The following is a 288,358-nucleotide window of genomic DNA, read 5'->3' as shown; positions in this document are numbered from 1 at the left end:
TATTATAAAAGTCGGAGTCAGTATTATTTTTGTTGGTAGAGCTCACGCGATTCTCTTGTATTGGACTTTTTTTAAGGAGATCATGGGTAAAGCAGTCGGAAAAATGTCTGTACAACATCCTGTTTTCTCATATCTTGGATATCCACATAAGAATATTTTAGTTAGAGGTCTAGTCTCATTTTGGTTCACGGTTTGCCGCACATTCGGCAGTGAAATAGAAAAACAATATAACATACGTTTGGGCTAGGTGCATATACAAATTTGAAGTGTTGCAATAATTCCTTACCGGCAAAAAACAAAACTAAGAATATCTAATAATTTTAAATAAAATAAGCCCAGCTAGATATAGGTTTGTAAAACACGATGGAAGCTTCAGGGCTTTTCGCAGATTGTTAACTACATCAATATCCCTGTATGCCAAAACAAAACCTATTACTCAATTTTTCTTGACCAAAAGAAATTTTTTTTACAGTGCTTATTTATAATAAAATGCGCTACTGGGTCACATAAACATGGTTTTATATTTCAAGTTCTAAAATTTAAAAAAAAATTTAAAAACAATTTTCGTAAATAGCTGTGTTTTTTTGGCATTGCTATATCCGTATCTGCAGTTGGAGTTTACAAGCATTACAAAAACAACACGCAGCTGCCGATAGAAATAGAAGCTAAACCGAGCTTGGCATAGAATTTGACGATGTGTAGAAGTTTACGTTTTCCTTTCTCTTGGTTCGTGCATACATTTTTGTTCAGTGTTGATATTTGGGAAATCCTACTGCGGATAGCTTTGCCAAAAAAACAAGCCTAATTATAAGAAACATTTTTTTTTTACATAAAATTCGTTCTTCGAAAGAATAAAATTGTTAAGTTTAAAAAGTGGTTGCCTGTAAAGTCGGTTTACGGACGACATTTTTACGTGATAACGTCATAAGAAAACAGGTTGTGTGCTTTTGATTTAAACATTTTTTTTTTAATTTCATATATCCCATTATACAAACTAATAAAAGTTTAATATAAAATACAATGTAAATTGATGCTTTATTGTTATCAGTACGTTATTTAGAAAATAATAAAATAATAATTTTTAAGATCAATCGTAGGTATTTTTCAAAAGAAAAAATATTATTTTTGTCATTTCTCATCTTAATACCTTTAATTTTATTCCTGAGTGGCTAAGCGGTTGAGCGACAGAATCCTGAGCCACTCAGGACGTACCCTTAAACCGTTTTTGGCAAGGAAACTAATAATTTATAAATCATTTTTTTTTTTTGAAAAAAAGTTGGTAGGTATGCCATTTCGCAACAATTATTAAGTAACATCTAAAACCAAAATTTTAATTTTCAATAATTGGATTTTTCAAAAAAAATCAAATTTTTTTAAATCCAAAAAATTAATTTTGTTTAGATTTAATTTTTTTTAATTATACATAGGTACCTATTCAAGATATAAAAATATGCTTTTGTATTAAAACAAATCGTTGAAATTGAATCAGTTATTTGGGAGAGATTCAGAAATAAAAAATAAACTGTTCAATGACATACAGCTTATTACGATTATGATTTCTGAAAAAAAAAAACATCAAAAGATATTCCTTGCCTAAATAGGTAATAAAATTTGAATTTTTCCATCGTTCGAGCCATTTATGAGAAAATTAAGATTATTAAAAACTGGAATACATTTCATTTTGGCTGATTCCTTAGATATTCAAGGGAGGTAAGGTACGGTCTTGTTTTTCATTTAGTATCAGTTAAATCAAGAAACAACTTTAAATGCGCGTTTCTACATTTTGCCTATGTAAGATATTTTGAAAAAAAAAATATAGCTTTATATGTTCTTACCAAAACTCTCTTCACCTGTATATAAAATGTTAATAAAGTTAAAAAGGTAATTTCAAATCATATGAGTATAAAATAATACTATGTATACTATTCTCAAGAGCATTTTAATGTTAATCCTGTTAACCATGAACTTTAATTTTTTTTTTATTCTTCCCTTATAATTTAATCATAATTAAATGTGCACCTTTGAAACAAAAATCTGACAACAAAAAACTATCCGCCATAAACATCACAGTTTTGTTTTTATCACAATTTCAACCGAATTAATTACCATAATAATGGATTTCACGTGGACGTTTATTCGTGTTTTTTTGCAAGAGAAAAGGTTTTTTTTTGTGATTTTCCGATTTATTCACATTTTTACGTCATATGTCGTCAGTCGAGCTGCTAAGTGGATATAATGAGCGCTCATTAGTAACAAATATGGAAAGTGCTTAATAATAATTCGCAATTATTCCCTATCTGATCCTTTTTTTTTTTTATAGATATAGACCATAAATAAATCCTCACCTACGGACACTGCGCCGACATCGACATCCAATTCGATGCAATGTTTATTATTTATGAATTCGAAATGAGAATAATGTTCCAGTTGATGAGATAGTTTTTACCAATTTATAATATAAAATCTGAATGTGAATCAGAATCTGGGAATGAGATGCGATACCATCAGTTGGGGGATACGATTAAAAGTCAAATACAAAAATTTAATTATAAAATGGTATGGAATGTCCTGCTTCTGACTATACGACTGATGCGGTACATTTTTGCATTTTTGGTATATATTTTTGACTCTGAGATCGATTTTACGCGGGCCAGATAATTCTCTGTGAAATGTTCCATTATATACGAATGATTTTCACGATGCGAATGATGATGTTGTCATATATAAATTCTGAAGTGGATGAAAAGGATGAGCAAATAAATATGCACTTTGGGATGTGCTTAAAAATTTATTCAATTCGTTTGTTATTCGTTTTGAATGCGTGTTGGGCTGATGATGGCGGAGACAATGAAGTGCATCATCATTCAGCCAGCATCAGCACTATTGCTGATAAATTTTGCATTCCTTAATGGAGACGCATTTGCAAAAATTTACAAATCCATTTCATGCTGGCTGCAACGAATAATTTGTGATTTATATGCTTTTTGACACTTTTTTTTTACATGCATAATTTTATCTAGTCAATATTTAATTGCTTTAAATTGCAACAAATTTGTATTCATAAACAAAAAAAGTTTGTTAAATAACCTTTGAATGGTTTAGAATGGATGTTTAATTTAAACTTAGCAATTAGGTTTTATTTGTTTAGCAATTCATACCAGATTTTGTTTTTGTATTTTTGTTATTTGTATGTTTATAGCTCAAAACTAAATAGATATAGGATTAAACTTTCTATAATAGGACAAAATTGGAAGTAAAAAATTGATCAAAAACTAAATTCAACCTTTTAAAAGACCTCAGAACAAGGTTCGTCAAATACCAGCATTGATACAACTTTTAACTCACTGGAATTATTTTAATGTACCTATCTAAATATCAATCTTCAAATGTCATCAATTTTGTCGAAATCGAATAATTTATCAATATTTTTTAAAACACGAAAAATTTTTACTTTAAAATGCGAATTAGTTCGAATTTTCTGAAATATTGTTTGGATATTGAGCCTTAAGAAAACTATTCCATATCAAGGGTTAGTCAAATCGAACATTTTGATGAAAAAATCGCCCAATGTTGAATTTTCATATAATATTCAGTTTATAGTCTTATCTCTTGGGAAATAAAACTTACTATTGATACCGATGTGAAACTTAAATGTCAATTTTCGTTTGTCAAACAATTCAACTATTTTTGATCTTCTAATTCTGTTAAATTTAAGTTGAACTTCATTTTATATTTTATTTTAATAAACAAAGTAAAAAAATAATAAAAATTATTTTTATTTTTAAGCGAAATGCGGAATCATTTTATTTTAATACGTATTTTCACCTTTGAAAACCGACTAAAAATAAAAAATTTAAAAATATCGTCGGACCGACAGTGAGATAGGCTGATTGTAAAGCAAAAAGCACTCGTCTATTGGCGCAACAGTTACAGTTGTAGGATCGATCCCAATCGCTGCCAGCTTTTTATTTTATTAAAATGTTTATAATAAGGCTCCCGGAAATTACGCCAGATTTTCTTTTTGAAAAAAAAAAAAAACGCTAGCGCCAGAATATTTCTGTTGGTCAAAATTGGAAAAAGCACCAGAAAATAATTTGGGAAGAAAGGCAGAAATATTGGAAATTGTGCCAGGCAGTTATGGAAAAAGAGTCCGAAAATAAAATGGAAATAAGACCAGAAAATAATACACTTAGGAGCAAAAAAACGAAATCAAATAAATTATTTTTATTAAAAACAAAAGTTGGAATGGATAAAATAATGTTTCTTCAAGTCTCATGGTCTCATTTAAAAACTTGATTTTTTTACTTTGAATTGTTGGTAAAAATATAAACATGCAGGCGATAGTATCATTGCTATCTGTCAATATATTGCACTTCATTTTTTTTTTTAATGTTAAATTTTCTGTTTCAATTTCAGTTTTTTTTTCCTTACATTTTTTTAATTTTTATTTAAGGGGTAAAGTTTATTTGAAAGCGAAATTGCAGTAAATAAACTTATTAATTAAAAAAAAAATATTATGTAAGTTTTTCTTCAAACAATGCAAAAAGTGACTTAGTCCACTTTCATAATCATGGGCACAAACGTGCATTTCCCCAGCCCGGACCTATCGCACAATTAAAAATAAAGTATGCAGAAGTTTTGTACAAGTTTTGTACAGTTTTGTACAACCAAAGCCGAGTTCTGTACAAGCTTACAACGAAAGTTATATAGCCAAGTGAAAGTACCGGGAAACGTTTCCCCAGCCCGGACATTTCTCAAAATTAAACAAAAAAAAATTTTTTTTAATTCTACAATTATCTACGAGTTTTGTACAGTTTTGTACAGTAGCGAGCAAAAAAAATGCAAACGAAAAAGTTTTAAAGAGTTTTGAACAAGAACTAAGTTACCAAATTTGGCATATTGAAACTGTTTTATTTTCATTAAACAGAGTCAATTTGTTCAATATTTTACTCCAAAAACATTATTTGGCCAAAAGTCTACCTAAGTATGCGTTTTTAGACGAGCGAAAAAATGCAAATGTTTTTATCGTTTGCATTTTTTTTGCTCGCTACTGTACAACAAAAATCGAGTTTTGTACAAGCTTTGTTAAATAATTAGAGCTTATTTTAGTTTACACTAAGTACACTACGTACCTAGCCAGCTATACAGTGTGATTCAGGAGTAATGTGCCAAAAAGGTAGAGCGTGTAGGTAAGATTGAGACAAGAAAAAAACTGTATGGGAGGGGGGGGGGTCTATTCCCCCTCGTTTAGCCGGGAGGGGCAATTTAAAAAAAAATTGATTTATTTTGGAAAAAAAATTATTAAAAATCAACGGTTTTACTTACAATAACGTGTTATGTCTTTTTGTAAAGTCAAAACAATAGTCTTTTAAAAAAAATTTAAAGATTGGGCACAATTAACATTCATGTATGTCAATTACATCCTGACCAATTATCGTTTTTACAGAACTCAACGTTTGATTCCATTTTTTTTGCTCCTAAGTGTATTCAGGCTAAATTTCCACATTTCATTTTTAAAAGAGATCCTGAAAATTAATAAATTCTGGTTTCTTTTCCATTTTCATTTCGGCAAAAATGCCAAACAAAAATTTGTTTTAATGTCGCCTAAGGCAGCCGCAATCGCACCCCGCAACCCCATCCCCCTTCTCCCGGGCGTCAATATGTTGTCTCAAAACACAGTAATTAAAAACTAATTTTTTTTATAGTTTTGTATTTTTTTTTAACCAATCATACAAAAATTAACATTTTGTATCAAAAACTGTAACATTAAATTAGGCATACGATTATAATTAGCGATGTAACAAAAACTTCATTTAATTTTTTTACTAAATGTAAAAAACTCGTCATAGCTGTTATTTGCTTACCTAATTTATGTAAAAACGGTTTTCTGGCTCTTTTTCCGAAACAAATAATTAAAAGACGTCAGATGGTTTCTGGGTTTTTTAAAATTTTTTTTTCTGGTTTTTTTCCAATTTATGAAAAGCAATAGAATTTTTTTTGGAAAAAATGCCAGAAATTCTGGAAATAGTCCCAGAAAATGTAAGTACAAAAATTGGATTTCTTTTGAATTTGCACACTCAAGAAACTAAGAAGATTTTTGTCCGCCCAATTTAAGGTGGAAGTCATCTTGGCCAAAAAAAATCCATACAGAATCCCGCTTAATACAGAATCTGCTTGCTTTTTGGTGGTCTTTTTTCTACATGTTGACAAATGATTGTTTTTTTTTTTTAATACTTAGGTTCACTCCTTCCATAGTTCACATATCAGCCCTATTCTGAATGAAAACTCCGGTTGAAAAGTTTTTGAGAAAAATTCTTAAAATACTTCATATTAAAAATTATATTTTGAAAAATCAAAACCAAAACCCAAACAAAAAATTTCCTAGCTGCAGACTACATGCATGCGATAAGTTGTCAACATGTTCATTAGGTAGGTAATTGAAAGTTCTATAATTTATGTTTATTGATCACTTTCCACTAAATAATTATCTCTATAACAGATCCTTTATAGAGTTTTTAAGTTCGAACATCAACTCTTTCGTTTGGCGCTCATAAGAAGAAAGACCTTCACTTTTTAGAATTAAAATATACAGAATATCAATCTAGTTTTAAGTTGAAGAGTAAGGGTACGGCCACGTCCTGAGCGGCTGAGCGTCAATCCTGAGCGTCAAAACTAAATTAGAACGTATGAAAATGTATGATGGTGGCCACATACACCCTGAGCGGCTGAGCGGCAATCCTGAGGGTCTGAGTGACGTTGTTCAGCCGTTAAGCTCTGTTCTATTTTTTTTTTTTTTTTGAAATCCTGAGCGGCGAACTACATTTTATTCTAAATTACCACGAACATTTTAGTAAATCGTGAAAATTATGGTTTCTTTTGAAGAAAAATATTAACAAATATTAATTTTTTTCGTTAAAATAAAAAAAAAAATAAATAGGCCCTGACAGGAATCGAACCTGGGACTCGAATCTTTGTCTTTTTAAGAAGCTATAGAATATAAGGATGGATTAAATCTCATCAAACTTGGTATGTAGCAGTTTTTGGAGATTGTGCAGATGATTCTATGGAATTAATTTTTTTAGAACCTTATATAACCATACCTGTGATGCACCTATCCTAGAAAAGTATAGTTTTCTCAAATACTCTTTTAACGATTAAAAGTTTAAACAAAAAAAATTAAGTGTGGGTTTTTTGACAAGGCCTATCTTTTACCAAAAAAATTTTTTCGAAAGTCATTATTAAAGGTACCTGTCATAGAACCGTTTTTTTAACTCTGAATTTCTCTCAATAGACTTATTAAATTTTATTACAATTTTTTATACCAAAGCATTTATATAGTCTTAGTATAAATCAAAAATACAATTTTGAAGAAATGCATTTTTGGATTTTTGAAAAAATGTTGATTTTTTTTTGTTAATCAAATTTTCGAAAACAGGTCATTGGAATCATTTGAAATTTTGGTTTTAATTGTTGATCTATATTAACTACAATATGGCATACCAACTTTATTTTATTTAGAATTATAAAATAAAAAAAAAATAGGCACTTCTAGGAATCGAACCTGGGACTCCCGCGTGCGAGCCGAGTACTCATCGATATTTTTGCATTTCGTCGGTGAAACCAGAAAAGTGTGTAACTCCAAATTTTCTGAAAATTAGATTTGAATGCCATCTGTTAGACAAACCTAATATCTACCGATCCTTGAACTCAGAATCCCCTTTAAGTTCATAGTTTTTATTTTATTAGCAAATTAGAAAATGAAAACTCATACAAATGCCTTCAAAACTATTTTGTTTTTTTGCTCTCCTATAAAATTTGCTAAAATGGAGTTACACAGTTTTCTGGTTTCACCGACGATTTGTAGGGTTTTGAAATTGCCGCTCAGGATCGCCGCTCAGGACGTGGCCACCTCGTCGCTCAGGATTGCCGCTCATTCGCTCAGACGCTCAGCCGCTCAGAACGTGGCCGTAGCCTAAGGGCTAATTTTTCAATAGTCTGATAAACCTCAGTTAGAGCTTATTCCTAGGAATAAAAGTTTTTTTTATATTGACATTTATTCTTCTGATTGTCTAACTGACGATTGAAAAATCAGGGCTAAATCAAATTATTAAGAACTGAAATAGTTTCGGGTAGCTATAAATATGAGTATCATCACTTAATCAGATATTTTTCGTGTTTTCGGTCATGTCTCACCACAAAACTATTTACAAACTCACATTCAAAAATTAAGATCAGTAGATACCTTTATGCATTTTGAGGTTTCTATATTTATAGGGTAAAGTCGGGGGATATGGCACCCATTTTCGTTTTTCGTTATTACTTGAGAAATAAAGAAGATATCTATTTCAAACAAAAGCAGATTTATATTAAAACTATTTCTTAAATACAAAATAGGTACATAAGTGTAATTCGAAGATAATTTCTTGTTATTTTTTGCAAAAATAAAAAACATTAAAAAAAACATGACTGAAAAAATGGAGGGTGATATGGCACCTAATCGAGGGTGATATGGCACCCTTTATCTTCTTTATATTTTTTTGTGACACTTGTTGCATGTGTTGTTAAAAGACGTACACGAAGCATGAGACCCAAAGTGACATTATGATTACTGCCTTATTCCGCACTTTTCAGCCAATCTGAAAGTTATTTGGCAAACTTTTAGGTTCTGGTCATTTAAGAAGCCTTTTTAATGTAGGTAGTGAAGTGTGAAGGGAATCGCAAAATGCTTAGGTTCTGCTTTTTTTGACATTCAGCAGCTCCAATGGCTGCTGTGATCTGGGTTTAAGGCCACTTGGCCTGGTTTGCTGAAGTTTTTTGTAATTACAATTGTCAGTTGAAAAATAAATAGGTTAAAAAGGAGATGCGGGGGAAATGGCACCGGTGCCATATATCCCGAGGTTTTTGGGTGCCATATCCCCCATTTGACTACACTTCTGTTTTCTTCAAATGACACGAATAATCACGTTTGCTTAGTTATTGCAATGAGCAAACACAAAAATACAATCGTTACCGTTCTTTATGTGTTAAAATGAACCCCCGGCGTCAAATACTTTTGGAACCACACGTACAACAATTTTACACAAAAAAACTTTTCGCTCAAATTGAACTCACTTTTTTGGTTGTCCATTTTTTAAATTAAAGTGGCAATGGTTACTGCGGATCCGAATGCATCCACTGAAAGCTTACGTCAGACTGAATTCTCTTTTGCTCTTTTTGCTTTGAAAAGAAGTCATTAAGTGGGAGATATTGAAAGGGTGCCATATCACCCGTGGTGCCATATCACCCGACTTTACCCTACATTTTGTAGACAATTCTATCAGCTAGTCTAAGGCATCTATAAAACCGTTAGCGTTTGATGCACAAACAACGAAAAATTAAAAACCTTACAAAATAATACAATTGCACAAAACAATACAATATTTTGTATTTTTACATTTCAAAACATATCATAAAAGAAAACACATTTCACATAAAAAATGTAATAAAAAAAAAAAAACGAAAACCTTAAAACAAATTTAAAAACGATAAAAACGGAAGAAAACTCTTGTTTGATCTCATTTAAAACCGAGTTTCTCACTTTTAATTCTTTAATGAGGCACATAATTCATTTACTGCTATCATCGAACGCCCTATTCTCCTAATTACAAGGATAACATACCGAACTAACAAAAACAAAGCCAAAAACCATTCGAGAGGTTTATACCTACCATAATAGTGGTTGCATTGAACCTCTAGGCTAAGGTTAACTTGTTTTGAAATGATCTAGTGGCTGTAAAGGACAGGTGTTGTTTAATTACCATCACTTAGCCCTCACTTTTTTGCTCTGTGTGTATTTCTGTTTGGTTTCCATTTGTAGCTTCATATATCTTCTACGACTCACGGACGTGTCTTAAAATTACTACCGGTCCTCAAGTCCTGTTTTCATTCATCAAGAAAAGGTTTTGTTCCCGTATTTTTCTTCTTCTTTCATGCTGACCATAATCACTCAGACCCGAACGTAAATTATTTATGAACATTCCAATATGACATTGCTGTTGTTTCCTTTGAGTTATTTGAGGAATTCCGGGGGAATTTTTCTGCTGCATCAGTTAATGCGCACGCTTCAAATACATTTTGGCAGTTCGGAGACAAGGACGATAATGATGTGTTTTGTTTTGGGAAATGTTTAAACCCAAACGGTTTCATTCTCTAAGTTGAATAAAATGATCAAATTATAATCGATGGAGCTGGCAGTAATTGAAAAAAAGAACCACAATGCCTGAGGTCCTAATGTGATCTTGTGGGGTGCAAGTGCAATGCGCATGAACATGAGCATGTACACCCTTTATATGATCAGAGAAACCACATTATTATATTGCATTACTTTTATTTCACCGCAGGATGTCGTATTATTGTGGTATGAGAGAAACTGTTATGTTCTATTCGATTACTATTGAAACTATGTATATGTATTTGGGCGCTCATTTAAAACGAATATCGGGGAGAAGTGTGCGTTCATGCAGAGTAACAGTGGCATTTATAGAATACAAAAAGGATACAACAGGCGGTGATGATTTGGCTGGACCCTATCATCTGGTCTGGTAGCCATACCAATTGATCATTTTTTATTGAAACCTTACCCACACACAACATGTTACACTTTCCTTCCATTATTTTTATTATTGGCGGAACATTTGGATTGAATGCCGAAAAGCAATTAAGTTTGAAGTTATATTTTGAATAGTAGGGCAGCTATTCGTCACTTTGTGTATGAGAAGTAGGTGCCTTTAACATGACGAATCCTTATTATTGGTTATTTGTCGGATTTTTAAGTTGATTGTGAAGGATGTACCGTTGATAATTATAATTCAGTTGGTATGGAGTGGTAAAGGAACTTCCTTCACAATATATCCTTTTTTTTTGTTTTCGGTCATTGAAAGATTCATTATTTATCAACACTTCAGAAAAAGAAATGATTGATTGATTGTGTTTATAGATGCGTGCAGTTAGTTTGAAATTAATTTTGAATTTGTGCCGAAATGTAACAGTTGGATTTGTAATTAACTAATTCATTTGTTCCGGTTGCACAAAATTAGAATATTTCAACTTCTTCTAAACTTTTTAATTCGCATAACATAGAATTCTGGTACACCGAAAAAAAAATTTGATAATAACAGCTATCAAATTAACATTTTTCAGTGACAAAAGTCGTCCAACAATTAAAATATCAATTTTGATATTTTATCATATCATTTTGACATTTTTTAATTTCAGGTGGGACAGTGAAAATTTCACTTTGACAATTAAAATATCATTTTGACATTTTTTTAAGTTAAAGTGGATAGTGAAAATTTCACTTTGACAATTAAAATATCAATGTTGACTAGATTTTACGTTTTGGTTTATTATAATGAAACCTATTTCTTTCCTTTTCATTTTTATTATTTTTATTATTTTAAGAATTTTCTTTCTTTTTTCAAAACATTACTGAAAGGGAATATTCTTTACAAAATAATGGTGATATTATTTTTTCTATTATAGGTGTTATAATTGTTTTGTTATTTTCTCCCAAACTATGTGAAGTAAAATCTTAGTGCCGATCAAATTTTCTCAGTAAATCATACATTTTGCTTCGAAAAAACACAAAGCGCCTTTAAATTAGTACACATTACGAATTTTTTATTTAATATTTTTCAATAATTTGGAATGAGAAATTGATATGAAAAAATGATAATAAAATATCAAAAAAAATTTCCAAAATGTGACATTTAAATATCATCCTGATAATAAAAATGTTGTTTTAACATTTTAAATATCATAAAACACATTTTATAGAGCATTTTTGGCTGATATTTAAAAAATGTTAATTTGATATTTAAAAAATGTTAAATTGATATTGGTTTTTTTTTTCGGTGTAGGTTTGGGCTTCCAGAACTCATTAGTGTATAAAGAAATGCAATAGAAAAAAATTAAAAAAAGATAATAGGCAAAAATGATTGGCCTCGTTCGTTGCTGATATTCCGAGCAATACCTAATTTTCACTCATGCAGGCGGTTCGTCCCACGTCAGAGTGATATAAAGGAAGGGACCAAATTTTAATACTTGGACAGATCAAGCTCAAATATATTTAATGCAAACATTTTGCACTGAATTTTTCGTTCAATGCAAACATTTTTTTATTTGCAATAACATTTATGCAAAATATTTGTATTTTCAATACAAATTTTATTCTCAATGCAAATATTTTTCTGTTGCAATAACATTTTTTTAAATGTTAAATATTTTAAGTTGCAATAAATATTTTTTAACGCAATTTTTTCAGCTGCAATAAATATTTTTTTAATGCAATTGTTTTTTATTTGCAATAAATATTTATTTTTTTAATTTCAAGTGCATTTTTTTATAATTGATATTGAATCTCAGTCTTAAATTTCGGCATTCTCATCAGCTTTAAAAATTATATAATTTTGTAGTTCTCGTATTAGTGATGCATATAATTACAAAACGTAATCTTTCCGGCTGTACAAAGTTTATGAAAGGTTGTGATATAGTAAAATGGAAAAAAGGTTAAAAAAGGAAAAAAAGTTTGTTTTTTTATTTTTTGGGAAAATATGATTGCATTAGGAAAAATTCCAGAACTTTTTAAAGATGTCGTTCACACATAATTGTAGTGAATATTTTAAGCTTTAATAAGCTTTCAGCTGGTAGAAGATTTATAGTAGGTTGGCATGTAAAAACACTGATTAAATGTAGTGCGAGAAAAAAGAAGTTCTTTAGAAAAAATATAAGGCTTTTAGATGGTATAATTTTTTGTAAACTTTTCATAAAAAAAACTGATGATAATTTTTTTCGCAAACAAATATTTTTTAATTTTACAATGACGTAAAATTATCGTACGTAAATCAACTTTACAGACAATAAAATTTCTTTTTCTATAGACTTCGAAAATAGAACTTCGAATACAAAATTTTTAATCATCAATATTTCTGCAACCAATGATTGCAGAGTAAATTAAAATCTTGAATGCGTTCTGAATGCGTTCTGGGACTGAACCGGGAATCTTATTGTTTTTAGATAGTACTTTTTTTCTCTGTGCACAATAGATTGAAGTGCCACAAAATAATAGGGCTGTCAAGTAGAAGTTTCCATTTTAAATGTGGCAGTCCTATTTTTAACATTTTCGGTAACATCTTAAATTTGTTGAAGTGCCCAGGCAGGTATTCAAATCGATTAAGTTTCTCAAAAAAAAAGTTTAACCTTCTAGGTATAGGCACCTTAACACTTATACTCTAACTTACGCATTATGTATTTTCAAAAAGTTTTCAACCGCAATTTTTTTTTTCTTTATATCCTTTCAAAGAACATCTTTTCAAAAATACATAAATGATCACTTTTCGTTTTACACGCTTGGAAAAGGAAACCTTTTAGGAAAGTTTTGACAAAAAAAAAAAAAAATGATAAACAAAAACCCCAAAAAAACTTTAGGTATTCCCTCTCTTATGACAAGAATAAAATTATTTCTTTTTTATAATATCAACCTACTACTTAGAGAGGGATCTACATAAATATAAACCTCTATATGCTATATTTCAAGACATTTCTGCAGATCTAATAACAATTTATACATGGATACAGGTATATATGAATGTATGTTGTATGTATAAGTAAAAGGACTATAAATAAGCTTCCTCGATTTTTTTCTAAATAGCACCGTTGGGGGTACACGCTTTTTAAATATTCAAAAAGAACTCAATTTGCATACATTTTCCTGATATTAAAAACGCTATATACCTCCCATACCATACTCCCCTTGCGCAATTGCTTATCTGCATAAAAAAGTTGTACAAAGTTAAGTTTTAAAAGCTCTCTTTTGGAAATTCCATTCCTCTGCTACCGCAGAATCCTTAACCAAATGACAAATGCTGGAGCATGCTATATAGTAGCCTACATTGTGGGCCCTATTTTAAAAAAGTAGGTACAGGAAGGTATAGTTTCGAAAACCATTGCTTTTACGTTAGCTTTCGAAAACATAATTTCGGACATTTAGTGCAAGAAATATTCAAAAATAACCTTGTTAAAACAACCATTTTAGATTGCAGGCTAACTACACGAACATATGAATTTTTAAAAACGTAAGTCACTTGGAACTATTACCATTTTGATCTGTACTCCTAAAAAGTTATTTTTTGAAAGATTTTTTTACACCAGAAATTAATTGGGATTGGACAGATACCAAATCCAGCCCTGCAAAGAGGAGTTCTCCCAAAAGTTCCTGTGATATTAGTACCTAAAGTGTTTGCATTTAAAATATTTTTTTTTCCTTCGGTGTTCTTTCGATGTACAGACAGGACTTTGTGAGTCTGAAATAGAAGCCCCATTCCACTGTATGAGTTGTATAGGTATCATAACCAAACTAAAAGTGAAATGCATTTTTGAAGGTGAATGTTGTACCTACACTAAAAAAAAAAACGTCAAAATGGCGCATCATCAACCCCCGCTGTGGTTCGTGCGCAAGTTAACCGCCCGGTGTATTCGGATTTCGGGCGTTTTCATCTCTATTACGAGTCTGACTCCCGGTTTAATATTTTTTTTTCCTTTGCTGTATGTGTTTATATTCCAGGAACAAACAAGCGGGGAGCTATAGCAATCCACCCGACAATTTGCGCACCCTCCTGCAATTAGACGAGTAAACATTTTAAGTGGAAGGTAAGCAAGTTGATTTCGTTTTAATTTTCTGTCGACTAACTGGAGGGGTGTTGTGGTGCTATATTCATTCCATAAACTGAAGCTCTGTATAGCATCACATAGAAGCTGGAATATGATAATGTATTCATAAGCGGCGGACTTTTTATGGCTATGTGATGAGACCCGGGACCGTATTTTTTTTTTTTTTTTTCGTTTCTTGTTTTGCTTTGGCTGTTAACAACGCTGACAAGCTGTTAGGATTATTATCACCCTCGCATTTAAATGGAGGAGCTTGAAAATAAAATGGATTATAAGTAGTCTGTTTGTACCTATACACACAAATACATTATAACATTAGTATAGGTAGGTGGGAATACACCACTGTGACACGGGTTGATTTCTTCCTTTTCAAAGTGGGTGGTTTATCTGGCAACTTTATCGCACATTTATAATTTTTTGGAAATGGTGTGATAATGCTGACATATAAAGTGACAAAACAACCAGTCCTTGGGGAATAATTTTGACACGGTAGTAGCTTAGTTCAAATGGGGGTTGGAGGATAAGAACAAAGTTCTTGTTTTTTTACTGTACAAAAGGAGGTTGAGTGTAAAGAGGGTTTAAGGTTTAGGTTTTCTATGCGGCTGCTAATCGTGATTCTCTTTTATCCTTCCACAAAGTCGTGTCGTCTACTTATTTTCCATTTCCTAAGTGTCAAAGCGAGAAAAATGTTCGTTAATGTATTTTCGGTTTCTTTTCATGTGTTTCTTCTTTTACATAAATTTTAACCAAAAATAAAAGTAAGTCGGAGTAAGAAGATATGCAATTTGTATGAATTCAAATGAGAAAAAGTATAGAAATGGTAATAAGACTTATAAACAGTAAAAAAGTTAATTAATTTTTCATGAGGAAAATTGTACCTACTATACCCATTTGTATAGAATGTATATTTTGTTTAGGTAAATAATGTATCTATTATGTCATTACCCCTTCACAAATTAGTTGGATGTGGATTTTGAAATTATTTTGACAGCTATGTGTTTGCATATTTATTGGGTTAATATTCATATTAATAAATTAAAATTCTAAGGACAATGAATATAGCAATTAGAAGAGGGAGTAATATTTTGACTACTTGTTTAACCTTGTTCATTACTTTTACTTACAAGGTCTTTGAAAAGGCTTCTGTGAAAAAAATAATAGTTCTCTATTTTAGGTACTTACAAAAAAAAAATAAACCAGCCTTTAAAAGATCTGAGCAACTAAAGAAGATATCGACATTTTTTAAGCGCAGTTACAAAGATTTCTTTACAAATAAAAACTTTTATCAAGTTTTTGGCATTCGTATTAACAGAGAAATAATCATTGAAATGAGTAAAGGTATACCAAAGTAAGGGTTTTCTTAAAGTGCTAAGTGGTATAAACTCTGTAGACAGAGCGTTGCTGTAGAACAATTCTTTTCTTGGAACAAAGCCATAATTGCCCCTTAGGTATATTTCCCCTATCTTATTACTAAACACCCTATATTATTGTGGTCAATTTTGCTTTCTAAAGGCAATAACAAAATGGGTCTCGTTTAAACAAAAGAGCTGAGCAGCGAACTTAATTTTTTTTTATTTATTAAATTCTAATTATCTTTAAGTTCAGTGTGCAACAAAGAAAATTCTTCAAAGATTACAAAATACAATTGGTGAAAGGCAGCAGCCTAACTGCAAGTTTTAATTTGAAAGCTGTAGTGAAAACATACATACGTACTGAATGCTTATAGGTACCCAAAAATAAGCGACATATTTTAACTTATTCTTTAGGAACTTTAGCAGGATCAATTGCACTAGTATCTACCCTAGAAATAAATCAAAGTAATCGATAGATTGATTTTATTTGTCAAAATTTAAATTGTGTTTTTCTTGTTCTTAATCAAAACTAAATTACTTTATATTGAATTTATTCAAAAATTATGATTTTCTTTCTACTCAAGTCATCACTGCATTGCATAGTTCCATCAGAGACAGCAAAAACGTAGGTGGCGTCGTCGTCTGCATGGCGACCGACCAACATAGCCTCGCAGAAAAATGTCGATCGCGTGCAATTCTTGCGATCCTCCGAACGCAGAACGCGTTACCACGGCAATTTAGATAAGAGCAACACATGAATTTTAACACCTCCAGCTTTCTATGGCACACGGGGAATTTATGCCTTCTGTTAAGCAAAACATTGGAAATGAATTTACAGACGATGGATGGATGGACGAAGGCCAATGCAAGCAACAATGGCCACGTTACATGATGGTCTGGTACCAGTACCATCCATGGTCAATCTAAACCAGCCGGCTTAAGGAAGGTTAATTTGTATTTGCAAGTCTGGCAACAACTGAAGCAGTATTATGGAAGTTATTTCACACACACAAGCAAAACTTCGAGGAATCCTCTTCGTAAGAAACAGGATTAGAGGTTGGTAACGTTGTTTTTTTTACACTGAAGCCTATCGCATTTTATTTGTTTATTTTGTTCTTAAAATTGGTACAGCAAATTTGTTATCTTAATTTTTGCAGCATTTCTTGATTCATCGTTTTAGATTGGTGGCGGTGGTTTTATTTTTTGCGTTTTTTGTATGTTGGGTTGGAGAAGTCTGATGTGTATGCTGTGCCCTACGTGGGCTACAGTTTAAATGGAGTTTAAGAATGAATCTATATAGGAATTTCCAGTTAAACTTGTGTCTTAATGTCATTACAACACTCTACAATATGTACAAAAGGAAAGATTTTAATTAAATTTGAAAGATGTAAAAGGCTCGCTACAAATTTTTTAAAATTTTACCTCGCATTTCTTAAAGAAAAAATACTAAATATCTACTACTTGTGAATTGGCATTATATGTAAATGAGATACGGGTCAAAGTCAGATAGATAACAATTTTCAATGTCAAAAGAATCAATTTTGTTTAAAAATAAGATTTATTTTTCACGCTATAAACAAAAGTAAAACAGTGCAAGAAAATAGATTTGGAAACATTTTTAAAAATAAAAAAAGAAGTAGGAGTAAAAGACTCCTTTTAAAGTAAAGTTTTATTTTAAAGAACTAATGAAAAAATGCAATCTTTAACGTAAAATACATGCTTAATATTTATATAAATATTACTAGCTGACCCGGCGGACTTCGTTCTACCTTTTCTAGTATAAACACAAATCGTTTCTCAACAAATCTAATACCTACATATAATTCTTGTGCCGAAGTGTTTCTTATGAGACTCCTCCTAAACAGCTTTGCTCTGGGCTCTTAGACTAAATTGTTTTTGCCAAAGATACCAAAGACCACTTTCACATTCGCTTTCACATTCATTTTCTCAGTTGACACCAAAGAATTTCAATTGACAAAACTCACCAAATCGTAATCACACTCCAACCACCAACCAATAACAATTCATAATTCATGAAAAAATACGCGCCTACTTAAGTTTTGAGTCAAGCTGCCTGATACCGGGCTGTACAAAATCATGTTGTCTTGAGTCGGGCTATACCCTTCCCCGTTTTCCACAAAATGTGAATTATTTGACATCACAATGATCAAACATTCATATTTTTCGACAGAAAAAAAAACAAAAAACATATAAAAAATGCTTCACAATAATAAAACACTTTGATTTTCAACAAAAAATTGCGATTAAAAAACATTGGTTGGTCTTGGAATGTTTAAAATTCAATAGTGAATTTAAAAAAAATAAAAAAAAAATGTTTTCTCCGAAATAAAAAAAAAAGTTTATGGTGGACCAACCTTACCATTTATGTGTATGAAAAATAGATGTTGGCCGATTCTCTGACCTACCTGATGTGTGTACAACATTTCATATAAATTGGTCCATCCGTTTCGGAGAAGTTTGATAACAAACACTGCGACACGAGATTTTTATATATTAGAAGATTGTGTATTTTCGTGGCATATTTACATAAACATCGTTTTTGAATTTGTATTCTAATGTATTTCTTCTTTTAATGTGGGTTAAAAAATTAATGAAAAATTTGAATTGTTTGAAAAACTATTTATACTCCAATTATTGAAAATTTACTATATACAAAAAATTTTTTTTTTCTGATACACTTTGGGTTCAACTCTCGTGTCCGAAAATTTATAACGTAGGGTAGGATGGTATAAGAGTGCGCGGTTGATAAGAGTGCGCAAGGCCTACGGTTTGAAAGGGAATATAAGACTGAATGCACTTATTTTGGAAAGATCTAAATGAGTTTGATCTGCTGTCAAAATTTCATGCAAATGTGTTTGTAAACAGAGGTGCTAGTTAAGTTTAAGTTTTTAAGCACTTTTTTTTCCAATATTTCTTGCCAAACAAATTAAATTTTCCGCTTAACAACAAAAAATAACAATAAACAAAGTATGGGACATTAAAAAGTCGACAGAAAGAAACATTTGAGGAACACGTAAGACTGGTCATAAAGTGCATTGTGAAATATTTATATATATTCTTCGATTACATGTCTGAGCGTGTAAGAGTGCGCACCATGATGATGTATAAGAGTGCGCGGGTTATAAGGGCAGTAAATGCTATCCAAGGCTTCAAAATAACTGGCATTTGTCCATATACCAGCAAACAGCAGCTAGAAAAAGCAATTCCAACCAAAAAGGAACCAAATAAAAGTTTTACAAAAAACAAGCGAATGAGAGTAACTAGGAAATATTGAAATTTTCTCGGAACCATTAATCGAAGACTAAATTGATTGTTCCTCATGCAAGGAGTGATGGGTTGAAAAATACTCTGTTTATTTAAAGATAGGCAATTGTATTTGCGACTTTTGTGCGAACTTACACCTGTGCGCAGCTGCGCACTTTTACAAACTAAGCCGCGCACTCTTACACAATAGGATGTATAAGAGTGCGCAAATTTCGTAATGTGGTATTTTGTTTATAACTTTTGAATTAATACATTTTTGTTACCAGTTTTAAGTTTTTTTCGTTGCTTTGATTATAAACTAAAAACTATATATAAAAAAAGTAGTTAAATTCTTTCTGTTATTGTTTTTTTTGGTATTTTGTCTAAAATGCGCACTCTTATACCACCTTACCTTATATTAAGCCAATATTATACTTGAACAACTTTATTAAAAATCAGAACTACCGCATTCTTTCGACAGACGGGAGGATGTATGTATATACTGTAACAGTAACTGTCCTCTGTTATTTTTCATTGCTATTTTAAAATTTTAAGTTTTCATTTTCTTTTTTTTTTTTCCTTTTTTCTTTAATTTTTATGTTTCTTTATTTCTCGGATTCATTTTATCTAATGGTTGGTTGATGACACGCTCGCATGTCCTCATACTGCAGTTCACTATTGTACATATCAAACCCACCTTATAGGGAGAAAGGTAGAAAGATTAAACACTATTTTCAGACATCGATAAAAGATCATATCAAGCATCCAAGGTCGGGTGAAAATATTCTTTAAAAATGTTAAGTCGCAATTATTGCAAAAATTTATTCTGTTTAAAGCCAAAACTAATAAAAAATACCCCGCAAAACAAAACATTGTTTTTTTATTAAGTTTCATTTTCGTATTGTTTTTTTTTACAATTGTTTGACTTGACCATTCGAAATTTTGAGAAAATCACATAATTCCTAATGTATATGTAAACAAGATTACGATGAAGAATTTTCAATTTTTGTTTTTTAAATTTTGATAAGTTAAAACAATTTCTTTCAAGCAGCAATAAACGAAAGAGCTGAGGTTAAAACTTTATCTGTAAAAAACTTTTCAGTATAGTGTTGTCTGTGTTTTTCTTTCTAATGAAAGATATGGTATTTTCATTAATAGCATCTATTGTTTATTTCTTTTCTATTTTTGTACAGAATAATTAACAGGGTAAATAATGTACAATACATACATAATTTATTTCAATTTCTCATTTTAGTTTAAATGTTAAATTAATTATTGGGCCGATCTCGGCGGTACTGCAATACCGAGCCAACCCGCGACAGAGGTGGAGCAAGCCCCTAGCACTCCGTCTATTTCCAAAAATCAGTTTAACATTTGTTGTCCCCCGATGGGGGATCTATCAGATGTTAAGCTGATAAGAACAGATACTACACTTTGATCTTAGCCATAAGGCCGAGAAGCGATAACTTAACTGTAAAAATATATGATGTCATATTAAAATATCTGCTAACATGTAATGTGAATTATATTTGGACAAAAAAACACCCTTATCTATTCCATACAGCCAACTGAGGCATAATTATGCCTTTTAGGCATAATTTTATTAGCTAAGGCATTGAGGCTTATTTTTTGCCAAAAAGGCATAATTTTTTCCTTTCTACTCTTGATCTATATTTTAAAACTTTCTTATATTTTTTTAAATATTTTGATAAAAAGACTAAAAACTTATATTTTCTATGTCTTTTAAATAAAGGTTGTTCGAAATTTTATATACAGAATTTGTTTTTACCATCTCTTGGTAGTGTTTAATTTTTCGAAGAATTTTGTTCACACTAATCACTTTTACTAGAAAAGAATCTAATTTTGTTGCTGTAAAAAGGTCTAAAACGCTTGCAAATAGGCTTATATTTTTTATTGGTGAAAAAAATTGGCCGCTAATTTCTTCCAATTATATGAAGCAACGTCTTGAAATATTCTTTTCGCAGAAAAAAAGTTTCCGTTACGTGCCAAATAAGTTGCCTATTCAATCGTCAGTTCGACTATCAGAAGAATAAATTTCAATATAAAAAATTTAATTCCTAGGAATAATCTCTATCTGAGGTTTATCTGACTATTTAAAAATTGGCCCTTAATGTATGAATTGATTAAATAAAAATTTCGTTTTGTGTACTTGTGTACTTTTTGTATATAATTTTTAAGAAATTTAAATTGAGGCATAATTTATTTGAAAAGGCATAATTTTTTTTCAAGTGAGGCATAATTTTGACTGAACGGGTTGGCAACGCTGCATACAGCATCCCTTAGAAAGGGTATTTCTTGTTCTTGCATCTTGTATTGATTTTATTTCTACTGAAGGTAACAACAAGAAACAGGAATGGAACTAAAACACGGAGTTTCAAGCGCTGGTGTACAGAGATAATGAGTAGTGAGTGTTTGAAAAATGTTGTAGTTAGTTTTTCGTCTCGTACAAGGTTTCGTATACAAACACAAACGCATCGAAATTATAATTTCTTAAAAAAACGTGAATTCATTAAAGTTGTCAACCTTAACCTAAAAGCAATTTTTTTCTGTCCGTAATTGATGCTTTACCAAAATCTAACCTGAAAAGATGTCCAAACATTAGGGGAGCCTGTTTCCCGAATCCTGTAGGAAATATACTACGTAAGAGAAATTTTAATATAAAAATTTGAATATTCCAGATTTTAGAAATTTGAATAAGGTAAACAAAAGTGAATTTTGAAAAAAATCAAAATGTTATTTTCTTGAAAAAAAGTGACTAAAACAAAATTTGATTTTGGTACGAAAAAACTCTTTAAAAAAATTCATTTTACGTAATAGGAATTTAAAACCAGTAAAATATGTATGAAACTTAAATTACAAAATTGTACTGTTATTGTTATTTAGAAAATTGTTTTTATCTAAATACATTCCATAAACTAAAATATAAAAGAAAATATCCGGAAAATGTCCGTACAAAAATAGTAAACATAATTATGAATTGATTTTCACAACTTTTTTCCGATAAAAAAACTTTAAGCTAGTTAAATAAGATAGTTTATAGCCATATTTTTAGATTCTTATTGGAGTGATTTCTGTACGGTTTCTTCCACTATACTTTGAACATGGCTTATCTTTCAAGACATGGTGTATAAATTAAAATTGAAATTCTTATCTTATAAAATGTTGTTGGTGCGATAACAAAACACAAAAGGTTTTTCATTCCCAAAACTGATATTTTATTCTTCGAGGAATAAAAACAAAGTAAATGAAAATATCCTAAAAGCAAATCATATCATCTATGTATTATGTCCAAGGTCTAACACTGCTGGTACCAAATTATCTCTATTATTGCCTTAAAATTCGATGGCCAATCGATGTTGGACAGATACACGAATTTTCTTTTATTTTTCTACAGTCTCATAAATGAATTGCTTGTGGACCGTTTAAAAGATTCAAGAATATTTTTCTCTTATCTAAGCGCATCTCAGATCTTGAGCACTCTGATCCTCCACTATCATCAGACAATAAATTTGAATACAGATACCCAATACCCATCTAATGTTGCCAGCAGAACAATATGCTCCATTGTCATTAGCATTTTACTAATTTAAATTAATTGAAACATAAAACACGAAATTGCTTTCAATATCAAAAGGTGTTGGTTTTTCTATATTTTTATATTATTGATTAATCAGCGAGCCATTCAAAAGACCAATGTGGTTATCGCGGAGCCTTATTAAGTTGAAAGGGGTAAACAAAAATCCGTCAATTCCTATCAGAATCTAACTGCTCTACATTATCGTGCCCAACAATACCACATGCCTATAGAAGGGACTTATGTTGATGTTTCTATTCCGATTCACACATCTTATTGTATGGGGACCTTTTGTTTCTTCGACTGTGAAATGAACATAAGATTATGCAATACGATCAGTTTGGAATCGAAGCCCATTCAATGGTCATCCATAAAACTACTTTTTCATTCAAGAATTTGTATTTGTTCGATGGTGGTACAGATGATAGATTTTAAGAGCAGTGAACATTTCCGGCTTTATGAGGAATAATTCTACTAAATATGAACTTGGGAAAAGGTTATTGTGCTGTGCTCTGTGCGATCAGGTCACAGCGAACCCTCTGTCAGTCGTGTAGGCGAGTCGTTCGATCCCCACACCCAGGCATCGGAATCAATTTAATCTAATTAGGTGGAAACAGATCACACTCCACAACTCTTTTGCCCCTTATAACCCTGTCAACTTTTTTGTAAGTGAAAAAATTTTTTTTTTATTTCTTGACAACATAAGCAGGTATTTAAAAAGGTTGAAAGCAACGAATGGCTGACTCTTCAACTTTATTGAAGCATTTATAAAAGGCAATTTTTTTAAATGCTTATTTAGCACTCGAGCTTAGCACAGTCAGCTTACTCTTCCTGTAAATTAATATTAACTTAAGAAAAGATTAACTTTTCATTTTTATTGTTGATTTAATTTGACTTTTTATAATCATGTTTCATGTTTAGGTATATCCAAAGCAATCTTTGATGAAATTAATTTGAAAGAAAGTGTTGCATTGGTGTTTGGTTCATAAAGAAGGATTATACCTTCCTCCCTACAAACACGCACACAGAAAAGTACGGGCATAGATATCAATGTACATATACAAACAAAAAACATCCCTATACAAGAATATCTTTCAACTGAAATAAAATCAATGCAAAAACAAGAAATACCCTTGCTAAGGGATGCTGTATGGAATGGATATGAATGTTTTATGTTGAAATATAATTCACATCTCATGATAGCAGATATTTTCATATGACATCATATATTTTTACAGTTAAGTTATCGCTTCTCGGCCTTATGGCTAAGATCAAAGTGTAGTATCTGTTCTTATCAGCTTAACATCTGATAGATCCCCCATCGGGGGACAACAAATGTTAAACTGATTTTTGGAAATAGACGGAGTGCTAGGGGCTTGCTCCACCTCTGTCGCGGGTTGGCTCGGTATTGCAGTACCGCCGAGATCGGCCCAATAAATAAATTAAACATTTAAAATTAAAATAAGAAATTGCATTATCAATAATGTAGTATTGTGCTTTGTGCTTTTCTATTTTAGCTATGAAAAAAAATTACTCACAAATTGTATTACAGATTCCTTGTGAAATGAGATGAGGATATTTTTTTAACTCAGCAAAAAATAAGGGAAAGCATTTTTTATAAGATAAAGTTTTTACCTCAGCTCTTTCGTTTAGTGCTACTCTTGGAATGGAATTGCTTTAATTTATTAAAATAGAATGATAAATATAAAATATTTGTTCGTAACTGGAAAAATAAATTTAAAATTATGTCAAATATTTATTCATAAAAGAGCAGTGGTCAAGTTCATTAATCATTACATGTCAAAAATTATGAAAAAAATATATATATGAATATTTGGGTATTTTGTAATAACTTTTAATTTAATGAATGAATATGGAAACAGTATTAATTTTGTGTAATAAATCGATAGAACACATTTTGCAGTTGGGTTTAAATATTACTTAAACCATAAAATCACCAGACAATAAATGTTTCGTCTGGTCCATTTTATCGATGTTTTAAGACAGTGTTCATTTCAAAAATTAGAGTTCCATTCCTGTTTTTTGTTGTAATCGTCAGCAAAAGAAATAAAATCAATGCAAGAACAATAAATACCCCTACTAAGGGATGCTGTATGGAATAGATAAGGGTGTTTTTTTGTCCAAATATAATTCACATCCCATGTTAGCAGATATTTTAATAAGACATCATATATTTTTACAGTTAAGTTATCGCTTCTCGGCCTTATGGCTAAGATCAAAGTGTAGTATCTGTTCTTATCAGCTTAACATCTGATAGATCCCCCATCGGGGGACAACAAATGTTAAACTGATTTTTGGAAATAGACGGAGTGCTAGGGGCTTGCTCCACCTCTGTCGCGGGTTGGCTCGGTATTGCAGTACCGCCGAGATCGGCCCAATTAATTAATTAAACATTAAATATTAAAATTAGAAATGCATTTGCAATCAATAAAATGTATGTGCTTTTCTTAGACTATGAAGAAAAATTACACGCAAATTGTATTACAGAATACAGAATTCATGTGAAATGAGATGGAAATATTTCATAGCAAAAAAACTGGATAGCATTTTGTATAAGACAAAGTTTTAACCTCAGCTCTTTCGTTTAGTGCTGCTCATGGAATGGAATTGTTTTAATTTATCAAAATAGAAAGATAATAATACAAAATATTTGTTTGTAACTGGTAAATATAAATCCAAAATTATAAAATTATGTCAAATATTTGTACATAAAAGGGCGTTAATTTTTTTACAAAAATGCCCAAAATTTTGTTTTTTTATCTTTCTTTTTTGTCGCCCGCGAACCGTGATTTTTTCTTGTTTAATATTGTTTTTGTTAATGTCATATGTACGTCTAAACAATTTAAGGAACGAAATGTTGTTTGCTATGAAAGTGATGAGTTTCCAAAATGATTGTTACTTCAACAGACAGACAAGCAAGTATTTTAATTATAAAATAAGAACAAAAATTAAATAAAATACGAAATATCAAAAATTATAATAAAAACTGATAATACAAAAACAAATGTCCTATCAAAAAGAAAGAAACATTTTCTAAGTATATTTAATCTATAGATACCATTCAAAGTTATTGTATTCTAAGTTTAGACTACTTAAGTAACTTTTATTTGACTATTCAAAGTTTGGAAAAAAAGAGTTGAACATTTTTGTTTATTTTTCTACTGTTTTTTACACCCGCAACCGAAAAGAAATCAACCGGGAAAATATTCGGTCATTTAACTTTAGGTACCACTATGATAGGAGCACCTCAACTTCCTTGCCGTTATATACCTACTATACCTACCTAAAAGAAATTAACCTTAAGCATTCAATGCAATAAACATTTGACTACAATACTGAAATTAGATATCCTTTTTTGTAAATTTGCATACTACGGTATCAAACTTCCGATTTAGCAAGGATAATAACTGCCAATATTTAGCCTCCGTTTATTCAAAAATCCACATTCCCTTCCGGTACTTAATAGCCATCTAATACAAAAGAACAGTTCAAGTTTTCTAACCACCCATCAGCCACCCCTAAATGCAAACACAGGAAAACTTCAAATTACATATTCTATTAGCTATTATAACGTTGAAAGAATAACATGGTAGGTAAGGCATAAGGTTTCGTACATGAAATCACTTTAAGTTCATTTAGGTCAAAAGGCAAATAGTTTGAAGAAAGACGTTTCGTGTTGGTTATCTTTTAAGTGATGTCTAACGTGTATACTTAGGATGTACCCTTTGCTATAATATTTAGGGTAGCTTCTTTCTAGCTCACAGTGGTATAATATTATATCAAAAGCGCACTTATTTTCAAACTTAAATTAAAACTGTAGGTAGATACTTTAACTTCATAAGAACATGTGAGAAATTTACTTGTATTCGTTATCTCTATTAAAAGAATTTGTATAGGAAGGTGGTAAAGGAACAGGAAGTGAGGAAATCCTAGGAAGACAAAATATTTTCGTAGCTCTACAGAAAAAATTTTGCCAACCACCAAACGAAACAAAAGAAAGAAAAAATATGTATCGAAAAACATTTATGAAAACCACCACCATTGGAAAGAGGATAATAATGATGATGCCATTGCGATGTCATAGAAACAGAATATTTGGAAGTATTTCACCCCTAAATTCACAATTCTAGAAACCTAATGTATGTATTTTGTTTCTTTAACTGAATTCACATTCAGTTTCATCTCTAAATGTATGTTATGCTCGCAAGAAACAGTTCAAAATCACTCTGGCTTCACTTCAGTGTCGAATAAATCTTTCGCCTTTTACTAAAGATTTCCGTGGAGTGGGGCACTCTAATGAGTCTAAAATAAAATTTTTGAATGGTCTGACAACAGTTGGACCTAATATAAAACTAAAATCAATGTACCTTTTGTTTTAAAACATTTTATTACCAAACGTAATTTCTTGTACGTTGTTCGAGTTTCCATCTTTAAAGATGGAAACATCTCTTTTGTGAGTCAGGAATGGAAAAGTCGATACAATTGTATCGAATTCGATACAAATGAGTTTGCTCGAGTACAAAAATACAATTTGTCTAAATTCGATACAATTTTTTAATCTGTGTCTTAAAAATTCTTTTGCAATATCTAAGATTTCAAAAAAAGAGGAAATCGAAAGAATTAACAAACGACAAATCTTTTTGTTTAAGTTTTAATTTAATTTCAAGTTTTTTTTTTAACCAAAATAAATGTAACAATTTGAGTGAAGTGACTTGTTTTTTGAAAATTTTCATAAAACTGATCAAGCTGTTCTATTTTTTTCGACATTAATCAGCAAATATTGAAAATGCTGTTCGAATTAGAAACTTATAAAGATAAATGCCAAAACTGACTTCACTTTGATATTAACTCAGAAGAAAACAAATTAAAACAATTTTCAAAGTAAAGCATTAAACCCGAAGAGCGGCAGACTTTTAAATGGAATAAGCATTTTAATTACATGTTATTCAAAGGAAACACTTAAGTCTTTATGTTTCAAATGTAATAACCGAATGTTTAAGTGTGTTAAACTAATTTTAAGTTCATAACTGAGCCATTATCTTAAAAGCAAAATTGCACTTTTATTTTTGGGTCCCCAAAATTTTTGCATTTATTAATACTAACTTGTAGTCTTCTGTGAATATGTACTTTTTCCCATATTTATTTTGTACCGAAATTAAATAATAATTACTCTTTTACGGAGAAAATAAAAACATTCACATTATATAGAAAATTTAAGAGTTTTTGCAAATTAAACATTTTGATTCAATTTTATATTAATTTCTATTGTGAAAAATATATTCCAATACAATTCTACCCATTTCAGTACAATTCAAATTAAATTTTCAGTACAATTAAAAAATGTCATTTTCCATCCCTGTTGTAAGATATTTAAAATCTTTTAAGGATGATTATCATTTTTTAAGGTTCGCTTAATCTAAAAAATAGAAACTTCATTTCAATACAAGGTATGACATATCAATATGTCTTGTGCATCAGACAGAGTAAAATTTTGTGTTAAAAGCTGTAACAATCAATTAACGATACAAGCAGGGTTAACGTTTGCGCCTCTAAAGAGGTGTTTTTCCTCTTTTTTTCACTCCACTTTTTAAAAAATGTCAAGAAATACCTCTTTTTGATATTTTGGTTCCTCTTTTTCCTCTTTTTTAAAATTATGTACCTACATACGTTTGATTAAAAAAATTGACATTTTTTTCAAAATCAAGCAAAATGTGACTTATAGGTACCACTTTCAATTATAATCAATTGTAAAAAAAATATACGCAACTGTTGCTTAGCGCTGATTTGATTTTTATAAGGTTATTTTTGAAGAAATTATACACAGGTAATGTTTTTAAATTATTCTTATTATGTTCTTACAATTTTAATTTTAATAAATTGTGTTAAAAGGTTTGTTGCGGTTCAGGAAAGGCGCAAATGAGGTATTTCGTGTGACTGCCGTACTTAACTTATTCTATTTTCACATTTTTTTTATTGGGGCCTCTTTTTGAAAATCTACGAAGGTAGCCCTGGATACGAATCTTGTCATGTAGACAACGAAAAGACGTTTGTCGCATACAAAAAACGTCATTTAACATTTTAAAATTCTGTTAAATTTATTGAAACCGGCCATTATTGTATCAAATAAACGAAATCTTGAAAGGATTTAAAACTTATTTTCTGATGCTTTTTCTTGAATTTTTTTATTTGTATTTTTATTATTTTTACTTTGCTTTAATAGGTAGGTACTTGATGGTATTTTTTCGTTAACATGTCCGCTGTTGACTTTGGAGACTTCAAAATTTTTAGTTTCGCTTCAGCTGTGTACTAGGCTTTAATTGGCCCCAACTTTGTCAAATGGCCCTTAAAAAATTTCGAAATTTCCCTCTCTGCTTTTTTCTTCGCGACAACGCTGGCTGCAGAGTAACGAATGCCTGGCACCCGTAGCCGCGCCGCTCCAACGGCCAACAAAGACCTTACCGATGCCTTTGATGATGTCAAAAAAGGTTACAGATAAGATGAAGTTCTGTCATGCAACCTTGTTATTGAATGAATAACACAGAATTTTATATTTGGAGAGGCGATCGTCGAGTTACTTAGCTCATAAGGCTAGAGGTTCAAATTGGTGTCAAATGAAAGATAAGTTGATACTTTTTTGAACAAAAGAGTTTAATTGTTCACACCAAACTATAACTAACACTCTCTTTTATCTGAAAAATGTCAGGTTCCATCTCAAATGCTAAAAAAAAATAACAGGTAAAAATCTTAATTTTTTAGTCTAAGCCCTGATTTTTCAATCGTCAGTTAGACTATCAGAAGAATAAAAACTGCCAAATGTCAATATAAAAAAAACTTTTATTCCTAGAAATAAGCTCTAACTGAGGTTTATCTGACTATTGAAAAATTGGCCCTAAATGTTTCTTATCATTGCTTAGGGTTGCCAAGTGCTTGTCTGAATTTTAAAGATGGCACCCATCATTTTTCAGACTTGGTGTTTAGTTTAACTTTTTAGTGTATAAGCAATTATACCCTTTTGTTCAAAAAATCGTTAAGTTTTTTTTTTCATTTGAACGGGGTTGCCATATTTTGAGTCTTTACTACGAATTTAAAATTTTCTTATTTGATCAAACTACAAAGATATGACGAAATTAGTTTTTGACAATTTTTCCTTTAAAATAGAGTTGCCCCAAAGAAGTTCCAGTTTTTTCACTTGCAGTATTAACTCATCTTTCATTTAACACTATATTTTACCTCCTCCTCCTCCTTAATCAGTTGATTAATATTTTCAATAAACATTATAACTTAATTGACTCTGTTAACGTAAATTTGAAATCAAAACAGTTTAAAATTAGATTTTTCGTTAATTTTGTAAATTAGAAATTTAATTGTGTTATCTTTTTTTTTTTTATACATACATTCATTTTTATTATTTTTGTTATTTATATTTATGTTAGGATTTTAACGTGCTCAATAAATCAAATCCCTTGAGCAACTAAAGTGTCACTGAATACCTCTTTATCATCCCATTTCTGCGGCGCGGTGAAAAGGTATAGATTTTCAGATTTTCTTATCGATCTATTTCTGATAATCAATAGCTTTCTTATTTGAAGCTTTTCCTTTACAAAAATATGTATGCAAGAACCTACATCATATTTCAACTTTATAACATCTGTCCATAAAAATCAAAAATTGTCATTCGCCGTGCGTTTGCTATTAAGTTCCTTCTTACGTTGGCATCCGCCAAAATACATTTTACTATCTTGTCTTGGATTTGTTCCTCGGTTTTGTCAAAAAGTATATAATACACAACTAGCTCAGGTAAAAGGAAACAAATCCATGCATCGTGCGCGCCACCTTTTAAGCCATTCAATATCACCCACCGCATCTCCTGAAACACCAGACATTGTGTCGGAAAGAACCTAATAAACGCATACTATCTACCAAAGACCACCATCACCACTACTACCACCACCTGGACCATGGTGGACCAGGCCCAAATAACAATAAAAACACGAAAAAAAAAAAAATTAAATCGAAATCGAAGAGACAAAAAAAAAAAAGAACGCTGAATAAAAACGATCCAAAACTGCTGCCCTCGGATAATGGTCGTGTTTTGTGGACAATAAAATAAAATAACTGATCGTAGTTTGTGATAAGTTAATTTCCTTTTTATGTGTTCTGCTCAAGCGCCTTATCTCGCTCCAGATCAAAAAGAGGAGAGAAAACATTGCGCCCCTGTCGCAGGTCGCATCGGCCGACGACGAAGAACAACGGCGAACGAGGACAGACGACCAAAAGTGACGCAGACGTGGTCATCCCACTCCATGCGGTCAATGGAGATCAACCATCGACGACGACGCAAGATGACGACAGACGATCGATGGTGGTGCTGGAGCGACACCTCCAAGGCGAACAACGCGAGCAAGCAGGAAGGTTTACGCAACGCACCTTAAAGCGCACAGAGCTTACGCAGCCCAAAAATGTGGGCACCTACATAATACATATTATGGGCGTATACTTTATTTGGGGTCCAGGATAGATTTATTGTTTCGGACTTGCATTAAAAAGACATAAAATTTGTTATTAATTCAATTTGGAGTTCCAAATTGGTTTCTCTGGGGACTAATGACGAAGTTATAAGCTCCAGTTCGGGGAACATTGCAGTTGACACCTTTTTATGTTTTCTTTGCGGCATCCGATCCAATCGATGGAAATGATGATTCAATTCTAGAATTTCTTCCCGAATCTGTTGATTAGTATGCGTTGGTATTAGAGTATTACATTACGGGATTTAGAGAGAACAAAATAGAAGCGGCAAAATTCTTTTTGATTTAAATTTAAGACGATGTTTGGCCAAAAGTCTGTTTCATGAATAATTGAAAACAAAAGAATTTATTGGTTTTCAAAGTATAGTGTAGTCAAAATAGGTTTTGATATAACAAAAATCTGAATAGGCTTGGGTTGGGAAGGTCACTTGTAAGTTGAAATATGAAATATCAAGTATTTTGTAATCGAACATAATGAACAAAATACTTCGAGTACGAATGTCTTGCCAATTTTATAAATCTCCTACTCTACTTATTTTTACCGATGTTTATTCAATACGTTTTACTAAGCTCTTTTTTGAACGGTTACTGTTAAAAGATTGCTATCCAACTACTTCCCATTGAAGAAATATAGTAAAAAGCTTTAAAAAAAATAGACAAGTACAAAATAAAGTTCGTTGCTCAGCTCTTTTGTTTAAAATAGGCAACATTTTTCGCTTTCACATTTTCAAGCCAAAATTAACATTAAAATTAGAGATTTCAATAATTCAAACACAATGTACATAATGTTCTATGGCTTTTTTTTATACAATTATTGTTCTCTTGTGCGGAGCACTATGGTGTAAATGCATACAAAAGCGTGTCAAAATGTTTGTTTCACTTTAATGGTTAGATATCCATCTGAAACGATTTTTATGACATTTAAAATGGGTTTTATTATTAGTTTGATCAAAAACACATGTTTTATTTTTATGGAAAATAATTTGTATTTGACTTTTAGAGCAAGTTATGCAAGATAACAAATCAGACAAAAAAGTTGGTCCCACAATTCTGTTTTCAAAGTACATACCTACCTATTTCACCCCTAATTTCAAAATCTTAGGAAGATAATGTATTTCGTTTCTTTAACTCAATTCACATCCAGTTTCATCTCTAAATGTATGTTATACTCGCAATAAACAGTTCAAAATCACTCTGGCTTCACTTCAATGTCGAATAAATCTTTCGCCTTTTACTAAAGATTTCCGTGGAGTGGGGCACTATAATGAGTCTAAAATAAAATTTTTGACTGGTCTGACAACAGTTGGACCTAATATAAAACTAAAATCAATGTATAGTGATAGTTTTGCATTTTATTGCTAAACGTAGATTCTTATGGGTTGTTTCCATGATTCTATTTTCCATCTTTATGACTTTCATAATGATTTAAGAGTAGAAGAGAGTCATTTACGTTTTTGCTTTTTTGTGAGCATCAGGATCAGGGCATCAGCTGCGGGCAGTGGGCACGGTTGTCACTTCAAAATAAAAATTGTGACCAAGATTGTAAATAAAAATGACAAAACACAACTAAAAATGACTTAAATGTCACATTTCCCTTATTCTGAGTTCTGGGCGAAAAGTTGTTCACGTTCGGAAAACTCTCCGTATTTCGAACTTTTTTACGGTTCTCACTTAAATTTTGGTGGCACACAAGAAACGAGTCTAACAAATATTTCTGGTAGAAAAATTTTCACTGGAAACTAAAGATAGCCCGGGCTGATTCATTTCGTCAGAAAAAATTACCAAATGGATTAAAAATTGACCAAATGACCAAGTGAATATGAAATTACCAATTTTGGTCATAAATGACCATTGTGGCAACCGTGGCTGTGGGTACAGACAAAAATTTGAGATAACAATAATTAAGATATGAAAATGCGAAAAAAGTGAGCCCGGCAACCGCAAGTCCGTCTTATAAGGTACTGTAGCTGCAGATGATGGACCGGTTAGCATAAAACTTTGTATGTAGCGTTTTTTCGAGACTCTCCAGAGAAGATTTTGGTTTTAATTTGTATGGATTAAAAATAACAATAGGTACCTGTCACCTGTCATATCTCATATACCACCAATTTCGGAAAAGTTTAATTTTCTAAAGAACTAACAAAAATTTAAATGGTATTTCATAGACAAGGTCTATCTTTTAATGAAAAAAAAAAAACTTTTTTTTGAAAATCATTATCATGTAGGTTAGGTACCCTAGAACCGATTTTTTTAAATCTGATTTTCTCTGAAACGACTTATTCAATTTTAACAAATTTTTTTTTATACAAAATTATTTATATAGTTTTAGTATAATATGCACATTAAAAATAAAATTTTGAAAAAAAAATTTTGAATTTAAAAATAAAACTTATTTTTTAAGAAATCAAATTTTCGAAAACGGGACATTGATTTTTTTGAAATTTTTTTTTTTTTTTGAAAAACGGCTCTAATATATAATTGGAATTGTACATTTGTTTTGGGGGTGAATTTCATTTAAGATGTTGTTTTTTTTTTTTTTTTCTTTGAATAACGAATTTTATGTTTCTTTTTTTATTTTGATATAATGTAAATCTACATCAATTTTAGTAACTTGAATTCTAAGAGCAAGTTCGTGCGACCCTGTCGTGCATTTTATTTATTTTTGTTCCTCGTGGAAAAAAGTTGTCACTGAACTGAACCAGAGCCATCTTTTAGGGTTATGCACTTCTATGCTTTGAATCTGAATCCGAGGTCCGTTTGGCCCCATCAGGTCTTGGTTTTGAGAAAATTGCAAAATTATTCCAAAGCGTTCGCAGTTAGTTGTTGTTGTTGGACTTTGTGTTAAGTTTTATCTAATTTTATCTAAACTAATTTTTTTTAAATTCTTCACATAAATGTTTAAACACTATACCCACACACCCAGCTGGCTGGTGAAATAAGAAGACAAATCAATGTTGTTTTTTGTCTTAAAAAAGACTTAAAAAACGCCCTCATTGTTTCTAAAAAACAAAACACAAAAAATCGATATGTATATTGCCCTAAGGTCATCTTGAAATTTGAGCATATTAGCTTTCGCATGTTACCTGCTAGGGAGGCAAATGGACGTTTGCCAAATCAATTTTAAATGACTAAGTCCAATGCCCATCAGCTCATCAGTTGAAAGTGAGTCTTTAAATAGAAAAAAATAAAATAAAAACATCAACTTAACCGCAAATATGAAACAAACTGTGGCAATTATATTTTGAAGAGGCAGGTGATGATTCAACAGCTACTAAGCACTCTGCGAATAGGCTGTAATAAAATTAATTTGGGCCTAAGGAGCACCACCAGGCCAAGAAGAGACTTATAAGGACCAAGGGCACCGCCGCATACACATAGAATAGTATAATCCAGGGGTACCCCCGGCGGGTGATGATGAGACGGCAATGAATGCAACCAAACGACCCAGAGCAATTTATTTTATCGCCTGAATCGAACTTGTTACTTGTTTCCAAGGCGCACTAACAGGACGAAGCCATAAAAACGCTGTTCATTGATAAACAGTCGTTTTCATATCACCAAGCCCCAAAGCCAAGCTTGGCTCGCAACTCACATTCATTTGGTTTTTGTTGTTGTTGTTGTTGGTGTTGAATTGTATATCTGCTGTTTGCAATTCTTTTGCGTGGTGGTGCGGAATCATTTGGGACACGTTTCCGTAAATTTATAAATAAATTGTTGTCCTGGTATTGATGCTAATTTGCGGATTAGTTGCCTTGCAGTGCCGGTGCTGGACTAAGTTAAGAAGAAAAAAAAAAGAAGAAGAACCAGAAGAAGAAGAAGAATACCGGACACTGTTAACAACTGTTTTATGGTATTAAAAAGGAGATTTCTTTTTTTTTCTCTCTGCTGGCGATGATGGTGGTGCAGTGTGGTATTACACATTATATGATGAGGTAAAGAGTCCACAATTGTATTTGATACCTACACAAGTCATTTAGATAAGGAAGCCGTTTGTGATGTCTAATTTGAGTTTTATGTAGATGATGATGATGGGTAAAACGATTTGAGACATGCGAAAGAAATGCCAAGTTAATGTTTCCTCTGCTTAAGAATTCAATTTATGTTGATGTTTTTGTTTGTTTGTTTGCTTTGCTCTTTTCTTTTTTTACATGGACATCATGCAAAAACGCAATCAAATAATTTTTTTATCTTAGCAAATGCATTGAAGATGGTGAAATAAATTCCGGAAGGTGCTTTTTACATACTTGCATTAAATGAATGTTATACTAAAACAAATCTGACAGATATATTTTTTGTGTTTGCAATGAAGTTTAAATATAAAATTGATTATTTTTGGGACCGTTCAGACAGAAAAACCATCCACTGCAGCTTTTTTTAAATGCACTTAAAATAAAACATGACCTTTAATCAGGTGCCTCTTTTTACATTTTCATATAACAGCAAAGTAATAATTTTGCCATTGGTTCGCACTGACTCCTAACCGCCGCCGTTTGTACACTTAATACATACTCAAATGAAATCCAAAACATTAAAGCCTTTTAGGATTTCTTTAAAGCTTTCTTTTAAACTTTTTTTTTAATCCGTTCATTAAACTGAGTTTCGGAAATACCTACTTCGGATAGTAAGTAGCTAGGTACTTTTAGAAGTTAGACAAAGCAATGACCTCGAAATAATTGCGCTAACAATTTTGTAAAAGAACACGGTAAGGCTTAGAAAAAATAACGTACCGAAAAATATGTCAAACCGTGCACAGAGAAAAATAGAACACTTATGTCGTTTTCGATTGGACGTCCAGAAGCGTCCGGAAGCATTCGGAAGCCTTCTGATACCGTTTTATTGGCATGAAAATGACAGCCAGAACGCTTCTCAAAAGAGAAATTCTCTTCTCGATTTCAAATCAGAATCGAATCAAGAAGCACTAATACATTTATACTTACATGTCAAAGAAAAACTCAATCATTGTTTTTTTCTGTTTTCCATTCAATTTTTTTTTTTTGTTTTCTGCAAATAATTTGTTAATTTATTTTCAAACAAATAAATTATGCCTTTAAAATATTTTCCAAAAGGAATTTCACATTAATTCGTTAAAAACTAGGTACAATTTTCTTTAAATATTAATTATTTTTCAAGTCGTATGCCATGTTTGACATTTTAAATTTCAAAGAAAAACAAACACAAACACAAAAAAACAGAATTGAGTGCAAGCGATTCAAACTGTTTTATTGGATTTCAGAATGAGTGAATCCTTGAGTGATTCCAATCGAAAACGACATTAAAATCAAGATGATGTTCTTTCTCCTGATCCCCAACTACTTAAATTCTTTTTTAAATTATAATGAAATCAAAGTGAAATTCATTTTATTATAACAAGACTTTGGTTCTGAAAACAATTAAGTTTATACGTCTAAAAATTATGGAAATAAAAAAAAAATAAATAAAAGGATGTTTGTTCACTTTAATTTAAAATGATTCTTTTTATCGAAAATTTGTTGTAATTAAGAATATTTATTCATTTATTTTAAGACGTCAGTCTTCTTAGCAAATTCACTTAATTTAATACAGATCCCATTCAGTGTTGCCAGAGCCGACTCTTTATAGCCAAACAAGCTCCTTGAAGATTTCACTCGCTCCTTAAAATTCGTATTTCCGATTTGAGAAATGTGGACAGAGAAACCCAATTTGCATAGATTTTTCATTTTTATGTATTACAAATTTAATTTCACGTCCGTCAAGGATCATGAAAACCAGAATATACAGGGTGTCCCAAAAGTAATGGATCAAACGAAATATGCTGATGGGCCAACTTAAGGGCTCTCAGAATTTGGTAACTTGTTCATCCCAAATCCTTACGGTTTTCGATTTAATGCAATTTTTGTGAAATTTCGAAAAATCCCGACTTTGCATCAGTATTTTCCTTCCTCCGCTCATAATTGATTTTTGTTTTTTACAATTCTTTCACTAAAAAATTGCCTAATAATAAGAAATAATTAATTAATCAAAATATTTTTTATTTCATACGCCATTTTGCTGCAAATTAATTAACAGTTCCATGTTTTATAAAAACTCAATTTCTTACTTTTATTTCAGAGCAACACCCTAAAAAAAATTTGTATATCAGAGACCGAGAAATTACCAAAATATTTAGTGCCTAACGTTTCTGAACCTCTTAGCTTCAAAATGAATGATTGTCAAATTATTTCATTGAATAGAATAATGATTTAGCTACTCCCTTTTTTGTTTCAGTACAAAATACATATATGTTTTGGTGTGAAAATTACCAGAATCCACTATTTTGTTTCACCTTGTGTCTTTTTTAATGAACATAGCATTGGATCATAATAAACTATATTTATTTCCTAGAACTTCAAAAAGAATAATTTATCAATTTGTATTTTATCTTTCTTATCTATCGAAAATTGTTTTTTTTTTTTTTTGATAATCCTATTTCTATTATCTAACTGAAAAAAAAACACATAAAATAGCAAAATTATTTAACAACTTCTTTTAAATTTTATTTGAGGCCTCTATAAATAGGAAGAATTTATACTCGAATAAGTATTTAATTTTATTATCTTGCATTTTGCACACAGCAAACCTGTTTCACAAATAAAGTTTAAAGTAAATCATTTGTCTTAATCGCAAAACCTTCTTGAATTGAACATCGAAAACGATCGATAAACAAAAGCCCATACCTATAAAGATACAAAACAAATGATCACAAATCACATACAAACATAATCAAAAAAATGTTCAATTCTTTGTGTGTAGATTATAATTTTACATCTAAATTAAGCTCATTTAAATATTAATTTGAGAATGAGCTTTAATATTGTATGAATTTGTATTTTATTTTCAAACCTTTTGTTTTATTCACAATTCTGTTAAATATTTTTTCAATAATGATTGAAAGAGAACATTTAAGAAATTAGCATTAACAAACAATTTACCGAATAAAAAATGAATTTTATTTAAGAATGTTAATTATTATTATTGACATCGATGCCATTGGCTCTAATCGAATATAATCCAATATTATATTCCATGTCTGAATATTTTAGCACTCAATTAATTTGTTCGACAATCCCACAAACTAGCGATCGATAAAACATTTCGGTTTGATTTTATTTGGTTTTGTAAAAAATTAAGGAAAAATATATACAAAAAAACATCTTGTCAGACATTTATAAAGTTTAAATGTAGAATAGATTGTGTTTTCGGGAATGAAGTCCGAACCAAACTGGATCAATACAAGTTATTTTCATACTTAATTTATTTTGTTCTTTTTCAAAGTTGAGTCAACTAATTAAGTTAGTTAACTCATTTAATAAATGGAAGCAATGGACCAAATTACTTTCATTTCGGCAAACATTTATGTTTACATATTGTGTCATAATCTAAAATTCATTAAAAAAAAAAAACAGAAGACTGTGCATTTATTTCTTAGGTAAAGGATTTTCAGATTAAAAGGCACGGTAATACCAGAGGCGGATTTACAAATTGTCATGGTATAGGCTTTTCAGTTTTTGCCGCCCTTGCCCCTTCATTTTTGTTATTTATATCTCGCTCAGAAAGCGTACCTTTCATACAAATTTTTCACGTTATAGCAAATTACTCGAAAACGGCTCTAACGATTTTGATTTAACTTTGAAGACGTAATACTCAAAGCAATCTCAAAAAAATCAAATAACAAAAATAAAATTTTCATTTTATAAAACTTTACCCTAAATGTCGGCTCTTCCCCAACATCAAAATTTTTTTTTAAATTTATGGGCCAAAATACTATTTAGTGCCTTAAAAAATGTCCCTTTTTTTAATTTCATTTTTTTATAACTACAAATTAGTAGAAAAACTATATGTATATTCACATTGAGTTATAAAATTATCATTATTTACTACAAGTTAAAACCCAAATTTGGATCGAATTGTTTACAAATCACGGTAACATTGTGGTTTATCTTGGTAATGCAGTGGTTTTTAATTTTTCTGGGATTTAACTTCATAGGAGACTTACGTTGTTCCTATAGTTTAAAATAGAAATATCAGAGAGCTTAATTATATGATTTTACAGGTAAAACTGAAATTTTCAGTAAAGTAACGCAGTTGTTTGCTTTTGATCACTTTGTGTTTAAACTGTCTGCCACTGTCATAAATATAGAAAAATCATTCCAAACATATCGGTGCAAATGTTATTTTTTAATAGATTAAAGTATAAATAAACTATTCTGTGTCAACTAAAATATATGAAAATATATTGATAAAAATGTGCATATATTTTTTCAAAATTCACTGTTCAAAGGGACAACTTTTTAGGCACTAAATAGTATTTATATAGAGCCAGCTCTTAAAATCTACAAGTAAACTAAGGTCCATTTTCTTCACTCGGAGTTGAACAAAACTTGAGAATTTTTATATTAAAAATTTTCAAGTTATGTTCAACTCCGAGTGAAGAAAATGGACCTAACATCACGGTTAAAAACTCTGGAGTATTTTTTAATACTTTTCGGGTTACATATGTATAGGTCTACACCAAAAATGTATTGAAATTTATTACATGACAAATAATAAAATTTTTTAGTTAATACAAAATGTATTGAAACTTAATATAGTTGTATTAAAAAATAATTCAGTTTATATTAGAATTTAATACTGAATGCATTAAATTTCAAGTATTGCATATTTAAATTTAATGTTTTTATATTATTATCGAATAAGAATTTTATTAAAATTATATTATAAAAATTATATTATATTTCAATTCAATACCAAATATATTTAAAGTTAATACGATATATTCTTTTTCCAAAATTCATTACTGAATCATAAGTAAATATAATAATGGTGATATTTATTGTCTCTATTTTATCTGTCTTATCTTTTTTTATCACAAACTGTGGCATGTAAAATCTTATTGCTGATCAAAATTCATCTGCAATGTATGCATTTTGTTTCGAAAAAAAAAAAAAACCGTCTTCAAATTAGTACAAATTTACAATTTTTAATTTAATTTTTTTTTTTAAAAGGTACCTCAAACATCGGATTTTTTCTATTTTAAAATGGCTGAGGCTGTCGTTTGATTACAATTTAATATTCTTGTATTACAATTTAATACTTTTTATTTTAGTTTTTCATAAATTCCTATTATATTTTAATACAATGTAATACAATTATATTAAAATGTAATACAATTACCTATATTAAAATGTAATACAAAAATATTAAAATCTAATACAGCGGTGTTAAATTTCATACAAGATTAGAATTTAACCCACGGAGGTCATTTTCTAATAATTTTTTATTACAAGTGGTAAACTTAATACTTAAATATTGAAATTGAATACAAAAAAGATTAATAATAATTTTAATATTTTCAAAGTATTAAAATATAACATTTTTTGTATTGAAAATTGATTATATACAAGAGCTGTATTAAAAAATACTCCAGAATTTTTAATTTTTAAATTTTATTTCAATGAATTTGAGTTCCGCATTAAAATGATGGTTTGCACGAAAATCAGGAGTCACTTCGGTTAAACCACAGCTGTGCACAGGTTTGTTCTTAACGTCATGAAAATCCTGGGTAAAATCACAATGTCGCGTCATTAAAATCACTGGTTTCCCCGTTAAAAGGATCATTCCGAAAACATCCCGAATTACTTTGGAAAAATTACATAATCTCTACACTTTAAGAATGGGTCGCTGCTGTACGATTGTGTTTTTTTTTTGCTAAAATAATTTTCTAATCACGTATTGCTTTGGCAAAATCTTCAGTAGCCGAGAAAAAATGAATCATGGAACGTGTCGTTTAAAGTACGGGTTGGCCACTAAAACCAAGGGTAGGATTAGTTCGGTTAAATTAATGATTTGGTTGCCCCCTTAAAATCACGAGATTCCTCTTTAAAAGTCACGGTTTCCACCCGAATCTTTGCTGTATTTTCGCCAGTAAAACACGGATAGCTTTGGTAAATCGCTGGTTCTTTTTGTACAACCATGGGTTTCCCAGTTCGTAGCCTCCAACCAGTAGTTGGACTGGCATGTATGGGTTGTTAGTGGAAAAAGAGGAATACATTCACCCCTATTACGTAAGTCGTTTGTACTAAAACGACACAAAAAACGACTAGCTCTGGACGCCAAAATTGAGGCTTAAGTAAAACAATTATAGTGTCGTAGAAAAGGGGGGTGAAGAGCGAAGGGGACTGCCAAATAAATTTCTAATTTAAGACAAATTGTAGCTCCCAGAGCAAGTCATTTTAGTATACAAACGACTTACGTATTAAGGGGGATTTCCTCATACAAAATATGTGCAAAAGGCGCAGGTGCCCATTACTAGTTGAGGGGCGGCGAACTTGCTGTTTTAGTCTAGAATATGGAATGTGCAATGACTAACGGGAGAAAAAAGTCATTGGAAATTTTTTTTACAGAATTCTATCTTTAAGATATCAGAAAGTCGTCATGGAAAAATCTTTTTGACTTCTATGAGGTGAATAGATCGGTCCCCGAATTTGCCGCCCCTAAAATCAGCCGCCCTAGGCTCCAGCCTACTCAGCCTTCTGGTAAATCCGGCCCTGGGTAATACCCATTCAAATTCTCTAACAATTTTGGCTTTACAGCCTTATCTAGAGGAAACAACTGAGCCCATCTCCTCCTGCAATGCTTTCCAAAAAGTAGTGAAATTTCAGCAAAAACATAACTGTTAAAAAAGAAGCCAATTTCTTCTATGTTGAAATAAAGTCCACAAAAAGCACTGAAATATACCGAGTTCTAAGATTCGGTTTCAAATTAACTTAATACCAGTGTTTTTGCATTTGCAATAATTTTTGGGCCCACCTTCTTAGCATTTTTAACGTTCAAAATTATTATAGGAGTTTTTCTTAATACTTTAAAAATCATTTTTTTAATTAAAAATTGTTTTGAATAATTGATTCTCAAAAAATATTTCAAAATCTTTAAAAAATCCAAAAATTTATTTTTTGAACATTTTTTTAATGATATTAACGCTGGGTAAAAGCTGTTGCATAAATGATTTACCTATTATAAATACATAAGCTCAATAAGAGCAAAACAAAACAAAAAATAAAAAGAAACCGTTCTATGTGACTACCGATTTTTGAAAAAAAAAACTTTTTTATCAGAAAAAGATAGACCTTGCATAAAACTTAAACATAAAGTTTTTCATCAAAATCATTAGAGCAATTTGCGATAATTCGAAAATTTTGTTTGGGAGGTACACTTTCTAAGCTAGTTAAAAAAAAAAAAACAAAGTTTTAATTAAACTCAATTTCCAATTTTTATTTTAGAAAAACACCATGAACAAAATTCTAATGTTTTGATACTGGTTTGCTATTTTAAAAACCTGCCCTGTTATTGAAGTTTTCAAAAAAGCATTAGAGTTTTCTAAAAGTTGAACTTCGACTAAAAGCCATTCAATTTGAATTTCAACATAGGTATACCTACATACATAACAAAAACTCTAAATTTCTGAGCAAAACACGAGTTTTGAAAATTTCAACCGTTGCAAAAATTCTAGCTTTTTCAATTCAGACATTTTCTTTTATGATGTCTCGGTTTTCAAACAAGGGCACTTGTTTTTACTTATCACTATAAATGCCGTCTTTCTACAATATGTAAGAAATCTTAAATTAGTTAAAAATTGACGAATCAATGACTGAAGGTCAAACAAAAATTGTTTTTTGCCCCTAAATCAAAAAGTGAGCTGTGAAAGCAATTTTTAATTTTTTTTTTTCTTTTTTAGTGTAAGTGTTAGTTTATTTCTAGTTTTTGACTCTGATCAAACTGTAATAAAAAAAATCTTCATTTCTTTCATACATTATTTTCCTTAAGAGTTATACTAACAGAGTAAGAACGCCACAAAGTATTTAATTTTTACCACATAAGTCTTACAGCTGCGTAATGGAAGTAAAAAACATTTGTATTGCCTTCACAATGGAAAACCTAATGCATTTTTGATAGAACGTTAATATATTATTAAATCATTCAAATGAAATTAATAGAATTATTTACTTATTTCAAAATCTTATTTGCATTCATTAAAATCGTTATGGCGAAGTGTTCAAGTTTTTCAGAATTCGGTTAAGTCTATCACTTCGAATCCTACTTAGCTTCATGTCCCAGCATCTATTTCAATATATTTAAAAAACCAAGATAAATATGTTTTATTAGTTTATAATTTATTGTCTCCTCCATATAATACATATATATACTTTATAGATGAACCTGCTATAGTAAATGAAGAATTCAACTGATATCGTCATTTTATCCAAAATTCCGTCTAATAAAATCTACTGAAGTAGTATACGTTATATCAACTCATACATCTATCAATTTAAGAAAAATCCTCCTACATTCGATTAAAAGCCAATAAAACAAAAACAAAAAAATAACAGCCCCAGTACCTACCTAATTGATTTCCAACATTCTCTATTAAAAATCCATAAAAATTAAGAAAGAGATATTATTATAAATTTTTATTATTTCTCCAAACTGTTGTTTCTCTAGTTTAACGATAAAATTCAAAGTCGTAAATCCTATTTAATTGCCAAGCTACAAATAAGAAACTCACATTGAAAGGTAAATTTCCATATATACCTTTGCTTATAATACGACTGAAGACATTGAGCGCCACATTTAATGTCAGGCGAATAGCTCGGATGATGCATTCCCTCACCTGTTCTCATATTGTTGGATGGCCGCTGTTGTTTGTTGTGGAAACAACACCTTTGTGTTTCAAATTTAAAGTCGTCGTCGACACTTTTGCTCTCTGATAGCTGAGAGGTTTACCTTTTTTTTTAAATTTCGGTTCAAGCCATAAATCTCTTTCCATTCAATGTGTGTTTCGTTTAGAGATAAGAACGACTGAGATATTTGGATTTCAATTATGTAGTTTGAAGATATTTTAAAAAAGTTCTTTGAGGTTTTAGGTGATGCTTCATTTTATCTGAGAAGTTTAAGGAAAACGTGCCATACATAAGTATTAGTAAGTTTTTGCAAAATGGGTTTTTTGATAAGACCGATATTGAAGAGATTGTTTAGTCTTTTAGCGATTAATTGAAATTCAAATGATTTTTGTTCTGAAAAAAGATCGCAGGATGTTTTTTTTTACAGAACAGAATGATTGGTGCTCTTTTTCTTCGTTTGGTCTTATTTTTCTAGTTTGACTTGGTGACAAGTCCCAATGGAAAACTGACTCTCCGTTAAAGTAAAACCAAACTGCGTCCCTATTGCCCGGTTCGATTCTACCAAAATTTGTTCTAAACATTTGTATCTAAACAAGCTGACTTTCTTTGACTTGGATTTAGAAATAATTGTCGCTATTATATAAGGATTATGCAGTTGACTTTTGTTCTTTGGATCACTTGATATCCTCGGTTTACAAGCAAAACTGACCACCTTTTGTATCATTGGTGCAAAGTATAATAAAAAGCAAGTAGAAATTCTGAACAACAAGCCTTATTTGATATTATGCCTATAAACTTGAAAAATCCAGTTAAAATTGATGGTAACTTGGTTTCATGTACAAGAAGTTCAGGAAAAACTGTACGAATTTGCTAACTACGTTTTTGCAGTTTTGGTCAGTCTTGCTTGTAAGCAAACAATATAATTGGTATCTTCATCATGCAAAAAGCACTCCTTCCTTGTTTTTTTCGTAGTTAGACGGATGACTGGGTGTGAAATTTCGTTCGAAACATTGTTGACTACTACTGATATCGGCGGATTTCTCCTTCTCCTTTTGGGAGATAGTGGCTTATATATTTAACGTATTTGTTACCTCTTGACTTTGGACAATTTACAAGCAATCGATGATGTTGTTAATTCTGGTGTTTAGGAGTTTCCCAGCCCGTTTCTTGGATTATATTATATTAGTCTCAAAGTTTATTTTTAAGATTTTTGAAGAAGATCCAAGACGTTGTCCATCCCGTGGAAGTTTTCTTCCATATCACATTAACTCAGGGAGCTCTGTCATATAAGGAGAATGCTCCTGCTCCCGAGGAAATCCAGAACATCATTCACAGAAGCCACCAGAAGAAGTCAGCAGAACCCGGGCACCGGGGTCGGAACCTCAAGGTAGCGCTACAATCCGTTGTGGGGATCATGCCTCAACCAACAAGCTTCTCCTGCGAGCTCAACAAGTTGTCTAATAATATTTTTTTTTTGACGTGATAACGTCTTATAAATCGATGAACCATGGCAGCTACCACAAAAAAGTGACGCCATTTTCTAACGTAACACTCTCGCACTTTCGCAGTGCGGCAAAAAATTTCAATTCAGAATTAAAAATAAACTATTAGAGATACAAAAATCTTGTATAGCTTATTTGAAAGATAATAACTTAAAGCTTAATCCAAATAAAGGATTTTTAAAAATTCCGTCATTTAATAGGGTTAAAAGGGGTAAAACGGAAAGATAAAATTTGGGCTAAAATCTAAACGCGAAGTCGTAGATCATCTATAGATAGATGAGATTAATTTAAGAATAACTGCATTTAAGAAAAAATTCTAAAAAATTTTGAAATATGAATTTTTGAAAAACACCTTGTTTTTAGGGGTATTTTTGGATAGTTTTTGTTTTTTAGCTTTGTTTTGGAGCGTTCAAAAAATCTCAAACTTATATGACATGACCTTATGCATACATATGCAAAAACTTGGAATCGTTTAGTGAGTTTTGACTGAATAACGGAAGAAACAAGTTTTTAAAAAACAGGTTTTTTACCGTTTTTAACCGATTTTCATCGTTTTGTATTTTTATCTTTTTTTCTTTAATAGATACAGGAATAAAATATGTGGAGTAATGATAGACCATGACCACGACTAAATGTGTGCGAAGTTTTAATTATTTTCGTTAACACATTTTTGAGATATCGGTAAAATAAAATTTTAGAATTCAACAGGTTATAACTTTTGACCAAGAGCAGATAGAAATTTGTTGAGCACACATAACGGTACACTAACTACAAGCTACGCAATGTTAAATCAAGAAACTTGCGAAAAACCTCAAAACACCAGTGGAGATCCCCCCGAACAGCCACCAGTGTGGGAAGTACCGTAATCTCAGTCTGCAAATTCGACATGGTTGACTTTAAAAAATTCTAACTTCTCTTGTAGGCATCTTTGAAATGAGATTGATAAGTCATATGAAAGGTGAAATAACATGGTATATATTTTTTTTAGGTTGTCAAACAAAAAAATTGTTTCCATAGCCTGAGAACATACAAATAAATGTTTTTTTGCTTTTTTTAATGAAATTTGATCGAGTTAAAAAAAAAAATTGTAGCTCTTTTTGTAGATGTCTCATAGACCTGATCGATATATATATTTTGAGCTAAGACAATAAGCTTTCAGATGGTATAAAATTTTGTATACGTTGTTGGAAAAAAAATGGAATTAATGACGTGAGAAGATAAAAATTCATGTTTTATTTGCTTTTTTTAATGAAAATGATTGTTTTCAATAAATTATTTTTATACTCTTTGTGCATTATAAAAATTTAAAAATAAAAGGAGAAATACTTGGCTTTTAAATTGCATAATTTTTTTTTGTAAGCTTTTTAAATAAAAAAATTAATATAATGAGAAAATAAAAAAGGTAGGTATTTTTTTTTTAATTTTTCTTGTAAATTACTATTGTTTGAAAAAAGTAAACTCTTCAATTGACTCATTTTAAACAAAACCACACAAACTGTTTTCTGACGACGTTATCACGTAAAATCATCGTCGGTAAACCTGCTTTACAGACAACCTCTTTTTTTTCAATAGTGTACCTACTAAAAAATTTAAAATATTAGTAAATTCGCTAGTAATTATTTATTACACTAATAGCCCATTTCATTTTGCGTCTGAATCAGAAGCTGCCAATCAACAACAAGGACCGGAATTTCACAACGATCCGAACTAGGACGATTCTTCTTCAACATCTCCACCTCAAACCAAGCTGCCTTAGGAGGCAATATGACAGAACGTGGAGGATATAACTTAACAACAAGAATCTATGAAGAAATAAAAATATTCCAAATTGACAGAAATATCGTCTAATACGGTAACCATTCTATTCCACTGATATAATAAGTATAATCAGCAGTGACACTAGGTCAGCAAAAAAGAGGCTCCTCTGAACTTCGTTCTTTTGGACAATTTATTACCGTCGGTATTGTTTTTATATCGACCTTTTTCTCACGTTGGATCTTCAACAATGCAGTCCAGGCCTGAAATGGTTTCGACTACTTCCTTGGTTTTGACGATTCACTGATGTAATAGCTGGTGATCAGCAACAAGATTTCTATTTAAAAACCTACTGTTCACTCCTGCTATTACAATTTGCTGAAATAGCTACTTTTTAGAATCTTATTTTATAAACGCCACTTAATTTTTTTTCTTTGCATACACAGAGAAAAAATAAGGCAGGGATGACTATGCTTCTGGTATATTTAACTTTATTTCTGGTATATTCAACTTTATTCTGATTAAATATACTAGAAGTAAAGTTATCCCTGGCGTTATGTTTTCTCCGTGTAGTTTACTACCTACCAATATCTAGAAAACAAGCAGAAACTTGGAAATTAGTGAATATATTTTATAAAACTTGTATCTTGTATTTTATTTCTCGTAGATGACAGCAAAAGTTAGTTCACAACTATTATTCGCTTAACCACAGCCACATCAGGCAGCAGCAATTTTTTGTTTGCTATTAAATGGCATGTCAACTGTTCAAATCAGCTTAAAATAGGGCAATCAATTATACTGTTATACTGCTATGAGTCTAAGAGGTGCAATTACAAAATTGTACTCTAAAACCGTCGATAACAAAACGCGAAATCAACCTGAAATATGTTATGTTCTTTTCACATGAAAGCCTTTACCTTGTATGTGTGTGTTTTTTTTTTTACTATTTATGCTACCCCATGTGAGCATGAAAGGTGCTTTCGAACCATTTAAATTCCAACTTTTACCTATTAAAAGTCCCCTTCAAACCTTTTCGTCCACTTGAATTCTATATACGACAGGGAAAAAGGATAATAACAACACACTGCGACCGCCACCAACTTCGCCTGTGTGTACCTATATGACGATGACGATAACGACTAACGGGCATTTCATAACTGCAAAACGGAAAAACGGAATCTTATAAATACTTTCGTGTCGCAATCATTTGAGCGGGCGTTTTTTAAACATACAATGCAAGTAATTGACTTTGCGTGCGTTCAACACACCACAAATGGCATAATAGTCCTTTTGCCTAACACCAACACTGTTTCCATCATATTTCGCATGTGAATTTGGATTTATAGAGGTATGAGCCTTTAGAATATAGTCTAGCTTACCTATGACAAACTGGTTGAATATTGGACCCTAATGTGAAGGCTCTTGCAGTTTATGAATATATATTGTTTTTAATTACTAAAACAAGTTCTTCATCAGAGAAATGCCAGTTGTTGTTTTTGAGAAGAGTTGCAAAAGTGTTAAATGCTTACCTACCATAGTACTATCATATATAAAAAGGTATTAAAAACTTTGCAATGGTTTTCTTTTCTCTAATGCATTAGACAAAACTTTGCATACTTACATGAAACCTCTTGGAATATGTACAACAGTCGGAAAAAGTATTTTGACAAAATGAACATTTTTCTTACTGATGAGCATAATCTATAACGGTTAAACATAAAATAAGGAAGTTGACGGTTATTTAATAAGTATATTATGGTGAATCTCATGATGGTCAATGTCAGTCAAATAGTTGGTATTATGCTACGAGGCTGCATTTTTTGTATAAAACGTGCTAATTTTTGGGGGAAAAAAGTATTTTGACAAACGTTCTTTTTCAATGTTGGTAAGGTAAGGTAATGCATTTTACATGTTTCAAGAACGTACAAAACTGACAGACTTGTTAAGGTTCCGATTTGTAAAAAAGTGGGCAAAACGGCGGAAATAAACATTGAAATTAGTGCATCTTTTTTTTCAATTTTTGTTTTATACTTATTAAATAACCGACAACTTCCTTATTTTATGTTTAACCGTTACAAATTATTCTCATCAGTAAGAAAAATGTTCATTTTGTCAAAATACTTTTTCCGACTATTGTATGTAAATATAAAATAAAAATAAAAATAGCTATATTAAAAAAAATTTTGGATGTTTGTATATTTTAATTTCATTTTAATTTAAAAAATTTAATTTTTCACAACATTTAATTGTATTTTGTATTGCGACGCCTTTCGGTTTTTAAAAAACCATCATCGGGCTTAATTCTGCGTCTTGGTTGTTCGTTTGCCAAGAATATTTAAGAATCCTAGTTAAAACCTGTTTATTACGTATGCAATATTTTTACAAATGCATTAGAAACATTGCATACTTACAAGAAATATAGATATCGCGCACTATCGTTGCTTTCATTCTGTCAAACATTAAAAATATTTCTAGATAAATTTTCGTCTTTATAATGCAAAAATAAAACAAAAAATGCATACTCAAAAAAGTACGTATACGCCCTAGTGAACATTTTTGTACGTATAATTTTTATAATATAAAATTTACACTTTAATTACTCAAAAAACGTAAGATTTCATGTAACATTGATTAATCTTACGTTTTTTGAGTAATTAAAGTGTAAATTTGAATAAATAGGCCAAAATTGTAAACAATGATAAAAATTTTTTTCGAATTCAAGCTTTTTTCATTTTTTGAATTTTACTAGAACATGTTCTATAGTATACTAATGTACAATTTTTTTTACACCATCAGAAAAAAGACATTTTAACGAACGAAATGCCCACCGACTTTTTGAAAAAAGCTGATATTTTGACACGTGAATTTTCGATTGAAAATTAGGGTGTTTTTTTGGTGTTAAGTCAAAATAAGGTGAACAAATTAATATTTTAAATCAAATAAATTACAGTGTATTTGGGACATAATAAGGTAAGTTTTCACCAAATTTCGTAGAAAAATGTTTGTTTTTGAAAAAGATAAAAATAAAAAACCAAAAACTCGGTTTTTTGAATTTTTCACATAAATTTTGAGGTTATGTGAAAAAATTGTTGATACAAAAGTTGTAGATCTTTTTATTACCTACAACTTTGCCATACAACTTTTTTCTATAGGATTTGTAGTTTTGCCGGAAATCGAGATATACCATTTTTTACCACTAAAAACTCAACCCACCCACTTCCCGAACTCGGCTCGCCCGTAATTTATTTTTCCTTTAATTTTCATCATATTCACCTGCTTTTCCAATGGGTTTCATTCTACTATGATTTTTTTTGTTTCAAAAATTATCGACCTAGCTGTAAATGACTTATTTCCAAATCAATTTTTTACTAGAAAAATGAAATTCTTTTGAGTTTATTTAAACATTTTATTAATAAATACCGTTTAAATTTTACATAAATCAAAAAAATAATCAAAAATTTTCTAAAAAGGAAAAATATCCAAAAACGGTAGGTATGACATTTTTTTCAAAATTTAACTTTTTTGGAAACTTTTTTTTCCTTGGTTAGTTCTAAAATTTAAACGGCTACCAAGCCTAAACTTTTCCTTCAATTAGCGGAACATTCCATCAAATCATTCTATCTTTTTTTGGAGACAAGTGGAACTAAAGATATAAGAGAGGCTTCAAATAACCATTTTTACTGTATTCCGATTCCGATAGTTATAAATAATGTCAAAAAAGTGGCTTCGTGAAAAAAAAAATTGTTTTAATAGGTAAATGTGCAATGCAGGTTTCATTAACACAAACTCCTGATCCCAACAGCGACTAAATTGGGAAAAACTTTAAAATTGTGGGTTTAAAATTTTGTTTTGCAATCTTATCAAAAATTTTGGGTTGTTTCGCAAAACGGACTTCACATTCAGATTCAGCATACCAAGATACATTTAGAAAGATTTGTCTGGTGAAAATAGCTGCTTATTTTTTTTTTTTTTGCCTTATTTTTTTTTGCTTTTTTGAATGACTTTTTCAGATTGAAATTGCTATAAAAACCGAATACGGACGTCTTCGGGTGAGATTTTTTTGAAAACTATTGCTGAGATTTAACACTATCTAACGAAACCTATCCGCCAACAGAGGCAAACAGAGGAAGTACACTTAAGAGCAAAAAAACGGAATCAAAAAAGATAATTTTTATTTAAAACAAAAATTACAATGGATAAAATAATGTTTCTTCAAGTTTTATGGTCTCATTTAAAAGCTTGAATTTTTTACTTTTAATTGTTGGTAAAAACTTCAAAATGCATACGATAGTATCATAGCTATCTGTCAATAAATTGCACCTCATTTATTTCTAAATGTAAAATTTTCTTGATATTCTCTGCTTCAATTTCAGTTTTTTTCCTACCGTTACTATTGACGTTATCTGTCAATAAATTGCACTTAATTTTTTTAAAATGTTAAATTTTCCAGATACTCTCTGTTTCAGTTTCAGTCTTTTTTTGCTTACATGCTTCATTTATGTTGATTGGATCCTTATAAAGTGAACGGGTTTTATAGTTCCTAGTATTGATTTAAAGCCTTTGTTTCAAGCTTTTTAATGGTGCAATTAACATTCATGTATGTCAATTACATCCTGGCCAATTAACGTTTTAAAAAAACGCAAAAGTTTGATTCCATTTTTTTGCTCCTAAGTGTAGTTAAAACCTTATGTGAACATAAAAAGTCACTAAAATGGAATGTTTTTTGTCAAAAAAAATCGTATTCAATTCTTTTTCGCTAAACTAATGTACCATATTGTTTGTCAATTTATTTTAATCCTAAAAAAAGGTTGGTTCAAACCTTGAAATTATACGGTAAATAGATAATTTTGAAACTACTTGTATTTTTATCAGTTTTCACTATTTTTCAACTTTGAGCGATAATCTCCAGGCCCACAATTTTTTTTTTGAAAAACAGTTTTCATTTTCTGATTCTTCATCTAATTTACTGTTAGAAACACGTGTAGTATCAAAATAAATCGTACTTCCGAAAGTTGGGTTTTTTCCGCCTTTTCCCCACTGTGCGACATGGTAACATACCAAAATAGCGACATGGTGACATGTCAAAATGGTGACATGGTGACATGTCAAAATGGTGACATGGTGACATGTCAAAATGGTGACATGGTGACATATCAAAATGGTGACATGGCCATAACGACTGCTACAAATGTAGGAAAACGGCAACACTATTTACTAAACATATGAATTGGTAACATTTTATAACAAACTTCCAATACCAAAGAAAAATGCAGCAAAGTGTTTGTCACCCCCAGCTCACACTTTGCCAAACGATAACAATCATATTCGCTAAACTTTCCACTCGAATCAACAACATGACATCCGTGTTATTGTTATTCCAACATCGTTCGTAATAATCCACATAACGGAATATATCCTTAAATATAAGGTATGTTACATTTACTCATCCAACCTTCGTTTCGCACGGACTATATAGCCACCAGACCAGCCATCAAAGCCTTGTTCCTAGCTTCCAACATGAACCATTTTATGCCAACTCAATATTCGTGTGTGAAGCCCCTCTCTAGCTTCTGCTTTTAAGTGAGCTATGTAGTAGGTAGTAGCAGCTCATGGTCGCCTTTTGTGTTACAATTTATTTTGTTTTGCTATTTTAGCTGAACGTTTGTTTTATAAAATAATTGCATTCGCTTTATAGTTGTCGTAATTATACAAGCAAACGTTAATTTTTGTTAATAATGCTAAGCGCTTTCATGGTAAATTGAGTTGGAGTTTGTGTATTTTTGGTTTGGTCTTAGCCTTGAAATGTCCTTTTAACATGCAATGTAGTATGTGGTTTGAAATTGTTTTGCAAAATCCTAGGACGCGATGCGACATTTTTTAATGTTTGGTAAATGAAAAAAATAAACAAGTAATGTAGCTTAACACAACAGAAAAAAATAATTATTAGGAAATTTAAACTAGGGCATGTTGACGATTCTCACTAACATGCCTTTGCTTTCTCGATATAACCTTTATATTGTAGGTTTTAATATTTTGCAACATTTATTATGTAGGAACAAGTAAATTTATTGATAAGAACAGGTAAAAAAGTATAAAAATATAAAATAAATGTCTCCACTTATGAAACTTGATACTGAGTTTCTTTCGCAATTAGTATACATGAGGCAGTAAAAACATGTGAAAATTTCTGTGGCAATAAGACGGAGAAGCTTAAGTCCAAAAAAAATAATTTTTAACTAGTCCACTCTTATCTGCATGTAATCATTACATATACCTAAGTTTTAATTCAAAAACAAAATTACAGAAATTTAGCTAAGATTCACGCTTAAGGGCGGAATTCATAGTCGTCACTCAAGTTGAGAAATATCTTAAGCATTCGCTCAAGCGAATCCCTATTCATAGTCTTCACTGGAGTCAACATTTTTCTCAAGTGAACGTCTGAGGAGGCTTTTTTACTTGAGGAACGCTTAAGTTTTTTGCGGTCAGTTGACATTAAAAAGCAAGTGTCATTGCTCGAGCTCTTTCTTCGTCAGTAAAATGGACTCTCTTGACGAAGATAATTTTAAATACAGTAGACTCCCTCTAAGTCGAACTCCCTCTAAGTCAAATTTCCCTCTAAATCGAACTTTTTCACCATTTTTTATGAACAATTTTGAAGAAAAAATATTAAATTAATCCCTCTAACTTGAATTTCCCTCTAACTCGAACCAATTTTCGAGCCCCGTGAAAGTTCAACTTAGAGGGAGTCGACTCGTATTTATTTATTTTTAAATATTGTTTAATAGCGACAAATCAAACCGATGCGGTGAATTATTAAAAAAATGTTTTTTTCACGATAGTTCAAACCAGTCAAATTTTCGAGTTTGAGAACAAATTTTCCTCAAGACAAGATTTTTCTTTACTCAAGTGACAGCTCTATTTTCAATTCCCTTGAGCGATTGCTTGAAATATTTCTCAACTTACTGGAGTTGAGAAAAATCTTAACTCGAGTAACGACTTTGAATTCCACTCTTACTCATATGTCAAAAAAAAGCACTCAATCAGTGTTTTTTTGTTTTTCATTGGGCAGGTTCAGAAACGTTAGGGACTAAATATTTAGGTAATTTCTCGGCCTCTGATTGGTCAACTGTCAAAAAAAATCCTTCCAATTTAGGTAATTTTATTGGAAAGCTAACTGGAAAATTAGGCAAAAAAATTTTACCTAAAAATCTAGGAAAGTTTTTTTTGTCAACATGACAGCTGATTGTTTTTAATCACAGAATTATGTTAGCAAAATTGAATTTATTTGTGTGAAAAACGAGTTAAAAGTGCATTATCGGTCATAATTGATATTATTTATTTATTTAAGTAAAGATAAATTCGGTGTTTGCCCCATGCGGTCTTAATAAAATTTCGAAATTTGACAATAACATCATATCCAAACTAATTTAGTCAATTTACCCAAATTTCCGTTCAGAAAATGACGTTACCTAAATATTTAGTCCCTAATAATTCCTGAACGTGCCCATTCAACAACAATTGTGACAATTGTTTTCTGAAATTTTATTATAAATTAAATTAAATGGATACATTCCCATTTTCTTCGAATATTAATTTATATGTGTTCAAGTTTAACGAGTGACTTCGTTTGCAAGAACAAATAATACAAACATTTGACCGGTATGTTTATTTATTGAATCCGTTAATTGCATAACGTTAGAACTTAAAACTAAAAAATAATTAATAACTATGATATGTTAAAAGTTTTCTTTAAATGTTTTGCTTTTGACATTGTCGTTTACAGATGAGATCAAAAAGTAATATTTATTGAAGACTGAAATCAATTGATTTAATGGGCTATTCAAGGCAATTGTCTTCTTATACTAGTTTGACTATAGCTGAAATTTAGACGACACAGAGTTGATGGACATATTATTGAACCATTGATTAATTTGACAATAAAACCAAGCTGAATATATTTTCTATGTTGTAAAAGTGAAGGGAGATTTATAAGTAAGAGTCTGTGAGAATAGGGTGGGTGGGTGTAAGAAAACGAAGGCAAAAACGCAAAAACCTCCTCTGTATACCTTCGAGTCTATTTATATGAACAGAATAGTAAGGAGCCCATATTACGCAGCCGTATTCAAGTACAGGTCTAACAAAAGAAATATAAAGAAGCTTGAGGACATAGGGATCATAGAAAATCACGAGATAATCGTTTGATAAAACCAAGAATCTTATTAGCTTTTTTAACTATAAAGTTATAATGGTCAGTAAACGTCAACTTAGTTGCAAGAATAACTCCTAAATCAGAGAACTCGGAAAGCTTACAGAAAGAAGAATCTAAAATATAATTATAAGTTATAATTGTTTTTTTGCGTGTAAAATACATAGTTTTACATTTGTCTATATTCAAATAAAGTCGGTTTATATTGCACCATTCCCTAAATCTATGTAGATCTTCCTCAAGCTGTGAGCAGTCATTAATTGAGTTTATAATTTTGAAAATTTTAATGTCATCAGCAGCGTAAATTAAAACAGACGAGTTTTTTATAATGGATGTTATGTCATTTATGTACAAAATAAATAAAAGGGGACCTACATGGCTACCTTGTGGAACACCTGAGTTGATATGAAATTGGTCCGATTGCTCATTTCTGAAAGTAACAGTATAAATTCTATTCTTTAAATATGACGAAATCCACAGTAAAAAATTGTCATTAAATCCTAAGGCCTTTATTTTGTGGACTAAAGTCTTGCAGATTAGTAATAGTTGACTTATTTTGGACGAAGCCATGTTGATTGTCGCAAATAATTGACTTGCAGTTAAAGGATAACATGCTACAGATGATGGACTCAAATAGTTTAGGAATAACAGAAAGTTTGGCAATGGGTCTGTAATTCGTGATGTCGTTCTTTGACCCTTTTTTGTGAATTGGACTTATAAAAGCATTTTTCCATAGTACTGGAAAGATTGAGCACCTCAGAGATTCGTTGAATAAAACATAAAGAGGATAGGATAAATACGATACGCATTTTTTTAACACACATGATGGTACACCATCAGGGCCAGGGCTAAAACAGTCGTCAAGTTCTAAGACATTTCGAACATTTAATTCTTCACATATGGTAAAATTAAGTGAGCTAAGGTGTGGAAAATTTTGGGCTGGAGAGAATGGAGGGGTAGTTTGAGAAGAAGAAGGAAAATCAAAAGCATCTTTGAAGAAAGTATAGCAAACATGTTCGAAATCAATTTTGAGTCATGACTTGATGTGTTGTTATATGACATAGAGTTAGGGTAGTCGTCAGAATTTATTTTGCTTTTCACGAAGTTCCAAAAGTTTTTTGGGCTCTGTTTTAACTCTTCTTCAATTATAGTCTGAATAAAGTGTGTTGAAGTAGTCAGCAAACATACATTTAAGTTCGGAGTAAATTCTGAAATCAACATCCGCTCTGGTTTTACTAAACTTTAGCCAAGCCTTATTTCTTTTATTTTTCAAGTTTTTCAAATTAGTGTCAAACCATGGTGGAATTTTAGAATTATAGCAAGACTGTCGTAATGGTGTAGTTTCGTAAAAACAAGTAAATAAAAAACTATAAAATTCAAAACACATATGATCAATACTTCGATTTGAGAGCATTTGATTCCAGTCAACATTACACAGCAAATTAATAAGTTCGTTAAAATTACATTTTTTTTAAATTGAATTCAAGTTTTTCGTTTAAACTGATGGGAATATTGCATATGTTTATATTCAGAAATATATTTAGAGCTGGATGGTGACGGTCTTCTTCTAATAGTATAACATCGGCTGGAGTTACAGCTACGTCAGCATTTATTGTGTCCGAGAAAAATGTTAAGTCTAGTAATTTGTTGACATTTCAAATTTCACACAAATAAAAAAAACAGGGGTCGAACAACGGCATACGTACGTTAACGTATTGACGCTTTATGTCTTTATCATTTTCTTCAGTTTAGAGAGCAATAGTCAAAACGTTAACGAACGTATGCCGTAGTTCGACCCCTGTATTGAGTGGAGGCGATTTTACCTGTTCTATTCGATTTCAGAATGAGTTAATTCTTGAGTGAAACCAATCGAAAACGACATAACTGTCACATCAATATAAATTTTTTTTCATATTTGTTTGTATTTTTTTTTAATTTTTGTTACATTTTTTGCTTTTATGTTTCGATGTTGTTCTAGCTTTCTTCTTCTTCTTCCTTTTTCTCGGCGCTGTTATGATCTCGATGTCGAGGGGATCATAACCTTCCCACGTTACTGCTTCACACTAGTGATCCGCCTGTGGGGTTCGCCGGGTTGACCTCAGAAATCGGCGGCAAGCCTCCCGGTTTTGTATTGTTCCGTTTCTGAGGCCAACTGAATGCTGGTGTTTTTGCATTTGCTTGTACCAGGAGTTTTTAGGCCTACCTTTCTTTCTAGCTTTAGATAATATAATTATTACTCGTAGAGTTATTTTTTAAAACTCTCTAAATTTAAAAGTTTCTGTTCTCAAATTCACAAAAACTAAAGTTGTATTAATTTTTTCTCAGTTGATGAATGAAGTCAATAATAAATATTACTTTTTAAATTATTTCATCTTTCAAAATATTTGGAATTTATAAAAAAAAATTCAAAAGATAAAAAATACTATTTCATTCATGTGATACAACACATACGACAGGAATAAAATGATAAAAAAATGTTTTCTTAAAACCATAGTTTAATTGGATATATTTTATAGCTTTCTCTAGAGCCTTAAATCACATTTTCTTCCTGTTAGAAACATGTCAACAAACCCTATTTCTATGTTAATCTAAAATACTATTTGATAGTGATAGTTAATTTTTTTTTTTGACAAATTCCATTAAACAATAAGCACACAATTCTTTCCTTTATATTTAACTCCATTCCATACCTATATATCTCATAGCTATCTCACATCCATAAACCCTTTTTATAAGATCTCCTAAACTGATAAGGTACAAAACGCCAGGCGTTAATTGGTCTTCTCTCTCAAACTCTCTGTGATGAAACCTGCCTTTATGCACATTTAGAGTAAAATTTATTTATCCATTTCGTATATTTATCAAATATCTTAAAACGAGCGATTTTCCATTATTTATCCCTCTTGCGCTACATTCATGCAACAAAACAAAAAAGCAAAAAAAAGAAGATACTTCGATAAACAAGATAAAGTCCACAACCATATATCTCAAAACACATGCCTCACTGTGTATCACCTTTTATCAAATTAGCCGACCAAACGATCAAGGGACCAAAATTATTACCCCAATTCATATCAGACTTACATGTAAAATGAATTTAAAATTTAAATAAAAAAATCCTCTCGCGGTGTTAGTATGTTGGTATGTTGCAGCCATCACGGCGGCGACTATGTATATGCAGTTCAAATTCAAGTCCAATATAAAAAGCGGTCAATGGAGCTGATGAGGCCTCCTCGAATATTCCGAAAGGCTAAAACGAAGGCGAAGGCGACACCGATCACACAGGTCGCGCGCGCGGACATCATCGCTTGCCCCAATCGTTCATCTTCCCACTCTGGACTAATTTATGTGCAGCATTTAACTAAATCCTCATTCTATTGCTCAATTATGTCAGATATGGCCCGGACACTTCCTCGGGTTTATTGAATGCGTTGCCAAGTGATTAAAGTTTGTGTGAACGGCTCTGGAGCGTGTGTTGAAGGCAATTAAATTTGTAACAAAAACGTAGAGAAAAAACCCAAAACACCTAGCCAAAGAGGCTCTTAAGTGCTCTAAAGGTTGCTTGGTTTCATCAGTTACCATCAAAAGCATCATCATGACGTGGCCTTATGGCTTCGTCGCAGAGCATCTCGCGCAGGCCTTCGTCGACACGACCGACGTCGGTCGGTCGTCGCATCGGTTTCGGTACCCAAAGGAAGCTGGCCATCGGTGTAAATCTTCTTCAAATGAGTGACTAAACGATCCGACAACGAGCCATACTAAATAATTTCAGGTTATAGCTCAGGCTATATAGTGATGGGGCCAACCGGTCTCCATATACTCGGAGTGTTATGCCGATGTCCATGTGCCAGGCGTGCCGATGCCAGTGCGCTGGATTCCCCACTTTAACGATCGTTTTAAATGAACAAACCTTTTAATTTGCTTGTTTCTAAATTTGTTATCTTCAGTGTCTTTGGTGTTGATGTTTCCATGTGGATATAGTAAGGCCATACAATACCATGATCTGTATTTTTCTTACAGTAGGTATAGTGTGATTGTAGAAGGTTGGTATATCACGGGTATTCTTGGTATAGAATACCTATATGGTATAGAAGATATTTTTTAAAGCCATTTTAATTGCAGGATATAATGCCAAAGAACAAATGATTGAGGTTTTAACAGTAAAATTTTGCAATTTAGGATATTACATACCTATACTAGGAAATATGAATTTCTTGTGAAAAAATTCAATATCAGTTACAATTAGTTTTCAACATTTAGTTCCAATGTCGGCTTGTGGGATGTAGGTCCCCACCATTGCTGTAGACTTACTGTTGCTAAAAGATATGGTTAAAAATTGTAAGTCGCTGGTCCTTGCCCCAAAACTATGTACGTCTCCGTGCGACGGATTTACTTATTTATTTCTCACTGATATATACCCGGGAAACACCCACACACCCAAGAGTATAAAATAAACCAACTTAGGAAGCTTTTTACGACTTTGTTGAGACAATGAATAATAAATGGGATCGAAAAGCCGCCGAGAAAAGCCATAATTGGTACACGGAGAAAAAATACCGCCTAAAAACCAGCGGGTTCTATATTAAATTAAGCGGATTTAAAAGAAATCCACTTGGTTTAAGGTGAAAATCCTCTTATTTTTATTTGAAGACATAATAAAAAAAACTTGCAGCCGCACTGGGGATCGATCCTACAACTCTTGGGTCACAGTAGTTTTACCATCAGGCCATACAAATTTAAAATTTTGTTTAAGTTGTTTCATCTTACAAATATTAAGATGATCTATACAATATTTTTAAATGATTTCATTTTTACTTGCTCCATAGGGCAAGTATTGGTTTCTTGTCAAAAACAAATATCAAGGTTTTTTTTAATTTCAATTCCGTCCGTTCGTCGTCGTTGCGTCCATTTGTACACATTTCCACACCCTTAACGGGTAGACGGATTTTCTTCAAATTTGGTACCTGATGATTTTTATGGAATTTTGAAACTTGATTTTTTTATGTTCTTTTTATATCTCTTAGAAAGTGTACCTCCAAAATTTTCAAGCATAAAAAATGTTGCGGATCTGTCACTTTTGGCTGTAAAAATTAATTCACCATCGTTTAAATTAAGCAAAATGTCACTTCTCATAAATTTGTATGTATTTGTTAATATGTAATCGATTGTTTTTATTTTTTCTATGCAAAGAAAAACAAAAAAAAAAATTGGCAAGGTAGAGTTAAAGAATAGCGCTGTTAGTGACAAAAAATTTGCAAAATTATTGGTACGGTTTTTTAAACCACCACCGGTGGAAGAATCAATGAAATATTGAACGAAACTAATAATTTATTCTTATTGGAACTATACATCAATGTGCTCCACGTATGATCAACAATCGGAAAATCATGTGTATTTTCGCACACTATTGCACCTATCGATAAAATCAATTTTTTATCTACCTATTAAAGCTATCCGTGATACTTATGCCACATTTACACAATAGCTATAGCTGGGAGCGGGTCAAAATTCTCGCTTCAAAATTATGGTTTTCAAAATTCTGCTTTTTTTAAGAAAATTCTGTTTTTCAAAATTCTGTCTTTCAAAATTCTGCCATCATTTTCTTGAAGAAAACAATTCTGCTAATTCTGTTTTTTTTTTATAGCATATGCGTTTACTTATATTAGCAAAAATACACCATTAATGTTTGGTACTTTCCTAACTGCCTAGAAGACTGACTTTCTTATAGCTCACATCTACATATCGTTGAAAAGTAATTAGAAACTATGTTATGTGATAGAGATTATTCCTTTTCTTATTCAATTTTTTGAATATTAATTTTTATTTGATTAATCACAAAAATGTTCAATTATTATTTTTCGAAGATATTTATCTTTAAAGACCTTTTCTCAATATTTTTAAATTTATTGATTTATCAAAAAAAATTAATGTTACAAAAATTGACATAGTTCCTACTCGTAACTATAAGCAATCTCAAATAAGCAGCAAATTTTGCGAGATGATGATTTTACAAAATTCTGCAAAAAATTAAAAAAGGGTTTGGAAAATGTTAAAAAGTACGAGCTTTTTAACATTTTCCAAACCCTTTAATTTTTTGCAGAATTTTGTAAAACAGAATAATGAAAAGCTGAATTTTGAAAAGCAGAATTTTGAAGAACAGAATTTTAAAAAGCAGAATTTTGAAAAGCAGAATTTTGAAAGCAGAATTTTGACAAAAGAATTTTGAGCCCGGCAGAATTTTTCCAGAATACAGAAATTTACTGTCATATTTCTAAAGTAAAATTATAGATACATAAATACTCAAGAACACCTCACGACCTATTTTGTTAATTTTTTATTTTCACTGTATAAAAATAAATGTTTTGATAGTTCATAACTTTAAACGTATAGTTTATAATTCTTTTAGTTAATATCCTAGAAGCCTTATATCCTTATATCGTAGGTATATTCCAAAATAAAGGATTGTAGGTAATAATTTTCACTCTTCAGTTCACTTCTTTCAATTTATACCACAAATTATTATTTTATCACGCACTTCAAAAAAATGATGTTTTCATAAATAAAATAACGACTCGTACATATACATGATTTCCAGTGAACTTTTCTGAATTCGATTTTGATCAGATGACCTGTGAAATCAAAAGATATTAAAATGTTGACGAGTGTTGGGTTATATGTATTTATGTAGATATGGTACCATACAAAAGTGACAATATTGCCCAAAGCTTACCCTTGGCTTTGGCTGCCTATACATTTTTATTTTCATATTTTGATAAGTAAATTGGATTTTGCAAATCCAGTTTGTGTTCTCCAAACAACAGAAGCAATTTTTGAAATTTATATGCCAACAATGTAACAGAAGTCAGTAGTCGCAATTCTCTTTGCAAAATACAAAGCTATATTCACACTATACACAACACAGTCCTGTTAAAATCCTTGTAAACAGGGCCAGCTTCCATCAAAGATCCTGTCATAAGCAAATTGTACATTCATATAGAAATCCCAGCCCATGAATAATGATTACCAATGGGAGTGTTCTCGCCTTATTTTACATGAGTATTCTAATATTTACATTTGCCATTGCCTTTATACTGATGGATACGGTCGGTGGTGGAGAGATATGTCCTTACTCCTATAACTTAGTTTTTAAACAAATCAAAAAATTGACTTGTATAACTGAGTGCGAGATCCTCCCATTTACAGAATTAGGAACATCAACACGGCATCATCACTTCACCCCCCACAGCACAACAGCTCTCGACCGCCGTTGTTGGCGCTGCCGGAAACAGATGAATCGAGTTGTAGGTATCTTTCTTGGAGTGATTCTTTCTATATGCTAGATGGAGTCCATTAAATCTGAATAAGAAAAAGTATCATGATGGAAGGAAAGAAATCACAAATTGGATTTACATTGCACACGTACCTACTTTTCACATCTATATCCGAGAAATGGATGTCTTGAATAGCTAGCTACTTGGTGTGATAATATACCTAAAGTCATTACGATGTAGTTAAGAATCCGCGAGAAAAAGTTATAATATGCAGACCAGAGTAAAGGAAGTCGCTGAATGATTCAAAATTCATGACACTACAGTGTCACACTCATACTGATGTGCAGCAGCGATTCTTGATTTTTATTTTCACAGAATAAAATTTCGCAAATTACATTTTTCAATTCATTTCAACTGAAATAAGATTATTTTCATACTTAATACCCCCTCCGTATGCTCATAGTGTGAATATAACTTACTTACCTAAGTTTTTCTTTATATCTTCTAAAACACAAGTATAAAAAAGGAGTCAATTTATCCTAGGAATAAAATAAATTGAGTGGTACAAGGGATGCTGTAGATAAGTAGAGTTATGTCGACAAACTCTAAGTTATGGTTGAACTTCGTTTAATAGATGTTTTGAATGTTAATCGATTTAGCCCAATCCCAATTTAAATCGTCAGTTAGACTATCAGAAGAATAAATGTAAATATAACAAAAAAAAACTTTTATTCTTAGGAATAAACTCTAACTGAGGTTTATCTGACTATTGAAAAATTGGGCCTTAATTTAGTTTCTTTTACTTCAATCAAATGTTTCTTATAGATTTGTCTAGCCATTAAATGTTTAAATTATCAGTAGGTACTAGTATTTTCATAGTATTTTCATAACATTGGAAATCATGGAAAGTAGTTTTATTTCGAGTTATTTTTGTGAATAATACAGGCGTTATTATATTTCTTAAGACCTTTTTTTAGTCTTATATTTAGTTTAGTCTTGTATTTAGTTTTTTTTTTAAACCAAAGAAAGTCGCAGCGACAGAAAGGTTGGCTCTACTTTATCCTATCTAAACCCCGGATACGGATATTAATTGCAATCAGTGGCGTAGCGTGGGGGGGGCAAGGGGGGCATAAGCCCCGGTTGGGACTTTGTTAGTGACTTTGTCACGGGAAACTAAAAATTATCAAATATGAAAACATAAAAATATAATTATACAATTATACCATTCAAAATTTACCATAAATGGACAAAAAATGAAAAAAATGCATTAAAAAAAATAAACGCATTTTGAAGAATTTACTTTAAATCGGGGATTGACTCCAAAAAGTCTGAATTTAGAAATGCCATTCTTTCATCAGAAACTTTGTTAGCAAAAGCACCCTTTGCATTGAGCTCGAAGAAGACAATTTTACCACGTTTATGGGAAGATAACACAGTATTTATCTCATAAAACAAAAATCGAAAAAAAAATTAATTCTCAGAGGGACATGTTGTTGTGCTTTTCGCTTCTGGAACAAACTTGACCAACATTTTACGGAGCTTCAACAGTTCCTTTACGTTTCCCGGATCATTGAGATAGAAATTTGTGAAACTGTGGTCCATAAAACTTTGTTTTTGAATAAAAGAAGCATACCAATATGTTCCTTTGAGAATTCTGTTTTTTTCAATTTTTGCTTTATGAGGTAAGTACTGTATTAACTTCCCATAAACATGGTAAAATTGTCTTTTTCGAGCTCAATGCAAAGGGTACTTTTGCTTACAAAGTTTCTTATGAAAGAATGGCATTTCCAAATTCAGACTTTTTGGAGTCAATCCCCGATTTAAAGTGAATTCTTCAAAATGCGTTTATTTTTTTTAAGTGCATATTTTTCATTTTTTGTCCATTTATGGTAAATTTTGAATGGTATAATTGTATAATTATATTTTTATGTTTTCATATTTGATAATTTTTAGTTTCCCGTGACAAATTCAGTTCTCCACAGACTTTTTTAACAGACACACCGAAATTATGACTTGCAACAGAAGATACACTAATTTCAATGTTAAGTTCCGCCGTTTTGCCCAATTTTTTACAAATCGGGGCCATAACAAGTCTGTCAGTTTTATACGTGCTTGAAGCACGTAAAATGCATTACTTTACCTTACCAACGTTGAAAAAGAAACTTTGTCAAAATATTTTTTTCCCTCAAAAATTAATTCTTTTTATACAAAAAATGCAGCCTCAAAGCATAATACCAACTATATGACTGACATTGACCATCATGAGATTCACCATAATATACTTAATAAATAACCGTCAATTTCCTTATTTTATGTTTAACCGTTACAGATTATTCTCATCAGTTAGAAAAATGTTCATTTTGTCAAAATACTTTTTCCGACCATTGTACTTTCTATAAATGATCGATAATATTGAATACGGCCCTTGCGGGTTAGTTTTTGGAAAAGAGGTGTATTTTTCCATCAATCAGCACAGGATTAGTCAATGAATGTATGAATAAAGCATTAATCTATGAGTTAGAATTATTTCATAAAAAGGTTCATTTTGGGGCTGCTGATCATATGAATTTGTTTAACTCTGGTGAAAAATCTAAATGCACCAGAAAAAAAATAGTTAGGGGCGGCAAAAATTGGTTCTGCCCGAAAAAACAACGCCACGCCACTGATTGCAATATAAGAAAGAAAAGGTAATAGTTGATAGTTGACCGTCACAGAAATCAAAATTGTGATTGTCACATGTGATCATCACATTTTTTGACTTTTCATACACAAATATTTTTTCGTTTTATTGGCAACTTTACTATGACTGGAACTTGAAATGTAAAAATAATGTAAATGGTCAGAAAATGATCCAAATAGGTTAAGGAATAATTAACCAATAAAAATGTTCGACATACGCCCTAGTGACCGATTAAATTTTGTTTGTTGCTATAACAAGAAAACTTAAGTGAGTGTTCTCTACTGTTTTAAATGTTAAAATAATGTTAATAAGCTTAAAATCTACAGTTGGTTGATTCATGTGGGGAGATAGAGTAGTATGTTCTGGCCTAACTTGATCTGAATCAATACACAAGTGTGACGAAAAAACTTTTTCAACTAAAATGGGAAAACTAGACTAAGCACCAGAAATAAATGGAGCAAAGGTTTCTGACAGGCTTGTTGGTTGAGGCCTCAATCAACAATGCCATAAGAACTGGTGACTTGGTTGTAGCACCCTTCGTTCGTTGTTGCATCTTCATCTTGAATCACCATCAATGAAGACGGGACCAAGAAGAAGATTAAAAGTACTATTATTTAATTTGTCTCCCTTGTATGAAAAAATTCAACAAGGACCTATACGGACTTTTGAACGAAATCGTGAAAATTCTGGAATAAAAATATTCAAATATGTTGGCTGTTGGGCCTTAAAAAGTTATAAAGTCAAAAACACTGTTTACACTTAAATAGCAGATGAAGTTACCCTGAAGTCATACATTACCATGTTTGCTAAAATATAACTAATATAAAAGTTATTTCAAAGTCTATGAACTGCATGAAAGAATTATTTCACATCAATTAGCAGACCATCTGTATTAAATATGTATTTCTAGGATTATTTAGTTCTTGACCCACACCGAAAAACAATTTGTGCCTTTTCTTACTTGCAGATATCCATTCCATTTTCATTTTGATTTGTTTTAATAATTTAAAAGATAGTTTTGGAACATTTTAAGCAAAATGCAGGGCCGGTTTTAGGGGGGGGCCTCGCCCAGGGGCGCAAGAATTGAAAGGGCCCCCCGAACTTTTACAAAAGTAACGTATATATTACGAAGTCTTTCCAATCGATGTTTTATTTATTTTTACTTTCACAGCGCCCCAATTTTTTTTCTATTTTACTTTTTCAACGGCTCGGCGCTAGTATTTTTTGTCCTAAGCTTTTTGAAGAATGAAGGCGCCCCCCAATTTGGGGTTAATTTGTTTGGCTTCCGAAAGGACAATGGTGTCCAAAATCTTCGTTTATCTTTGAAGAACAAGGCGCCTCAATTTCTTTTTTGAAAGACTAAAGCAATCCTAATATTGCTCCAACCAATTTAATTTTTGCAAAAGCGCCCCTATATATAAATCACTAAATCATAGCTAATAATATAGAAAAGAATAGACCGTAGAGACAAAATAGTTTATGGAGAATATCCAGACTGTAATAATGAATAAAGAAACAGAAGGGAGACGGACAGAATCCCGAAATCCAAAATCCAGAAAGCCCAAAATCCCGAAAACCCAAAATCCCAAAAACCCAAAATCCCGAAAACCCAGAATCCCGAAAACCCAAAATCCCGAAAACCTAGAGTCCCGAAAAACCAAAATCCCGAAAATCCAAAATCCAGAAAGGCCAAAAATTGACAGCTTCTCCATTTCTTATAAAAACTACGTTTGTGTGCGAGAGTAAAAAAAGTAGGTCTGTTCGTTGTTCCCCCCTCCAGGGCACTCTGAGTCATATCAATTAACTGTAAAAAAGATCAGAGTATCTCGGGTTTTCATTTTACATCGAACACCTCAGAGCTTTAGTATCATCACATGATTTCTGTTTTAACATTTTTTACTTTATTTAGTTTCTTATTTCATGAATTTCGTGAAAAATCTCATACCTCACAAATTTTGTATCCACAAACGACAAATCAATTTTCGCACACCAAACAATTTTTTTTTTTTTTCTTAAACAGCTGATTTCATTTTGATAACTCTGAATTCCTCCGCTCTGACAAAATACCCAGAGTTGTTCAGGGTGCGTACAGAGCGAACATCGAACACAGAGGAAATAACTCTGGTTGAAAAAGGAGCTACAAAAAACACTTGACAACGAATTCGGAGCGACCCAGAGTGCCCTAAGAGCTCACAACGAAAAAACCTAATACTTATTATAAAGGTATGTTGTTTTCGATTGGCCGTCCGGAATCATTCAGAAGCGTGCTGCAAGTTTTTTATTCTCCTAGTTAAAAAAACAAAAAGAATTTATTTGATTTTTCACCAATACAGATATTAAATTTCAGAATTAAGTGGAAGCGATTCAAACTTTTACCTCGAATACAAAACGATGACTTTGTTCCTTGAAGAATTTACTTGTAGTAGGTACTCACCTATTAAAATTTACCACCAACCAAAAAATAATCTTAACTATTTAATGTTTTTATAAGCTTATAATTACATTTCTGGCTGTTAAAGCTTTCAACTTTCTTCAGCACCGTCATGTCAGTGAGGACTCAAGATTGACCTAAAAATCAACCAAATCAAGTCGTGAAATAAAACAAAAAACCACCGTGTCAAAGCAGAATAAATTACTTTTACGTTACCAAAATTTTGACCAGATAAGTGCTTTTATTTTCATACTCAAACAACAAACATGCGTAAGGTTGCCACGCTAATCACTATAAGAGTTAGTCAAAATAAAAAAATAAATGAAGAAAGGTATTAATAATACAAAAAACAAAATGCAAGCGCTAATTACCATGCTCGTAAAAATTACGAAAATAAATGGTCAAACTGTATATACCTTTACAAACTCCCAAACGGTTGCCACTTAGTTTCAGATATGCAAATCGTGCTTAAACCTCAAAGTCCCATGTAGTTCAAAAACGAACAACTTTTCACATTTACGTGTTTCTTCCATTATGTACCCACCTCTGCTCATACTTATGCGAAACCATAAAGTAGTGAAACGTTTGTGTGCATACTTTTTAAATGAAACTATGAAATTAATTCAACTTTTCTGTTCAAGGTTTCGTCAAGTATAAAAGGACCATTTCACATTCCTTTTAATCCTTATTGCGTGTGGAAAAATGTTAATCAGAAGAAATTTTATGAATGCCTTTTTAGCGTTACCCCGATAGCGTCTAATGGATACAAATTGGCGTTTTTTTTTTAGTTTTAGTTAACAAAGGGTCATACGGTAGTCGCAGTATTAAAGTAAAGTGGAGCTCGGTATTCGCTAAGGAAGTGCGAAAGGGTTGTTTATGCGCATATGATCGCGTCATTAGGGAAGCGAGTGCTTCCGTTTGGTTTGAATAGCTTTTAAGAAATTTATTGTAAAACTTGAGTTTTATTAAAGAATTTCATGGAAGTCGTTATAAGAAGTTGGTATCGAATGGAGGAATTTTTGATGGAGATTTAATGTCATTTAAAAATAAATAAAAGTTAGTTAATGTTTTGTAAGCACAAATTATACAATCTCATAATTCATTAACAAAGTAATTATTATTATAAAGAAGGAAACATTCAAAAAACATAAACTTGAATAATATATGAAATTGAGTTTTTACAGAAGGTTAATGGAATATTAAATGCAATAAAAAGGATTAAATTTGAAATTATGGTTACTTAGAAATTCTCTTTTTTCAAAAATTTAAGAAGAAATTGAGAAATATAATAATAAATTAAACCATTATGGTGAAAATAAAATAAAATTGAAGCGCTTGCCGGAAAATTTAACATTTTAACAGTTAAATATAGCGTTTTTGTTTGAGAATTTAGTATTTTGTATTGGTTTTTGTGATTATTATAAGTTGTAATCTAACGGTCTGGTATACGAGTATCTTCTATCCATGTGGTCTTAAATTTCAAATCAAAATTGCACAACCTTAATGCTCAGAAAATGGTTGGAAAATGTCAGTCATTATACTGTTTAGCAAAACACCAAATTTTTCTTAATCATTAAAAAATTGGATTATAAAAAAATGTTACACATACACCATAGTGACCGGTTTTTTGCTACGAGTTAAGGCACCTCTGTAAGAAATAAAACTAAATCAATCACTTATTTATATGAACACCCTATATTTCGGAACAATCATTATATTATTATAAACGTTTAACTTGTTATAATCCCCAAATCGAACGATGTTACAGCTTTCTGTTTTTAGATTATGTACACGCATTGTCGAATGCATATAACTGTGTGAACCTAATTGTATTATATTTTATCATTGTTAGTTTTAGTTGCAATAAAGCGTTTAAAGACGAAGCATCTTGTCTTGTGGTCTTATTATTTTGGTCGCCTCTCCACTCCGTGCCCCTTACACCTCATAATGTGTTTTTTTCACAGCTGCTTGACATTTAAGTTACTCTTTCTTTCAAAAATTCCAATAACTACTACATCTTGAGCATGCCTCCAAACTTAACAAGGTATTTTTTATAAAACAGGTTAAAAACGATTTCAACCTAATACAAAAATGCAGGCATTTCATGTAGACTAGTACCAAATTCTGTTTGTTTTGTACCTAAATATTCGAATTTCCTCCATGGTTCAAATCGTTTATTTTTTTTTTTTCCTCGGCCAATTTTCATAAAAAAAAATACTTCGTTCAATTTGGAAATAAATAGGTATAATTTTTTAATATGTGTTAATTAAAAATATTTTATAGTTATAAGTAGGTACATGGTATTAAAAAAAAACATGTACTTTGACATGTGAAGAAAATCAAATGAAAGTTTAGCAAATCTTATCTGCTTTAACTAGTTCCAAGTGAGTATTTCTATAATATGTACCTTTTTTGAATATATTAACTAAAAACTGAACCACACACCTTCGAAGTTGTAAAATTGGTTTTATACTCCTTGTATAAATCCTAATAACATACCAAAGCATCAGTTACGTGCATATTGCGATTTTACAAAAGTGAAATAAACTTTTTCTTATGACCTATTTCTAAAAAAATGTTCAGCCCTATTCTGAATGAAAACTCCCGAGGAAATGTGTTAGGAGAAGGGTTCCTAATGGTAAAATTCACAGAATAATGTTCCTTTTTTGTTTTAATTTTGTTCCCTTTTAACCGACTTTTTTATGTTTGTTACCTCATAACTTTGGACAGAGTGAACCAATAATTCCTTTCGTATTGGAAAGCTGGTGCTGTGGTCCATTTCTGGCTTTAGAATCTATGAGAAAATCATTAAACCCAGTTTCGAACGATGGAAGTCGGTTTTGTTTTTTTGATAAAAATGATTATTGTTACTATTGATTAAAAAGACATCAAAATTTCCGAAAGCTTTTTGGAAGCACTTTTCACCTACAGTTTTTATTCAGAATAGGGCTACTTGTGTTTTTAACATAATTCGCATCTCTTCTCGAATTGTCTATATTGGCTAATACGTACCAATCTTTATATCTCAGATTTTTGAGACCCTATTTAGTTTGAAAATGCATGTATAATAAATTAAAGGGCCGAGAATGGATTTAAAAAATTTTCAAGTAAGAAAAAGCATAATTTCTTTTAAAAGTTACACAATTGAGTTCAAAACACGTGCAGCAGGCACGTTTAACACGCTTTAAAGTTATCTATTAAATTGTTTTTAAAAGCCAGGCCTACAAGTTGAACAATTCAGAATAAATTTCATTGTTGGTGTTTACAAATCGATAAGATGAGTACATTCTTCATTAAGCTTTCAAATGTTTATTTAAGAGAGATTTTGCATGTAGAAGACAAAATCTTTAATTAAATTTTGGTTTAGTTACCAATAGGTCGAGGTATTCCAAATTTAAGAAGTCTCAAAACAACATATAAAATTGTTTTGAGATTTTTCAATAATATGAACGTTAACAATAGATGTGTTTTTTATTACCACCGGTCTTAACTGGTTAAAAAAAAACGCCCGGGGCTTAGCGAGAAAAATTGGCAGCACTGCATACTAAATGTTCCGAAATCAGCTGACACAAAAAAATATAAAGTTGTCATATTTTTCGCTTTTGGGGTTTCTTGTGTGTTTTTGAAAAAAAAAAAGTTTAACTAACTATTAAATAAATATTTAAAATAATAATTGTCATTCCAAACATCAGTTTTGATGTTTTTAAACAAATTCTAAACAATTTACGAACAAGTTAATTTGGTAGCACAGATTTAAATCTGTTGAAAAAGTTAAGCCCAGAGAATTCTCCGGGTTAAACAACTAAGCCCAAGGGGCTAAAGTGTTGCATTTAACATGTAAATTGCTTAGCCCCGACTGCGTTTTTTTTTTTTTTTGTCCAGTTAAGACCGGTGGTAATAAAAAACACACCTAATTAAAGAAAAAGGCTAAAAGTATCAAAGTAGTTTTTTTATAGCTTGATTACGGTTATTTATCATGTTTATACCAAATACCCAGATGTTGTAACCAGAGGTGATTTTAAAGTGGTTAAAGTCTAAAAGTACGAAAAATTCATTATCAATTGGGCCAGCAGTTTGACCAATAGTTTTGTTTGGCGGCTTTCTATCTACTTATACTTACATAGGTCAATATCATCGTAGTGTCCCTGCGTCAATTTTCAATTATTAATTTCAAGTGAATACCTCTTATATTTCCTCGAATTTCTGAACAAATACTACTTGTTTCGGATTCCATAATCAGACCACAGTTGTTTGAATGGTTGACCTTTTTATTTACTTAATTTCTTTCGTTTAAAAACTTAAAGTATAAAAATGTATTTCTTTAAATAAAAAGCGATAACCATTTAAGTAGGTAATAATTTTAAATAATGCAAACGTTTCATTGATAATAAAGTTCCAAGTTCATGCCATCGTGGATTTCATCTGAAATTTTTGCGAAAAATATAATTTTTAAGAAAAAATGAAACTACACATTTTTTTCTAAAACTTACAATCACACAGCCTAATTGGGTCCTTGTATATGGTGTACCATTTCTTAAGAACGATTTTATCATATTTTGTTCCAGTTTGGGCTGCAATCAGTTTCTTCAGGTCACCAATGGTATCGTCAGGATTGCATTTTACTCGCACCTTAAAAAAAACAGAAGTGGTATTAAAATAAATTGAAAATTGAGTAGGATAATTTTACCTTTTTTCCTAATCGATCATTGCAAGTTATTTCAATCATTTTGGACAAAAAAATATTTTGATTTTTATTTCTATAAAACTAGCTATACTATCGAAATGGAGATGGAGAGCAAAACAAAAATGCCGAAAACGTTTAGGAAGATAGAAAAAATGACAACATCTGTCAGATTTTTGATGACAGCAGTCAAACAGTTTGAGGAGCTTTGGGTTTAAATGATTTGCTTATTGTGAATTGTCTTCTATATAGAGATGAGCAGTGAACGATAAGTGTAGAGATGAGTAAACATTTTTGAAAACGATTGAAAAATTTGTTTATTCAAAAATTTGATTCATGTTTTTGTTTTTCCAAATCCACAATAATTTTACAAAAACGCAGTTTGATAAGAACAATAACTTAGTTCTTCGTTATGTGAAGGAGAAAAATCATTAAGATTCTCTTGACTGAAACCTAGGGCCGTAGTTCAACCCCTGGTACGCAGATGTGAGCTAAATTTTTGCTGCCATAAGCCTGGTACGCTGCTCGCGCTAAATTTTAGCTGAGATAAAATTCCCATACAAGTTGTCGATAATTTGTATGGGATCCATTTTAGCTCAGATAAAATTCATCGATAATTTGTATGGGAGCTAAAATTTAAGCCTGGTACGCTGCTCGCGCTAAATTTTAGCTCCCATACAAATTATCGAAAAATTTTATCTGAGCTAAAATGGATCCCATACAAATTATCGATAACTTGTATGGGAATTTTATCTCAGCTAAAATTTAGCGCGAGCAGCGTACCAGGCTTTAGCGCGAGCTGCGTACCAGGCTATACAAATTATCGAAAAATTGGTTAAATTGTTTCGATAATTTGTATGGGAGGTAGTACAAGGCTTAAATGCAAGAAATCGCAATAAGGGGATTCGCAATTTGATGCAAATGGTCTACTAACGTTGCAAAAGTGTAACATTTTCTAACACTTAAACAACTAAGACTATTATTTTTAATCGTTGTGTAACTTTAAACAACTGCTTAAATTTGGAAAATGTGTTCAAAAACCTTGTTTGTAGTTGTCCTATAAGCCTGGTACGCTGCTCGCGCTAAATTTTAGCCGAGATAAAATTCCCATACAAGTTATCGATAATTTGTATGGGATCCATTTTAGCTCAGATAAAATTTTTCGATAATTTGTATGGGAGCTAAAATTTAGCGCGAGCAGCGTACCAGACTATAAGCCTGGTACGCTGCTCGCGCTAAATTTTAGCTCCCATACAAATTATCGAAAATTTTTAGCCGAGATAAAATGGATCCCATACAAGTTATCGATAACTTGTATGGGAATTTTATCTCAGCTAAAATTTAGCGCGAGCAGCGTACCAGGCTATAGCGGTCAAACTTGTGTCTAAGTATAGATTGTCTTAACTTTGAATAGTGTGATACTTATTTTTATTAAATGAAGCATATTTCTCACAGTTTGAAAAAAGTTAAGCAGTGTTTAAGTAGGCAAAAATCTAATAAATATGCCTGTAAATATACAGACTAAATTTTTTTTTACATTTTTGTTTTGTTCCCAAGTAACAATTTTACTTGCATAAGCCTGGTACGCTGCTCGCGCTAAATTTTAGCTGAGATAAAATTCCCACACAAGTTATCGATAACTTGTATGGGATCCATTTTATCTCGGCTAAAAATTTTCGATAATTTGTATGGGAGCTAAAATTTAGCGCGAGCAGCGTACCAGGCTATAAGGTCCATTTTCTTTGATTCGGCTAGCTATAGTTTGTATAAGTTTAGTTTAAGGCTTACTTACGCAAATCATCCATTTTGGAAACAAAGGAGGTCTCCTTAGGGCCATCTGGAAGTGTTTAGAAGAAGCCTAAGTTAAAGAAGACCTTCATAAGACCTGTTTGAACCGTTTTAAAGAAGCCTTCTATTTTCAAGTGACAGAAGGCTTTCATAAGACCTGTTCCAAGAGGTTCTTGTAAGTATAGCCTGGTACGCAGCTCGCGCTTAATTTTAGCTCCCATACAAATTATCGAAAATTTTTAGCCGAGATAAAATGGATCCCATACAAGTTATCGATAACTTGTATGGGAATTTTATCTCAGCCAAATTTTAGCGCGAGCAGCGTACCAGGCTTATGCAATGTTGTCATCTCTCAAGTATGCAATGTTTTTCACCAATAAGTATGCAAAGCTTTTATCCTGCAGATATGCAACGTTTGTAACACTTTAGGCCTGGTACGCTGCTCGCGCTAAATTTTAGCTCCCATACAAATTATCGAACAATTTTATCTCGGCTAAAAATTTTCGATAATTTGTATGAAAGCTAAAATTTAGCGCGAGCAGCGTACCAGGCTTTACGTGGGATCGATTCCTGGCAGGGCCATTTGTGAAATAAAAAAAAATGTGTTCTTTTTCAATTAAAATAAAATTCTTCCCATTTCAGAACGACAGGAAAAGCATTGACATGGCCAACAAAGAAGAAAAAACAAAATAGAAAAAAAATTAAAAGAAAAAAAAATCAATAAAATCTTTTTTTTTAATTCATAAATTCAACATCTTATAACAACCTCCATAAGGCCTTATTATAACATCCAATGCAAATGATAGTTTCCTTAGCGAAGCTATAGTTTCCCTTAAATGTTTCATTGTTTTGTAAAAAGGCCTGCATAAGGTCGTTTTACGCTGTTCGTCACAAGCTATTAGCTTGTGGATTGCCTGTGGAGGAAGGTCTTGGGGGAATTCGGTAATGTGCGCCAAAATGATTTGCATAAGACTTGTCTTTCTTCTTAAACAAGTCAAAAAAATAGCTTGCATTGACCCTTATGAAAGCTAAATTGTTACTTGGGTTTCTATACCCTACCCGACAAACAATTTTGGTTCTATAAAGCTTTACAGATTCAACTGTTGCTTCTGTAAAGCATTATAGAAGCAAAATTGTTGGTAGGGTAACCATATTGCAACAAAAAAAAAATACAATGGTGCAAAATTTGTCTGATGTAGTTGTAGAAGTAGAAAAATAAATTTTAGCAATTTTACACCTTTTTGTTGCACCGGATCGTGAATACCCCCAAAGTTAGATCTTCATCTTTTTATCTACGTAAGCCTGGTACGCTGCTCGCGCTAAATTTTAGCCGAGATAAAATTCCCATACAAGTTATCGATAATTTGTATGGGATCCATTTTAGCTGAGATAAAATTTTTCGATAATTTGTATGGGAGCTAAAATTTAGCGCGAGCAGCGTACCAGGCTGTATGAAATAAAATGATTTTTTCTGTTTTAAATACATGCACTAGTACTTCGTTGTAAGTAATTGGGGGAAGTAATTGGGGGAAATTCACAATTTTAGCTCGGCTAAAATTTTTCCATAATTTTTATGGGAGCTATTTAGCGCTAGCTGCGACCAGACTTAAAATAAGTATAAAGCTGAGTTTTTTCCCGAGAGCATATAAGTACTTCGTATACGTACATATTTCACCGGTTATTGTTATTTCTGCAGTTCAACGTTAATTGAATTTATCGATATTTTTAAACAAACTATCGATAATTTGGTGCCACATCTTTAAAAAGTCTTGGTGCAACCGGGCATAATTCCTAAAATACAATCAATTGTGAATAGGCCTGACTAGACTACCAACCTGTTGTAATTTTGGATAGTTGTTGTTAAATAGTTTTTAACTTTGCAATTTTTTTCTAGGATATCTTTTTATTTATTTATGTTTATTTTGTTATCCGAATTCTGTTTGTATTTACCGGACACTTTGTTATCTATAATTTGTTTAGATTAGCAATTTGTTATCTCTTAAACAAACAAATAGTTTCATCTTTCATGAAAAAATAGATCTTTAATACATAATTGGAGTTGTTATGTATTCAATTTATCCAAAATTTGTAACTATCTAATTTTTGTAATCAAGAAATGCTATAATAGTAAGCTTAAATAAAATTAGGAATCTTTTCTATCAAATACCTATTAAATTTCTGAAAAAAACCACCGGTGAAAGTTTTTCACTATGAGAAAGTACACAAAAAGTGTATTGTCAGTACTTTTACTTGTGCAATATGCCTTACTTGGTAATACACAAGTTGTCCCTCAAAAATGGAGTGCGAAATTTACTCCTGGGGAACTTGAAGTTGACATGGATACAAACACTCAGGTGCTCCTAGAACTATTCGGTGAGCTTTATAAAAGAATCTATTCTCATTTAGAATTCCATAATTACTTTGACCTTCTCAGATGTCAATGTAAAACAAACTTCCAGAATCCAAGTTCAAAGCGAAAACCTGAACTTGGCTCAAACTGAAACTCTGATTAAAATTAATGAAATCAATCCCACAACTGGTTACTGGACTGGTAACATCACTGTCAAGGCGCTATTCCTTGGTCAAACGAGACTTTTTGTTGAACTTACCACGACTGACAATGAAATACAAACTTCTAGCCCCGAATTGACTGTGACAATCGTACGAGCACTTCGTCCCATTGATATTGCATTTACCGTCTCCGTGGCTCTGCTAGTATCACTGCTCTATATCAACTTTGGTGCAGCTTTGGACTTAAGTGTTCTCTCGGGTCTCCTGAGACGACCAGTTGGTCCAACTATTGGATTCTTCACACAATTCATTATAATGCCTCTACTAAGCTTCGGTCTGGGTTGCTTGCTATTTCCCGATTCGGTGGAAATGCAACTGGGACTGTTCTTCACTGGAGTCTCACCGAGTGGTGGAGCTTCTAACATTTGGACGGTTCTACTAGGTGGCAATATAAATCTATCAGTTCTTATGACTACTATAAGTAATATCGCTGCCTTTGGAATGATGCCATTGTGGATATTCACCTTGGGACATGTCATCTTCAATCGTGGCAAGTTAGGTGTTCCATATGGCAAGATAGCAACGTTTGCAGTATCACTAATTGTGCCTTTAGCAATTGGCGTGACTATTCAAAAGTGTTCTCCCAGAATAACACGAGTTCTGGTTCGTTTGCTGAAACCGATTTCTACAATGTTGATACTTTTTATAATCGTTTTTGCAATTGTTACCAATTTGTATTTATTCAAGTTATTTTCTTGGAAGGTAAGCAAATTCATCCTTCAATTATTTAAAGGTAGTTCTTAATTTTATTTCGTTTTTAGATAATTATAGCTGGTTTAGGACTACCTTGGTTGGGATATGGACTAAGTTGGATTGTAGCAAAATTGATGAAACAAACACAACCCGATGCACTGACTATCGCCATTGAAACTGGCATCCAAAATACTGGAATTGCTATTTTCCTTTTGCGTTTCAGTTTACCACAACCGCAGGCCGATTTGACTACAGTCATACCAGTTTCAGTGGCTATTATGACACCGTTCCCACTGTTGGCTTTGTATTTGTGTAAGAAATTTAATGATCGTCGTTCGACGGCAACTACTGGTGAATCTCAAAGTATCATTTAATAGTTTCTATTGCAATAAGAAGATAACGATGGGGTTACACAAAAAGTGTCAATATATTCGATGGTGTTGCATAGAAAAGGAGATTAGCCCTTCTTGATCAAAACCATCGAGCAGATTGGTCCTTTTTGCGCACACACTCGATATATATTTTAATCTCATTTAATTATGTTTGTACAGGTAAGGGATTAATTTTAAAATAATCTTTGTAAATATTGTCGGTGCTACATCAAAGTCACCTAAGCCCAAAAGCATTATGATTCTTTAATTCTTAAGTGATTAGCTTTGTACCGATGATAAGTTACAAGAGGCATAATATTCTCGATTTTGTTTTTATTTTACTCAACTTTTTGTTAAGTAAAAATAGAATAAGGCATATTTTTTACATTGGCTTTAATAGGTTGTATAAATAAAACTTTTCATTTGTATAAAACATTTTTTCATTTCGATATCGACCATTGTATTTTAATTGTTTAGTTGAAAAGCGAAAGTAAAATATTTACGTATAAAGCCCAATATACTGCTGAAGCGAAACGAACATTTTCATACATTACCAGCACAATTAAATCGTAAACGAAAATTGTGTAATGCTTTTTCGCAGCTTAGGCAACGAAATTCTTACCTGCGCTGGGATATTTGGATAGTTATAAATCATTTGTCACTCATATTTAATTGTCCAGGTCATTTTTTTTGCTCCAAAAGAGTTTTTGAATTTGAAGAAAATTTTTCGTTTCGCTTCAGCAGCATACCTACAAGGCTTAAACAAAAAAAAGTACGGTTCAGTTCTGAGATTCAATTCTCTGGGATTTTCATTTAAGATCGAAAGTTTCTGGACATTAGTTCGCTTTTTTCTTAAATTAGAACCCGTATTTTCTGGAAATATTTCCCTGTAGATCACCATTCATTTTGGACTGCAGCAGCTAAAAATCGCAAAATTTTGACTTTGATGTACATCGCAGGCTATTTGTAATACAATTTATTTGTATTACATTTTCCATTACGAACGAATTCTCTGATTGTTTTAGCCCTGGGGGTCTATTAAGTTATACGAAACGAGTGGCAAGTCAACGATACTGAAGTAAAAGAAAGTCACGACAAAGAGCGATTCTGTAAAACGAGAAAGTCGTTTGGCCAAACTAAACCAAAAAAAAATATTTTTTTGAGGTCTCATGAATTCTACCAGCAAACGCAATAATATTATTACAGCTAAACGAAAAAAATGAATTTGTCGGAAAATTTCGTATCACTTGGTGAGAAAAATGAAAACCCAACAACAACATTCCGTACCTAGGTACCGTTGTCCTTTGAATATCCTGAATGAACACATATTCTCCATGGACAACGCAGAATTTGCGGCCAAAAATGCCATCGAAACAATCATCAACTAATTACTTCTGCAGAGTAATTTTCTTGGCTCTTTTCAGTTCAAATATGGATATGTAAGAAAATAAGTTGGTCGAGTGTACTCCAAGCATCTGTAAAAAAGTCTTCATTCTGGAAAATCCTTGAAACCTTACATTATTTTGTCCATAGTGAATAGACGTGAAATATAATATCCAAGACTAATAAAATTCCAAAAACAAAAAAAAACAAATAACTTTTATTTTCCTCAAGAAAATTTATTTTCATTTAATGAAAATTAATAATTTTTTTCTGACTTTTTTGAACACACTTAAAAAAGATGTCACGATGACTAGTACCTGTAATGGCTTGGTTTGAATGGACCAGTTTGAGGCACTCCAAGGTATTTGGATTGTTTCTCAGTCAATTTAGTCAACTTAACACCTAATTTATCCAAATGCAAACTGGCAACTTCTTCATCTAGGATCTTTGGCAACATGTGAACACCAATTTCATATTGATCAGCCTTGGTCCAGAGTTCAATTTGGGCTAGAACTTGATTGGTAAAGGAATTTGACATGACAAAGCTTGGATGTCCATGAGCACAACCCAAATTGACCAGACGTCCTTCAGCCAACAAAATAATATGCCTGCCATTGGACAATGTGTAACGGTCAACTTGTGGCTTAATGTTAATCTTTTCCTTGGCATTCTTGTTTAGCCAATCAACATCGATTTCGCAATCGAAATGCCCAATGTTGCAAACAATCGAATCATCATTCATATTTAGGAAATGCTGGCTAAGGATAATGCTTTCGCAGCCGGTAGTTGTTACGAAGATGGTAGCTTCTTTGCTGGCTTCGTCCATTGTTGTAACTTCGTAACCTTCCATGGCAGCTTGCAGAGCAATAATGGGATCAACTTCGGTTACGATAACACGTCCTCCAAATGCACGAAGAGCTTGGGCACAGCCCTTACCAACATCACCGTATCCAGCTACACAGCATACTTTACCAGCAATCATAACATCGGTGGCACGCTTGATACCATCAATCAAAGACTCACGGCAACCATACAAATTGTCGAATTTGCTCTAAAATTAAAATTGAAAATTAAACAATAAAACCAAAACAAAAAGTGTTATCAACTTACCTTTGTTACTGAATCGTTGACGTTTATAGCAGGCACACCCAAACGACCTTCTTTGAACATTTTGTACAAGTTGTGAACTCCAGTGGTGGTTTCTTCGCTAAGTCCACGAATTTCCTTTAAGAATTGAGGATATTTTTCGTGAACCAAGTTGGTGAGATCTCCACCATCATCGAGAATCATGTTCAATGGTTTGTTGTCCTTGAACATAATTGTCTGTTCAATACACCTAAAAATTGAAAAACGACAAAAAATAAGCATGTGTGTTTCGCTTTGTTTGGAAGATTTTTTTTAAAGGTCTTACCAGGAATATTCCTCATCAGTTTCCCCCTTCCATGCGTAGACTGGAATACCAGCTGCAGCAATAGCAGCGGCGGCATTGTCTTGTGTGCTGAAAATGTTGCAACTGGACCATTGGACCTGTAATGGTTAAAAACTAGGATTTACTAAAAATCTTATAGAGGAATACAATTATTACGCATTGCGAACTATTAAAATTGAAACCCCTTAATAATTTAGGAAAAAAAACTTCTCTTTAGATTTTTTTTAAACAGGTCAACTATTTACAAAAATTTTTACACATTCTTCATAGAGAAACCCCAAGTTTTTTTTTCAATTGCATTGACATTTTAGGCATTGCGCGATTTTTTCTGCATCTAAAAAAGTAAAAAGAATATTTCAAGACATTTGATAAGGTTCATTGAGTGAGAATTGAGATTTTTTCATTTCAAGAAATTTTTAATATGTAGATCCTGTATGATCTGAAATTATTTTCTTTGTTTGTTGCATAAGTACCACTTAATTGTTGCTTCTTGGGCTCGAAGAAAAGATTATGCGGAACTGTTTGTATGGTTAAATAATTTTAGTTATTTTCAACTGATTGGATATTGTGAGATAATTTTAAACTGTTGATATCGTGGTTTAAGACATTTTACAATAATTTCTGAAAAAAAGATAAATTCCTTTTAGGGTTTTGATTTTTTTTTGTTTCAGAGGTTTTTGATGCGAAAATGAGGATTCGATTCCTCATACAAACATTTTAATTCGTTGCGAACGTACAATTTAAAAACGATGATGAAAATTAAAAAATGAATGCACAATTCATAAGAAAAGTAACATCAAATAAAAATAAAATGAGAAAACAATTTTTTAAGAAAAACAAAAATTAAAGTACATGAATTCAGCTGACTACTAAAGTCGGTATGTGCGTCCATCTGTGCTTGAAGCTTGGTACAGATGATTTTTGTGTGATTTCCAAGATCGAAATTTGCAAACTTGGTTTTTAAACTACTGGTTTCTATCCTAACATCCCAAATATCAGAACAGTGTCATTTGTTTGACCTAGAATGCCTTAAATGACTGGCCTATAGCTTCAGTTTGTTTATTTAAAACAATATCACTTCGTAAAAAAAAACTTGTTGCACAAGGACTCCATGAAAGGGCAACTCCTAGAGCGGAATTCATAGTCGTTACTCAAGTTAAGATTTTTCTCAACTTGAGCATTGACTTGAGAAAATATTTTTCTCAATCAAACTCACAAAGAAATTTGACTAATTTACGTAAACTCTCATCTAAAAATGTATTTTTTCAATAATTCGGTATCGATTTGATTTTGTGTTTGACGCGATTTAACGATATTTAACATTAAAGGAAAAAAATGATAGCGAATAATTAAAAAAATATTTATTTTAGATGACAGTTTAATCAAATCAGTCAAATTTCATTGTGAGTTTAATTGAGAAAAATATTTTCTCAAGTCAATGCTCAAGTTGAGAAAAATCTTAACTTGAGTAACGACTATGAATTTCGCCCTTCAGAACGAATGGGATCTTTAAGTGAGATGCACTTCTTCATAACAATAATACTCTTGAAAGCTTTTTCAATTCATAGTAAGGTGGTGGAGAATTTATGTATATGATTGATATTCAACCGGCCATTTTAAAGTTATTTTATTAATACATTTTTTTTGTTCTTTCTTAACCACAACAGCTCAGAAAAAGTTTTTAATTCATTTGAACTAATTTTGTACCCATTTAAAAAATATTTTTTAGTTTAAATTCACTCAATTTGTTTATTTTTTAAAAATTACTTTCAGTAACTGTTGCAAATTTTCTAAATTAAATCTATATCTTTTGCTGCAAAATTGATTTTTTTTATTTTTAAATATTACGTTCTTAGAAATTGAACATTTATGAAAATTCAAAAAATAACCATTTTGTTTAAAAGCAGTAGGTTACAAATGCTTATATTTATTTTAAAATCTCAGCTTTAATTAAATTTTCATCATTATTATTATTATTATTATTAGCGCTAGCATGAGTTAAGGCACATAAATGCAAGTGTTTTATATAACTATTAGGTCTGTTTGGGTACTGCCTAAGACAGAAATATGTATTTCTATTTTTGTCAAAAATAATGAACAAAACTACACCATTCAAGAGTACCCAAACAGGAACTGGGCTGAAAATGTTGAAAAAAGTAGAAACATTTTTGTTTAGGTTTTAGACCAATTGATAAAGCCCGTTAAAGCAAATAGCTAAAAATCGCTACTAAAGTCGATACTTTTTAACTGTTAAGCAAATTAAAAAGGTAGCGATCTCTTTTTGTGAATGCATTTGTGTCCAAGTGACCGATGAAAAACAAATTAATATACAAAACTTCATGTAGGATCGCTACATTTAGTACACACAAAAAACATCCTAAATTAAAGCCAAACATTTGGGCAACTACACTATTTTTTCCATTTCAAATAATTCTAAATAATTCCATCTTTATGTAAAGAAATATGTCTAAGATTTAAACTATAAAAAAGCAGAATAAAGTAAATGAAAATTATTCGGTAAAATAATTGTGCAAAGTAAAGATAAGAAAAGTAAAGTCAAATAAAAGTCAAGTGAAAGTCAAAGAAAAGACCTATTTTTTTAAATTTAATTATTTAATATTAAATCTCTAAATTTAATAAACATTTAAACTTTTTATTAAAATTAACATTAAAACCCTAATTACAATTTACAAATAATTTTATCAGTGAATTAAAACTATTTAAACTATAATCTCTGTCTTGTTTTTTCATTAAACCCTTTCCCTCCCCCTACAATAAGAACAAAACAACGTAAAATTTTGTTTATTTTGTACCCTAAAAACGATTTATATTTCATAAAACAAAATGGCTATGGTCCTTCATTTCTTTACAAAATTTTAGTTTGGTTTGACATTTTGCAAAATTGTTAGAAAATCTGTGTAAATCCGTCTCAAAAAAGAGATTTAAAAAGGATCGATTCTTCGGGAAAAATTAGCGAATTTTTTTCCATTGGAATTCATTTAAGGAAAAAGTAGCGACTGCAAGTGGACTGCAAATCGAATTTTTGGGTGTTTGGAATTCGATATAAATTTCTTTCAAAGGACCCATGCAAAATTCGAATGATGAAATATAAAGAAGCGTGTCAATTATGAAAGTCATTCAAAATTTAAGTCAACTATTATTTATTTTTAGCAAGCGAAACAACATTAATTTATGCTCTTATTTTGAATATAAATAAGCAATTTAAAGATCTTTTTAGAGATATAGGAGATATTTGGACATTATTAGATTCCGTTGAAGCTATTTCACCACAATGTAAAATAATTTGCACCTACAAAGCAACGGAGCAAAGAATTTATTTCCTTGCATTTTGTTTATAAAGAATAATTATATTCAAACAATGACCAACCGGATTAGGTTTTAGTTTAAAAAAAATTGTTATCTTGGCAAACGCGTCATACTTGTTGTTCAAATGCTAATTTTATTTTTTTGTTTAGACTCCTTAAATACTTATCAGCACTATGCTTTGGTCTCTTGACCCAAGATTTAAGATTATCTCAAAACCTGACCCATGTATAATGAATAAGCTGATTTAATACTTTATGAAATAACAAAGCATGCTTACCTCAGCTCCTAGTTCAACTAGGGTTTCGATGAGTACAGCTGTTTGCACGGTCATGTGGAGACAACCAGCAATGCGGGCACCCTTCAATATTTTTGATGGTCCGTACTTTTGGCGGCAAGCCATTAATCCAGGCATTTCATTTTCGGCAATAATGATAGCCTTGCGACCCCATTCAGCCAAGCCAATATCAGCTAGAAATTAAAACAAATAAAATAATATTAATTCAAAAAATTCATTAAAAATTGAAATTTAAACATAACCTCACATTTACTCAATTGGTTTAAAAACAAATAAGTTAAACTTACCAACTTTGTATTGTGGTTTCGACATATTATTTATATGTTTTATAGACTGATATAACTTAATTAATTAAGAAATAAATAATAAGTACAGAAATATAAGCTGCAAATTCGAATTAGTTGACTGATGAAAACAAAAGCCGACCGCATGCGAGGTTCCTGGAACTAAAAGTAAAAGTGACAGATGAATGGAAGTTTTGAAGAAACCTTGCTTTTGGAATGGAAGACACTGAGTGGTGTTATCGATAGATTAATTTGGTTATCGCAAAACGATAACAAATGAGTGTATTCAGACTTTTGAAATTAGAAAGCACACAAATTATGGTTTTATAGCTTGTTTTCACTAACCCAACTGAAAATTTTGAACTCACAGTACACAAAGCACTATGCTTTGAACTGACCTAATTTGAGAAATTAACTCATTTGGGCTGTAGTGAAAACAGACTATTACGCAGCTCGCGCTAAATTTTAGCTCCCATACAAATTATCGAAACATTTTAGCCGAGCTAAAATGGATCCCATGGAAGCGTTTCGGACGCGATTTGGACGCGTTTCGGATGCGTTTTGGACGCGTTTCGGACGCGTTTTGGACGCGTTTCGGACGCGTTTTGGACGCGTTTTAGACGCGTTTTGGACTCGTTTTGAACGCGTTTCGGACGCGTTTTGGACGCTTTGGACGCGTTTTGGGCGCGTTTTCAACGCTATGTTCGTAAACAATACTCGACTCTTTTGGTTTTCTGGTAGGTACCTACAAGTCTATGACTAAAATCGGTCGTCAAAGTTTTTATCAAAACCAAATGGTTTATGCAGAAAAGGTCTTCTTTCTAAAAAAAATTTAAGTCATTTTTCTTTTCTTTTTATTGCTATAAAAATCAATTGAATAATTTTTTTTTAACGTGACGAGTTTTATTGTTTGAATACTTTAATTTTATGTTTTTACAAAAAAGTATTTTTTAAGACAATTTGTTTTACCCTCGAAAAGTAAACCAAACTTTGAAGAGTACACTTTCTTTTATTAAAAATAACGGTTTTGAATATTTGAACTGATTTGTAATCAGAAAAACCGAGTTAAAAGAAAACAACATTTCCGATTCTTGAGACGCATTTTGGACGCGTTTTGAACGCGTTTCGGAAGCGTTTTGAACGCGTTTGGGACGCGTTTCAGACGAATTTTGGACGCGTTCTGGACACGTTTTGAACGCGTTTTGGATGCGTTTTGAACGCGTTTGGGACGTGTTTCAGACGAATTTTGGACGCGTTTCGGAAGCGTTTTGAACGCGTTTGGGACGCGTTTGGACGCGTTTCGGACGCGTTTTAGACGCGTTTCGGACGTGTTTTGGACACGTTTTGAACGCGTTTTGGATTCTTTTTGAACGCGTTTGGGACGCGTTTCAAACAAATTTTTGACGCGTTTCGGACGCGTTTTGGACACGTTTTGAACGCGTTTTATTGGATGCGTTTTGAACGCGTTTAGGACGCGTTTCAGACGAATTTTGGACGCGTTTTGGACGCGTTTGAGACTCGTTTTTGGCGCGTTTTCAATGCGATGTTCGTAAACAATACTTGACTCTTTTGGTTTTCTGGTCGGTAGGTAAGTCTATGACTAAAATCGGTCGTCAAAGTTTTTATCAAAACCAAATGGTTTATGCAGAAAAGGTCTAAATGTCTTCTTTCTAAAAAAAAATTAAGTCATTTTTCTTTTCTTTTTATTGCTATAAAAATCAATTAAATAATTTTTTTTTAACGTGATGAGTTTTATTGTTCGAAAAGTATTTTTAAAGCCAATTTGTTTTACCCTCGAAAAGTAAACCAAACTTTGAAGAGTACACTTGAGGATTTGTTTTTCTCTTTCTCTTTCTTTTATTAAAAATAACGGTTTTGAATATTTGAACTGATTTGTAATCAGAAAAACCGAGTTAAAAGAAAACAACATTTCCGATTCTGAGGGTAATTCATTTGTAAGACGGCACTGGATTTACTTCTTATACTTTTTCAACACAAATAAAACTGTCACCCAGATTGATATTCTCTACCAAAATGTAGAAGACCCGAAATTTCGATGTTAGTTTTGTTTTAACATTCTTATCGCCTATCAACTACTACTCGCTTGTTTAGTATTTAAAGTAAATATCTATAAACTTGTTTTTCTACTAGTAAAAAAAACTGTCGTATTAGAGATACATTTCAGCAATCGTTTCTCATCGTTTATCGTGAAACAAAAATATTGAAAGTAAGAAATAATTGAATTCCTTTGAAATACCCAAGTAACAATTTTACTTGCATAAGCCTGGTACGCTGCTCGCGCTAAATTTTAGCCAAGAAAAAATTCCCATACAAGTTATCGATAATTTGTATGGGATCCATTTTAGCTAAGATAAATTTTTTCGATAATTTGTATGGGAGCTAAAGTTTAGCGCGAGCAGCGTACCAGGCTATAAGGTGCATTTTCTTCGATTCAGCAAGCTATAGTTTGCATACGTTTAGTTCTAAAGAAGCCTTCTATTTTCAAGTGACAGAAGGTTTCATAAGACCTGTTCCAAGAGGTTCTTGTAAGTATGCAATGTTTTCATCTCTCAAGTATGCAATGTTTTTCACCAATAAGTATGCAAAGCTTTTATCCTGCAGATATGCAATGTTTGTAACACTTTTGAAGAAAAAACATTGCATTTTTATGTGAGGTTTCAATTAGCTCCCTTTTTGCCACTCATCTTTAATATTCGAGTATGGTCTACTGGTAAGGTGCTGGCTTGGTATGCAGAGGTACGTGGGATCGATTCCTGGCGGGGCCATTTGTGAAATTGAAAAAAAAATGTGTTCTTTTTCAATTAAAATAAAATTCTTCCCATTTCAGAACGACAGGAAAAGCATTGACATGGCCAAAAAAAGAAAAAAAAAAAAATAGAAAAAAACTAAAAGAAAACAAAAAATTCAATAAAATCTTTTTTCTTTTATTCATAAATTCAACATCTTATAACAACCTCCATAAGGCCTTATTATAACAGCTGCGTTAATTTGGAAATATTTATCTACTTTTTAGTACTTAAAGCTGATTTGAACTACTTTTTCAGTATAGGAAAGTAGTTTTAAGTACTAAAAAGTAGATAAATATTTCCAAAGGAACGCAGCTAACATCTAATGCAAATGATAGTTTCCTTAGCGAAGCTATAGCTTCCCTAAAATGTTTCATTGTTTTGTAAAAAGGCCTGCATAAGGTCGTTTTACGCTGTTCGTCACAAGCTATTAGCTTGTGAATTGCCTGTGGAGGAAGGTCTTGGGGAAATTCGGTAATGTGCGCCAAAATGATTTGCATAAGACTTGTCCTTCTTCTTAAACAAGTCAAAAAATAGCTTGCATTGACCCTTATGAAAGCTAAATTGTTACTTGGGTAAGACAAAAGGACATACCGGTAAAAATATATTAACGGGAAAAACATTTTTTGTTGTTGTATGTCTAGAAGTACCCATATTAGAAAACATGCCTGTCTGAGGACCTCAATCTTGTGTATTGTATAATATATAATTTGCGCTTTTTTTCATCGAGTTTGAACTTTACTGATATTTAAATTTTAATTCTTAAGGCTATCAGGAAACTATAGTTTAAAACCGATAGTGTGGGTATAATTAGACAAAGAAGAAAGTGAAGTTCAAGGCACTTTTTCTACTCAATTAACACTATCAGTAGGTTTATTGATCAATGTGCCTGCCTTGCTTAATCTATCTGGTAATAGGTCAAGTTTATTTTTGTAAAATTATTATGTATTTTTTCATTAAAACTATAACAATGACTAAGAGAAATCAATCGATTACAGGCCCTTCAATCGGATTGTTCCTAATTTGTTAACTCGGTAAACGAAGAAATTCGGTCACCACAAAAACTAAAAAAAAAATTACTTTTAACAACTTGTTACATAAATCGCGATCACCAGCTAACAAAAAGCTATTCACTTTTGAATGATTTATGTATTCTTTAACATTTTGCTCTCTCATCTTAATCTCGATAAGCTTCTCAAAATTAAGTAATGATCAGGTACATTAGCCCATAGCAATATTTAGAATAGATGATCTGTTTGAATTGTTTTTTTATATATTTGAGAATCAAAGCATTTTTTTTACAATCAGAGATTGTTTTGTTTCTATTCATAGGTATGTATATTCCGTATGGAATACACATTGTTCCTACTACACAACCTAATTAATATTTTTTAAATCCAACAGATAGAATTAAGTGCTCACCACAAAATTATTTAAAGTAAATCTCAGGCAGCAGTTTGTACTCGTAGTTTATTTGAAGCGGGTGTATTTTGTAGTAATTTTTTTTTTTGTAAGTTCATATAACCAGCTTCGACGTTTTGTGATTTTATTACGAAATCGTTTTCGAATTATTATTTTTTTGTTTGCCGTGCATTGAATTGAGTTTAAAAAAGTAACACATTTTAATAAAACTTTTTAAACACAATGCAATGTTTTGAAAAATCGAGTGTACTTTGTGGATGTGCTTTTACTTGTGATGTAGATTTTAATCCAACATATTATCTGCTGTATTTTTTTTTTGCTGCAGAAATAGTTTTGATGCTAAAATATGTAACATAATGAATATAGCTATTAGTTTGCTATAAATCTGTTTAAAAATTGGAAGTTTAAAATTAAGTAATATCTTTCTACGAAATTTCAATTTGTTTCGAAAATAAAGTACTTAAGAATTTAAGTTATACAAAAGGCCCTATTTGACCGATTACACTGGAAAAACAAGAGTTTATGTTCAATTTAACTTTTTAAGTTTATTTTTAGAATTTCGTTTGAGACAATGCCTCAACTCTAAATGCGATTAGCTGAAACGAAATTCAAATTGTTGAGCAAAATAAATCCTTATTTTTTTTCATTTGTACCTCTGCCTCAAATGGCACATAGTGTTAAATGTTTTCCTTGAATAAGATAAACCTCAATTTATTCTTTGAAGAGACGAAGCCATAGCTTAAAAAAGAACTATGAATATGGCCCAGTAAGAATAAGAGCCCCCGCATATTACAGACTTTCTGAAGTGTAGTCCTAGTGTGCTCAGGCAGACTAAACAATCGGCATGATAGGAAATATTTTAGTTTAAAGGCAATTGTATAGCAAAACAAACTTTTTTTTCGACCATTCAACCTTGTTGATCGGTCGATACTTAGGGCCAGTTGTACAAATATTTAATCCTTGGTTGAGCAACTTTTATCTACTGAAATCGGTGTTAAAGGTGCAGTTTAGCACTGGAATAAGGTCCCACTTAGGTTAATATTCTTAATAAACTACACGTTTCGAGATCTTTCAAGTGGTATAGGTATTTTACACAGATATCCCAAAAAAAAGTACCCATTCCTTTGCAACAAATATTCTTAATTTTGTAATTTTAAGTAAATGATTTTAATTTTTTTTTAGAGATCAATAGTTTTTGAAACATGAAGAACACTAAAATGAAGGCAGTAGAATGTATGGTTTTAGTTTTCTTGACAAGTTTTCTGGCCATAACAAACGCTCTGATGGGTAAGATTAAAAAAAATACAAAATGTTCTTAGAAAATAAAAAAAAGATCTGCTTTTAGACTTCGGGAATTTTTGTTCTTTTTTTTATTTAAAGATGATTCTAGCAATGAAGCTCCCAAGATTCTCGAAGGACCAGTACATATAATGGTGACTGAAGGATCACTAGTCATATTGAAATGTCGTACATCTGGTACTCCAAAGCCAAAAATTGAATGGGAAAAAGATGATACAAAATTGAAAGGCATGAGATTTGAAACATTGCCATCTGGTGATTTGAAAATAGAAACAGCATATTTTTTCGATAATGGAGTATTCACTTGTAAGGCAGAGAATGAACATGGAATAGCAAAGGAAAGTGCTAGACTAATCATTAAACAAAAAACTCGAGTTTTTGTAAATTCACATTTAAAAGAAATTGGTGTTGGACAAACAGCAATACTTGATTGCAACGTTATGTTTGATGATACTCTTTCGGTTGAAATTGAGTGGTTAAAGGATAATAAGTCTATTGCGTATGATATTGAAAATAAGTATATAAAAGGAAATGACAACTCATTATCAATATTGAAAACTGTTGGATCGGATTCGGGTGAATACACTTGTGTTGCACGTACTGATATCGACGAAGGAAAAGCCACAACAACATTGGTCGTTGAAGATGTACCAAATGCACCAATTTTAAAAGAGATAAATTGCAATGGTCTAAAAGCTGAAATAAGTTGGATGCCTCAGGGAGACAACCGTTCACCAATACTGTTTTATTCTATTGAGTACAACACTTCATTTACACCTGAGAAGTGGGATGTTGCAGTAGATAAAGTGCGTTCTTCTTACACCAAGCATACATATTTTATGAATCCATGGGGTGTTTATTCCTTCCGAGTGTTAGCTCATAATAAATTAGGTCAATCACATCCATCTGAAAACAGTGCTACTTGTACTACCCAGCCCGATGTACCTTATAAAAATCCCACAAACGTAAAAGCAGAAGGAACTGATCCAACAAATATGGTAATATCATGGACTCCAATGCCGGAGATTGAGCACAACGGCCCACAACTTCATTATAGAGTATCTTGGAAAAAAGATACAGCCGACTCCGAGTGGGAATCAAAGGATATTTTCGATTGGAAGGAAAACAAAGTTATTGTTAATGACCAACCAATGTTTCAAAAGTATCTTGTGAAAGTGTTGGCCATAAATCAACTTGGTGAATCTAAAATTCCTGCTAAAGAAGTGATTGGCTTTTCTGGTGAGGGTCGACCTTTGTTAGCTCCAAGTAATTTTAAAATGATGAAATTAACAAGTAGTACAGAGGCATTATTAAAATGGGATCCCGTTAGTAGCGAATCACTTCAAGGACACTTTAAGGGTTACAAACTTCAAACTTGGACAGCTGAAGAGGGCGAAGAATCACCTAGAGAAGTTTTAGTTGATAATAACGTCAATGAAGTTCTTTTTAACCAATTGAAACCATATTCAAAGAATTTTGTGCGAATAAGTGCTTACAATTCACTTTTTGATGGTCCAAGTACTGTAATAAGCTTTGACACACCTGAAGGATACCCATCAAATGTTGAGAATTTGGAATCATATGTTTTAAGCTCATCGTCTATACTTCTAACATGGGATGAACCACTGAATAAAAATGGTCGATTAACTGGATACAGGATTTATTATGAAGCGGTTCGAGGCCCTTTTGCAGGTCTTAGGATAGAAGGACATCATATTAGAGATCCAAAATTGACTAGTTGTATTTTGAAAAATTTGCGTCCTGGTATAAAATACAGAATATATGTGACTGCAACAACAGCTATGGGAGAGGGACAAGAGTAAGTTGCACGCTTCATTATAATAGCTTTAGAATTTGAATCATATCTTTTTCACATTAAAAGGTATTTTATTGAAAGCACAACATTAAGACGTGACCGAAAATCTAAGGAGCCATCAGTCCCAGATTTTAAATGGGAGCCTTTGACGAGCATAATGGTAAATTGGCAACCATTTAATGGTCAACCTACAGGCACACACTTCTTTACGCAATATAGGCAAGTAAAATGTTTAATTTACTGTTAATTTGTTTTTACAAACAAAAAAAAATATTGTTATCATTTTATGTTTAAATATTTTAAATAATTGTTTATCATTTCATACTTCGTCTAGAATTAAGGGTGAGACAGAATGGCAAAATACTCACGAAGAAGACGAACAAGATTTTCTAATTGTGGGAGGACTGAGGCGTGATTCTGTTTACGAGTTTCGTGTTGTTTCGGTTGATGGAAAATATCAAACAGCAAGTGAAATTAAAGAAATAAAGACGCTTTAATGAGCTAGTGGTTAGCTTATTTTTATGTTGATCAATCATTACGTATTTGTCATACATTAAACAATAAATCAACGAATAAATGTTTAACAAAATAAACTATATGATAAAAAAAAGTTGTAATGAAATTTATGGAAGCCTGATTTGTTAAAATCAATAGCAATATCAATCGAACCAAGGGACACAATAGATATTTTGTGAATGCATCAGTACACGAACAGTTAACAGAAATTCAAAAGTAATTATTTAGATATTTTAGAAAAAAAATTTAAAAAAAAATTTACGAAAGGTGTAAGAATACTTTATTATAAAAAAAATAAGATTGTGTGTACAAAGATTCTATTATAAGAAAATAAGAACTGAAAGCATGTCGCTTTCAAAAGAAGCCGAACACTGTCTAATTCCGAACACTAATGTTCCTAATTCCGAACACCATACATTTTAACAATTTTCTTCTATTATTTAGATAAAAACTCGTTTATAACAAAAATATAGAACCTTCAGGGTAAACAAAAATGTTCCATACATATGTATTTATAAACTAAATAGGAAACGGGCCTTATATGGTTCTGGCTCTTCGATGGGCTCAATTTTTTCGCTGCTTCCGATACAACTTTAAGAACGGTTTTAAAATGTCCTTTTTTTTATTATGGTTATAAATATGTGGGATTAGATATGCATTCTAATAACTGGTTGGAAGACACATTATAGAAAGTTATTATGGATGCATTTTTTTTAGGTTCGAAGGGATTAATTCCATATCTGCGCAATACATTTTGTATAAAACCAAAAAGGTCTTTATTTTCTAGAAGTTGCACAACAGTTTGCAGAAGTTTGTTTTTGTCACCTAGGTGTTTTCCAACGTTCGTTGCCTTTTAAACTGGTCCATTCCTACATTGAAGCTCGGCAGTGTTTCTTGAACCCTTTAAAAGCTCCAACATCTGCCGGCTGCATGATGTGGGTTGTATTCTTGGGAGAAATAAAGTGCATTTTTTTTATGAAATATGAATACCAAATTATTTAATTTGTTTAAATGTTTATAAATTTGTATAAATATTTTTAAAAAAAATATAGGTACATATATGAATGTATAAAGGAAATTTATAGCAGTTGCCTAGTTCCAAACAGAGTGTTGGTGGAAAGGAAATTTATAAAAATTGGCTTCTTATTACCGAAAAATTTAAAATAGGAATAAATAAACAATTTTTTAAAAAAATTCTATAAAAATTAACTACTTAAGCAGATCGGGAAAATTTTTATTTATCATACAAATTTTTTCTCGGGATGAATTTTGTCTTGAATATTTTTCCAAGCAGTACGCAGTTCACGCGCAAAATTTAAATATTTGGAGCCGCTGTAAAGAAGAAGTCTCCACTTAACTTTGCGCGGACAAATAATGTTCGAAGCATTATTCTGCCGGTAAAAATTGTGACAAGGAAAAAAATTAAACAAAATTGAAAAAAATTCAAACAAAATTAAGGTGGACTCTTTAAAAAAAATACTTGGAAAGTGAAGACGAAGCAAATACAACTCAGAATCAAATCAAAAACAAAAAAAAATTAATTTAATTTGAAAGAAGAAAAAAACTTAGGGTAAACTGCCCTATTGTTGCCACTCCCCATGTGATTGGCACCTTGAGTTTAAAAACCATTTACAGCTACTATTTTTATTTTTTGTTTAAAAATTCACTCTTCCCGCCTTTTTTGGCATATTCTTAGCAAACGAGAAATTGATAATTACAAAAAAAAGTATTAATAATAGTTTTATGCTATACGGAAAAACTGCGAACTAAGGATGGTGCGACATTCGCTTAAGGTGCCAATGATTGGGCAGTTTACCCTAGGTAATTTCTCCAACTTCAAAATTTTGCGCAGGATTAAAAAATGTTTTGTACAGATTAAAATTTGTTTTTTTTTCCGATCTGCGTACTAGGTTTAATGTCTAAACTAATACATAAAATCTGTGGCCACAACCAATAACCGCTTAAGTGAGTTAAGATAAAATTTTTTGAGAGGTTTTATGATGCTACCCAATGCTAAATCTACATCTTTTTAATTTTTTAACTATTAAAAACGAAAAATTAAAACTATCTAGATCGAGTCAAGAAAAGATTGAGTTGTTTTTGAGGCAAATTAAAAAATGCGGAGCATTATTGTAAAACTAAATTTTGTTTTTTTTTTCGACTTAAGCGGTTATTGATTGAGGCCACAGAAATTATAAATTTTAGTTTAAACTATAATTTCATTCAAATAAACACTATTTCATGTGACCACTCTCACTATTTTTTTACAAACAAAATACGATAATTTTACGCATGTGATCCTTCCGACAAACTGAAAGCTAATTGAATAAGAAAATATAGATTTATGAGCGAGAGATCGAATATAGTATATAGATACTAGGTTAACCAGGGGTCGAATTACGGCACACGATTACGATCATACGTTAACGTTTTGACTATTTCTCTCTCTATTTAATCAGTAGAAACAATACGTTAACGAACGTATGCCGTAGTTCGACCCCAGGTTTAACGGGACAAAACAGTTTGTTTTTACACATTTTTAAGAGAAAAGTGTTCGGCTACTGGAGCTGTTCGGAAATAGGTGCATCCACCCTACTTTTGCAAAGATTGGCTATATTGTAGTTAATGCTAAATAAATGTTTCCGCTTACTAGAACTAGACTTTACTCTCTTGGCCCTTTTTGTAGAAGTCTCAAAATTTGCATCAAATTCTATAAATATTATTTCAAGATTTTACATTCCAGAAATCGTGTTGAACACATTCATTCATCGTCCGTTGAACGCCACCATTATGACATCGTTCAACTAATTTATGTACTCATTCAACCGTATATAAAATTGGTTCAGGTCCTAGCTAAGCTGAATATGCAGCTGCAGCCTACTTTACAATTCAGCTTGCTGAATAAAATCATCATACTTTCTCACTCACACACAGGTGGTCGTCGTATTCTTCAAACAGAAATTTTATTCCGAAATTGTCAACAAAAAAAAAATAAAAAAACGAACGAACCGATGAGAAACAAGAAATGAGGTAATCCACCGCTTTCAACAAAAACTGACAAATCAAACGATAGCGAGCGGGTGCACTGAGTGGACGTCGACGCCGGAGCTTACTTTTTAAATAAATTCTCGGTGTGTGTATAGTGTTTGTTCTTGTTTTTATTATTATTATATTTTTTCTAGTTTTGTCTGATATTCCTTCTACATCTTTTTTTTCTAAATTGCTTTCAATTATGACCAAAGAAAAGCAAAACATAGCAAATACCATAAGAAACATATATAGTGTGTGTGTGTTAAACGCCGCGCCCATATAATTAATTACTTTTTTGTGTCGCGAGTTTCGCCACCCTGTGTTGTATTATGACAAAAAAGATATTTCATTAATTTATTCTATTAATTTAGGTTTTAAGCTTAATTTATATCTCTTCTTTTTTTTATTAATTTTCCCCAAAATTCCCTTCCCAGAGTAGAAATAGAAACGACTGTATGATTATTCAGGAATAAAACGAACGAACACAAACGACGAGGAGTTTTCTGTATAATTAATTCGGAATTATTTTGCCTCTCGCTTTATCTCGTGGTTTCTTGCACTCTTCTCAGTGCCAGCCAGGTCTCAAACCAGACCGAGACTGAGACCCAGTGTGTACACACAGATATACTCTACGAGTTGAGTTGTCGTGCAGCATAAAAAAAAATACCTACAAGTACACAAGAAAGAGTAATGTGAAACGTGTAAACGTGTTCCTTTTTTTGGGTGTGTTTGTGTTAATTAAGTGCAATTTTTTTTTCTAATATTTCTTTATATTTTCTATCTACTTAAATAAATAAATATTATTTTTGAATTAAAATAAAATAGCATCTGCATTTTTTGTAATTTAAAGAAAAGCTCGCGCAAGTTTGTGTGCAGAAAATTGAGAACTGACATTTGTGGAGTGGAGTGGTCTTTCGTCGTCAACGCATTCCGATACTCTCAAATTCAAGGCGAAAGGGAGGACTTTTTTTTGTTGTTCTTATTTGAGAAACAAGGATAACGAAGCAAGAGGTGGGTGGAATTTGATTCATGGACATAAAATGCAATTTTTATTATTATTTTTTTGTGTATGTGTAAAGTACACACAATGATAACTTGGGTACACCTGAACTCCATCTAAAATAAAAAAAAAAAAAACAGGTGAACCCTAAAGTTGAAGATATACAAAAAAATGCGAAATAAAATAATTGTTTCATCTCATTTTTAAATTTTCTGTTGGGCAATTTATTTCAAAAAGAAAATAAAAAAAGTGATGCTAAAATTGGTATGAGCTTAAATACCTACAAAGAATACTTTGAATCTTTTATTAAGAAGCAAGCTCATATATGTTTTTTTTTTCATGTGTTGGTATATTTGTCTTAATCTTGTAGCTCTTCATTTGAAATCTTGTTGGTGATGTGATCAAATGTTGAGTTATATTTTTTATATGTTGTTTTCTGTTTTGAAAGAGAGAACGCGACTATTAAGTTTAAGTTGACGTCATTGTTAAAATTAGGCAAACGATATTGTTGAAGTTGAAGCCAAAGCAAATAAGTATAGGTACAATATGGAAGTTTATGGTATGGATGGTGGTAAGCATTGTATATATATTTCCATAGTACTATCATGAAGTAAAACGATCTTAGGAACTCTAGTGGTGACTTGAAAAATCAGAATTTGTATGAAAAAAAACACACTGAGCGCCACCTCAAAAAAGTGGCGACATGAACTAATACTAAATTCGACTTCATGATAGTACTATAGAAATATATATACAATGGTGGTAAGGTGTGTTTTGAGTTTGTCTCATAAACAAGTCAACTTAAGCTTGAGAATTGAGCTTTCTCTTGGTTTTTTTTTTTGTTATATTTTTTCTTCAGGTTAAAGATGCATTGTGTTGCATTGAAAGTTAGAGATCAATATTTTTAGAAAATAGGTAGGTAGCTATCTGTGACTTTTGTTGCATTTGACATGAAAAGCTTTTACAACAGAATGTTATTCATAAATACTTGATTAATAAAGATACAATAAAAGTGCCAGACAAGTTTTTTCATTTATATAAATGACATCGACAAAACTATTTCAAAACTTAAGTTGGGACTTTACAATAACAGATTTATTTCAAACTGTCCATATGGGCCATTCCGCTATAGACGATCTTATTTGTTACTTTTTTGTAACAATTACAAGTAAAATAACTGTTTTTAATGAAAACAAACAAAAATGAGACCTAATTAAACAGAAATATTTGTTTTATTGCGCTTGCCAAGGCTTTAATGCAAAGATGCATGCTTGAGGTTAAACTTACTTCTTAGACATGTGGTGACACATGTTAGGTAGTCGTTTGTATACAAGAATATCATATTTTGTAAAGTGTTATCCTTTCCGTTACGCGATTGCCGCGATACCTTCGAATGTAAATGCCTCTTTGTATATTTTTGTTTTCTTATTTATTTTTTATGTTTTAAGATTATTGATTCAACGTCATTCGATTAATGTAAGTAAAAAATCAAATATGTTTGTTTGAAAATTAACAGATTTTTGTTTTTTGTACTAAGATCTAAAAAGGTAGGGCCGATTTTGTTGCACCCGCGATCGCACTTTGAACCCTTCCTGGTGACGATTCACTTAATTAATTTAAATTTTATGGCTGAATGGTAATTTAACAGGTTTAAATGTACCCTTTCAAGTTATAGTTTACTTGAAATACCTATGTTTGCATTTGTTTGTTGTTTGTTGTTAAAATTCGAATGAGTATAAATGTTGCACCCGCGATAATGGAATTGCCCATATGTCAATTTTCCTTTTCCTACGGACTAATCTAAAACTTAAATTGTAATGATACTTCCTAGCTTTACCTAATAATGTACCTACTAGAATACTGATTATGTATTTAAAAATCAAATTCACAACTTAAGTAAGCCGACTAGGCAGAAACTATTTTCCACCCAGGTACCATTATTTTTAAGCTTTTTAATCCTCTAGACTTCAATGATAAACTGATTATTTGAAAAATTTATTATTTAATAAAATAATTATCTACATGAACCAACTCTAGGCATTTAATTTAACTGTTGATGTTGTAGGTTCAATACTCAAGTGTCACGGAATAAATATCAGCCTAACTGAAAGTATGGAAACATACGAAAATGAAACTTAAATAAAGTCTTTGTAATAACCAAACATTATTTCAGACTTTGAATATAGAGTCAATAGAGAGGTTTTGATGTTTTCTTGCATGTGAAAAAGCTAAGTTAAAAAAATGCCCCTAAGTATGTTCAACACAAAGCGTTTAATCTTCCTCACAAATTGTCATCTAACTTTTCCATCCTAAATCCATATTTTTTGACAGAAGTCCGCATAACATTCCAAATTTTTTCCCCGAACTTGCTGGAAACCTATTTACGAGATTGTGCAAAGTTGCGCAGAATCATTTTGTATGACTGCTGTAGTAATACTAACATATATAGCAGGTACCTGTTTCAGTGCTTTTGGGGATAAGGGCCAAGTTAGTGCACATTTTGTATGAATAGTAAAGCGTAAGTTTCCTTTATTGGGCGCATAATGCCACCATGAAACTTACAAACATTGAATACAAGCAATTTTATTTTCATTTTAAAAAGATGAAGGGTTTGCTATTTCGGAGACTGAAGGAAAATATAATTGGGGACTCACTAAATATCCCCTTTCCTTTTTTCCCTGCCAGGCAACTTAAGAAAGTTGTAATTTATATTTATTTATCTATTTCAAATCTACGATATTTCATCCACAGATCTTGCTAAGATTTAATATAAAATTATAATGTACATTATGTATTATAAGGTAAATTAAACAAAACATAAATATAATTATGTAATTTAAAAATATTCTTATAAGTGGTTTGGAATCTATTTATTTATTTATTTATTTATATTCATCAAACAGAGATATAGTACTCTTTTTAGACTAAAAACTGAAACAACAATAGTAAAATTTAATTATAAAAATAAATATTTAAAAGAATGGTTTTAAATTGATATCTAGGCATAAACAAATCAAGATCTTCATAATACATATGAATTAAATAATCTACAACAGTGAGAAATTGGTTCCCGCTGTCCATAGTTAGTAGAATGAGGTATTTCAAAAATGGGACTAAGTTTCCGAGAAAACGTCATAACTGAACACTTAGAAAAGTTGAGCATTAGATCATTAAGTTTACACCAAAGCTAAAACGAATATAAATCTTGCTGAAATTCGAGACAATCAATTAAAGTATCAATGACTTTAAATAACTTGATATCGTCTGCAAACATTAACATTGTATGTACCTATAACAATAATAAAATATTAAAGCAAAAAAACTTAAAACTATGTACATACTTACTTTGTCACAATTTAAAGGGATCTATCAATGCTTCTTGTATGCATTGAAATGAACTTAAAATTTGGGGTGGCCTTTTTTTGAAAATAATCACAAAAAAAATTAAATTTTCAAAAACCAAGATTATCGCAAAATTTATATCAAATTAGCAATTTTTTTAAATTTTGAAGTTGTAATGCTCATTTGACGGATATAAACCGTTGTTCACAGAACAAATTTCAATATACGATGAAGCTGAGTTGGAAAAGGTAACGAATAGTAATTATTTGACGCTTCATCGTGAGCTCTGGGACGATGTTCATCTCCTTTTTTTTTGTATATTATATAAACGGCAATGTTTTTGGAATTCTATTGTTATTCCAATTGGACTTAATTAAAGGGTGTTTTTAAATCATTCATTTCGGAAAGTTATATTGTCAAAAGTGATATCCATTAATTTAATAATACTGACAAATACAAAATAGTAAGGTCTTTTATTCAAAAGCAATGTATAAGTACTGATTAAAATAAAACACCCTTTACCACAATTTTTTTGTTCGATCTTCGATTTGCATCAGGTTTTGTAATTAAAAATAAAAAAAAAAACAAAACAACATTTTAAACTGACAGCAAAATGGGTGTGAATTGTATTCAATGACTCATCCAAACCAACTAATTTATGTACATTTTTATACATTCTGATACCATAAACACATTTCTTCAAAAAAACAATATTTAATTTACCCAAAGTTCAATTAAAATTCACTCAAGTATTCAATTGCACCCCAAAAAGAATAAAAAAAAAAAAACGAAAGAATAATAATATAATACCCCACTTGATAGATCAGAACGTGCGATAAACCAAATGAAATAGGAAATGAATGCTAAACTTAGTAGCCAATTGACTCATTTAAACGGTGTGTGGCGGTGGTGTGCAATGGATACGTATCTTGATTCTGCAAATAGAGCGGCAAATATACAAATAATAATCTTAAACTAAAGCTAAAGCCGGCTCGGTTAGCTACCTTATAGATACACAACTTATTTTGTGTTAAATATTTTTTTTTTCTTTTTTAACTATACAAATTTACACTTGAATAGTATCTACTGGTATGGAATGAATATATCAACAATATAAAATGTAAACAGCCTTGCCATATTCTATTCATTCAAATGAATACAAAAAGCTAAGTGTAAATGAACAGATGATGAACACAAGTCTCTTTTTTTTTAATCAATTTTCTCAATTTCTTATAGCAACAACTCTAGGTGCTCTCGACTTGAGTTGTGAAAACATAGTAGTAGTTATGAATATAAATGAAGGAAGCAATGATCTTTTGAGTGATATGGTCAATTTATGGAACGGTATCTTATTTTTTCGTGAGTTTAACTCTTGAGTTTGAAATCTTGCCTTTACAGTTATTTCATTTTCTAGACATAGACTTTTTTGAATTTATTTTGAAAAATTTGGCAAAATTTCAAATATTTTCAATTTATTGAAAGTTATAAGAATTTTGGTGGTATTTTTTGTAAAATCTATGCTTCTTCTTAAGGAACGAAAGCTGATTCGGCTGAGAAATTTTCAAAAATTTCCTCTTTTGGGATAATTTCTATTCGAAATCGACATTGTGCACTACCTAAATTTTTCATTTTCATTGTTTGTTCAAAAAACACACACATCCTGTAGCTCCATACCACGCCTTTAATAAAAAATTCAATTTCTATACAAACTAAAGCAGATTGCCAACAACAACCCAAATGCGAAACAGCGCGTTTCAAAATAAGAGTGCAGTTAAAAATAAAGTTATTTCATTCTTAAACAAAAAAAATCACGTATATTTGTAGATAATTTCAAATTAAAAAAAAATTTATTTGGAACACAAAATTGCAAAAATAAATAAATTTTTTTATAAATTCTTGAAAAAAAGTTTATGAGAATGATATCATCATCATCAGCATCACAAACATATTAAACATGGTCCCCTCTCCAATTTATATTATTTTGAAAAATCAAAAAGTCCACAAACAAGCCAGATACTATCATACAACCATGACTGTAAAACAATGTCAGCTAGCAGGCAGCACAGAAGCCAACAACGAGTGTATCACGCTCACGCATATTCTCTAGGCCTCTTGTATTTCGTTTGGATTTGTGAAAACCAATTTGATCAGTAGGAATATTTATATACATATAATTTAGTTTTTTTTTTTTTTTTGTTTTTGTATTTCCTTCATACATAATATTTCAAATGGTAAATATCTTTACATAAGGTTTAAAATATATCGTTTTTTTTATTTTATTATTTATTTCGTGTTGTTATGTTATGTTTTCTTGGGTTAAGATCATCAGAACCAGATTTTTAGTGGCTTGTTGTGAATGTGGTCATTAATGTCTAGTTTATCATGTCACCGTTTGGTTTAAAGGCATTTTTGTTTTGAATTTGAACGAATACATTTTGTTTAATATTTTATTCATGAATGAAAGTCAAAATACTTAAAACAGTGTTCTAGTTGTATCTGTATTATTAAATTTATAGAACAATGAATGATTATCATGTTAGTGGATTTATAATTGATTCAAAGAGTGAACAGAGGATCGTATCGAAAACTGCATGTTTTGGTTATTTTCAAATGGGAATATCTGATCCGTTTTAGATTTTGACAGATGCTTTTGTGTTGTTGTTTTATAAATGTTTGATTGTTGTTGTTTAAACGGCAAGAATGTTTTTACTGCCTGTTAAGAGTAAAAGCATAAGCAATAAGCATAGCATTACGTTTACAAAAAGAGAAGAAGATTTTAATAGGGAATATTGACCGAATCAGCTCACTACAATAGCGTTCCCTGGTATTTAAAGCAATAAGAAAACAAAAAAATCACTCGCTTTGCGGAAGAAAACTGTTCGGAAGTACTGAAGATCATACCAAAACGTAAAAACGCCTCAACATTCAAATTTTTTGCAAAGTCGTTGAACATTTACAAGTCTGAATGAAACAAAATGTTATCGCTTGGATATTCAATTTACAACGTCAGCTGTTCGGAGATTGTCAATGTAGGTCCTTTTTCGTGGCCGTTGTAGCAAAACATCCGTAAAAATTACTAGGCGAATTGATAATTTGTGAGAAGCTTAATCTGAAATAATTAAAATACTTAACAAGGTTTAACTTACAACTAAACATCTTAGCTGCTCGATATCAAAATGAAAAAGTGTGTTGTTTTAATGATGAAAGCAAATTTTACTTTTATTATTCCGATGATGGTACCTAGTATTACAGTAAGGGGATCAAAAAGGAAACTAACAAATATGCTCCCTATCGCTACTTTGAAGCACGCCAGAGGTACGGTGATGGTCTGGGACTGTTTTTGGATCTAAAGTTTGTGGCCTATTCCATATTGAGCCAATATGTCATAAGATGTCCAGGCATTGATATCCAGATATCAATCATCGAACCAATATTCTCAGACTTGCACAAGTGGACTTAATAATGTAATACACAACTGCACTGCAATTCATGTCAGAGTCAAGAAAAAGCAAAACAAAAAAGACATTTGTTTTCATTTTTGACAAAAGTTTGTGGTAAATTGCTTAAACTTACATTTATTTAAAAAAAAGATACATTTTTAAGTCTGACGCTATATTTTGGTGCATTTAGAAGGTTTATTCAAAGTTAAAAAAAAGTACATCATATCGGTGATATCAAAAGGAAACAATACTATAATAAAAGTACGCTCGGAAACACTGGAAGTCACTTCTGCCAGATGGAGCAGCAAGGCCTAGTGACTAAGGAGCAAGCAAGGCCTAGTGACTAACAACTCTCAAACATCCTTGTATGCGTGTAGAAAATTTGCAAGAATGGAAGGGACCTACAATTTACAGCCGAGTCCAAACGGCTAAGCAGAAATGCACTTTTTCATGACAGTGATACTTTTGAAAACTTTGTCAATGCATGGCAAAGAGCCGTCCCATAAAGAAAGTCTTTTTTTTTTTCATTTTAGTTGTTGGAAGCTTAGAATCGAACGCAGACCTCTGGTGTCTTAGTCCATCGCACTAACCATCAAAAGTACTAGGTACTTTGTTAGGAAAGAAAGAAACTTTACCTACCTTAATTTATTGTTTTTGCTAAATAAGTCAGCCTGTTTTTTAACGCAAGTTCTTTTTTTTAATTTATTTAAATTACTTAATTGAAAATAAAAGAATCAAAAAAACTATTCATTTATCTAAGATTATAGGTTAGATCAATGTACATATGTAAGTTTTTCTTGTGATTACATTTCTGGTAACGTTTTTTTATATACCAAAGTTAAACAGCAAAACCCATATTTTTTAGATTTATTAGTATCCTATCGAAAAACGCACAAATCTTGTGAAATTTATTTTGTACCATGACCTGACCATGTGATGAAACTAACAAAGAGAAACTGTGGAAGCTAAAAACAAAGGTTCTTTACATATATTTATGTGGAAATCCAGATGTAGAAGCACATACATGTGAAGTCTAAAAAAGACACATCAAAAAATCCTTGACTTTTACTTTGGCATCAAAATAGACACGTCGCTTTCAACATCGAACATCAACCTCATCCACTTTTTTTTCAATCAAAAGGAGGCCAAGGTAAATTCCTGTGAACTTTTTACACCAACAATATCATTAAAATATCCTTGAAACTATTTCTTGATTATCTGATTATCCTTATTAATTTGACTTGCAAAATTTACCACCATCATTGAATAAAACTTGCACACTGCGTCAGATCCTTGAGAAGAATAATCCAATAAAATTTTTCATTCAAAACTTTCTAATATTGAAAATTTTAAATTATCCTGCGACATTGATTGAGATTTTATCTTCATACAATACCAAAGCTTTATTAAATGAAAGCTCAAAACTTTATATTCTCTTGAAAAGAAAAGCTATCCCTATTATTATCTGCAGAAATTCCATTAAAAATTTGCTGCGGTCACAGCATAAATTTAAGGTTGGCAATTATTGTGGTAACTAACGGAGATTTTTTGTTGTTGTTATGACCCCATTCTAGATCAAGGCAATGAGATGTCATGCAGTTTCATTCAATTTCTAGGAAGTCATGTGGATTTTCGGCGATATATACCTACAATAAACTTATGCTAACCTCCTATCTAAATAATATTGTACCAAATAAATTGGTTTCTGGACTGGTAGACATAATATACCCAACAAACAAAGTGTTCCGGTGTCTGCACAATGATTGTTGCTTCAGCAACGTACGTATATGTATCTAACGTATACATTTGTATATGCATAGAATTTTATTTAGGTAGACATGTTTGACCTAGAAAGGGGAAATAATTGTATTTGTAAACTGTGTATACCGACTTTAGTCTGAACGTCAGAGGACATTATTTTCAATTTGGTATTTCGAGATTCTATTGGAATGTCTTAATTTTGACCATGTCCTGCAGGTTTTCACAGCTTGTTTAATATAGGAAATAGAAGATAATTAAAATAGAAGGAATATGTAATTCTAAATGATTTCGAATGCAAGGGCAACTTAAGTTCACTTAATATTAACGTTGACTTATTTATTGTGTTATAAATGAACTCATTCAGTAAACCTTTGTTTCTTCATGTAGGTTCAAAAGTTCAATAGAAGGTATAAATTTAATTGAATTTGAATGTTTAATGAGTTTAAAGGCAAATGGAAGCTATAGTTTAAAACAGGGAAAAGAATTGTCAGTTATTTGTGTTGAAATTTCAAAAAAACACTCAGGTCAATATTATGAAACTCGGTTCGAATTGTATTTATGGTTTTTTAACCCTTCAGTACAGCCGTTTGTTTCAAGATAAAAATAAAGATTGCCAAATTTAGTTGACTGATCGAAGTAGAGAGAGTTGAAAATGACAAAAACAGGAGCAAACTTGGACAAAACACGCAACAGGCTTATGGCGTTTTCGATTGGCAGTCCGGAAGGGTCTGGAATCATTCTGAAAGCGTTTTATTCGCTAGTTTTGTGTGAATAAAACTTTTTCAGAATGATTCCGGACGCTTCCAGACTTCCAATCGAAAACGCCATTAAATTCGGCACAGATCTTAAAATATTCATTAATATTCGTCAATTTTTTTTTAAATTTTGATTATGGCTTTACATTAACATTTTGACTATTATATTAAAGCTAATGTAAATTCCAAATAGTCCAAATTTTAAGAAATTCGACGAATATTGACGGAAAATTATTTAATGCTAACATTTTCCATTGATTTTTTTTTTAATGTTAATTTTTAAAAATTTGTAGTCTCATTTTTTTTTTTAATGAAAAGTATTTTTGTTTGCAAATACAAATTTGAGGTATTTTAAATAATTTTTTTTTAAATAAATTAATAAAATTGAACACGTAAAAAACGACAAATAATTAAGACCTTATTGTTTTTACACTTTTTGGTTAGGATTTATTAAACGACGCGAATTACAACGTTCACGAAATACCTCACAAGTCCTAAAAAATATAGCTACTTATTGCTATCATTATGAAATTCGTTTTTTTTAAACTCTGAATTTCTCCCGAACGTCTAATTCAATTTCCACAAAATATTTTAAACCTAAACATTCGTTTAGTTTTAATATCAAGAGAAAAATGTTCAGTAAAAAAATTAATTTTTGGATTTTTACAAAGAATAAAAAAAATTTTTTTTTTTTGAAAAATCAAATTTTCGAAGACTGGATAGATAATATTTTTTACATTTTGGTTTAACATGTTGATCAACATTTACTACCATATAGCATACCAACATTATTTTTGTTTGTAAATCGTTTTTAAATATTTTTTAAAATAATTTTTGTTTGTAAATCAGTGCGAAACGATATGACCTTAAATTTGGCGTATAATGAGATCCCTAACCCTTAGTGGTTCTAGATCGTTGAAAATAATACTTTTTCTTGTGTGTCGGTATGATTAATTCAAAATATCAATGAAACTCAGTGAAATAATGTTCACATTGGAGATTAGACATACACAACACTTATGTCGTTTTCGATTGGCACTCCGGAAGCGTACGGAATCATTCAGAAGCCTTCTGAAAGTGTTTTATTCGCACGAATATGACAGGCAGAACGATTCTCAGAAGAGAAATTCTCTTCTTGATTTTAAAACAGAATTCACTCAAAATCACTAATATTTAAATAATTAAACGTCAAATCAAATTTCCTAGTCGAAAAGCAAACAAAAATTATTTGTTTATTCACCAATACAAATATAAAATTTCAGAATTGAGTGGAAGCGATTCAAAGTGTTTTATTGGATTTCAGAATGAGTGAATCCTTGAGTGAAACCAATCGAAAACGACATTAATTTATTTTGACGTAAAGCAAACTAAAACTAAAAAATATAACTTTTAAATGTCAAATACAATTTGTATTATTTTTTCCTGCAAACGAAAGTCATTGCGTTCGAGTTGAAAAATTATAAGTCAATATTTTAAGAAAATCCAAAAATGTAGGTATCCATTTTTAATTTTTAATTAATTTAAATTTCAGAAAACAATAAATTGTTGAATGAAAAACCATTTTAGTACAACTTTTGCTTGTGAGTGAATTCTGGGGCCTATTTCTCGACGAGCTACATCAATTACATCAACGACTTTAAAGTTTAAACTTCAATATCCCCGTCCCATCGGGCCTCACGGATAAAACAATATTTCCCAATATTAAATGGAGCTTTACTATTGGTTTTTAGGGTCGTCGATGTAGTAAATGAAGCTGATGTAGTTGATGTAGCTTGTCAAGAAACAGTTTGAAAACGAGAAGAAAATTTCTCTTCTAAGAAGTGTTTTAGCTGTCATTTTCATGCCAATAAAACGGTTTCAGAAGGCTTCTGAATGTTTCCGGACGCTTCTGGACGTCCAATCGAAAACGACATTAATATCTAGATTTTATATTGCTCTCTCTAACCATAGATTAATGTCAAAGAATTACAATAGCTAAGTGCATGAAATCCAAGTCAGTTTTTAAAAATTAAAAAAAATCCTTTCTCATTTAAAGAAAGAAAAAAAAAAAAAAACACTTAATGTCATGAGTCCCTTTGACAATGAAAAATGATCAGATGTCGTTGTTTATGACATTTGACAATATTTCAATTTTTCAATTATGATTTTCTTATGCTCTCCTCCTGACTTCCTTAAATGAAAACAAAAAATTGTATATTCAGACAACCATCCCGAAATCTAACAATTTCATTGTTAGATGGCCACAAATGTTTCTCCACAATATCTCTTGAATGGTCATTTTTCTGAAAATACCAAACCCAAAAGAACAGTATATATTCATTTCTGTCACAAATGTTCATACATTCATTTTTAACGAATCACTTTCCCTAACAAAATGTCATATTTAGTGCTACATCATCATCATGCACACCTGACTAGACATTTTCTTTCGAATAAAAAAGAATCTATGACGCATAATATTCGCTCATCTTTTTCAATCCACCCCCAATAGAGACGATGGACATTATGTAGATGTAGAACTTATACTTCCTTTTTGTATGTCTATGGATTAATAACAAACTCGAGTTTCATGTTGCATGAATTTTTTTTTTTTTTCTCATTATATCTGATATTTTGGACATTTCTCTGTTTCTATGAAGAAGAAAAAAAAATTCCGACCCTGAATGGAAAATCAATATTTATTTTCATTTTAATAATAATTCCTGTAGACACACTACACACACATAAGGGTGTATGGCCTGAAGGAAGATATCGATTTTTTGGTTGCTACCGCTTAAGCACAAAGGCTCCACATACTTTTGTACTCCATATACTCGCTTATACGAAAAATAACCAAACAGGATAACACTACGAAGATGGTTTATTGAAAAAGAGCTTGAAAGCTTTTTAAGTGTTATACATGTATGACAGTGTTGCCATGGTGCAATGACTCAGTAAAAAAAAATTATTAAAAATATGTTTGAAATGAAAATTGGAAAAAGGTTTTTATGCTTAGCTAAAATTAGCCTTGTGATCCATAATCCCCAATACATTTTTTAAACAATAGTCATATTAATTGATCTTTAAAGCATCAAACTAAACTAAAAATGGATTTTCAATTGTCTAGCTATTTGGCAATTTTAACTTTAAGAAAGTAAACAAATATACTAATGACGAAAAATTATGTCAAATTTTGACGTGGCAACACTTGTTTCAAATGTGTGTTTCTGTTCTTCTTCTTCTATTTTTTTTCCTTATTTGCTTAGGTACAAATGAATACCCTACTATACGATTTGAATCGTGAATGAAATAATAAGAAAAAAAAATGTCAAACCCCCATGTGTTCTTCATTTCAAACAATAAAACGAAAGTTCATAACCCTGCGCGTATACATACTTAATGACATCATGCTTAGTCGGATTTTGTTTGAATAATTATTATAACTTTGAACGCAAGCCAACAATTTTTTTGTTTTTTTCTTTTTGTCTATTTCTTTTTCTTTATATCATTGTTGTATTTGTCTCCGAAGGCTAAATAGTTTAAAATGAAAAATACAAATTTATTCCAAATGATGATGTTTTCAAAAGTGTCATCTCTTGGGAAGGTTTTTTTTTTGTATCATTATGCCGTTCATAGTTTAAACTTTTTCTTTTCGATGTTGCAATTAAGTGGTTTATGATAGGAAAGGTTTTTGTCATAAATTTCAAGATTAGACACGACTCACAACATTTCACACGTTTTTGTGTGTTTTTTTAAAGCTGCACTGGTCAGAATATGAATATATTTTTTTAATAAATGGATATAAACCAAAAATCATCGTTTGTTTACCCTACGTTTAGGAGATATTAAAAAAAAAATGTTGTTCTGAAAAATTCAAAGTCCGCTGAAATCCCCAAAATATACTTTTTTTTTCAAAGATTCAAACTTCTGTCGTTTGTCCACCTCGAGTTCTTTACATTTATAAAAACCAATAATTGGGGTTTGTAAAGTTTTCAGTGCAAATATTGGCTTTTGAACATCTCCTAAATGGAGGGTGAACAAACTTCGATTTTTGGTATGTGTACATAACGAATGAGACTAGTTCTCGATTACTGAAAATTGAACTTTCTTAAAAGGCTTTTTTTTTATCAAAATTGGACCGAATTTTATCCACATCACTTAATTATAAATGTATGGATGAAGAGCTCTAGTGTCCAGTCAAAAAGGATTAAAAAATGTTAGTATGTTTTAATTAGACAAGCTCCAAGCGCTTAAAGTAGTGATTATTAAGGATTGGAAGACTGGTGAACGACTTTAAAGAAAACTTTAAATTCAACTTCTTCCGTTTAGTAGATATAAAAGATAAACGTGCCTAAACAAAGAAAATATCAAAATCAATATTATGCTTTAATTTATCTTCTTTAAATAATAGGATTTCTTATTAAAAAATAAATTGAATCTGTTTAAACAATGTTAAAATCAAAGTGAACTTCTTTTTATTGTAATGAGGATTTTCTTCTTATACAAAAATTAAGTGCATCAGCTAGGAGTTACGTGATTTCTCATTAATTATATGTGCACTCTTATTGAAATTAAAAGATTAAAAAAAAAATAAAAAGATATTACCTTAACTTAAAAAGATTCTTTTTTTTTCAGATTTTATTTCATTTTTTTTTAGATGATGTAATTCGAGATTTTTTTTTAACGTTCGATCTTTCTGCCAATCTGTGTAGATTTATGCTTTCGATATTTTTGTTTTCGAGATAAAGATCGGTAAAGTCATGATCCCAACAAAAACATTTAGTCGCATTGTCAGCACCGTGGCTTGCAAATTTTAAATTTTTATTATGTATGTATGCAGGTATTTCACAATCACAATTTAATGACACCACCCATATGCTTTAATTAGTCTTCTCTTCACTTATTACAAGAGACTCATTCACTATGCTCTGTTTCAAGTCTATGTAAATAAAAACACCAAATACTGCTTTTAGCCATTCGAGAAGTCATTAGTAAATACCAAAATGCCTTTCTTTGCTTTGTTGCTTTGTTTTAATGTATGTATGTACATATGTAAAAACAAAAAATGGCAGCGAAATTTTCAGTCTTGTAATAACCTTTGAGAACTCAATTACCACTTGTAATCTGAAAGTGTGAATAATTTAAAATAAATCTCGTACAAAAAGACTTTACCCAAAAAGGATACCCTTATAAAAACATGTCTCAACTCCAACCCAAAACCTTACGCATAATGTCACAGAATTCAAATATATTTTACATAGTGAAGCTATTATCACCCTTCTTTATGTGCCAAATCAAATTTGATGCCACCCCTTGTTGTATTGTGCACATCTTGAATGTCTTGTCAATTCAAGTCACTAAATTTATACAATCCCCGCATTTGAATGACATTTCTTCTAGTTTCTAGATCAAAATCTTCTAACAAGTTTCATTTCAATTAAATTCATTGTCATCTCTTTTGAAGAAATTGCCATTTAGAAAAAAATGATTTTCCTGGACCCTTAATCGACAACAATTTGAGGTCTCTTCGTGTTTTGCATTCATTTGTCATAGCAGCTCCGCTATTTCACTGGCAAGTTTATCCAGAATGGAATTAGTCGAAATTAAATTGTACCCGCATGTGCTTAACCATTTTCATTTTTTTTATGTATGTTGTATATTTAAGAATTAGTATAATGACATAATGAATGCTGCTTTTTCAACTTCCAAGCCTGCATGAGTCAGCAGAAATTATGTCGAGTATCAAAGGTCCTCTATATTTCCTAATGAATTAAAAGTCATGAATAGTTTGGGTGCTGAGAATTGTGTGAAGTTTTATTTTTCTTTTCTATTTTTTTATTGAATTAATAAAAAAACTTAGTACACGGAAGACTATTCATTATGTATACGAAAAACAAAAAAAGTTAATTTGTTTAATTAATGATTTTCATCGTTTCAAAGGGAATAAAAAGAAAATCAAGGAAAAAACATTTAGAATATTGTAATGTGGTAGTCCTGCGAACTTAACGAAAATGTTTTTGTAAAGAAATTCTTTCAAACAAAATAGGAAAATTGTTTTATTATGTACATTTTATGAGTTTTAGTTCCTTTCAACAAGGGACTAAAAACTATTAACCTGAATGTTGAACTTAATGTAATAAAAGGTGCTTGGGAGCTTATATAGAAGAAAAATTTGCGAATGCATGTACAAGTTTTTTTTGTTGAAAGTTCAAATTTTCGAAAACGTGACAATTTTTTTGAAATTTTGGTTTTAGGTGTTGTTTAATAATTCCTACTAAATGAAGTACCATTTTTATGAATTATGAAAGTTTCTATACCTATAGCAAAATTCCTTAGAAGAAGATTGTATTTTTGAAAAATTATATTTTGAATCCAAATAGGTAAGTTGCTCGCTCTAAGCCGTTGACTACCAACGTTTTCAATTGAAGTGAGCATTATTAAAGTGTGTAGGAAATGGTTACAGAAAACCATCATTTAAGTTTGATTTCAGGTGTTAAATATTTTCCATCTCATGAATGAAATTTTAAAATTTTAATTTCCGCCTTGCTGTTCGACTAGTCCCGAAAGTCGAAATTTATTCAAAAACTCAATTAAAGGCTATTGACAACAAGCAAATTCTCACTCGATATTAATAATACGCATTGTACTCTCTTTGTGGGACTTGGGTTTACAAATTTGACATGAAAACTAATCAAATATCTTCAGAATTTCGCCTTTCGACTGAGTCGAAAAATGTTTCGATCTTTGGATTACTCGTTGACATAACTGTATTCTTTTGGGTACACGGTCCTTTTAAAAATATTTTATAAAAGGTTACTGGAGTTTACTGGTGATTTTGTTTTTGTATAGTTCTTTTTCAGATACTGTGATAATTCACAGATAACTAAACACAATCACAAACTTTCATTCATATTTCCAAAACCTATATATTTATTCTATCATGATTTAAAATTGACTTTTTTTTGCTTTTGCTAAACCATCAAGTTCCTTGAACCCTTTTCAATTTATACCTATCACATAATCTATATAGCCTCGCGTATAGGTATAGTACTAGTAAATCATAGCTTTCTAAAAGAAAAAAATACAAGTAACAACCTTTTTCATTGAATAGAATTTATAGTTTTATTTTATTTTTTTGTTTTTGTTTGGTTTGATAAAATAAAGAACGTCAGAAACACCCAATCACCGACAATTCAACCGAAAGTAATTACATCTGAATGCAGATTTCTATCAACGTATATTCAAATGGCTTGTGTTTTCCTGGGCCCTCGAAATTTCCTCCCCGACCCCGATTAAACCAACCAACCAACCATCAAACAACCAGCCTGCTGCAGACGAGAATGCCATTAGAGCTCTAGAAACTGGGAGTTATAGAGAAGAAGAAAGAAAAAAAAAACTAGTTTTCCCTTCATGAGTTGACTGGCATGCAGGTTGTGTATATATTATATGGATGACGCTTCTTTTGCTTAAATCTAATATACACTCTGGGTCATTTGAATGGGATCAGATGATTTTTTGATAAGATAAGAAGATTCCTTGTAAAATTAACTTGCCCAAATTTTGAACGATAATTTAGATAGATCCAATAAAACATTCCCTAAGAATTAAACTTTAACACTGCTGTCCAGTTTTTAACAAAGGGGACATCCAAACTGTTCCAATTTCAGAAGTACTGTTAAAAATGTATGCTCTCAGAGCATTTTCTACTTTAATTAATTTATACTTTGTTTATAATTTTGTTTAAATTTAAGTTGCTTAATTTGTTTTCTTGTAAAAAATAAAAACTAATTTTTATTATTAAAACCTTTTTGTTGCTGAAAGACGTTCTCGTTTTATATATTAAAAGAAATATTTCTACCAATAATATAATTCCACCACAGAGGATCCTTCCCCGTATAACGTTAGCTCTAAATCAGAAAAATTATCAAACATTCAAAATGCCGCAGATTTTTGAAGAAATCGACGAACATTAAATTAATTTACACTAGCTGTTTTACGATTTTAAGAAAAAAATTTTTAAGCAACGAAGACACGCTGTTAAATCAAAATGTCACTGTGAACAATCCTGAACAACTTTTCTTCGTTTTCGGAATGACTTCAAATTTTCTTGGTTGCTCCACTGCCATATCTGCTAGAAAATGGCATTCAAAAGTCATTTTCGAAAAAAGGTGGAGTTACGAGGTTTCCTTATGAGGCCGACGATATGTCGAAACAGAAAATTCACAGTGAAAAAGCGGAATATAACTTGTTACTTTCTCCCCTGACAAAAACTTTAGGTTTTAAAATATTGTTAGCCTTATTAACCGACGACATCATGTACAAGAAAAAAAAAAAAACTAATCAAATTATAAAGAAGCTTTAGCCGTGAGGTTTGGCTACTGCAGTCATGTTAAATTGCATTTCTCTAACTTGGGTTGTAGCTTGTAGGTATTACCCAAAAGGCCTTATTACCCACACATACCTTTCACTTAATCCCTAAAGTATGTACATTAGGGTGGGTCAAAAAAATCGAAATTCCTTTTTTTGATTTGGTACTCCGATAAATCGATTGCTAGACCCCTCTAGAATATACACACCAAATATGAGCTCTTTATATTAATGGGAAAGTCCTCCGCTTTGCAATTTTCCATTTTTACATCAAGCTTCTACTAAAAAAAAATAATTTTTTTATTAATTGACTTTTTAGCAAATTTCTTTTCATATTCTTGTAGGAAATTGACCGCTCTACAAAAAAGGCCTTAAACACTTTTTTCGTTTATCTAACCGTTGAATAGATATTTGGATCCAAAAATCGAGAAAATTTTAAAAATTCGTTTTTTTGTTCTTAATTTTGTAACAAATTGAAAAATTATAATAATCAAACGCGCAAGACATATTCTTGTTGGAAATTGATTGCTCTCCAAAAAAGGTCTAATTAACTTTTTTCATTAATCTAACCATTTTAAAGATATTCGAGGTCAAAGTTAAAAAAAATATAAAATCATTTTATATTTTTAAAAAATTTCCAATTCACTGAAACTTCATTATTTTCAAATTAGCAAGATATATTCTTGTAGGGGCTTAAACGTTCTACAAAAAATTCCTTGGAATCAAATTGATTGCTTTAACCGTTTAGAAGATATGCGTATCCAAATCGCAATGCATACGGGTCATAAGAAAACTATTGAAATCAGTGAGCATTGGTTTGGATACGAATATATTCTAAACGGTTAAAGCAATCAATTTGATTCCAAGGAATTTTTTGTAGAACGTTTAAGCCCCTACAAGAATATATCTTGCTAATTTGAAAATAATGAAGTTTCAGTGAATTGGAATTTTTTTAAAAATATAAAATGATTTTATATTTTTTTAACTTTGACCTCGAATATCTTTAAAATGGTTAGATTAATGAAAAAAGTTAATCAGACCTTTTTTGTGGAGCAATCAATTTCCAACAAGAATATGTCTTGCGCGTTTGATTATTATAATTTTTCAATTTGTTACAAAATTAAGAACAAAAAACGAATTTTTAAAGATTTTCTCGATTTTTGGACCTCAAATATCTATTCAACGGTTAGATAAACGAAAAAAGTGTTTAAGGCCTTTTTTGTAGAGCGGTCAATTTCCTACAAGAATATGAAAAGAAATTTGCTAAAAAGTCAATTAATAAAAAAATTATTTTTTTTAGTAGAAGCTTGATGTAAAAATGGAAAATTGCAAAGCGAAGGACTTTCCCATTAATATAAAGAGCTCATATTTGGTGTGTATATTCTAGAGGGGTCTAGCAATCGATTTTTCGGAGTACCAAATCAAAAAAAGGAATTTCGATTTTTTTGACCCACCCTAATGTACATTCGCTTTAAAAAAAAGAACTATTTGCTAATTCAAACCACGTACACGAACTTTTCAAAAAGATTGTAACCTTAATCAAATGAAACTGAGTGTGTATAGAATACAAATGACGTTGCATTGAAGATGCTAGACACAAAATTTTCCCGATTTCGCCACAAATATTATTCTCTGGAAAATGCATTTTACATCCCTTAATGTGTGTGTGTGTGTGTAAGTGTATGCGGTTTTGGCACAAACGGGAATTCATGACTACACCACAGCACCTGGTGCAATCATTTCCTTTTAAGCCGGTTATATCCTATAGTAGTCAGTCTCAGTGCAATGATATAGCAATATGAATTTGTTTTCCTTCGAAGAAAAACGTCCATCTTAAAATAATTCAAAATAAAAAAAGAAAATAAAAAAAAAAAAACAAATTTATAGAGCTTAGCCCATCATGCTGTGTATCCTTGTTCCTCTCTTCAGACTCGTTGCAACGGAAAAACTAATCCGTCTGGTGAAATTCATTGCAACCTTATTATTTTAATGTTTTTTATGTTTTTTATGTTTTCTATTTTTTTCCTCTTCTCTTCTCCTCTTTGTTTTTTTTTTTTTTATTTTATTTTATTCATTCTTTTTTTTTGCTCGCTTTTCCTTTGTGCGGTTTTGTAGATGAATGTTGATGAAGCTTGGAAGATCGTGAATTCATTGCCCTTTTGGGAAAAAATCATTGTGTGCTGCAACAAGAGAGGTCGGCTATGGTTAACGATTCGTAATTATCTTTTGTAGGTAGGTGCCTTCGAATGAGATGCGGCCAACCTCTTGCAGCACTATCAGATATGCCGACTATAGGCTTCTTGCATTGTCATTACATTATTAATATACTTTTCTTTGCTGTCTCTGGGTTATTTTTGATTTTAATGTTTAGTTAAGTGCTTTGTAGTCTGAGATATTTTTAATGTTTATTCTAATCAAAGAAATGTAAACATTTTACTGTAATATGCGTTCAACATGAAACAAGACAAATGTTTTCTTTCAGCTGAGAAATGATTTGTTGAAACAATCATTACATCAAAAAGGGGAAATATTTAAAAATATCTTAAGTTATGAACTTATTTTGACAGCAGCTAGGGATCATAAATACAAAAGTCAAAAATGTCAAATTTCACTTAAAATAAAAACGAGAACAAGTTATTATAAAGTTTAACCATTGAATATTACAAAAAAGGCATCGTAACTAGAACTCATAAAAAAAATGTTTTTTTGAGATTCAATATCTACTGCTTAGTAAAGTACCTATTTCTAGCTGCATTCAGCTACTTCTACTTAATGAATTTTTATTTCAAGAGCCGTCATATTTCAAAAACACCAGTTTTCAATTCGCATTCTAAAAGCCACAATAACTTTCAATTGATCGGTCGTATCGAAAATGTTGTCATGGAAGTTCTTGAAAAATTAATAAAAAAATACTTTATATAATTGAGTTGCATACTGCTGTGTATTTTACTATTGACGGTGAATTAAATAGTTTAACACTTTCAATGCCTTCATTTTTGAAGAATTCATAATAAGTGGTATTGGTTTGAATTTAGAACTTAAATTTTTCATTTACAATTTTTCCAAAAATATATTTTAAAAAATGAAGGTAACACTCTTATATAAGTTATGTACTTATATTTAAACCTATTTGTATTCATAATTTACTTGTTCTTGTTATACCGAAGATGGTAAAAACGTGTCTTTACTTACAATATTTTCCCACAAGAAATGTTTATTTAATATTTCTTACATAAACTGTTTGATATATCTTCATTTCAAACGCTTCAAAGTTCGTTTTTGCAACATGTCAGGAACATACGAGTTCTATAGGGTTTACATAGCACCCCAAGCAAAACAATACTGAACTTCGTTTAGCATTTTATTCGAATCTTAAATATTTCATTTAAATCGATCCAAACACGAACACAATAAATTTAATTTATTTTATTTATTACGAACATTTTTTTTTCAACGAAAGAAATGAGAACAGAGTTTTCCTTTTGAATTTATTCCAATTGAAAAAAAAAAAAAATAGGAACAAAACGTTACCTAATGCAGCATTTCAAATAAACTGCACATCTTTTATGAAGAAATTGCGTGTTGCTTACCTGCTGCTTTTTTGCATGGTTGGTATATCCTTATACGAATAGAAAAGAACCTTTTTACTATTATTAATGCACAATAGCACAGCTGCCGCATTTACAGATGTTCCCACTGACACGAGTTGATTAAAAATTTCTCTTCCCTCAAAATCTATTATGAAACCTTTAAAAGATTGTTAATGCAACTCCCTGAATCAGGGATGTCACTTAGAGAAAAAAATCTACTGAGTGGATATGTTCAGGTAATAATAATATTCTTTTGTAAAAATTGAAGATTTTTATCAGAACTTTTTCGGCAATAACAAATTGTTTTGTCGTTAATTTAAAAAAAAAATTGTTTCTAAATTAAAATTGAAGTATTAAAACTCCTTTTGTACTCATTTCGACAGCGCTGTCTTAAAACCTTAATGATAATGCACCACCGGAAGAAAGACAAAATAAAAATTCTCTCATCTTATCAAAACAGCTGCTGCCACAGTATGATAGTACTATACTTGCCCCTTAGCGCTTTAAAACAAATTTTTATTGATGATGAATTTATTTGCTGACAATTAAGAATGAAATCAGTCGAGGGCTTATCTGCTATGTCAACGTATTTATTGTTTTTTTTTGTTCTGTTTTTCTTATTTGGTTCAAGTGCTAAATTGAGGTTATTTAATACATTTGGGTGAGTGAATATTAAATTTTGTTTGAATTTTATCTTATGCGAGAATATGCATGTATCATGCAACATGGAGTAGTATATTCTTAATCATATTATGCCAAAGTAACGTAATTAGGGTTGGCACATTGGAAATTTATCCCTGCTTTATACATACATATATGCATGATAATCATGAAATATTTTTGAGGGATGATCCGCATTAACTGTGGTGGTTGACTTTTTGTGAAATTTATTATGACTACTTTCATAGGGGTTTTCCTCACTTTGAAAAATAAAAAAAAAAAATAAAGGGTTAGTTTGAATAAGCGACATAGACACTTTAATGATTCTTAAAGGTCATTCGACCACTGTCAGTACTTAACAATATACATTTTCACAAACTGTGAGTAAATGAACAAATTTATTTATATTTTATTTGTGCGTTAATTTAACAAAAAATTTGTATGTACAATAGAGTATTCAGGAAAAATAAGTTTGTACTTATTAGATACTAGAGAACCCTCAAGCGTCAACAACAGCTGCGTTCTTATCTCATTAGTTTCGCAGATCTAGTAATTTTGTCCATAGTAAGTTCCCACTGTTTTTCTCCATTCCCTGATGTACTTTGAACGTTGCATTTCCTGAACTTCTGTTTTCTTTGGTGCTAGAAATGGAACTTGAACACATGTGGTATTAAGCTAAAAACTTCCATTTATTTGACATAAAATTTATAAAGTTAATTATTTTGCAAAAGTAAATTAAATTGATAAAATTTCTTTTTCTAGAAATTCATATTTTATAACGAATAAGATTACATATATTGAAGTTAAAAACCATTGTTTTTGTTGTGATAGATAAAAAGTTGTTTTAGTAACTAAAGAAACAGATCTCCATTTTGATTTGTTTAAAAGTTTTAATTCAAGTTAATGTTGTTATTAAAAAATCTAAATTAACTAAACTCTGCAGTAAAATGAAAGAACTTAATTATAAGTTAAATACATATATTAAATAAAATATAAATAATGAAATATTTAATTCAATATTTTCAATATTTTTAAAAAAATGTTGTTTTTCTCTTTGCAGGTAATTGTTTATCACTGTAAATCATTTAAATCAAAATGACTTTAATGAAGTGTAAGTAAAAGTTGTTTTTTCTATATTAATGAAACCTTGAAAAGTAGAATGATAGATATTTAATTGGTCCTGGAATGAGTACAGTGACTACATATTTTGCGATTGTGTACCTACCTTTGCTTCTTTATACCGCTGATGATACGGAATAGAAATTCACTGCAGGCAAGAAGACACAGCATCATATATCTAGTTCACTATTAGGTATTTTTGTAGATTCGACGTTTCCAATAATAACGCTATTTTATATAAAATGTCAATAAAAAAGTCTCACTTTGGATATGAGAGAGGAATCCTAACCACTGTAGCTACGTTGAAAAAAGTAGCGGTATTGTATTTTCTAACTATTTGTGTAGATTCATTTTTTATTGTCTGGCAAGATTCAGTTAAGAAATTACTAAACTAAACTAAAGTTACTGCTTTCATTGAATGTACATTGTACAGTCAAAGTGTTAATATCTAAATACTAATTAATGCTGAATACTAATTTTGTAGTTGAAATGCTTGGACAGGACATATATTAATTTGCAGTTGAAAAGTCCGGGTCAAGTTTCTGCATTACCAAGTGACGGTATTTTTTTTTAAGCAGTAAACGCAGATTTATAAAATATATGCAGCTCTTTTGACCTTCGGAAAATTTTAAGCTTTAGAATTTATAGTCCTTACAAAAATAATAAAATGCGAGGCTAGTTTTCATTAACTTGCTCATGCACAAAAAGTTCCTAAAAATGTTAAAACATTTTAAATATTTTCTTTTTTTTTGCTTTTTCCGAAATGGCTTAGCGACTAGGTCGAATTGCTGAAGAAAGCTCTTGTTGAGTTTGGCACATTCTTAATGAGCAATACCTTCAAGTCAAATTTAAATGCAGTTTTTAAAACTAGAGACATATTCTTATAAGAAGATTTCGTAAGCTTAAAAAATTAAAAGAATATTGCTGAACTTTTAAATGCCTTAGTTGCATACGAGTATATCCACTAAAAGACTAATCAAGACTTTTATGGCTTAATATACTGAAAAGGCCCTGACTACAAAATTTTCGATTTTTAATTTTTTGCATTATTTGGAGTTAGGACATTGTCCTCATTTATTCTCATTTATTTTTTTAACTTAAGTCTTCAAATAAGTTAGAAAATTCCATTTTTATATGCAAATTGCGTTATTTCATTTAGGGTTTCCCTCAATAACTCAGAAGTATGAAAAATGTAGTTAGGAAAAATGCTAAAAGTACCCTCTACATTTCTAAATGTACTACCAGTTAAAATGATAAAGAAAAATAAATTCAAATAAATACATAATGACAAAGCCAAACCAATCACTTGGTATGTTTTCGCCTGTTTATGAGTTCAAGTTAGTGAGGCCTCTTGATTTCTTTTGAATACAATGCTGTTTCCGGTTTTTTAAATGTAATGCTTTATTTATTAAAAATATCTCCGTTATTAAAAATTCGATTGTCATTTCAATCAAGAATCAAGCTGCATTGACATATATGATATTTTGTCATCATCAAACTCTCTTAAAAGATTATGCCTACGTTTAAACTCTTTCTTTTTCAGCATCTCTCGTGAGCTAACAATCTAAACGAGTAGGTGCAATTATGATCTAAAAATCATCAAAAAGATACATAAATATAAACATAATTAAAATTATCATTGTTTACAAAAGAAATTATCGCTATCAACTTTTTCACACCCACCAATTCCATGTTTTTACATTTCTTATCGAAACTCATGTAACAAGCAATATTCCAGAAAAAAAAGAAAACATAATTTACCAGATAAAATATTTAATTTACATTTTACATAAATTAAGCAATGGATCTCTCACACAATCACTTTTATAATTTTATTAAATAAAATAAATTTAAAATACATATCTATCGATTACAATAAAATTGTAGTTTTAATTCCAAAAAATAAATCATCATTTCGTCCGTCCAAGCTATGTATTAGATTTCGATAACGTACCTCATGTCAGACGAGTCACCCAAGGAATAAAAATTATTCTCTAAAAAATAAGAAAAACAATCATGAATAAACTTTTCCAATGTAAGGAGAATATTTCAATTACCTTCGTCACTTTCAAAAGAATAGAACGTATCATCATCCCTTAGTGATGAACGATTCGAGAGTCGTCTATTTGAACGCATCTGATGGTCTGAAGTCCTTACTGGATATGATACTCCAATTGGTGATCCATATACTGAACTGGTCGATATTCTCTCAGATAAACATATCGATCCGATTGGTGATCCATAAATTGAATTTGGACTTTGAATTGATACATTATCAAGATTTTCTTGATACTCGGGAGATGGTGATGGCCTTCGGTGTTCTTGTTTCGTTCGAATATCGTTAATATCGTCCTTATCACTGCTGTTTTTATTGTTGTCGTTCTTCTCATTGGTGTTCTTATTGTGGCTCTTGTCTCCGATATCTTCGTTGTTATTTCTCGAATCATCCAATTTTTCTGGCTGATTAGGAATCGGTGCCGGCCGTCTCTTGCTGCTATTTCTAGCAACTTTCTTCTGATCGATGCTACCTTCTTCATCACTTGTTCCATTGCGAGATTGATGTTTCTTTACGGCGCCATTGTCTTTAACTTGTTCTGCATGTTTCTTCTCTCGTTTCAATAAGTTGTCATCACTGGAAATAGTTGGTGAATATTGTACAGATCGCTTCTTGTCATCATTTTCTTTTGTCTTTGTGACTTTTGGTTCCTCAACTTGAACAACACTACCATCATCGTCATCACTCGGAATCAACTGAATTCGTGGTACATTTTCGTATGTCGGATTTTTTTCAAACCTCGTTATGAGCTTATTAACCTTACCCAAATCGGCTGGTTCAATTTCTTCACTGAAATGCCGTCTTAAGGAGCCTTGTTTGACCAATGGATGAGCTAAACGCACCATCGAATCATTCCGTTCGGGAACGAGACGAGGAGGCTTCCTTAGCGGCAAAGGCGGTGGTGGAGGAGAGAATGATGGTGGTGGCGATGGTGCCATTGTTGGTGCTTCATCGTCATCTTCATCCTCTTCGTCTTCTTCATCTTCACTGGATATTTCATCGTTTTCGTCATAATTCGCATCCAAACTCTCTTGACTGTTACCAATTTGTGCCGTTGTTTTTTTATTTGTTGGCACTGGACTTCCCCGGCTGGCTTGGTTGCTTTCAGTACTTTCGTATGAGTTTCCACTTCGCATAGATTCAATAGCAGCTTTGGTGCTAACCATTGGAGATTCGTACTTAACTCGAGTTACTTTGGAAGCATTATCGTAGTCATCATCGTCTGAACTTTCACCGCCATAGCTTTTGTTCAAGCTTGCTGCACTTTCGGCTCCTATTCGTCTTACTGGGACGTTTTTCATTTCGTCATCAAAATCTTTGAAGGCTCCACCATCACGATTTGCAAAAATATCAATACTCCTGGCTTTGTAGAGTTTTTCTTCGCTAAAGACACTGTGAACTTTCCATGGTTCGGTGTTTTCGGAGATTTTATTTAGACCAGCTATGGTGGAAGACGAGCAACTCTTATTGCGGAAATTATCTGGAATCCAAGAGTCAGAATCATTGGAGTCCATGGAACGTTTTCTCAAATGTCCTCGGCTACCAGTGTCGAGTTGTTGTGTTGATGACTCTGGCGATGGAGTCATTTCCAAAAAGCTTGATATGGCATTTTTATTTGGAATCCATTCGGTCTTTGGTGCCAAATATTTGGCTTTTGGAGTGATGAGAGCTGTAGGAACAGGTGGTGCTCGTCTTGTAACTGCAACTGTCAAAGTAGATTCATAACTATCGGAATTATCTTGGTGAAGGAAAACTCTTGGAACTCCATCTTCCTCGTCATCCTGATCATCCTCGTCATCATCCATTGAATGCGAATGTCCAAGGATGATTGGTTTTGAAATATTATCCTTTGTCAAACGTCCAGATTTATTGGGTTTACTTAGTTGCAGTACAGGAAGTTCTTCGTCCAATGAAATTGTTGATTCCATTGAATTCGAACTTGCAAGAATACCTGGTTTCGAAGCCTTTGGTTCAGGTTTATTGATTCTACGAGGTGCTATTTGTGGATAAAGTCGTGGAATCTCATCATTGTCATCCAGTGAAAGCTGTGATGTAAGTGAATGGGAGCTTGGAACAGTTGGTAAAGGCCTTGAGGCACTACTTTCAGGCTTGGTTTTACGATTTGGTTTATCAGGACTTTCTTCAGTAGACAAGTCTTTTGACTTTCCATGAAAGTTCTTCATTTTCTGCACCTGAGCATTGACTTTTTGCAATGCCTTGGCACGAGCTTGATCAAGTTTCTCCAAATTACTTGACTTTTGTTTCGGTTGGTCATTGCCTTGCGATGGATCAGCACTATCAGCATCGTCTTCGGAGACAACTGTTCGACTACGAATTTGTTTTAGTTTCCTCATGAGTGTATGAGATCGTCCAAGAGGTGACGGATTCGCAGGTGGTGCTTCTCCGTCATTATCTTCCGTTGCAACCTCACTTGGACGCTTCAATTTGATACTCTTTTTCCAATTCTGAAGTCTGCTTGTTGTGGACTCTTTAGGTGTTTTAGACTCTTCCTCGTCAAGAGTTAACGTTCGGTCAGTCTTTTTCAAGCGACGCAAACCAGCTTTAAGTTGATCGGACATATTTTTCCGTGGCGACTCTTGAACATCCAAATCAATTTCGGACTCTTCAGATGTTTGCCGTTGATGCTTTCGAGACTTCAAACGGTTTATACTCATTTTTATACCAGAAAATTTGCCCTCTGGACTAGATATGGCTGGTTCACTGTTTTTATCTGTCGACTCTCCCCGTCGTAATTGGGCCTTACTCAATTTGCCGGATTTCTTCTCCAAATCCGAGTGTTCATCAAGTGATTCTTGCGATTGAAGATTTCGTTTGTTCTTTTGTTCAGTAACAGTTTCATCTTTAGTGAATCTGTTGCGAATTCCTTGGAGATTCCAAGTGCTGTCAAATTCTTGAGACATTCCTTCTTTCATAGACTTCTTGAATCTAGACATTCTTGATTCAGTAGCTTTTGGTTGTTCATCTCCAGATTCTGTAGGAACGTTTTTATCGGACATTCCTTCCAACATGGAAGCTTTAAGTCTTGACATCCTTGAAGTTCCAGCTTTATGAGTCGATGGCTGTTCATCTCCTGATTCTTCTGGAATGTGCCTGTCAGAAATTCCGTCTTTCATTGATTTCTTAAATCTCGCCATTCTTGATATTTGACCTTTTTGAGCCTGTGGATGTTCATCTCCAGATTCTCCAGATACATTTTTATCAGAAATGCCTTCTGACATTGGTGCCTTCATAGATTTCTTGAATCTTGCCATTCTTGATGTTTTATTAGCTGGCGGTTGGTCTTCCCCTGACTCGGCAGGAGTATGTTTATCTGAGAAACCTTCTGATAATCCTTCTGTCATTGATTTCTTGAATTTGGCCATTTTAGATAGTTTACTAGGTTGCTGTTGGTCCTCTCCTGATTCTGCAGGAGCATGCTTGTCCAAAAAACCTTCAGCTATTCCATCTTTCATTGATTTTTTAAACCTTGCCATTCTTGATGGCCCTGCTTTTGGTTGATCATCACCTGATTCTCCAGTAGCATTCTTATCTGAAAAACCTTCTGCTAGTCCCTCCTTCATGGACTTTTTGAATCTAGCAATTCTTGATGTCTCAGATTTCGGAGCTGTTGATGGTTGATCATCTCCTGACTCTGTTGGAATGTGTCTATCTGAAAAACCTTCAGCTATTCCATCTTTCACTGACTTTTTAAACCTTGCCATTCTCGATATACCAGGCTTATTAGGCCGTGAATTATAATCTTCTTCTGATTCAGTTGGAAGATTATTGTCAACCGATAAGCCCCCCCTTGATTGTTTTTTAAACCTTCCCATTCTCGGCATTGTAATTCTTGGTTGATCATCTCCTGATTCACCAGCAGAGACACTAATTGACTTTTTGAACCTTGACAATTTTGAATCATTTGTTCGATGAACTTGTACATGTTCTTCCCCTGATTCACCATGACTTTGTTCATTAAGACCCCACAAACTGCTTCTATTTGGTTTTCTTGGCGGTGGTTCATCGTTGCTTTCCGAAGACACAGAACGTTGGAATTTCTGCCTCTTCAGTTCTGCCTCTGAGATGGCATTTCTTCTCTTTGCCAAAAGTGGAGGTGTATCGTTATTCTGTAAGTGAGCCAGCTCAGATCGTATTGGACTTGGTACTCCGGATCGATCTGAATCAGGCGGGCTTATTTCTCCCGACGAAATTGATAAACGTTGGCGTGCGTTTTTAAACTCGAATGCATAACCATCTTCTTCGAGTTGGTTCTCCAAATCCTGTTCTTCGAGATAATTATCCCGCTCATATTGTCGCGCATAAATATCAACTTCAATTTCTGTCCTTTTGACAACAGTTTTCTTAGCGAATATATTCTTAATCTTGAATTCTTGAAAGTCCTTGTAGGTTTTTTTGCATTTGTCACCAAACTTTCCCACCGAATTACCAGCTACTGGTTCTCGAGTATCGAACTCGTCCGGGCAGTTCTCTTCTTCGAAATTATTCGCTGTCTTATAAGTAGACCGCCCACTGTCCTGCTTATCCTTAAATCCATAATTAATGTTCATCAAAGATGAAACTGTTGAAATCCTTGTCGGAGTTCGATCGATAAATGAAGATTGACCTGGTATAGGCACTGGCGCCATGGGAGAACCAAGACTCATTGCATCGACTGGTGATTGCTGTTGGGCTAAATCCTCACGTGAACTTTTAAAAATCTTTCGTGATTTAATTTTCGGAATTTTTATCGGTGGTAGTTTATCTATAAAAAATCATTTCAAATCACATCAAATCGTTTTAGTTAAATAAAAACGAGAACGAAAATAGAAAAAACAAAATGGCTGTCTTACTTTTTATGCTATCCACATCGATTTTCTTGTAGAAGCTTTTTAAATCCATTTCTATATTATTCACACAAAGCGAATTGAATTCTCATGTAGTTTTTTCTTTTTTTTTTTCATTCAAATGAAAATCAATTCTTTTTTTTATTTTTCGAAATATTTATCAACAAAATTAATTTTGTCTTTTGTTTTAATAAAAATAATTAAACTTTTATTGATTACATTTAAAAATAAAATTAAAATTAAACTTTTTTTTTGTTTGACTAACAAAAATTATTTACATCTAATATGCGTTGATATAAGTGCAGTTCTGAGGAATTGAAGCTCTAGACGTTGTTGGTTGAATTGATGAACCCATTACCTGGTGATGGCTAATTTAATTAGTGTAAATTTTCTCAGGGTTTATGTGTTATGTTTTGTTTCTAATTTTGTTGAGGAGGGTGGAGGAGATGAAAGTGTATTTTCTGTTATTTATTTCTAATGGAAATTGATTTAAAGAAAAGGGTGAAAGTGTAGCATTTTTCAAAACCATTATTGTTGCTCCTAGCAATAAGCTGAAGCTGAAGTCGAAGGCTTTCCCGTATTCGATGAATATCAGGTGAATTTGTGAATGATACTCAATTCTCTATTTATTATGATTCTCGGAGTGTGATGTGACCACAACAATTTTTGCTATTATATTGGCAAGCAAAACGCAAAACCTTCTCCAGTTTTCCACTGCAAACTTTTCAAAGCTTGACGGTTATTCCCTTTTTCTATACTCCGTAAGCGTTCGTTTACCAGGGCTGGTTAATATTTAATTGCAATAATTCAATCGATGTCTTTGGCGCTGATTGTAACTGTTTTACGGGAATTCCGTCAAGCTAAACCGACTTGTTGTTCTTCAGTGCTTTGATCGTGGGACAGATGCCATCTCTACTGAAGTTGTGGTACGCAATTGGAATCCTCTTTCGTTTAAATCCGAAGCAAAGTGTTCTTTCTAAAAATTGAGCTTCCTTATTTTTGTGCAGCTGCTATACGAACCTTTAGTTATTTTTTTTTCTTGATCCTTGCTCAAGTCTCTTCAAAAAGCTAAGCATTGGTTCATCTTTGCATGCGATCGACTCTTCTTTCAGCACCTGTCGCTGATTCTTCTCATTCTGTGAAAAAGGTGGTTCAGTGTTACACTTTGAAATTCATGTAACTCCTTTGGATCTCCGAAATATATAGCATTAAAACAAAAACACTAATAAGTTAGCTGAGTAGTAATCCGAAGTCTGCCATAGATGAGCATCAACATGGTTTGCTTTAAGGTAGATCCGCAACTTGCTGACTATACATAGGCCCTTATTGCGAGTGTCGTTCAACTTTCGATACGAAAAAAGTCGATGTAATCGATAAATATATGTTTTGGTATTTTGTATCTCTTTCCACCAAGATATTTGCTATTGTAAACGAAAAATTTCGAACGATTAAACAAAAAATATCGTTCAAAAAAGAAATTCACAGTGCCAAAATACTTTTTTAGCTGATCGACTATCGACAAAAGTCGTTCATCGACAGAGATTCACAATACCAACATTCATTTTTGATGATCGACAAAAGTCGTCTATCGATAGACAAACGACACTCGCAATAAGGGTCATATACTGTTAAACCTTCTGATGTTATTTTTCCTCTTTTCTTATGTTATTTCAGGTATACCCCAAAGTAGACATCTAAATCCTCTATTATTCACACTTTTTTTAAACGAGCTGCATTAAAACGATAAGTTCACGGAGAGAGTTGTTTACGTTGAAATTTTCAATCAATGTAGTTCTGATTTAAAAATGTTAACATTATTTAAGCAGCATTCTAAGACAAATTCCACTGTACAAACGTTGCGTACTAAAGAATGTAGATCAGCATCTACTCATTTTCCCTTTCCAGTGGATATGAGATGTAGATGTACCTACTCCATAATGAAAATATATAAATCAATCGTTTAAGAGCTTAAAGTGGGAATGATAACGGACTTTCAGATCTGAAAGTCAGGCTAATTTATTGCACAAAAAGTGGAACAAATCTATTACATACATATTAATTTGATCATTGTTAGTGAAAGTGAAAGATGAATGTACCAATATTGGATTAAGCTTGTACTATTGTTCAGTTTATTCAAAACACCCATTGATAGAATATTCAAAGAAAAGATAATGTTTTCTATGAATATTCGATTTTTTTTTTTCATTGAAAACTTTGAATTTGTTTCTGATGAAGTTAATGTTTCTATTGTTTTCTATTGAAATGTGCTTCAAACTTCTACCTCGATGATGTTTTCCTCAGTTTCTTTCGTTGATGTTTTTGTTGTTATTTCTGTCGATTGGAAAAATTGTTTTTTTTTTTCCAAAGCTGTCAGTGGCAGTGAAAATGCAGTTTTCCATTTAAGAGTTTCACTATACTTAATTTATTCTTTATTTTCTTTCTGACAGTAGTTCGCATGAATAACATAAATAAAACTATATACTATATACCAGTATATAGTCATAACTCATTACAAGTTACGAGTCAGAGACAAAGTTGTAGTTGGTTCATTTGAAAAAAAAAAAGAATATAAAATAAAATAGAAATGAATGACAATCATGCGCATTATGGAAAAACAACAATTTCTCTTTTTAAACAAATGAACAATAGGTGAACTTATAATGTTTTTTTTTTTTTATTTGTTGTATAATTTCATATTTAAACTAAATAATTACTTGTTCACTGTTCAGTGCACGCTTATGAATGAGAAGCATATTAAAAGCTAAAAATGACGTTTCGATTTAGATACATTTTTATTTGTATCTGTTTTTTGCACTTATTTGAACTCACCGAGGTGTCTCACCATTGTTGTTTTTTTTTTTTTTTTTGTTTTCTTCTTTTTTTTTGAATTGCAATTACCTTTGATAGAATTATGTATGCCATCGGTTTAAATAAAATAAAAAAAAGCGAGTGTGGTTATTCTCGTATTTGTCGTAATAACACTATTTATGGAATTTGACCTAAAACATCTACAAATGACAGACATGGCTTACACTGAAAACTGAATGTGTTTCGAAGCTTCATGTTGAAAATTAAATAATTCAAGCGACACATATGCGATACGGTGAATGCAGTTTTGTTTGTTTGTTGTTTTTTTTTTTTTTGTCTTTTGTAGAATCAAAATAATTGAAATGCACAGACTTAATAGAGACATTTGTAGTATTTTAAAAACAAATGAACAAATAAGGGAGTGTCAAAGTTTTACATTCCTATTGTTTTGGCCACTTGATTGCAAGACTGATATGTCGAACAAATGGTACAATAAAAAAATATAAATAATTAGCTATATGTATGTGTTTTAAATAGCACATTTTTAAACAGATTTAATCAAAGAATGTGAAGGGAATTCTTTAGTGAAAACTAGTACAGTGTTAAAAGGCGCTTTTTTTAAATTTAAAATAAAAAATTTGCATGCATTTCATGTGTGATTATATGAAAAAAAGGTATTTAGTGTTTTTACTTTCGTTTGATCCAATTAAACTTAAAATTTTAATTAATTAGGTTTTTTTTATTATGGGTTTTTTGTATGGGTAAGGTAAAGCGCAGCTCTTTTTTTACCCAAAAGTGAAAACCTTTAAACAAAATGTTTCAAAAATCAGTTGCAATTAAAAAATTTAAGATGCAAACTAAATTTGTAATGAGTTTTGAGTCATATAACAAAGTATAAAAATCGATTTAAAAACTGATATTTTCGCTAGCAAAAAAGCATTTTTAGGAAAATATCAGTTTATTTGTAAAAATGTGCTGTTGTACATTCTGTTAATTTAAATTGGTATAACAATAGCTGTTATTTTGAAAGTTAATAGCTCTTCCGTTAAAGATTGAAATTACACGTTAAAAATGTGTTACACCTTACACGTTAGCTGTCTGATGCTAGGTGGCTACTCTTTTTTTTTTTATTGTATGTTATATTTTTTGGCGATTTCTTTAGAAAAATATATTATGGAACCTGTTGCTAGTGTAACATTTGATAGTAGTTATAGTTTAAAACTTTTTGTTAATTAAAACTTTGTATTAATTCAATGTTTTGTGTTTATTTGAATGGAAAAGCAAGTTAAGGAGTTAAAAAAATGTATTTCGATTTTTTAAGTAAATTGTTAATGGGTATATTAATATTGACTTATTATTTGAAGTTTAGGATATATTTTACAAAATTTGCACAAAAAATGATGAAAAAAAATCGATTTGATTACTTAGATTCGTGTAAACAGAATAAGGATAGATTCAAATTAAGGGGGGAAATCCCTCCAGACGACACCTTTTTCACTATTTTTTTATGAAAAACTGAAAGCACTTATTGAAATTTGGAAAAAGACAAGATATTACTGACATTATCAAGAATTGAAAAAAAATTTTTTGAAATGAAAAAATAACAAAATGGCGGCTCTGGAGCCTTTCAAAGTTGACGCCTCTAGTTTACGCCGTGCAATGCACAGGTCCAGGAAATCATCTTAAATCAAAAAGGAAATTTTTTTCCGTTAGATGATATTAGTACGCATTGCATGAACCTAAATTTATTTTTTTTAAATGAAAAATAAAAATTAGAAATCAAAAAAACGAAAAAAAACATGTTTTTTTTACAAAGAAGTAGTTAAAAAAAATATTTACTTTACAAATTTTATTCAGCTTTTAGGTTCATGTTGTGGCCGATAAGTTAAGGAGTAATTTGCTTCAAATTTCAAGTCGATAGCTTCATTAGTTTTTGAGTTACGTTGCACGGCGCGGAAAAAAACTAGTTTCGAAAAAAATGCGTTTAAAGTTTTCGTTTTCGTACTATGGTAGGTTCGGAGCGCATTGGTTTCGGGACTATCTAGGCACTTTTGAGGCTTCATTTAAGGCTAAGACCACTGAAAATAGTTTCTTCGGTTGATAAATAAATTTATTACGCAAAAAAAAATAATGCAAAAATAAAAAATTCCAGAGGGATTTCCCCCCTTAACCCTTAAACCCCTAAGACCGTCTACAGATGGTCTTCGCTTAAATCCAATTGTCTTATAACTGAATAATTTTTCCGCTCCCACCTCCAAAGAAGTTTTATGCAGATTGAATTTGCCTATACAACAGTACCAGTTTGAAGCATATGGGTAAAAAGTTCTATAGATATAATCAATTCTATCAAGAATTTGATGCGAAAAGGTGTAAAAATTATTTGGAAAATTTGGTCAAATTGAATTATTAAAAAAAATATTTTCCAATTGTTCAATCAACACAGGAATTTTTTGGTAAATAATGAAGTATAATATTTTCCTATATTGTTTTTTATTTGATTTGTAAAACACAAAATTTTTGTGAAAATCGAATTTTTGTGAAGACCGTCTGTAGACGGTCTTAGTGGCTAAGAAATGAAAAATTGTCCAAAATTATCCACCAAAGTCTTATTGGTTCTTAGTTATTTTGTCAGTGTTATTTTGTTTTGTTTACCAGAATCAAAAGTTTGTATGCTTTTTTTTAGTAAAATAATAATGTCTCGTCGGAGTGATAGAAACAAGGCTTGTGATAGGTGTAAAAAAGTAAATCTATCTGCCTTCAATGACGAAGAAATTGCAGATGTGAATCCGAAGATTATAACAAGGTTTTCAAAAAATACATTGGAGATTTGGACTATAGTTGTGATGAGCTTCCACCTGAAGACAGCATTTATTCATGAATGCTTGCAGCTCAAAGACACTTCGTCATTTGTGCTGTTAATTTGTCTTAGAATGTGAGCAACCTTAGCTTGAATTTGATTGACGCATTACCACAAGTGTCAAGAGGAGTTGGAAAAAAAAGTTACACACGATGAAGATCTAATCGAGCTAACTTTATCAGAGCAACAACCAGATGTGGCAACTCTGTTTGAGCCGAAAAAGGACTCCGTCCCCGTTAACTACTGAAGAAGCTTCAGGACCTTCAACTATGCCATCAGCTGGTGGCTTCAATGGAGCTGGTTAGTTTTGCACACATAAGAAAATATGCATGTGCAAGAGTAGCAACAAGATGTGGCAACGCCGGTTAAGACAAAGAAGAAGGTTCAAGCTTTTCAATTATGTATGACATCAGCTGGTCGCTTCAATGGAGGAATGAAGTTACGTTTAGGGGGAAAGCTGATTTTCCGCCTGAAATAAAAAAAAAACATCTTTTAAGTTTTTCTCATATTTCTCCACCGTTACGGTCTAATAGATTTGATATCCCTCGTAACAAATCGGGATGATATAAAAAAAAGTCTAAACAAAATTCCAGGTTGCCAAACACGGACTCCGAAGGTATATTTGAGTTTTGATTAGTATGTCGATTTTTCCTTATTGCAACATCGAAGCATTGGAGCGAATATGGGTTTCGGCTTATATCTGACTGTTTATCAAAAAACAAGTTTGAGCAAATTCACAAAATATTATATCGTTCAACGACAAGTTTTAACTTGTAAAGAAAGGTGATCTGGGGTAAGATGGGGAACGAAAAAAATTTGTACATTGTATAAAATGTCCAAAACACACATTTTGTACCAAATGCAATACGCATTAGTGTTTTTTTTCGAAATTAAAGAGCTTTTTATAACATTTCTTAGAAAATAATTTGTGATTTTGAAATGAATAAAACATTTATTTTGGATTTGAATCATTTGTTAATTGTCATATTTTCTTAGTAGTTAACCACTAAGACCGTCTACAGACGGTCTTCCGTTTTTTCCACCTGGCGCTTCCAGGTGACATTTTTTGGATAAACGGACTTCATATTCGTATTTTTCAGCCTAAAATCATATTAGAATCAAAATTCCTACAAAAAAATTTCTTATATTTTAATGTCAGTGGTTTAAGGGTTAAGAAAGTTAATACAAAATTTTTAAATTGAAATCTGTATTAAATTAAAGTCATCTTGTTCATATTTGTTTTAAATTTATAGCTATAACAAGAAACCTTATGGGAGTGATCTAATGCAGTTTTAAGTGAAAAAAAAAATTATTTAATCAAAAAAGAACATTCCACATCCACATATTAGCTTGGGTTCTGAAATATTTTGTATTCAAAAAATAAATTTAAAGTATAGCCGTGTTTTATTGATACTCAGTATTTTACTGAGTAAACATTTTATGCTGTAAACAACAACAATTGATTACTTTTATTTATTTATTAATAATCCATATGTATGCAGGTATTTAAATAAATACTTATGACATTAATTATTAAAGTCATTATTTTTGTATTTTCCATTTACTTTAGGAATAGTTTTATATCAACATATATTAATTTATAAAAATTCTTTAACGAATGTACACAAACTTCTGATATGAAGATGAAGAGTACTTAAAAAATAGAATAAAAACAGTTCTATTTTTGGATATAAAGAAGAACATATCTTCTATTCGCCGAACTTTTTTTTGCAAAACGCTGTTTCGAAAAGTTTTGTAAAGAAAGTTTCTCATGTTGCTAAGTTCCACCAAAACATTATTTTGCATTTTTCATATTGCCTTTTAATCTATAGCATTTTGATAATTTCGAATATTTTTTATATCGCTTTTTATTATTTATTTTAAAATTTTTGCTACACTATGCAAAGAAATAAAAAGTGAATTTCTGAAATTTGTCTCCTCTGAAAGTCAAATTTAATGAGAACCATATAATATCTCCTTAAACACTTGCGGTCTAATTTATAAATGTAGTATAACTTAAACTTTAGATTAATCAAAATTCAATGTTAACAATGTTTTCTTTCATGCTTCGCTTTTATAAATATTTAAGTGACTGATTTTATTCTAGTCTGCATTTTTGTAAAGTGTTTGCTTCGTTAGCTTATCCTTTAGCAACAAAAAGGTGAATGAAAAGAAGGGTTTGTATTAACACAACACTTCCGCATCTCTTTTTATGAAAGCAATATATTAAGCACGTACCTTAAAGGTCAGTTATCATTTCACGGAAAAAAAACTAGAAATGTTACACAGACATTTCAGACTTTTTTTTAAGCAACTGCACAGTGGTTCCGTAGTAGGCCATAGGCCGAAATATCGATGTCAATATAATGACGTCATTTTTCGTTATATTTGTTATAAAAAGCCTATTCTTTAAGATAGCATAACAGACATTTTGAGAAAATAACGGAACTTTTCATATCGACCATGAAAAGTTGTCGAAAAAAGTCTGATTTCAATGCTTTATTTTTGGTCCCGAATCAACTTAAACTTTTAAGTGTATTTTTCGGTTAAAATTATTTTTAAAGTTTTTTTTTTGTTATGGAACTTAAAGTTGAAGGTATGTACTTTATTTAAAGAGTTTACAATTCTATTTTATTTAAAATTTTCAATAAAAAACAGACTAGAAAAGGACAGGTTCAAATTCCATACTTTTGTTTTTCTTCTCACTTTACCGAAACTTTTAACTATGTTGTCATCAATATAAATACATGATTCATATACATAAATTTTCTCTAGCACGTGTAGTTTCTTAAACAATTGAATCTGTCTGCGAATAAGTGCGACGGGCTACGACTGACTCTTTCACACTCATTGTTTCAACTTTACCCATATTTCTCATATTTATAACTTTTTCAAAAAAAATTTTTTTTTTTTTTGAGTTTTTATGTTTTCCTTAAGTTTTTGCACATATTTTTATAAAAATATATGATATTAAGCAAGCTTTAAATCTGAAAAAATGTAACATAAAAATTATGACTGAAATTGAAAAAAAACCAAATAAATAATTTAAAAAAATAAATTATCATTTGTTTGTACATTTTGTTATTAAATATATACAAGATTTCTTTATAAAACAATTGTTTTTAAATTAATTCATTTTTTATTGCTAAAAAAATATATTCTCACACATATTCAAGTATATTTTGTTGCTATCCTAACTATAATCCCCTATGGCCGCCCTTCTTAGAAACCGGTACCACTGTGAACTGTTACTAACAAATTTTCGAAATGAATATCTTAATTGAACAAGTTTGTTTTCTATGAAGAGCTTTAATGGTTAAGTCGTTAAGTAAAGATGAACCTAATAATGTGTGTAAAAACTAAGAGATCAACTGTCTGCGACTCCGTAGTTTTCTTTACAATCTAAGCATTCAAGTTTAAAGTTATCTGCATCCTTTCGCCTTTTTTCCTAGGCGATAATCTTCGGTATTGAAGTTTTTTTTTTACATGTTTTTCTTACATATTTTTTTTACATTCTGCTTCTTTCTATACACAAAAAAAAATGATATTAACAGCTTGTTTGTTTTTTTTCTTCCTTTTTCTTTTTTTACAGAAAGAGGATTTTGACTGCACTAGGATAAGATATTTATAAACGCATCAAACCTAGATGGTTTAAAAAGAGGAGATAGTTTTTTGTCATTCATCCTCTTTGACGACAAGTGGAAGAAGAATTCACTCTTGGCTGAATATATAATAGGACTAAGGAAGAGGAGCAATATACATAAACATACAAAATGGGGCGGCGGTCATGTACGTTTGCCGTCCTTATGGTCGCGCTGTTAAGCCTCGCACAAGCAATGAGTAAGTAAAATTATTTAAATATTTTGCATTTTTAAATTTCTTTAAAAAAAAAAAATGGTTTTTATAATGTAAAAATGGTATTTTCCATCGTGAAGAGACATAAAATGTACTAAGCATATGTACCTACGTATAGAATAAGTTTTCATCATTTGCAATTTTTTTCACTTTTTCTTCTTCTCTTAAATGAAACTTTGGAATGTGTTTTCTAGAATTATTTAAGCAAACGAAAGGTTTTTAAAGCCTCAATCGCTTTTTCTGATGATGCAAATCGGTGTCCAAGCATTTGATCTTTAGCTCCGTGAAGTCAGAACTGCGACCTCAAATTTTTTGAACCAAATTTGTCTAATTCGTTTGTCCATCAAAATTTTCGTTTGTCAAAAAATTTTTAGAGCACATTCTATTTTTTATAGGAATGCTGAAAAATGAAAAATCATCTAAAACGCTCAAATTTTCAGGTAGACGCATAAAACTGCAATAGATTGAATTTTTGAGAATTAAGATGGGCAAACAATGATTTTTCGTTTGTATCCATTTCTCGTAGACAAACGATGGCCGTTTGAATTTTTGAAAAAAAAAAAAATTGGGGATTTTAGGGACACTGTGGTGTATGCGTACTTTTTCATGGTAATTTTGAAAATTTATTTTTTGAATATCTCCTTAACGTAGGTGGACAGATGACTTTTTCTCGAGGTGGACCGTTTGAATTTTTGAAAAAAAAAATAATTTTTGGGGATTTTAGAAAAAACGATATTTTGTATGAGAGTTGCTATAAAAAAAATTCTTTTTGAAATATCTCCTAAACGGAGAGTGGACAAACTATGATATTTGGTATACTCGAGGTGGACAAACGACAGCACTTTGAATTTTTTGTAAAAAAATTGATTTTTGGGGATTTTAGGGGAATTTCAAATTTCTCGATAATCGCCAGGATTACCCAAAAGTTAATGAAAAGCAGAACAATTGGCTTTATAATGTGTTAATTGTTCAATTATTGTATATCAATTAATGTTTTTAACTCTATAGAACCCAAAATTCTGATGCTTAAGAGAAAAGTTTTAAGGCTTTCTTCTATTTATAACTACTCAAACAAAACTTCTATGTAGATACCTCATCGAAATTGTATAAGTAACAAGGGTTATTAAATATGTCTCCTGGGTGTTAATTGATAATTTCAAAAAATCACATTTTAATGATGATTCATTTATATTATTTCTTATTTCAACTCAATCTAATTAATTCTCTCTTTTTTTTTGCAGCAAATTCACCGCCACGTATTATTAAACAACCTCCCACAGATGAACTTCTATTCAAAGTTGCCCAACAATCAAAAGAAAGTGACAAACCATTCATTATTGAATGTGAAGCCGAAGGACAACCTGATCCAACGTAAGTACCTAAAACTTCCTCAACATCAAAAACAAGTTTAATAAACTTTTAATTGAAATAAGAAATTCTTGATATTCTCTCAAATTAAAACACAAAAATATCTTCATTATCTTGAATGGGTGTTTAATTTTAGTTCCGCCTCTCAAGACCACCCTTTATCATTCCATTTTTCACAACCAACTGTTGCCTTCGTTTTATATGTATGTTTTACATTACATAAGAAAAAGCAAAAAAAAATACACAAGCTTCTTGCGAACTGGCACAATTCAAAAGTTGTAGACAGAGGTCTATTGGGAACACCAACAAGTAATTCCAAAAATAACCGGCTATTTTCGAACTGTGTCGATGTCGCCGCATCAAGTTTTGTTCTCATTTTTAAAATACCAGATTCTATCCTCAAAATGATATCGTAAAAGTGGTGTAGTACCTACTTTATTTTTTTTTTGTTTTTTTTTTTTTACTTTAGGCTGGGTATTATAGGTGTGTTTATAAAAATTCCTTGATTAATTGACATTACAAATTGGGTTTGAGTTTATGAGTAATTGGGTTTTGATGTTTTAAGTTGTAAACAACATTGATGTGAAAAATTAGGTTTTTGTTTATGTAAACACTTGTGGATACATTTTTACCATTTTTTATTTGTAATTGTTGAGTTTTTTGTCTAGCCCATATTAAGTCTTTGTTCCTAAAATAAGACCTATTGATTTTTTTAAATGTTTGAAGTCAAAAAAAGGGCACAAAAAGGTTTAATGGAAAAGCTATTTTAAACAACTCTTGTTAGGCTCAATTTATACAGCCTATTTCTATATTTGTTAACACCAATTTGTGGTGCAAACACTCTACCAACCCACTTCACTTTTAGTCTAAGCATCGTTTAACATTTTAAAGGAAAGTAGAACGAAAAGGTAGAATGACGTCGAGTTGTGGCAAGATGATGCGACACAAGTGAAAGATATGCATGGTTAAAACATAAAGTTCGGTGTAAGAGCACTTGCTTTTTTAAGATGCTTTTCAGGCAGTCATGTATACACAACAATGATGTCACATTTAAAGAAAAACCTCAACATCTTCATAATGTTGTCAAAACCATCAATTTCACAAACTCTGTCGGAAAATTGACCAGTGCAATGTCGAAATGAGTTTGACAAGTCTGAATAATTAAAGAACAATTATTCAGGAAGAACAATTTTGATTACGAATAGGGGAGTAGAGAGTGTCTGCACAAATTTATTTACTTTAAATGGTTGAGGACGCAGGAGTCAAAGACCGCATTGTAGAAATTTTGCAAAATCAATATTTCTGCTGCTCTTTTAAATACTAACTATACTAATAGTGAAAAATACCTTCTTTGGAACTTGTTGGTTCTATTTTTGAGATACTGGGAGCTTTACATTTTAAAAATCCGCTATTACTCTCGTCTTTGAAGTTAAATTTTTACCATCTTTATCGTTTAGCTCTTCAACAATTTTTTTAAACTAGACCTGCTCACAATTATACGAGAAATGCAGTTGATTCTGATTGATTCTGTACAACGAGCTAGACCCTAAACGGGTGGATGGATTTGCTTGAAATTTGGAAAGATAATTTTTTTTTTAATTTAAAACTTTTGAAAGAATGCGTTAAATGAAATTTCTAGCGTAGAGTGGGTAATGTGGAGTACTTGGACTACTGCTATAACTCATTATTGGAAAAGAGTACAAGTTCCCTAACGAATAGAAGCAAATTTTTATGTTTTGGAGTGAAAATGATCATTATTTTTTATGTTACTAAAAAATGGTTTGCTTTTGAAAACTGGACCAGTTTGAAGACTTAGTTTGCAGATCATTCTATTAATGTATTTACAAAATCTGAACTCTAAAAACACATGACAAATTAGAGAACTATAATTTACTGTACAATTTAAGGTACTCCGCATTAGCCGAAAAAAGATATATTTAGTCAAAATTGCATTACTGTATTTATAGCCTTTTCACTAATGACCCTCATCTTAATTTTGCATTGAATTTAAAACCTTATGAAATAGTTAATTACGTTTATATGTATGAAGCTACACTACGATTTAACAACTATACATATAGTCAGAGCCTATTATTTTTTTTTTTATCACTGTTTATGTGTTCAAATTAAATATTCAATCTGTTAAATTTAACCAAAGTTATGTAACTATTTGGCAATCTGGCACACGGCAGTGCCATGCTATATCTGATCTTGTATATTATTTATTGTAAGAAATGTTGATTAAAAATCAAACTTAATCTAATCTTAATCTAAATCTTATCTGATCAGAGCCTTCATCCTCTTCCGTCAAAAAATCTTGTTTCTAACTCTTTTAAAAAATTAACTTAACTAATTTAATCAACTTTTAATCATTCACTTCTTTCAGTAATCCTATTCACATAAGCCAAGTTCATCCATCATATTTTTTAATAAACCTTTTTCATTGCAATTTTCCTGTTTGTTTCCGCATCAGTTTAATCTCATTTTTCATAAAAGAAAAAAAAAATATCTCTTGTCTAACTGAATTAATCAAAATGTGAAGATGTCAAGATGTTCGTCTGAACAAGTTTTGACATTTTTATGGCAAGTGATTTTGACGTTTTAACATTCAAGTCTCCCGTTGTGAAAAACGATTGAAATTTTACCAGAAGACTTCATATCATTTTTTTTGTTTCTCTCCTGTTTGGGCAAGAATCAAATTTATCTAAATTGAATTTTTTTTTTTCAAGTTACTTTCAAGCTTTGATACTTTTTAATCAAATTATTTTGTTGTGCTTTATTATTTTCATTCATAAATATAAATTGTGCATGAATGTTATTTGATACTAAAAATAAATATTTTATTAACGATTAATATTTTCATAGAGAATATATTTTTTTTTTTATTTTGTTATCTGTGTTTAGGTACAACTTAGTCAATCTTTTCGGATGACGACATACGATTACATTATATGTATTTTATTTTTTAAAATATTTGATTAGATCATTTTTTGCATTTAAATTATTTCAATGATTTGAAAGATAATCATAAATCAAGAGTGAAATAAATGACTGATATTTCTGTTATTTTTTGTATTTAACTCAAGATCACTTGAAAAGAATGTACACTACGAAACTCTCGATTTATCTCATTAATATTTTGTATTTGATTTCAAATTTTTGAAATTGTTCTTCTCTACGTTTGTTTTAGTTGTTGGATCAATGTAGTGTACATGATCAATGTACACAATGAGACATAATAAGAATTTCTTCGTATCCTAAACCGCCATGTAAGTCCTCATAGTACATATGTATGTAGATCTAGATTTTTTTTAAATTTATAATGAGTTGTATAACTCGTTTTATAAAAAAACAGTACGTATACGCCACAGTGTTCCATTAATTTTTTTTTTACAAATTCGTTATAAATCGATTGTAAACTAGTTTGAAGTGACTTGTTAAACACTCAATATTATATTTGTATCTTGTTATTTCCTGTTTACTTTTTAGGCCCCTATCCAGTTAACAGAAAAGTCTCACTTTAAAAGTAGCTTAACACAATCTTGAAATATTCATTTTGAAAAAACACTTTTCTAAAATTTTCACCTCTATGATTTTTGGCTATTAATGCACAATCTTAAAATTCAAGGCAGTTCGGAGTGTAAAACAATGTCAACGAGATAAATTAATGAAAAAGAACCATACAAAAATAATTTATTTGACATGCACAAAATCTGTTTTTTACCTAACCAAGAGTCTCGTACTGTATATTTAGAAGTAGACATAACATTCTTAACAGACAATCTTGATGCTTTATGAATAAAAGAAAGAAAAAAATAAATTAATTTATTGGTTTTGATAATCTTGCGCAATTCCCACTTAAAAACAGTGATGACGTTCATCAATAAAAACTCTTATACTGATTTTAAATTCATTTTTAAACCACAGTATCTCAATTTAACGTACTTCGGTCGTCGTTGACTAATAAAGAAAAAAAGCATGACTAATAAAAATGATGAACCCACATGTCACCACCAATATTTTTTTGTTTACATCAAGGTGCTTATATGAAATTCAATTTAACTGCCTGCAAGGATATTAAATATCTTAGACTTTGGGTTGAGGTATATTTTTGCTGCAGTCAATTTGATATTAGTTGGCTGGAATTCCATCAAAAACAGGAAATCAAAATAAACTTTGATTCCGCTTCTCCACAACCGAAAACCACTCCGACTCGGAGATTCATTCGCACTTTGCGATCGATAAGAGTGTTTTTTTTTGTTTCGATAGAAGTTATGTCATCGCACTGAGTGAGGCTCATGGCTATAATATTTAAGTTCGGTCAGCAGACCTTCTGACAGTGAATTTATGTTTAATAATTTTTTTGTTTTTGTTTTTTGTTCCCAAACTGGAAATGAACATCAGAAAAAGACAAAATGGTAGAACTCACTTATGATGTCATTAGTTTGCAGAGAATTTATAAAGCTGACACCCGCTTTTTTCAAAACGGGTTTTTTGTTTTATTGTTAACGAAAACAATAAAAGAACTTACACGGTGCATTCTTTGAGTTGAGTGTTAAAGGTTGGGTATTATGATTGGTGAGCTTAGGTGCCTTGAAAAAATCTTTAACTAAGACTAGACTTCTGCTGTCTTGTTTAATCTATTCAATAATTTATGTTAATAAGTTTTATCTATGTATGTCAAATGAGATCAGATGTATGACCAATATTATGAGTTATAGATGGCTTGGTATTGACACTTGCTTCATATACCTACAAGTACCTACTGAAAACTGATTTTGATGGACAGTTTGTTTTTTGGTTTGAATGATTCACAGAAGAGGATTTCACGAACAAAAATAATGATCTGATTTAGATTTTTGAATTATTTGTCATTTTTTAATATGTATCTGCTAAATCTTGAGAAAGTATCACAAATTTATTAGCGTTGCACCTCAAAATTACTTAAATCTATATATTACCGTGCCCCGGAGAACAAGAGCATATTAGGACTGTCAGTGAGCTAGCTGCATAAAACGGAAATATGGAAAAAGTATAGGAGTTAAAATGGAACCCTGAGGCAGATCACAATTTAATTTGTGGATGTTAGCCTCTGTGGACACATGTCTGTTCTTCAGCTGAAAGGAAAACTGCTTCATCGTAGTGTGAGGTTGATTGTTATACACGTTTGCCATAGCACTGAAGTTCGTTGGCTGGAAATTTAAAGTTTTCGACTGTCCCCAGGACTGTCCCTTGTCTTTTAGCTCATCGATTAATTGTTTTTTACTTACTTGTCGGTAAATTTAAGGAACTTCTTGTGTTTGGCTACTATATTTGGTCCGTGATGATATTCCGATGCAATAGCTCCTTTGCCATAGCCTTAACCTTTAGAGGGTCTTCTGAAGCAGACAAATTCAATTCTGTCAATGTTTGATTTTCGGATTTCTTATTTCTTGGATTGAACTGGAAGTGTTTGTTAGTTGAAGAGCTCGACTTTTTCCGGGCAGCTGGTTAAAGATGATTTCTATCTAATTGAATTTCAGAAAAAAACGCGGCGTTTTACCGCTTTTTGAACCAGAAAAAGACGACTAGTGGTAATTTCTTGGTTTGAATTAGAAGAATTGGTGGTGGGGCCGTTATCTCTCTTTTCTGGTTTTTTGGTGTACGAGGTTTTTTCGCTTGCAGTCTCCCTTTGAACTGGATATTTGTATGTTTTTTTATGTGCTTGAAAATGTTTTATCAGGCACTATTTTATCTATAGTAAGAAGCTAACCCCATTCAATACTGTTACAAATATATATTGAACGGTTTTAAGGTTACCTTTTAGTCCAATAAAGCAGACCAGACTCTATTAAATTTCGAAGCAATTCGGTAGCCGATTTCCTCAAATTAAACAGAAAACCAAAGTTTTCTTCTTCACTCACGAAACTTTTAACCTCTTTTTTTTACTGAAAACTTGGTAACTTTTAGTGATCTATAAATTAAATTAAGAACTTTAAAAAATCCTCCTTATGATGTCTAAATGGGAGCTCATCTATAGTTTATAAAATTTTTCGGACATATGTAAGATTGCTTTGCAAAATCTAAACAGAGATATAAACTAGAAAATTCAAGCTACAATTTTTGTTAGATATTTTTTTGTAATTACTCATTTTCTGCAATTCGTAGTTTGCCCTTACTAAAGACTTTTGTGCGTGATTCTTGTAATTAATACTTGAGCAATGAGTACATGTGACTCAACATTTTGTAAAGTATGATTATGATTAGTAGACACGAATATCTATAAAGATCTTTAACATAAAATCATCAACCCTCTTTATGTTCAACATTCCTCAACAATAGGATCAATAATATCATGCTTCAATGGTTGTGAGTTTCGTCAAATACCGAATCCACATAACAGTAATTTACTTTTTTCTTCATAAAAATGTCCCGTTTTTGTTCCTTATTTTATTTTAAAGTGCACGTACAAAAAAAAAAATGTAAACAAAACAGTATGCAACCGTAGAATATTTAAATTAAAACTACTTCCTCTACACCTGTTCCCATCGTACCTAATAACTTAGTTTTTCAAAAACGCACGTGTGCTACCATAACTATCATAATGTTGAAGACGGACAGAAAAGAATAACAAAATGCAGACAACCAAATTTGGTCCTTTTAAGGTTAAAGATATTGTAATTCACTAGACATTCATATTAATATTTGTCATAATGTGAACGTATTTGGTTTAATGACGTACGAGTTCACTTTTTTGAAGTTTGTTAAGCGGAACACGTTTCATTGGTCGTTATAGTCACTTTTATTAGTCAGCATAAAAATCGATTTTTAACCATCTGCTTTAAAGAAAATGTACAGTGACATAAATAACGTCACTTGAGTCTAAACCAAATTAACAAAATTATTTCCTTTTTTTTAAATTAGGTTAACTTTGTAACAAGTTTTTCAAAACTTATCTGATTCTTGTGATTTAAACAATTAAAGTTGTGACATCAACTTAGGGTAAATTAAAAACTGAACTAATTGACATTAACGTTTATTTGAAAGCTCACTGATGTAATAACCCCAACACTTAACCTAGAGAGTTAACAAGTAAAGATCACAAAATATAATTTAAGAAGAAAACTATTTTAATTTATCAACCGCTTAATTTTACACACAATTTTATTTTCTAATATTCAATTATTCATACATATCTTATTGTTGAAATTAAACCACAAAAGTCTCACATTTCAGTTAGTTCATTCAAGAAAAATTTGATATTTAATCACTTTTTTTTGTGTGCGGTTTTCATTTTACCTTTACCTACTAAGCTGCGGCTTATTTGATTTTACTACTTACGAGTTCGTACTCTCTTATTCACTAACTGGGGGTCATGTTGATGATGTTGTGGGCTTATGTGTTTCCGTTTTCGAACTAAATAAGCTTTGTTTCAAGTTCCTATCTAAAATAAAAATAAACATGCATATAGAAGTTTTTTTTTTTTTAAGACTCGTGTCATGAAAAACGAGTAGATATACTCCTATGTAATTAATAGGGTAGCAGCTTGTTGTATTTGATGGTTAACTTTTCCTTAGCATGAATTGTAAATTAAAATGATACTATTCATTGACCTATTTAAGTGAGACTATTGATTTGCACTTGCTCTATTTACGAGTACAGTAAATTGTTTATAAAAAAAGCTTTAGAAAGTTTCAGAGAAAAAAACATACATAATGTTGCCCTTTCTTTTGTTATGTTTTTGTACTTGCGATAAATTGTTTAATAGGTACTTGAAGTAGTATGTCCAACTTTGAGATAAAGATAACAATTAAATTTTGATGTCTGTTTAATTAAACTGGAACAGTAATTTATTGATAGAACTAGGCATGAACGTTTAATTTATCGCTATACCACAGCTTGAATTTAGTCCTAAAATGGTATAATACCGAGTATTTTCATGAAATGCAATTTTGTGCATTAAAGTTCAAAGTGGTGAATCGAAATAAACAGCGCTATATACAAATTCAAGTTTTAATGGAGTCAATATCCGAACATACTATAACAGTGTTGGAACGAAATCTTTTCTTGAAAGATGAAATTCAGTGTTTTTGGCAATGCTTCGTTCGATACTCGAGCCCAAAATTGATAATGTTTATTACCCAAAATCAGAACTACCAGATTTAACGACCGGCCTTCCTCTACAGAAACGAGAATATGACAGGTCTATATTCGTAATAGTTGGAAAAAATTCGGGTTTACATCACAATGTTATTAACAGTATTTTCTTTGCATAAAATTTGCATTTTCCCCTTCCTTATATTTAAGTCTAATGTGTTTCACACCCACAAATCTTTCAAATATTTGGCCTCTCTCCACCTCATTTGTATCCATTTTAAATTATTTCGATTTTGGCTAGTAGAAGAAATAGGTTGGTACACAATGAAAGTGCAAATTAGATTTTTTAACATTTTCTGCCATAGGTCTGACTTTATAAAGTTGTAAAATGTAAAAGCTAATTTGTTGGAAGTTTTGTTTAGGGCCCTATTATGACTTGCAAGTCGCTAGAAAAAATTTGCGAATTAAATTAGCTATGGAGCCTTTAATAAGCGAATAAGCGTTCTAAATCATTTTCTTTATTTTGACTGCATTGCGGGCTGATCGTAGTAGTTTTCTAATCGAAAAACCATGATATAAGTGTTTCCCAAAGCTTTCGACTTGAGTCGAACGTTCGACTCGCGAATAATAATAGGGCCCTAATTTACAGTTTTTGTGATGTAGGTTATCTTTCTTAATTTTCTATCTGCAATCTAGTATTTTTATAAAAGATAAGGTGAAAAAATTCCCATTTACCAGCCAACATTTTTTTTTTTTCAAATGCGTGCTGTGAAAATTTTCTCAATGGAATCATTGTTTCCAAATTTGAAAGAATTTTATTTTCCCTCTTTCCCGTTTAAGACTTTCTATCAAGGAGCAAACTCTGTTTCAATAATAATATTTGAACCAAACAATATTCTAGAAATCGACCATCGTCAAAAAGCCTAAATTGCTAATCTTCTTCTTCTAAATTAAATAAAAAGGGACATTCCGGTGAATGTCCTTCTAAATTGAATCAACATCGATTCACATCCACATCAAATAATTTGAAAAATTTGATTGACAGCTTTATTTCGAAATGAATTCAGAAGGTTAAATCACGGGACAAAGGTATGCGGGCAGGACAATAATATACGTTGTCCTGAGTTATTGGCTTTTTTTTTAAGTTCTTACACAGAAAAGTAATCAACAGGTATGAGCTCCTAATATCAATGGGAAGTTTTCTATTTTAACTTCGATCTCATTTAAAATTAAAAGCTCACTTCGTTATTATTTGACTGTCTAAAAAATGTCTTTACATATTCTTGTAGAAAATTGAACGCTATATAAAAAAGTCCTTATAAACTTTTTTCATTTATCTAACCATTAAAAAAATATTTGAGGTCCAAAAATCATTAAAAAATTCCTTTTTATTTTCTTAATTTTGTGACCTGCCCAGACCAGGTACTTTTCAGAGCTGAATTTCATGTAGAAAAAATACTGCGTTAATTGAATCATCTCAAATTCACTTGCAGAATTTTGATTTAAACTGTGGCTGTGCAACAAGCTATAAGTCGCAGTGCCGACCTAAACTATTATTGAAATAATGTTCGTACTGTTTTCCAGAAGAACAATTTTCTGTAATTCAAGACTACGATCAACACGACAGTACTTGCTCATTAAAAAATTCCTTTTTATTTTCTTAATTTTGTGACCTGCCCAGACCAGGTACTTTTCAGAGCTGAATTTCATGTAGAAAAAATACTGCGTTAATTGAATCATCTCAAATTCACTTGCAGAATTTTGATTTAAACTGTGGCTGTGCAACAAGCTATAAGTCGCAGTGCCGACCTAAACTATTATTGAAATAATGTTCGTACTGTTTTCCAGAAGAACAATTTTCTGTAATTCAAGACTACGATCAACACGACAGTACTTGCTCTAATTTTTCCTATTTTTGTAAGTTTTCCTACTTGGTCGACAGTCTTATGCATATGATTAAATGCAACTACGACTTTTAATTCAATCACTGTCGTATAATTTGTCTTTAATTATTCGTGTAAACACTGCTGCAATTAAATTATAAAAGAGTGTGCAAAAACAGCACAAACACACAAACACTTTGACTACAATATAAATCACCATCAATATTATACATACATACATAGAAGATGATAGTTTATTCTATTTTGAAATCCTCTTATACGGAGGTGTTGATTAATTCCTCGGTATAACAACAAAACGGGTTAAAGGCAAAAAGCTTTTGTTTGCCCTTCAAAATCCATTATCAAGTCTCACTTCATCTTCTCTTTGGACTAATTGACATTTCCAAGGCTTTTCACACACTTTTCCTCTATATGACTTGACTTGAGGGATTAATCGATAATATTCCACTTTCAACTTTCCTTTTCGTTTGTTTGTTTTTTTATTTTTTTTTCGTTTTTTGTTCTTTCTTTGTTCTGGCGGACATTTCTGATGTCAATGGGTGGGGCGGTAGTATAGATTGGGTGGTCTCTGATAAATATTTTCTGAGTCACTGTGTAGTATAGAGAAGTCGACTGGTTTTTCGCACGGCTGTGCAAGGGTTAAAGTTAAAGACTCGTCGTGTCGTTGTTGTCATCATCATTTACTATACATTTTGTTGCTTGGTTTTTGTTGCCAACAAAAATATGTTTTAAATGTGAATGTGGGAAGCCAGAGAATAATCGATGATATGATGTTGATGATGATGACATGGTAGAGGGGAAAGGAAGTTTGATTCGGAAATGACTGCAAAGATGAGGGTCTGAACTGAAAGATGACTCACCAAATTTCCACTAAATTGCATTTAAAATTGCTTTGAACACATTTAGTCATAAACTTATATCGAGTTTGAATATTCTTAGAGAGAAAAATAAATAAATATTTGCATTTAAAGTGATTGCTATTTTTTTCGTTTAAAAAAAATAAGCTTTTTCCATACAAAAAAATCGAAAAATTCCTTCTTTAACATTTTAGGCTACTTTTTGAATTGATCAAATGTTTTTCATCAAGAAAATCGCTGACATTGTTACGTGTTTCTTTATCGTAAATAATTGAGTGATTTATTCCCATGGAACTGCAAAAAATGTGATGATAGTTTCTCTTCTGATAAACTGATATAAGTATGTTTGGTTTGCAACTCTACAATTTGCTAGACGTCTTCTGAATACTATCAGGACTTTCTTTGCTTAAACTTATACAAACTAGCAAGCTAATTAGATAGGTTTTATGTGAGGTGAAATCCTTTTTTGGTAAATCTGTTTTTAAAGAGGGAATGTGTTTAAGGTCATTGATAAACCCTTTTAATTTTTTAATTGTTAATATCCTTTGGGTTATATCATAAAGGGTTTCTTTCCAAAGAAGGCTATAAAAATGTTAGAAAACCTAATTCACCGAATGTTCAAGAAGTCTAGAAATGTATCTTATCTACGAAAAAAATGATGGTTTCCCTTTCTGCTGTCAACCTCTTTTTGTGATTCTTTTCTCCACAAAAAAATTAAAATAACAAAATCTTTTAATATTCCCTGAAAAAAAATTTGTGTCATAAAGTTTTTTTGAAGTCCCCTTGGTTAGAAAATTTAACCAACCGTATAAGTCCTGTCAAATTATTAAAACAATTTTATGTCAAAAGTTTAACCGTCATCAACTTAAAAAGTTTCTTTTGACAGTTTACGCCCATAAATTCAATAAAATGTGAAATTATGAAGAAGTCTCATTTTGACCAAAGTCTATTTTCAAGATGACACATTACTTATTAATAACAAATACTTGACAACTGAACATCGCCTTTATAAATTTTAGCTATAAGATAGGTATCTTTATATTAACAAAATAAAGCAATTACAACAAATAATGTAAAATGATGATCTAACGTGATGGATGTCATTTTACCATGCTCAACCGATTACTGAATAAAACATTTCTACAAAAGCACGTTTTAAAATTAGATAAAATGCTAACTTAACGTTCCTTCTTTTTTATTCGATATAATGTAGGCCAACACGTGTCAGAACAATTAAAATGAACCCAACTCTAAAATCATTTCAAATGTGCCAATCTCTTCTCTGCCTGTTTTCGTGCCTCAGAAAATTTTGTGTGCATCACTATTACACTTGAAAAAGGAAAGATTTTAAAAACCTTTACACTTAACACGTATCTTTCGGAAACAAAAAATAAATAAATTAGGGGAGAGATGAACCCTTTTTTATGTTTCATGCGCTTAAAATATATTTTATACAAAATTAATCTATTTTGCGAAAGGTCTGTTTTGGAAGTTGGAAGAAGTATCTACTCTGAAACTGCGGGTACAATTAAAAAAAGGATAAAAGGTGGGAAAAGACAACATCAAAAAAATCAAGGAAATAATCATAGTCACCCTCTTTATAGAGAAAAGTTTTGTAGACTCGTTTGGCAAAGTTCATTGAAATTACCCAATATCTCTGGAAAGTATATAACTTTCTCGCCGGCATGGCTTTTCCCGTGATTTAACCTTCTGAATTCACTGAAAAACAAAGCTGTCGATCAAATTGTCAAATTATTATTTGATGTGGATGTGAGTCGATGTTGATTCAATTTATAAAAAATTTCATCGGAATGTCCTTTTTGATTCAATTTAGAAGAAGAAGATAAGCAATTAAGGCTTTTCTACTTTGATTTCTAGAATATTGTTCGTCTGAGAAATTATTACACTTTTGTTTGTATTGTAATTGATTCTTCCAACTAACCGCCGCCGATCGCACTTACGTCCTTCTTTCAAGGTAATACAAAAAACTAAATAAATATCACCTTAAGAAGAACTGAAGCTTAAGACCAGCAGTATGTCTTCTGTAGCAATAAAGTCACTAGTCTATTCTTACATCGTTTTCTAGAAGATTAAGTTGTTGAACTTCTCTTGATCAGAATTAACGATTACACAATGCAACCTTACTTACATTCTCGGAAACTTGAATTGAGAATTATTTGAAACAATGTAACGTTTGAAACATGTTTTAGAATATTAAACAACTTACAAAGCATTCAATTCCAGCCGAGTTATAATGCAGTCGGTCGCGGTAGTGACATTTGTTGAAGATTAATCAAGACACATGACTCACAAATATGTGTGCATTATCGAACAATTACTAAAGAATAAAACAAACAATAATAGTTTTATCAATTAGTAAACGTGACTATATAGATTATTGCTTAAAAAAAGTCATACAAATATGTGTTCAAATTTATAACGAATTAAACATGTTTGAAACCAGTTGACTAATTCACAAATCTAGGCATCAGCTCTATTGTTTTTTTGCCGTATTTAAAAATTATAAGATTCAAGGGGTTTTTCATAGACTTTTTTACTGCTGAAATTTTTCTCCCCTTGTCGGTCGATGTTTTTTCTGATGCATATCCTCAGAATTTGGAACGAATAATATGTTATGTCAAAAACTACCTTCAAAATTCAAGGCAATGAAAGCAATTTTACAAGTCTTGTGAAACTTCTAAGATTAAGCTTCTCAAAAGCTTAAAGAATATTCATAATTTTGAAAGAAAAAAAAAACAGATCATTAGGCGGTCATTAGTAAACAGTTACTTGCTTATAAACCTTAATAGCTATGTGCTTGTAATCCTAGAATACTGTTTACGTGTCAAAAAATATGCACGTCAAAGATTAGAGGTTGAGTATCCCTTTCGACTTCTGCTTTCAACAGCACAAATGTAAAGTTGTGTTCAAAATATTGAATTTTGGAATACAATTGTCTTAACTCCTCCCTAAAATCAACAGCACGCAACTTTATCAATATTTGATACCGAAAATGTATTTCTTTCATTTTACCAAAAAAAGATACGAAATCGAATATCATTTAAAAAGGAACAACTCAATAATGTGTACAGTCAACAACTAATCTCTTAATAAACAAACAACAAAAAAACTGAAAGAACATGAAATGATGATAACACAAACCTGTCCAAAATCCTTTAAAATATTTAAGCGAGTTCCCTGAACTCAGCATCAGGTCGATAGTCTGCCTCATTAATTATAAATATACCATCACTTGGATTACTGCTCCCATGTAGCAGAAATAAGGACAATAAAAATGTTGAAAATTTAATAAGCTTCACCTATAAAATGCAAAAGGCTCAAGAGAACTAAAAAAAACTCATTCACACAAAAACTACCTTTACACCCCCACTATAATGCAGGCTTCACTTCTAGGAAAAAAAAAATATTGAAAAGTCAGTCATTCAACTGAAAAAAAAAACACGAAACCCTACACAAACTTGTGTATTTGTAAAAAAAAAATAATATTATACAAGTATTTTTATTATTTTGATCCTTATTTATTTTGCTGCATTGCATTGGGAATACAAAATGGAAAAATGGTTGTATGTATGTGTATAGCTGTTCTATATGGTAATTGAAATGCATAAAACAAGAAAATTCTCTCTATATTTTGCGGAAACACTCGGTAATGCTATTAAAGTTTGGATCTGCGCAGCTCGCACAGGACGATACCGACACAGTCCACAGTGGCAGGTGGAAAAATTGCACGTCGGTGTCGGTCGGTTGCCGACGGTATTTGTAGCTGTATACCGTCATCTACAGAAAATATTTGCTTAAGCTGCAGTCTGCAACGATGCATTTTTTTCCATCATCGCATGGAAATCCCTTTGGAAATTTCAAAATACACAAGGATAACGTGGAGGAAAGTTCAAGGAATTGCAATACACTCAGAAAAGTGTTTTATTCTTTCCAAGGGTGCAACCTACTAACATAAGTAGGTTTTGGAATAAATTAATTTTATTCATGAAATTTAAGTGGGTGCAGGTTTACAAGCATTGAGCGTGTAATTGGGCGTTACAAAGTTCACATTATGGACAAAAGTAGGTATTTTTAAAATGTATCCCCTCATGGTGGACACTTGTAAAATTGTATGATGTTGATTCAACTCAATTTGACAAGAAAATTCTTTCAGTGTTTTTCAGTTAACGAGTTCAGCTCTTCTTGAGAGAGAAAAGTTCTTGATGCTTTTCTACATTGCACATTTTTTTTGTATTTCAATTGAAATTTTGTGTTTGATTGTAGATTATAGAGTGCATGGAACTCGGGAGAAGGTAAATAACTTTAAGGGCAAAATAGAACGAGCGAAAATATCCTTCAACAAAACAACAACAAGAAAACACAATATTTCCGTTTGACAAAATATAAAAAAAATATATATGAAAAAGTATATTTAATATTAAATGTAATAATGTACACAAAAGTATATATATTTTATTGCTTGTTAAAAAAAAGGTTTCTTTTTGTTTCCCTACTTATAACTTTTTTAGCTTTGAAATGGATAGGTTTTGATTGATAAAGTTAAGAGTTGAAGTACGGTACAGTAGAGAAAACTCATAATTTGTTCTTGCCAGATGGTTGAACCACAAACTTTTCTCATAAACGGTGTCAGTAAATTTGTTATTTGTTACATTTTATGTGGAAAAATGTGCATAGAAAAAATAATATATAAATTCAAGAAAGAGGTTGCAGTTAAGCTTTTGTTAAAATAAATACACACAGTATCGTATTATGTTGGCTTTTTTGTTTTATATTCTCCAAACGGGGGCCATCCGGGCTCATAAAGTAATAGGTTAGAATTGCTGCCAGATGCAAGATCAGTGGAGGATACTGAAAACGAAATCATTTTACGCATCTCTTCCAAGACAGAATAAAAAACTTAAAGTTTCCTTCAACTCAAAATATGTACATTATTAACTTAAAAGCAGGAATAGTAAAAAGTATAAATCACTATATCTTGGTTTTAGTGCGCTCAATGAATAAAATCCTGTTGTTTTCTTTTTTGCAGAATCGATATCGTCCGCGTCTTCTCACTTGCCTTTTTTTTGCTTCATGTCACTTTTCCGTAACACGTAATTTTGTAAAGAAGTAATTATTATTTCAAGATTTAGACTCTTTTTTTCATCCACGGAAAGGTTTGCTACTTTTTTTTTTGCATATGTTACACTCTTTCAACATGTGAAAAAGTCTCTTAATGTATATGTTTCATTAAACGCAAAGGTAAAAATATAAAAAAAAAAAAAAACTTAAGTCACACTTGCAATTCTATTCAAAAGCACAGCGTAAAAATGCAACCTGATTCTGCTAAAGAATTGTTGTATCCCTAAACAAGAACCAGCCCACCCAAAAAACTTCTTCAAAACCACTTATATCAAGATTATTTTCCTACTTCAGTTACCGACACATCACAGTTGTTCAAAATATTCTCACAACAAAAAAAAAGTAGGTATAAATACAAAAGAAAGAATTCACCAACTTTAAAGTGACTGCACGTGTGTTTCACGCCCAGGCAAGGGTCGTAGTCAGGGAAAATTATCAGGGGATTTTGGGTGTTAGAAATTTTGAAAAATATTCCTTAACACAGTTGTATATCTGATGGTGGTTTTGTTATGCAAGGGATATCTACAACATACATACATTCATCGAATGTTAAAAGTCATTACCGACTTCTTTTAATTACCGACTTCCAAAGAGGAGGAAATATTCAATTCGACTGAATTTTTTTTTTTTTTTTTTGTGTTTGTTACCTCATAACTTTGGACTGAGTGAACCAATTTTGATAATTCTTTTTGTATTGGAAAGCTGGTGGCTGCTATGTGGTCCCATTTCAATTTCGTTCAGTTCTGGCCATAGAAACTATTAGAAAAACCATGAAACCCAGTTTCAGCCATGGTTTTGTTTTTTGATAAAAATGATTATTTTTATGACCAAAGTGTCAACATTTAAAATGACGTCCCCACTAAAGTACACTGAAGGTATGATGTAAAATCAGTTTTAAAACCTAATTAATTTTTTAAGTCTCCTAACCCTTTGACAGCTACGGCCCTGACTTTAGCACAGACTAAGCCAACTTTCAAATAATAAATCATTTAATTCACATGTATGAATTGAACCATAACAGAAAAAGAGTTAGGTAGGTATACAACAATCCACGTAGACGTAGAGGGACAAGAAAAAGTACTGATCTGCTTTGCTGCCGTTGCGTTGGTTGCCCTAACCCTTGAAATGTCAAAATTAGGCTCGAATGAGTGCTTTGTGTCTGGTGGCACATTGCGACTGGGAGAGACTTAAGTCATTGTTTTTGTTTTTTTTTTTTTTATTTCTGTTTTTAGACAAACCAATTCCAGTACAGTATAAATTTTGTCTGATGGTCGAGATGCTATATATGAAAGAAGGGAGAATTGTCGCGTGTCTGTTGTATACGGTGCAATAATTTCTATGCCACATCCAATCCACCCTGTTTGCCTTTATAATATGCGTTCTTTTGACTGCACGGAGCTTATATCATGAGATATATGTACATTATGAATTTCCCAGTATCAGCATCCCCTTTTTTATTTTAAATTCACATTAAGCTGGCGTTTATTGTAGATGTATATGTTGTTATTGTACATTGAAGTCTATTGTTTTCATTGAAATGCAATACCAAGCGAGAGGGTCAGTGACGACAGAAGTTTTATGCCACCCTCGAGTGTTTTTATTTTTTGTGTATAGTATGCTGCAACCGATAAAATGACACACGAAAAATAACTTTGCATTTATAATACCTATACTTTCATTGTTATTCTCTCGGACTTTGAATACAATAGTGCCAAGAGTTTTTGAGGTTTTGTTAATATGCCAAGTAATTATATGAGATATTTTTCACACCAAAAAATCAGAGACCGCACTTACTAGCTTATAAAACTACCGTGCCATTATAATACCCTCCATATGGAGGGGACGATGAAAAATCTTCTTTTGTTATAGAAATCGGTTTGTTTTCAAATTGGGGGTTTCCCAGAAATTATCTTTACTGGTGAAAATGTTAACAATTGGTTTTTCAATGCAAGAAAGAACAATAAATTTCTGGATGGTTTAACTTAAAACTGAAATTTGTCAATGTTCTGATATCAATTCAAACTGACATAAATAGAACAAATTTCGATAGCAATGCTATAAATTACGTCGGACAAATTTTCGTTAAGAGCACTAAAATAGTGCTTTGTTCAAAGAGCTACTACCAACATTAGTAGGTACAGTTTGTATTGTGGTTCGTTTTTGACGATCAATACTTCTTTTTGGTTAAGTCATTTGGGATATTTTACCCATTGGACGAAAGGAACGCTATTTTCATTATTTTGGGTTCTGTTTGATTGCTGCTTTGACGGATCTTTGTTTCAAAGTAAAAAAAATGGAAATTATGCAAAATGCTCACATTTCGTTTTGGCAATCATCAGCAAAAACGGAATCTAACAATTTGTAGTTTTTTTTCGCATTTCTTGTGTTCCGAAATGGCTGCCGAATAGAGATTACACAAAATTAATATATAACGGCACATTGATTTGGCTGTCATACATATGTCACTACTTGATGTTTAATTCAAGTTTTGACCACCGATAACACATTTCAACTTTATTTTCCCACACTTTGTAGGTTAGAACGGATGCGGGCTGGATTTTCTGATACGGACGTCATTTTAAGAAATACAAAAAGTAGACAAAACTATTTCCAAACTCAGCCTCAGCAACTCCGTTCAACTGTTGACCACGACGACATGCGCTACTAAAATCTTTAATTGGGTTAGAATGCGACCCCAGTAGTCAAATATCAATAGATTGTATTTTAGGGTGGGTCAAAAAAATCGAAAATTTTTTTTTGATTTGGTACTCCGAAAAATCGATTGCTAGACCCCTCTAGAATATACACACCAAATATGAGCTCTTTATATTAATGGGAAGGTCCTCCGCTTTGCAATTTTCCATTTTTACATCAAGCTTCTACAAAAAAAAATAATTTTTTTATTAATTGACTTTTTAGCAAATTTATTTTCATATTCTTGTAGGAAATTGAACGCTCTACAAAAAAGACCTTATACACTTTTTTCGTTTATCTAACCGTTGAATAGATATTTGAGGTCCAAAAATCGAGAAAATCTTTAAAAATTCGTTTTTTGTCCTTAATTTTGTAACAAATTGAAAAATTATAATGATCAAACGCGCAAGACATATTCTTGTTGGAAATTGATTGTTCCACAAAAAAGGTCTTATTAACTTTTTTCATTAATCTAACCATTCTAAAGATATTCGAGGTCAAAGTTAAAAAAAAATATAAAAACATTTTATATTTTTAAAAAATTTCTAATTCACTGAAACTTCATTATTTTCAAATTAGCAAGATATATTCTTGTAGGGGCTTAAACGTTCTACAAAAAATTCCTTGGAATGAAATTGATTGCTTTAACCGTTTAGAAGATATTCGTATCCAAATCGCAATGCATACGGGTCATAAGAAAACTATTGAAATCAGTGAGCATTGGTTTGGATACGAACATCTTCTAAACGGTTAAAGCAATCAATTTCATTCCAAGGAATTTTTTGTAGAACGTTTAAGCCCCTACAAGAATATATCTTGCTAATTTGAAAATAATGAAGTTTCAGTGAATTAGAAATTTTTTAAAAATATAAAATGTTTTTATATTTTTTTTTAACTTTGACCTCGAATATCTTTAGAATGGTTAGATTAATGAAAAAAGTTAATAAGACCTTTTTTGTGGAACAATCAATTTCCAACAAGAATATGTCTTGCGCGTTTGATCATTATAATTTTTCAATTTGTTACAAAATTAAGGACAAAAAACGAATTTTTAAAGATTTTCTCGATTTTTGGACCTCAAATATCTATTCAACGGTTAGATAAACGAAAAAAGTGTATAAGGTCTTTTTTGTAGAGCGTTCAATTTCCTACAAGAATATGAAAATAAATTTGCTAAAAAGTCAATTAATAAAAAAATTATTTTTTTTTTGTAGAAGCTTGATGTAAAAATGGAAAATTGCAAAGCGGAGGACCTTCCCATTAAAATAAAGAGCTCATATTTGGTGTGTATATTCTAGAGGGGTCTAGCAATCGATTTTTTGGAGTACCAAATCAAAAAAAAAATTTTCGATTTTTTTGACCCACCCTATTGTATTTGTTATCTCTTTGGTGGCCGCGTTTTTTTTTGTAAATCAAAAAAATGTAAACGTCATTATAATTCACACTCTCAGATAGTCTTTTTATTAACTATTTTTGTATCTGGTTTACTAATGTCTTCATTAGATTTCAAAGTCCTTAAAAAAGTTAGTAATGGTGCCTCTGACTCTGTTTAAGATGGATATACTTTTGAAGTAAATGTATAAAGCGAAAGGCCAAAAGTTAATTTCTTGACTTAAATTTACAAAATGAAAGACAATAACCTTTCATAGAATAAACAAAGGGTTGAAAAAAAAACAAAAAAAAAACATTTATTTTTTCTTTCAATTTCTCAGACAAACTAATTTTTCAATCAAGCTATAAAACATTTCACAAAAAGCTCTTGACCAAATTCAAATACCAATCCCATGTCATCATTGTTCGTATGCTCCCCTTCTAAATGTTAATAGCATTCATATAGTCCTTCCACTACCACCCTCCTAAATGTTGGCCATGCAAAACCAAATTTATTAGATGTGAGTTCACCCTTATTCAAGACAATGAAAAAAAAAGGAGACACAAAAAAATAAAAACAGTAGGAAAGTGACATGCAAACCCAATAAATGAAAGAAAAAACGATTATGACTCTTTTTTTTCACTGTGCCAATTTAGGTACGGGATTAGGAGTTTTCCGGGGTAGACATGCAATATTCCTTAATGCTCCACCCATAATCAGACCCAATTTCTGGATATCGTCGTTTGTAACGTCAACACACGGGACAACAATTCAAATAAAAAAAACTTTACTATCCCAGGCTGTTTAATCGTAGTCAGTGGTAGATTTGTTAATTAACAAATTAAGGCGCCTTATCATTTTTGGCTTTCTACAGCAAAATTAAAAGGGGGAGTTTAATTTCAATTTAAGAAAGTTGTCATTTTCACCATTTGTGTTCCATTAATGCCTCAATTAATTATGTTTTAATCCCTAAAATCGTGTTTGATAACGATTGTCTGCAAAATGGCAGAAAATATAACGATGTGTAATTATTGTAAAAATGGTAGCACATTTACACGAGCGGAATTCTTTCATTAAATTTATCACAGAATTGTTAAACAATTTCTTTAAAGACATCTACTGACGGTGTTCACATTAGATTCAGTTCTCCGACTTGTTTTGAAGTCTCTGGGCTGCTTTCTCACTTTCACTCCATTGTGAGAACGAGATAGCCAACTGATGCATCTCTTTCTTTCACACTACGAAAAACGAAAATTAGTAGGAAAACTGAGGAAAACTGCGAACACCGTCATTTATACGAGAACGGATAGTACCGCATTTCATCTAATGTCAAAATGGTGATAATCCCTGGGTTCATCGCAGGTCACCTGAACTCTTCAGTTCTGAATTTTTACAAGTTCTGATAAGTCAGAACCAAATGTCACCTAAAGGTCACGTAACTCGTATTTTAAGTAATCATGATTGCCTATCTACTTTACTAGCGGCTTGCAATGGAATGCACTTTAAATGAAATCGTGAAATCTCCATTAGTAGATGGAGTCGTAATTGTACTAGATCTTCTAATTATGAGCAGTTTACCATACCACCTTTGGCTTAAGAAAGATTATTCTACGAACTTTTTTACTTTAATCGACATTTTTGAATAGAAAAATTCTCAAACTTTCAGAGCATTTAAAGCAGAACAAGCGTTTTTTACAACTGAAACAATAAAGGCAGTAACAGTCAACCTTTGGTACGCTAGTTGATTACACTTTAAGGTTTAGCATTTTAGTATTAATCAAAACATTTTGTTTGTGAATTTGCCAGGAGGTTTTAAAGTGCTATACACAATTAAAAATAAAATTTTAATTTTAAAACATCAGAAGTAATTTTGTTAGGTACTTAAATATGTATTTTATTTTTAACCTGATGTGATTTCTAAAAGTTTTGTCAGCCCTGGCTTAGAGTATCAAAGGACAAACAAGGAACTTTTTTTTGTTTTGTTAATTCTTACTCTTTTAACTCCTTTATGTAAAAAAGGAAAAAAAAAAGGACCTAAAAGGGAATTACTCTTTACTGTACACAGTACAAGCAAATATTTTTTTTCTTCGATATACATGGGTTTTTGTATTCGGAAAACCAAATTGCAATGTTTACATACTGGGTTTTGTGTGTGCTTTTTTTTTCTAAAAGAAAAACAATATCGTAGTAAGCTGGCTTTCATCCGATTCCATGGAGCACATAATATGCCACAACCTGAATTTATTTTATTCACTTGCTGTGTGCTGGAACCTTTTGAGGGAATCGATGATTTTTTTTTCTTTTTTTCTATACGACTTACAAAGGTATTATATCAGGTTATTTTTTGTTCATAATTATGTTGGAACTTTATTATTTTAGCTTTGAGAAGAAGTAAATATTTAACGTAGGAGTTAAGAAGACAGTGAAAGGATTTAACAAAGCAAAACAAAATAGCTAATTAAGTTGTCAAAGGGAATATGTGTACATTATGATTTACGAAATATATGAGCAATTAAAGAATGTCTGGAGAAATAATTCAGACATAAATTACTGAAAATGATCTAAAAACAAAAATTGCCTAGTTATGTAGTTCTTAATGAGTATAATAGAATTTATTATTTTTTCAAAGTAAACAAACAGATCAATTACGATATTTTTTGAGGATATCTTAAAAACCTGACGTGATACGGAAAAATAGACTTCGGATTCGGTTTTAGCGACCCAAAAAACATACGACTAACATATTCGCACCCCTGGATAAGAACTTTTGTTTTTTTTTTGTATTGACATTTTTTGAGAATATCTCGGAAACCTGACATTATATGGCAAAATTGACTTCGAATCTGGATTCAGCGACCCAAAATCTGTATGATTAACATACTCGCACATCCAGATCACATTTTTTCAGGTTATCTCGAAAACCACAAATACGCAACTTTAAAATCATCTCAATTTCAACCATATTATATTTATTTAAACCGAGTATATCAGTTTTTTTTTCCAACAAATTGTTTAAACGAACAGAGCTAACTGGAAGTTAATTCCAGATGTGCTTAATTCAAACTGTCAAAGAAAGTATTAAATGTGAGCACGAGCACCAATTGTCCAATTTTTTCTCACTTTTGTCCTCTTTCACTTATCGAGCCAATGTATTTAAGCCCTAATTCTGAGAAAAATGGCGATCACGTCACAGCGAACTGTCAAAAATCTATCGAACATACCTTGATTTCTTTTTATCATGGAGCATACCTTGATTTCTGTTTATCATGGAGACACCGTCAAATGTGAGCAAAAACCAGCAATTATCAAATAGTATAGTAAACTGGTTTGCCTAATTTAAATTTTGCGCTAATGCACCAAATTATTGTTGCATTAAGTTATATTTTGTATAGGTATGTTTGGTTACTTTTTGCTATAAACAAATACCTCTTAAGCAAACATTTGGTCTATTACTTTGGATTTTGAAGTATATACTTCATTCAGAGTTGCAGTCAAGTACTTTTAAGGGGGGAAAACCCTCTGGAATTTTTTAATTTTTGCATTTTTATTTTTTTCCCTAAAAATTTCATTTATCAACCGAAGAAACAATTTTATTGGTCTTAGCCTTGAATGAATCCTCAAAAGACCCCAGATAGTCCCGAAACCCATGCGTTCCGAGCCTACCACAGTACAAAAACGAAAACTATTAACACATTTTTCTCGAAACACATTTTTTTCCGCGCCGTGCAACGTAACTCAAAAACTAATGAAGCTATCGACATGAAATTTGAAGCAAATTACTCCTTGAATCATTGGCCATTGCATGAACCTAAAAGTTGAATTCAATTTGTACAGTAAATATTTTTTTAACTACTTCTTTGTAAGAAAAACACCTCTTTTTTCGTTTTTTTTTTATTTCTAATTTTTATTTTTCATTTAAAAAAAAATAATTTTAGGTTCATGCAATGCGTATTATTATCATCTAACGGAAAAAAAATTCCCTTTTGATATAAGATGGCGCAAACTAGAGGCACCAACTTTCAAGGGCTCTAGAGCCACCATTTTGTTATTTTTTGATTTGAAAAAAAATTTTATCAATACTTAATACCTAATGTCAGTAATATCTTGTTCTTTTAAAAATTTTAATAAGTGCCTTCAGTTTTTCATAAAAAAAAAGTTATTGAAAAAGCTGTCGTCCAGAGGGTTTTCCCCCCTTAAGGTCAGGTAGACGGCATACCTTCTATATGCTGAGTAACACATTAATAGCCGCGTTCTATGAGTAGATAATAAGTAAATCTAGTACTACAAAAAACACATACATTTCTGCTGGAGTCTACCACCTCCTAAAGGAATGCGGCTAATAATATTCGATTCATTCATGTATCGCACCTTATTCATCGCGTGAATCGTAGGCATTCGTTGCTTTATGTTCGCATCATGCACAACTGCATCATTAGCATTTCAAACTGATAGCATGTTTCCAAATAACTCTAAAATGCCCAATTTTGAGAAAACCATTTGACACCACAATGGAGATAATTTCTGTTGACAGCTGCTGTTTTATTGCGCTCCAATTGTCTCTTGGTTCTGTTCGTTTATTTGACTGAAAAAACCTAACGCAGCATGTTACAAAACCTTAATTTGTACCCAATTTCATTCAAATTTAGAATATTCCAAAATAACGTATTCGTTGGGAAATTGCACAATTTCGGAAGTAATTTCTTAAAATTATATTGAAATTGTGCAATTTCGTCGGATAACGGAATGATGAGTCATAGCCTGCTTCTGCTTTACACTATAAACCATTTGGTATCAGCAAAAATTTCCTCTATTACTTCCACAAACCATACATATACATCCATCAACGTCCTTTTTTTTTTGTAACTTTGAACATTGATCCCAACAAAGTTCACCATGTACTTGTACATATTTTCTATACAATTTTAGATACAAGTGTATATTCATTTTGATGTCATTAGTTCAATGCTCCCATCGTTCAGCGATCCATAAAATTAAATCCTTGTACCCTTTTTTAGCTATAGTCTTCTTTATAAGTTTGTGTGTAGGTACGTTTAGTATCCTTATGTCCTTCGGTAAACTTGTCGGTAAATGAATTGAAATGGAGTTGAATTACCACCGTAGGCAGTCATCATCATCATCATCACCATGCTTTGCATCATTTCGCCGGTTTGTTGGGTGTTGTAAAATAAATACCCGTATGGGTAGAAATAATGAGTAATAAAACCTTCATAACTAGGATGCGGAACGATGGTTTAGATGTTAGATCTCTGTTGGTAGTAACCTGAGGCAGATTTTCAACTAGAGAGAGCTTTTAATGATTCCTATAATTTTTTTTTTTGTGAAAATATTTAAAAAATAAAAACCACGAGAAGAGAGAGAACCATTATCCAACGTGGTGTGATTGCGGTTCCTAATTAGAATATGGATTTTTTAGTTAAAATATTTAAAATGTTTGCCTACACGTTTAGATGAAAATTATTATTTGTTGGCATTTTATATTTTGCTAATAAGCCTAACGTAAGAAATTAGGGAGAAAAAATGTGCATAACTCCCGAATAAAATTGCGGTACATTAAAAAGTGCATCTCTTTCTACTTTTTTGTTTTTGAAACAATGGGCCTTACCAATAATCAAATTTAAAGCTCAGTTAAATATTTAACTGAGCGTTAAATATTTCTCCATACCAATAACCAATTTAATAGTCAGGTTAAGGGTTAACGCCACGTTAATTTTATAGTTGGGAAACTGAACTATAAACGCGCGGTTAAATGTAAACGCACGGTTTGTACTGTCATTTGTCAGCAAAAAAAAAAAACATTTGTCAAGTCAACAAGCTGTTGAGAAAAATTAATAATATTGGCGGCAATTTATTAAATAAGTAAATGGAAAAATTTATTTGTTTATAAATATTTATCTTTTTTTTTAAGAAATATTCATTACTTTCAGAAAAGGCTGAAAAAGAAAACTAGCCCCCTGAACACAATGGTGTAGCTGTGGCTGTAGCTTGTAGCGCAAGTTGAATAATTCTCAACTTTTTGATCAGATGCTGCCAACTTTTGTTGTTGTTTCCCTTAGTAAAATTTTGGCAGTACTACAAGCTACAGCCACAACTACACCATTGTTTTGAGTCAGTCTATCGTCGTACTTCAAGATAGATGAACATTTTTTTTTATTTAATTTTGGCCTCCTTGCTTGGGCTCCATTTTTTAACTTTTACAACCAAAATAAAAATATATGAAGGTATGTAGGTATTTTGTAGTTATATTTTTGTTCATTATTACATTACGTGCAAAAAATGTCACTTCAATTATGTAATTTTGACAACAAATGTAATAGATTTGGTAATAGAAGCACAATTAGTTAAACGCGTGTTTATTTTGATTATAAGTATACACCCAATTTAACGCGAAGGTAAAATTAAACCCGACGATACTTAAACGTGTGTTTAGCGATTCATTAATGGTAAGGCCCAATGAGTTTTAAGAATGAAAAATTGCAGCAGCAAAATTTCATTTAGAGGTGGTAGACTACTCATGAGTGGAAATCTAGTACTACCATATTCACTTCCTATCTACTTTGGCATAAGTAGTTGGTAGTACTAAATCTACTAATCATTAAACTAGGATTACACGGTCAACGAAATCGTTCAACGCATTGACTCTCTGACGTCATCAAAAACATTATATTCATTCCGTCAAAAGCGCCATAGGTAAATCTCAAAACCCAAAATTGTGTGTCAACGCGAGTGTCATGGTACCCGTCAATGATTTGTGGACAACCACACGACATGACACCCATAATTTTTACCAATTGCGTTGACCGTGAAATCCTGCTTTAGTCCCCTTCCTTTGGAGGTGGTAGTTTATTCATGAGTAGATGATCTAGTACATTTACTACTAGAACTTCCCATGCTCCTTTGCCCGAGTAGATACAAATTGCAATGATTTGGTTGAAAGTGCGTTCCATTGAAAATCGCTAGTGATCTACTAGTAAAAGATTAACTCATGACTATTCTACCACTTTCAAAGGAACGCGCTATGGATATCATAGAAGTCTACTACATAGAAGTCTACTACATTTTAAGTTTTCGTATTGTAGTAGATTATTGCGAAGTATCCTCAAAATTTCCCCTTATGGCGCTCGTTGAACTGATATGGCCCAGCTTAAATTTATAGTTTTGTAGCTCTTTTCAAAGTTATAAAACTCCTTAAAAAGTGGAGACATTTATGTAATTCAGAAAAGAAGAAAAGGGTTTATGTGTGTCGTGCTACATATACGCAATAATTAACGGTCTCGCCTGGGCTTCTATACACATTTTTCGTGCAAATTCATTCTCAAAGTGTTTGGCCTTTTAAAATTGTCTTTATAAGGTCAACTTATATAACCCTTATTAACCCTTTCAATGCGATAAAAGTCGATCGAATGGATAAATATCTGTTTTGGTACCTATTGTGTATCTCTTTGGACAAAGATATTTGCTATTGTGAATAAATTATGAACTTGAATTGAGTCTTTAGCAAAATGTTAAACGAAAAAGATCGAACCATAAAACAAAAAATATCGCTCACAATAAAGATTGAAAATCTCTAAATTCATTTTCGATGATCGACTATCGACAAAAGTCGTCTAACGATAGAGATTCACTATACCAAAATTCATTTTCGATGATCGACTATTGACAAAACTCGTCTATCGATAGACAAACGACACTTGCAATAAGGGCCATCTTTTCTTTTTTTAAATGAAACCACAAAATCATACAATAGCAAACAAACATACATATTTTTTTAAAGATATTGATTTCATAAAACAACACATTTAAGGGTTAAACGATTTTTTCTGTCCCTCAGCTTGCTAAATGTGAACAAAAGATCGGTAGACTTAATATGTCGTCATTGTCATACATCATAAAAAAGCTCTCTACATGTCTGTTTTGTTTGTGCTAAATATTTGGTAAAATTTCTTGCGTCATGGATTCACCACAAAAAATAGATAAATTCTCTTAAAATGCTTTTAATATCTAGCATAACTTACGAGTATGCTTCATAGAAAGAACTATAAACCAAACAGAAAAACCATTAAGTAAAGCCGAATTCGCCATATTTAAACAGTTTTCTATGACATCGTCGACGTCCATTTATCGTTATACTACGAATAGAATGTCGTCAACATAGTTCTCAAATTTCAGTATTCTCCCGCACAGCTGTTTGATATGACTCATCATCAAAAAATCCCCCCTTAAAAATGTTTTTTTTTTTTTTCTTTTGTAATGCAGCCGTAGTGGAGTCATAAATTCATTGTTTGAATATCGTATCAAAGACATGGATGTGTTTTTTGTTTCTATATACATTTATAAGGAACAAGGATATATCCGTTTAATATGTATATATCTAGGAACACGGTTCCATGGAGGATACTAACTGTTCATGTTTATGTGTAGACTGAAGAACTAAACGACATCGACACATACCGAATGCGGTACTTCTGTTGCCGACATTCAAAACTTTTCCATATACACAAACCTACAAGGATATCACGTTTATAGAAATGGTACCTACATATACTGTATAATACCATACCTACCCATCCTTGATATTTGGCCATTAAATAAAAGCAAGAATAGGCATCCCCCGAAGTGAATATAAAATCGATAAAACAAACCCTAAGGAGATTTTCTTGTTTTCCACTCCTGTGTGAAAAAGAAAACGATTTAAGTGAGTTAAACAAAGGCAAAAAAGGAGCAAAGAAAAAAAAAACTTTAGTCTGGTGTATAATAAAATTTTCTGGTCTATAAGAATGAATGCAGATTGGCACTGAATGTAATGTTTGTTTATTTCCAATTTTGCCGACACGGCATATGCAACTGAACCTTAAATTTTTTTCTTTTACTTTGTAATAATGTTTTTTTTCTATTGATTTTCATTTCGGTAAGGACATTTTCGCTTTCATGAATGAGATTGAAAAGTTTGCCATTCAAATGTTTTAAAGATTAATTTTGTCTGTGTGTTTTTTTTTTTATTATTCATAAAGCCATGTTCACACTCTGCCACCCACCCATAAATTAAAGATGGTGTATAATGTTACTGTTAAAAGTTTAGAAATTATTTTTTTTTTTTTCTGAAACATTAAGGGAAAATTAATTTATCATCAGTTGTTTTTGAAACAATTTAAATGAAAATTTAATGTTTTCATTCCAACATTTTCAGCGAAAGAAAAATGGGTTTACAAGAAAAAGAGAAGAATGTTAAGAACGTAAAATTTATTTTCATATGATTGAAATGTATTGAATTATGTTAGACTTGCTAAAAGGCAAATATAATGGCAAATCATTTTTGAACAAATAGTCCAATGCATTTATGATGTTCATATATGGGCGACCCTGCAGTTTGTACCAGCACCAAATTTTTTTTACTCATTCGATAGAGCATTGCCTGAATATCATTACCCTGATTTTTCGCACTCGCGAAATTCACCTTTCGGCCGCCATCTTGGATTTTAGTTTTTTTTGTATATCTCGATTTCTATTTATCCTACATAAAAGTTGTGTATACAAGAAACGTAGGAAATTAAATTTCGCGCCTTTTATGTTCAGAACAATTTTTCGATGTTCTGAATATTAAAAAAATTACAAGCCAACAAAGTAAAAAAAAAGAAAAAAGTGACTATTTTAAAGTTTTCAGCACTTTTTATCATAATTATGAAAAAACGTATCGAATAAAGATTATTCGCCTTAAAATTCTCTACAACTCTGCTATACAACTTTTTTTGTATCGCTATAATTAATAAAGTTATTAATACTTTTTTTATTAAAAAAAATACCCCTTTTTACGAAATGAAGAGACTTAAATATAACAAAATTGCAGGTCCTAAATTTTCTCTTGTAACATAAAGCTATAAAATACTCTTTAATCATTTAAAATTCAAGATTTGGTAAAAAAAAAATTAAGAAAAAAGTAAAGATAAAAAACACAAACAAAAAAGAGCATTTTTAACAAAAAAAAGTATTAATAACTTTTGTATTTATAGCGATAGAAAAAAAAATGTATAGCAGAGTTGTAGAGAATTTTAAGGTGAATAATCGGTACGTTTTTTCATAATTATGATAAAAAGTGCTGAAAACTTTAAAATAGTCACTTTTTTCTGTGTTTTTTACTTTGTTGGCTTGTAACTTTTTTAATATTCAGAACATCGAAAAATTGTTCTGAACATAAAAGGCGCGAAATTTAATTTCCTACGTTTCTTGTATACACAACTTTTATGTAGGATAAATAGAAATCGAGATATTCAACAAAAACTAAAATCCAAGATGGCGGCCGAAAGTTGAATTTCGCGAGTGCGAAAAATCAGGGTAATGATATTCAGGCAATGTTCTATCGAATGAGCAAAAAAAAATTTGGTGGTGGTACAAACTGCTGGGTCAAATTATAAATGCACTGGACTAAAAGAAAACATGAAAGGTCCATTGATCGAAACTTGAGGAACCCCACTGAAACCAATTTTTTTTAGATCGATCTCTACACTGAAAAGTCAGTAAACCGCTTACTTTCATCTTTTTATTTCAACCTATTGTTCACTTTTGAAAAAAAAAAAAAACTTAAAAAAGGAATTTAAGTTTTAAAAGACCAAAACTCAAATATAATCTGACATTTTATATTTTGACAACTAATGAAGTGGGCCATATTACACACACTGTACTTTTTTCTATTTAGTTTAATTTTCAGTACCTCATAAATCATTTTTAAATAGTGCTATCAAAAATGCTAAGAAAATATTTAACACTTCTTAATTTAAGAAAGTAAATCCGTATATCTGCCAAATCCATCACTGTTTTGAACGTACAATGGTGAGCCATATTACCCACTAACGTGGGCCGCATTTTCCACACTACTCTATTGACAGATCTGAGAATATTATCAGATCTAATTAAAGCCTGAACTAACTTCTTCTTTAATTTCGATCAATAGATCTCAGACAACAATCTCTATTTTAATGAAATTTGAGATTAATTAAAAAAGCAAACAATTTATACGATAAAGTGAGAAAATAAATAACGAATAAAAACACATGACAATTTATTATTCGTGTAAGTCCACCATAAGAAACCTGCTAATGGAATGAACAATTAAAGAACTCTTTTTTTTTGCCTTTTGTCTATGAAATGTTGGTGTGATTTAATTATGTACATGACCAACATACTTATAAATCATCTAGATAAAATGCCTAATTGATCTCTATTCCAGATTCCACTTTCTCACAGACTAATTAATCAATTTGATTGAACTCTTTTTCAATTTACTTGGAAACGGTTTCTTTACATCTTCCTTCTTATGTATACGTAGTAGTATACATAAATATACTTTCCAACTTCTTGATTGCAAATATCCGCACACAGTACAATAATTATTCTTAATTCTTAAATAAGCATTATAAATCCCACGGAATTTGATTCAGGTCACTTTATAGTTCATTGTTCTTATATGTAAATTATTATTTAAGTAAAAGTCAACCACTCCCTTTCAACAAAGACAATTAGAAACAATCTATCTAGAACGAAGCATCATCATCTTATCTTTGTATATCTGTATCTTATAGAATGAATCACAAATTATATAAAATGAAATATCGTTACCATTAGGAACTTGTTTAAAGATGAATTTTTCACTCTTTTTTTATGCCTTCTTGTTTCTTGTAATCAATCCTTGGCTCGTCAGAGTGATTATTATGATGAAGCGTAACAGCAAAATCAATTAGAAGCACTAACATAATTAAGGTGACTAAACACAATGGGGTAAAATTGTGTTCAATTGTCTAGGGTTTGTCATGTGATATACCCATTCTGCTATCTAAGTGAATGGAATGATTCAATTTTCCTAGTAAATTGGAAGTAGACCAAATAAATCGAATTAAAACCAGGTTCCTAAATCCCTTTCATTCCCAAAACCCCTTAAAATATTTCACTCTCTCAATCTCGATCACAATCCTCCCAAAATGTATTTATTAATATTTAAGATTCTTGTAACCAAGTTCTTTATTAAACAAAATCCTCTTTTTTTTTGTTTCTTCCAGATACCGATGGGTTAAGAACGGCAAAAAATTTGACTGGCAAGCTTATGACAATCGTATGCTGCAACAACCGGGTCGTGGTACAATCGTTATCACCGCACCCAAAGATGAAGATATGGGTCAATATCAGTGTTTTGCTGAGAACGAATTCGGAACTGCCACCTCGAATTCGGTATTTGTCCGCAAAGCCGATTTGAATGCCTTCAAAGATGAACCCGTTAAGACAACAGTAGCCAATGAAGGTGAACCCTTCTCATTGCAATGTCAACCTCCAGATGGTTGGCCAAAACCAATAGTTAATTGGTTGATCCAACAATCCGATGGTTCAATCAAAAGTATCAATAACTCCCGCATGACATTGGATCCCGAGGGTACTCTGTGGTTCTCCAATGTGACACGTGAAGATGCCTCCGGAGACTTTTTCTATGCTTGCTCAGCAACTTCGGTATTCCGTAGTGAATACAAAGTTGGTAACCGAGTGTTGTTGGAAGTGAAACAAACTGGAATCAGCTCATCACAAAATAAACATGAACCCGTGAGACAGTATGTTACTCGTAAAGATGAAGTTGCAACGCGTGGCAAAAAATTAGAAATGTATTGTATATATGGCGGGACGCCCCTCCCGCAAACGGTGTGGATGAAAAACGGGCAGCCTATACATTGGAGCGATCGAATAACACAAGGGCATTATGGAAAGTCATTGGTCATACGACATGTTGCGTTCGAAGATGCTGGATCATACACATGTGATGTATCAAACGGAGTTGGAAATGCTCAGTCATATTCGATAAACTTGCAAGTCTTGGCAACTCCATACTTTACAGTGGAACCAGAGATCCAAAATGCCGCTGAAGACGAAACAGTTGAATTTAAGTGCGAAGCCGCTGGTAATCCAGAACCAAGCATTCATTGGATTCACAATGGTAAACCTATTGCCGAAGCTCCACCAAATCCTCGTCGTATCGTTCAAAATAACAGAATCATTATTCGTGATCTAGTGAAGGGTGATACTGGTAATTACGGTTGTAACGCCACCAACTCCTGGGGTTATGTGTACAAAGATGTCTACGTCAATGTTCTTGCCCTGCCCCCAGAGATCCAAGAAGCACCACGAAAAGAAGCCACTGTTGATGGAAAGAATGTTACAATGAGATGTCGTGTGTTCGGTGCCCCCAAACCAAAGGTTAAGTGGATGCGAAATGGTCTAGAACTGACTGGTGGACGATATGTTATTCAAACTAACGGTGATCTTCATATATCTGAAATCGGATTTGGTGATGATGGTCCATACACTTGTCATGCTGCTAACAAATTTGGAAGCAAATCAGCCAATGGAAGTTTAGTAGTCAAGGAACACACCCGAATTACCCAAGAACCACAGAACTATGAAGTCGCTGCAGGACAATCAGCTACCTTCCGTTGTAATGAAGCCCATGACGAGACACTTACGCTAGAAATCGAATGGTGGAAAGATGGTCAACCCATTGATTTTGAAAACCAAGTACGATTTGTAAAAACGACTGACAACTCTTTAACTATTTCTAAGACTATGGAACTTGATTCGGGAGAATATACTTGTGTAGCCCGTACTGAACTTGATGAAGCCAGTGCTAGAGCGAATTTAATCGTCCAAGATGTACCAAATCCTCCCAGTCTGGTTGGTATTAATTGTAAAGCCAGAGAAGCTGAAATTAACTGGAAACCTCAAGGAGACAATCGTTCACCAATTTTGCACTATACCATACAATACAATACATCCTTTACTCCGCAAACATGGGATGCTGCTTTTGAGAAAGTTCCATCAACCGATTTCAGTTATACAATTCCAATGACCCCATGGGCCAACTATACTTTCCGAGTTATTGCTTTCAATAAAATTGGACCATCTACTCCTTCGGAACACAGTGATTCCTGTACCACACAACCAGATGTGCCATACAAGAATCCCGACAACGTCGAAGGTCAAGGAACCGAACCAAACAATTTAGTTATCACTTGGACCCCTATGCCCGAGATCGAACACAATGCACCAAACTTCCAATACCGTGTTTCATGGAAGAGAGATATTCCAGCTGCAAGCTGGGAAAATAAAGATATCTTCGACTGGCATCAAAACAGTTTGGTGGTCAATGATCAACCAACATTTGTTAAATATCTCATTAAGGTCATTGCAATCAATCAAAAGGGTGAATCTAATGTTGCTGCTGTAGAAGTAACTGGTTATTCAGGAGAAGATCGACCATTAGAGGCACCAACGAATTTCTCAATGATTCAGGTTACAAGTAGTACATCAGCTATTCTAGGCTGGAATCCAGTCAATCCTGAATCAATACGTGGCCACTTCAAGGGTTACAAAATTCAAACATGGACCGATGAAGAAGGCGAAGAATCTCTACAAGAAATCCATGTCAAAGGTGATTCTAATCAAGCATTAGTCACGCAATTCAAACCAGATGCAAAGAATTTCGCTCGCGTCTTGGCATACAATTCACGGTATAATGGTCCACCCAGTGCAGTTATTGATTTCAATACACCCGAAGGTGTACCCTCACCAATTGAGAGTCTAGAAGCTTATCCTCTAGGTTCGTCAGCTTTCTTGTTGTCATGGAAGAAACCATTAAGTCCTAATGGCAAGCTTACCGGTTACAAAATCTACTACGAAGATCCTAAGAATAGTGCAATAGAACGACAGGAACGACTTCCAAGTATCAAGGATCCTCGCATTACAAGAGCCAAATTGGCTGGACTTAAACCAAACACTAAATATAGGATAACAATTACTGCCACAACGAAGATGGGTGAAGGCAAAGAGTAAGATTTCAATTTAACAATTTGTTTCTTTTGATTAATTATTTATTTGTTACTTTTCAGAAACTTCGTTGAAAAGAGAACATTACCAGGAGGTGTTTTGGAACCATCTGTTCCAAGCTTTAGCTGGGAACAAATGCCATCTGATAATGGTTTTGCGAGATTCAAAATTTTATGGCAGCCACCAGTTGATGGAGGTCATCCAGGAACACACTTCTTCACAAAATACAGGTTAGTGATTGTGATCATTAAAAAATACTTCTATAAAATTCACATTTTCTATTCTTCACTTTAAGGGTTGTGGGAGATAATGAATGGCAACAAACTACTGAAGAACTAGGCGACGATTTCCAAATTGTTCGTGGCCTAGATCCAGATACAGTATACGAATTCCGAGTGGTTTCAGTTGATGGGCATTTCATGAAAGAAAGTGAATCGAAACAAATCGATACAAATGGCGTTGATGGACCAATTGTGGTGCCAAATGAGAATGTTGCCAATGCTGGATGGTTCATTGGAATGATGTTGGCATTGGCCATCATCATCATACTTTTCATAATTATTTGCATCATTCGAAGAAATCGTGGTGGAAAGTATGATGTTCATGACCGAGAATTGGCCAATGGGCGTCGTGATTATCCCGATGAAGGTGGTTTCCATGAATATTCCCAACCGTAAGAACTGTTCATCCATAAATTACATTATGAATATAAATTGAAATTGTATTTTTGTTTCAACAGCTTGGATAACAAGAGTGCGGGTAGACAATCAGTGAGTTCGGCGAATAAGCCAGGTGGTGTCGAAAGCGACACGGATTCAATGGCTGAATATGGTGATGGGGATACAGGTGAGTTTTGATATTAAAAAGTTGATACGAAAAAATGCACTTGTAATATTACTATATTGTGTTATGTCAAAAAAAACAACAACAAATTACATATTACATTTTTATGTTTGATTATGTGTTATGGAAATGAGGTCGCAAAATTCAAAGTGCAGTCAAAATTTAATGCAGTGACACAGGTAAATGTTAATAATTCGCTTAAACACACGATACGCTGCAATAATTTAAATTAAAAAAATTAATCAATAATTGACGGCGTTAAGGTTTTGTTTCCATTTTGTTTCTAATACTGTTCCTACTACATAAACTGCTAATATGCAATACAAAAATTAAGAAAAAATCACTTCCAAATCTTTTATATTTTAGCTAAGTACTTTGAAAATTAAGTACATGTCCAGATTGAACATAGAAATATTCAAAATCCAAAATTAAGCTTTCAAGGTGATAAAAATTATCCATAAATAAATAACCTTTATTACGCTATTAAATAATTATGTTAACTTTGTTTTGTGTGGTGTTTGGAATTTTTATAAAACAAAATTGTGCGTTAATTTCGATTTGAGAGAAATTATACTAACTAACATGCTCCCCATTTTTAGAATCATAACACACATCTCTTGCTGAAAAATTTTTACTTGATACATCTTGAATACAAAAATTTAAATACCAAAAATAAGAGCAATTTTATTGTTAAAGTGGTTTCCTATTAAAATATTTATTTGTGGTAATATTTTACAAAATCATAACTATTGCTTAAACGGGGTTGAAAAGACCATTACCATTCCATTCTATATGATCTTCACGCTTTTGCTTTGGTCGCATCATGTGCGCATTGAGCTTTACCTAAGTTTTTTTTTAAACCAATAAAAACCATTTCCCAGTCACATTGGGTGTGTTTTTTATTAGGACCAGGCTAAACTGGACAAAAAAACGCAGTCGAGACTAAGCAATTTACATGTAAAATGCTGTTGATTTTTGTGGCTGTTGATTTCGGAACATTCAATATGCAGTGCTGCCAAGATTTCCGGCTAAGCCCGATGCGTTTTTTTGTACAGTTAAGCCCAATCGTAATAAAAAACACTTCTTTTGTTTTTATTGTGGAAAGTTTCGGTATAATAGTTTTTAATTAGTATTTTCATTTTTTTGAGGTGCTGATGAGAAATCCGAAATTTTCCAGCACACATTTTTCATGAAAAACATGAGAAATAACCGAAAAAATCCAGGAAATTGTTTATTTCTCGATATGGTGTATAGCTTAAAAAGTGAGCTCTTTATAAAAAAAATTACCACTTTCAATGAAAAGAATGTTGAAAAATCCATAAAATCAGCAATCTTTGAATGCAAAAATATCTATGAAAAAATATGGCGATTTTTATGAACTTTTTTGAGCCAAAAAAAATCTCTTTAATACGCCATTCAAAAAATTGCATTCTTTTGTCAGTTTCTCACCCTTGAATTTTTTTTTCGAAAATAAAAAAATTAGATTTTATATATAAGCCTGTTCACGTGTTCACTGTAAACTAATATCTGTAAATCAATTTTTTTTTCGAGACTTTGATCCGAAAATATCTGCTTCCGAATGTAACCCGACCTCCAAGAAACGTTTGAAAGGCCTAGAGTTTAAAGAGACCTTTCTTTTGATGTCTCACAGTTTTTAGGAAAGGGAATTAGATTTTTTTCGCAAATCAAAAAAAAAAAAAATATTTCGCTTGCAAATAATTCCACAACCCGACCCCCAAAAAACTAGGCTTTCAGTTATTTTAAAACAGAGCTAAAAAAAACCTCCACTCGATGCATTTGGAGTAAATTTATGAAAATACGTTTTTTTAGGGACATTTAATATATTTCCTACATATTTTTTTTTTTTTTTTTTCGAAAATAAAAAAAAATTAATTTGTAATTTTTTTTAACTGAATGTTCACTGTTCACCCATATCTGTAAACCAGAACTTGTTTCGAGACTTTGATCCGAACATATCTGCTTCCGAAAAATGTAAAAAAAATGTGTATTTATATTGCAAATAATTCAGCTCGAATAGAGCCTAAAGAAACCTTTCATTTGATGTCTCATTCGATGGATTTGGAGGAAATGTTCACTACATGAAGTGATATGAAATGAATTCTTAACTCATGGCAAGCCTGGCCTCAATGCAGAAATTATATTACCCACTACAAAATCTTAGCTTGGTTCACTTTTTGGTTTAGCAAATTAAGGCCCCTCATATAAAATCACAGTAAAACAACTACAACAAAATTTGCATTCCCCCTTTTGTAACCTTTATAACTAATAAATTTTAATTTTTTATGATGTTTTGCCTTACAAATTTTGAACAGAAAGTTCTTCTACAAATTTTCAAATTTGGTCTTTTCTCAGACTCCTATATGTATAAAATTTCAACTGACCAATGAAATAATGATCATGGGAAAATGGTCAATGAAGGTCATTATTTTCAAATTTTTATGATTTTCAAATCATAGTCACTATACCGTACTTGCAACATTTTTTCTAAATAAATTCAAATTTAGATTTATTGAGACTTATTTTTTATTACAATAAAGTACCTACTTATGTTTAAAATACATAGTATTTTTTTTTAAATAAACTGACTTAGAATTGGTCTAGTTTTAACATTTGAATATTTTAATTAATAGACTTGTTAATTCTATAATATGTTATGGTAAGAAACTTATAAAGTAAAAGGAACAATTTCAGTGCTGCTTAAAATCACTTACATAATTTACAAAATGTGTTTTTTCTAAATAATTAAACTTTTAATTGCGCTTATTTTTTTTCTGACCACAGAATGAAAACAGTAGGTCTGAGATTTTTTATTAAATTCAAGCAGTCACTGTGGCGTATGCGTAACATTTTTGTCTATAGAAAAACTTAACGTCAATAATTTCTTCGTTGAACACACCAACAGCAACAGTGTCTATGAACATTCTCGAATAAGTTTGAAACGGTGTCGCACTCCTCTAAACCAAACATTTCTGATATTAGATTGGATGCCTTACTTTGATGAGGAAACATATATATCGTTTTGAACGTTTTTTTTTTTTTTTTATTTTTCGTATTCTTCGCCTTCATATTCAAATTCGAACTTATAACTCTCTAAACTCCTTATAAATAAGAAATAAAATAAACTTTATGGGAAAAAAATCTGTGTATTATAGAAGTGTATGTGCGAACTCATTTCCATTAACACTGTCGAAACATACACACAATTTCAGCTTAAACATTTTCAGGTCTTCTTTTTCTTGTATTCTAGAATGATTTGATTTACTTTTTATTATTTGTTTTTTTTTTTTTAATTTTTTATTTAATTATAAATTTTTCTATTAGGCATGAACGAAGATGGCTCATTTATTGGCCAATACGGACGAAAGGGACTATGATGATCCTGTCAACCCTGTACTTCATATATAAATAATTTGCCTTTATTTTAAGATAAAAAAATATAAAAGAACGAAATCAAATTTTCAAAAAAAAAAATAATAATAAACCAACAGTAGTGTAAGCCGACAAAAACAAAATAATTTTGTATTTTATGATACAAGTGCTTCGAAATTGTTACCTTCTGTTTACTACATTCCGACATTGGATGTCTCGTTTTAAATCAACAACACGTCATGTTTTTCTGTTTTACTTTACAAATTATTAGAGGTAGAGTTTATGTTTGCTTTTTTTATATTTACCTATATTTAAATTTATGTTGTAATAATAATATCAAATAATATTAATTGTCTGGTGGTGGTTTTTATATGTGTTAAATATGCCTCCTAATGGTTTATGGGTTTATATTATTATAAAAGTTATTTCCCTATCTTACTAAACATTTAAAATTCTCGATATATTCTTTCTTTCTTGATAAATAAGAAACCAAATATTAAACAAATATAATTTGTTTCTATCTAGTGAAAAAGTAATTTAAAGCTAGATTTGGAAAAACAATAAATTCCCTACAAACCAAAAGAGGTGGTGGCAAAGCTTGAAATAAAATAAATTGTTTCCAAAGAGCTGTTTTTTCTCCTTTTTATTCGCGGGAAAGTTTGGTTGCAGGCAATATTTAGTACCAAATTTGTTTTAATTGTTTAAATTTTTGTATTCGAAAAAAGGACTTAAAGTTCGGTATTAATGAATACAGTCTGAAATGAAATTCTACTTTTAGATCCATTTTTAATACTGTTTTAAAGATAGCTTTAAAAAAAATCGGCTTAATTTTCAAGACATGAAGCATTCGGGGCACCTCTGAACATTGAATTATATACAAAATGGCTTGTCAACTGACATGACACCTTTTTAATGGATTCCTCTTCTTCTTCCTCTGTTGGAAGCTGTTATGATGTCGATGGAATCAATTATATCGCACGTATCTGCGTCACCCTACTGTTCCGACTGTGGGCTTTGCCGGGTTGACCTCAGATGTCGGTGGCAAGCCCTCCGGTTTTGTTTTCGCTTGTTCCAGGAGTTTTTTTTTTTTCTTCCATATCAGAACGCTTAAGATTCTATTTTCTTTTTGTATAAGGATAAGACAACAACAAAAATAATGGCCTTACAATTCCTCTTCCTTGCATGAACCACAAGGTCTAATTAATAAAAGTTTATATACAAAGTATGTACCCGTACTCAAAAAATATTGACTCGCAGTGTTATTAAATATGAAATCAATTTCAAAACTTTTTCCCAGAGTTTTAAGGTTTTGAAAAATAGTCCCGTTGAAATTGCTTGTTTTCTAATCAATTTCTCTTAACTAACTTAAAATTAAAATAACAAAAGTAACTTAACATAAGTTAAGTGAAGTGATAGTCTTTCGTCCACTTCAATAACAATTTTCCATATTAACTTTTTTTTTAAACTAACATTATTTTTCCTCTTATTTAGATCAAATTAATCAATCAAATTTTCTATGTTTTTCTTATTTTTTTATAGGACAATTTACCGAAGACGGCTCGTTTATAGGTCAGTACGTTCCAGGAAAACTTCAACCACCAGTGAGTCCTCAGCCCACCCCTCATCAGCAAGCGCCATCCACACAAGGTTCCAATGCTGTAGCTACTTATGTTTAAGTGTTCACCTCTCTTCCCTTTTACTTTCACAAACTTCCCCTATCTCTATCTCTTTTACCCACAGTAATGACAAAAAAAAAAAAAACAAACAGAAATATTTAAGAAAACAAAAATTAATATATAACATATTTTTAGCATAACTAAAAGAGAAGCCTTTTTCGTGTATAAGTTAAAACAATGTGTAATTTTATTATTTCAAACTCTTTCTAATATACAAGAATCTCATTTTATTGTTTTTCTTTTATATACATATAATTTTTTTTTACAACAAAGTCGAATATATTTATTATTTAAAACAAATTTTTTATCAGCTTAAGTTAAAATTCATTAAACAAACAAAAAAAAACAAACAGCCTTCGATTGTTTTGCCTATACATAATGGCTTGCAGCTATAAATACTAATTAATTTACTATTGTTTAAATAATATTATATAAGAAAAAAAATGTATGAAATACATTAAAAAAAAAACTAATATTTACCCAAATGCATAAAGGGTTAATGAATTACATTATTCTTTTCAAACTGATTTCTATTTTTTTTTTTATTTTGGCTGAACATAAAATTTCAATAGTTAAAAGCACACAAGTAAATTAACAAAATATAATTTTTATTATAAAATAAAAACAATGAAATAACAATTATGTGTTCAAAGAGCATAAAACAAACCAATGTTGTATTTTACCTTCTCCTATACTCATTTTTAACTATATAAATCAGTTTAGACTAAAATACAAGAGAAAAAACAGCAACAAACAAACAAATAAAAAAAAACAAAAATGAGTTGTTATACTACTTAAGAGTTAAGTTAATTTAGTTATTTTTTTAACTTGAATTATTTAGCTGTGTAAATTTTTACAGATCAAATTCTTAAACACGAGTATAAAATAATGCATAATAATAATAAATAATAATAATGATAACACAAAAAAAATAAACGTCCATAAAAAAGTATTTTGTTAAATTAAATCCAATTTTTGTAGTTTACATTATTATTACTATTAATATAAATAAACAAAAAAATATTCATGATAGAGACAAATATCATAATACACTTTTGTGAATATAGAATCTGTTTATTATTTTCTTTATTTTATTATTTTTTTTTTTTTTTTCATTAGGATTTAATAATAATTATATCGAGCAGCTTTTTAATTTGTATGTAGTAATATTTCAAATATTATTTTTTTTTTTTTAATAAAATGTTATAAGTTCAATTCAAGCGAGAATAAATTAAATCACATACTTTTGATTTTTTACATTTGTTTTATTTTTTGTATATATTTTGTTGTCATATTTATATGTAGCTATTGCAATTACAAATACATATTTAGAAAATAGAAGTCACTGAGCCACACTAAGCAAGGCGTTTTAAGCAACTACAGAGTCTTAAATATAAAAGTTTTTCAGCCCTAGTCCAGCATGCACAGTTTTGATACATAATTAATTGAAAAAAAAAAATGCTTAAATATTAGAGAAGAGCGAACGGCGTATTTCTGCACTGCCAAATATACTGCTTTTGAGTCTTATTACAAGAAACGCACTTAAGGGGGCCCTTATACAATCCCACATATTTTGTGAAGTGAGGGAGATAGTAGACTACGATTTAACTAGCCAAATAACAGTGCGGGTCGAAGTCGCACTCAAAAGCCTTTTCAAGCTAGCTCGGTGTCAACAAAAATCTCTCCAGCTAGGATAAAAGTTGCTTTCATTTTTTCCCTGGAAATAAATTCCAAGATAGGTTTCCAAGATAACAAATTTCAACTGGATTCACTATAGGACTGTACCTAATGTATTTACAATACATTACCACAAAGTTTAGAGGCTATAGATGTTTCATGGCGCTTGGACAAAACTAATAAGAAGTCTGGTGATCAGTGATGCTATGTCGCTTTATCTTCAATCGATTTTAAAAACCGGATTTGGAATATCCGTTTAAAGATTGGTAAGTTTTTGACTTTCCGAAAAACTTTTTAGCTAAAGTTACTGAGATAATTATATTTTCAAATTTATTGATCAAAATTTTTTGCAATAGGTATTCAATAAAACAAAATACAAAAAAGTTGCGATGGTTGTTAAAACGATATTTTGAATTGCCAATACCAAATTGTGGTTAATAATTACCATCGGACCAAAACAAGTTAAAAGGTATACAGCTAAACTCTGAAATAATGTATAACACGAAATTATGACGGATTTTCAACAAATGACTTAAGTTACGAAATGTCAACTTTTTAATGAATTTGTAAAGTCTAAGTTAAAACGATTCAACGCACTTGAGACTAGACGGTGAATCTAGTTTTACAGATATGCGAAAGATAAAAATGCTTAAAACTTTAAATAATTTTTTGTTGAGTCAAACATGCTAAGTAGATTCTACGATAGATACTATTTTCAAATAACTTATTCACCAACGTCGTTTTCCTGCACTACATTAGGAGCTGATATACTAATTTAGTTTGAAACACCTACATACACATTAATAATTTGACTGATAAAAATCCTTCATATTTAGAATTGTCGTGTTTCTAACAAAAGAAGTTCGGCCAGTTTCCCCATAGTTGAATATTTTTTATATTCAGCGTCTTTTACAACAAATTTAAAGGAACTTTTTTAAACCTTGAGCATTGTATTTGAATTCTCACCACATTAACTACTTAAAAAGTTTGAAAAGTTGTAACCAGATCTTTTTGAACTTAAAGTGCGACGTACTTTCTGTACTTGACAGTTTTCTTCGTTTTTCTATCCATATAAATTTAAACTAAGTCTTTTTTATCCAAATATTCCACTGCATATAATCTTGAGTTTTAAAATACAACTTGTTTTTGATATGTTTTCTTTTTTAACACTCTAAAAGCAATTAAATCCTTATAGCTAAACGTTGATTTATTAAAATAATTGTCAGTTTAAAATAATAACCAATAACTTCACAGCGAATTGTATGTGATGAATTCTTCAAAAAAAAAAAATTAACAAAAACCCAACGCGTTGATTGTTTAAATAAATAAAAATTCAACAAATAAATTTTGGTCAAATTATATAAAATGAAATTGATAACAAAAAATAAATAAAAATGCTATTTTTATATACATACGTAAATGTTACATATAACATGCAAAATAAAAAAAATAATAATCCATACAAAACTTTGTAGTTAGTTCATAAGCCAACAAGAGTGTTGCATTTTAAAAGGCACAACATTTTTAAATTAAGCTTATTGTGTATCAATGTAATAATATAAATACAAAATAATCGGTAGGTATTCTTATTATACCCCTCCCCCTTCTCAAATGGCAATGACAAGCGGCGCATATGCAGCAAATATGTGTAGGTACAACTGTACATATTAAATTATTAAAATTTCAATTGCTTATTATTAAAAATATACTATTTACTTAGAAATAAAAGAAACAAAAAAATAAGCTTTGTGTTCATATAAAAAATATTGTTTTTGCTTACACTTACATAAAAAACCATTCTATTTTTCACACACGCAATTACAGGGTCATTTAGCTAAATTTATTTAATAAAATAAATGCAAAAATCAATTTTTAAATATATTTATAAATTTTATTATAAGTATTATGGAAAGCTCTTCACTAAATATTAAATAAAACAAAAAATAAATGAAAGTCACATGTAAAAAATTTAAATGAAAAGTATATATTGATAATGAAAAGTGCTTGGATTATTTTATTATAACTGTACCAAAATGGATAATACAAATTTTCATAATAAAGGATCTGATTATTTTGCTGAAGGAATGTTATATAAAAATAATTGTGAAAAAAATGTGAAGAAATAATAAAAAAAAAAATTTTAATGTGAATAAACGCTTTAAGTGAATCTTTCTAATAAGTACTCATTTAACTATTTACTATATTTATGTATATGATTGTCGTTATGGAAAAATACTTGTTTTCACAAAAATAAAAATGTATGCTATATGTTTGCCTTTCTTAATTATAAATTAATTAAATTTTAATGTTAAATTTTGTTTAACGTAAACTTGATAAATTTTTATTTGAAGAGTTGTTTATATATGAGTTTTTAAATACCTATATTAAATGCAGATTTAAGAAGCTTGAAAATTATTTGTAGCTTTTCGTTCAAAAATATAAGAGTTCGATGTGTAAAGAGAAATTAAGATGAAACCCTTTAATAACGTTTGCCAGGCCTTAAGAACCAAAAGGCTTTTTAATAAATTCTTATGCCCTAATTCTTTAGTAAAATAAGCTCTGGCATCCATTAAATAATAATATCAAGTAATTTTGCCTTTTAAGATTTTTTTGTTTTAAAATATCGACTTTATCAAGTCAGTTTGTGAAGGTTTGATTTTTTTACTCGCATTCTATAAAAATTTCATCAAATCAGGCTATAAACAAATTGCTCATAAAATGTTTACAAAAAAAAAAATAATTTTTTTACCAAATTGATAGGAATGTTAAAATTTAGATAAATTTCTATTTCAACAGAAAAAAAAATAAATTGAAAAAAAAAAACATTCACTGCCGTATTCCGCTCTATTGGAACTAAGCAAAAAAATATTTTTAAAATTAAGTGAAGCACACACTGTCTTTTAATCAAAATGTAATTTGATCTTGAGAATGAAGAGTTTTAGTCCGTCAACATCACAATAGTTCTTCTCTACAACAATTTCTTATAATGTGAGCCAAAAAAAAATTTGTATTCAGACAAAACAAAATAATTTTTATTTTATTATTCAAATATTTTTTGAAATTCTCATATAGGAAATATGATTTTTAATAAATTATAATTAACAATTGCATTTTCAGAATTTAATAATTATAATAATTAAAATAAAAACATGATGGTTTAATATGTCTATTTATAAAATTATAAGAAAAATAAAATAACACCTTCAGCTTAAAATATAAATTATACACAATGTTTATACAAGTATATATACTGTACAATATCTTTTCATTTTACATTGTAGAATAAGAAATTAAAACCAAAAACAAAACAATAAATAATAATAAATTATGTTTCTTAATAAAAAGAAAAGAGGATCCAAAAAAAATAAATTAAAGTTAAGGTGATAGAGTCTCAATATGTAAATCATTATTGATGTTAATAGAGGTCGTATAACATAATAATTTATTGTGAATGATCGAAATGATGTATTGATGAATGGAATAATAAATAAAACTGGACACTTTTAAAAAAATTAAATTTATTTTGGATTTTATTATTAAAAATAAAGAGGGGAAATGAATAACGGTAACGGCGCAGTAATTCATTCGAAGCGTATACTAACCTTGGTTATTCAAGCCTTAAATCTGGTAAGTGAGGTTTTTCGGTTTCTTGTCCTCCCGGTTTAAACCGGTTTTTGCAAAAAAAAAAACCGAAAAAACCCGGAAGAAAACAACGTCGAACAAAAAGAAGACCCGACGAGAAAAAAAAAACTGAAAACCCTCAAAACTTCATTCCCTCCCTCAACTAGCCATATAATTATAAATTTTTAATCATATTCCGCTTAAAAAATTCCTCAAAACTCCTACTAAGAGTGAGTTAAGAACTCTTATAACAAAATCAAACTAAAAAAAGCTTTGCTTAAAGATTTTCTTCGAAAAGTTTTTTTTTTAGTTGACAAATAAGGTTAATTTTTTTTTTTTAATTTTTATATTTTATTTAGGTTTTTGAAATTATTGGCTGTTTTCTTTGCTTTTACGTTCTATTTTATTAGTCTTAAAGTACACCATCTATTACACAATTTTTGATGCAGTTTTATTGGTTTTTAATTCTTTTCAAATATTGCATTCAAAAATCTGTGTATAAATCAAAAAATTTAATACTTTAACGAATTTTTTTATTTGAAATGTTTGCCGTTTTTATTAAACGTATAAAAAATAAAAATAAAAAAATAAATAAATTTATTTTTCTCGAAAATTAAAGAATTAAACTTTAACGGGAAATTTTGAATGTGATCTTTTAAATAACTATTTTCCAACCAAAATCAACAAACATTTTAAAAATGGATGATTTAACCCGAGCGAAAAAAAATTGTATGTAAAGCCTGGTACGCTGCTCGCGCTAAATTTTAGCTCCCATACAAATTATCGAAAAATTTTAGCCCAGCTAAAATGAGTCCCATACAAATTATCGATAAATTGTATGGGAATTTTATCTTGGCTAAAATTTAGCGCGAGCAGCGTACCAGGCTTAAAAGTTAAAAATTTCCCATACAAATTTGTATGGGGAATGTATTACACTAGAGGCTAGGGTTAATGGTCTCCAAATTGCTAAATTCGCCTTATTTAGGTCCTAAACTTTCGATCTAGGGGATGTCTCCCCCGAATACATCACGTTGGGAAATAACGGATACCCAAATATACACAGTTTAAACAAAAAAATTGTAATAATTTCAAATACAAAACATTAAAATGTACCTACCTAATCAAAAGTATTGAAATGTTAGAAATTTGAACTGGTGTCCTACAGCGTACCAAGTTTCATCAATTTTCGTCCAGAAATGTACATGCAAATGTTTTTTGACGCCAAAAAATGTGAAAAAGTGTTTTCGTTTGGTAATTGTATTTCCAGTTTTTCTTTCTTGTTTAAGCCTAGTACGCAAATCGAGCTTTAGCTCCCATATACAAAACTGGCTCCAAAAAATTTCGCTGAGCTAAAATTTATTTAAAAATTTCAACCGAGTTTTGCGAAGCTTCATTATTAACTTAACTACTTTGTGGAAATATTTTTTTTCCTCGCTAGCGCAATTTTTTCGCAAAAAATTATACAAATATACAATATACCAATTATTTTTTAGACCAAAAAACAGAAGCTTTTGCATCATTTTTGTAAAATTTTCATTTCGGGAAATCATCACAAAATCAGTTTGAAAATGTTCACTTTTGTACTTGTTCACTTTTTAGCGTAGTATATACTAACTTTTGGTGAAGTGATTGTGAACACATCGCAGCTTGTGAACATTTGACATTCATCGCTGGTACAAACTTCAAATTCATTCATCTCATGAATACGCACACAGTCAACAAAATACACACATTCCTTTTTTTCTTCAATTTTCAAATTAATTTGTTCGAAAAAATATAAAGGAGGCATAGAAACTCATGCTAAAATTCAAAATTTTAATTAATTCATCTGTGTGAAAGAGATTCCCGTACATTTTGCTCGTGAACTACTTCATCGTTCGTGAAGCAAAAATCTCCACTTTCTTCTCCACCAGGGTTCACAGGAACGTTCGCGGGTGAACACAAAATACGAATTTGTATGGATTCACGACTTGCTTCACCTGTGTGTACTAGGCTTTTAGGTGAATAAAGTTAAGGCTAAAAAATTATAATTTTCGTAACATTTCTGAAGCAATTAAAAAAAATTAATTTCGATGAGTAGAGGAGTAACGATCTAAAAATTTTAAACAAAAATCTTAAAATCATGTATAATGAAAAAAAGGGAAAACGCCATAAATTAATAAAATCGATTGAAATATGAATTTTTCCTCATTACTGTACATTTCATCGTTTTTCTATTCGCCTCCAGATGGCCCTTCAAATCTTTCGTTGATTTATTTAACGAAAAACGTAAACGTCAAGGCAAGGCCCGTGAAGAAAAAAAAAAATAAATTAATGGTCATATGACATTTGTGTGGTGGTTGGTCGATAAGAAGTGAAAAAAATACCTTAAAATCACATTTCGTGGAATTTTCAACTCAATTTTTTTCTAATTCTACAAGAAAAAAAAACACAAATTCAACAAAATAAATCTTCATCTTGCTTGAAAAACCAACAAAATCCATTTACAAAAATGACTGGTTTTATGTTCAATATCGATGGTGGCTACCTTGAAGGACTTTGTCGTGGATTTAAGTGTGGAATATTGAAACAAGCAGATTACTTAAATTTGGTGCAGTGTGAGACATTAGAAGGTAATTTAAAACAAAATATAAAATTTATAACTATTCAATATTGATTATATTTTAATCGGAAAACATAAAAAACTTTATACTTGTGAGGTATTGAAAGAATTTTAATATCAAATTCAGATTGGGTCATGTGACCCAAGGCAAGTGCTAAGAAAATTCACCAACACTCCCATCGAAATTGCAATAATGTTCATGTTGTGATAACTCTTTTTTAATCACCTTGTGATTGAAAGTTTCCTATGTTTACAGAAAAAGTTGAATTTAATTAAAAATTATTTGCCACTACTGATACAAGTAAGATTTGGAGGAAAGGCGAATTTTTCATCTCCAATCAAATAGATACCTATATATGTACATTATTTTCATAAATGATTATGGGTCATTGTAAATTATGACAATTATAGAGTTTAGTATAGTTAGTGCGACGGCTCTTAAAAATGACAAGAGATTGGGCGATGACCCTAAAAAAATCCATTTAATTTTTTTGTTGTTTATTCTTTTGAATTGTTGTATTACTTTAAAAACTTATAGTCATTTTTTCTTATTTGACATTCTTGATTCGTTGTTACAAATTGCTGCCAACAAAGTCTCGAGATGAATAGAAATATGTACTATCTAAAAAATGTGGGCAGCTGATTTTGTATTGAAAATAAAAAAAATCGAATCTTTTTGAAAGAATGTTCAACATAGTAAACCTTTCTCTTTGTTATTCTCAAAGCAGGATACCTCTAAAGCTGCTAGTTTATGTTCAGGTTGTGTTCTTTAATAATATAAAAAACAAATAATATCTATCTTATATCAAAATTTCGATTTTTGAAAACCACTTATCTACCTTTTAGAAGCAAGTCGTGAATCCATACAAATTTTTAGTTTTTTAATTTATCCGTTAACGTTCCCGGAAAAAAATTTGAAGAAAAGTGTACAGTTTTGTTTCAGGACGGGTGATTTAGCTCCCAGGCAAAATCCATTTAAATCACTTTCACAAAAAATTAACCCCTAGACCATAATTGCAATTTTGTAATTATTATTTTAAAGACTTCTCTTGGAATTGAGCTTTTTTAGGCTCAAAAAGATTTATTATTTTTTTTTAATTTTTAAAATTATAGATATAAGTCGTTTCAAATCAAAAGTCCTGACTCAGAGTTTATTTTCTCCCTTCCAATAAAATTGAGAAAAAAAAAAACAAAAAACTCAATTTTATTGGCTCATTGCGACAAATCAACTCAAAAATAACAACAAATCATGCTTGTTTGAATGAGAGAAATGCTAGAGAAAAAAAATAAACAAACGAAAAATCTGAATTTGTTTATTATTGATTTCTATGGTGACGACTCCAAAATAATTGAAAAATAAAAATAAGATATTTACTGCCCAATTATACAAATGAAAAGATGTGAATAGAATTTTAAGTTATGAATTGCTATCATATAAACTGGACATTTCTGGTCCATCTTCACCTAGTCCTATAATAATATCTTCGGCAAAGTTATCCCAACTGCCTTCAAATGATAAATAATCAAATAATTATTGTATGTTTTTTTGTATTGCCCGCGGATATGGAGTGATGCAAGCCCAGGAGACTTGTCTCCGCTTTCTGAGGCTAACCCAGTGAATCTCACAGACGAATCAATTAATTAAATTAGGGATATCAAGAACTGTTCTTCATTATTTTCTCGTAATTTTAGAAAAAGTTCAGCTGCCTCATAAATGCTTCCTTCCAGTAAGCGAATGATTTTTTTTATGTCGGCTCAATTTTCCATGGGACTTTTGATTTGAAACGACCATAATAGGGCGAGCGGAAATCAGAGTCGTCACTCAAATAAAATTTTTTCTCTAGCACAAGTCTGAGATGAGTTTTCTGAGTGTATGCTCACGCATTTACTTCAAAATTTCCTCAGTTGGTATTCATTAGCTAAAATCAAAGAAATCCTTAGGTTTTCTTATGGTAACGAGAACGAATACCTTAAGTGGGCCAAACGCAAGAGCAATATTTTTACTTGAGTGAGTAATAATAATGAGTAATATTTTTACTTGAGTGACGACTCTGAATTCTGCTGTTAGAGTTCGAGACTTGGGAGCATCGATTTTATCCAAAAAGGTTTTTTAGTTTTTAATTATTAAAAAAAACTGGTTTTCGAAAATTTAGTTTGTATCAAAATAATCTATAGAAATCCCGTTACAAAAAAACATCATTGTGCTATGCATACAAATAAAATTGATAATTATTTAAATTTTTTAAAGTTGACTTGTTACAATTGATATGCTAGTCCTCAAAACTAGCCTTAAATATTAATCGATTGTAATCAATCAATTCAGAGCAGAATTTTCTGTATATGCATTAAATATGTATTTCCATTTGTCACAAAAGATTAATTATTTTTTATTTACTGTCAAAAAATACGGATATCTCAAATTCAAAAAGGCATCTCACAGTTACAAATAAAAATGAATCCATTTACCATGAAGGATCATTGAATCTGATACATGTTTCAAATGGAAATCGACATTAGCAGGGCTGCCAGATAGGTATCATGATTCTGATTTTCCTGATTTTTGAACTAAAATCATGTCTACCAAAAAAAAGTTTAATAATTTTTGTTATTCTACATGAACCTGGTTATTTGTTTTTTATTTTGTAGATTGGTTTTTAGATTTAACAAAAACGCATAATAGAACATGGATAATGTTAGGGCACAATTGCGATGAAAATTTTCCAATACTCAGAAACTTACCATTCCGTTGAGTGTGTTTTTTTCATACCAAACTTCTTTAAGGGAAGTTGATTTTAATTTTGTTTTTTTAAATGACGCTGTTAGCTTGTTTTAGGTCTAAATACACGTGATAGACAAAGGACCAACTGAAAGTATGTGCATATGAGTGATAACTTAAAATGATTGGTGTATTTAATGAGTCTTTGATTTGAATGTATGAAACATGAAATTCTTACAGACCCTAGGGGGTTATTGCAAAATATATTTTTACTTTTTATAACTTGCATTAACTGATTAAAACATCATTTATTGACTTTTGCAAATGAAATCTGTAGGCGTAGACACATCTTCTAAGTTAAAAACAAAAAAACAACATAAAAGTCAAATTTAAAAACAGAAAATTGTTTTTCTTTTTTAAATTGAAAAAAAAAACAAACGTGAAAAAAATCAAGAAAAACGATTTTTGAGTTTTTTTTTTGCTTTTTCAACAGTATCTTTTTTTTTGCGCTTAGGTGAAATTTCAAACGATAAGTTGAACGATAAGTTGTGAGAACAAAATAAATCCAACATTTTAAAACCGTTATACGGTTTTAAAATGCCATTATATGGCACTGTGATAATTTATGTTTGTCTTTTTAATTTATTAGTCTCTTGTTTTTAATGTTAATTTATTAATTAGTTTAAATATATTTCTTTCATTTTCATTTTCCTCTTTCAAACGAAATAAAAATAAAATTTAAAAAACAAAACCAACAAAACAATGTAAAATACAACAACAAAAAACAACACATCATAAAAACCCCTGAAGAAGTCGTGAGTAGCGACGAAACGTTGGGTAAAAGATGGAGTAAAGTTTTTTTATTTGCATTTAAAATCAATTGACCAAAATAGCGTGCATTACCAAACATAAATCTACAAATATTCATTAAAAAATTGGTCACATAAAACATACATATAGAAAAATACAATTGTACTTTCTATTTACCTAAAGATTTGTATAAAAAACGTATTCAATATAACGAATTTTCGATATAACGAATTGACTCCTTCGTTATACTGGAACACCACTGTATTTGAAGACACTTTTAAGAAAAATTTAACTTTTACATTGAAAAAATTAGAAAGAAAACCATGCTTACCTGAAGTATTTGTACTAGTTACGTTATTAAAAATCTGCTTCTTGTTTATTTTTTTTTTGGCAGATTTGAAGCTCCACCTTCAAGGCACTGATTATGGTTCTTTCCTTGCCAATGAACCATCACCACTCTCTGTCTCTGTTATCGATGACAAATTACGAGAGAAACTCGTTATTGAGTTCCAGCACTTGCGCAACCATGCTGTAGAACCCTTGGCCAGTTTCTTAGATTTCATCACTTACGGTTACATGATTGATAATATCATTCTTCTTATCACCGGAACCCTTCATCAGAGGCCAATTTCTGAATTGATCCCAAAATGTCATCCATTGGGCAGTTTCGAACAGATGGAAGCCATTCATGTGGCTGCCACTCCAGCTGAGTTGTACAATGCCGTTTTGGTTGATACTCCACTTGCCCCATTCTTTGTCGATTGTATTTCCGAGCAGGACTTGGACGAGATGAACATTGAAATCATTCGTAATACATTGTACAAGGCCTACCTTGAGGCTTTCTATGAGTTCTGCAAAAAGATTGGTGGATCGACTACAGATGTCATGTGTGAAATTTTGGCTGTAAGTTTAAATTTATCAAATTTTTTAATCAAATAAAAATTTTCTACAAATAAATCCAGTTTGAAGCTGATCGCCGTGCAATAATTATTACTATCAATTCTTTCGGAACCGAGCTGTCCAAGGACGATCGCGCAAAATTGTATCCACGTTGTGGTAAAATGAATCCAGATGGTCTTGCTGCTTTAGCCAGAGCCGATGATCCCGATCAAGTTAAGGCTGTTGCTGAGTATTACGCAGAATATGCTGCCCTCTTCGATGGTTCTGGTCAAAATCCCGGAGATAAAACTCTTGAGGACAAGTTCTTCGAACACGAAGTCAAATTAAACGTCTACGCATTCTTGCAACAGTTTCACTTTGGTGTATTCTACGCTTACTTAAAGCTCAAGGAACAGGAATGCCGGAACATAGTTTGGATTGCCGAGTGTGTCGCACAAAAACATCGCGCGAAGATCGACAACTACATTCCAATCTTCTAAATGGGTTCACTTCATTTATTAAAAAAAAAATTATAATTACGCAAACAAAACAAATATACAAACAACTTATTGGAATTTGTTGTCTTTTATTGTGTGAATATTATAATATTATACTTAAATTAATAAAAAATAAAGTAAACAAAATACAACTAAATTATGTGCATACACAATACACATACACACACACACTTGTTTCATGAGTCCTGACATTCCTTTATATCCGCCAAACCGAGATTGGAATAACATACAAATTGAAAAAAGTGTTAAATTATTTGAAATTATATTGTTCAACATTAAAAATAATTAAATTCATAGTATTATTTGAGTAAACTCAGTTTAAAGATAAAACGATATGTTATTGTTTGTTTATTTGTTTTTTTTTTTTTATAAAAAGTATTTTGTTTTTCTTTTTTCTTTGTAAATATTCAAGAATGTTCATTATTATATATATACAAAACAAAACCATGTAAACTATCAAGATGAATAATCTAAATTTATATTTGTTATATATTAACTAACAGGTTTAACCAACAAAAAAAAAACGTGTTTTGTTTAATTTTTATGTTCTGATTCTCTTGGTGTTAAAAAAAAATAAAAAATTTCGTTTTAATTGGCGAATCATTTCTTTTAACTGAAGAATAAAATGTTTGAAGGAGAAGTGTATGTTGGAAATCAAATGTTTGAATAAAAGCTGCCCAACTTTCAGGACGAAAATATTCAAGGTGAGTTTATTTGCATAATTTTAACTTACACAGCATTTGTTTCTTTTGGTAGTAATTTTAAATGTTTGCTTCGAAAAAAAAAACAGTAATTTCCACATTAATCGTTTAATACATAAATGTTTTAAGTATTCAAAAATTGAACACGAAGTATGGAACTTAATTTTTTCTATACAGATGCTATTTAAAAAAAATAAAATGCACAAAAATGCTCTTCTAGTTGCTAAAATTTTTGAGACTATATTTTTTAAAAAATTATAAAAAAATTATTTTTTCAAAATTTCTATTTTGAATTTATGCACATAGGTACATACATATACATTAGGGTGGGTCAAAAAAAATTAAAATTCTTTTTTTTGATTTGGTACTCCGAAAAATCGATTGCTAGACACCTCTAGAATATACACACCAAATATGAGCTCTTTATATTAATAGGAAGGTCCTCCGCTTTGCAATTTTCCATTTTTACATTATAATAATCAAACGCGCAAGACATATTCTTGTTGGAAATTGATTGCTCCACAAAAAAGGTCTTCTTAACTCTTTTCATTAATCTAACCATTCTAAAGATATTCGAGGTCAAAGTTAAAAAAAATTAAGAAAACTATTGAAATCAATGAGCATTGGTTTGGATACGAATATCTTCTAAACGGCAATCAATTTGATTCCACGGAATTTTTTGTAGAACGTTTAAGCCCCTACAAGAATATGTCTTGCTAATTTGAAAATAATGAAGTTTCAGTGAATTGGAAATTTTTTAAAAATATAAAATGTTTTTATATTTTTTTTTTAACTTTGACCTCGATTATCTTTAGAATGGTTAGATTAATGAAAAAAGGCCTTTTTTGTGGAGCAATCAATTTCCAACAAGAATACGTCTTGCGCGTTTGATTATTATAATTTTTCAATTTGTTACAAAATTAAGAACAAAAAACGAATTTTTAAAGATTTTCTCGATTTTTGGACCTCAAATATCTATTCAACGGTTAGATAAACGAAAAAAGTGTATAAGGCCTTTTTTGAAGAGCGTTCAATTTCCTACAAGAATATGAAAAGAAATTTGGTAAAAAGTCAATTAATAAAAAAATTATTTTTTTTTAGTAGAAGCTTGATGTAAAAATGGAAAATTGCAAAGCAGAGGACCTTCCCATTAATATAAAGAGCTCATATTTGGTGTGCATATTCTAGAGGTGTCTGGCAATCGATTTTTCGGAGTACCAAATCAAAAAAAAGAATTTCGATTTTTTTGACCCACCCTAATATACATTAGATATGTATATCAAAATCATTTGATTGCTTTTGCATGCAATAATTCTTTGAAATCGTTGTTTAAAGATAGATCTTGTTTAAAAACAAACAAATGATATTGTATGAATTTTTGTAACAAAATTGTTGGAGTAGTTTTTGAGAAAGTTAAATTTGTTTGAGAAAATTAAATTTTTTCCAAATCGGTATGTGACAGACACCGTTATTTTTGGTAAAAAAAAAATTAGGTAATTCGAAAAACCAAAAGTCGTCAAAAAACTTATACACACAGACAGGCATTCTATATCATTGTAATATATCAACGTGAAATGATTTCCACCCGAGATATTTTTGTTCGCCCGGAATCTCAAAAGCTATTGTGAGTTTCACCCGAAGTGAATTTACATTTTCCGCTTAACCTCGCATATTAAATGAAAAAAAAAATTGAAAATAGCGGAATATATCCGAACGTGAACAACTTTTTGCCCGGAACTCACAATAAGAGAAAAGTGAAATTCAATTTTTCCGAGTGGAATCTTGTTCACGTGAAACTCACGGTAGGGCTGATTATGTCTGATTGTTATCTCAACTTTTTTGTTGTATAAGAATTCTTATTTGAAACATGCAAACAAAACATTTTTTAAGATTTTACTTATAACAGGTTTTTTTTACTTTAGTTATTCTAACAAAACTCGTATGTTTAGTACCCATTCAATTTTTTACTGAAATCGGTCAACTTGTTTATTTAAAATTAAAAACAAAAAATAACATTTTGAAAGACACCGGCCATTATTAGGAGTGTCGTTTGTCTATCGATAGTCGATCATCGAAAAATAATTTTGGTATTGTAAATATCTATCGATAGACGACTTTTTTCGAAAATCAACCGTCGAAAAAGAGTTTTGGTGTCGTGAAATTCTATTGTGAACGAAATTTTTCGTTTTATCATGAGATCTTTTTCGTTTACAATTTTGATATCGATTCAAATCAAGTTCATAGTTAACAATAGCAAATATTTTTGTCGAACGAGATACACAAAAGGTACCAAAACAGATATTTATCGATTCGATCGACTTTTATTGCATCGAAAGTTGACCGACACTCGCAATAAGGGCCACCGTTAAAAAAAAATTGAAAAAAAAAATTTAATAATTTTTTTTAATTTTTTAGAAAAGTTTTTTTCCGAAATTTATGTTTTATATTTATTGCATAATTTATATGGAAGGTACCGTTTGTAACTAAATTCTTTTTATTCTTAAAATAAGAAGTATACGCCCGAGTGAAACTTTCTACTAAAGCGAGATAAATCCGACTTACTGACAACGTTCGATAAGAAAAAAAGCTAAAAAAAATGAAGAGTTGATCTCTCCAGTCCCCACGCATTCACTTTCAAACTCAAACTGTTTGAATACAACCGCTTCAGGTCGTTTAGAAACCATCCAAGACGAGAAGTAAAAGATTTTAGGTAGCCACAAAATAATAAGTGCTTCGATTGACTATTAAAATAGTCACATTTAACACTTTTTAACTATTTAAAATAGTTATCCTTATATTAAGGGCAAGTTGTACAAACGTGGGTCAGAATCGGTTTAGCAATTTATCTCTCCGATTTCGGCGGATTAACTGTGGATCAAGTTTGGTTCAAGCATGACTTTAGCTATTTTAACATCTTGAACGAGTGCTAAACTGCACCTTTAACACCTATTTCAAAAGATAAAAGTTGCTGAACCACGAATTAAATATTTGTACAACTGGCCTATTTTTTTCTCTGAGTGTACGGCAATATAAGATTTTTTGTTTGGTATTAACAGCTTTTGGTTTTTCATATCTTCGTCTTCGACGTGTGAAAATCTATGATCTGCATCTGCATATCTCTGTATTAGGGATGTTGCGGATGTGGATTTTTTCACATCCGCGAATGCAGATGCGGATTTTTGAGAGTTAACATCTGCAGACGCGGATGTTCAAGGTCTTATATAAAAAATTAATATAAATTAATTAAAACAATGATACAGTTATAAATAACATTTTTATTAATTTCAGTGAGAGAAATTAAAAAGAGGTGCATTAGACTTAATAAAAAGTAACACCGCCACCTTATCTGCATCAAGTCGGTTACACAGAGGTTGGTTAGTTAAGCCCGCGCTACTTAATACATATCTGTTCCCTAGAAAAACTGCCTTGTGGGTAGAAATTATCGTTAAAGATTTCACTGGCACTGACCCTTTTTTTCAGGAAAGAAAGATCTATGTATATTAATAGCCTGTTTTCGCCTCAAATTTGATAGTTTCGCAAATTAGGTCAGTTCGAATTCCAAATTCTAAAACTTCCCTATACAATTTGAAATTCAAAATGAGATAATTTTCGAAATTATCCAATTTCGGCTCTAGTGAAAACGGTCTATAAAATTAACACTTTTGCATTTTTTCTGTGTTTTGCCTACAAAAATCAGTCACAGACCGTTATACTACGTTTCCACCTACCCTAAATCCGAGGTTTAGCTAAGTAGATTTAGCACAAATCTCGAGTTTTATTCTAAATCTCGGATTGAAATTAGGTGAAAATCTTTGATTTAGGGTAGCTGAACCCAAATCTGAGATTTAGCGAAGTAGATTTAAAATAAATCTCGAGATTTATTCTAAATCTACTTAGCTAAATCTCGGATTTAGCGTAGGTGGAAACATAGTATTACTCGATGTGAATCCCATTGGTACGCGCCATTCGCCGGCTGCACCCAACTTCTTTCTTGTCGCATCTTCTTTGCATCCGCATTGATTATTGCGGATGCGGATGTCCCAATTCATGCGGATGTTCCGCATTTGCGGATGCGGATGCGAGTATTCGCAGCATCCCTACTCTGTAGTATAGATATAACTTGGTCGATTTCCCGTTCGAAGTAAATTTAAAGAAATTCTCTATTTCTTTTTTAAAAGTTCTGAATGCAGCCATGAAAATTTGTGTTTAATCGAATTGGCATCACTTTTTTCCAAAATGTCAATAAAAAATAATATTCTGCATTGTTGGCAACTTCTCTCATACCCCAAATGAGACAAAACACACAAGTGAATACCAAGAAAAAAAAATAAATTCTTATTCGAAAAACAAGTGTGTGAGCGAGCTAGTATCAAGCACACACCAAATTTTTCTTTATTTTTGTTGTAAAAAAAAAGTGAAGTCCAAAAAAGAAAATCCCTTGCTGTTTGCTAATTTTCTCTCGCACTTTGCGATTAAAAGCAGAAAATAAAATAAACCCCCAAAATAATAAAGAAAAGTTTTTTTATTGTTGTCTGCATGATAAAGTCCTGCTGTGAATTACAATAAACTTTATTCTTTTTTTGCCAACCAAACCTGAAAAATCAACCTCTCCTCCACCTCAACTTTTGTGCTCGCGCTGCCTCTTTTTTTCTTGAGTCATCAACGAGATCTTTTTATTAAAAAAAAAAAAAACTTTCAAATAATTCTTGAAGCTCGCTCGCGAGAAAAAATAAAGAATTCGCAAAGTGTTTGCTGTATTTTAGTTGTGTATATTTTTTAATTTTATTTATTTCCATAAAATTTTGTAAATATCAAAGCTCCACTTTTTGGACACAAGAAACCTTCGAGTTTGTAGATTCCCACATCTCTTATTCTGTGGTGTGAGAAGATGGCGATGGAAATTGGCACTCAAATGAATGGTCATACGGCTATTGGTGCAAAGAAAAAGGATGCTGCCGAAAAGGAGAACTTATGGTAAGATTAGAGCAAAGCCAAGGCCCATTTATAATAGTGTAACCTCTAAACAAAGAGAAATCTTGACAACACATCATCATCAATTCCATCTGGTGTCCCTGAAATTGAACTTCTTTTTTATCTCTTGCAGTTTTTTTTTTTTGTAGTTTTAGTTTTTCCGAATGAGTTGTACATTATTTTGCATATCAATGAAATTGCATGACTTCATACGAAGACTTTTTGAGTAGAAGTTGAAGACCCTCCCAGTGAGTAGTGGAGTGGTGACTCTGGGCTCTGGTGAGTGGTTTTAATTACCTACAAAAAGATGATTGGGAGAAGAGTGTTGTAAAAGGTAACTGTCAATTTATAGTGACAACACACACCTTTGCCAAAAATGGTAAAAAGGTGTTGCCAATTTGGTTCAATATGTTTGAAAAGATTTATAAGAATTTATCAATCTAACCAAGAACTATAAGTCTAATGGGTTAATCGATAGGAATTGATGATTTAAAAAATTTATAAAGATTTTTATTTTTCATAAAATACAAAACCCGATAACAATAATTAGGATTCCAATCACGTAATTCAATCTATTGTGTTGAATCACAGGTGGAAAATACAAATTGCTTTGTTTCGGGTTGCCTGTTGTTAACATTATGAAAAGAACATCTACTTTAAGGGTTTTCTTTTAGGAAGGCTTCTTATACTTAATTTAATAAACTTGATCTGCTTGTTTAAGATGTTATGAATATTTTCTCTGAATATTTATATACAATTGAAAATTTAAATAGTAACCTTGCATTTATTTACTTTACTTCATTTTATTTATTTAGATATTATTAAATCATAGTCCAAAGCTCAATAATAAAACTATTATGTACTTATCTCTGCTAAAATCTGTTTTCCAGCATAAAGTCAGTTTAGATTTTTGAGATATCTGTGATTTGTAATTTTTTTTATAGCATCTGGCTACCATTCTGGCTAAAGCCAAGTGTATCCATCCAGAATAGATCTTGGTAAACATTTAATGGAAGTAGGTAATCAGATTCTTGAGTTTAATTATATTATTCATTTTTAAAATGATTTATACCACCAAACATAACTGAGTTTTATTTGCTAATTAAAAGATCACGTTCTGACCTCGGGTCATATATCTTTTTCATTCACTCCAGCGAATACCCTTTAGTACTTATTTTGACATTTTTTGTAGTTTTGTGTTCCTTCACCTAACAAAAAGGTTAAAAATGTTTTTCTCCGGAGTAATTTGAACCCAGGAAGAATAGGCCAAAAAAGCCAAAGAAAGAAAATTCGTAACAGTCTGATGTTTGGTATACAGGTTGGTATTGAGGTGGTTTACAATCTGTGAAAAGTCCTGAAAGTTCTTCCGTCCGTTGGACCCGTTATAGTGTGCCAAAGGTCACAAAAATGGGTTTTTCTTTTATATCTCAAAAGAAGAAAAGGATTAAAAAAAAAAAAAAAATTTCTACAAACTGGTATGTATGTATATGAGCTGAGCTATTTTATCACTTGTATCTTGTATCACTTACTGTTTAGAAATTACAGTCCTATAAATATTCCTATCTAAGGATAAGGATTTATGTAGAACTTAAATGCTTAAGTTTCGATTCAGCAAACGGGTCTTAATATAATGATGCTGAGCTGTATAGACGGGTAAGCAAGAAAAACCAAAAAAAGAGGAAAAATCGCCTAACATTTCCTAAAAAATATCTGAATAAAAATATGCAATTTTGAATGAGAGTGTTTTGGACAAAGGTTAATTGCATTAGATCCGATGGCAAAACATTTTTTGTCCTTCACCCTAAATGTAAAGAGTACAACGCATAGTATTAATCTGAAAACGATGAAACAAGAAGGATGAAATTTGATGGTTAAGTGGATGGCGAAATGAATAAATTCTCCTATCTTAATATACTTAAGAATACCATAGAACCATATTTTTTGCCAGTAAATTGGATATTTACACATAAAAATGACCCCAAAACATGCATCAAAAATAGTACAAGATTGGTTTTTGAAGTAAAAAATCGGTGTTTGCAGCTGGCCAGCTCAAAGTCACGATCTAAACCCACAGAAAATGTATTGAACATACATTTTCAGACAATAATATCCTATGGTAACAGACATAATTTTCAAAACAGGCGGTGTCCTCTTTTGTAACATATAAATCAACCAAAAATTGTGATTTGTTTTAGATTTTTGAAGTGAAGTTAAGTTACAATCAAAATAAATGTAAAACAAATGATGACATTTCTTTGTTATGCTTGAATTATTTTTTAACAATTTTACCAAAAGGATAAAAACGCATCCATAAAATAAATATCAAAAATCTAATTTTAGGTCGGCAATATTGAGCGAGGTTCAAAAGCAGGGCAGCACAAAACTTCCATCGAACAAATCTGTTTTAGTATTAGGTGATAATGCCACGGGAAAGACAACACTAATCGCTAAACTGCAAGGCGTTGAGGATCCGAAGAAAGGTTCTGGCCTAGAATATGCTTACATTGATGTTAAGGACGAATACAGAGATGGTAGGTGTATTTATATTTCAACATTAAACTAAGAAATTGTCTTAATATTCGAAACTTTTCCTCCTTTCTTTCAAATTAGATATGACTCGATTAGGTGTTTGGGTTCTTGATGGCGATCCAGGTCATGTAAATCTCTTGAAGTATGCCTTAAACGAAAATAACTATGCACACACCTTAGTGATACTCACAGTGTCAATGACAGCACCGTGGTCATGGCTCGAGCAACTTAATCATTGGATAAAAGTGCTTGCAGAACATATTGAGAGCCTTAAATTGGATCCCGAGGAGAGTAGAGATGCCCGCCAACGTCTAATTACTTCATGGCAAAGTTATTGTGAAGTTGGCGATGATCTAGATCCTGGTTCTCCTATAAAACGATCAGTTCGTAATAATTCTGTTGATGATGATGATTTATTGCCTCTGACAGAAGGGGCGCTTACAACAAATCTTGGTCTAGATATGGTTGTAGTTGTCACAAAAGTAATAACTTAAAAAAAAAACATTAGCATCAACATTTTTTTGCTTATTTATAAATTTTGTATTATACCAACAGACCGACTATATGACGACATTAGAAAAAGAATACGATTATAGGGATGAGCATTTCGATTTTATACAACAGTGGATACGTAGATTTTGTCTACAGCATGGAACATCTCTGTTTTATACCAGCGTTAAGGAAGACAAGAACTGTGATCTGCTCTATAAATATTTAACTCATAGAATTTACGATTTACCATTCCGTACACCTGCGCTTGTTGTTGAAAAAGATGCTGTTTTAATGTAAGACAGAAAAAAAAAACAAAAATTAATAATTGATTTGAAATAATTATTTAATTCTATGTTTAATTTGTTAGTCCTGCTGGATGGGATAATCTAAAGAAAATAAGTATTTTGTACGAGAACATGCATTCATGCAAAGCCGAGGATTACTATACGGACATTATTATCGCTCCTCCATCCCGGAAGGTAAGAAAATACACATACATTATAACAATTATAATTGAGACTTTATAAACAAAGAGGGAGTTTAAAACAATTTTAGCTCCCCAAATTAACTTCTTAAAATCTGAAATCAACTATAATTTGGGAATAATTTAGAGTGGAAACTAAAATTTAGCTTACTAGTTATATGCAAAAACAGTTGACATTTTGGAAAAAAAAACACAAACCTTTGATCGAAAATTTTAATTGAAATATTAAATAGGGAATACAAGATCAATTTTGTCTTGATTTCCCGAGGCTGTAATTTTATTAACGCACTATTATCTTAACAGTTTATCGCTCTAATTGCACCTGTTGTGCTGAAGAAATCCATCTTTTCATGACCTAAGTACTGAGAGTCGATAAAGACGATACTATTTATTATATACGAGTTTTGTATTAAAAAGTTTTTTTTTATTTGTTTCTACATGTTTATTATAAATTATTTTTAATCCTATTTCTTGAATCAATCAATTGTTGTATTTTAATTTATTCCTATTTTTTGTTGTTTCTTTAAACAGTTTCGTCCTTTTTCAGCTTCATTCGTTTAATTTTCTTCGCAGCATCAGCACATTTAGTTGTAATTGTTGCTCTTACAAGTTGCGGAGTCACTTTAAATCTATAGCAGATAAAATGAGTAATATCAGCCGTTTTGTTTGAATCAAGTTGAGCTTTGATTGGTCTTTCGCGTCCACGAAATGCCGGTGATTGATTTCCAGTAAGTGAATGTGTCGCCAGGATGTCTTCGCCGAAAATCACATTGCAAAGGTCCCTTGTTGCACCAGCAGAATCCTTCCATCGCAATGAGTCAAAGTCCTTTCGACTGATTTCCGTTCCGTTTGGTCCAAGTATCAGCATTTCGGAAAGTGGGCCCGCAGAATATGGATATTCTATTGAACATGGGCTTTTGGATCTATGTTCTGGATCTATTTCTGTATCACTTTCGTCTGAACTGCTTTTTCTTTTTCCACTTGATGATTCCGATGAAGTGTCAGAGTCTTCGTCACAACAAGACAAATCCGATTCGCTGTCTGAAGAGTCATCTGATAGGCTGTCCGAGTGTGAGTGATTATTCCTTTTAATGATTGAAAATTTGTAATGCTTTTCGCTGTACTGCTCTTGAAGTTCCTTTAGTTTTTCCATCACTTTGTTGAATAAATTGTCGTAATCCTTATGACGCAACTCAATTCGCTTGATTAATTTTAACAGGTCTTCATCCGTTTGGGGTTGGTTTTCTTCAGGAATGGTTGCTATTTCTTCCTTCAGTTGCAATTTGTATTCTTCCTCCTCTTTTGGTTCTATTTTTACATTATTTGTATTTTTGGCTTCTTGTTGGTGTTCCTCTTTTTGCAATTCTTCTTCTTCGTCCTCTAGCAGTTTATATTCAAAAACTTGCTTTTCACATAGTTCTTCATCGTACGGTTCCATTATAATTATCAGCGATAGCCCCTCCATGTTATATTCGATTTCTTCAAGTGTGTCCTTTATACCATAACCGAAATAATCGTCTAATGTTCTTGGTACTTCACGTTCTTCTGGTAAAATATAATTTTCAATGTAATCCATTATGTTGTTTTTTTCCTTTTGAACTTGTTGGAGGTTTCAGTTTGACTGTGAAATCTATTTCCGATTTTGTGTATTTATTAGAAAAATAATCAATGAATTCCAAAAGGGAGCTACCTGGCTTAAGCTTTGAAAAACATATTTTTTCATTGCCGTTTAATTTACAGGTAGAAAAAAAGGTTATCTCTTTTGGAAAAATTAGCCAAATGTAAAATTACTGCATATAAGAAATGGTCATAAAATAGATTATGCTATTTAGGTATGTTTTTGTTTTATGTATTCAGTTTTTTATGATTAGATTATGATTACTTTATTTTTCAAATTGGTAACCAAAGGATGTTCTTAATATCTTATAAGCTTGGTAATGATTTCGGTCGAACACATGAGGACTTATTGGTTTTCGTGATTTTATAAACTTAAAGTGTTTCACTTGCATACAAATTTCATATCCACTTTTTGTAATAATACAAAAATTCGCTCCTGAATTTGGAATTTAATAAAAAAATAAATTTAGTTAAGGCGAAAAAGAATTGAACCTTGAAATGAAAGCTAAAAGACTGAAATATAAAAAAATTAAAGTATTATTTCAAGGTTCAACTGGGTTTGTAAAATAAAAAAAAAATATTTTAGCGTCCGTGTGACATGTAATTTATAAGTATTTTTTAATAACAAACCAATGAGACCAAAATCAGTTAGATTCGCTAAATTTTCCAAGCAAACAAATTGGAACTCGAGATAACAATCACACATAACATTACGATGACTGAGAATGCCAAAAAAGTGGATCCCGCAATTCTGTGTGTATGTCCGTCTTTTTTAGAGATGTTTCGGATGTGGATTTACATCCGCGGTTGCGGGTTTTTTTTTTTTTTGAAAACGGATTAAAACTTCTAGAACATCAACTTTATCATGAGACCTTAAGATCTACCAAGTTTCAAGAAAAAAGATTGCTTCTTCAACGAGATAAACTGGAAACAAGGTCAATATGTCTTCTCCGTTACTTTGGAATGGCCGAATAGTCAAAACGTTAACGAACGTATGCCGTAGTTCGACCTCTGGATTTAATCTGTTCTCACAACTGTCGATTCAACTCTCGTTATGGTCATAGAAACATAGTGATTTTGGTCTTATTGGTTTGTTATTAAAAAGTAATCATAAATCACATGTCCTTTTAATAGGCTTTTTTTGTATTTTTCAGTATATTAGCGTTCATTTCAAGATAAACTTTTTTTGTATTAATTAATTGGACATAATAAATTTTTGTATTAAATCCAAATTCGGGAAATTTTTCTGTAATATTGCAAAAAGTGCATATTCAAAATTGTATGTACATACATATATGAAACCCTTTAAGCTTATTAATTCACGAAAAGTCTTCATGTGGTGGACCGACTTCATTGACTTAAAGAAATCCTGTGGTAACCAATTTGAAAATTAAAATAATCTAACCATAAAAAATGAATCCATAAAATAAAACATAGGTACTTACATTGCAGATAGATTTTATGATCTTTTCACAGGAATATAGTAATTAACCTAATCCCTTCCAAAAGAGATAACCTTTTTTCTACCTGTTGCGCCGCGTGTTTTTTTTCAATTCCAATGGCTAATTCAACGGCAATAAAATTTTCAAAACTTTAAGTCAGGTAGCTCCCTTTTGGAATTCATTGATTATTTTTCTAATAAATACACAAAATCGGAAATAGACTTCACAGTCAAACTGAAACCTTCAACAAGTTCAAATCGAAAAACAAAACAACATAATGCATCACATTGAAAATTATATTTCACCAGAAGAACCAAGAACATTAGACGATTATTTTGGTTATGGTATAAAGGACACACTTGAAGAAATCGAATATAATATGGAAGGACTATCGCTGACAATTATTATGGAACCATACGATGAAGAGCGATCTGATCTTAAGCAAATTTTTGAATATAAACTGCTAGAGGACGAAGAAAAAGAACTGCAAAAGAAAGAGCACCAACAAGAAGCCGAAAATACAGTTAAAGTAAAAATAGAACCAAAAGAAGGGGAAATAGACAATTTGCAACTCAAAGAAGAAATAGAAACCATTCCTGAAGAAAACCAACCCCAAACGGATGAAGACCTGTTAAAATTAATCAAGCGAATTGAGTTGCGTCATAAGGATTACGACAATTTATTCAACAAAGTGATGGAAAAACTAAAGGAACTTCAAGAGCAGTACAGCGAAAAGCATTACAAATTTTCAATCATTAAAAGGAACAATCACTCACACTCGGACAGCCTATCAGATGACTCTTCAGACAGCGAATCGGATTTGTCTTGTTGTGACGAAGACTCTGACACTTCATCGGAATCATCAAGTGGAAAAAGAAAAAGCAGTTCAGACGAAAGTGATACAGAAATAGATCCAGAACATAGATCCAAAAGCCCATGTTCAATAGAATATCCATATTCTGCGGGCCCACTTTCCGAAATGCTGATACTTGGACCAAACGGAACGGAAATCAGTCGAAAGGACTTTGACTCATTGCGATGGAAGGATTCTGCTGGTGCAACAAGGGACCTTTGCAATGTGATTTTCGGCGAAGACATCCTGGCGACACATTCACTTACTGGAAATCAATCACCGGCATTTCGTGGACGCGAAAGACCAATCAAAGCTCAACTTGATTCAAACAAAACGGCTGATATTACTCATTTTATTTGCTATAGATTTAAAGTGACTCCGCAACTTGTAAGAGCAACAATTACAACTAAATGTGCTGATGCTGCCAAGAAAATTAAACGAATGAAGCTGAAAAAGGACGAAACTGTTTAAACATATAACAGAAAACAGAAACAAATTAAAATACAATTGATTGATTCAAAAAATAGGATTAGAAATAATTTATAATAAACATGTTGAAACAAATTTTACAAAAAAGCCCTTTTTTTTCATGCAGTTTTGCGTTAACAATGAAAAATTAAATGTACGACTGGATCGCACGTACTTGCTCTTGTAGTTCAAAGGATTAACCATCTCCAGACCATCTCCCGTACTATTTTTGTCTCGTTTCCTTTTTTTGGCTTGTACATCTCATACCTACAATTTAAACACATTTTCAAAAATATCAATATTTTTTTCCTATCAATCACATCCAAAATCGGCACGGTTTTCGTTCTTTCTATGAAATTATCAAAATTTCTTCTTGCAGACTGTTTCGAATCGAGAAGCTGAGGTTCAAACTGAAGACGAACAAACTTTCCTGCAGAGGCAACAGCAAATTCTTCAACAAGGTCAGGGTCAAATCCGTGGAGAATCGCCACTGCGTTCTCAAGGTGGTAATAAAAATGTTACACGAACACCAGGCTCGACAAGTCAAAGCTCGCCCATAAAGGTAAAATTAAAAAAAAATAATATTTGCCAAGGTAAAACTATGTTCCCTTATAATTTTTGTTTTAGATTGATCCTAAACTCAATCCATCAACACCTGGGGGTGAGGGTGTCCTTGCTAATTTCTTTAATTCTTTACTGCACAAAAAATCAGGTTCGCCTGCAACTCCACCGGGTACACTCAATTCACCTCGCACAGCTAATGGCACAGATGTCTCAATTACACCCGAAAAGTTTTCAGTACGCACCGACGCAGCTGCTGAGCTCGATAGACTGGCAAGGAGTGTGAAAAAGGATATTGATTTTTCGCAATCAGATTGTTAAAAAATAACCGCCAACGCCAATGGTTAGCAATGGATGGTTAAATATAGCAATATTCACAAAATCCAACTTAATGATGTAATCCCAATTGTTTCAATAAGAGGCAGTTCTCAGCGCCTGCGCAGATATATAGTTTCAGCTTACAAAATAATTAACTTATTAATTTTTATTATAATAAATAACAAAGAAAAAAGATGTTATAATAATCAAATTATGATAACTTTCTATTGTATATTTATGCCCAATGAAACGAGATTAAATTTCAGTAAGATACAATTATTGTAAGTTTTAATTGAAAAATTCGATAATTTGGTTCATGTGGTGGTAATAGCATTTTATGCAGCAAATGAAAATTAGAAGATGGATTTTATTGCCATTAAATTTACTTACTGAGGCAAATAATATGTTTTCTTTTTCTTGTGTCTGCTGAACCTACTTTTTTTTTTGTTGGACGGAGTATGTTATTTAACCATGGAAGGTTATGCTTATTTTTAACGCACAATGAAGTTATCCTTCGTCGAATCGACGAAGCCCATCTTAAAACCTACGCTCTACCCAAACTATGGTGGATTTGATTCTGAAATTTCGCACTAAAACCTTTCAACATATTATTTTCTAAGCAAAAACTTAGATTTTTTGCAGAAATCATAGTGTTTTCCTCACTTAAAATTAAAATTATTTAGAGATGTTTTTAGGGAAATTTCAAATTTTGAAAAATGTGTTCGTCGATTTGACGAAGCATAACCAAACCATCTAGGGTAAAAAAAAATCTTGAACGCGTTATTTCTTTTTTAACGGATGTGCGATTCTATTGTGATTGATTTGAGAACGATTCAATGAAAAGGTTTTTTGGCCTTACTTCCGAAATTATCTCATTTCGGATCTACCCAACGCTAATGACTTAAGTCCTAATCGGATAAGCACCACCCGCCCGGAAAAATTGAATTTCACTTTTCCCCTATTGTGAGTTCCGGGCGAAAAGTTGTTCACATTTGGACATCTCTTGGTATTTTCGACTTTTTTTCAGCTAATATGCGAGGTATTCGGTAGCTCTTCGTACACTTAAATTTTGGTGCCGAACAAGAAACTATTTTAGCGGAAAATGTAAATTCCCCTCGAGTGAAACTCGCGATACCTTTTAAAATTTCGGGCGAACAAAAATATTCCGGGCGATAAACATTTCACGTGAAACTCACAATAGGGCTGATTGTGAGTTCCGGGCGAAAAATTGTTCACGCTCAAACATCTCTCGGTATTTTCAACTTTTTTTTAAAGTTATATGCGAGGTAGTCGACAGTTCTCCTCTCACTTAAATTTTGGTGCCGAACAACAAACTAGTTTAGTGGAAAATGTTAATTCCCTTCGGGTGAAACTCACGATACCTTTAAAAATTCCGAGCGAACAAAAATATTCCGGGTGGAAAACCTTTCACGTGAAACTCCCGATAGGGCTGAACACAATTGAGGGTCAGAACTCAGAAGAACCAACTTACAAAAATTTTAAAACCACAGGCACCATCTTTTAGAAATCCGTGCAGCTGCTTGCATATATATATGTATACGCCAAATTGCATTTTTTGGACTAGGTATGCAGTTTAACGTTTTCGAGGTTGCTCTTTTCAAAACTGTTATCCGTTTTTTTTCTATCTTTTTTCGTTGCTGAGCTATTCACGTATTTTTCGACGTAAACAGCAAATTTTGGCTTTTAAAGCCTGGTACGCTGCTCGCGCTTAATTTTAGCTCCCATACAAATTATCGAAAAATGTTAGCCGGGATAAAATGAGTCCCATACAAACTATCGATAACTTGTATGGAAATTTTATCTTGGCTAAAATTTAGCGCGAGCAGCGTACCAGGATTTACGCCAAATTTTTCATGCAATTTATGAAAATTTTTATGAAAATTTTTATTATTTTGACGAACGTCTTAATGCGGTTATGTTTTTTTTTTTTTTTGACGTACGTGTATGAATAAAAGAACTTTTGGGGTCGAACTACGGCATACGTTCGTTAACGTATGGTTGCTATGTGTCCCTATCTTTTTCTATTGAATAAATAGAGAGAGCAATAGTCAAAACGTTAACGTATGATCGTAATCGTGTGCCGTGATACGAACGACCCCTGATTTTCATGGCGTATACGCAAACTCGTTTTGGACAAAAATTTAAATATTTTGAAAACTAAACCAATTAAATATCTCTAAAAAAAGATAAATTTTATCAAAAAATCAAAAAATTCCAGCGGTTAGTTCTTTCGCCATAATCTAGTCACTAGGACCTACTTGATCATCAGACTGAACTTTAGCGAGCATTTTAAGACCTATCGAAAGGAAAATAAACCACAAAAGTGAAACAAGAAAAGCATACTCTATTTACAAAATGTTTCTTTAAAGCTGAATGCTGCCGCTTACTATTTTGTACATCCCGTTCAGACCAAATTTTAAAATTAAACTTTGAACATTCCATTTCATATAAGTCAAACAAACGTCAAACAGCTGTTAGAAGGCCTTTGTCACTTTTTTATAGATTATTTTATTTTCTGTGTTTGTTACCGTCAAAAGAGCAAAATTCGTTCATAAGATTATATTTAGCAAAATTATGCGCATTCTATTATAAATGTTTAACAATTAATATATTATATACTTTATTCTTAATCGATATTTATCAATTTATTTATTAAAATATTCGTATTCAAGTAAGTATCAACATTTTCATAAAAACCATTTCTAAACTGTTTCCTCTATACAAGCCTATAGGTTCTTCTTTGGCCACAGTTGATTGGAATCCAAGAACAAGATAATTTATAATTTTGCCAAAAATAATATACAAAATACATACATATTGCATCTTGTTTTTATTTTTTTTTTTTTTCATTGTTTATTTGATTCTTAAACACTAATATGCGTTGCGTTGTTTGATAGAAAACTAGATAGTTTATATTACCACCTACAGTTGCATTATTTTATACAACAATAATAATTGTATACCTACCTATAGGCAATATAATATATTATATCCAAAAATAGACAAATATTCTGTACTCAAAGAGGAAATAATTATAATTTTATTGATTTAATTAGACATTTTTGTTCTCATTTAAGTACTTGAGCGCGGTCGGGAAAAAAATAATGCATTTCTGCTGAGTGCAACATTCTTTAGGGTAGACAAGACATAGCATATATCTTAAGTCTTTAGCTTTCTTTCGACATGTGCCAAAATTCGTGTACATATACGCAGTTAGTATAAAACCAAACTCAAGTGGTTTGTTTGAATTGTTAAGACGATAAACTATGTAAGACAGTTAGGTAATTCGATACTTGAAATTATTACTTACGCTCTTTTTTTCGCATTGAAAAAAGTACATAACAATTTCCAAAAAAAACTATTGTTCATGGCAAAAACAGGATCTTTGAAATAACTACTTGCTTCAAAGTTTTTTTTTTTTTTTAACGAAAGAAATGCCCAAAATATTTTGCGAATCTCTAAAATTAAAATAGCGAAAATGCGATGAAAATTTTGACATAATTCTTGTAGCAATGCGGAGTGGGTAGATTCACGAACAATGCTTTCAATTAAAACGCTATTAAGTGCGATATTTATGCCTAAACTACACTGTCCATTCCAATGTGGCAGTTTTCTAGCACATTTCAGCGGAAATAAATCGATATACATAGATGGCTATGTATCATGTTACATAGCCAAGACGCACTTAAAGCAATAAACTCCTATGCCATCAACTCCAAACTAGTATGGTAATGTGTGAGGAAGCTAAACGAACTTGGCATACCACAATACTGGGTCTTTCAACATGTTGGAGTTTAAGGAAACGAATTAGCAAACTCTTATATCCAGAGCCATTTTGTGGTATTTTGTCCAATATATATAATATCAATATAATACCAATAAATATGATCAAACAAATGATAAAAAACGATGAGGCCAAAGAACTAAAATTTGGAATGCTACTCCTAAGCTCAGACAGGTAGAATTATTACTTGTGAATTACAACCAAAAAAACATACAAAATATACATCCATCTGAGCAGGGACAACCTGAAAATAATAACAGGGTTCCTCACAAACCACTGCAAACTGCGAAAAAACATCTACAACTTGGCCTTGCTGATAGTGCTACCTGAAAATTCTGCACTAATGCAACAATGAAATAGATGTCTGGGAAAACACTGGGTTGTAGTAAAAGAACTAACTATCTCTTGGAATACTCCAAATATTCAAATATCCCAAAAGTATAAAGGAGACAGTGCTGTAAACCGTAACTTGCAGCAAAATTGGGGATAAATTAATTCAATTAAATTAACGTTAGCGTCATTAGTTCCAACTTTGTGGAACAACTTGTCAAACAACATACATGATACGAGTAATCTATAGCTAAAATCATCTGACCAAAATGAACTCCGTCTTCCGGCTCTTCTGTCTTCTTAAGTGAGCTCTGCATTGCTTGACTTGTAAGGCAGTCGTTGCCTTTTTGAAGCGTATGTTCAATCCACTGCCACTCACGTTTTCGTATAATAGATTCAATAGATTCTTGACCCTTTCCAAGAAGTTCCTCGTTCGGCCAGAAAACAGAATGTTTCGGAGACATACATTTTATATTTAATATTTTGCGCGGTACAGTCTTAGCTTGCTCTTTAAGCTCAAAGTATTATTCTTCCTGATATTGGACAACATACTAAACAGCATTTGCCTTTCCCATTCGGCTTGTTCGGTTCCACCCTCCCAAGATATTGGAAGCTCTCTTCTTTCTCTACCGGTTGTTCTTTAAGAGAATCTCTCTGAGGCTGATCAGTACAGCGCAGTACATCGTTTATCACCAATAAAAACAAAATTGTTGACAGTTGGATGTGGCATTTGAACCCATCCTTTGTTATAGTTTTTTTTTAATTTTACCAAGTGCAGGCAAAACGTCAATTTGCCTCCAATTTTTGCACTTGGTCAGGTTTCGCTTTTCTGGAAACTTGACTCCAAAAACCGAGTTTCGAATTCTAAATTCGTAGTGATCTTTCTTTTAGAGACCATATAAATTCTGCCATTAGTCATATTATTGGAACTTAAAAGGAACTCTGGAAAGCTAATTCTCTCAACCGTCAAGTGACGTGCACCTATGTTAGTGAGTTATGGGCTTTTGAGTTTTGTTTTCAAATCTCCAAATGAGATAAAATCATATAGGTGTTCAACTTCTACTACGATAAAGCAATTTTAAATAATAAAATAAAAACATGTTTTACAATACTTGGAAATTCGGTTATATACGGGGGTATATTTTATTTTCACAGGTGTTTTTTTAACATTTGAATACTACGTTCATCTGGATAAGAACTTTTTGTGCGAAACATCATACCTTTCCAGTTCGTTGCGACTTCAAACATGCCCGTTAAAGATGACATAGTACCTCCGCCACCAGCTAATTCCAAACAAACGGGAGTTACCAAAACATTGCTGTACAATGGATCGAAATTTCAGGGATTCCAAAAATCACAAGGAAATTCTTACGATGTAGAGGTTGTCTTGCAGGTATGTAATTGAATTGGCAAAGAATTTCAATATTTCTGATCCATTATAGCAAATTGTTTGTAATAATTTTTTTTTTTTTTTCTTTTATAGCATGTTGATATGGAGAATTCATTTTTATGCGGCTATCTTAAGATTAACGGGCTAACGTTTGAATTTCCAACATTGACAACATTTTTTGATGGAGAAATAATCTCGAAAAAATATCCATTTTTGACAAGAAAGTGGGAAGCTAATGCTGATGTTGATAGAGGTCATTGGGTAAGTTAATAATTTTTGCTATTAAAGAATGCAAAATATTTAATAAATAAACACGAACAGGGTAAATTCAACGCTTTTGCTGACTACAAAGATATATTTTATTCAGACAATTTTGATTACGAGACATTGGAGAAGAGTGATTATGTTTTTATGCGATGGAAGGAACACTTTTTGGTAAGTCATTATTTTTATGTAATATTATTGATATTGGGACATTTTAAGATGAAGGTGTAACTCCTTAAAGGATTTTTAGTTAGATTCCTAGAGATTCTTGAAAGAGTCCAAGGGTGTTTTTTTTATATATATAATCTGGTTCCAGAGCTTAGCAGCATAAAATCGTAATCGTTCATTCCATAAATTTGTTTTTCATTCATTGATTCATTGAAACTACCTACAGAAACCAGTCCTCATACCTCTTGTTCGACTGTTGTAGGCCATAAGCTTCTCAGTCTTCAAGTTTCGTTGGATTGCTTGGATTGGTATGCAATCGTTGCATTTTCGAAACGTGTGTTCAAATCCACTACCATTGACGTCTTCATACATATATTAGATTTATGTTCTCCTAAAAAGTTCTTCGATAGACTTACAACATCGATTGTACCAGGAAAACCAAAATTTGTTGTTGATGTAATTTTCCAAGTGCTGCATTACAGATTCTACATTGAAGCGGTACAGCCAGAAGCTTCGTCTTTAAGGCTCAGAGAGTTATTCCTCCAAATATTAGACAACATCCCGAACGGTCCTATGTCCCTTCCAAATAATACTGTTGACCATGTAAAGCCTGGTCCCGCATTCGTTACATAAGAGACCACCCAAGATATGAGATACTCTGTACTTTCTCCACCAGCTTTTGTGAAATATTTATTTGAAAGAGTGACTTGGTTCTGATCACATGGTTTTCCCGTATTGAGCTTCAGCCCTACGATTTTTGCTTCTCTTTCCACCCTTGATGTAATTTGATCGAACTTCATGAGTTCATGAGGGAGGAAGCATACGCTTTCCGCGTAATCTTAATATTTTAGATTACATATGAGAACCCATTGAATTCCTCCGCTTCTTTTCGAGGCTGGAGGCAGTACATCGTTTATCAGAGATAAAAATAAAATTGGTGATCATATAACAGCCCTTTGCAAACTCCTCTTTGATCTTAAAATTTGTTTGACAATCTTTCTTCAGGACTTGGAACCATAACTTTATACAGGGTGTCCCAAAAGTAATGGATCAAACGAAGTATGCTGATAGGCCAACTTTAGGGCTCTCAGAATTTGGTAACTTGTTCATCCCAAATCCTTACGTTTTTTGATTTAATGCAGTTTTTGTGAAATTTGGATAAATCCCGACTTTGCAACAGTATTTTGCTTCCTCCGCTCATAATTAATTTTTGTTTTTTACAATTCTTTCACTAAAACATTGCCTAATAATAAGAAATAATTAATTAATCAAAATATTTTTTATTTCATTCGCCATTTTGCTGCAAATTAATTAACAGTTCCATGTTTTATAAAAACTCAATTTCTTACTTTTATTTCAGAGCAACACCCTGAAAAAAATTTGTATGGTGTGACCCTGGTTTATTATTTTGAAAACTTGCCGTGTTATTGCAGTTTTCAAAAATGTATAAAAGTTTCCAAAGTTGAAGTTAGAACTAAAGATATTACAATTTAAAAGCAACAAAACAAGGTCTGTCAGAGAAAAATAACAATGAAAAATATACAAATTTTCTCGACTGTTGTTTGTTTATTTCTTTTTGAATAAAAGCCTCGATTTTTGTTTGTTATTTTGCTCTGAAAACCTCTGTTTTTTTTGCATTCAAATTGTAATATCTTGCGTTCTAATTTCATCTTTGGAAACTTTTATACATTTTTGAAATCTGCAATAACACGGCAAGTTTTCAAAATAATAAACCAGGGTCACACCATAAAAAATTTGTTCAGAGTGTTGCTCTGAAATAAAAGTAAGAAATTGAGTTTTTATAAAACATGGAACTGTTAATTAATTTGCAGCAAAATGGCGAATGAAATAAAAAATATTTTGATTAATTAATTATTATTTCTTATTATTAGGCAATGTTTTAGTGAAAGAATTGTAAAAAACAAAAATCAATTATGAGCGGAGGAAGCAAAATACTGTTGCAAAGTCGGGATTTATCCAAATTTAAAAAAAAATGCATTAAATCAAAAACCGAAAGGATTTGGGAAGAACAAGTTACCAAATTCTGAGAGCCCTAAAGTTGGCATATCAACATACTTCGTTTGATCCATTACTTTTGGGACACCCTGTATAAATAAAGAGCTATATTAGGTTCCTTGAACTTAAGTTTAACACTTTTACCACTTTTGAGAAAATTTTGATGTTTTGATTCCAAAAGTATCCCAAAACGATCCTTTGTTGCGAGTAAGAGTCAATCGTCCGCAGTTTAATAAACAATTTCAATCGATAATAAATTATAAGCATTAACTTATGAAAAATATTTCATTTAATCTTAACTAACATCAATATTTTATTTAATTTTTTGTCTACAGAATCATTATAAATTTCTTTTCTTTCTCAGGTACCGGACCATACTATTAAGGACATAAACGGTGCATCGTTTGCCGGATTTTATTATATATGCTTTACAAAATCTAAAGGAAAAATGGAAGGCTATTATTATCATAAGTCATCAGAGCTATATCAATCCATCGAATTAAATCACGTGCCCGAAAGTTGTATTGAAATTTACGAGTTTAGATAAATTTCAAATTCAATATTAAATTAACATAGCGTTGTAGCTTAAATTTATTGGTTAAAATTTAGTCATTTAAAATGGGCGACGACGACGTTGAGATTATAAATAAAAAGCAAATATTATATACCCAAAAAAAGCAATTTGCAATGTTACACTTAGCGAGCAAGATATGCTCGTCGCCAATTTATTGTTTTACTTGTAAATAGGATACCAAACAAATTATAATAAAAAATACATATTTTTCATCATAAGTGAGTTTTAATAATTTATTACATTAGATAATACGTCGGTATGCTGCAAAAAGTGATCAAGTCCATTTTTAAATTTCTAGTACACAAGTCCACTTGAAATATCACAAAAAACACCAGATTAAACACTACAATTTTGTCATTGTAATGATAAGGGGATAAACACACATTGGAGCTATCGTGAATAAAATTTGTCCCTGCATCCTGAAATGTTTTCCTTGTTTTTAACATGAGAACGTAAATGGTCATGAAAACTTTCTCTCGGTACCGGCAATACCAAATCAAGCCAAGCGAAAAAAATTACAGTAGACGACGTTTTGTAGTATGTGGTGTACTAGCCTCTAGTCTCTGAAACTCGCTTGGTCTGGTTCACATCTCAAGTGTGATGGAAAAAGTTTTTTTTTTGTAATAAAATGGATAATCACAAGTCTTAGCACCAAAAATAAATGGAATAATGGATTCTGATGATTGCATTGACATTGAAATGACTCTTGCCATAAAACTTGGTGTTAGCTTGGTGTCGAAAGCGAAAACAAATTTTGCAGAAAAATCTCTATTACTTTTTTTTTGTTAGCCGTGGTGAAGACCATATTGATTTGTATGTTTTTTTTTGAGTAATTGTTGATAAAGTAAACAAAAACAAATGCTTCCTATTCGATCTTAAATTTTTAAAAATTAAATGTCCAAAATTTACAATTATGGAACTGACGAAAACAGTAGCCTAACTGCTAGTATGAAAATATACGAAATTTGCGAATTATTTATTTAAAAGCACTTTCCGTAAAATGATCGTAAGCGTAAAAAAAAATCGTTAATCATGGTCAACATTTAACTGTATTTTTTTTTAAATATTTACTATTATGAATTATCAAAATTGTTCGATAGTACACCCATAGCGAAATAGCCACATTTTTTCGAAAGTGGATTTTTGATGTTGAACTATGCTATGAGTTTTGGTTTCGCTGCCTTTTTGTTATAGCCATAGTAAGACTATGGCTATAACAAAAAGACAAAAACTGAACTTTGTGACCTAAACAATACTCTTTGTATTTATTTTGTGTTTGGAACACCCGAACAAAGGGTGTTATTGTTTCTCGGATTTTGTTGCTTCTAATTCGATCAAGCTTTTATACTCCTGCGGCTTTGAGAAGCATCTTCATCTCAGCTACTGTCAATTATCTCTCAAACGTAGCATCGGTCACCTGATATACAGGTGATATTTTGCGTTTAATGTTAAAAAATATCTCAGATGGTGCGTTGAACCAGCCATTCTCTTCAAGTTTTAGTTAACGCTACAAAACTTGTTTTCCTTTCAGCGGTTCATGTCGAGTTCGGTTTGGGTGGGGTTGTCGCTTTCTTTTCCTACTACTACAATACTACAGTACAATATACAAAAACAAAGAATTAAAGATGACTTTACAGTCAACTCTCTATGGTCGAAACCCACAGGCGCATCACTAATGTGAGTTAAGATCCCCTTGACGTCGAGCTGGTAATAGCGCCGTAAAAAGGAAGAAGAGAAATAAGATAAAGAAAATCAAAACTTACCAAATATGTATTAGCAATTAATTTTCGCATCGCTATTTAATCTTTTGTTAAATTGATATGATCTTTTTTTAACACTGATTTTAAAGTTATATATACAAACTATTTAAAAATCACAATGCAAGGTTTAGAAAAGGTCAAATTTATTACTTTCTTTTATATTTATTCGAAAAAAAAAACTTTTCTACGTGTTCTTAAATAGCATATCGAATGTCTAAACAAAAAAAAAAACAAACAACGGAATATCACACAATCGATTTAAGATGTGAATTGAAATGCTTTTTAATTTAATTTCTTTGATGAATTTGATGAATAGACTTACAGCTCATCGTGACCAACGAGCTTGACAATATAGTTATTCAAGTCTTCCAGGGACCGACCGCCCTCGTATTCACTCAATTTATCACCATTTTTATAAGCAAACAAAGTAGGATAGCCCTCTACTTGTTGCTCTTGGCAGAGTTCCTTATTTTCCGACTGAGTACAATCGACCTTGGCAATTTTAATTCCAAGATTTTTAGAATGAGTCTTTGCTGCCAATTGATCCCAAACTGGGCTCAATTTCTGACAATGACCACACCATGGTGCATAGAATTTAACGAATGTTATTCCATTTTTCACTGTATTTTCAAAGGCTTCACCACTAAGTTGGACAACACCAGTAGGATCTTCATCCTTTTCATCAGCGCCAGAATCATCAACCTCGTTCTTTTTGGCTGAACCTCCGAGCATTTTCTTTACATATGCCTGAAAATCTCCTAAGCTTCTTGAGCCTGAATATTTTTCAATTTTCTTTCCATCTTCGATCCAAAGCAATATTGGATAGCTCTTAACTTCAAAGTCTTGACAGATTGGACGATAAAGGGTACAATCGATTTTGGCAATTGAAACAGAGGTCTCATCTTTAAGCGAGTTTGCAAGTTCATCCCAAACTGGAGCCAATCGCTAAAGGGAAAAAAGAATTCATTGAAACAATTTATAAAAGAAGAGTCTAGTTCGGTTTTCATACTTGACAATGACTACACCATGGTGCGTAGAATTTAACAAAATGATTACCGCTAGAAACATGACTAGCGAAATTATTTTCGGTGAGCTCAACCAACTTCTTTGCTGAAGGAGCATCTTGTTCAATTTCATTCTCGCTGTCATCTTCAGTTGGGATTTCGTTTTCCTAAGTTTAGATTCAAAAAATAAGTATTTGGTTTTATTTGTTTGTGTGTGTGTGTTACTTACAGAGCCAAGTTGTTGCTGAATAAATTCTGTCATAGCTGGCATGTCACGACTACCCTTGAATTTGACTGATTCTGTTTCGCCTAGTTTAAAGAACCTTAGTGTTGGATAACCTAAAATTTAATATAAAGATATTCAATTTACATGAAGATATTTTAAATATAAGAGTGGTCAAACCTGTGACTTCATTTTGAGCACACAACTTTTGGTGTTCAGTACAATCAACCTTGGCAATTATAACTTTCGCATCTTCTTTAACGTTCATCATCTCAGCCAATTGTTCCCATAGTGGATGGAGACGTTTGCAGTGGCCGCACCTTGAAGTTAAAATATGTATATATTGTAAATAAATTATTACATTATATAAAGTTGTTTGAAAAAAAAAAATCGAATTGAGAATAGAAAAGGTGTAAATAATGTTTGAAATACGTCATGGATTGAACTCCGATTTTCAAAGAAGCATAAATAAACGCACAATACCAATGGCATATCGACGTTCTAGATGTACTATATAAGGAAGAACTTACAAGGATTGGATTTTTGAGTAGCAGGAAGTTGATGGCGATTTTAAAAAAAGACATTTCCAATTTTACTTGTGTCAACAAAGAAAATCAGGAAAATTGTCGAAAGTGAAATCCGAGAAACCATTAATATCCCAAACAATAATAATATTGGTTAGCTAACAAAAAAATTGATGGTCAGACAGTTATAGTGAATGGCAAAAACAAAAGAAAAATGATAACGGATGTGGAAAACATGAAATTTTATCAAGACTTTGCAACTAAAAATTATCACGTTTACAACAGCAAACTTTAAACATTAACTGAAGTAGTTAAAAATTATTATCCGCCAAGTTCCAGGTATTATTATTTTCGAATTCAAACTCATGTAGCTTAAATTGAATCACCCTATACCTTGTCAGATAGCGTGAAGGTATATTTTTTTATGGGTTATCTTTATTTGTAAATTAATAACTTTTATCTTTGAATAAACAATTCACATAAAAATAAATTTTAAACAACGTATATATTTAAGCAAAATAATTGCAGTAAACAACATTTATCTAAGGTGAATTAACCTAGGTAGAAAAATTGTCCTTGACCGTTGCAAATAGTCTTTAAATAAATTTAAAGATTGTTATCGGCCATGTTTGCATGTATATTTAATGAATTAGCAATAAAGGATTATGGCTAAAATTTGGAATCTAACTCAATTTCGTGTGTAAAGGTTTAAATAGCAAGAATGCTAAAAAAAATTATATTGACCCTTAAAATTCTATATAGTACAGTCAAATGATAAGAAAATTCAGGGGAACATTATAAAAATTATTAAAAGAATTTTCTTTACATTTTATAATCTCGTGATATCTTAGGTTAAAAACTAAAAATTCGGGTAAAAATGTGCTACAATAAAGCATTTTCTGCAAATTTGACATCACTTAGCGTTGAAAAAATTGCAATACCTAAAGTAAAAAAGTTGTTTTCGAGCTAAAAATGAAAAAAAATACAACAAAAAAAAAATCCTTTGGTTTAAAAGGATGACGCTCCGACTGTTTTTATCATTTTTTTTTTCTTTCAAATTTTGCATCAACTGAATACTTTTATTAACGGAGCTATGGACAAAACTGCATTTTTTGGTTTTAAGCGACTATCTAGTAGTAGTAGTCAGATTAATATATATCGGTTATCACAAAGCCAATGCGAGTATACTCTATTAATATCTGACGCGCTCGAGTTTTTCAATGTGACAGTTTTTTTACATTTTTTTAGTGTTTATAAGCTCTTTTTCCTACTTAAATGGAAAACTTCCATATACTTTTTTTCGTTTTAGAACCTAATCTTCGCATTCCAAAAGATCACCATGACGCTCGAGTAACTGCAAATTTAGCATCTCGGGGTCCCCTACTATAGGTTGTACAGCAAAATTGAACAATGCAATGTGTCCTTTAATAAATTTTCTATCACCTTTATGCATTTTAAAATAAAAGTGACCTCTCTATAGCCAATGAGAGCCATATAGAGCTTTTCGCTTAGGATTCCCCCCAGTGCGTTATCTGTGGAATTCAAGACAGGAAATTAAAAAAGAAGATCGTGACACTTTAAGCTTTATGGCAAGAAGTCCTCCGTACATGAATATAGGATCTTCTAGCCTCAAAACCGAATTCCGTCCGTAATTTTGGAATCAATACTTTACTAAGCTCCTTTTTGTTTTGGTTCTGCTTAATGGTGTGTTCAACAATACAAAGAGGAATTAATTCTCTCCCTGAGATAACACAACAAACCATCAACCACCAATAAGCAGAGTATGTTTTTTTAAAAAGTCAAACTTCCGCAATCCATGACGGGGTTTTCTGTTATCTCAGGTAGAGGATGATGAAGAAGATACAACAACGAATTGTAAAGGTTGTACAAGAATACTAATCTTTAGTAATCATAAGAGTAAAGGTGCTGCGTCTGAGATGGCTAGGACATGTGAAGCACATTGACAACATTGACCCGAGGTGCGTTCTTTTTCTAACAATAGTTAACTATTGTTAACTATCGTTAACTTTTGTCGTTCCTAAACTACAAAATAGTTACGATTTGTAACTATTTGACAGATGAACATCGTTCCTAAACTCGTTTTGAAGTGTCAAATAGTTACAAATCGTAACTATTTCCAACTCACCTCCATGATGTGAGTTGAACCCTCATGAGATTGTTGATGTGTCAAAGTGTATGTTTTGTTCACAAAACAAACTCAAAGATTTTTTTTCTTTTGGAGTAAGCGGAAAAAAATGAAAATAAAAACAGAGTTTTGTAATTTTTTGATGAAAGATAATTTATTTTGAATAAAAAACAAAATTTTTTGTTATAATAATGGAAATAAAAGTATTCTCAAAAGAAATTTAGCTGGTGGTTTGACAGTCTAACAATCTCTAACAATAAATCGTTCCTAAATGATTTGTAAAAATTCCAACGATTTCTAACAATGACACTTCAACAATAATTTTTGACATACCAACGATCGTTGACTATTGTTAGAAAAAGAACGCACCTCCGGCCGGAAATTTTTCGGAATTTTTGGAATCATTCAATAAAATTGTCATGCGAAACTGACAGCTGGCTAAGTATAGAGCTGGCTTATGTAAGCAAGTAACTAATGTCGAATTCCTTTGAACAAAAAAAAAATCGAATTAAAATCGATCTCATTGCGATTTACGTGTCGTCAAAAATGTTTCGAGCATGTTTGACAGAACAAAAAATCGATTTTAATTATGGCGTTTTCGATTGGCCGTCCAGAATCGTCCGGAAGCGTTCAGAAGTCTTCTGAAAGTGTTTTATTCGCACGAAAATGACAGCTAGAACGCTTCTCAGAAGAGAAATTCTCTTCTTGATTTAAATTCAGAATCCACTCAAGAAGCACTAATACATGGATATTTAAAAGTAAAAACAATCACTCAATCAGTTTTTTTTTTGTTTTTAATTCAAAATTTTATAAATTGTTTTGTGAAATTAGTTTTTTAATTTATTTACAAACAAATAGACGCATTTTATACTTATTTAAAATATTTTTTAGACCAACTATCCCATTAATTTGTTGAATAGTACCATTTTTGAAAATTATTTTATAATATTTCGTTTGAAAGAAAAAAAATTTATTTATATTTGACATTTGAAATTTTACAGAAAAACTAACACAATCACAAAAACACAGAATTGAGTAGAAGCGATTTGACCTGTTCCATTCGATTTCAGAATGAGGTAATCCTTGAGTGAAACCAATCGAAAACGACATTAGATTTTGTTTTTAAGAAATTCGACATAAATCTAAGATTTCGAAAATATTTTTCTAGATTTCTTTAAAGAAAATTATTTCAAATAAATTTGAACGTTTTTGCTGTTACACTTGTTATAAAAAGTGTCTTATAATATTTCGGCGTTAACATTAACCCTTTACCGCACAGTTGCTCATACATATATGAGCCAAACCATAAAAAGCATTAATATATTTAAGAGTTCTAAAACAAAATCTGGTTTTGTTTATACTTTTCGAATCAAGTAATATGGCTCCTAAATATCATTATAAAACGCCATCTATAATGATTTGGGAGAACAGAAAAATGATCGTTTGAACTCGTTTGAAATGTAGGGTTACTGTTCGAGATCGTTTTTTTTTTCGAGTAAGTACTCAATGTTCGTAAACAATACTCGACTCGTTTGGTTCTCTGGTGTGGACCCAGCTAAGAGTTTATGTTCAACATAAATTATTTAACTTACGTTTCAGCAAATGGCCCTGAGTAATTCGAGGCATTTAGTTCAATATAAGGAGTATGTATCACCTGACTGGTATTAAAATGAGAAGCCATTTTACAGTTAACAGCCAATTAGAACTTTTATAAAATCTGAGCTTTAAGGTATAACTACATTGGCTCAAAAAGTGAAAAAGTACAAAAGTGAAAATTTTCAAATGCATTTTTGTGTAGTTTTTCGGGCTGGAAAATTAAAACTAATGATGCAGAAAGTTTATTTTTTGGTCTAAAAAACAATTTGTATACTCTTTTTTACAAAACAATTGCGCTAGCCAGAAAAAAAATATTTTCACTTAAATACTTTTCAAAAAGTGGTGTATGTAGTTAAGCCTTTAACCTCGATTTTATGTGTTGATTTTGATGATTTGCACATTTTTGCGGCCAAGTAGCAAACGTTTGCTACTTTTTATATTTCGTTTGCTTTTAACTAAGTCTGGAGTCTTAATTATTACCTAGTTCTTTAATTTAAAGATAGTAGGTACTCGTAAAATTTAGGTCAACAACCATAAAAACAAAACATAACTTAGGATGACATCATTTAAGAAATTTACAATACAAGATTGTTCTACAATTTCCTGATAAGCATATTCTTTGTAGGCGACTTAATTTTCTTTATGGTATTGTTGTCGGTTAAGTTTTTTTTAGGTCGCGACTTCCGATATTATAAAAAATGAAGATGCTACCAAATAAGGGATTTTTCTATCAAATATAGTAACATCTATTTATTTGAATTTGTACCTATTAAAAAAGAATTCTGGTGAAAGTCTTAACTTACAACTAGAATGGGCTTAATCCTTTGTGGCTTCAAGTTCTTCACCTATCTCTAATATTATTCAACTTACTTACTTGAATTATACTTATTTTTAAGTTCTCAATAAAAACACTTAAAAGAACTAAATTTGTGGTCGTTATCTTAAAGTTAGATTACGGAACTAACTTTTCTGTACTAAAAAAAATAATAAAAATGAACTTCTTATCTTATTGAAGTTTTTGCTGTGCCTGTGGCTCTTCGCCGGTATAGACACGTCATAACATAAAATAGTCCGTAAAAATAAGATTTTAATATATAATTCAGCTAAAAATTAATTAATACTTACCAAGGAGCAAAAAACATGATGAAATGATTGTTTTCCTTGATTGCATTGTCGAATGTCTCGGGGGAAAGTGCTATTGCGAAATTTTCTTCAGAATCGGCAAAAACTATTGCAGGACACAAAAGTGCCAACAGTAAACTAATTTTTACAATCATCTTAACAATTTATGTTTGAATAGAAATCTTAATCTATTCTATATAATTATATTTATCTAAACTACAAAGAAATTAACAATTTCAGAGAACAAGAACGAGAACGATTCGACCGGCAAAATTGAAATTGTTAAAATGAATGAGAATGAATAAGTTATTTTTGGAGAGTAATCAATCATTCATGAGGGATTTTTTTTTTTTAATCGTAGAACTGCAAAAAGAAAAGAAAAAACACAAGGTTTGTCTCTTTTTGTTGAACAGAAGTAAAGGGAGTTAAGGAAGAGGATGGCTAAAATTTTTCTTTGTTTGTGTATGTTGTATGTATTTTAATTTTAAGATTCGTTATACAGCTTTCCTGTTCTGGCTCATCAGGTTATTGCTGAATTGAGATAAATTTTCCATTTCACCAAAATATTTGAAGAGAGAAAAGGAAAGCACGATCGTGTGTGAGCAAATGTGTTTTAAGTAGTAGAATATTAGGGACTGAACACACTTAAGAAAAAATTCTAATCGAGTTTTACGTAATTTTATGAAAATAAAATATTTCCAGTGTGATTAAAACAATTAATAGCATATCGTCGGTCTCATGAGAAAACCTTGTAACTCCCAAAATCAAAATTTTACAGGAGAGACGAAAGAGTAAACAAACAACAGAGCAGTTGGGAAGAAACGCGCTGTGCAAAATTTGAATTTAAGTCTATTTAGAGTTTTCGGAATTGCTCCGCTGACATATTTTCTAAAGAATGGCATTCAAAAGTCATTTTTGAAAAAAGGGGAGTTACGAGGTTTTCTTACGAGACCGACGATATTTTCATTACAGCCCAAATAAGATAATTTCGCAAATTAGGTCAGTGCAAATTTCAAATTAATTTGTTTCTATACGATTTGGCATTCGAAATGAGATAATTTGCTAAATTGGGCTCTAATAAAAATAGGCTTTAAATTTATATAAAAAGGTCTTTTTTCTGTTTTCGGTAGCGAATTTAAATTTTGACATTCGTCATGTAGAATGTTTTCAATGTTTATCTGGGTTTGAAAACATGCGCATTATACGTTATACCTTGAGCTCTGAGCCGCACGGCATGAGTAAATTTCTCAGAATAAAATGTAAACAACATGGATGCAAGAGGGATGGAAAAATTAAATTAATGTTCACTTAATAGGTGCGTTCCTTTGGAAATATTTATCTACTTTTTAGTACTTAATACTATGTTTCCACCTACGCTAAATCTGAGATTTAGCTAAGTAGATTTACATTAAATCTCGAGATTTATTTTAAATCCACTTCGCTAAATCTCAGATTTGGGTTCAGCTACCCTAAATCTAGCCCTGAAGTAGTGCGTTCTCGCTCTCGCTCCCGCTCTCCAGCTAGACCAATGGAGACAGATTTCGAAACTCGTAAGAGGAATGAATCAAATAATCTGCACACTGGTAACGGTGAAATTAATAGTAACGTTATTATTGGCAATGCCAATAATATAACCTTAAAAACGGCGTCGGGTCTCAGTGAAGAGACTATGAAGACATTAAAAGAAATGTTGGATAAAGATCATTTTATCCATGTTGTCGACCGAAAGAGGCGGCAAACTAACACTAACGCTTTTGCAAAAAAAAGCGTACCTACAACAATTCCAAGTAAAAACGAAAACTACTTCCATATTCTTGGAAAGGATCTTCCTGATGAAGACAATCCGGACGAAAGATCTAATGGCGGCGATGGAGGTGTGAATGTTTCCACCTGTCCTAACTCAAACACTATCAACCAGGACAATTCTAATTCAATGAATGGAAAACATCAGAAAGAGCAACAAGTCATCAACAAAACTAAACCGTGGTGCCCGACTATCTTTGCGAAAGGCATATCTTCAAAAAGTATATCTGAAATAATGGTAAAATCTAATGTAGACCCGAAAGACTTTGAAATAGATGGAAGAAGCTCCGGCTTAAAAATCAAGGTAAGAGACGTAGAGCTACATACATTAATTCTTAATTTATTGAAAAGCACTAACATTAACGGTCACTCCTTCACTCCTAAGGAGTTTAAAAAATATAATTTAGTTTTGAAAGGGATTTCGTCCAATTTCACTCCTGAAGAGGTAAAGGCGGCTTTACTCCATAAAGATCCATCTCTCGTGGTCGAAGTGAAACGTTTTGAAACAAAATGGTCGAGAGAAAATAAATTTACTTTAGACTTGTTCTTATGCGTCTTGGACGATAGGGAAGGTTTGTCCAAATTAAAAGCAATAAAGTCAATCATAAGCCACAGGATAAAGTGGGATACAGTTAAAGGCTCAGGTGCCATACAATGTTATAGATGCCAACGCTTCGGCCATGTATCTAAATACTGTTCCTACCCGGCAAGATGCGTTAAATGTCTAAAAGCTCACCCTGAGGGAGCTTGTGATCTCGGCCCTAAAACTGAGAATTCGGTAGCCTCATGTGTTAATTGTGGCGCCTCTGGGCATCCTGCCAACTTCAAAAGTTGTCCTAAACGGACTGAATACCTTTCAAGTAAAATCAAACCTAATAGTATTGTGCAGGCTAATAAGACCTTTGCTGAGGCAATTGGTGGAGCCAAAACCCAAAGCGCTGCCCCTAATATTCCAGGGCCCTCCCCTCAAAGTTCTTATTCTGGCAGCAATGTCATTACTGACTTTTTAAATGAGTCAAACAAATTGTTTGGAATCCCCTTCAACATCTTATTCGCCAACATTAAAAAATTTTGGCCAACCTATTTAAAATTGGAAGAATCCCAAAAGCCAGCAGCATACCTGGCCTTTCTCGCCTCCCTTACACCATGAATCTCAACATCATTTCCGTTAATGTTAATTCTCTCAAATCTAGTGACAAAAAAATAGAGGTTGAGCTTCTCCTTAAAGAAACCCAGCCTCTGGCTCTACTTATCCAAGAAACTTGTCTCAAAAACAATAAGAAAACTAACTTTAATTCAAATTATGATTTTATTAACAACGGTTGTGGTCGCGGTACCGGTATTCTAGTCCAAAACAACCTCAAAGCGTTTCCTAAATCTTTTCAAAGCAATGAAATATCAGCAACTATTGTACTTATCCCCATTTGTGTACATAATATAACTAAAACCCTGGCTCTAGTCTCCATTTATATCCCTTGCAACATCGGTGTCAAACTTGTAGCAGCCCTCAACGATCTCTTGAGTACCCTAATCGGATATGAATATATTATAATAGGTGGTGACTTCAACTCAAGACACCAACTCTGGGGTGATACAAAAGCGAACATTAATGGTCAACACTTTTATCAGTGGTTTTTCAATAACCATTACCTAAACTTTGATATTGTGGCGGCTGAGGGCCCAACGCGTCCAAGTTCAGGTTCTCACATTGACTTCTTCCTTATTTCCTCTAATTTTAGAAACCCAAATCACCTTCAGAACAATATTGCTTGCCTCACTCTCAACCCGATCTCCGATCATTACTCAGTATCAATGTATATCCATCTCCAAAATTTTTCTCCCTTTCCATTTCAACATCCAAATTTTCGTTGCTTTAAAAACACCAACTGGCAATCTTTCAATAACTCTTTAAACATTCAATTAGAAAACATTAATGTCCCCTTAGACAGGAACCTTACAAATGAAGAACTAGACTCTGTCATCTCTGAGCTTACGAGCAAACTTTCTAACTGTATTGATAGACATAGCATTTTAAAAACATCCAAACCCCACCATCTTAACATCTCTGAGGAAACTATGAGGCTTTTTAAAACTAGGAAATACTGGAAAACCAAACTAAAAAGAATTTTCCACAGATTCGGTGATAGGTCGAGCCAAGAATATACGGAACTCTCAGCCAGAATAAGCTGCCTGAGTGTAATCATCAAAGAAAAGGTTAGAATCGACCTTAACGCAAAGTTCTGTTCGAATCTAAGAAATCTTAGACCTTCTCCCAATGTTTTTAAATCTATTAACCAGTTAACTCAGAGAAAAAATATCAATAACGCTTCCCTTCAGGAACTCACTTGGAACAACAGTTCTTTTACCACTTCGAGTGAAAAAGTCACAGCCTTTAGTCAATACTACGCTGAATTGTATGCTCTTAAAACTCCCCGATATGACAATGAAACCGTAATGTCGGTAAGCACGTTTAACAGTACCTTTTCAGTCTGGAACAACAACTTCAAATTGGTAACCTTTTCCCCTGATAACAAATCCAACATTATTTCTTCTGAACCTTTTGCGTCAACGTCATTCATTGAATCCACTTTAAAATCACTCAACAACAAAAAGTCTGCTGGTCCAGATAGAATTCCGAATTTTGTTCTTCGCAAGGCAAGAGTTACATTGGCCAAACATCTCACTCCAATTCTTAACAACTGTATAAATAATTCTTACTTCCCAATTACATGGAAACAAGCCAACCTCATCCCTTTAAAAAAAAAAGCCTCTTCTAACCGCCTTGAAGATTTCCGTCCAATCTCATTACTATCCAATCTCGGCAAAATTCTTGAAAAAATTCTACTTACTAAAATTCACAGTCACTTTGATGAGAGTCCTTTCATTCAACACGAGCAGTTTGGTTTTAAATGTGGACATTCCACTGAGCATGCCATCCTCTTTTTACAAAACAATATTTTAAAAAATCTCAGGGCTAAAAAATGCACTGTTGCTTGTTTAATTGACCTTACTAAAGCTTTTGATTCGGTATGGCACGATGGGCTCATTTATAAACTCCACCTTTTGAACTTCCCTACACATTTCATCAAAATCTTGAAAAGCTTTTTGTCAAACCGTAGTCTGTCTGTTCTCTTTGACAACGAAACGTCCAACCCGATCAATATCATGTCAGGAGTACCACAAGGCTCAATATTGGGCCCTTTTTTATTTAATGTTTACCTATCAGACTTCCCTGCACAATGTCCCTACTCTAATTCTGCTCTTTACGCGGACGATACAATTATCTTCAGCAGTCATGAGAGACCGCATGAAGCTTTAAGCGAAATTAGGAATCATCTTCTTCTAATTCTACCCTACTATAAGAGATGGGGCATTGATATAAATTTTAACAAGTGCGAATTGATTTGCTTTAGAAACGCTTCGGGCCGCGGCCACCACCTCGCTGTTCGCGAAAGCAAACAACTTAAGTTAGTAATAGAAAATAACACCATTCCGTTAAAGAAATCAGTCAAATACCTGGGTATATCTTTTCACGAACGTCTTAAAATGAACCCTCATGCTAGGAAAGCTCTTAACAAAGGCAAAGCGGCAGCCGCAATGCTCAAAACTTTACTCAACTCAAGAGACGTTGAGAGAAAAACCAAACTTCTTATGTACAAAACCCTAATTCGACCTGCTATAACTTATGGTTTCTTGTCTTGGTTCCAAATTACACCTAACGTTGCACTAGAGATTAAAAGATTTGAGAGAAGAATCATTCGGAAATGCATCTCCAAATATAGACGTCCGTCTGGTAAATGGTTTTGTAACAAAACGCTGTATGAAGAGTCAGGTATCAAACCTATACTTGACTATATGATCTCGCTTTCAAAAAAAAGAATTCAGTCGATTCACCATCACTCTAACCCTATCGTCCAAGACATCTTTGATGAGAACATAGGCTTCTCGGTCTCTGACAGGTTCTATATCTCGCCAATAAGTATAGCCAGTGAAAACTCGAACGCCCTTTTCGAAATTACTAGTAATGACCATTCTTTTCTTGCTCCTTTTTATAAAAAATGCACATCCAACAGTTATAGAGGTTAAATTATATTTGGTAGCTCTACATCTTCTTACCTTAATAAAATAAAATAAATTTATAATTAAAAATTTTAAACATTCAATAAAAAAAAAAAAAAAAAACAAAACAAATGTACAAACTTATCTTCCAAGACTTTATTATATTAACGTAAAGACTGAATAAAATGTGTTCCACTTTAAATAATACCACATAAGTATATATTCTTAATAAGATTTAATCTTAAGTAATGGATTTTAAAATTAAGATACATACATAAGGCCTATCAAATTAATAACTAACACCTAATTCCTAACTCTGTAACTTGAAGTACAAAATCATAATTATAGTAATATCTTTCTCTTTTACTTTGTTTATAAAAATAACATCAGCTAATCTTGTTTCTTTTTTCTTTACACATACGAAAATGTCAATATATGTATGTAATCATGAAAATTGACCATACACTGTAAACACACTTTGTGTCAATACTATTAAATGCGCAGTCGACCTTCTGTCGTCTCTTTCATTTTTGTTATTATTGTCCCTTTTTTCCCCTTCACTTAGGTTAAGCTGTCAAAAATAATGCACTGTCTTTGTTGAGTGGACATATTCAATTCTGTAATAGATATAGAAATATCTTTGTTTAAAACATGTGCTGTAATAAAATAAATTAATTATTTTCTTTATATAAATGTGTAGCCTGACCAATTCTAAGTCGGCAATAGAATTTGAACAAGTTATTATAGTCTAATCTAAGTATCTATAAATTTACATTGCTGTGTACATATTTATAAAAAAATCTCAATAAAGTTACTACTACTACTACTACTACCCTAAATCTAAGATTTTCACCTACTTTCAATCCGAGATTTAGAATAAAAGTCGAGATTAATGCTAAATCTACTTAGCTAAATCTCGGATTTAGGGTAGGTGGAAACGTAGTATAAAACTACTTTGAACTACTTTGCTATATTGAAAAAGTAGTTCAAAGCAGCTTTAAGTACTAAAAAGTAGATAAATATTTCTAAAGGAACGCAGCTAATAAAAATGTGATAAACGAAAAACAGTTTTAAAAAATTTTTGTGTAGGTAATTCAACGCGTTTTTTTTTACAAAAATTAAGGCTTGGCCACACCGGAGGGTATGCGGTAGCGGTACGGGTAGAGGTTACGGTACTTGTATGAAAAAAATTCCAAACTGACATATCAACGTTCAGATGTGGAATTTTTTTCATACAAATATCGTTACCGCTACCCGTACCTTTACCGCATACCCTCCGGTGTGGCCAAGCCTTTATGGAAAACAAAGTGTTTAATTTATTATGGCTACTCTTCATGTTTTCAGAAACAGGGCGAAGCAGTTCGTTTGACTTTGACATAAGCCACTGACAGCGTCAACATCGACTTTGCTTAAACACGCTGTCTGCTACGGTTTTTGTCGTAACTCGACGTTGGTTTGAGACAGGCTTTAATATGTACTCATGAGTTGTTTTCCACCTCCAAATGGGAACTACGGCTGCATTCCATCTAATAACTTTTTTTCGTTCTATCCTCGTTGGTTTCACAGACTAGTGTAATCGGACCATATAAATCTTTTCTTATTTATAATGTATTAGATTTCATATTTTTTTCAGCACATTTTCCATTTTTGAATCAAACATACCCTGGAATTATTCTCGAAATGTCATAATAAAAAAAAAACTGAAGATGATAAAAAAAATGTATGTTAAACCAGCCCTATATTTAAATTAAAAACAGGCACGTTCTGTTGTAATTTCACAACTCGCGGTTTAGTTTAATAAAAACTAAAAACGGTCTTATAAAAAATTTATCGCAATGACACCAATCACAAAAATGACCGAACAAATTGGCCGCCGAAAAATTGACATAGACGATCCCCGATTCAGAATAAAGCCGCATCAACAAATCGCCTCAGCGTGTACTGGAGGAATAATTACCTCATTGATAAGTACATTATTTATATCTTTTCTATTCATTGTACAAAATTAGCAACAATAAATTATTAAAGTGACACCATTGGATGTTGTCAAGACTCGCATACAAACGCAACAAAAGTTACTACTATCTAACAAATGCTTCCTCTACTGCAATGGTCTTATGGATCATCTTTGTCCATGTGGACCAAATTCTGCTCCAATGAAAAATCATGTTCATTTGAATGGTACCATTGTATGTATTTTAATCTCTATTTTGGAAGTTGGATTGTTTAAATATTTAAATTTGTAGGACGCAGTTTTAAAAATAAGTCGCTCTGAGGGTATCAAGTCCCTTTGGTCTGGTCTCGGTCCAACTTTAGTATCAGCCCTTCCATCTACCGTTATTTATTTTGTTTCTTACGAACAAATCAGAAATCACACCAAAGACTGGCACAATAAGTACATTGGCACATCAGGGATGCCCGTTTATGTGCCATTATTTTCAGGTGTATTGTCGCGAATCTTTGCCGTTACACTTGTTAGTCCACTTGAATTAATACGAACTAAAATGCAATCCCAAAAGATGACATACAAAGAAATGACGACAGCTGTCCGTAGTATGATTAATGCGGAAGGAGCCTTGGTGCTGTGGAAGGGTCTGCCTCCGACGATTTATCGGGATGTTCCTTTTTCGGGTAAGGCAATGTTTTCTTCAACATAATGAACGTTTTACTTGATGGAATATCTTTTTAAGGTATTTATTGGTCGTGCTACGAAGCTCTCAAATGGTACTACCAAGTGACAGAACCAACATTTGGTTTTAGTTTTACTGCGGGAGCTTTATCTGGATCGGTAAGTTTCTTACTATTATTTTTTTTCTATTTGTAAGCAAATCAACTTCTTTTTTATATTATACTGATGAAGTTTATAAAAGATTTGTATGTTTTTATTGAAACCAAAAACAAAAATATTCCATTCAAACCAACAATAACTGCCTTATTGTAGACTGATCATGATAAGATAAGCATTTATTTAATTCAAACAAGATTTCAGTACATATTATCTCTATTATTGATTCAATGTCGCTGGCAGATATTTTTCTTTTTGTTATTTTTATTATTGTCGCACTATGGTTCAACCTATGTAAAAAAATTTAATTTTATTGCTTTGTAATTGGATTACTTGAAAGCGAATAGGTCTCACGTACTTGTTTCATTATATAAAAACTAGCTGACCAGGCAGACGTTATTCTGCCTCTCACGCTAGATGGCAAAATGATATTGGTTTCTAACCTATATTGACTGAGCAAAGTAAAATGTAATTTTTTTTTTTCAAAATTCGCTGCGTACCAGCCTCACATATGCCAAAGTTGTTTCCCATTTTTACTTGCGATACAAGTACTATATGTACATACAGCTGTGTTCAAAATAATAGTAGTGCCTGCAACAAAATAACATTTTTTATATTTACGGTGCTTCTATGGTTAAAAATTTAATTTCTTTGATGTCAAAGTTTGTAACGGTCAATTACTAATAAATGTATCGTAATTTTAAAATGAAAAAGAAGGTGCCAAATAATTTTTCATTGATTTTTGATTGTTCTTTCGAATTTGACCTGTTCAAAATAATAGTAGTTAAAGTTATTTTTTAAGAATTTAAGAGCGGTTTATAACTTAGAATATTTATTTTTGGTTTAAAAGTAAGTACTCATATAATTTGAATAATTTTTCAACAAAAAACGATTTGTTTCGGTTTTAATCTATTTAAAGTTCGAAGAGCAAAACACTGCAGTTCGGATAAAGGAAACTTATACGAAAGCTGCTTGAAGAAGGGAAAACCTACTTGGAAATTCAAGTTTATATTAGGATGCTCCCCTACAATGGTAGCCAATGCAATAAAGTCAACGAAAGACCCGAAACGCGCGGTAGAAAAAGAAAAAAGACCGCCGTAGATGACAGGCGTATTGTCCAGACGAGGAAAGTTGAGCCTTCTGCATCGTTGTTTCACATCCAGAAGGCTTTAAGCCTAGATTGCAGTGCAGTGAACATTCGGAGGCGAATGTTAGACACTAATTTGTACGCTTGAAGTCCACGAAAAGTTCAGCGAAACATGTTAAAAAGCGTATCCAGTTTGTAAAAGACCACATAAACTGGCCAGCAAAGTAATGGCGTAACATATTGTTTACTGATGACAGCATATTTGTCCCTTTTGGTGGTACTGGATCTCCACATTACGTCCGACGTCCACCCAATACGGATTATGATCCAAAGTATACGACGAAAACAGTAAACATGGAGGGTCGAAAATTTTAGTATTTTAACATATTTCTTTGTTAAGAGCGGAACTTTTCGTGGGTTTCAAGCGTACAAATTAGTGTCTAACATTCGCCTCCGAATGTGCACTGCACTGCAATCCAGGCTTAAAGCCTTCTGGATGTGAAACAACGATGCAGAAGGCTCAACTTTCCTCGTCGGGACAATACGCCTGTCATCTACGGCGGTCTTTTTTCTTTTTCTACCGCGCGTTTCGGGTCTTTCGTTGACTTTATTGCATTGGCTACCATTGTAGGGGAGCATCCTAATATAAACTTGAATTTCCAAGTAGGTTTTCCCTTCTTCAAGCAGCTTTCGTATAAGTTTCCTTTATCCGAACTGCAGTGTTTTGCTCTTCGAACTTTAAATAGATTAAAACCGAAACAAATCGTTTTTTGTTGAAAAATTATTCAAATTATATGAGTACTTACTTTTAAACCAAAAATAAATATTCTAAGTTATAAACCGCTTTTAAATTCTTAAAAAATAACTTTAACTACTATTATTTTGAACAGGTCAAATTCGAAAGAACAACCAAAAATCAATGAAAAATTATTTGGCACCTTCTTTTTCATTTTAAAATTACGATACATTTATTAGTAATTGACCGTTACAAACTTTGACATCAAAGAAATTAAATTTTTAACCATAGAAGCACCGTAAATATAACAAATGTTATTTTGTTGCAGGCACTACTATTATTTTGAACACAACTGTAAATGTATATCAAGTTATGCATTCGTAAAAAAATAGTTGAGATAACATTTTTCATGACATTACGATGATAGAGAATGCCAAAAAAAGGGGTCCAGGAACTCCGTCTGTCTGTATCTGTAAACGAAGCTACAGCCTAAATGGATGGACCGAGTGATGTCAAACCTGGTATGTAGCGTCGTTTGGCGTCTCTCCAGAGGGGTTTTTGGAATTTTTTTTTTTTACCAAAAATAACGGTACTTGTCATACAACGATTTTAGTAAAGTTGAAATTTTTCGAAAATGGCTCCAACGGTTTTGTTAAAAAAAAATCTAATGTAAGTTTTGAAATAAGGTCTATCTATCAATGAAAAAATTTTTGTTTGAAAATCATTATTAACGGTACCTCTGCCATAATCCGATTTCCTCCGTTTTCATTCGATTTCAAAGAATTTTGTTGTTAATAAGTATTAACATAATAAATATAAACCAAAAATCAAATTTTGAAAAAATTAATTTTTGGATTAAAAAAAATTGAAATTTTTTTTGAAAAATCAAATTTTCGAAAACCGGACATTGAATTTTCTTGAAATTTTAATTTTAGGTGTTGATTAGTGATTTCTACAAAATGGCATACCAATTTTATTTTGAAACTTCTTTTCCAAAAAAATCATTTATAAAAAAATTAGTTTTTTTAAAAAACGACTCTAACGATTTTGAATTTTTTTTTTTCTAAAAATACATTTTAATAAACCAAATGAAATTGCATACTTGTTTTTTACGGCAATTTGATTTCAGGTGTTGTTTTATTATTTTGAAAAACGATTTTATGTTTTTTTTTTATATACGAGTACCTGAAATTAAAAACTAAGAGCAAGTTCGTGCGACCCAGTCGTGCATTTTATTTGTCTTTGCACAGCGTTTCCTATTCTTAGTTTACAAATGCAGAAAACTAAAATCCTAATACAACCATAATGTTTTGCAAACTCTGCAGGGGTAAGCAACTCAGGTCCAATGAGTATAAAAAGCCTGTTGGAAAGTTACTTGCTTTGTTCACAGTCAATAAATGAAGTGGATCATTGATTTTTGATCATGAAGTTTTTTGCGGAAAAAATTTCTTGTTCACTCAGTCAATTTTGATTTCTGTGGTTAGCATGATGGTCGCATGCGGTTGATAAGCTTGTTCTTCGTTACTACGAAATGAAAGAAACCAAATCTATCCAATCAGTTGGTTCATATGAACATTTTCACCATTTCTTAGGGACGTCTTCGGTAGATGAATTTTATATCAATGCTCCACATAGGTGATGATTAATCGGCGTGATTGAATTTAGAATGACTGGCAGTATTTGGGGAAAATCGCCAAAAAGTGAAACTGTTATACCATTTGTATTTTGCCATTGCTCCAAGTCTTCTCGAGGCCGAAGTGAACAAAAAATTACAGAAATCACTCAGCTTCCTGAAAATATTATCGAAAAATTTTTCCGTATTTTGTTCCGTTGTCGAAACATCAAAATTTGTACTTGCCCGAGTTAGAGGTAGAAAGCATACATTGAACACTAGTTTATAGAAAGTACATTTGAATATTTCCCAATTCCCAAAACAAACATAGTGTGATAAAATATCAAGGTCATCGTTTACTAGCGCGAGTAGAAATCGCTTTCATCAAAGTCGTCAATGTTGTAACAACAATAAAACGGTTCTTTTCGGTGTGGTTGTGAGCTTTTTAATTTAATTTAACTATTTAAATTTTTTTAGATTGCCGCTACAATTACAACACCATTCGATTTAATTAAAACCTACCAACAAATAGAGTTTGGCGAACAAGTAATCTATACGGGTGAGTTGATTTTAAACATATGTTTAAAAAAAAAAAAACATTTTTTAAAATTTAACATCTTTTCATTCTTTTAATAATATATTCTTTTTTTTTTTAATAGACAAACCACGCCAAAACATTCCCATTAAAACCACAACACAAAGACTCAAAGAAGTTTATCGAGCTCATGGTGTTCGCGGTTTATTCGTAGGACTAGGACCGCGATTAGCTAAAGTTGCGCCGGCTTGTGCAGTGATGATATCATCTTTCGAATATGGAAAATCATTTTTTTACAATCTCAATGTACACAGATATGACGAGAAATTGCTAATAATGCAAAATGTAAACAACCATGCTAAATAGTTAAAGAAAAAAAATTGTTACAAAAATTGTGATGAGGTATTACAAATGTTAATATAGCTGTTGTTGAAAAAAATAAAATTATTTTTGTTTTTTTGTTTAAGAACTTTAAAATCATTTAAACTTATTTATTTTTCTTTTTAATTAATGAACAAAGTGAACTATATATCTACAGGAAAAAAAAATCAAAATTATGAATGTCGGATGCAAAAAAAATACTTAATTTACGAAAATCATTAAACAAAACATGAATACACACAAATTGAAAATATAATAAGTCATCTATTTATAATTATTAGTCTTCTTCACTTAAATCGTCCCGAACTGTTCTAGTGGCAATTGGTGGCGATTTATAGTTGTTTGTGGTGTGGGTTGAATGAGTATAAGACCACCGACCATTAACCGCATTTCTTGGCGATGAAATCGAAGGGCTTCGTACTGATGTTGAACGATATCCAAGGTCCACTTCGTCTTCACCAGATCTGCTTATGGCCTGTCGATAAACTGGTGCTTCTTCCTCTTCTTCGCTCAATTCAGAGTCCGACAAATCCTGCCGAGAAGATTCGTATTTAAGAATCTCTTCATCGCGAATGTGTGATTCACCTTCAACAAATTCAGCGAATCTTAATGGATCTTTTAGCTTTTTCATTATACGCCATTGTTTGCATTCGGGACTACTACAATAGTTACGCAAATCTTCAAGTGCCTTTGTTGTCTCTTTGACACCTTGTTCGTAGTATTCTTCGTTGGTTAGGAGGCGCACTTTTGGCGGAAATCGATGCAAGTAAGCTAGTCGAACTCTACGCAACCAACTTCTTGGAAAATAGTGTGTAACAAAAGTTATGATTGTAAAAGCAGCTGAAGCTTCTTCAAATTGACTAGAGAAATATATTAGAATAAGAGCCATAAGTTGCAGGCCCCATTTGATAAGATCCTTGCTACGTTTATTTTTCGGTGGACCAAGGCGATAGCAAAATACAAAACTAATAGCTCCCGTAATAAGGATGTACCAAAATACATATGATTGGTATGTGACCAAAATCAATTGAATATTCTCCCACAACCTTTGAATTATATAGATCCCAATTGTCCAACCACCAATTAAGACTCCATACATCATTGGTCTCTTAGGGAATAGTTTTCCCGCCAAATAAATGAGCAACATAAAGGATGTGCAGATACCAATCAATACCCCCGTGATGTAATAAAATACCGAGTTTTCACTCAATTTGGCTGCAAAGCTGAATATAAAAATGCCCAAAAGTACCTGCATGACTTTCCAAAAGTCTAATCGAATCAAATGCAACCGTACCCGGTATGGTTGGATGGTGTCGATACCAATGCATTCTTGAGCAAATGGATTTATTTTGCTACGTGTTTTCTTCTGGGAAAACAAATTGATAGAGAATATAGACTTTTGTTCTTCGTAGCGGGTCTTGACGACCTCCGGAGTCTCGCCTTCATACTGTGTAAAGTCATCGTGCTCGATATCTAATTGAAGTTGAATTGTTTCAAAAGCTCGTCCGATGGTTTTAGCACTACCACGATGGCAATATATTCTCAAGTCACTTTGAAAATATCCCCTTCTTGTTAATTCGGGTTCATAATTAACAACATCGCCGGCTTCCAAGTAAATGACTTTAAAAAATATTTATAAAAATAGGTTTTTAAATTGTTTATTTTTAGAAACGTTTACAAGATTTTTTTTTACCTTTGGGGGAATTTTGTGAGAAGACGCATTGACACAGTGCCAAAAATACAAATACAACATGTAAGGAATTCATTGCTACGCATTTAAATTGGCAATTTTTTAATAATTAATTTATTAGTTACTTGAAAAGGTTGATCTTGATTTTACATTTTTAAAGAGAAAAATTTGAAAGAAGTTGTTTTATCTTGAAATCCTGTTTCTATGCTTGGTTTGTACTGTCAAACTGTTGACAGTTCGGCTTTTGGCGCCGTCAATCAACGCTGTGCAACGCACATTGAGTGCGTTCAGTTTCTTATACAAATAAAATGAATGCAACTCTGGTGGTGAGAATAGAAAACTGCTTAATTGGATTATACATGTGACGCCACTAGTCATCGAGGAAAGAAAAATCTTTTTAAATGACCTCAACGCTTTTCTAGGACTCTTAATTGTAATGTAAATTAATACATTAAGAGCCGTTTTCTTCACTAAAAGTTGAAGTCAACTTGAGGATTTTTATTCTCAACTTGAGATTTTGTTTTTCTTCACTCAAAGTTGACAGTTTCAACTTTTGATTCTCAACTCTCAAGTTGGTCAACTTCTGGTTTGCTCAACTTCCGAAAATAGTAGAAGTTGAGGGAGCAAACTTGAGAGTTGTCAGTCAAATGTCATATTTTTTGTTTTAATTTTTGTTTCAAAATTATTTTTGATGCTAAATCTTGGCAAAGACTCTTTTATTCCTGTTTTCATGGAAAAATTGAGAATTAAATTAAAAAATTATCATACACAATTTTCGCCGATTTTAAAATTTTCGCCGAGAAAAAAAGTGAAGAAAACAAAATGTTCAACTTTTGTTTCAACTTCGAGTTTAAGTCAACTCTCAAGTTTGACAACTCTCGAGTTTGCTTCAAGTTGAGCAATAGTGAAGAAAATGGCTCTAAAGCCTTGTGCGCAGATCACGCTAAATTCTACTAGCTGACTTTTTTTCTCTGTTTTTCTTCGCTTTTGTGGCATATATACAAAATTTGCAATTCGAAACAAATTTATTTTTAACTGAATTTCCGCACAACTCAAATGATGTGCAATATTAACTCCTGTACTTGGCTACACAGCGTTATGCCCAATCAGATTCCTTTTTTTTCCATTTTCTAGACAAAAAAAGAGGAACAATTTAGCAATTAACCTGTAGTGCCCTTAGAAAAGGCCGTGGCTACACAGTGTGCCCCAATCACGTTCCAATTTACATTCTCTAGGAACAAAGGTCAAAAAGAGGAAAATCCTCACCCCTCTTGCCCACAATTTAACTGGTTAGGTCATTGAAAAATCATCGTGTAGCTCGGCACAAATGCAGTTGCCTTCAAGATCATCTTTCGCCGTCACTCTATATTCCCCTTGCCTTTAAACTCACTGGTAAAGTGGTTGAAAAATGACCGTGTAGCCAGGCACGACAGTGTTTTGTGGTCAATGAGAACCATGCCAAGAAAAAAATCAATACGGAGTAAATTCCGAGTGTCAAATAAAAAAACCATTTAAGATATTTATTGGATAAAAATTTGAACCCGAACAATGACGTCATTGTGCTCAGTTTATACCAATCAGTGTTGATGAGTAGCTCAGTTGAAAATCTACTGACATTTCTGTCATCCACCAAAAAAAATTCTGTTTACAATTCTTGTGCACATGGTTTTGTTGAATTATTTATCAAATATTTCATAGAAATCGAATTGAATTTTCTTAAAATATAAGAATTGACTCGTAAAATTGTAATTAATTTTCTTTTTTTTTGAGTTTTTTTCCATACAATATTCATATTTATGTCGAAAAACGTTGAAATAATAATTGGCACTTATGAAGAATTCCTTCTGGGCTACAAAGTGGATTACAAAGTATTTATTTTTTAATTTTAAAAAATTATTCTATGAAATCAAATTTTTATTAAAATATTATAGAATGGCGAAAAAATTCTTGCACAATCGTTTGCAGACAAATCGCATACAAGTTCGATTAAATGTTTGGGAGTGCATGGGAAATTCATTGCAACAGGCGGGACCGATGACCGTATATTTATTTACGACATGAAAACTCGAAAGCAATCACAGGTAAATTAGAAAAAAAAACAACTCCGAGATAATCATTATTCACATGAATAATCTCCTCTTAGATTCTACTTAACCATGAAGGTACTGTTAACGCCATTGATTTTACTTCAGACGACACTCACATACTATCAGCCGGCGATGATGGTCGTATGGTAGCTGTACGTCTCAATACCTGGCAGGTTGGAGCAAATTGGAAAAAAGCTCACAGTGGCTCACCAGTTACCCATATAAGTTGTCATCCCAGTGGAAAATTGGCACTTTCACTTGGCTCTGATCTTGTTTTACGCACATGGAATCTGGTGAAAGGTCGTGTTGCTTATAAAACCAATCTAAAGAATAGAACATCATTGGGCGGTTCCCCAGATTGCTTATCTTGGTCACCCACTGGTGACTATTTTAGTATCACAGGACAGAGAGTTCTAGAAATTTGGTGCATTAAGAAAGCAGATGTTTTCAAAACAGAGAAAACCAAATCGAAACCGGTGTGCGTCAGTTGGGCGTCTGATAATGTTCTTTTAGTTGGATTTGAAGATGGCTCGATTCTGTTTGTTTCTGTGAACGAAGAAGAAGAGACTGTGACGATAAATGCACACAAGTCTAGAGTAAAGGCGATGTGTATTAAGGACGATATTCTTGTGTCTGCTTCCAGGTAAAGACATACAGCTGTGTTCAAAATAATAGTAGTGCCTGCATCAAAATAACATTTTTTATAATTACGGTGCTTCTACGGTTAAAAATTTAGTTTCTTTGATGTCAAAGTTTGTAACGGTCAATTACTAATAAATGTATCATAGTTTTAAAATGAAAAAGAAGGTTCCAAATAATTTTTCATTGACTTTTGGTTGTTCTTTCTAATTTGACCTGTTCAAAATAATAGTAGTTAAAGTTATTTTTGAAGAATTTAAAAGCGGTTTATAACATAGAATATTTATTTTTGGTTTAAAAGTAAGTACTCATATAATAGGAACAATTTTTCAACAAAAAACGATTTGTTTCGGTTTTAATCTATTTAAAGTTCGAAGTGCAAAACACTTCAGTTCGGATAGCGGAAACTTTTACGAAAGCTGCTTGAAGAAGGGAAAACCTACTTGGAAATTCAAGGTCTTATGAGGATGCTCCCCTGCAATGGTAGCCAATGCAATAAACTCAACGAAAAACCCCAAACGCGCGGTAGAAAAAGAAAAAAGACCGTCGTAGATGACAGGCGTACTGTCCAGATGAGCAAAGCTGAGCCTTCAGCATCGTCGTTTCGAATCCAGAAGGCTTTAAGCCTGGATTGCAGTGCAGTGAACATTCGGAGGCGACTGTTAGAGACTAATTTGTACGCTTGAAGTCCACGAAAAGTTCTGTGAAACATGTTAAAAAGCGTATCCAGTTTGTAAAAGATTACATAAACTGGCCAGCGAAGTAATAGCGTAACATATTGTTTACTGATGCGAGCAAATTTGTCCTCTTTGGTGGTACTGGATCTCCAGAATACGTCCGACGTCCACCCAATACGGAATATGTTCCAAAGTATACGACGGAAAAAGTTAAACATGGAGGGTCGAAAATTTTAGTATTTTAACATATTTCTTTGTTAACAGCGGTACTTTATGTGAACTTCAAGCGTACAAATTAGTCTCTAACAGTCGCCTCCGAATGTTCACTGCACTGCAATCCAGGCTTAAAGCCTTCTGGATTTGAAACGACGATGCAGAAGGCTCAACTTTGCTCATCTGGACAATACGCCTGTCATCTACGACGGTCTTTTTTCTTTTTCTACCGCACGTTTCGGGTTTTTCGTTGAGTTTATTGCATTGGCTACCATTGTAGGGGAGCATCCTTATATAACCTTGAATTTCCAAGTAGGTTTTCCCTTCTTCAAGCAGCTTTCGTAAAAGTTTCCGTTATCCGAACTGCAGTGTTTTGCTCTTCGAACTTTAAATAGATTAAAACCGAAACAAATCGTTTTTTGTTGAAAAATTGTTCATATTATATGAGTACTTACTTTTAAACCAAAAATAAATATTCTATATTATAAACCGCTTTTAAATTCTTCAAAAATAACTTTAACTACTATTATTTTGAACAGGTCAAATTAGAAAGAACAACCAAAAGTCAATGAAAAATTATTTGGAACCTTCTTTTTCATTTTGAAACTATGATACATTTATCAGTAATTGACCGTTACAAACTTTGACATCAAAGAAACTAAATTTTTAACCGTAGAAGCACCGTAATTATAAAAAATGTTTTTTTGATGCAGCCACTACTATTATTTTGAACACAACTGTATATTCAAATTTAGTTATCAACATATTCTATTAGATGTTACCTTGTTTCACTTTATCCTGAGATCGGCATCAACACAGTGCTCATCCCAAAAATTGCACTCTCAAATTTAATTAATTTTACATAAATGAAATTATAAACTCAGCAATAGAGTGTGTACTATGCCTAGACACACAGAGAGCATTTTTGACGCCCACGTTGATTTCATAATCCATTTGCGGGTGGCCCTTATCCATCGGGTTCTTGATCAAAACTCTCCGGGCTTATGCTATATATTCAGTCTTTTAGTCAAATTGACCTCAACCCTTGAAGGATTCTTTTAAATATTTTCTCTACTCTCCACAAATATTTTTTTACTTGCGATATATGTAGGTACTATGTATATTGTATTTATCAAGTTATGAATCCGTACAAAAAAAAAAGTTGAGATAACATTTTTCCATGGCATTACAATAGAGAATGCCAAAAAGTGGGTCCCGGAAGTCCGTCTGTCTGTTTGTATAAGGAGCTACAGCCTAAACGGATGGACCGATTAACATCAAACTTTGTATGTAGTGTTTTTTTTTTTTTTTTTTTCAAAAATCAAATTTTCGAAAGCGGGACATTGAATTTTTTTGAAATGTTGGTCGATTATTCATGTCGATTATTGATTTCTACAAAATGGCATACAACTTTTTTTCCAAAAAATCATTTATAAAAAATTGCTCTAACGATTTTGAAATTTTTTTTTCTAAAAATACATCTAAATAAAACAAATGAAATTGCATTGATTTCAGATGCTGTTTTTTTTATTTTGAAAAACGATTTTTATGTTTTCTATTTAAAAATTCCTAAAGTCCTAGCAACTTGAACTCTAAGAGCAATTTTCAATATTCATTTCGATCCCCAATCCAGCAGGATGTGTTATTAACGGCTATTTCACACAATGTTTTTGGTTAAGTTAAGGAAGGTTTAAAAACATTCTTAGGTCCAATTTATTTACATTGCATTTAGTTTAAAGGTGCCATTTTAAAACGGAAATTTTGAATTTTATATGCGATTTGACAGATTTATAATTACTAATTGGATATTTAAATATAAAAAATTGAGCCGTAGTCGAAAAAACTTGTACACATCATTTTATATGTGATGTTGTGAAAACTATAGTATACACTGCAAACCACATGTTTGAGTCTACTACCTTTTTTTTTTAGATAGAAAACCAAATTTAAGATCATGTGTACCATCAAAAAATGCAAACACATATTTTCATTTAGTTAACACATAGAAAATTATTTAAAAAGGAACAAAATGGCTTATACTTATTCTTCGTCGAAAAAGTTTCACTGCTTCCAGCAGTCCCGTTATATATTCCATAATATCATTACTGGAAAGATTTTTTCGTCTTCTCTCTGTTTGAGGTCTTCCATCAAGTCTATATGATTTTCACATAGTTTTGTGGTCCAAGAAATGGTTTCCAAACATCAACATAATTTCATGGCGAATGGGATACAATGTGCATGGAGGGGTAAATCTCTAGAAAAATTTAGATCTGCAAAATTGATTATAATGAAAAAAATAATCAATTAATTCTGTGACCGAATCACGGATATGTACGTTCGTTAACGTATGGTTGCTGTGTCCTTCTACTGATTAAATAGAGAAAGAAGTAGTCAAAACATTAACGTATGATGTAAAAATGGTGTGCCGTGATTCGACCTCTTGATTCCGAAACTTTTCCCATTTTGAACAAGTTGTTTAATGAATAGCTTAAAAATCTCAAATAAGAGCTTATGACTTCAAAGCGTGGCTTTGTTTTGTTTTAAATCAGAGTAAATTTTGACAAAAAATGTTAACAAATATTCTATTTACAGTTCTGGAGACATAAAAATGTGGACTTTAGATGCACCAAATCGAACTCTAGAAGAGTTTGCTTCTACAAACATTGGATGTCGACCAACGTGTATTGGTATTTTAGATTTGGATCAGTTTGGCAGTGATTATGGAACAAAGAGTGTAGTTCTTGGAAAAGATGCAATTGTACCGGTTAAAGAAAAATCATTTGTACCACAAGCACGAGGTGTAGTTACTATTGAATACGATGATGAAGATGAGAAAAATGACAAAGATGAAGAAAACGACGAAGATGATGAAAATGACGAAGGTGAAGAAAATGACAAAGATGAAGAAAATGACGAAGATGATGAAGAAGAAGAGGAGGAAGACGCGCAGAGTAGTGATGAGGAACCAGAAATCCCAAGTCCGAAAACAGCAAAAAAAAGGAAACATAAAAATGAAAAACAAAATAATAACAAACAAACAAAATTAAATCAAGATGGAAATAAAAAGAAGTTAAAGAAAAATGCTTCAGGTAATGCCCATAAACCCGGAGCCTTTGTACTACAAAGAAAGAAGTAGTAGTTTCGTTTTAAATCCAATAAAGTTTAATTTCCTTAAATATTTGATTTTTTTTATTGGCAACTTGTTTTCGTTGTCTAATGACAACATTAGTATAAGTCATTCCCTAGGCTGATTCCAGATAGAGGAAAATGTAAATTTCATTCAGAGGAAAATTACAATATATTGGTGGCAGATAAAGGGTATTTAACAATTGGGTTGTATGTGAAGGACCCTCAACAACATTTTTCTGTACCAGTTACCCAAAGTTAATGCACCGTTATCTTTTAGTCCAAAGTAAAACTTATTCCCGCACAATTAAACACTATATACCGACTAGCGTACTTTTTTGTTAATAAACCCATAGAGTATATCCAAGGAAATTCTTGCGCTTGGGTAAAGGTTAGAGCAAACAAATCTATTTAAAACTGCATAAAACTAAATTCTCCAATATTAGACCTATAGAGTAAATTATTCCAGTACGCCAAGACACTTTTTCCTGTATTTAGAGCAATTGTGGACAGTCTAAATTTTCGTTTATACGCAAACGAACTGAAAGTCCAATCAACTTTATTGTTTTTCTATGCTCTTTGTATTTGTTTTGGGAAATTATAACGATTTTTTTTTGTTGATTTTGTTTTGTTTTGTTGAATTTCCAAACATATTCAGAGACGGGTAAAATTTCTACTTCAAAAATAACAAACAATTTTTTTAACTAGAAGAATATACCATCTGTATAATTTATTGTAACATATTAGTTTCATAAATAAATAACCTTTTGGATAGGTCAGTTTGTTGTTAAATATAATGATTTAAATTAGTATAATGTGAGAAAACAAAGCAGAATAAACAAATTTTTAACAAAATGTTGATATAGATAATCTGGAAGTATTTTTGTTTAACATAATTTTTTTTAAATTCAAAAACTTATAATATTGTTTGCTTATGAAGTTAGTAAAATTAAAAAAAAATAATTCAAAATAACAAACACAAAAAAGTGCAATTGTTTAAAAATGTTTGTATTTTAATGGTTGATAAATAAAAACTTAAATTTTGTACTCATAATGATACCTACCTTTTCCCTTATTAATAATATATTTAGATGCGAATTTCATATTTGAGTAAAAATAATTATAAATGAACCTGAACAATCTTATACGCATTGCTGTGGTGTTTGGGAAAAAAAAGAAGGTATGTATAAAAAATTTTGTAAAAAGTTTTTAGACACATTAAACCACATACCGTCCCGTTTTTGCTTGAACCTCGCAAGTACATTTTTTTAAAGATTTGCTTTTTCTCTTAAACATTGTTCTAAAACTTAGAGAAAAAATAAATAAAAGGGTTTTAGTATACAAAAAACTCAATCAATGTCTTAAACATAACTTTTCCTTTTGTTCAATTCATATTTTTAATTTAAAAAAAAAATGTATATTTCTTTTAAGAACAGAACAAAATTTTCTGTGTAGATACGTGGTTGACGGAGAAACGGGACGATACACCGATTATCAACGTTGATAAAGTTTTCATAATTAAATATAATGAAAACATAACCAAAAAGTATCGTTTAATCGAATTTGTATTTCTTATTTCTCCCAAACACCACATATTCGCATCACCCTTATTACAAAATTGAGAGAAATGAATGTCCTGCAACTTACAAAAAAAAAAAACTTTGCCCACTCCTAAATATGTAACAAATAATATAAATTTAAATACAAATTAGAATAGTAAACATATTGTCTTAGATAAATATTTTAATATTTTAAATAATCTGTACTTAGAGTAATAATTGTAACGAAGAAAATATCATTTAGATTGTAACACGATATAATTAATTTTGTCACCATCAACATCATCATCACTGTTATCAGCTTCTTCATTCTCATAAGACCATATCATATCAACGCCAAATTTATTGCGATGAGCTAAATTTTTATAAACATGCAGTTTACTATTGTCAATGTAAGACTCGCATGGATAACACCAAACGGATAAATCACTATAACTTAATGCTAATGAATGACCGCTATCTAAATTGTGATATAACATGTGTTCCATAACATAACGGCCGCAAAGTGTTTTGGCACAAATCAAGCATAACCAATTTTCGACAGTTGAAGCACATTCAATGCATGGGGCAGTTACGTCTATTGCTGTGGAAGAATGTAAATTAAATTTTATTTAATGCAAGTCATTTGACTACTGAACTATTAAAAATACTGTTAAACTTGTTACTTGGAAATAATTTCAATAAGAATTTACTTTTAAAAACTTTAATAAAAAACTGGTGTAATGGGATTTGTCGGCAAAACATTTTTAAATTGGGGAAACATTCTCAGGAAAATTGTAATTATTGTGAGTGGAATATTTTTCACCCGAAATATTCAAGGAAAAGAATTTGAAGCTTGAGCAGAAATAAAACAAAACAAAAAACTCAAACAAATGTACATAATGTAGAGTTCTATTTAGGAGTACACTTGTATTTATGTCTCGAGCGGTTTAAAATTTTCTGAAAAAAGCTAAGTTCCATAAGGCACTATTTTTTTAAGTAATACGATTTGGTATGGTATAGAGCATTTAAATATGAAACAAGATTCAAATATTGAGAGAGTTTTGTCACTAGAAATCATGATAATTTTTGCCATAAAAGAGATAGGACCGATTTATAACATGTCAGGTCGATTGTAACGTTTTACTTTTGTTTTATGAGAAAAGTGTTAAATTTTTGCTTGAAGAGGGATATACCTAATCTAGTGCCTCTTTAAAAATGAAAAAGTTTTATCCACACTTATAAGACTACATGCAGAAGAATAAAAACATAAGGAAAGTGCAAAAAGAACCAACAAACGCAAAAATAAAACTATTCAAGCTCTCTTACTTGTTGGCACGTCCTTTGGACACAATTGAGATAAATGTGGACACGTCTTTAACGGCACAACCGCGAACATCTCTTCATTTTGCAGTGCCTATTGAAAACCATTTGTATATACAGGTAGTTCTTTCGCAAAAAATTCTCTAATTTTTACCTCGAGATTCTCACTTACAAACTCCTTCAATGTTTTTACCTTCTCAGTTGGTTTACTGGGTCCCGGCTGTGGTTCTTCTTCAACAAGAGGAGGTGGAGGAGTAGGAGCTTTGCCAACGGAACCTCCTGCAGCTCCTTGAGCATCATCGGAAGTAATATTCAAATTTTTCAGTGTAGCAGAAAGAAAATCCTCGTTATTATTCTCGCCCGAGCATTCAGGTAGTTTCTTATTAAACTTCAGATTTTTCCAATAGCGTTGCTGCACCGTTAGGCAACTTTGAATTGTTTCAATACAACTACTATAGGCTACAGTAGGTTTACTAGAAATGTTTGGAGTGCATATTGGCGGCAATGGATCACCAAGCAAAGACTTAGTACACATTGTCATTGCATATGAAATGGAATTCACATTGTAGCCACCTTCCAAACAGACAACAATACGTCCATTTGCAAGTGCCGAAAGCCAGTGAGTGAATAAACCATATGCTTCAGGAGTTACTTTACATCCGCCCAGAGGATCACCAATAGCAGCATCAAAACCAGCTGATACTAAAACAAGTTCTGGTTTGAACTCATATGCAATTGGCATAATTAATTGTTGGAATGCAAGCACATATTCAGCATCACCCATTCCTTTCTATAAACGAACAAATAAAATAAATAGTTATGCAAGAATCAAGGAAAGGTAAAATGAATTTTTTTACTTTATTCCAAGAAATATTCACATTGAACCCTTCAGCGGCTCCTTTGCCCACTACATCGTAATTAGCATCTGTGCTTTTAGGGAAGAAAGTTGCATTGTCATACCTATGCACACTTATGTAAAGTACATTAGGATTGTTCTCAAAAATATGCTGTGTTCCATTTCCGTGGTGGACATCCCAATCGACAATAAGAACTCTTTTAGAAAATAAATAAATATGTCTAACAAACAAAATGGGAACAACTAATAAATGCAAAGTACCTCTTTAAACCATGATCACGAATAGCATATTGTGCAGCTATAGCTATATTGTTAAATATACAAAAACCAAATGGTACGTCCGCCTCAGCATGATGACCAGGTGGTCGAACAATGCAAACTCCGCTTCGCGATTGACCTTTAAGAACACTATCAACTACTTGTAATACTGAACCAGCAGCCAAAGTAGCACATTCGAAAGTCTTGGGATGGAAATATACCGAATTGTATTTTTCACCAATTGCAGCAAGTTCCTCCTTAGCACTCGAACGCCGCATAGAATTCAAATGAGATCGAGTATGAGACAAGCATATTTCGTCGGTTGTTGCATGGCGCGACTGCAGTTTTTCCATGCGTTTCAAGAGACCATAATCAAAATGCATGTCATGAATTGTCTTAATTCGTTTTGGTTGTTCGGGATGACCTTCTTCAAACATATTCTGGTGTTCAAGCATAACATCATCATAAACATAGCAAACTCTGATTGGTGGAACTGAAAGGTTCGTTACTAAAACAACAAATAAAGAAATTAAAATAAGCCTTATAAGGATAACAGAAATTATTAAATTAACCTGATTTAAGCCATTGTAAACGAGTGTCTAGCTTTTGTATAGTTTCTGGATCTTGAACAGGATAACAATCTCTTGTGGGAAATTTATCTTCCAAAGGTGGACCCCCGATGAAAACGCGACTGACTTTGTGTAAATCTGGTTGTGGGTTCACATTATTGAGCTCTTCCATTGTGTACGTTTGTTGAACTTGAAGGCACCTCCAGAACGGACGGTGAGCATAAATGCAATTCAAAATTGTGTCTTGAACACTTTCGCATGGTGGCGTTAGATCTTCTGCCAATAGAGGACATGGGTCACCAAGTAATGTTTTTAAGGTGAGAGCAGCTCCTTCTGCCAATGATTCCAAACAATAGCCACCTTCTAGAATCACAGCTATTTTCGATTGTGCCAACTTAAGGAGTGGATTGAGAAGATGAGGATAAAATGCAGGTGTTACTTCCATTTCACCTTCAGGGCATCCTAAAGCCGCATCATAACCCGCCGATATGATTATTAACTCTGGTTGATACTCAATTGCAACAGGAATTAATATTTGTTGAAAAATCGCCATGTAATCACTGTTTGTCATTCCTGGTTGATTTAATGGAAGATTAAAATTGTATCCCATGCCTGGACCTTCGCCAATTGCATCAAAATCTGATTCTCGGATATTTGGCCAGAAGGTTCCATGATCATATCGATGAGTGGAAAAGTAAAGAACTCTAAATTTAAAATAATTTAAAAACAAATAATAATAATTTTTGTTTAAAAAAATAACAAAACTTTAATTCATACCTTGGATCGTTGTAATAGAATCGTTGTGTTCCTTGACCGTGATGTATATCCCAATCGACAATAAGGATTTTTGAAAGTTTTAGAACGTCCAATGCATATTGTGCAGCAATGGCTACATTGTTGAAGAAACAATAACTGGAAACAAAAAAAAATAATAACGTTATTGATATTGACTATTTTGTATTTAATATAAATAAATGCATGCTTCTTACCCATTGAATTCAGCTTTCATAGCATGATGTCCTGGTGGCCTTATAATTGCCATTCCATTTTGGAGACTTCCATTGACAACATTTTCGACCAAGTCAATTGTACATCCAGTGGCTAGGAGTGACAAGTTAAATGTTGTCTATTTTGTGGAAACCGGTTTATTTTAGTAAGTTTTTATAATTTTTCAACTTTATGATATTTTAATTACCGGATGCAGGTAAATTGAGTCAAAATGTGAACTTATATCTTCAAGTTTTTCATCATCTTTCATGTTAGCGGTGGATTTTAAAAGATCATAATGCTCCTCAGTGTGTCTTAGAAGGATCTCATCTTTTGTAGCACTTCGGGAGGGTATCCTTTGACACCGATCAAAGAGACCAAGTGACCTACATCTAAAAAGAAAAATTGAGTTTTAAATAACTTTAAAATATTATTCAAAGAGTTGCTTGGTTTATAGGTCTTTAAAAAAAGGAACTTTAACTGTTGATGCTTCAAGATTATTACTGTCATTTTAAAAGCATATACAAATTAGCTTTTACTACCACTTAACAATTTGGATAATTCAAATGAAGTTTAATTGATAAAAATTTAAAATAAATCTTAGAACTTGGTGCACTTTTATACCTCAGTTCCTTTTTGTGCGGGAGAAGGCACCTTTTTTTACAGCTTTTGCAAGATATTGCTGTGGAATTTGAAATCTATAGTTATTAATTTATTCAATGCCTTCTTAGAAAATCCATATTTCATACACTTTAAAGAAATTGTAGGATTTGATAAAGATCCTTTGAGCAGACAATCTCGTGAACATTCTTGAACGATCGTTTAATACGAGTTCTGATGCGTGACAAGAGTGCATTAATAAACTCACTTCCAAGTTTTGGCGATGAAGCGCCATCATTTGCCACTGTGAATCGTTGTCGCGATTCGCTGGCTGACAAAATTAACAAAGGTCGCCCAAAACAGTTATACCAGAAAAAATCGATGATGTGCACAATCTGATAATGGAAGACTGTTATGTAAAATTGAGGCATTACTGGACATTATTTACACCATTGCATGAACATTTTCCAAGCGCTCTAAAAAAGGCTGGTGTGGGTTGTCGCAAAAAAAAAATGTTCGTGATACGTCACGAAGCATCTATTCATACGAATCAGGAAGAAAGCAGCAATCGACAACATAGATCGTTCGAACTATTCAAAAACCATGTTTGGAAGTTTCTTAAGCGGTAGAATAAATGTTTTGACAAATAGTCCTAAGGCCCATTTCACACGTCGCCGAGAACCGGCTAGGTTTCGGGTAAACGCCCCTTTTGGCAGGTTGCAAGATACACATTTGTGTATTTTGCAACCATCTAAAAGGGGCGTTTACCCGAAACCGAGCCGGTTTTCGGCGACGTGTGAAATGGCTCTAACGCATGCAAAAGTTTATTATTTCTAAAAATAGTAAATGAGTTTTCAACTATGTATTTATTTTTGTTTTATTTGTATTTTGTTATTTATCTCAACTTATGATTAGAAAATATTTTTTTGTTGCTTGAAATAACAAAAAATGCACACAATAAGAGAAAAAAAAAAAAACAAAATTGTTTAAAGTTCTAAAACCAACGAAAAAAGACATTTCAAGATAACGTTAGCGGTAATTATTTACTGTTTATCTTTTTTCTTAATCAAGATAAAAATGAAACCCAATATGAACAGTAAACAACAATAAAATAAATTGACATCTAAAAAGGGAGAGAGACAGGAAGAAAAGTAGTGTATGATATTTCATATTGATAAAGTTGTTTATGTTTAACTTTATAGGACACTGTTATTATTGAGATTAATCGCTTTATATATGTAGACAAAAACAGAGATAAAAATTAATCTCTCTTTATAAATTTAATTGAGACGTTGGAAAAGACTATCAAAATGGAAAATAACTGTATGCATTATTTTAAGCAAAGTTTGTGCCGCCAAGAAAAGTGCATACAGATTGCTTTTTTTATGAATAATACAGAAAAATGTGGAGATCCCTACTTATCATTTGAAATTATAAACTCTTGTAGCCTATTTGTTACCTTTAGAATTGAAGTACATCTTTTTTATACATATAGGTTTTTAAAAATGAGTCTATAAATACGCAACCTCTTTAACATTAGTACTTGAAGCAAAAATCATTAGTTGCAAAATTTTTCAAAAGTCCGTTCAACTCTTGGTTTTTGTGGTATTTAGCTGAGTAAACATTTAAAGATGTAAACAACAATGAATTATTACATTTATTTATTATTAACAATCATTTGTAGTTGTTAAAGATTCAAAAATGTAAGTTGAGAAAAAAAATTTCTTTATAAACCACAACAAACGAATACTTTTGTTTATCCTTAGTAATCCTTTTTTTTCCCGTGTAAAATTTTACTAAGTTACCAAAAAACACGACTATTATAACCTCGTACAGTAACATCAGTGCAGAGAAAAAGCGAAGAATAACTCCGGGGATCTGGTTACAAAAGTAATTAGATTGTGAAAATTTGGTTTTAATCAGAGCTTTTGCAGACAGCAGAGAGTGCTTCTGCGCGAAATGTTAAATGACGCTTTGACTTGAGTACATACTACGGTGTTGATTTGAATTAATGTTTCTATATTAAAAAAAAAAAAATGAGATGTACTTTTGTCAATATATAAAAAACAGTGTTGTGCTTTTTAAGATACTTGATATTGTTTAAAAACATGACGTAGTCCTTAAATTCCATTTTATTATGAAAATGAAACGCAACGCATCAAGGTTACGAAAGTGCATATACCTAAGTTATTATATCCCAGAGGATGGTACTTGCAATAAAGATATGGTCCCTATCTACAAGATCTACAAGTTATTTTTTACTTAAACAACCTTTAGTTGAACAATTGTTTAAAACTAACATCTAACACTATTTTAAGTTTAATATTTGATTCGACTATATAGTTTGCTTTTCTTGAAATGTAGATAAAAACGTGTTTAAAAATACTAAAAGCTACAATCAACCTTTCATACACAGACAGCTTTAAATTACTTAAGTTATGATTCTGTCAAGTCATTTTTTAGTTGATAAATAGGTTATTGGGTCATTAAAAATGTTTTTAGGAAAGTTGCTGAGTACACAATTTTGCGAACTTTTAAATATAGCTCAAAACGAATTTAGATAAAAAGTTTGTGGATCATGGAATTTTGTTACAATGTTTTCCAATTCAAATGAAGGGGCTAGGTGAAAAACAGCACAAGTCCATTCAAACTCATTCTGAGAAAAACGCAATTTAAATTTTTTTCTCCATACAACTAAGTACTAAATTCACATCATTTATTTATTTTTTAGCTAGGCTAGGCCATTTATAGTGCTCACTACATACTACAAGTTTCATCATAAGTTTATTTTTGACAAAAAGTGGACCTTCCTCTGGACCTTTCAAATAACTTGTAACCTTAAAGAGGACACAAAGGTCTTCGAAAATCACAGTACCGTATATTAAACTAATTTTTCTTCGCCACGTATAGATTTGAACAAGTCTTGTTTTTAAGGTTAGTTATTTATCTTAATGGAATATTCTGATAATATAATGTTATTACCTTTGTTTATTTATTTTATCAATTAAACAAGCTATAAATTATAATAAATTTAAATTACCTTTCTATAATTCTAATGAATCGCTCAGGTCTTTCTGGATGATTTTTATCCCAAATGCATTTGTGTTCTGACATCGACTCATCATAAATAACTCCAGTATAACCCTGTATGGTATTTATTGCACTCATCGCCTATAAACATAATTTATCTTAATACAAGAACAAAACAAGATAATACACTTTACTTTGAACTTACATTTTGGAAAATATCTTTAACAACAACCTCTGGCTGTGATTGTTCCTGCATCTTAAGCAATTTTGCTTTGCGCTTTGCTTCTTGTAGCGTTACGTTTGGTCGTCGTTGTTCGACTGATTTTAGCATGGCTCTAGTTTGTATTTTAGCTTTTTGTGCTCCACGGCGAGTAACAACCGGAGAGTTCTAAAATAATATCAAAAGCGTGTGTGGTTAAATGAGATTGAGAGTGTGATTAAATAGAAATAAAAAGCTCATACTATACAAAAATTATTGTGTTTATTTTGTAACCAAAAGAATAATAGTATATTTTGTTAGCCAAATGTTTATTTAAACAAGAACTTACCATATTAAATGCGGAAGAATAAATGCGTTTATTTGTTTTTCAAGTAATAATGGAGGTTAAAAATGAATATATCCCGTTAACCTTTAATAAAAACAATCAAATTATTGATTATAATTAGGTAGGGTAATTCTTGCATTTTGCGTAATGTAACTATTATTAGACCAAAATTATTACTATGACCTTTTTTTGTAGTTTTCTTTTATTTTTTTTATGAAACCCCTACGCACCAAGCGTACATGATTATTTTTATATATTACAGAAATGAAACAATGAAATCCCACACACTCATTACCAATTCTTTTCTTTTGCTTTAGATTTTCTTCAATAAGGTGTTGATTTTGTTTAGATTAACACCTGTTTTTGGAATTGAGGTATACAGGGAATTAGATTTGGAAAAATTGTATTGAATTATAATCAATTTTAATTTAGATTTTTATTTAAAATATAAATCGAAATGGTTCTACCGCCAGAAATTCCGTACACAAACACGATTTGTAAAGGCAGTGTTGCAGAAACGAAAAGTACGAATGTCAAATTCGCAAAAGGGCAAAAATGAAACTTGGCAAAAAATCAGCAGTTTTTTTTTTTGTTTTGGTTGTGTTCAGAGAAAAATGAAGAATCTAAATTTAAGGTCTGTACAGAATGCTTAAGTGTATTTTCTAGGGGCGTGTATGGGCTCATAAAGTCTAGGATGCAGTAAGTTGTTTAATCGAAATGTAAATCATATTAAATTACACAACGAAAAATTTCCTTTTGCTTTTCATTTGCCAGTACATAAAGCTATTGTTCTATGAATAAAATTTACATTTGTATAAGATTATTTTGGCAGTTTTTGCACGTTTTCACTTCAGCCACAGGTTATTATATAATTTTGCAAGTTAGGTCAATTCGAACTTCAAATTAAATCATTTCCTAAACGATTTGTCTCTACTGAAAACAGGATATAAATAGATCGCCCTAAATTTTAGCTGACATTTTTGTCTCTAAACATAATTTTTAGCTAAAATTTGTGGAGAGCACTAGATTTGTTTTATCCTAAGTAAGTATCAGAGATGATATTTGTGTAAAAAACGTGGTTCAGCCTTGGTTCTGGAATTTAACTCGTCGATTTCGGCAGATTAGCTGTAGTTCAATTTTGGTTGAAGCATGGATTTGACTATTTTAACATATATGAACTTGAACTAGTGGTAAACCACAGCTATACAACCAATTTCAGATGATAAACGATGCTGAATCACAAATTTTGATTCTTGAATTCGGAGTCTTTTTCGCTTCAGCAGCATACTAGGCTAGCATACTATGTCAACAGCGAAAATGTTATCTTCAAAATACCATCGGGTAAGTCAAAGTCAAAATAATGAAAATACAAATAAAAAAATTCAAGAAAAAACATCAGAAAATAAATTTTAAAGTGAAAAAAAAAATAACATTTCGTTCAAGATTTCGTTGTGCTATTTTTGTATGGAAAGTTTCGTTTTGCTTCAACTGCGTACTAGGCTTTAGTACGGAATTTGTGATTTGTTGACAGGTTTTGAATGTTTTATTTTATTTTGTTTTGTTTTGTTTTGTTTTGTTTTGTTTTATTTTATTTTATTTTATTTTATTTTATTTTATTTTATTTTATTTTATTTTATTTTATTTTATTTTATTTTATTTTATTTTATTTTATTTTATTTTATTTTATTTTACTTTATTTTATTTTATTTTAGTTTATTTTATTTTATTTTATTTTATTTTATTTTATTTTATTTTATTTTATTTTGTTTTGTTTTGTTTTGTTTTGTTTTATTTTATTTTATTTTATTTTATTTTATTTTATTTTATTTTATTTTATATTATTTTATTTTATTTTATTTTATTTTATTTTATTTTATTTTATTTTATTTTATTTTATTTTATTTTATTTATGAAACGGTTTTTTAAATTTTTTTCAAAGCTGCTCTCTTTAAAAAAATAAAAGAAAAAAAAAATAAAAACAAATGTACCTATTATTTCAACATGTAGTGTAATACAAATTTTACTGAATACATTCATTGCTCAAAAAACAAAAATGCTTGCCGGTCTTGATTTCTCTATTGTGAATTACAAAAGTATAATTTTTTGTTTACAAAGTATACAAATTCAATTTCTATTTTAAAATTAAGTTATTATTTTATTAATCAATTGAATATAATTTCCTCGAAATGCCAAGCATAATTTTACAAAAAAATGCCTTCACATTTACCTCATTTCATTGAAGACAAACTCATTCATTCATGTAATCTGAACATTTCACGAAACCAACGCTCAAAACTAGCTCTTCTTCAGAATTTACAATTCTATGAATTACATCAAAAGAGAATCATAAACTTAATCGATCTACAACAAACCGTCCTTAGTAAAATTCAATATAAATTTGATTCTATAGAATTAGATGTAAATGGAACAACCATTAGCCAAGCTAGTGATATTTTTGCCGCTTCGAAAACTTGTCCAACTCGTGTAGTTGGCGGCATAATGTTTGGCAAGTATATCTATCAAAATAAAAGCGAAACGATTGTATATATTTTAATTAAATGCTGGAATTCAATGGTAGTTATTAAAAGAGATTCTGAAGGATTCCAATTACAAGCTGAATATGAAGATGTAAAGACATTCCACGTGTCCAAAGGAAGCAATTATCAAGTAGACATATCAATCTCATTCCTTAATAATAGTTGCACTGAAATCACAAATTTCCAAGAAAGAAGTAAAACCTCATTTCCAATTGAACTACCTTCAAGCGATGTGTATAGAAAAATGATTGATAGAATTAAGATACAAAAGTCGGAACTCCTAGTTCATCAAACGATTACGAGGAAAGAATTTGCCAAACTTAAAAACACACAACTCTTTGGCAGTAATATCTTAAGGACACCACTCTTAGAAGAAATGCAAATCCTATCCAAATGTGGTAATTCATGGATAAAGCTTACAGCAAATGATGATGTCGTCATAGGTATCCCTATAGTCAACAACTGTAGCTCTCGCCTAACAATCTTACGCAATTTTCGAGCGGTGCTTCAAGACACCACCAATCTGACTTACACATTCAAAATGTATCAATTGAATAAATCGTTTTCTGATTTAGAAAATATAGAGGAGTTTTTTAATGACTCAGAATACAATGACAAATATTCCACCAACTGCAGTTGGCGAGAGTGTTTAGATTTAAGTTTGAGACCCGAAGCATTTACTATTCTAGTTCTTAAGCTAAAAATAAATGAACTCTTCTTTGAGCCTGATGTAGTTAAAATTCCATTATTTGTCTTCTATGATATTTGCACATCAAATAGAACTTTCAATCAGAAATGTTTTATAACTACGTTATCCTTGCGGGATATATTCTCGAATCAGTTGTGTAGGCTTAAATTTGATGAAACAAATCTGCATCGAGATTTGTTAACTGTTATATCTTCGTCATATAAAACTGAAGTGAGATTAGAATATGTTGTAACTGGAACTGCATTTGAGGATTTTCTATGCAAAAAGTTGGGTTTCTATGCAATTTCTCAAAATGCAAACTCTCTTTCTGATGCAATGAATGTGGATGGACAAGATGACGAAATAGATGACGTAATAAAGAAAAAGCTTATATTTTACAACAAAAATCAGGATTCAGTTTGGCATGGAACTTTGCTTGAAATATCACACATCAATGAGTCGTTGGCAGATGTAAATTTTTTTACAAAAACTTACGAAAAATCAAAAGTTTTACTTAAACAGCTTCGAATAGATTTGAAGGCCAGTTTGGGTATTAAAGATGTACAAGAAAATATAAGAACACTCTCAACGAAGTTAATAGAATTCGAAGCTGCTTTGCGAGACGAGTGTTTATCGTGCCTGGAAACTTATTCGAAGAGTGCAATGAAAAAGGATCGAGAGGATATAGATAAAAAGAAAAAAATACATAACAATTTACATATGAAACAACTTAAAACAGATTTGTTATTTAAAGATTTACTATCATGACAATAAATTTTAATTCAGATTTTGTACATATATATTAATTTGTTTTGAATGCATGGAAACAAAAACCATTTGTTAACACAGTTTTATTTAAAATATCACAGTACATATATTATATATCTTAACAGATTTTTTTTTTTGTAAAATAAAGAAGATATCCAACAGTTATTTGTTTATTTGAATATTTGAAGAAAAATTAGTGAAAATTTTCTTTTGTTAAAATAGCGTCTTGAAAATCCTATGAAGAAAATATTTATATTCCACAGGAAGTAAACATTTGTAAACAAATATTAAAATATCTACAATGTAGATTCTACATATGTACGTCATTTCCGGTTCCAACGCTTGTCTTCAATAACACTCACTTTGTTAGCTCCAACTAACTCTATTCTGCCCCATAGTGTCATGACTTCCCATATACTAGAGCATAAACGATTCCATGGCACGAATCTTCTTTCGCACACGTACAGTGACAAGAGTCCTGAAAGACCTTGACATACAAAAATTTACTGGCGCCGAATGAAGACGGGGTTTTTCAACGCTGGTAAAACCAATGCGTAAGCTTTTTCATTTGTTCTATTTTACTCTCTTCCCGACTGGATGAAAAAGAACATTTACAAGCCTGTCCCTAAAAAGGTGAATCTCCTTCACCGCCAACTATCGTCCAATTGCAATTACGTCTCTTCTTTCCAAGGTCATGGAAACGCGGATTTTTATATAATTCTCATATCTGGGCAGGTGCCCCTAAGCCCCACTTCAATGATAGATCCAATCACAAGCACATCTTTTGAGCACCGGCTTTTGGGCACAACACCTATCTTTGTGTTGTAGATATTTCTTTAAAAAATGTTCAAATAAAATAGCTCACGGATTTATTCCTCTTAAAAAATATACTCGTACTTCAAGGAACGCCCGTCAGTTTACACTTGAGCCCAATTATTTCGGACGTACTATAGAGATTCTCAGTGTTTGCATCTTATTTTAATGCTTAGAACTTCAAAACCAAAGTGCATCGGTGTCTCCTCTTACCCTTGTCTCCTCTCATAACGCGTTGGAATATACATACTATACACCTCTATAGAAAATTATCCGTTTTTGAATCGTAGAAAAAAATCTTCTTGTACTATAACTCCAGTCTCTAAACTTGGTTGTAACACACAATTTTATTTTCATACAGAATTAATACTCTGGATTGCATTCGAAATTGATTTATCTTACCTAAATCAAAGCTACGCTTGTTCTCATAGTCTATTATTTTCCTCAAATGGTGATTTATATTCGCTTATCAGCTAAATCGAAAAATTATTATTTTGAGCTTTCTAGTCGTACCTTTTCCAAAGTTAAGAGGGTATCTGATTTAGCAAGCTTTTCATATTCTTGGATATTCCGCTACACTAACTTTTTGACTGTGAAGTTGAGACCTTCTTCAAAAAATTTTTAGCTATTGAAAAATATATACTGAAAAGGCCTGACCGATACAGAAAAATTTTTCAAGCTCGCATAACATGCTCCGAGCTTTTGCAGTAATTTGGTTTTTAACATTCTTTCCTGCAAAACACGTAACCCACATCGAGGGCGAAGCGCAATTTTTCATCTGCAAAATTGTAGTTTTGAGAAAAACGGCTTCAAAGTTTTGGAAACACATGCAATCTTATGGAAACTCGAGTAACGAAAATTGATATTTAAGGCTTCTAGGCAACAGATGGAGGATAAGGGTCGACGCAGTGAATAGAGGGACCGATAACAAGGTAAATGACGCTTTAAAGTGAAAATGTCAAAAAATGCAGATTCGCGGTTTTGGCTTTGTGCCGACGATATATTATAGAGCAATAACATGATTTTTCACTTTTACTTATCCTCCATATCTTTTCAGGTATTTTGTCTAAAGAAATATGATTGAGATTTTTTGTAAGGAAATTCAATTAACTGGTATGCAGACTTAAAAAGAAAATATACATTCAAAATGTTTTTGTTTTATTTCAAAAATATTGTTTATTTAAAAATAGTCTTTTGTGATTCATGTTGTGTAAATAAAATTATTTAAAGATAAAAATAAATTTTATTTTTTGTTTAACGGAAGATGTAAGTTATAATGACCGTATTTTTCTTGAATTCCTTACGTGCTATTTCGCAATCGTCTTTCTTCATCTTGTATTATGTTATCCAAAGCATTTTCTAAATTTTGTGTAGCTTCGGCTAGTTCTGTATTATCACTATAGGAATCATCAACAATTTCTTTGACCTTATGTAGAAGTAATTTAAAATTTAACATTTCTGTATCCCTGCCATCGTCTTCGGTGACAACCGTAAGTGGTGCTCCTGTATATGGGCTTGACATTTTTTTCTGATAAAAAAACCCACTTATATCCGAGACTGAGTAATCTGATTTGTTGGCATCCAAGTAACTGCGATTTATATCAGCTCCGTGCACTATAATTTTATTGATTAAAAATGAAATTTTATAAATTGTAACAGAAATTGTATAAGCTTCATAAAGATTCAACTTACGTGATCTTGAAAGGTTTTGAGACTGAAGGTCTATGGCTTGTTTTTTAGCAAACGCCGCTCTATTTGGTGTACTTGATGTTGGATAAGATATACTTGCACTACTCTGTGGTCAAATAAACATAAATTAAATGACTGAAGAAAAATTAAATACAAAATAAAACACTTACTGTAAAGCTTCTCATTTCATTTATAATACCAACAAGAAATTCTTGGTGTGCATTGAGGAAATTCGATATATCAGTGGTGGAAGATGTTTGAATGCATTTTAATTGCATTTCGATTTTTCTAAGTAAATAAAATGAAATCACTGTCTTATTGCATATATGATTATAAGAAATTTTAAATTACGCATTTTGTTGCAGGAGCTTATCAATGATGGATTGCAACTTATTGGATGGATGTATTGACGATGAACTTGATGAACTTACTTGGGAATGTTGAAACGAATCTATTGATGAATTGAGTTATAATTGTGAGTTAATCAAAAACTCTACCTACTTACAATCATTCTTTAAGTATTCTCTGACAGTTGAATCGGTTCTAGTTTGTTGAGCTGCTACTGAATCAGATAATTTTGTATCGATTGTCACAAGTTCAGTTTCATTGACTGTACTAACATCGTTGGTATTACAAAAGCCGGTTGATTCTTCATGTGTTCTTTGGAAGAAAATGTTACACAATTTGGCAAAGTAATGGGAAAGCTTTTTTGGTGGAAGATCCTGAAATGTAATAAATGACAGTATTCGGATAGTTTTTAAAATTTCTTAAAACTTACTTCTGTAAATACTTCATACATGCGATGACCATTTTCATGTTTATTTGATGCGAAACCAGTTGCAAAACATTTCATACAAAGAGACAAATTTTTACATGTTTGGCATTTAAAGCGAATTCCAATAATTTTGTCCGAATGGCATGACGCACAAACATTGTTGTGAATTAACTTTTCGGTATCTTCGATACGTTTAACCAGAGCAATTAGATTGGCGTAGATTAAAAATCTTGTCTGTGAAGTTGACCACAAGCAATGAAACTGGTACTGATTGATCCCTTTTATGTTCTGACACTGCAATTCAAACAATATTTTTTGGTATTTGGGTATTTTAACATTATGATAAATTAATTTATATTTTTGTCTTGGTTATTCAACTCAACTATAATGAAAGTTTGTTTTCAATTTTTATTAAAGAGTTCCGATAGCGAGAATATGGTAGCTTATTTTATTGAAAATTTATCGGCAGATAAACTTTTCAAAAAATAAAAAAAAAAACATTTTTTTATAAATACTCTCAACGTCTCGATGTGAGTAAAAAGCGGAAAAATATAGCTCAACAAAAGGGGTCCAATTTTGTATATGGTTGAGAGTTGTCAGTCTTTGGGCCTTGCTACGGTGAAGATATTTCGATCTGTTTCAGTTGTGTGTAGTTAACAGTAACAGCAGTCTTATAACAGCATCATCATAAGTGAGACTACAGTTTGAAATTAGATGGTATGGACCAGAAAGTTGAAAGCCATCATCTGAACAAAAAAATTACAAATGAAAAAACACTATTTTTCACACAAAATGTTTCCAATTCGTACGAATTTTGGTGTGTTTATTCATTTGCACTACTATTTTAATCTGTACTGCTATTTCGTCACGCCACAAAAAAGTTAAAACGTTTAGCAGAATTGAGATGAGAGGGAATGTGAATCGAATGTTCGATTTTCCATTTTGTAGAATAGCATTGTTACAAAATAAATTGGTCGTTTCGAATTAAAATTTGTACGAACAATTTGTCTTCTCATTGTTTTCTTACTTAAGAAATTAAAATATGTACAATTTTTTTTTGAAAAATTAAAGCTTAAGGGTATGTGTCAGGGCCAAAAAATGATTAAGACTTTGCGCGAAGCTCTGTAGAATCCACATTTTTGAGAAGATTTTATTGAAATAAACGATTTTGGATTAAGAATATATTTGGTGACATATATTAGTGGCTTAAAAAAAAAATAAAAATTTTGTAGTTGTCAAAATCAGTAAAAACTATGAAAAATCGTCAAATTTAGATGTGTGTTGTTAAGAACCGCTGGGAAATTCATCAAATGTTATTTTTTTATTTGTGAATATTTTTTTTTTACATAACAACAAATACCTCCAAGTCTCGACTGAATCGTTTTTTTGAAATTTGTTATAATTTGTCTGAAAAAAAATATTGCCAAACCCCGAAAAAAAGGGCAAATTTCCAAAAAACATCAATGCTAGATTTCGCATAACTTTTAAAGTTCAAAAGTTATAGAAACAAAATAAATTGTTTTTTAAAGCCTGAAAATTCATTAACATTACTGTATTTTTTTTTTTTTTTTTATAAAAAAAATATGAGTTTTTGGAACAAAAAATCTGAAAAAATTATAGGTTTGGTGTCTTTTTTTTTGTTTTGATGGCGGGTAATCCATAAATAATTTTTTTTTAATTTTTTTATTATTTTAATATGATAAAATATATTTCAGAGCTGGGATCTGTTGATTGTTTTTTTTAATTTTTTGGATCTAACATACTTATAAACGCAGTTGAATATGTCAATATGTATAATGTCGTTGTGAAAGAAGGGAAACCTTGACAATATCAATTTATTTTTTTTATTTTTTTTTATTATTTTGTCAATAAGTTCCAATAAAAAAAAATATTTTTTCATGCATGGTATATTTAATTTTAATTTTTGAAATTGTGTCTATTTTGCGTTTTTCACCTAAAAAAATTCTTCGATCACGCACACAAATAACTTTAGTTCAACAAAATTCCACTGCTAAATCAGCGCTAAAAAATTCTCTTTTCGCTGTATTCTCTTTTTTTTTAATAAATCCGCTCTCATTTTTTCTCACTTTTTTGTTTGACTCTCGTCTCGTCTGTTTTTTTTTGTTTTATTTTTTATTTGTCTCATTTTTTTTAAATGCTAGACTTTGTGGAAGGTCAGATTTTTTTTTTGTTGCAAGATATTTGCTTGATTTTTGTTTATGGGTGACAGTAATTGTATGTTTTGTTTTCAGAGAAGTAAGTTAGGTATGTACTGTTTTTTTTTTTTTTGTGCATGGTCATGATTGCAATATTTTTTTTATCGTTGATGAACAAATATTACTTTTCGGTACATATATAGGAACATTGCTTGCATACATAGTAAAGTAGGTAGAATTAGTTTCGACATAATTTTTTTTTCTTTATTGGTCTGTTCTATAATGAAAAGTCATAAAACACAAATAAAATACATTTTCGGGACATCATCCTGGTCGTGTGCCACTACCAGCGTCCTCGTAACCGACCAGACATGGTGTCGTCGGTCGGCGGCGCACAGTGGTAAAAATGATCCATCTAGGTGGACATTTGGTTGAAATTTGAATGCAATTAAGAGACAAACTGGACTTTTCACAGTTATAAGGAATGATTGACAACTATGAAACCACCCAATTTATTTCATTTGAGAAAATTTCTCCAGCTTAACAGAGCAGTCTTATCAAAGCAAAAGATGATTCCAGGACTTTGCACATAATGCAATTTTTTTTTAAATTACGTGTTTTAGCTCTGTTTGTTTTCAACCGAGTTTATTTTTTTTGAGAATTGTCAACAGTTGTCAGCACTATATGTGTATATGCAACACTTAAAGAATTTTTTGTTAACAATACCCAATAAACACTGGAGAACCATTTGATAGAATTAAGAGTCTATACAATTTTTGAAGTTCTGTAACTTTTTTTGCCCACCTTTGCCCACCTTCCGGTTTTCGTTGTCCGGACGAGTAATTCATATAGATTACACAACGGTAATATTTGAAGCCATACACAACCATAAGCGTGCTATATTGGAAATTTTCTTTGAAAATTTAATTTTTACGGAATGATTTAATTAAAATCTGGAGAGAACAAACCGCTCAAGAAAAGGATTTTGATGTTCGCAACTATGTGAATGAACAGATTATTTTTAAAAGTTTTGATAATGAGAACTTTTCAGTTTTTTGAGAAATGGGTTATATGACTTTTAAGCCCAAAGAAGAACAAAAAAAATTCAGACCAGTTTTATGCTGTGGTTAACCATGAGTGTGATTTAAATTTTAGTGACACAGGTAACGGCGCATGAGCTCAAATGGATTTAGGTTATTCAGAAATATGTAGTTTTGATCATAATTATTAAGACGAATTAGAAATACATAACTTTTGGTATATAACCTAATTTTTCTCAAATCAATATTGCTTTCAAGCATTCAAAATGATTTCAAAAAGCACGATTTTGACTTTACTTCGACATTGAAAATAAAACTACAGATTCGTCAATTTTTAACCAATTTAATATTTTTTTTATCTATTAAGAAATATAGGTACCTATATATATTTTATGGTTAATGATAAAAATCGAAAGCCAGTTGAAGTTGGATTGTGTGCACAATAGGTGTCAGAAATCAATTAAAATTAAATGAAAAAAGAAAATCCGATTAAAATAGATTTTTCGAACAATTTTGTTAATTTTTTATCGAAAACTATTCGAAACTATTTCAGCTGATATCGAAGCAGAAGTAAAGTAAAGAGTTTACTGGCAGCAATAGTTTTTTTTTATTAGTTATAACTTCGAAAATAAATAAAATCAATAAGATAATTTTCAAACACATGTTTCAATTCTATTTCGAGTAAATGTGAAATGTAGAAACTAGCTAATAATTATTAAAATCTGCAGAAAATAATCCTCTACAGTTAATAAACATATACTCAGTATTTGTAGTAGATAATTTACAATTTTAATGCAGTTTATGAGTAATGTCCACCTAAAAAGTCCCTTTTTACCAGTGTGCGGCGGCGCGTCGGCGTGCGCCAGCCATTAGCATGCCTACGTAGATATTGTTGTTAAAAATTTGTAAACACTTTTGGGTAGGATACAATCTATCTACTTTTATTTCTTTCAAGATACTTGTAAATAAAATCTGTATAGTGTATTAATTACTAGCTGGTCTAGGTAACCATCTTGAACATTGGTTGGGTTGAAGAGTAGGTATTTTAAAGGACAATTAGAATTTACTAAATCATAAAATCAAATGGTGAGCGAAATTCTGCAACAGACAATGAATGTGTCAACAATCCATTGTTCATCATCACCTAAATGATCAAAAAACATTTATTACTTTGCCACCGCATGACGCAGCGCACTGATAGAAAGCACCAATAAATATTTTTCAATATGTAGGTAGGTACCTACCAGCCTACATATTACTTTGTAACACTACTGCGAAAAAAAGAATTAGCTACCTAAATTGAAAAAGTGAAAGGGTTGCGAATCCTGCATAGCTAGATATACCTACATAATTATGTACCGACATAGCATGGTATAAAAAGACAAGGTATGATCATTAGAGCCGCCATCTTACAAAATGGGGTAATAGTGTTTTGACGTTTGGCATTTGGCAAAGTCAAAAGCAACAACAATTTCCAAGACAAATTTGTTTACAACAACAATTTCAATGGGCTGGGCTGTCAAAACCTTAAGTAGCCATCTTTTTTTCTTTCATTTGACAGTTCTCGATACTGAGTTTTTTCTAATGATCATACCTTCTCTTCTTATACCATGCCGACATAGGTACTATAATATTTTTGAAATGTCTGATTTCGCCTGCCGTTTTTTTTTATACATATATTTTTCTAAGAACATATACAAATATCATTAGAAAACAAAAGATAATAAAACACATGACATAATTAGATCCAGCAAACAAAAAAAAAAGAACTTGTTATTCATGCGTAATACATATTATTTATGTTCATAAGTAAAGGATAATATAAAAAAAAATCACTGTTCTGCGTCTGCCTGCCTAGCATTTTTTTTCACACATCCCATGAATGAAACAACAAAAATGTATCTCCTTTGCCGTCTGGTTTTTTGCGTCGTATTCTTTTGCATAGAGGTATTTCTTTTCTCTATCTTCTTGTGTGGCTTTCCATTTTGTTTTTGTTTTTTTTTTTTTTGCTTCACTTTGAGGGAAAAAAGAGTCGAAGAGCAAAAATGTTATTCAAAGCTGTGAAATCATGGCAAAGAGAAGTGCACTAATACATTCAAATTCATTTACATGAGATTTAAGTTGGCTGCTTGGGTAGACCTGCCCTTAATTTGTAAAAAAAAAAAATGCTTCAGGAATACATAAAATTTCATTTGTTTGTTCATTCGTTGGTAGCTCTGATATCCACGGAGTTAGTTCGTGCGGCCCAGTCGTGTATTCTTTTTTTTAATTTCTGACTTTCTCTTGAACGACCAGTTGAGTCAAATAAGAAGGCGAAGAAAGGGTTCACCCCGGAATGAATGCTAATAATTTTTTTTTGCTTAATATCTTCTTTTTTGGCATTCATTAACATATAGTATTAAAAATCTAAAAAAAAAATCAACAAAACAGGGTTTTTCGAAAAAATAGAGGATTTTGTTAAAAAAGAAGTAAACAAATAACAGTTCGAGAAAATGTGTTTTTTTTTTGTTCGATTTTGGTCTAAAAAATGAAACACGAATTCAGTTTAGTAGATAAAAACACCCTTTCATCCATATGCTTATGGTATTTTTTTGTATTCTTGATGCCAATGAGAATGACCATCAAAATATTTTAACCAGTTTTTTCTTTAATCTACCATTATTCACCGAAAATATATCGATGTTCGCTTTTGGTTCTAGGTTTATAGTCACTTGGAGTAGTCGTTTAGATTTCGCTTTAACTTTACAAGATTCAGCATACAAATAAGTTTGTTTTGGCTTTTAAATAACCTCTCAAGAGCAATTAGTTTAAAAGATATAGCTTAACGGAAAACTGCATTATTGATGCAGTTTTTTGACAATGGTGATTAAATCCCAAATGGGGTTCATTGGATATGTCAGTAAGGGTTTTGCTGCCAACAATTTCACCTTATAAAAATGATTTATGTATATATAATTTTGTCATGGTCAAAACCTAAATGCCCTGGTAATAGAGGATATTCTTATAGTAATGGTTGATTTTGAAAAAGCATTCGATTAATGAAACTTGATCAAATTATAAGTACGAAGATCCGAAGAAGTCTAAATTTTTAAAATATCCAGCCCTATCGTGAGTTTTACGTGGAATGTTTTCCACCGGAATTTTTTTTCGCCCCGAACTTCAACAGCTATCATGAATTTCACCCCTAGGGAATTAACATTTTCCGCTAAACTAGTTTCATGTTCGGCACCAAATTTAAGTGAGATAAGAGCTGTCGAACACCTCGCAAATTATCTGAAAAAAAGTTGAAAATAAAGAAAAATGTCCGAACGTAAACAACTTTTCGCCCGGAACTCACAATAGGGGAAAATTGAATTGGAATCTTGTTCACGTGAAACGATAGGGCTGATCATCTCTCAAAAAATATAACTAATACGAACGAAACGAATTAGTTGGTATTGCCGCGTTAAAATTAGAGATCCTTAAAACCCCGTCAAAAATGCAATGGAAGTAAGAAGAAAGGTAGGCCTAAAAAACTCTTGGTACAAGCGAATGTCAAAACATCAGCATTCAGTTGGCTCCAGGAATAGAACAACACTAATCCGGGAGGTCTGTGGTCAGCAAAACTAGTTTTAAAAACGTGAGGAAAACTTGGTCTTATATTCTACAGAAATAATAAAGTTTGTAAATACTTTACTTACCCTTGAAAAACATTGATCCAAAACTGTTGGTACATTATGCTCACCATATGCCGTTCCCTCTTCAAGATATGTCATAATCTTAGACAAAATCAGTAGCAGATATTTCAAGGAATATTTTGTCACATAATCACTTTTGTCACGGACCAGCTGAAAGAATTCATCAACCAATTGTTCTGATGAATGAATTTTGCACAACAGAAGAAAAGTCACTTTGATTTCTATTGGTGAAATGGAATGTCGTCGATGTCTGCAAATAAATTTTTCTAGTTTTTAATATTTTTAAAGTTTTTGAAAGGCAAACTTACGGATCAAAAATGTTCCAAAAGAAATCAGACAAAACAGCAGTTGCTGTTTCCAAATTGTACGAAACGGATTTAGTAAAATGTCCTAATTTTTCACAGGCAAAATACATGTCATGAATGAGGGAAGTTAACTGAAATGGTGGAACCATATAATTTGGATCGACATGTGTTATGTTATATCTTTCGAGGACTGCCAAAATTAATTTGTAGGGAATGCTGGAAGCTACAAAAATTGATGGTATAATACTGTAATTGTTAACCTGTTTATAAATTTATGAAACCTACTATAAAAGACTTTTTGCAAAGTGACTATTTTAGAAGCGCATCTATAAACTGTGTATTTGTAGGAAGCAAACTCATATTTTAGGTGAGACATTACGGCTGATAACTTTGGATGATCAAATGCTAGAGGCTCTGCCTTTCTGTTCAGTTTTGGAATGTACTGCTGATTATGTGTTGCCATTTTAATTAATAGCAATATTGTTTAAAAAGAAGTGTATAAATGAAATAATAAATCTATTTGTTTATGGTTAAATTTGTGGTTTGTGCTATTCGTTGAGAAAAAATGTCAAATTTGATTTCAAACCCGCCCCGCCGACTTTTTTTTTTGTCTGAATGTTGTCGAAACTGAATTGTGGCACATTCACAATGCATTTACTAAGGTTTTGTTTGCACTTATCATCGATGCATATTAAAAACAAATTTTTAAGCAATTATTTTTTTTACAGGCAATTTTAGTTTTTTTGATACAATTTTGTAATGTAATGTAAATGATGTAAATACAATTTTCTTTTTCTATAGTAGTTTATAGAGTAAAATAAAATTATATGTCAATGAAGAACATACAGAGCGATGTTAGTGGGAATTTTAACGGCCATATTATTCACTAGTTTAAAAAATACCATCTGGATGTAAAGAAATTGAAATGTCAAAAATTAATCCAAAGCCAACTAACATTTCAGCTTCGGTTAAGGTATTACAAAAGCTACATTTCAGCTTCTTTTAAACTTTAGTAAGGTTGTTGGGCATGGAAAAAGGAGAACTTTATACAAGTTTGAAGCTCTACCGAAGCTTTGAGATTTGACAGATAGCTATTTTCATAGTTAAAATCGGGATAACTATTTGGGATTTGGATTTATTTTTGACATTATTTGACTATTTTACATCCAGATGTATTTTTTAAACTAGTGAATAATAACGACTTTTCAAGAGAAATGCCCAACTAGCACAACAGCTTCTATAAATTGAGATCTCGCAGGTTCTGCTTTGTATATAGCTTGTATTGAGCTTGCTTCAGAATTTAATCGCTTATAGAAGTTCGGACTTGTTTAACAACTTCTAATAAGTTGTTTAAATACTGTTAAAGAAACTTAAACGAAGAAAGCTTGTTTTTCGGATAAGCTTGCTTAGTGAATTTATAGAGGCTTTACAGAAATTACCAAGTTTTTATTTAATTTTTGGTTTTGATATTGAATAATCTAGCTTGGACACTTTTTGGTTTTGACATTGAATAATTTAGCTCGGACATTTTTTTCTTTGACATTTCTGCTATTTGAACTGATTAAGTTTTTGATTTCATTAATGAATATACTAGGATGGCCGAGTGGGTAGAGTGATGGACTACTACCAAGCAGATACGAAGTTCGATTCCTGGGTGTGGTAAAAAAATGATCTACTTTTCAAATTATTATTAATAGATAAACTAAATACTAATATAATGTTATATATAATATCAGGTCAAAAGATAAAATTCATGATTTAAAACCTGCTAAAAAAGAATTCTTTTTGGTTTTTGTAGTTGTTTTTTTTTTTAATTTCGATAAGACATGTATTAAAGAGTTACACAGGCGGTTCCGAAGCTATCTGTCAAATCTCAAAGCTTCGGTAGAGCTTCGGTAAAGCTTCGTTTAAGATCCTTATAGAGAGTCAAACTTGTATAACGTTCTCCTTTTTCCATGCCCAACAACCTTACTAAAGTTTAAAAGAAGCTGAAATGTAGCTTTTGTAATACCTTAACCAAAGCTGAAATGTTAGTTGGGTGGGCGTAAGTAATTTTATTTAATAACTGAACACAATGTAGTCTGAAAAAAAATCTGATTGTCAACGTTCAAGTTTGTTTTTTTTTTAATACAAAAAAGCTATTGGAAGCGTATTTTGCCGTCGCGTCGGTTGTTTAACATCTCATTTGTTGTTTTCTCTGTTTGATTCTTTTGAAAAGTCGTCATTAGTAAACAAATTTGAGTGTATTATAGCCTGCTTGTCAGGACTGCTCAACTAACATTTCAGCTTCGGTTAAGGTGTTACAAAAGCTACATTTCAGCTTCTTTTAAACTTTAGTAAGGTTGTTGGGCATGGAAAAAGGAGAACGTTATACAAGTTTGACCCTCTATAAGAAGTTTAAACGAAGCTTTACCGAATCTCTACCGAAGCTTTGAGATTTGACAGATAGCTTCGGAAGAGCTTGTATAGCTCTTTAATACATGTCTTATCGAAATTAAAAAAACAACTACAAAAACAAAAAAGAATTCTTTTTTTCTTTTTTATTTTAAATCATGAATTTTATCTTTTGACCTGAAATTATATATATTATTCCATTAGTTTTAAGTATATCTATTGATAATAGGTGTGTTTTTTTGTTTATCTATATAGATTTTGTGCAAAAAAACGACATCGAGATTTTTGAAATCAAAACAATTTACGTGTTAAAAACAACAAAAACTTTATCTGTATAGATTTTTGAAAAATCCAGATAATTATCCAGATTTTACTTTCTCTCGATAAAAACAGTAGTGCCAAGGTACTTTATTTGTTGTGTTCATACAAAAATATCTGAAAATATTAACAAAAAAAAAAAGCGGAGAAAACGAGGTTTGAAATAAACTCTCATAGAAAAAAATAATCAAAAATTTGTTTGACATGGTTGCATTGAAATGTTAATATCTCGAGATATACCCAATGCAATTTTCAGATAAAAGTCTTAAATGGATCCTGATAAGATTGTTGAACAGATATGTATATAAAATTACCAAAGTTTTTTCGAAAAATTAGAAATAAAAATAAAAAAGTTTTCACATTTGATTTTTAAAAAATCGAAAAAAAATTCAATATGGCTACCTTCAAACGCTTATAACACAAGAACGACGCAACTAATGTTAATGGTCATGGTCTTAAAATGTAGCTAAGAATATACAGATAATTTATGGTTTTTTGTGAAAAAACAATTTTTTTGAATCCAACATGGATGCCATGGCCATATGAAAATTTTTGTTTGCATACAACATGGATGTAATGGCCTTCCCACTTCGGAGTTAAAATAAAAAAAAAAACAAAAGCAACATTTTTGACAGACAGCTGCCAAAGTATATGTACAGTGGTGCCAAATGTTTGCATGGATTTCAAAAATCCCGATGTCGTTTTTTTGCACAAAATCTATATAGATAAACAAAAAAACACACCTAATAATTTTAAAAGTATATAATTTTTTTTACCGCACCCAGGAATCGAACTTCGTACCTACTTGGTGGCAGTCCGCCACTCAACCCACTCGGCCATCCTAGTATAGGTATACATTAATGAAATCAAAAACTTAATCAGTTCAAATAGCAGAAATGTCAAAAAAATGTCTGAACTAAATTATTCAACGTCAAAACCAAAAAGTGTCCGAGCTAGATTATTCAATATCAAAACCAAAAATCAAATACTAAACTTGGTAATTTCTGTAAAGCTCCTATAAACTCACTAAGCAGGCTTTTCCGAAAACAAACTTTTTTCGTTTAAGTTTCTCTAACAGTATTTAAACAACTTATTAGAAGTTGTTAAACAAGTTCGAACTTCTAAAGCAATTAAATTCTGAAGCAAGCTCAATACAAGCTGTATAAAAAGTAGTACCTGTGAGATCTCAATTTATAGAAGCTGTTATGCTAGTTGGGTATTTTCATGCTTGAATTTTTGATGCAAGTTTTCATTGCCACTCAACCCACTCGGCCATCCTAGTATATACATTAAAGAAATCAAAAACTTAATCAGTTCAAATAGCAGAAATGTCAAAAAAATGTCTGAGCTAAATTATTCAACGTCAAAACCAAAAAGTGTCCGAGCTAGATTATTCAATATCAAAACCAAAAATCAAATACTAAACTTGGTAATTTCTGTAAAGCTCCTATAAACTCACTAAGCAGGCTTTTCCGAAAACAAACTTTTTTCGTTTAAGTTACTTTAACAGTATTTAAACAACTTATTAGAAGTTGTTAAACAGGTTCGAACTTCTATAAGCAATTAAATTCTGAAGCAAGCTCAATACAAGCTGTATAAAAAGTAGTACCTGTGAGATCTCAATTTATGGAAGCTGTTATGCTAGTTGGGTATTTTCATGCTTGAATTTTTGATGCAAGTTTTCATTGCATGAGTTTAACGATCGGAATTGAGTTTGAAAGTTATTTATACTACAAGGGAGGAAAGAACAGCGAAAATGGATCAGTCTACTTTCAATTTTATAAAAATAAAAGCTTGTAAAAGTTCTCGCAAAGTTTTCAAATGGGTTTTAGGGGTAGGTGTTCATAAAACGGTGTAAACTCTTGGTAAATCTGGTAAACGTGGTAAAATGGTAAATGTGTGAAAATTTTGTATGTGTTTGACAGTTCGTTTACCGCATTTACCATTTGACCAGTGCCTATGTTCTGTAACTTTTATCACTGGCGATAAAATATTTGAATGACTTGAAAATCCATTTTATCTCATCGAAATAAAAGAAATTTCGTTCAAAATCGTAATTTCTTAATTCAAAAACTCTGAATTTGAAAGAAATTTTGCTTTATATATGGGAGAAAATGTATTTTGAGACGTTGAAAAACGCTTATCGCCAGTGATAAAGTTACAGAACAGGGGCCCAGGTTTACCCAGAGTTTAACACCGTTTCATGAATACCCCTACTAGGTGTGTTTTTTTGTTTATCTATATAGATTTTGTGCAAAAAAACTACATCGGGATTTTTGAAATCCATGCAAATATTTGGCACCACTGTACATATACTTTGGCAGCTGTCTGTCAAAAATGTTGCTTTTGTTTTTTTTTTATTTTAACTCCGAAGTGGGAAGGCCATTACATCCATGTTGGATGCAAACAAAAATTTTCATATGGCCATGGCATCCATGTTGGATTCAAAAAAATTGTTTTTTTCACAAAAAACCAAAAATTATCTGTATATTCTTAGCTACATTTTAAGACCATGACCATTAACATTAGTTGAGTCGTTCTTGTATTATAAGCGTTTGAAGGTAGCCATATTGGATTTTTTTTTCGATTTTTTAAAAATCAAATGTGAAAACTTTTTTATTTTTATTTCTAATTTTTCGAAAAAACTTTGGTAATTTTATATACATATCTGTTCAACAATCTTATCAGGATCCATTTAAGACACTTATCTGAAAAGTGCATTGCGTATATCTCGAGATATTAACATTTCAATGCAACCATGTCAAACAAATTTTTGATTATTTTTTTCTATGATAGTTTTTTTCAAACCTCGTTTTCTCCGCTTTTTTTTTGTTGTTAATATTTTCAGATATTTTTGTATGAACACAACAAATAAAGTACCTTGGCACTACTGTTTTTATCGAGAGAAAGTAAAATCTGGATAATTATCTGGATTTTTCAAAAATCTATACAGATAAAGTTTTTGTTGTTTTTAACACGTAAATTGTTTTGATTTCAAAAATCTCGATGTCGTTTTTTTGCACAAAATCTATATAGATAAACAAAAAAACACACCTACTATAAATTAATTTTATGCAGTGCTGAATCCACTCATTTAATTACAATGACATTGCATAACGTAAGTAAAACATCTTCTTACGTTACGTTTTATAACTGTCACTTCTCCATTTTGACCTGAAATCGGAACATCTTTTGTTGTCTAGTTCAATATTTTCACAAAACACCCAACAAAAATATTTTTCATCCAAACAAAATTTCTAAATTTTTTAATAAAAGTAATAAAAGAATACTTTATTTAAAAGCTAAACTAAAAGTATCTTCCATTAAAAAAACATTTAAATATGAGTTACAATGACAAAGGAGACGGTATTACAAAGGAAGAATGGCTTTTGCGTTTGTCGCAATTTCCCTTCAAACAATCGGACATGAACCGATTAATAATGAATTATTTGGTCACAGGTAAAAATTAAAATGGAAAAATAAATATTAAAACAATAGAACATAAATTTATCATTATAGAAGGATTCAAAGAGGCTGCTGAAAAATTTCAGCTTGAAGCTGGTTTGGAGCCAAGTGTTGAGTTGAGCTCCTTGGACGACCGAATACTCATCCGAGAAGCTGTACAAAATGGTCGTATACAAGAGGCAACACATTTGGTGAATCAATTGCATCCGGAATTATTGGATAACGATCGCTATTTATTCTTTCACTTGCAACAATTGCAATTGATTGAACTTATTCGGTATGACATTGTTTTTCTTTTAATGTATTTTTATGTTTGATGTTTATTTACGTTGTTAGCAGTTTGATTTTCTCAGGGTTAAATCGAGGTGGGTGATAGTTGTTGGTTTATGGTTTACTTATATAGTTTGTTAGGTGCATACAAATTTAACAAAAACAATTTCTTTTTTTTGCGCTTTTACTTTTCTTTACTTATACGCGTAGCTGTCTACTGTGCTTAAAAAATGATAGCATAGAGTTGGTTATCTTCGTTGTTAACACCCCACAACCAGACTAATTATTTTCTCTTAAATAGGGTGACCAATCCGGATTTGGGTCTCAATCAACAGTTTTCCTCAGCCCTTAGCCATGTTGCATCCAGTTTCACACGCCAAGTTAATTGAGATTTCTTTTCATTTGCGTGGGCCACCTTAGACGGGTCTTCTTCTACTGTGCCTTCCCTCTGGGTTTAAGTCGAAAAATTTCCGGACACTTCTCATGACGTAGCCAAAATCACCTGAAGAATTTTTCTCTTCAAACAATACATTTTTCATCCGCCCTCGTCGAAGTCCATGCCTTTGCACCTTATAGCAGAACTGGGACAGTAAGAGTGTTGTATAGATACACTTTAGTTGTTTGAGAAGGGCTTTGCTGGTCAGTTGCCTTCTCAAACCAAAGTAGCAACGCAGTTTTCAGTTGTTTATGATTGAAAAATCAGGGCTAAATGATTTGTGTTTTGTCACAAGGTAAGAGGTTGAGTCAAATCAGTTTGTTAGTTTGTGTTAAACAGAATCGTACGCAACAGCGCGGACTTTCAACTTCTATTTATGCGAAAGAAAGATTAATAATATTGTACTTATTTCTTTAATTGATTGTGATTGAACTATTTGGTTCCAAAAAGTTGAAAGTGCGTGACTAGCCTAATCGTTCGTTTTGATTTCAGCGCTGTTGTTATGTGTTTATAGCGGAGCTTAGGTAGAAGAAGGCTGTACATAGTGACGTTTTGTCCAATCCGTCCGTCTTTTTTTTACGACAACATTAACTTTTAAACCTATTTTTGCTGCTTCATCTTATTTTTTCAAGAATGATGTTAAAAAATTTTCATGACAGCACGGCGCGGCGCCTTTTCATAAACATCAAATGTTTTGGTCAGATCGTGGCTTTGTTATTTATTTTTCTTACTTAAACCAAAAATATGTACACGATTACAAAATTGTTCAACATTGGCGGACTTATCAGACATTGGAAGATTTTGCAATTGCTAAGTCTTTTTTTTGATTGGCAAACTAAAACTAGGTATCACATTTTATCCTATTTTTGATGTAAAGAGATCATGATTACCCGACGGTTTTCTTATTTTTCCATTTTCTCAAAAACTAGAAGGCATTGCAACATATTATTTTCAGTTTTTGATGAGGAATTTATTGAGGCAATTTACTCATCGATCCATTTCGTATTGAAATCCACAGTCTTGACAAAAATAGTATTCAATATATTTTTTTAAACTTATTTTTTCCAAATGTTGACTTTGAAATCGATTATTTCGAAAACGATTGATTGCAATAACTCGATTTAAAAATTAAAATTAAGTGTACAATTTTAGCTTTCGAAAACGGTATCATTGATAACTCTAGGTGTTGCCGTTGGTTGTTTTTTAATAATTTTTTTTATGCTTTGTAATTTTTTTTTAGAAATTGTTCCTCCCGCCAATTTCAACGTCAGCTCTTTTGGCAGGAATTGGAGGAATGTCGAATAATTTATGTTGAGTAAGGTGTTATGCACCATTAGTCTTAACTTTAACTTTAGGATTTCTCTCTCCAGTCAATTTATTAAGAAGATGATGCACTTTTTTAATTGAATAATTTTTCGAAATGGTTTGTGCTTTGCGGGCTAAAATCTTTCTATCTATGCTATCTTTTATAGCTTTGCCAAACATCCGTATTACATTTTAGCATTTTCAATCCGTTTGAAATTTTAGACACCGAGTTCCTTCAGTCTCACATGGAGTTAATTACTTTTTTTTTTAACTTAAAACTTTATAATTCATTTCAGCGCTGGAAAAATAGAAGACGCTTTAACTTTTGCTCAAACAAAATTATCTGAAGCAGGCGAAGATATTCCTGAAGCCCTAAACGAACTTGAACGAACACTTGCATTACTCGCTTTTGAAAAACCTCAAAACAGTCCATTTTCGGAATTGCTAGAGCAATCACATCGCCAAAAGGTGCTTCTCCTTCAGAAATAAACCTTTTTTTCAGTTAATACAAGTCTATCTTTTTTTTCAGGTTGCCAGTGAGTTAAATGCTGCCATTTTAAAATCTGAGCACTGTGAAGACTCAACGCCACGTGTTATGTATTTGTTGAAGATGATTATTTGGGCTCAATCCAAGTTAGACAGCTGCGATGTCAACTATCCAAAGATGAAAGATCTCGAAGCTGCGCTCATTGAACCCAAACAGGTCTAAGGCGGCATAACTTAATATATTTTTTTTTTTTATTTTCTTTTTTCTCTGGAGAAAAATTTTTTATGTTGAATCGTTGTAAGCTTTCTTTAGTGAATTAGATTACTTCTTATTCTTTAAAGTTTAACAAACAAACAAAAAAAAGGAAAAGAAAAACAAGAATAGACTACGTAGAACGTTTTGTGTTGAAATGATTTACAATATTAAGCAGCCCAAGTAGAGGGTGCTAGAAATGCAATTTTAATGAAAATATACATATATATAAAAAAACATAACACAATACATAAATTAATTTAGATTGTTTTTTTTTTTTTTGTATTCTCCATGTTTTATTATTGGTTCACTACCATCCGAAAAATAGATCCATAGCTTTGTTAACGAGACCGGAACTTTTTTGTGGTGCGTTGGGGCTTGCAACTACGGCTGATTCGCTTTGAGCACTTCTATAGGCGACCTGTGAGAGTGGTCGAATTTTCGATGTTACCCTAAAAAAAAAAAGAAATTATTTAAAATTGTCTAGATGTGTTGGTCACACAATTGAAAATTGTGTATGAATTGCAGCGCAAAAAATGGGAAAACAACGGAAACAAAAAAGAGATAAAAATGGCTTCAAAAAATAAAGAGTTTTGAGATCAAAGCAACACCCGAAGTAATTATACAAAAGTTTAGCAACTGGTTTCTAGCTTTTGAAGATATGTATTTATGAAGCGTTCTCAACTGCTTCTTAAGCGACATCATGTAAAGGACTTGACGTGATAGCACGACCAGTAAAAAGCGGATCATACAAAAGTTTTAAGAAGCTATAAAAAAACTAATTAAAAAAATATATTTCAAAAACGCCAATGTTGCCAGGGCAAATCCTACCGAAATACTTGTTCAATTGAATGGGGTTTTGTTATTGAAGAAGTTTATGTTTGTTTAAAAACCGGATCCCGTTCGAAGTGTTTTAAAATATCGTCGGATTTTTCAAAATTCTCTAAGTATCGATTGCATACCATGCACAGTGAGTCTGAACAAGTTTAAGGTTGACCTAAAATGACAACAAAAACTAAAAATGAGGCTTTGTTCCTGAGGGCCTCAGCATTAATAATCCGTTTTTACCAAAATCGGAATAATGTAATGTAATGTAATGTAATACTTTATTTGGCTCTGATTATGCCATTTCATTTACATAATTAAATATTGTTAACATATTAATAATTAATACATTTCAAGATTAAAATAACACATTAATTAATACACAATACAGGAATAGCTTCCTTTTTCAAGATACTCCCCGTAAACGTGTTTTTTTTTTTTTTGAAAAAAATTCATATCAATGCAAGGCTCGAGTACGATAACTTAGGCGCCGAGAATTGAAAATGGTTTTTTGTAGAGGTATTCAATACAATCATTTTTTGTTATAGGAGGGAGGGTCTATCCCCCCCTTTTAGGAGGGAGGGATAATTTGCTAAAAAAATTATTAAAAAACAACGGCAAGACTTACAGTTATCAATGATACCTTTTTGAAAAGCTAAAATTGTACACTTAAACCAAGTTATTTTAATCAGTTGTTTTCGAAATAATCGATTTCAAAGTCAACATTTGTGAAAAATTAGTATGAAAAAATACATTGAATACAATTTTTGTCAAGACTATGGATTTCAATACGGCATAAATCGATAATATAAACTACCTCTATGAATTCCTTATCAAATACTGAAAACCATATGTTCTTAAGCCTTCTAGTTTTTGAGAAAATTGAAAAATAGGAAAACTACTTTCTTTATCAGATTTTAATTTTCTTGGCTATTTTGCTTTACCATTATCAAAAATTATTATTATATTATTACAATTTTAGCTTTTGAAAAAGGTATCATTGATAACTGTAAGTGTTGCCGTTGTGTTTTAATATTTTTTTAGCAGTTTTTTAGAAAATTAGCCCTCCCTCCTAAAAGGGGGGGGGGGCTGGGACCCTCCCTCCCATAACAAAAAACACGTTTACGGGGGGTATCTCGAAAAAGGAAGCTAATCCGATTTTGGTAAAAACAGATTATTATTGCTGAGGCCCTCAGGAGCAAAACCTCATTTTTAGTTTTTATCGTCATTTTAGGTCAACCTTAAACTTTTTCAGGTTCACTGTGCTTGGCTTTCGTTTCATCGAAGTAACGAACGACCAAAGCAAAGAACATATTCTTCAAATTTATTTACAGCTTCAAGGAGTTAATCGTAAAAGAAAGGTGCGATGCCATGAAAATGAACATTTTGTTTTGCCATATACATATGTATTATACATAGAAAAAATACCTGACCGCTTTCCAAATTCCCTGACTTTTTCTGACCAAAATTGTGTTTCCAGTTTAGAGGTTTAGAGGGCACAAAGAGTCTTCTGCTCTCCTGGTCTCTTTGTCTTTTCTTATTTTGTTTTTCGTCCATTCCAAAGTAACGGAGATGACATATTGACGCTTGTTTCTAGTATATCTTGTTGAAGAAGCAATATTTTTTCTTGAAACTAGGTCGGTCTTAAGAGCTCATTAAACGTAGCCAAATTATTCCCAGATAAAGAGGGTAACGAAGAGGACGCGTACTCGTCTTCTCCGTTACCGTTTTTGCCTTGAATATAGCTACTTTTGATTAGTTTTTTTTTTTGTGAAATATCAACATTATCATTACCTCTAAATACCCACCAAGTTTCAAGAAAAGAGATTGCTTCTTCAAGGAGATGAACTGGATTAAAATCGTCAAAATGTCCTCAAAGTTAAAATGGAATGGCCGTTTTAATATTGTTTGCTTCTATTCTGAAAGATGGTTCGGGTCCTATTAAAGGGGAAATCGCTCCCGCTTTTACTAAGGAGTTCACCACCTCGTTCCCCTGGACACAAACGTGCCAGTCGAGAGTGACTTTGTTTACACTTTAATACTAGCTTGGAGGCTGGGAACACCCATGTGATTTTGGTAGCGCGACTATTAATCGCAATATGGATCACAAAGATTTCAATGAGTGTGGGGACAATTTTCTAATTTTTAATCGCGGTTATTTTTTAGAACCATGTGTGTTCACAGTTAAAATCCTGGTGATCTATTTTTGCGACTGAATAATCGCACGACCAAATTCGCATGCGTGCCCCAAATGCTTTTAGGGCAGCTTGACTATCAGACATGTTTTTGTTCCGGTGATATAATTCGAGGTTGATTTTTTTTTAAATGGCATTTACTTTAGCCTGAAAGATACTTGGAGATTAACCCATTGGGTTGGCAAATCTGGTACAGAATAAAAGTTAAATAACTCATTGGTACGGAGAGTTATAAAAGTTATAGTTTGTGACTATGACATATCTTGGAAAGTCAAGGCAGTTTTATTCTAAAAATCTGGGGAAGAAGTAAAGAGACTTCCTCTCTTTGTTGCCTATGCAATTTTCGGCCCCAGTGTTTCCTTGGTAAATCTCATGATTGACCCATTAGCAGCACTTTCTTAGATCATTATAAGTTAATGGTATTCAAAAGACAATAAAAATGAAACATTTGTCCCAACTTTGTTAAAAACTATAGCATCACCTAGTACTACTGTGCATTATATAATAAAAAATAAAACTTACTGATTATTTTCGCAGACATTTTCCTTGTCTATGATATTCTTATCCTTACACTGCGTCACACCAATCATTATATTACTCCCGAGTATCTTTTCATTATAGTTTAAGGCTTTGTCACATTCCAAACGGGACGAGAACTTCAAATGCACCCAATTACCATTCTGTGATGGAAACACTTTATCAATGATTGTTCCGCATTGTGAAAAATGCGATAGAATCATCGAAGTGGCACTTTGTGGAAACCCATAAACAGTAATCCAGAATTCAGTATATCTCGGAAGTGGCGGACATTGTAGAAGATTGGCATTATTGTTGCGATAATCGAACGACATTGGATTTGAAATTGGTGGCGATGTGAGACGCGATGGATTGAAACTATTGTTTTTTCCGCCAGCCGATAAGTAGGAATCATTGACGGATTGATTCATTTGATATTGCTGGCTAAGCGGAGTTCCATATTGCATCGATTGGTGTTGCAATGCCATTTGATTAGAACGTGTTGGGGTTTGAACTGAATTGCGATCCGAGTGAAGAGAATCAAAGAGGCCCTTTAAATATTACATTAATAGAGACTTTATAGAAAGAAAAAATTGGATTTGGAGGCATATAAAACTTACTTGAGTTGGTGGTCCGGACATGCTTGCATTGTGATTCTGTATTGGTGTTCCTGGGTAGTTGTTGGCACCCGATGATGACTGTTGATAGCCAAATAATGTTTTTTGTCCCAGAGCCGATCGGTTGAAATCTTGAGGTGATGTTGCACCCGGTGAAGGAGCTAGAAATATATATTATTGAATAATAAATATTTAATTTTGTTTCTATAAAAAATTCCAAGTACCAAAAGATATATTGCGCCCTTTATTTGGAGAAAGAGTATTATTTCGTGGTGTTGATGGTGCATTTGGTTCACCCATTAAAAATGATGGCAAATATGGACTTGTACCGGTAGCAGGGCTTCCACTGGGGCTTCCTAAGGTCATGGGTTCCATAATTATTTATTTATAAGTATATAATTAATGAATTTAAAATAATTTTTTTGGTTTTTTTTCCAGGAATAGGTGACAGACTGCAAGCGGCCGATAATTTTTTCAAACAGAATAAAAACGATATGTCAAATCATTTGTCAAAATAAACGAGTTGCAAAAGTAACGAGTTATTATTGTGAATTAACCCACTTTATTACGAGGGTGTGTCCAATGAGTAGCTTCGGTAGCTGACATTGGTCGCCAATTTGTCATGTTTTTACAATTTGGCGACCAATGTCAGTTCGGAAGATATTACCTTTATATGTGTACTGTGTACAACGCCCTACTAACACTTTTGCTTCTATAATGCTTTACAGAAGCAACAATTGCATCTGTAAAGCTTTATAACACCAAAATTGTTTGTCGGGCGGCCACTTTTTGCAAAAGTCAAAAAGTGAAAATTTTCCATCTCATTTTGTGAGAGTTTTTCCGACCACAAATTTAAAAATAATGATGCAGAAAGCTTTTTTTTTTGTTTAAAAAAACAATTTTTGTAGTTTTTTCCAAAAACAAATAGCACTAGAAAGAAATAAATTTTTTTTACTTTTTCAAATTTCCCACTTTTTCACTTATTTATAGCCTGTTTTCACTACAGCCCAAATGAGGTAATTTAGCAAATTTCCAAAAAAGTGTTTTCACTACAAATTATCTCATTTGGACTGACAAGTGTCAACACTGAAGTATGAGTTTTGTTGACAGGCCTGTCATTCATATGAAAAAAAAAAATATTAAAATAAAACGGAAATCAAAATGCCAGCAAAAAATGGTAAGTTAAATAATGATCTATTAAAAATAATTGCAATACAAACAAATTGTTTTTCAGAATAAAAACTAATACGTGAAAAGGCTATTATAGCCTGTTTTCACTAGAGCAAATGAGATGATTTCGATCAAATTTGCCAAATGAGGTTCGAAATGAGATGATTTCCCATACAAATTTCAAATTTGAAATGAGATAATTATCATCTCATTTCAACGAAATTAGCTAGGAAATTAAGTCAAATCGCCTGAACGCTCATAAAATTTCATTGTGAATAGGTCACAATTATGAATTTTTACCAAACGTCAATCTAAAAAAAATAAAAAAAAAACATAGCACATAGCGGTAAAATTAAATTGTGTATATTTTGTGTCGCGTCGGTAAATAAAAGTTCTTATAATTCCGAAATAACTATGCCATAGATCGTAGTGCCACCAAAGGAACCTCAAATTCCTCAATATTCGGCAATTTTTTGAAGAAATTGAAGAAAACTGTGGTTTGGCAAATGATTCAACCTAAGCAAAAATTGATGTAAGAATATAAATGCAAATTTTCTCTCTCAATATACCTAATATTTATCCTTTTTATATATTAATTTACAGGATGAAACAAGAAATGCTCAACTTTTGTTTGAAGGCTACGAATAACACTATTTTCTATAACTCTCGGTATACGACTGGCTTCCTACTCCGATGACAAAACCATCCAGATCCGGCTGGCATACCTGCCTGGCAACGAAGGACGTCCATACACCTGACAACGAAACCGTGTGCACCATTTCTGGGGAACACACACGAGCGGTTTATGACATAAGTTGGTGCCATCAGACCGGGGAAGCAACGGCGTGTGGATGATTACATCTACATTTTCAAGGAAGACGAAGGTTCATCAAAGAACGACCAACATTTTTGCTGGTCACTGCTGTGAACAAAGCGTATCTGCAAGACGTCAACTGTGTGAAATGGAATCCTTCAGTAGCTGGCCAATTGCTGTCGTGTAGTGACGATAGAAACATTAAGATTTGGAACTTAGTTGAATAGTTTTTTGTCCAAAAGAGAAAAAGTTATTTATACGTAAAAAAAAAAATACGAAAAAATTGTTTTTGTTTTTATTCATTAAAAGAGGAGCATTCAAAGTTTAAAAGTGTTTTCTGGTCTTGCGGGAATCGAGCCCAATAACCAAGGAAAGTCTGTCCTGACTGGCATTGATGATCTTTGCCAAAGTTTTGGAGCAGCGGGACGGCATCATTTTGTTTTCTGGTTTGATGTTGGTTAATGCTGTCACGAGCTGAATAGTAAGACAAAGATTAGACTGAGTCTTACATATTTTCCATTCCAAACTCACCTTTGCAAGAGGATCTGCATCAACATGCTCCATAATCATGTCCGAGGTTGGGTAAACGGTATAATGCCACAATTACCAAATGTTGGGTAGGTAATGATTTCTCTTTCCCTTCGACAGCGAGATTGCAAATGCTCAGAAAGTCAGAATAATGAAGAAGAAAAGGCTGGAAGTTTATATGCATATAAATGATAAACATATTTTATATAGTTATTAGAGAAAGTACAAACCTTTATCCAGAACCTCTTTGGATTATTCCATTTTATTAATTTTTTGATTAATTAAACATTTAAATGTGTCAATCGTCAACATATGCCTGACACGTCAAATTCAAATTTAAGTGTTGACACTTCTTGTCAGTCCAAATGAGATAATTTGTAGTGAAAACACTTTTATGCTAATTTGCTAAATTACCTTATTTGGGGTGTAGTGAAAACAGGCTATAATGCTGTATTCGAACATTCACTGACCCAACTCAAGGATAATCTACAAACAATCACAAAGAAGCGAAAGAAACACAAGAAAAGCATACAGCAGATCTAGGTATATCACTTTTATGAGGCGACGTTCGACGACGGCGATGACCAAGGGAAGAACGCAGCAGCAAGACATGTCCTCAAAATAATCTTTTTAAAATAATCGAGGCCCAACGAAATGTAGTATAATTTTTGACAAAATAAAATTGAAACTAATAAAAAATTAATTAAAAGAAAAGATTTTATTTTATTTTTACACGATTCTTGGTGTAGTCAGTATCCAAACAGAGCAATGGTTTCTCCTGGTTTCATATGTTGATCTAACACGCATAGAAAACCCTTGAACTGCTTGGAGCTTCGTTGATTTGTACATTGTTTTGCACGCCAAGTGCTTCAATGCTTTTGAAATAATATACTCGGTACATATGACAAATGGGAATGAATCTTCATCACTTTCAGTGGTTTGTCGTGGCGCAGTACTTGCAGCTGAGGACTGTTGTCGGCAAACAATTTTTTCAGTTTTTCGTAATGAAATATTTCTGTTTTAATTTCGCGAAAAACAAATATACACGTTTTACATCCTTGGGATGATATTGGACAGTCTCGACTCCTAGTTAATTGCTCAGTCACGTCCAGCTTTTTTAACAAAGATCTATTAAAAAAAAAAACAAAGTCAATTCTATTCAATCATCAAATTTCTATTATTCAAAAACTTACCTCTAACATTTAATTGCTTCATAGAATGAAATAGAGGTAGAAACTAATGATGGAAATCAAAGTATTATGCTTTATAATATTTTTTTATTTATTTATTATTTACCGACGCGAAATACACAAATTTAAATTTAATTTTACCGCTATGATTTTTTTTTTTAGATTGACGTTTCGTAAAATGCCACAATTGTGGCCTATTCACAATGAAGTTTTATGTGCGTTCAGGCGATTTGACTTAATTTCCTAGCTAATTTCGTTGAAATGAGATGATAATTATCTCATTTCAAATTTGAAATTTGTATGGGAAATTATCTCATTTCGAACCTCATTTGGCAAATTTGATCGAAATCATCTCATTTGCTCTAGTGAAAACAGGCTATTATAGCCTTTTCACACCAAGCCAAAAACGCGGTTTTTGCGAAAAACCCCAAAAACCTATATCAAAAACACAAGTTTTTCCATACATTTTTCATAAACCACAAGTTTTCGTAATAGCCTGTTTTCACTAGAGCAAATGAGATGATTTCGATCAAATTTGCCAAATGAGGTTCGAAATGAGATAATTTCCCATACAAATTTCAAATTTGAAATGAGATAATTATCATCTCATTTTAACGAAATTAGCTAGGAAATTAAGTCAAATCGCCTGAACGCACATAAAACTTCATTGTGAATAGGCCACAATTGTGGCATTTTACGAAACGTCAATCTAAAAAAAAAAAATCATAGCGGTAAAATTAAATTTAAATTTGTGTATTTCGCGTCGGTAAACAATAAATAAATAAAAAAATATTATAAAGCATAATACTTTGATTTCCATCATTAGTTTCTACCTCTATTTCATTCTATGAAGCAATTAAATGTTAGAGGTAAGTTTTTGAATAATAGAAATTTGATGATTGAATAGAATTGACTTTGTTTTTTTTTTTTAATAGATCTTTGTTAAAAAAGCTGGACGTGACCGAGCAATTAACTAGGAGTCGAGACTATCCAATATCATCCTAAGGATGTAAAACGTGTATATTTGTTTTTCGCGAAATTAAAACAGAAATATTTCATTACGAAAAACTGAAAAAAATGTTTGCCGACAACAGTCCTCAGCTGCAAGTACTGCGCCACGACAAACCACTGAAAGTGATGAAGATTCATTCCCATTTGTCATATGTACCGAGTATATTATTTCAAAAGCATTGAAGCACTTGGCGTGCAAAACAATGTACAAATCAACGAAGCTCCAAGCAGTTCAAGGGTTTTCTATGCGTGTTAGATCAACATATGAAACCAGGAGAAACCATTGCTCTGTTTGGATACTGACTACACCAAGAATCGTGTAAAAATAAAATAAAATCTTTTCTTTTAATTAATTTTTTATTAGTTTCAATTTTATTTTGTCAAAAATTATACTACATTTCGTTGGGCCTCGATTATTTTAAAAAGATTATTTTGAGGACATGTCTTGCTGCTGCGTTCTTCCCTTGGTCATCGCCGTCGTTGAACGTCGCCTCATAAAAGTGATATACCTAGATCTGCTGTATGCTTTTCTTGTGTTTCTTTCGCTTCTTTGTGATTGTTTGTAGATTATCCTTGAGTTGGGTCAGTGAATGTTCGAATACAGCATTACCCACTTCTGTTTGTACTGTCGTCTGGTTGGTGAGCATGGCATAATAGATTATATGTAGCTTCGTCTTCATTACCTGATGCGAGTTTTAACTTCAGGAATAACGATGATGTGTGTCCCACTGACTACGATTAGTTTCTTCGGTGGTGGTTTTTGGGCTGGAGTCTATTTTTTAGTTTTCTTTTTTTATATTACTTCCAAGGAGTCGTATTTGTTTTTATTCTGAAAAACAATTTGTTTGTATTGCAATTATTTTTAATAGATAATTATTTAACTTACCATTTTTTGCTGGCATTTTGATTTCCGTTTTATTTTAATATTTTTTTTTCCATATGAATGACAGGCCTGTCAGGCCTTGTCAGTCCAAATGAGATAATTTGTAGTGAAAACACTTTTTTGGAAATTTGCTAAATTACCTCATTTGGGCTGTAGTGAAAACAGGCTATAAAACACAAGTTTTTGATTAAACTCGCCAAAAACCTGAAAATGAAAACATTCAGCTCCAAACGAAATAACCAAACAAACCTTTTGAGGAATTCAGCAACAATTCAGCAGACAAAAAAAAAGAACTGACAGCAGACAAAAAAAAAAAAGAACTGACAAGCAAAGATAACTAATTGTTTTACAAATGCGGTTTGTTGATTTTTTTTTGATAATATAAATCAAATTTCTTTTCTTATTTCTTTCATTAATTATAGAAAATGGAAGAGTAGAAAAAATACACACACACAAAAATGTGGGGGACCGAAGATGAAGAGTTCCTGTTGGAACTTTGGGCTGAAAAGGAGCCACAGCTCAAAGGCAGCCGAAAAAAAGGTCATATATATTTACATCAAAATGGCTTAAGAATTTGAGGGTCGGCCAATATATTATTCTCCGGAAGAAATTAAAATTAAACTACACAATTTAACGACCAAATAAATAAAATTATATTTAAATTGTCAGAATTCATTTTATTTGATCAATTTTGTGAGCTCAAGCTGATTTAAACAACAAAAATAAAATCCCATCGAAAATTTGACATTTGAATGTCAAAAAATTTTAAACGTCAAACAAAAACCTGTAAATTTGTGGTGTGAACGCTTTTCAGGTTTTTGAAAACTTTTTGCCATAAACCGCGTTTTTGGGTTTGGTGTGAAAAGGCTATTAGGGCCAGTTGTGCAAATGTGGTTCATCATCGGATCAGGAATTTAACTCGCTGATTTCAGCTCCCATACAAATTATCGAATAATTTTAGCCGAGCTAAAATGAGTCCCATAAAAATTATCGATAACTTGTATGGAAATTTTATCTTGGATAAAATTTAGGGCGAGCAGCGCGTACCAGGCCTAAAAGTTAAACTACTTTGGTATCTTTTTGCAAAGTATTTTTTTCCCCTAGCGCAGAGTTGATTTCAAAAAGAGTAGGTAGACAAATTTGTTTTTTAATGCTGGATTTACATACGTCTGCATTTCCAGATCTGCATTGAAAGGAGACACAGTATTTAAGAACCACAGATCTTGGATAGAGAGAGTAGATAAAAATGCAGAGATCTTCACAAATGCAGATTATAGAGAGATTATGGTGAAGACGAACATATGTTCGTCTTCATCACTGCCTCTCCTTCATACGTACGGATTTCAGGTATTATATCTATCCCCCTTTAATTTCTGCATGCAGACGTATGTAAATCCCATGGTATAAAAAGACAAGGTATTTTCATTAGAGCCGCCATCTTACAAAATGGGGTAATAATGTTTTGACGTTTGGCATTTGGCAAAGTCAAAAGCAACAACAATTTCCAAGACAAATTTGTTTACAACAACAATTTCAATGGGCTGGGCTGTCAAAACCTTAAGTAGCCATAAGTTTTGACAGTTCT

The 288,358-nt window shown here is 31.5% G+C and overlaps 20 protein-coding genes, 1 long non-coding RNA gene and 5 other non-coding genes across 32 annotated transcripts; 15 read left to right on the top strand and 11 right to left on the bottom strand.

The window, feature by feature from the left end:
• Positions 1–20,589: 20,589 nt before the first annotated feature.
• Positions 20,590–20,783, bottom strand: LOC129912818 (U2 spliceosomal RNA). The gene has a single exon (XR_008771915.1). It is a non-coding gene; the product is annotated as a U2 spliceosomal RNA (small nuclear RNA).
• A 3,376-nt stretch (positions 20,784–24,159) lies between these two features.
• On the top strand, positions 24,160–24,353 carry LOC129912821 (U2 spliceosomal RNA). The gene has a single exon (XR_008771918.1). It is a non-coding gene; the product is annotated as a U2 spliceosomal RNA (small nuclear RNA).
• Positions 24,354–25,124: 771 nt separating this feature from the next.
• Positions 25,125–25,318, top strand: LOC129912815 (U2 spliceosomal RNA). Its single transcript, XR_008771912.1, has one exon. It is a non-coding gene; the product is annotated as a U2 spliceosomal RNA (small nuclear RNA).
• Positions 25,319–27,156: 1,838 nt separating this feature from the next.
• On the top strand, positions 27,157–27,278 carry LOC129912835 (U5 spliceosomal RNA). The gene has a single exon (XR_008771931.1). It is a non-coding gene; the product is annotated as a U5 spliceosomal RNA (small nuclear RNA).
• Positions 27,279–32,649: 5,371 nt separating this feature from the next.
• Positions 32,650–32,771, top strand: LOC129912836 (U5 spliceosomal RNA). The gene has a single exon (XR_008771932.1). It is a non-coding gene; the product is annotated as a U5 spliceosomal RNA (small nuclear RNA).
• Positions 32,772–72,355: 39,584 nt separating this feature from the next.
• On the bottom strand, positions 72,356–72,819 carry LOC129908745 (ubiquitin-like protein 5). The gene is made up of 3 exons (XM_055985476.1): positions 72,685–72,819; positions 72,488–72,626; positions 72,356–72,419 (listed from the first exon to the last, which is right to left on the bottom strand). The coding sequence occupies exons 1-3, from the start codon at positions 72,721–72,723 to the stop codon at positions 72,376–72,378; spliced, it is 222 nt and encodes a 73-aa protein (XP_055841451.1). The 5' UTR covers positions 72,724–72,819; the 3' UTR covers positions 72,356–72,375.
• A 3,485-nt stretch (positions 72,820–76,304) lies between these two features.
• LOC129908743 (P3 protein) lies at positions 76,305–78,536 on the top strand. The gene is made up of 3 exons (XM_055985474.1): positions 76,305–76,839; positions 76,901–77,739; positions 77,799–78,536. The coding sequence occupies exons 1-3, from the start codon at positions 76,677–76,679 to the stop codon at positions 78,102–78,104; spliced, it is 1,308 nt and encodes a 435-aa protein (XP_055841449.1). The 5' UTR covers positions 76,305–76,676; the 3' UTR covers positions 78,105–78,536.
• A 1,163-nt stretch (positions 78,537–79,699) lies between these two features.
• Positions 79,700–84,996, bottom strand: LOC129908744 (adenosylhomocysteinase). Its single transcript, XM_055985475.1, has 5 exons — positions 84,823–84,996; positions 84,518–84,708; positions 80,896–81,011; positions 80,595–80,820; positions 79,700–80,535 (listed from the first exon to the last, which is right to left on the bottom strand). Exons 1-5 carry the CDS (start codon positions 84,845–84,847, stop codon positions 79,795–79,797), a joined length of 1,299 nt encoding a protein of 432 aa, XP_055841450.1. The 5' UTR covers positions 84,848–84,996; the 3' UTR covers positions 79,700–79,794.
• A 4,085-nt stretch (positions 84,997–89,081) lies between these two features.
• Positions 89,082–92,764, top strand: LOC129908742 (neuroglian-like). Of its 3 annotated transcripts, none has more exons than XM_055985470.1 (5): positions 89,082–89,136; positions 90,231–90,335; positions 90,429–92,166; positions 92,230–92,382; positions 92,498–92,764. In XM_055985470.1, exons 2-5 carry the CDS (start codon positions 90,251–90,253, stop codon positions 92,658–92,660), a joined length of 2,139 nt encoding a protein of 712 aa, XP_055841445.1. In that variant the 5' UTR covers positions 89,082–89,136; positions 90,231–90,250; the 3' UTR covers positions 92,661–92,764. The 3 variants fall into 3 exon arrangements, with proteins under 3 accessions (XP_055841445.1, XP_055841448.1, XP_055841446.1); XM_055985473.1 differs by lacking the exon at positions 89,082–89,136 and adding an exon at positions 89,673–90,132 and having other exon boundaries at positions 90,231–90,331; positions 90,428–92,166; XM_055985471.1 differs by lacking the exon at positions 89,082–89,136 and adding an exon at positions 89,676–90,132.
• Positions 92,765–95,678: 2,914 nt separating this feature from the next.
• On the top strand, positions 95,679–179,580 carry LOC129912304 (neuroglian-like). 3 transcript variants are annotated; one of them, XM_055990517.1, is made up of 10 exons: positions 95,679–95,810; positions 96,560–96,720; positions 135,880–136,127; positions 137,384–137,513; positions 169,618–172,425; positions 172,486–172,653; positions 172,719–173,096; positions 173,163–173,269; positions 173,401–173,445; positions 178,196–178,393. In XM_055990517.1, the coding sequence occupies exons 3-9, from the start codon at positions 136,061–136,063 to the stop codon at positions 173,430–173,432; spliced, it is 3,690 nt and encodes a 1,229-aa protein (XP_055846492.1). In that variant the 5' UTR covers positions 95,679–95,810; positions 96,560–96,720; positions 135,880–136,060; the 3' UTR covers positions 173,433–173,445; positions 178,196–178,393. The 3 variants fall into 3 exon arrangements, with proteins under 3 accessions (XP_055846492.1, XP_055846490.1, XP_055846491.1); XM_055990515.1 differs by lacking the exon at positions 173,401–173,445 and having other exon boundaries at positions 178,196–179,580; XM_055990516.1 differs by lacking the exons at positions 173,401–173,445; positions 178,196–178,393 and adding an exon at positions 176,609–176,929.
• On the bottom strand, positions 121,530–127,149 carry LOC129912303 (protein PIP82). Its single transcript, XM_055990514.1, has 3 exons — positions 126,629–127,149; positions 121,780–126,540; positions 121,530–121,716 (listed from the first exon to the last, which is right to left on the bottom strand). The coding sequence occupies exons 1-3, from the start codon at positions 126,675–126,677 to the stop codon at positions 121,658–121,660; spliced, it is 4,869 nt and encodes a 1,622-aa protein (XP_055846489.1). The 5' UTR covers positions 126,678–127,149; the 3' UTR covers positions 121,530–121,657.
• A 6,352-nt stretch (positions 179,581–185,932) lies between the features above and the next one.
• Positions 185,933–191,212, top strand: LOC129910624 (V-type proton ATPase subunit d 1). The gene is made up of 3 exons (XM_055988057.1): positions 185,933–186,242; positions 190,153–190,661; positions 190,721–191,212. The coding sequence occupies exons 1-3, from the start codon at positions 186,122–186,124 to the stop codon at positions 191,135–191,137; spliced, it is 1,047 nt and encodes a 348-aa protein (XP_055844032.1). The 5' UTR covers positions 185,933–186,121; the 3' UTR covers positions 191,138–191,212.
• A 4,976-nt stretch (positions 191,213–196,188) lies between these two features.
• LOC129910187 (cytoplasmic dynein 1 light intermediate chain 1) lies at positions 196,189–205,867 on the top strand. The gene is made up of 7 exons (XM_055987461.1): positions 196,189–196,830; positions 199,168–199,358; positions 199,438–199,838; positions 199,912–200,141; positions 200,216–200,327; positions 205,092–205,274; positions 205,340–205,867. Exons 1-7 carry the CDS (start codon positions 196,745–196,747, stop codon positions 205,592–205,594), a joined length of 1,458 nt encoding a protein of 485 aa, XP_055843436.1. The 5' UTR covers positions 196,189–196,744; the 3' UTR covers positions 205,595–205,867.
• On the bottom strand, positions 200,802–201,908 carry LOC129910188 (early boundary activity protein 2-like). The gene has a single exon (XM_055987462.1). It carries the CDS (start codon positions 201,906–201,908, stop codon positions 200,856–200,858), a length of 1,053 nt encoding a protein of 350 aa, XP_055843437.1. The 3' UTR covers positions 200,802–200,855.
• On the top strand, positions 202,038–205,066 carry LOC129910189 (early boundary activity protein 2-like). Its single transcript, XM_055987463.1, has one exon. It carries the CDS (start codon positions 203,669–203,671, stop codon positions 204,713–204,715), a length of 1,047 nt encoding a protein of 348 aa, XP_055843438.1. The 5' UTR covers positions 202,038–203,668; the 3' UTR covers positions 204,716–205,066.
• Positions 205,868–208,113: 2,246 nt separating the features above from the next.
• Positions 208,114–214,356, top strand: LOC129910879 (glucose-induced degradation protein 4 homolog). The gene is made up of 5 exons (XM_055988467.1): positions 208,114–208,283; positions 210,882–211,119; positions 211,210–211,377; positions 211,438–211,551; positions 213,929–214,356. Exons 2-5 carry the CDS (start codon positions 210,973–210,975, stop codon positions 214,109–214,111), a joined length of 612 nt encoding a protein of 203 aa, XP_055844442.1. The 5' UTR covers positions 208,114–208,283; positions 210,882–210,972; the 3' UTR covers positions 214,112–214,356.
• Positions 214,357–216,019: 1,663 nt separating this feature from the next.
• LOC129910867 (thioredoxin domain-containing protein 5 homolog) lies at positions 216,020–222,839 on the bottom strand. The gene is made up of 5 exons (XM_055988455.1): positions 222,517–222,839; positions 217,306–217,445; positions 217,132–217,241; positions 216,908–217,069; positions 216,020–216,843 (listed from the first exon to the last, which is right to left on the bottom strand). The coding sequence occupies exons 1-5, from the start codon at positions 222,666–222,668 to the stop codon at positions 216,217–216,219; spliced, it is 1,191 nt and encodes a 396-aa protein (XP_055844430.1). The 5' UTR covers positions 222,669–222,839; the 3' UTR covers positions 216,020–216,216.
• Positions 222,840–230,052: 7,213 nt separating this feature from the next.
• On the top strand, positions 230,053–235,605 carry LOC129910104 (probable mitochondrial glutathione transporter SLC25A40). The gene is made up of 6 exons (XM_055987368.1): positions 230,053–230,343; positions 230,404–230,564; positions 230,622–231,006; positions 231,066–231,163; positions 235,073–235,154; positions 235,255–235,605. The coding sequence occupies exons 1-6, from the start codon at positions 230,211–230,213 to the stop codon at positions 235,494–235,496; spliced, it is 1,101 nt and encodes a 366-aa protein (XP_055843343.1). The 5' UTR covers positions 230,053–230,210; the 3' UTR covers positions 235,497–235,605.
• A 140-nt stretch (positions 235,606–235,745) lies between these two features.
• Positions 235,746–237,433, bottom strand: LOC129910103 (nuclear envelope integral membrane protein). Its single transcript, XM_055987367.1, has 2 exons — positions 237,205–237,433; positions 235,746–237,131 (listed from the first exon to the last, which is right to left on the bottom strand). Exons 1-2 carry the CDS (start codon positions 237,275–237,277, stop codon positions 235,789–235,791), a joined length of 1,416 nt encoding a protein of 471 aa, XP_055843342.1. The 5' UTR covers positions 237,278–237,433; the 3' UTR covers positions 235,746–235,788.
• Positions 237,434–238,829: 1,396 nt separating this feature from the next.
• LOC129908436 (p21-activated protein kinase-interacting protein 1-like) lies at positions 238,830–243,995 on the top strand. Its single transcript, XM_055984899.1, has 4 exons — positions 238,830–239,069; positions 239,133–239,282; positions 239,345–239,931; positions 243,410–243,995. Exons 1-4 carry the CDS (start codon positions 238,998–239,000, stop codon positions 243,951–243,953), a joined length of 1,353 nt encoding a protein of 450 aa, XP_055840874.1. The 5' UTR covers positions 238,830–238,997; the 3' UTR covers positions 243,954–243,995.
• Positions 243,996–245,337: 1,342 nt separating this feature from the next.
• LOC129908432 (histone deacetylase 6) lies at positions 245,338–254,163 on the bottom strand. Of its 3 annotated transcripts, none has more exons than XM_055984894.1 (13): positions 253,945–254,163; positions 253,653–253,733; positions 253,310–253,492; positions 253,115–253,245; positions 249,683–249,866; positions 249,477–249,613; positions 249,265–249,399; positions 248,491–249,191; positions 247,922–248,426; positions 247,662–247,857; positions 246,959–247,594; positions 246,811–246,898; positions 245,338–246,085 (listed from the first exon to the last, which is right to left on the bottom strand). In XM_055984894.1, exons 2-13 carry the CDS (start codon positions 253,653–253,655, stop codon positions 245,739–245,741), a joined length of 3,246 nt encoding a protein of 1,081 aa, XP_055840869.1. In that variant the 5' UTR covers positions 253,656–253,733; positions 253,945–254,163; the 3' UTR covers positions 245,338–245,738. The 3 variants fall into 3 exon arrangements, with proteins under 3 accessions (XP_055840869.1, XP_055840870.1, XP_055840871.1); XM_055984895.1 differs by having other exon boundaries at positions 253,833–253,947; XM_055984896.1 differs by lacking the exon at positions 246,811–246,898 and having other exon boundaries at positions 245,972–246,085; positions 246,998–247,594; positions 253,945–254,162.
• A 1,563-nt stretch (positions 254,164–255,726) lies between these two features.
• LOC129908435 (uncharacterized) lies at positions 255,727–257,668 on the top strand. Its single transcript, XM_055984898.1, has one exon. The coding sequence runs from the start codon at positions 255,861–255,863 to the stop codon at positions 257,640–257,642; it is 1,782 nt and encodes a 593-aa protein (XP_055840873.1). The 5' UTR covers positions 255,727–255,860; the 3' UTR covers positions 257,643–257,668.
• A 1,937-nt stretch (positions 257,669–259,605) lies between these two features.
• Positions 259,606–268,680, bottom strand: LOC129908433 (dystrobrevin alpha). Its single transcript, XM_055984897.1, has 9 exons — positions 268,383–268,680; positions 268,101–268,320; positions 267,796–268,042; positions 260,923–261,213; positions 260,650–260,866; positions 260,496–260,595; positions 260,315–260,432; positions 260,148–260,250; positions 259,606–260,069 (listed from the first exon to the last, which is right to left on the bottom strand). Exons 1-9 carry the CDS (start codon positions 268,558–268,560, stop codon positions 259,756–259,758), a joined length of 1,788 nt encoding a protein of 595 aa, XP_055840872.1. The 5' UTR covers positions 268,561–268,680; the 3' UTR covers positions 259,606–259,755.
• A 5,307-nt stretch (positions 268,681–273,987) lies between these two features.
• On the top strand, positions 273,988–277,283 carry LOC129910579 (glucose-induced degradation protein 8 homolog). The gene is made up of 4 exons (XM_055988005.1): positions 273,988–274,268; positions 274,329–274,551; positions 276,582–276,753; positions 276,815–277,283. The coding sequence occupies exons 1-4, from the start codon at positions 274,151–274,153 to the stop codon at positions 276,992–276,994; spliced, it is 693 nt and encodes a 230-aa protein (XP_055843980.1). The 5' UTR covers positions 273,988–274,150; the 3' UTR covers positions 276,995–277,283.
• Positions 277,159–281,655, bottom strand: LOC129910578 (nucleoporin Nup35). Its single transcript, XM_055988004.1, has 4 exons — positions 281,402–281,655; positions 281,181–281,338; positions 280,567–281,111; positions 277,159–277,476 (listed from the first exon to the last, which is right to left on the bottom strand). Exons 1-4 carry the CDS (start codon positions 281,550–281,552, stop codon positions 277,335–277,337), a joined length of 996 nt encoding a protein of 331 aa, XP_055843979.1. The 5' UTR covers positions 281,553–281,655; the 3' UTR covers positions 277,159–277,334.
• A 1,779-nt stretch (positions 281,656–283,434) lies between these two features.
• On the bottom strand, positions 283,435–283,961 carry LOC129912443 (uncharacterized). The gene is made up of 3 exons (XR_008771826.1): positions 283,920–283,961; positions 283,693–283,855; positions 283,435–283,635 (listed from the first exon to the last, which is right to left on the bottom strand). It is a non-coding gene; the product is annotated as an uncharacterized LOC129912443 (long non-coding RNA).
• Between the last annotated feature and the right edge of the window lie 4,397 nt (positions 283,962–288,358).

Source organism: Episyrphus balteatus, chromosome 2 (genome assembly GCF_945859705.1).
Source record: "Episyrphus balteatus chromosome 2, idEpiBalt1.1, whole genome shotgun sequence".
NCBI lineage: Eukaryota > Metazoa > Arthropoda > Insecta > Diptera > Syrphidae > Episyrphus > Episyrphus balteatus.
Note: the sequence above shows the minus strand (reverse complement) of the source record. Positions and strands in the feature narration are given on the sequence as shown.

What these genes read in the sequence shown, in the direction of transcription:
- LOC129912304 (XM_055990515.1), top strand. Translation starts at nt 136,061, where the DNA reads ATGGGGCGGCGGTCATGTACGTTTGCCGTCCTTATGGTCGCGCTGTTA. An exon ending in AAGCCTCGCACAAGCAATGA is followed by an intron (nt 136,128 to 137,383) that starts GTAAGTAAAATT and finishes TTTTTTTTGCAG; the next exon opens with CAAATTCACCGCCACGTATT. An exon ending in GAAGGACAACCTGATCCAAC is followed by an intron (nt 137,514 to 169,617) that starts GTAAGTACCTAA and finishes TGTTTCTTCCAG; the next exon opens with ATACCGATGGGTTAAGAACG.
- LOC129910104 (XM_055987368.1), top strand. Translation starts at nt 230,211, where the DNA reads ATGACACCAATCACAAAAATGACCGAACAAATTGGCCGCCGAAAAATT. An exon ending in TCGGGATGTTCCTTTTTCGG is followed by an intron (nt 231,007 to 231,065) that starts GTAAGGCAATGT and finishes TATCTTTTTAAG; the next exon opens with GTATTTATTGGTCGTGCTAC. An exon ending in CGAACAAGTAATCTATACGG is followed by an intron (nt 235,155 to 235,254) that starts GTGAGTTGATTT and finishes TTTTTTTAATAG; the next exon opens with ACAAACCACGCCAAAACATT.
- LOC129910187 (XM_055987461.1), top strand. Translation starts at nt 196,745, where the DNA reads ATGGCGATGGAAATTGGCACTCAAATGAATGGTCATACGGCTATTGGT. An exon ending in TAAGGACGAATACAGAGATG is followed by an intron (nt 199,359 to 199,437) that starts GTAGGTGTATTT and finishes CTTTCAAATTAG; the next exon opens with ATATGACTCGATTAGGTGTT. An exon ending in GTCAAAGCTCGCCCATAAAG is followed by an intron (nt 205,275 to 205,339) that starts GTAAAATTAAAA and finishes TTTTTGTTTTAG; the next exon opens with ATTGATCCTAAACTCAATCC.
- LOC129908742 (XM_055985470.1), top strand. Translation starts at nt 90,251, where the DNA reads ATGAAGAACACTAAAATGAAGGCAGTAGAATGTATGGTTTTAGTTTTC. An exon ending in CATAACAAACGCTCTGATGG is followed by an intron (nt 90,336 to 90,428) that starts GTAAGATTAAAA and finishes TTTTATTTAAAG; the next exon opens with ATGATTCTAGCAATGAAGCT. An exon ending in CACTTCTTTACGCAATATAG is followed by an intron (nt 92,383 to 92,497) that starts GCAAGTAAAATG and finishes TACTTCGTCTAG; the next exon opens with AATTAAGGGTGAGACAGAAT.
- LOC129908744 (XM_055985475.1), bottom strand. Translation starts at nt 84,847, where the DNA reads ATGTCGAAACCACAATACAAAGTTG. An exon ending in ACTGATGAGGAATATTCCTG is followed by an intron (nt 80,821 to 80,895) that starts GTAAGACCTTTA and finishes TTCAATTTTTAG; the next exon opens with GTGTATTGAACAGACAATTA. An exon ending in TCAACGATTCAGTAACAAAG is followed by an intron (nt 80,536 to 80,594) that starts GTAAGTTGATAA and finishes TTTTAATTTTAG; the next exon opens with AGCAAATTCGACAATTTGTA.
- LOC129908433 (XM_055984897.1), bottom strand. Translation starts at nt 268,560, where the DNA reads ATGGCAACACATAATCAGCAGTACATTCCAAAACTGAACAGAAAGGCA. An exon ending in AGAATACTTAAAGAATGATT is followed by an intron (nt 260,596 to 260,649) that starts GTAAGTAGGTAG and finishes ATTCATCAATAG; the next exon opens with ATTCGTTTCAACATTCCCAA. An exon ending in AAGCTCCTGCAACAAAATGC is followed by an intron (nt 260,433 to 260,495) that starts GTAATTTAAAAT and finishes TTATTTACTTAG; the next exon opens with AAAAATCGAAATGCAATTAA.
- LOC129910189 (XM_055987463.1), top strand. Translation starts at nt 203,669, where the DNA reads ATGCATCACATTGAAAATTATATTTCACCAGAAGAACCAAGAACATTA.
- LOC129908432 (XM_055984894.1), bottom strand. An exon ending in CGTGATCATGGTTTAAAGAG is followed by an intron (nt 247,858 to 247,921) that starts GTACTTTGCATT and finishes ATTTTCTAAAAG; the next exon opens with AGTTCTTATTGTCGATTGGG. An exon ending in TGAATATTTCTTGGAATAAA is followed by an intron (nt 247,595 to 247,661) that starts GTAAAAAAATTC and finishes GTTCGTTTATAG; the next exon opens with AAAGGAATGGGTGATGCTGA.
- LOC129910103 (XM_055987367.1), bottom strand. Translation starts at nt 237,277, where the DNA reads ATGAATTCCTTACATGTTGTATTTGTATTTTTGGCACTGTGTCAATGC. An exon ending in CTCACAAAATTCCCCCAAAG is followed by an intron (nt 237,132 to 237,204) that starts GTAAAAAAAAAT and finishes TATTTTTTAAAG; the next exon opens with TCATTTACTTGGAAGCCGGC.
- LOC129910188 (XM_055987462.1), bottom strand. Translation starts at nt 201,908, where the DNA reads ATGGATTACATTGAAAATTATATTTTACCAGAAGAACGTGAAGTACCA.
- LOC129910867 (XM_055988455.1), bottom strand. Translation starts at nt 222,668, where the DNA reads ATGATTGTAAAAATTAGTTTACTGTTGGCACTTTTGTGTCCTGCAATA. An exon ending in TTCAGCAACAACTTGGCTCT is followed by an intron (nt 217,070 to 217,131) that starts GTAAGTAACACA and finishes ATCTAAACTTAG; the next exon opens with GAAAACGAAATCCCAACTGA. An exon ending in CATGGTGTAGTCATTGTCAA is followed by an intron (nt 216,844 to 216,907) that starts GTATGAAAACCG and finishes TTTTCCCTTTAG; the next exon opens with CGATTGGCTCCAGTTTGGGA.
- LOC129908745 (XM_055985476.1), bottom strand. Translation starts at nt 72,723, where the DNA reads ATGATTGAAATAACTTGCAATGATCGATTAGGAAAAAAG. An exon ending in ATGATCGATTAGGAAAAAAG is followed by an intron (nt 72,627 to 72,684) that starts GTAAAATTATCC and finishes GTTTTTTTTAAG; the next exon opens with GTGCGAGTAAAATGCAATCC. An exon ending in CCCAATTAGGCTGTGTGATT is followed by an intron (nt 72,420 to 72,487) that starts GTAAGTTTTAGA and finishes CAAAAATTTCAG; the next exon opens with ATGAAATCCACGATGGCATG.
- LOC129910624 (XM_055988057.1), top strand. Translation starts at nt 186,122, where the DNA reads ATGACTGGTTTTATGTTCAATATCGATGGTGGCTACCTTGAAGGACTT. An exon ending in GCAGTGTGAGACATTAGAAG is followed by an intron (nt 186,243 to 190,152) that starts GTAATTTAAAAC and finishes TTTTTTTGGCAG; the next exon opens with ATTTGAAGCTCCACCTTCAA. An exon ending in TCATGTGTGAAATTTTGGCT is followed by an intron (nt 190,662 to 190,720) that starts GTAAGTTTAAAT and finishes AAATAAATCCAG; the next exon opens with TTTGAAGCTGATCGCCGTGC.
- LOC129908743 (XM_055985474.1), top strand. Translation starts at nt 76,677, where the DNA reads ATGAGAAAGTACACAAAAAGTGTATTGTCAGTACTTTTACTTGTGCAA. An exon ending in GGTGCTCCTAGAACTATTCG is followed by an intron (nt 76,840 to 76,900) that starts GTGAGCTTTATA and finishes TGACCTTCTCAG; the next exon opens with ATGTCAATGTAAAACAAACT. An exon ending in TCAAGTTATTTTCTTGGAAG is followed by an intron (nt 77,740 to 77,798) that starts GTAAGCAAATTC and finishes TTTCGTTTTTAG; the next exon opens with ATAATTATAGCTGGTTTAGG.
- LOC129910578 (XM_055988004.1), bottom strand. Translation starts at nt 281,552, where the DNA reads ATGGAACCCATGACCTTAGGAAGCCCCAGTGGAAGCCCTGCTACCGGT. An exon ending in TGTCCGGACCACCAACTCAA is followed by an intron (nt 281,112 to 281,180) that starts GTAAGTTTTATA and finishes TAATATTTAAAG; the next exon opens with GGCCTCTTTGATTCTCTTCA. An exon ending in AATGTCTGCGAAAATAATCA is followed by an intron (nt 277,477 to 280,566) that starts GTAAGTTTTATT and finishes TTTTTTTTTTAG; the next exon opens with GGTAACATCGAAAATTCGAC.
- LOC129908436 (XM_055984899.1), top strand. Translation starts at nt 238,998, where the DNA reads ATGTCGAAAAACGTTGAAATAATAATTGGCACTTATGAAGAATTCCTT. An exon ending in AAACTCGAAAGCAATCACAG is followed by an intron (nt 239,283 to 239,344) that starts GTAAATTAGAAA and finishes ATCTCCTCTTAG; the next exon opens with ATTCTACTTAACCATGAAGG. An exon ending in ATTCTTGTGTCTGCTTCCAG is followed by an intron (nt 239,932 to 243,409) that starts GTAAAGACATAC and finishes TTCTATTTACAG; the next exon opens with TTCTGGAGACATAAAAATGT.
- LOC129908435 (XM_055984898.1), top strand. Translation starts at nt 255,861, where the DNA reads ATGCCTTCACATTTACCTCATTTCATTGAAGACAAACTCATTCATTCA.
- LOC129910579 (XM_055988005.1), top strand. Translation starts at nt 274,151, where the DNA reads ATGAGTTACAATGACAAAGGAGACGGTATTACAAAGGAAGAATGGCTT. An exon ending in AATGAATTATTTGGTCACAG is followed by an intron (nt 274,269 to 274,328) that starts GTAAAAATTAAA and finishes TTATCATTATAG; the next exon opens with AAGGATTCAAAGAGGCTGCT. An exon ending in AGCAATCACATCGCCAAAAG is followed by an intron (nt 276,754 to 276,814) that starts GTGCTTCTCCTT and finishes CTTTTTTTTCAG; the next exon opens with GTTGCCAGTGAGTTAAATGC.
- LOC129910879 (XM_055988467.1), top strand. Translation starts at nt 210,973, where the DNA reads ATGCCCGTTAAAGATGACATAGTACCTCCGCCACCAGCTAATTCCAAA. An exon ending in ATGTAGAGGTTGTCTTGCAG is followed by an intron (nt 211,120 to 211,209) that starts GTATGTAATTGA and finishes TTTCTTTTATAG; the next exon opens with CATGTTGATATGGAGAATTC. An exon ending in GATGGAAGGAACACTTTTTG is followed by an intron (nt 211,552 to 213,928) that starts GTAAGTCATTAT and finishes TTTCTTTCTCAG; the next exon opens with GTACCGGACCATACTATTAA.
- LOC129912303 (XM_055990514.1), bottom strand. Translation starts at nt 126,677, where the DNA reads ATGGATTTAAAAAGCTTCTACAAGAAAATCGATGTGGATAGCATAAAA. An exon ending in CGATGTGGATAGCATAAAAA is followed by an intron (nt 126,541 to 126,628) that starts GTAAGACAGCCA and finishes GATTTTTTATAG; the next exon opens with ATAAACTACCACCGATAAAA. An exon ending in TTCTTTTGAAAGTGACGAAG is followed by an intron (nt 121,717 to 121,779) that starts GTAATTGAAATA and finishes CTTATTTTTTAG; the next exon opens with AGAATAATTTTTATTCCTTG.